Genomic DNA, 288,177 nt, shown 5'->3' with positions numbered 1-288,177 from the left:
GAGGGGGTGCAGGGAGTGAAACTGCCTTTGCTTTAGGTGGCAATAACATTTTCAACACCTCAGGATCCCTGAATTGCTTTTTTGTGATCTGTCTTAACCAATACCAAAAGCTGATATATATATATATATATATATATATATATATATATATATATATATATATATATATATATATATATATATATATATATATATATATATAAACTTTGATTTCTAAATTAATTTAGGAGGGTTTTTGGAAAATGTACACTTGATCTTTTACTGCAGAAGAATCAGCTATCTGGTTAAATCCTTCCAGAAGCTTAAGACTTGGTTTAACTTTAGTTCCAAGTGACTAATGACTCCTAGAAATACATAGGCACAAAAAGACAGATATCCACTTGGTTTAACTTTAGTTCCAAGTGACTAATGACTCCTAGAAATACATAGGCACAAAAAGACAGATATCCACAAAGCATATCTTTCTATGCTGGGCACCTCGGTGCATGTACTGACTCTGGAAGGTACTGTCAGTTACTGAGCTATCAGCTTGCCCACAGCAATGCACAGGGGTCCCTCCTGGAGGCAGCTATGTCCCCTCCCACATGTGGAATCTCTTTTACTTTTGAGACATTGCATGCTGTGGTCAAGGGCTGCCTCAACTGGACTGAGCTTTACTCCAGTTTGATAATCCAGGAACTGAATTGCTTACTAAGGCCCCCAACCACACACCATTGGGATACCATTCCTGCAGCTCCAGGGCTGCAGACACATGCTAACAGGTCACCATTCCTCCCCTCACCCCAGCATTAGGGGAAACTTTGCTTCATAGAATCATTTGACTGGAAGGGACCTTGAGGGATGATCAAGACCTGGTTCCTGCACTCATGGCAAGACCAAGCACCATCTAGACCAGGGCTACTAAACTTTGGAAGCCCCGGGGGCCACAATGATACTCACAGCACATGCGGAGGGCCACAACTTAAGTGTGGTTGCATATACGTGCAAAATATATATGAAAATACATACAAATAGCTTCTTTCACACTGATGGGCATGAATACAAAGTACTTCCCACAATGCTCTGGCACTGTTGGCATCTCCTCCCTGGGAGCTAGAAATGCCAATGTCTGTTCCAGCCAGCCCATCTGCTTGCTTCTTTCACTTCATTGTGGAGGCTGTGTTCAGAGGATCCCACCTGCAGGCCACGTTGAACCCTGTGTAAACCCAAACCACGCCGCAGGCCGCAAACAAATGGGCTGTGGGCTAAATAGCCCTGATCTAGACCATCCCTGACAAGTTTTTGTCTAACCTGCTCTTAAACATTGCTAATGATGGAGATTCCAGTCTCCATAGGAAATGGAGGAAGTTTTTTCCTAATGTCCAACCTAAACCTCCCTTACTGCAATTTAAGCCCATTACTTCTTGTCCTATCCTCAGTGGTTAAGGAGAATATTTTTTTCTTCCTCCTTGTAACACCCTTGTACATACTTGAAAGCTGTTACCACACCCCTTCTCGATCTTCTTTTTTCCAAACTAACCAAACCCAGTTCTTTCTTCCCTCATAGCTCATGTTTTCTAGGCCTTTAAGCATTTTTGTTGCTCTTCTCTGGACCCTCTCCAATTTCTCCACATCTTTCTCGAAATGTGGTGCCCCAAACTGAACACTATACTCCAGTTAAGGCTTAATCAGAACAGTGTAGAGCAGAAGAATGACTTCTTGTGTCTTGTTTATAGCACTCCTATTAATATACCTCTGAATGGTGTTTTCCTTTTTAGTAAAACTATCACACATCTTACCTAAGACATTACTTAAATAGACATTATACTTGCAAGAGAAAAGTTGCCTCCATTTTAATTCAGAAAGAAACATTTCAGACCCCGCTCTTACCATTTTATTCTATCAGCATTTTGTTGTCAATAAAGGTTTAGTATAGAATTTCAGACACTGGCTGATGTACCATTGGGACTCAAAGACACTGGCTACGTCTACATTGGCCCCTTTTCCGGAAGGGGCATGGTAATTTTTGAAATCGCAATAGGGAAATGCGCGGGGGATTTAAATATCCCCCGCGGCATTTAAATAAAAATGTCCGCCGCTTTTTTCCGGCTTTTAGAAAAGCCGGAAAAGAGCGTCTACACTGGCCCCGATCCTCCGGAAAAAAAGCCCTTTTCCGGAAGATCTTATTCCTACTTCAAAGTAGGAATAAGATCCTCCGGAAAAGGGCTTTTTTTCCGGAGGATCGGGGCCAGTGTAGACGCTCTTTTCCGGCTTTTCTAAAAGCCGGAAAAAAGCGGCGGACATTTTTATTTAAATGCCGCGGGGGATATTTAAATCCCCCGCGCATTTCCCTATTGCGATTTCAAAAATTACCATGCCCCTTCCGGAAAAGGGGCCAATGTAGACGAGCCCACTGAGTTTTAAGCAATGGTACACTACACTGGTGCAGACCTTATAATCCAGTAGTCACTGGTCTCTTTCTGCGGGCCTTGCATAACCAGTGGGAGAGGTATGGTGGTTAGGGTTGCCAGATGGTTTAACGAAAAATACCAACACCCCCCCCCCCCGCAAAAAAAAATACCGGGGAAAAAATTCTGTTGAGGAAAAAAAGGGGAGACCAAAGTTGTAGAGCAAAAGATAAAAAAGGGACTCCCAAGAGTTATTAAGCATAAATAAATAAATAAATAAATAAATAAATAAAATAAATAAAACAAAACAGCATTAAAACAACATGCCCCCTTTAAGTGCATGCAGAGTCAGAATAGGTTTAGGAAGAAGTTGAGCAGTAAGACCCAGGGAAGGCATTGCTTCCCCTTGCTCAGGTCTTTAGGCTTTTTGCCAGTATCCATCTTGTTTTCTTAGTCGAGCCAGAAAGCAGCTTCCCTGTAGATCCACGTAAGCAGGGGATCGGGGGATGGGCCCGGTTGCTAAGTGTGTCGTAGGGTTGCCAGGTGTCCAGTATTTTCACCTCCTGCAGGGAACACCCCCCCACACAAAATACCGGACATTTTAGGTGTCCAGTATTTTCTGATTTTTTTACTGGACAGAAGGCAAAAATACCGGACTGTTCAGGTCAATACTGGACACCTGGCAACCTTAGTGGTGGTTTGGATTCACTGGGCCTGGCCCATCTTGACAAACTGGTCATAGAATGGAATAGCAGAAGATTAATTAGTGGGGTTTTGTTGTAAAACAAAGTTTAAGAAATCTTTGCTAGATGGTCACCTTTTTTACAAAGTACCCCTTTCCCCCGCCCCCCAAAAAATTGTAAGTACTCCCAGTACCTACAGTTTTCAGACACACACAAAAAGTTTCTACCATTGCAACGCATTTGTTTAAACAACTTAATCGTAGCTGGGAAGACAATGAAATTTTTGGGTGTAAAAAGTACAAAAATAATAAAACACTGTAAAACTTAAAACAAAAATTCAGATATCTCCAAATTTCTGTTGTGTTGACTTAGCCCCCCCAGACTTCTCTCAAGTATCCCTAAGGGTACTCGTACCACTGGTTGAGAACTACTGGCCCAAACCATTCCTCATCTATACAAAATGTTCTTCAGTTAAATAATCCTGCTTAGAAAAGTGAAAGCTGTGATTTAAAAAAATCATATGGGAAATGAAAAACAGGAGATGTTGACAGACTATAACTGAGCAGTTATGAAATGCACACAAATGATAACGAAAGCTAAAGGGAAGCTATTGGTGAAAAAAAAGTATGATCAGGAGACAATGAGGAATTTATATATATCTATATCAGGAATAAAAGATATTCACATTCAGAGTTAGCAAGGAAGTGTCGATCCATTAATATATAGGTATGTTAAAACTGCCAAAAATGATGCAAATAAGACTGAAGTGTTCACTACAGTTTTCTGTTTTTATTTGGAAGGAAGCTGGATGTCATTCAGTTTACAATGATGTAGTAGGTCAGGACAATGATGTAGTATATTCAAGATTTACTGATGCAGCGTCCTGGCAGGTCTCTTGCTCTTGATAAACATTTGGCTGCATGCATTTTAATGTGCTCCCTCAGTATATTATGCCAACTCTGCAAGGATAGCATAATAGACTTCAAGAGAGCCTCCAAAAACCACAGATTCAGATAAGATACGAAGGCACCTGAGTACATCAGTAGTCTTTGGTAGCCAGACAGTTTGGTAGATAGAGACTATATATGTAATGGACTTAGGACCCCTCACCTGCACTCCAATAAGTCTACTTTGTTGGTGGAAAAAACAAAAGAGGAAAAACTGGGTTTTGGCAGCTTTTGTTTTTCTAATGAAAAAAATCACAAATTTCTAAGATAGACATGGATTGGTTTGTTTCTTTCTTCAAAACTTCAGTTTTCTGTCTAAAAAAAGTTTTAATAGAAATTTTTCCACTAGCCCTAAAATGCATCTGAAACAAAAACTGTAGGTCACACTTAAACAATGGAGGTGATATCCTGAATAGCAGTGACTTTGCAAAGGTCTTAAGGAATAAGCAACTGTACATGTGCTTTTCATGCAACACTGTAGCTGAAAGGGTTATACCTGATCCTTAGGGCTACGTCTAGATTGCATCCCTTTATTGCAATTGCTAATGAAGTGGGGATTTAAATCTCCCCCGCTTCATTAGCATAAAAATGGCTGCCGCTTTTTTTCGGCACGGAGCTTTGCCGGAAAAAAGCGCCAGTCTAAATGCAGATCTTTTGGAAAATAAAGCCTTTTCCGAAAGATCCCTTATCCCTCTTAAAATAAGGGATAAGAGATCTTTCGGAAAAGACTTTATTTTCCGAAAGATCCGCATCTAGACTGGCGCTTTCTTCCAGCAAACTCCGTGCCGAAAAAAAGCGGCAGCCATTTTTATGCTAATGAAGTGGGGGAGATTTAAATCCCTGCTTCACTAGCAATTGCGATATGTCTAATTTGCATCCCTTTTACGAAAAACGGATGCAATCTAGACGTAGCCTAGGTGAATAAACAGTGATGATCAGGTAGGAGCAGGAGGCTCTCTATACAGCTTTAGTGAAGCCAGGACTGGCTACTGTGTCCAATTCTGGCGCCCACACTTTAAAATGCAATTTTGAAAAATTGGAAAGGCTTCAGAAAACAGGAGGATTATTTGAGTCTGGAAAATCTGGTTTATAGTTAAAGACTAAAGAAACTCTACATATTTACCTTATCAAAGAGAAGGAGGCATAAGGATCTTGTGCAAAAAGGAGTTTTTGTGCAAAAAGAAAATGTTCACGCTGCTTGTTTTTGTACAAAACCCTCTTGCGCAAAAACAGCTCGGAATAGATTATGTAAATGAAGCATGACAAAATGCTAATCAGTGCTTCATTTGCATTGCCTCTTCCAGCAAAAGTCTTAGTGTAGACAAAGCCTAAGTGTGAATGGAGAGAAGCTGAAACTAAAATAATTCAGACAAGAAATCAGGTATAATTTTTTACCAGTGACTGTAATTACCCATTGAACATAGGGATGTGGCAGATTTACATAGGGGTGTGGTAGATTCTCTGTCATACGGAATCTCTAAATCAAGACTAATGAATATTAGAATATTCTGTAACCAAAATGGAAATGATGGGCTTGATGCAGAAATTACAAAATGAATTCCTGTTGTCATAGTGGCCTCTTTTGGCCCACAAATCTAAGCATTTCTATAATGGCAATGGCCATTGGTCAGTGTATGCATGTGTGCAGTTTTTCCTTCATTTCTCAGCTCATGGAGCTCCCAGTTGGCCATTGTGCTTGCCAGATGGGTCTTCCACAACTCAGCCCTCCAGCTGAGTCACACAGGCCTGGTCTACGCTAGGACTTTACATTGAGTTTAGCCACATATAGGTGATTTTCTAAATGATGTATCCACACTACCAACCCTGTCGCGTTGACTTTAAGGGCCGCTGAAGTCGATTTCAATAGTCCTGCTTTTCACAAGGAGTAAAGTTATTTCCAATCTTGCTACTGGCCTCTGCATTTGCCCACTCTGACCATTCTGGCCAGAACTTGCGCCTCTGTTGTTCTCCAGATGAGCAGAAAAAGCCCTGGGAAAATTTGAATTTCCCCATATGGCTGGCGTTGGAAGCGCATTCAGAGCAAGCAGCATACAGCACCACACGTGAACATGACTTTGACCGATTCTGGCAACACTGCAATGAGTTTGAGTACTTCTGCTCCCATGGGCTCCATTTCCCATTGGCTCAGAAAAGTGCTAGTGTGGAGCATCTAGGAGACCTTGACCGTCATTGAAGTGTGGGGAGGTGAAACTGTCACTACTATAAGGAGCTGGAGCTGATTTTGGGGGAAGGGGACAGCCATCTTCCCCAGCCTGAAAGTCAAGCCTGGCCAAGACACATCATAGTCTCCACCCCCTGGAGTTCCAGGACATGGGGAAAGGAGGGAAACTCAAGGGCAGCCTCACACTCAACCTCTAGGGCCTCAAGTGGCAAAAGGCTGTCCTCACATTTCTGAGACATACAGACTCAGAAGTGTAGGACTAGAAATTACCTTGATAGGTTATCTAAATCAGTGTTTCTTAACCAATGGTATGAGTACCCTCAGGAGTACTCGAGAGAAGTCTGGGGGGTACGTCAACACAACTGAACTTTGGAGAAAACTGAATTTTTGTTTTAAGTTTTACAGCACTTTATTATTTTTGTACTTTTTACACCCCAAAATTTCATTGCCTGCCCAGCTACAATTAAGTTTTTTAAACAAACATGTTGCAATGGTAGAACAAAATGTTGTGTGTCTGAAAACTGTAGATACTGGGGGTACTTTTTTTTTTTTTTTTGAGAAAGGGGTACTTTATTAAAAAAAAAAGGTTGAGAAACACTGATCTAAATCCAGTCACTTTCACTGGTGCACAATTAAATATTGCCTAGATCATCTCTGATAGGTGTTTATGATAGAGATTCTATAACTTTCCTAGGTAATTTGTTCTAGTGCTTAAGTACCATGCCAGTTCAGAAGTTTTTCCTAACATTTTACCTAAATACCCTTTAGTTCAATTTAAGCACATCATATCTTATCCTGTCCTCAGTGCTTAAGGAGACTAGTTTATCACCTGCTTCTTTATAAAGTTTTTATATTCTTGACCACTGTTATCGTGTTTCCCCTCTGTCTTCTCTTCTACAGATTAAACAAGCCCATTTTTAAAAATCTTCCTGGCTCATGATTTCTAGATTTTTAATCTCGTTTGTTCTTATTCCCTATATTTTCTCTAGTTTGTCCACACTTTCCTGAGGTTTGCTGCCCAGAATTGGACAGAGTACTCCAGTTATGGCCTTGTAAGTATTGAACAGAATGGAAAAAATACTTCTCATGTCCTAATTACAACAATCCCACTAATACAGGGGTGTGCAATAATTTTTGAAGGGGGGGCCACTTCACAAATTTCAGAAGTGATAGCAGACTGTCCTGGAAGGGCGGGGCCTCAAGTAGAAGAGGCGGGGCCAGGAGACTTCACTTCTTCCCCCGCCTGCAGACCCTGATTGGCTTGGGGCTGGGAGCATGTGTTAAGTCTCCCCACCCTCATATACTGCCCGGGGTGCACGGTGCCTAGAGAGAACCACCAGCTGTTTCGAAGTTCTTTGTGGTGCTGTGTGCCCCAGGTTGGGGGAGGGGACTTTGCATGCTCCTCCAGCCCCAGGTCTTGATTGGCATGGGGGAGGGGGAGTGGCAGAGCAGCTGAGGGCTAGATCAAAGGGTGGGCTGGATCCAGTCTACAGAGACTGTCTTGCCCACCCTTGGAGGACAGGATCTGGGAGGGGGTCATAACCTGGGGCAGGAGAACAGGAGGGGGACACAGGGCATATTAACAGGAGCATTGTAAGTAAGAGACAAGAAGTCATTCTTCCTCTCTACTCTGCGCTAAATTAGTTCTTCAGTTCTGGGCACCATATTTCAAGAAAGATGTGGAGAAACTGGAGACGGCCTGAGGAAAAGCAACAAGAATGATGAAATGTCTAGAAAACATGAGCTATGAGGCAAGGCTGAAGGAACTGGGCTTGTTTAGTTTTGGAAAAGAGAAGACTGAGAGGGGACATGATAGCAGTTTTCAGGTATTGAAAAGGGTGTCACAGGGGGGTTCTCCTTGGTCTCTGATGATGGGACAAGAAGCAATGGGCTTAAACTGCAGAAAGGGAGGTTTAGGTTGGACATTAGGAAAAACTTCGTAACTGTCAGGGTGGTGAAACACTAGGGAGGTTCTGGAATCTCCGTCACTGGAGATATTTAAGAGCAGGTTAGACAGACATTTATCGGAGATGTAGACTGTCCTTAGTTCTGCCATGAGGGCAGGGGACTGGACTTGATGATCTCTCGAGGTCCCTTCTAGTTCCTATATTCTATGATCTGGAAGGGGGTTGTAACCTGGGGCAAGAGTGCAGGAGGAGATGCAGGGATTTGGGCGGTGACTAGGGATAGCAGATTGGGGTGCAAGGTCTGGCAGGGGGTTGCAACCTGGGGTAGGAGTGCAGGAGGGGATGCAGGATCTGGAAGGGGGTTTTAATCTGGGATAGGAATGCAGGAAGGGATGCAGGACCTGGAAGGGGGTTGTAACCGGGGGCAGGAGTACGGGGGGGGGTGAGGGTCTGGGAGGGGGTACAGGGATTTAGGTTGTGATCAGGGATAACGTATTGGGGTACAAGGTCTGGGAGGGGGTTGTAACCTGAGGAGGGGCATAGGAGGGGATACAATGTCTGGGAAGGTGTATGGGGGCTGGAGCAGGGGTGCAGAAGGTTTGGGTTACATGAGATAGGAGAGACGAGGGTTGGGAGAAGGGGTGCCAGAGGCAGGCTCCGGCTGGGAGACCTTACCTGGGCAGCTCCCAGCCTGCAGTTTCCTTAATCAGGGTCCCTGCCTTCCACACCCCAGTACTGCTCACTGCAGCTACAGGGGCCATGGCTACTCCTACACTGTGAGCCTGGGGGATGACAGGAGGGGGGTACTTCACATACTGCCTGTCCTGCAACAGGCAACTGCTATTGGCTGGAAACCAGCCAATCCGAGCTACTGAGGGTGGGAAGCAGTGTGAGAAGCCTCTGTCCCCTTCCTGGAGTTCTCAGCATGCAGAGAAGCCCATGGCCCTGCAGCAGCTGTCTTTGCTGAATGCCAAGCGGGGTGAGACAGGCAAGGAGCCAGCTGAGGCTCTTGCAGGCTGGATCTGGCGACTATGTGAGCAAAATCCAGCATGCAGATCCTATTTGCCCAGCCCTGTGCTAATACATCCCAAATCACTCTTTCAGCTTGACTGTGAACCATTGATAGCCATTCTCTTGGTACATTTTCCAACCTGCTGTGCACCCACTTTAGGATAGGTTCACCTTACTTTGTATTTCAGAAATGTGCATCTTTCTGTCTGAATCGATTTGTTCAAGAACTCCTAAACGGTAAAAGCTAGGATCAACAAATTTGTTATGTAGCTTGCTCTTATAACATAAAGCAAAGTCAGGGTTTGGTTGTGACAGGACAATGGGATATGCCTGGAATTTGATTTTTTTTCTCATGTAATATAACAGTGGTTCTGTGGGCACCACTGAGAAGATCAAACGAGGGTGAATTGCTTAGAATCAGAGCTACTTACAGCCCAAGGCTAGGAGTCCTCCTCTATAGGACACCAAGCCAGTCACAAAGAACACTTCAGCTGCCACTCTGGCCAGCAAGAAGTCACACAAGCAATCCCCTTAGGCCCCACAGCTTTACCTGTGACGCAACCATCATCACACCTTACACAGATAAAAGCTTATGAAAACACACAATAGTGGGTGCAATAATGATCTGCATGTTCATATTAAAAATCCAGTATCCTATCTCATAAAATGGAAAGGAAGGTATCTGGCAGGAGGAACAGTTATACTGCAAAATGACCACAGAGGAACAGCAAGGGACCAGAGATGAAAGGGGAAGCGGGAGGGAAGAGAACCCATGGGTTAGGCTTTTTGGCCACCTCAGGCTCCCGCTGTCCAACACCATCTTGCTGCGACAGACGGCTTCCCTGCACCTGCTGAGCACAGAGAGCCAGGGCCCATTTGTAGGGGTGCGGGAGAGACTTCGTGAGCTGCACTTTCAGGGGTGAAGAGTCACATGTGGCTCATGAGATGCAGGTTGTCCACCCTGACCTACTAGTTTAAAGGTCCCTATAGGAGGCTATAGAGGAATGTCCATGGGTGCAGCAATGCCTGAGCCAGTCCCCACAGGGAGCAGAGAGAGAGTACTACCTGCTCTGCTGCACTCCCAACTCTACTCTGCCCCTGTCCCAGCCAAGGCTCCAGTTCCTGGTCCCCAACTCAGATAGCCTCAGGCACCAGCCACACAAAGTAACTCCTGACCTGATGCCCTGCCAGACCTGATTCTGGCCAGCCTTAAATGAGATTCAGTGTCCACTCAGTGTGGACTATTTTGAAATAGCAAAATGCTATTTCGAAATGCATTTTGTGTTTAGACGCGTTATTTTGAAATAATGCTGTAGTGTAGACATACCCTGACTGAATTGACTTCGTTATCACTGGCCTTTCTCTTGATTGGTACCCCTTTCTTTTCATGTGTCTGTTTATTTATACCTGCCTCTGGAATTTCCACTACATGCATCTGATGAAGTGAGTCTTTGCCCACGAAAGCTTATGCTTCAATAAATCTATTAGTCTATTAGGTGCCACAGGACTTCTTGTTGTTTAGGGTACTCATGAATTTGGTAGAGCACAGCACATACTTTCCAGGGCCAGAGACATAGGCAGCACCTGTCACTGAACCAAAAAGCCATGGCTTTGGCTGAGAATCTCATCATGACCACTGAGGCATCAGGAATGAAAACTGTTGCTAGGGTCTTTTTCTTTAAATATAGAACCAAAGTCAGAGTTAGCTCAATCTCTACCCTTCATGAAACAAGTAGTTGGTAGGGAGATAAGGAGGTCTCAAAATCTTTTTTATTAAATAGCTGTGATGAATGGGAGGAGAACCGCCTATAAAGGATTAAACTCAGAGAATCATAGAACCTGTGACATTGGGGAGTTTTAAAAACAGAAGCCTCTAGAGGCAGGGTATTTTTAAGGTATCTTACGGGCCAGCACCTTCTGCACTTGAAGTGCCAGAGTGGGCAACAGACTTGACAATGGCTTTCATTTTTTTGTCTTTCTGAGAACTCCTTAGGCTACAATTTCCTGGATTCTATAGAACCTAAGATGCTTGCCCTTGTCTGGCCTCTCCCATTAATCTCTGATTACTACCGCTAAGGATGAGGGTAGGGGAACTGTGGCTTTAGGGGAGTATTCTGAGGAGAATAATTTGCTCAGGTACCCTGTTACACCAGCAGAGAGGCACTACAGATGAAGGTCTGGAACACATGGTTTAAAAAGCCCTTACTGTTCCCCCCAATTTTGAACAAAAAGTCCCCCCTCAGGTAGATATGAAGACATGAGCTGTAAAATCTGCCAGCCACGTGATGACAAAGAGACAGAGAAAGTAGGAGCTGAGTGGGTATGGCCAGACCATGCAGCTCCTTAGTGACTTGCAGAGAAAGAGCAGCGGAGACATCAAGAATGGTGGGAGATGCTGGGATGCAGAAACAGCAACATGGGTAAACAGGTGATTTAAAATACAGTTTCTTACTACAGATTTTAATCAATTTCCTGTGGCTTCAGCATCTGGAGATCAACATGTGGAATCCTTCTTATATATTAAAGAGGTCAAAAAACAAGGTGTCTTCAAAGATCTCAATTTTAACTCATACATACATGTTCCTTTGATGTAATATAAACAGACCGCATAGACAAAAATGATTTTTAAATGTCAGTTAATATTTATTAGATATACAAATCTGAAACCATTCTTACAATTACAGGGAAAAAACTTCATTTGGCGACACATAATTTTATCAAAAAGTTATATAGCTTATTTAAAAATAACATTATTTTCTGAAAAATTATAGCGAAATATCATTCGTAGGCACAATTATCAGGCATAAATGATATAATCAGATCTCCCCACAGTACTAAACAAGACAAACACAATCATTCTGTACCAATAGTGAAGTGTCAACCCAATACAGGAACCAAATTCACTAGGACAATGGAACATGAGCTCCCAATATGATGCGGTAACTAAGTGGGTTAAGATATACCCTTGATGTATAAAGAGGGAAATACTGAATATGAAAAGGAGATGGCTTCTTCAGGACAGTGGTTGGAAACTGTGCAGTTGTGGTGTCCACACTTTCAAAATGATGATAAATTTGGGAGAGCTGAGAAAAGAGCTGCAAGAATGAGCTGAGATTTAGAAAACCTGCTTTATAGAAAGGGATAAAGAAGCTCAAACTATTCAGTTTATTAAAGGAAAGGCTGAGAGGTGACGATCACAGTCTATGAGTACCTACAAAGGAACAAGATTTCTGGTATCAGAGATGTTTAAAGTCTGAAAAAAAGGAAGAATGAGATCCAAAGACTGAGATCTGAAGCTGGATAAATATAGACTGGAAATAATCCTACTTACCTAGGTGTTTATATGTCTTTCTCTGACAGTGTCTGAGCACCTCAGACTCATTAATGAAAAAAACTTAAAAAACTACCACGTTCCAGTTGCACCGTAGAGACTAACAAAATATATAAACAATGAGCTTTCGTGGGCACAACCCACTTCTTCAGATGACAAATAAGGAACAAGGAACATGGAGTTTTCTGCTTTATATTTAAAATTCTGGGCCGCTTTATTCCATATTTGTCATCTGAAGAAGTGGGTTGTACCTACAAAAGCTCATGATACTATTTATACATTTGTGTTAGTTTCTAAGGTGCTACAGGACCATTATTGTTTTTTAAGTTTTTTTAGTTGCAGACTAACACATCTAATCCTCTGCAACTCATTAATGCAGTTAATCTTCATAAGCCACTGCCCTCTTAGGAGGGTGTTATCCTTTTTCACAGATGGGGAACTGAGGCACAGCACAGGATAAGGACTGATTTACATAGGAAATTTACACTTGATTGTAGTCTCAGATGGGTAGACCTGTTAGTAGTCTGTAACTATAAAAGCAACAAGTACTCCTGTGGCACCTAGAGACTAACGAATATATATACTATTGTGAGCTTTTGAGGGTAAAACCCACTTCATCAGATGAGCTCATCTGATGAAACTAATGTTACCCACACAAATTCATGATACTACATATTTTTGTTAGTCTCTAAGGGAGCGTCTACAAAATAAGCTATGCAAATTGCATAGCTTATTTTGAGTTAATTTCGAAATAGCTTATTTTGCAATTAAATTTCAAAATAAGCCACTATTTCAAAACATCCCTTAATCCCCACAGAACAAGGTTTACATGCTCATTGGAATAGCAAGCCTGTTATATTTCAAAATAACAGACTTGTTTCAAAGACGTGGAATAGCTATTTCGGAAGTATCGCCGAAATAGCGCTGCAGTACAGATGTATCTCAAGGTGCCACAGGACTACTAGTTATTTTCTTGCTTATCAGGAGGAGTTTAAACAAGTTTAGCTAATATTATGGCCGAGGCTATGCAGACGGTTAGACTAGATTATCACAGTGGTTCTTACTGGCTTTACAATCTATTAAAAAAGTAGTTGACTGAGTCTGATTCTACCTTAATCAGGGGAGGGATAGCTCAGTGGTTTGAGCATTGGCCTGCTAAACCCAGGTTGTGAGTTCAATCCTCAAAGGGGCCATTTAGGGATCTGGGGCAAGTCTATTGAGGACAGTACTTGGCCCTGCTGTGAGGGCAGGGGACTAGACTTGATGACCTCTCAAGGTCCCTTCCAGTTCTATAAGAGAGGTATATCACCATACATTTTACTTAATCATGGCGTCAGCATAGATTAATGGAATCTTCAGGTAACCCTAGTCTATGGCAGCTGGTTATGGTCCCAAGCCATAGACTTGAGGGAAGGTGTAGCTAGACAGAGTATTCCAGTCAGGCCCGCTCCCTGCCCTGACAAAAGCACTGTACAGAAGGTTGAAGGAGAAAGGTAGTGTAAGGAACTGGTTATGCTGGCTCTGCAAGCATTGGAGATTGTCCTACATTAGGAGAACACTGCTGTGAGATCCAGTACCAGGTCAAAGCAACAAATCTAGTGCACTTAATATAAAGCTACAGCAAGGAGACACTTTTAACAATTACATCAATGAGTGAATGGCAAATGTTTCCACAACAGACACCTGTAGCACTGCTGCTGAAAATCCTCATATCAAGGTTTGAAGATGGCTCACTGATAACAAGAGTTTTCCACACTGCAGGGCCCAAGATAAAGAGTGCATCTACACAGCCCACAGAAGAGAAACTCCCAGTTTGGGCAGACAAATTTGGGTTTGCAGGGCTGAAGGGACAGCACTTTGACAGTGCAGCTCAGGGTGCTGAAGCCTTGTGAGACAAGTGAGCATCGAGGCCTGAGCTCTTGCTCAACCTGCAATCTCAAAGTGTTGTCTACACACCTATTTTTAGCATAAACCCCACAAACCCAAATCTGCTTTCCCAGGCTGGGAGATGCTTCTGCAGTCTGGGTAGGCATATCCAAAGCGACCTTGAGGAGGTTCCTTTTAGGCCAACGGATTCTATGAATCACGCTTCATGTTGAATCAAGATTGGATCTCAGTCTTTGATTTTTTTTTATTATATGCAAGGTTGCATTTCTATCATGTCTGATCTGAAGATTTGGGAAAAGCATTTTCACTGCATCGCACAGGTCTGCAAAATCTTTGTTCACAGGGATCTCCTAGAGGGAGAAATCATCACAGATCAGTGTACAGTAGGATATATCTTATCTCAGAAGGTATGTATCACAACACATTCTTGCTCTCGGGCATCCATATAAACTAATGCAAACTCTGACAAATCTCCTACAGTTCAATGCCCTGAGCCATTGACCAGTTCAGCAAGTGACAGTACTACAGGACCACTGGTGGGGATAAAATAAAACATGAAACAAACTAGCTCCAACTATTAGAGAAAGAATGAAAAACAAACAAACAAGAAGATGAAGAAAGAATGTCAAAAAGCAGCTGACAGATCAAGAAAGGACACCATGAGACTCTAAGCAAGCAACTCACAACTTTCTGTTGAGGGCTGTCTCTCTAGAATGATCAGAGCACAAAATGTCTAGAATGGATAAAGCACATAGTAAGAGCAAGGTAGAAAATTCAATAGGCAATCTGAGTTTTGTGACTGCCTAAGCGTTTACAAAAAGGCTGAGGAGGAAGGCAGGAAAGTGCTGGAACAGAGAGCAGGATCAGGAGAAGGGTTTGTAAGAGGAATACAGGGAATAACAATTGAAAGGGGATACTGGGAGAGGCAGACAGACATGGGTTTGTAAGTGCAGGCAGATCTTTCATGGATAGTCATAGATCTCTCTGGCTGAAGAACATGATTAGTCTGGTCTCAGCCAGTCAGAATGCAACTGTTGCTCTATTATTAATGATCAAGTTTTACAATAATAGCATCATTTAGTAGGTGAAGAGGGCTATCCGTTTCTGGCAAACGGACATTAAATAGAAGGAGACCCTCTGTTAAAGCCAGTTGGAAGTTTATCATGTAACTATTATAAGCTTAGGGGAGGAAGGATACCTCAGTGGTTTGAGCATTGGCCTGCTAAACCCAGGGTTGTGAATTCAGCTCTTGGAGGAGGAGGGACATTTAGGGATCTGAGGAAAAAATCTGTCAGGCATGGTACTCAGTCCTGCTGTGAGGGCAGGGGACTGGACTCAATGACCTCTCAAGGTCCCTTCCAGCTCTATGAGATAGGTATATCTCCATATATTTAAATCAGTTAGCTTATATATGGCTGCAACAGAATCTGCAGCACAGTCACAATAGGTCTGACTACAAATATTTGGTCTTTGTTCAACGTGCTATTATGCCATAGAACTATGTTTTTGTTTTTTGGGTTTTTTTTGGTGGACACCATTAATCTGAATGTTCTGATTTGGGGCCTTTATAAGCCACCCTCTCTCTTCAGTAACACATACCTTTGGGGTTTCATTTGCCTGTACTTTGAATGGGGAAAATTAGAAAAAAAGAGAAAGGTGCCACAGCGTCTGTTTCCAATCTATGTCTGTTTGATTTGATAATAAATTATGGACTTATGGATTTTTGTATGGTAAAGTACTGTAATTATTGTATATGCTAACAAAGTCTTTATTTTGTGTTCACACAGACACACACTTCTTTGTCCTTCAATTGAACCTAATGGGTAAAGGGAAAACTGATTCAATAATGGAATGAGTGTAAGCTTTGAACTCTACTTTTCATCCTGACTTTACTAATATAGATCAGGTATCTAGGAAAGAGACCTCTCAATCTAATGAACAAATAAAAGTGTGTTATAAAAAAAATTTGGTGAGTTTTAAAACAGACAATATGATGACACAGTGAAGGATATTCTTAACTCATTAAGAACTGTCGGTGCCATAGCTGCTAGTAATAATGACTGAATAAGAAACTCTTTTTTACTCATCAATCAGATACACTGAGGATCATTAAAGAAATTCCATCAATAATTGGGAAAACAGAAGAGATAGCAAAATTAATTGTGGCAAAATACTTTTCTCTCCAAAGAGTTTCATCTCACACCCGAAAAAAGGAAAGATGGTTGGAAAGTCAGTTTGGGAAGAAACAGTTAGCATTCCCCCAGGTACAAAGGGACCAAATTACCATTCCCTGTAGGAAGTGATGAGAAAGTAAAGTATGTCTTCTTTCTGTATAGGGCTGCATTTATTTTTAATTAATGATGTTTGATTAAATAACTCCATCTGACAATATCAAATCGTTGTTAAATTCACATATTCAACAGACTGTACACACGTCCCATCTAGAAAGCACATACAAATCAACACCATGCTTTGCAAATAGTCTTCGAAGGCACCCTGTGAATCTGGCAGCTCATAGTACCAGTGGACTCTTTTAGCCTTAGGTCAGAGTATAATGCTGCCCTCGTCACTTGTGCCTGGAAGTTGTTACTGAGTGGTCACAACTGGCATGGACTGGGTGCCAAAACTTAGGAGAGAAGCTTTGCATGGAATGGATGATCTCACCTAGCTGCAGGGGTGAGGCACATAGACAGGGTATTGTGTGGAAGCTTGCACCTGCACTGCCCATGCCATACTTGTGGGCAAAAGCCTGCCTTCCTCAGAGCTGTCAGTTTGGCACCTTTCACCAGTGGGAAAATGTATTTTCAGGAAGAGTTGTATTCCATCTAATGAAGAGAGGGAAGACATGTTCACATGCAGGCTTGCTAACCTAGTGAGAAGAGCTTTAAACTAGGTTCTCCGAGGGATGATGACCTAAGCCCCGCTGTAAGTGGGGAAGTGGAATACCGGCAGAAATACAAAGAGGAGGGTGCACTAGGAGAAGCCCTCTGGATTCATACAGTGAGAGTAGGGCAATTGGTTGGTTATCTTAAGTGCCTATATGCAAACACAAGAAGTAGGGTTGCCAGATGGTTTCAACAAAAATACCGATCACACTCCCCCCAAAAAAACACCACCGGAGGAGACCAAAGTTGTTGAGCAAAAGAAAAAAAAAAGACCCCAAGAGTTATTAAGCTAAAATAAATAAATAAATAAATACAATAAAACACATTAAAACAACATGGCCCCTTTAGCTGAGTGCAGAGTCAGAATAGGGATAGGAAGAGGAGAGGTTGAGCACTAAGATCCAGGGAAGGCATTGATTCCCCTTGCTCAGGTCTTTAGGCTTTTTGCTGGTGGCCATCTTGTTTTCTTGGTCGAGCCAGAAGGGAGCTTCTCTGTGGAACCAGGTAAGCAGGGGATCCAGGGGGTCACAATTGCTGAGTATATTGTAGGGTTGCTAGGTGTCCGGTACTTTCATCTCCTGGCAGGGAAAAAAAACAGAAAATACTGGACATTTTAGGTGTCCGGTATTTTCTGAATTTTACCACCGGACAGGAGGCGAAAATACCGGACTGTCCAGGTCAATACCAGACACCTGGCAAACCTAACAAGAAGCCTGGGAAACAAACAGGAAGAATTGGAAATCGTGGCACAGTGATGGAACTCTAATGTAGCTGGAATAATAGAGACTTGGTGAGGTAACTCACAAGATTGAAGCAGTATCATGGAAGGGTATAAACTGTTTAGGGAGGACAGGCAGTGGAGAAAAGGTATAAGAGTTGCACACAGTCGTAGAAACTAGAGAAAGGTAGTTGAGAGTCTCTGAGTTAAGATTAGAAGCGAGAGCAACAAGCTGATGTTGTGATGGGCATCTGCCATAGAACACCAGACCAGGAAGATGAGATAGTCAAGGCATTCTTTGGACAACTAACAGAAGCTTCTAGATCACAGGCCCTGAGACCAGTGTTCTCTCTAAGCCAGTGTTTCCTGATTTTATTTGGCCACAGAACCCTTTTCTGCTTAAAGTAATTTCAAGGAACCCCTAGGGTTCCCAGAGTAAAATTTGGCAAGCAAAAAAAAAAAAAAAGAAGTCCTGCCAGAATTGGTTGAGCAAAAAAAAAAAAAAAAGTGCAAAATACCCTGTCTCTTTAAGAGGGGGCGGGGCAATGCCATGTTCTTGCGGAACCCTTATTTTCGCTTTGCAGAACCCTGGGGTTCCACGGAGCACCAATTGGGAAACACTGCTCTAAGCTGCAGGGCAGCACAGCTTCAGGGGTGATTAATCAGCCCCACCCAGTCAGAGGCTCAGGGCTCTATGCATGGAGCTGACTGACGGTGGCAGGGCTGATTAATCACCTGTGAAGCGCTGCAGCTGAGCAGCTTAGAGATAACACTGCCTAGGACTTCATCACTCTGAAATCTGCCAGGAGAGCAATATAGCAATGCACAGACAATCCAGAAAGTTTTTTGAGAGTGTTGAGACACCTTCCTGGAGCCAGTGCCATGGGAACCAACAAAAGGCCATCCTCCTCTTGACCTGCTGCTCACAAACAGGCAAAAATTGAATGGGGAAATAGGGATGTTAGATAGTGTGCAACTAAAGTGTTGTATAACCTCATCAAATTTTACAGGTTACACAACTATTCAATAGTTCCCAGGGGCGGGGCCAGCAACCAGTGCGCTCCCGGCCCCATTCCCAGGGAGCCCCCTGCCACCCTATGCTGCTACCTTTGTATCAGAGGAAGCGGTGCAGGGTGATAGGCGGGTGCTGGTCCGCAAGATGAGCTGATTTAAAAAGTGAGTAAAGACTCCTGCTTTTCAGCAGCCTTCCCTGCCCCCCTCCCCGCCCCAGGCGGGGGGGGGGGAGCTGGTACTTGAGGGGAGGCAGCAAGGGCAGTGACAGGTGGCTCCACAGAGCCAGCAGGTGCAGAGAGCCTGCTTAAAAGCCAATTCCCCATGCATATCAGTTCCTGCCTGGTCTCCCTCTGATAGAGACAGAACCACAGGGGGGAGGGGAGGAGGCAGCTTCATGAGAACCCACGCGCACACATGGACAGCTGGCTTGAAAGCTGGCTGCTCACTAGCACCTTCCTCCTATCCCCCCCCTCCCCCCCGGCTGCCTTTCATACAGAGGCAGCAAAGGGGGAGACTATGTGTAGTCAACAAGATTACCAAATAAGCCCAGGCTTATCAGTCAATCATGTAATTTCTATGCATTGACATCCCTATGGTGAAGCAGAAGTAGGCGGCAACCTGGTCAGGAGTGACCATGAGATAGTTGAGTTCAGTAACTTGACAAAAGAATGAAAGGAGGGAAGCAAAATACAGACCTTGGACTTCAGGAAAGAAGACTTGTGACTCCCTCAGAGAACTGATGGGCAGGATTCCTTGGGAGGCAAATATGAGGGGTAAAGGAGTCCAAGCGAGCTGGTTATATTTTAAAGAAGCTTAATTGAAATAAACCATCGTAATGTGCAGAAGGAATAGCAAATATGGCAGGCAGAATGCTTGGCTTAAACAAAGAAATCTTTGCTGAACTTAAACATAAATGCTGCGTCTAGATTGGCATGATTTTCCAGAAATGTTTTTAACAGAAAAGTTTTCCGTTAAAAGCATTTTCGGAACAGAGCGTCTAGATTGGCACGGACGCTTTTCCGCAAAGGCACTTTTTGCGGAAAAGCGTCCGTGCCAATCTAGATGCGTTTTTGCGGGAAACAAATCTGAGCTGTCTACACTGGCCCTTTTGCTCAAAAGCTTTGCACAAAAGGGACTTTTGCCTGAACGGGAGCAGCATAGTATTTCCGCAAAAAGCACTGATTTCTTACAGTAGGAAGTCAGTGCTTTTGCGGAAATTCAAGCGGCCAGTGTAGGCAGCTGGCAAGTTTTTCCGGAAAAGCGGCTGATTTTCCAGAAAAACTGGCCAGTCTAGACACAGCCAAAGAGAAAAGATACAAAAAGTGGAGAGTTGGACAGATGACTAGGGAGGAATATAAAAATATTGCTTGAGCATCCAGGAGTGTAAATATGACGGTCTAAGCACAACTGGAGTTGCAGCTAGCAAGGGAAGTGAAGGAGTAGAAACCCTTCTTGTCCAGGTATGTTAGCAACAAGGAAGCACAGAAAAGTGTGCAATGCCTACTGAATGGGGAAGGCAGCCAAGTGACAGATGATGTGGGAAAAGCTGAAGTATTCCATTTTTATTTATTTATTTTTGACTTGGTCTTCACAGACAAGATCAGCTCCCAGACTGCTATACTGAATGGGCAGCCCAGTATGGGAAGAAGGGGAGCAGACCTCAAAAGTGAAAGAACAGGGTAAGAACTACTTATAAAATCTGAACAGGTGAAGGTCCACAAGGCTGCATCTAAAGCATCTGGGACTCAAAGAGAGCTGGCTGATGTGATTGCAGAGTTATTGGCCATTATTCTTTGAAAACTTGTGATCAGGGGAGGTCTAAGATGATTGGGAAAAAGGCAAATGCAATGCCCATCTTTTAAAAAGGGAAGGAGGAAGATCTGGGGAAATACAGACAAAGCCAGTCTCATCGCAGTCCCTAGAAAAATCATGGAATAGAGGTCCTCAGGGAATTCATTCTGAAACACTTGTAGGAGAGGAAGGTAACCAGGAACAGTCGACATATATCCACCAAGGGTGAGTTATGTCTGATCAACCCGGTTGCCTTCTATGAGGAGACAAATGGCTCTGTGGACATATGGAAAGTGGTGAATGTGAGATACCTTGTCTTTAGCAAAGCTTTTCATGCCATCTCCCACACTATTCTTGCCAGCAAGTTAGAGAAGTATGGCTTGGATAAATGGTCTATAAAGTGGATAGGAAGCTGGATAGATAATCGGGCTCAACAATAGCTCGATATCTAGTTGGCATCAAGTGAAGTGCCCAAGTGTCAGTTCTAGAGCTAGTTTTATTCAATATTTTCATTAATGAGCTGGATGATAGAATGAATTGCATCTTCAGCAAGTTTGTGGGATGACACTAAGCTGGGGGGAGATATAGATATGCAGAAGTGTAAGGATACAGTCCAGAGTGGCCCACACAAATTGGAGGATTAGGCCAAAAGAAATTTGATGAGATACAACAAAAACGAATGCAGAGGCCTACACTTAGGACAGAAGATCCCAAGGACTGTTACAGGCTGGGGATTGACTGGCTAATTAGCAGTTCTGAAGAAAAGGACCTGGGGATTGGAGTAGACAAGAAGCTGGATAGGAGTCAACTGTGTGCCCTTGTTTCCAGGAAGGGTAACGGCATATTGGGCTGCATTAGTATTAGCACTGCTGACAGACCAAGAGAAGTGATTATTTTCTTCTATTCAGCCCTGGTGATGCCTCATCTAGAGATCTGAGGCACATGACTTATGAGAAGAGGCTAAGAGAACTGGGTTTATTTAGTCTGCAGAAGAGAAGAATAAAGGGAGAATTTGATAGCAGCTTTGATTATCTACCTAAAGAAGGGTTCCAAACAGGATGGAGCTAGGCCATTCTCAGTGGTGGCAGATAACATAACAAGAAGTAATGATCTCAAGCTGCAGTAGGGGAGGTCTAGGTTGGATATTAGAAAAAACTACTTTATTAGGAGGGTGGTGAAGCACTGAAATGGGTTGCCTGGAGAGTTGGTGAAATCTCCATATTAGAGGTTTTTAAGGCAAGCTAGATAAAGCCCTGGATGGAATTATTTAGTTGGGGTTAGTCCTGCTTTGAGCAGAGGGTTGGACTAGCTGACCTCATGAGGTCTCTTCCAACTATAATCATTTATGATTCTAAAAAAATTATCTGAGTCTCAATGTCCTCTAGGTTTTTGCACTGAGGGTAACTTAGTTTTAATTGAAATGGAACACAAATCTTTATAAAACGACTGGGTTCTTCCCAGCCGAGATGGGACAGATTTTTTCATAAGTTTCAGGATGTGCAATAGCTCAAATTCCTTCTAGGTTCTGCTGTTTTAGTAGAACAGTGAGACGGGGAATGCCTTATGCACCGTAACTAGACACCCATATCCTAGAGTGGAACACTCAAAATCAGCACAGAAATACATGAACAGGTATTTATGCACCTTCACGTCAATGTGAACATCCAAGAGCGATGTTTGCACATGTTTGTAGGTACCCATTGTATTACGGTGAAGGCATAGCTAACAGTGGCCTGTCATGACACTGTTTTTATAATTCATGTTAATAGGATTATACTATTGACATTTCATACCAGTTTCCTTTGGAAGTATCAAACTTGTCTCAGTCCCCCAACTGTTTAACACTTACTGAGAAGTCCAGGATTTCTATCACAGCACTGGAATTTGCTTGTATGGATTTGACAACTCCCAAGCAGCCTTCATTCTGCATGGGATTCCTGGCCATCTAAAAGCAGACACAGGAAACAAAGACAGGAAAAATCCAGATCACATGTTCTTTCCACTAATATGCTTCTCTTTGATAACTGGAAGTCACACCTCAAACTGAAGCTCTGTCTTACAGAGGAAGATCATCCATCTCAAGTGACTTTAGGCACATGCCATGGGAATGGGACAAAAGCAAGAACTCACAGTAACAAGAATGGATGGTGAAGAGTATTTGAAAATCTCACATAGGCAAATTTATTATAAAATAATCTTTTGAGAGATGATAAAGATGTGTCCAGGACTTACTAAAGCCACCACATGACCTTATTATGGTTTTCTTGTCCTCCCCCAGCATCCAGAACTCCACTTTTTCCTGGTGCTCCACCTCCTTACCCCGTCTTTCAATAGGGATTCCCACAAGGCTTAATCTTTGCCTTTCTTTCTTTTCTGGCTGAATTTACCTATGTGGATCTTGGTTACACATCCTTGATCCTGACCTCAACAGCATATTTTATACCAGTAAAAGATTATTTGCTGGATCCAGCTTCTGCTGGGCAATGCAGAAAAGAGGTAAGCTGTCAGGGAGCTAGTTGTGGGTTCATAATTGTCTGCTTCGCCCTGGCCCCTGGAGGCCACTATCATATTCTAGCTACCAATGGTCCTCAAAGGAGAACACACCTGCTGGGAATATCTAAAATGCAATACACCCTGTCATAACCACTCTCCACCACTCCATGACCTTTTATATAAGATATGTGCAGCAAATGAGGCTGACATGTAAAGTGGTGACATCAGAGGTAAGGAAGATCATCTTCCACATTGGCAGGCAAGATGCCAGACTGCAGGGCAGAGCAGAGAGCAACAGGTTGCAGGCTCTGGTTCACATAGTGGGAGCGATACAAAATGTTCCAATTTAAAAGATTAACAATTGACACATTCCGTGTCTACATGAGAGCATCTACACACTGCATTTCACAGGAGTGGCCAGAGACTGATGCCGAAGACACTCCTGCTGTGGCTGCAGAATGGCTCTGATTCAGAGAGCTCTCATGGCAGTGACATTTTCAATATATACTTTATTGTGTGTTCCAATACCTGCTTAGAAAAGCATTACTCACATTAAGGCTCTTCAGGGTTTGGTTTTCTTTCAGGCCTACTGCAAAGCGTAGTGCTCCTTCCAGTGAAATGCGATTATTGCTTATGACAACAGAGAAGAGGTAGATTTTCTTACATTTCTCATTCCATTTCCTCTACCCACCCAGGGACATACTGACAAGGAGACATTCAGTATAAATGGCATTCAGGAGGACGTCAATGTGTTTTACAAAGTCATGCAAAGTTACAGGGAACCACTTCATCCATAACTAACACGCAGACACATCAGGAAGGACATTAATAGTAGCAGGTTAGCAGCTCTCACATAGAACAATTAAAAGGAGAGGGAATGAAAGAATCCCATCTCCAATTGAAGCTGCAGGAAGTATACATACTTGTCTGGGACACCTTTATTAATGTTCCTACTCTCACAGAAATCACTGTGAGATCTTTAGTGACCCTGAATAAATATGTCGTTGATTTTCAATTTCATCCGAAGAACAAGCTCCAGCAACATACCATTCAGTAGCTACACCACTTCCTGAAGTGCACACGTTTTCCCTGAAGGTCTCCCATCCAAATACAGACTCTGACTGGTCCTGCTTAGCTTATGTCTATTTCTGAGCATTTGTTTCTATTGTTTGTGTAACAATTAAAACCTCCATCTCTGTTCCTTGAAATCATAGTTTTGTATGTATATCCAGCTAGCCCACAGCAGCCACTGCCTTCTGTTTTAGAGTGTAGTTCCCTCTGGCACCTCACTTACTGGGAGGAAGATTCACTGGCAGCTTGCCGGTGGGATAAAACATTGTGGGGAGTACTAGGCCATTACCCCCTTGTTCATGGCCCCTCTCATGATAATTTAGGATTATGTTTATGGTATCCATAACTAGCATCTCTCTGAAAATTACTCAGTCTTATGGCTCACCCTTACCTTCTTCAGTGTTTATTATTTTCTTGACTCTCCCTTTGCTGAACTAATCAGCCTCCTCTTTAAATCAACTCTCTTCATAACATTATGTCCATGTTCTATTATAAGCCCTATCAAATCAACAGTACTTATCACACTATCTTTTGTACACAGGCCTATGCCACACCTCAAAGTATACAGGCCTCTGCTTTCAGGAAAAAGGAATTTGTCCAGCTCTCATTGTGAGCACAAACAAGAGTTCTCTCTTATGCTTCACAAGATTCCCTCTAAACTCCAAAGACCCATTTCACTTTTCTTCTCATTTCTAGAGGTGTTACAGGTGAGCCAGCACCCATGAGACCTGACTGGTCACTGATAAGGGATTTTTCCAGACCAGGGGAGGCCATTTCTGGCCCCCCTAGTGTCAGTTCCTCCCACCGGGCTTCCTGGCTCCCACTGCAACCCAGCTGAGCCATGCAGTGGCTCCCATTCCCCCACCCCATAGCCCAGCTGAGCTGCATGCCTGCTCCCAGCCTCCTCACCCCCGCAGTCCAGCTGAGCCATGTGCTGGCTCCTGCCCCACCCTGCAGCCTAGCTGAATTGCATGTCAACTTTTGATCCCCTCCCCGCAGCCCAGCTGAGCCACATGCAGGGCTTCACAGCACTCCCTCCACTGCCCACACATTGCCCCCTCCCAAAAAGTGCTGGGCTCCAGGGCCCCTACATACCTGCAACTTGCTGGAACTCTCTGATCCTGGAATATCCCTGGTCATTCCAGACTACAGATGTTGCCGGACCAGAATGTTCCGATTAATAGAAGTGCAACCTTTAGTAACTCTAGATTCTTATAATTAAATCTCTTTCCATCCATGCTCCCCAGCCAGCTGGAATCCATGTATTTCCTTCCAAATTTATGCTTGCAATGATATTACCTTAATTCCAGTAACTCTCCTCTTTCTTTTGCAACATCTCTTTCTTTGGGGCCACTATGACAACTACAGAGTGAGGGACATAGCAGCCATGACTGAGGGTAGGGCAGAAAATAACAGCTGCAAAATAATCTTACACAGTTAGAAGATTAAGAAAAGGATTGGGGGATTCCTATGTTTTTACTGCCAAACTCCCATTACATGATATTTTCTTTTTCATCTTAATGCCAGCAAATCTATCTCTCTTTACACATAAAAAAGAAACCAATGGCTGCTTAGGATTTCTGAGTGGAGCATATTGTATTACGACCTGAGCCTAACTTACCTAACGTTGAGTTCCTCTAGCACATTGTTGACTTTAAGGGCCTCCCCTAGGGCAGCTGCACCGTTGTTGCCAAAGCCATTGTACGAAATATCCAGAACTCTGAGGAATATGTTTGCCTATGGAACAGGACAGAATTAGTGTTAAAAAATCTCATGTAGCTTGAGAATCTGTGTCTCCCTTGCAAAATAACCTTTCATTGGTCACACTTCTAAAATACAATTAAACATAAATGCAGAGGGAAAGTGAGTGAGAGGAGAGAATGAACAAAAGACGTTTCATAAAAACAACTGTAACTTGTGGTGTGCAATCATCAGAAAAATTCCTTCTCCCTAACATGACCCTCCTAAAAATGTCAGGCGTCCTTCTTCCTTGAAATCTTTTTCTCTGCCTTGCAAGATCCCCTGTTGCTCACAGGTCTAGCAGCTTTTTTACTTGACCCCAGTTCCCATTGGATCCGAATATCACCGACAAGAAGGTTGTGAGTCTTACAGAGTACAGCACAAATGATCAGCTGCTAGAGTCCAGGAGGTGGACCTCAAGAAACAATCTAAAAAAGTGGAGGAGATGTGCAGCTGGGTATTAGGTAACGGATAGCTAGTAGATAACCTGGGATCCACACTGTTGGCTTCATGCTCAATGCAAACCTCAGCACGTGTTAAAACTCCTTGTATAAGGGGCAGGGTGACAGGTAAGGAAGGAACAGTAAAGAGAGAGAAGATGCTGACTGAACAGTCTGGAATAGAATAGCCTCAGTGAGCTCAATTTGGATGCCTCCAGGATTGCTAACTCGTAACAGTTCAAGTCATAAGAAAAACACCAAAATTTCATGCAATCATCCCCCAAAATCACCAAGTCATGAAGGATTTTTAAGGTGCTTTTCTGGTGGCATGGGCCAGTTCCTTCAAGAATATCAAACCTGTTCTTTGTTGTGCAAGACAGGTGTTTCCTGAACTAGATAATGGCAGCAATGAGTTTTCTCAGCCCTCACCTGAAAGGGGTGTTGATGATGAGTTAGCAGCTTTAGTTAAATAGGTATTAACAAAAAAAAAAAACCCGAAAATCCCACACATTTTAAACAATCTGACTAGAAATCTCTTCCTCATTCAACTGTTTAGATCTCAGTCTCTTAAATCTTTCACCTTTTACTTTTTCACTCCACCTCAGATTCTTCCAGCAAAACAAGAAAACAAAAATTGGAGATTTCTTTAATGTAAATATCTACCTATATTAACAATAACAAAGGGTATGGCTAGACTGCAGAGGGGTAGGCGGAGGAGTTGGGATGTGTCCAGGGATGCGTTTGCTCTTCTGCTTTTTTTTTTTTGTGGAAGAGCAAACACACTCTTTCAGAAGCCCCTGTATTCCTTGTTCCTCAGTCTAGAAGGGCCAAATGTCGGAAAAGCCTCTTCTAACAAAAGAATCAGAAAAAGGTATACAAAATGCAGAGCGCATTTTGCACATCTTTTTCTGACAAAAACTTGTAGTCTAGCTGTACCCGTTCACACACAAAAGTCAGGCAGAGTATCTTTATCAGAATGAACCAAAAAACAAAACAAAGAGAATAATTGTGTTTCCTCTGCAGCTAATTTTTTTTTCTTTTTGGCCCTCCTTCATCAAGGGAATTATCTTGTAGGATGACTAATAATATTAAAAAAAACCTGCAGTATAACGTACCACATTAGAAAAATAACCTCATTGTTAAAAAAGCACACTCACAACTGAATAGAAGTAAAGTTGCACACACAGTCTCAACTTTGCATTTTCTGGCAGAGAGATTATTCATGTCATTTTGAACTCACCAGTTTTATGAATGGAATTTTCTAAAATGGATTTTATTTATTTTAAGAAATATCCTGATCTGGAATTTATTCTTAGAACTATTAATTTAATCTGGTACTGATTGTAATCACTTGATTTAAATAAATCATTAAATCAGGTTGAGGCTTTATGACATCAGCTTGAAAATTTATGCTATTTTAACATTTTAAATTAATTAAATTATGATTTTTTTTAAAAACAATGCAATTATTGGTAAGAGATTTTACTTGAATTTTTTAAAACACTATAGACAAAAATCAAAATATTGAAATTAAGTTCCTAATCTTGAAAACCAAGCCAGAATATAACTTTATCAACATGAACAGTCCTAGGCATTCACTGAGGCGACTTGTAGACTTAAAGTTAAGCATATTTGTAAGTGTAAAAGCGGTTAAAATTATGTCTGTATTTTTTTAAAAGTAGTATCTCACTTCAAAACAAAGTGATTCCATGTTAACAATGCAAAGTTATTTATACTTATCCAACACATTAATAAGTATTCTAACTTATGAATACATGCATCCCTGCATTTTCAAAACAAAGTGCTTAAAGTTAAGTTAAATTCAAAATTTACGTTCCTACGAGTGGGATTTTCAAAAGCACCTACATTATTTAGGAGCACAAGTCCTATCAATTTCAAACTGCAAGTCTTGAGGAGCTTTGAATTGTTTTTGCTTTAATGGCTTGTGGAAGTGCAGTGAGATGTTGGCGGGGAGGCAAGTTGTGAATATAGCTCAGGCTGTTTGCTTATCTACCTCTGTGTGAATTCGTGCTAGTCTCACAGTAAAGATGTTAACAAGGCCCTGGATTAATATTTTTCAGCAGCAATAAGAATTTACAGTGTGAAATCTCATAAGGGTCAGGGGATGGGGGCTACACACCAGTTAGAAATTATGTAAAATGGGATGAAAGAAATGAACTTCAAACCACAAATGGAAATTTTAAAAAATCAAGATTGATTTTTAACTTTTTAAAATCATGATTTTTATCTCTCCGAGTTCAAGGACTATACACTTCCAGATTTCTCAATGGTTTATGGTCAGGCAATCACATAAGAGAGACAGACAGTAAGTTATGATGGCAGTGTCTGTCCAAACAGGTGAAGCTTAAAATGAGTATTACAGGGTGCAAAGACAGCAGACAAAACAAACGTCCTACCCCAAAGCCTTTGGCTAAGGCCGCTGCTCCTTGGCTACGGAAGTAGTTCCAGCTGATATTAAGCTCCTTTAGTCCAGTATTTTCTGCTACTGCCATACCAAGAACCTCACCTTATGAAACAGATTAAGAAAAAATGTGTAAAGGCCCAACAAAAAAGAATCAGGCAGTTAAGCAGGGCTGGAAGCTCAGATTAGAATAGGTGACAAATTAAAACAGAAGATTTTTCTTTTATTCATCTTGTGGCTCAAGCACAGTAGCGAGGCTATGGGAAGAGCCAGAAAACAAGACCCATGTGGTCAGAGACCACTGAGTGCACATGACCCCATATGGCAAAACAGAGCCCAAAAGTGCTGCAACCAGAATGGGGCAATTCTTGTGAGCAGGTGAAGTCCAGACTAGTGCCTACATCACACAAAGAGATCTACTTTATAACTCAACCTTGTGCTCCCTAGTGTCACCCTTGAGTGAGATGACAGTCCTTGAGAAGTGTTCTCTCTATTGAAGGCTCAGTGGGCTTGAAAAAGACATGGAGGGAACATCAGGATTAACTGGAGGATAAAGCAACAGACCAGGACAGAAGAAGGGAAAGAGAGTACCGAATGGAAGTCAGAAAAGATGGGAGAGAGATACAGCATCAGCCTGCAGGAAAACCAAAAGAGAAGTAGAGTTCATCACTGAGAATCAGCAGAGATAGAGCCAGTAACTAATGGGTGACCCTGAAAGGAAGGAAGGAGACAGATAGGATTAGAAGGAAGGACCAAGTAAGAAGGGAAAAAAAATCCCAAACCATCCCCATTCCCAGGAAGACTCTCCCTCAGGGCTCTAGGTGAGGGGAGGAGATTCCCACAGATTTCAGTAGGAGACAAAGGATTTGAAAGTCAATGGATATTCTTCCCTTGCCCATTAGATTCTGTTCAGACTTCTTGCCCTGAATCTCAAGCCCTACAACTCACTGCTCAGTCTACATCCCAGTCCTGGACTCCATTTGTATTCCTTATGCACTCTCTCCACAAGTACCACCAGCTTTAATACCCCCCACTTTCCTTCCCCAGCTTCTCCTTGCTTTCTGCCATACTGCGCTTATGTCTGAATATCCTTCCAAAGCAGAGTCTCCAAGCCCTCCTCGCCCTGCAGTCAAATCCCATCTAACATCCACATCTGCACCACCCCCCACAAAAAAAAAACACACTGGAAAAAACAGCCATTGCACGTGGTAAGTAATGTTTTCTTCTTTGAATAGCATCCCTATAGATCAGAGGTGGGAATCTTTTTTGAGTTTAGGGCTGCTGACCCACAAAAAAATCAGTCAGGGGCTGCATGCAAGTGAGAAGTAAACAAAAAACAAACCCTCACTGATGTGGCCCCTGACTGAGAAGGAGAAAGATACTCCTGGTATTCCCCTTGCACACCAGAGCCTAGGGGGGCCCAGGCTAGTAGATTTGTGTGCTCCAATCCCAGAGGGGCAGTGGGGGCTGGCGTGCCAGCATGGGCTCCCCAACGCTGGGGGGGAGCCCTGAGCCTTGGAGGCTGGATCCAGGCAAGATGGAGGCTGCATCCGGCCCCTAGATCTTAAGTTCTGCCTCTCCCACCCCCCGGCTGTAGGTGCGCTACTCGAGATGATTATTTAGCATTACCCTCTGTGGAAGCAGGGGGATTCAGAGTCAACTCTAAAATTGAAGACAGAACACTGGAGCCAACTATGCCATTAGAAGCTGAGGCATGAGTGACTACATAGTGCTCAGCAAATGTATAAATGGACGTCCAAGTCCCAGCTCTACATATTTCTGCCATGGGAATGCTCTTATGAAAGGCTATCGAGGTAGAGAGGAATCTCATGAGCTAGTACTCTGGGACGCTGAAGATCTCAAGATTGATAACAATAGGTAATGCAGCCACATATTCATGCTTAAGATGGCATCATGCTTCATCGCTCCTTCCTGCTTTGCCAAGACTTTTCCCCTCTCAGAAATGAACTCTTTCTAGTTTTCCCTTCCTCTACCACTCTCACTAATGTCTTCTATTCTCCTTGTCTTGATCTATTGCTGCTTTCATTCTGCTTCTCTCTTCAGCTCAACCCTCTTTTTTATAGCCTTCCTCTTGCCTCCCACAACCCAAGTGATCTATGGGGGAGGGATCTGGTAAGAGAGTCAAGCTGGACAATTTTGACTGCCATAAAAAACAACAAATAGTCTGGTAGCACTTTAAAGACTAACAAAATATACAGATGATATCATAAGCTTTCGTGGGTACAGCCCACTTCTTCAGATGGCCGGAGTGTTGGATGTCCAGAACCAAAATAAATGAGGGAAGAAGTAGGGGGAGGGAAAGAAGGGAAAAAAATGGGAGGAGTGGGGGACAGACAGAAGCAGAGGGTAGATAAGTATCAAAGGGTATGTCTACACAGCAAAGTTATTTCGAAATAACAGCTGTTATTTTGAAATAATTTTACTAGCGTCTACACAACCAAACCGCTATTACGAATTAATTTCAAAATAGCGGCACGCTTATTTCGAATTTGGTAAACCTCATTCCACAAGGAATAATGCCAAATTCGAAATAGCTATTTTGAAATAAGTGTTGTGTAAATTTTTTTTTATAGAGAGAGATATTATAACTGTCTCAGAGGCCAGCTGTCAGCACCACTTGGTGGCCAAAGAATGATGCAAGTGAGCCCAGCTAAAGAGCTCACCCCAGAGAGAGACAAAATCCCCATCAAGAAAAGATGAAAGTCGCTCCTGCCATTAACTGATGACTCATGGTTATACAGCACCCTGGGGCAGTAGGATAGAACAGGATCCAGAACATCTGTCCAGCAGACTAGCATGAGCAACTTAGGATGGTAATTATATCCCATCTGTAGAACTGTGTGTATGAATGCATGTGGTAGATAATTTTAGTAACTAGGGGCAGTAAATTAATTCTGCATTCACAATAAATAAACACAGCATATTGCCTTATCTCCCAAATAAGATTCTACTAGTTCCATTTAAGTGTATTAGTTGGAGTGTGTGAAGAAGGTGCTAAACCCCTGCTGAAAGGGACTGCTGTGGAACCTACAAGTTTGGGGAATGAACAGGCTGCATATCATTTCCCCCCCCCCCCCCCCCCCCAGTTTAGAGCCACAAGGCCAACAGTGTGTGCTGCTTTGGCACATGCTGGTCAGGGCCCCAGGCCAGAAGGTCTTGGGCTTTTCTGGGGCTCTGGCCCAGAGGGCAGTGGGAGAAGGAAGGAGCCTGCCTGCTATTCTGTTGGTGAGGGAGCACTCCTACCAGAGTTTATTCTCCCCAGATTGCTACAAGTGGGATGTAGTCAACAGAAGGGGATATGGAGGAGAAGCCGGACTGGCGGAGGCAAGACCGGGCACAGCAAGGAGAGGTCAGCAGAGATGACCCGTTACCAGCCACTGCCCTGTATCTGTCTGCACACACCAGATTCCATAGCCCATAGCAGTCAGCCAGTGCCAGCCAGATATGGGACAGGGGAAAGGGCCCTTTTGACCAGGAGCTGGCACATAGTTAGAGCTGTGCTGATGGTCAAATGGGAGGAGCAGCATGCCTGACATATTGCACCTTCACCTCTCCATCAGCCTTGCATATCCACCTCCCTCGTTAGCCACTGGACACCATGACTGCTCACCACCAATGAGCAGGGAGCTGGTGATCAGGAATCTGACTAGCAGCAGCACCACCTGCTGATGGAGAGGGAGGAATGGAAACAGAAAATATGGGATAATTTCCCATTTTTTAAGGAAAAACACACAGGAGGACTTAAATATGGGTCTGTCCTTTTAAAACAGGACATCTGGTCACTCTATGCATGAATCATTCCTGTATTTAAAGTTAGAAATATAAACTACTAGCAGGTGATGCCCATCGTAGGCCGGGCAAAGTAATTTTGCATGGAAATATATAGGAAAGTTCAAGAAATTAAATATACGTAATAGATTTTTTTATAAACGTGCTTGCAAATGGGAAGTAAAAATGACCATTTTAAATTTGTAGAATTTCATCTTCAAACATTATTCATTTTATTGAATAAATTACAATACGTGGTACATTTGAACCAAAACTTGTAACGCTTCTATTACTCTTTCCATAACTAATTGAATCATTTTATTATTTGTAACAGTAAAAATGTCCTTTGCAGTGAACAGGTGACTCAATTTTAAATTTGTTAGCAAACAGCAAACTGCAGCCAATGCGAGCCTGGAGGCTTCGTGGCTGCAGAGCCAGTAAGTAAACAAACTGGAGCGGCCTAGTAGCAGCTCTCTCAGAGTGGGTCTGCAGACCACTTTGAGAAACACTGATTTAAACCTTTCACCCAACATAATCTGGTATAAAAAAGTAGTGCATTCAACTAATTTAAGTGGCAGGATTGTTTATGAAAAAATTGGTATTTTTAGGTAATAACTTTATTTTGCACAAACAAATCCACAAACAAATTCTTCAAAATATATAGTAGAGAAACCTGTCTCTCAAGAAGTCATGCTAAATGAGGATCATTAGTAATACTGAGTAGGAACTTTTTGCCCAATACTCAGGACAATGATCTATGTACAGACTTGTTTTTCCTGTAAGCCTGTCTGGCTCAACAAGACAGGGTTATAGGATTTTCAGAGAAAACAGATTCAGTGGTGTCTCAGCACATCAACAATGTTCCCTCTACATTTTTCCATCCACGTGCGGGCAGAATAAATATTGTTATATACAGTGAGACGTGCAGATGTGCACCACCAGTAGAAACATGCTGGTAGCTGTGGATGCTGTGGACACTGATAATCACCTAGGAGGCATTTGAATCTCTCCTAAGTGGCCACCCAACCGCTCAGTTTACAGTGAACACTGCAGACCCAAGGCAATTGTGACCCATCACATGTATCACCTCATTTCATTCCCCACGTCATCAAAACCAATGGCATTTTTACTCTATTTGCTTTCTATTTCTTCTGTCTCTAGACATTCTGTCCTCTTCCTCCTCCTTATGGTTTTCTTGTCTTAAAGAGGGATTTAAATAATGTGAGGGATGCCATTCAGCACATGAGAGAGAGTGAATGCCAGCAGGAATAGAAAGTTTAAGAGATGGATAGAGAAAAGATGGTTAGACCTGAAGACGCAGCAGGTCAGGAGACAGGACACAAGGACAGCAGAGATGGAGGCAGGTGGAACTTTCCAGGCCTCTGAAGATGAATAATGAGAAACATGAACTTAATGCAGAAACTGAGATGATGCCAACTGAAGGAAATAAAAGAAAAGAATGAAATGATCTGACTGGAAGGAGATGATTTGTAAACGATCCATTTTCTGTTGATTACAGAAGGACAGAGTGAAACACAAAGTATCTGAAAAGGTGGCAGACAAGAGATGACCAGGGTGTAGAAAGACAGGATGAATTGAGGAGAGAAAGAAAAGGATGTCTTTTTAGAGAAAGATGTGACAATGAGTGAGGATCTTAACATAACATTCAAGTTATAAGCCTGAGTGGTGAAGAAGATGTTGCTTACAGATGTGGGAGGAAGCAATGGCAGAAGAGAGAAGTTCAATTTTCACCACTTTGAATGTGAATTTGTAAAAAGATACAGCTAGACAATCAGAGGTTCTACAAAGACACTGCTTTACCTGATGTGTCACCAAGCATGTTATGAGACAGATCCAGAAATTCCATTTTTTTGTTAGCCAGGATGGCATTTGCTAGATACTTAGCAGCATGGTCATTAAATTCATTTCCTGAAAGCTTAAAACTAACAACTGTAGTATTCTCTAGAAGCATAGCAGAAAGGACTTCAGCTCCTACAACTCCGAGTCTGTTGTCAGATAAGTCAATATCTGAGAAGGGAAAAAAAAACACACAACAAAAATTACCATATGGCTTGTGATGGATGAGAGGAGTGCTGTCCTTTTCTAAAATATCCCAGCATTCGCTAAGTTTTTTGTATAGTTCCTGGTAATTTTGTACACTACCATCCTTCAAATAATTTTCTGATAACATTTTGATTTCCTTCGTGTTGTCACATAATTGAACTGAAAGATAAATGGAAACAGTCTCAGGAATTGATTTTTTTAAACGTGTTTCAACAATTGTAAAGGTTTCAGCTGCACTACATTTAGAGACAGTGAAGTATCTTTCTGCACAGATGTCTTCAGAGGGATCCATTCCCTTAAAGGCCACTTCTGAAGCTGTCCTACAAGATCAGCAGAGTTTGGAACCAAATACTCTGTCTGCAGTGATGCAACTGTAACTAAAGCTGAATGCCAGGAAAGCAGTTCTCTGTGCTTTAATCTGTTTTTCCTCAGTTGCCATATAGCACCTAGCAATCAAGAATGCTTTACTGAGTATATCTTTTTGTTTTGTTAATAAAATCTTCTTTAAGGTTATGATTCTTATGTCCTGAAAGATAATAGGAGGTCTCTGAATGCATGACTAAGACTGAGAGGTCAGCTATCAGAGATTACAGTTTGTTTTCTATTCTTTCCCTATTCCTTCCCCGCGCCCCCAGCTTGCTGGTGGTAAGACAGCTCAAGGTACCTCTCTGGAAGAAGTTCCCAAGTGACTTCTTTCTGGGTTCAAGAAGAAAGTGTTTTTTCACCCCCACTTGGATGGTTGCAGCATACCTCCCAAAGTCAGGGAATCTGTGACCTTGGGGAGTTTTTAAACAGAAACCTATAAAGCCAAGGTATTTTGAAGGTCTCTTGCGGGTCTGCACTTTCTGCATTTGAAGTGCCAGAGTGGGGAACAGCCTTGACATGGTGGCTATGCAGGTGGAATCATTTTAAACCAGGACCACAGACCTCATGATTTTAAAAGGACACAATTTTCCCTGCTTTCTGTTGCTGCCAGAGAGAGAAAAGGCACACAAAGTTGAATCTGCAATGCCAGAGTCAAAGCCAGTTATTTCATTTTTTCCCTAGCTTTTGGGGCAACTGGATAGCTAGGTTAGAGTAGAGTAGGAAAGCAGCTCAATGAATGCATTTGCAATTGGCTAGAGAAGTCCTGGAGCTACCAACCTTTCCTAAGTAACACACCGAGGTGAAAACTGCCCTAGATCAGGGCCAGACATCCACCTCCATGGAAGACCTGTACAACGGGGAGGAGGAACAAGAGAATGCCCTCTGAGGGCAGGAGGGAATAACCTGGTAGGGTCAAAAACAGACGGTAGTGGTCATGCCCCTCCCATACCACAGGCACCAATGCGGGAAAATGTCTCTAAAAGAGGCTGGCCTCTAACTAAAGAGGAGGTGGAATTCTTCTTGAAGATGAAGTGCTTGGAAGCGGATGAGAAGGAAGAGCAAAGGTGCTCTGAGGCAGAGCAGAAGGAAGAGCAGAGGTGATTTAAACTGAAGAAAGCTGAAAAACTGGGTCCTCCAGCCATACCGACTAACCACCTTCCTCCAACTAAAGCTTCCCAACTCAGTAAGTTCTGAGTATGCAAGGTAGGAGATGATGCAGAGATCTTCTTAGTGAATTTCTAAAGGTTATTCAAGGTTTCTTACAGGCCTACACATTCTGCATTCAAAGTGCCGGAGTGGGGAATAGCCAAGAGGAGATGTAAGAAAGACTTCCCTCTCCCTATGGCAATACTGCTGTAAGAGTTTTCCATTGCATATCGCTACAGTTCAAAAAATGAGTTTACCTCCCCAAAAGCTGAGACTAGCTGAAATAGTGGCTTTGCTCTTTTTAACTTCCTGTCCACTTTAAGGCATGTGTGATAATTAACCTGCTACCAACTCTCTCAGATATCTAGTGTATAAAGGTGACTTTGAGCTGGATCTCTAGCTATACCCAATGGAAATCGGCACTCAATTGTGCCTGGTGCACCACAGACACTTAGGGAAAGGCAGCCCCTTCCCCAAGGAACTTGTCTAGTGCAAAGCTCATTGGTGATTTTGTGCTATAGCAAAGATCTGACCATTTTGCAGCTCTCCTTCTCTTTGCACACAGATACAAAGTCTCCCACATAGGCATGGTCCCAGTGTGCCACAGCCTGCACATTAAAAAGCCAGCTCTCATTAACTAAAAGCAAACACTAAAAATGCATCAGTAAAATAAATATTAATGCAACATCTGCATTCACTTCATTGGATAATTTCCATTAAAAAAATATCAAGAGAATTGTCCAACGAGCTCTCTGAATCATAAATGTTCATTTTTAACAAAGCCTGGCATCAGGGATTAATATTCTCAGAAAATATTTCTTGGGGCCCCTCATGCACCCCACTTTCAGAACTCCACGCTTGAGCAGTAGGACAGTAGATTTTGTGGGGAATTGTGGTGCCAAGGCTCTTGTGAGTTTGAAAATATTTAAAGAATATTTGAGCTCACTTGCCACATTGGGGGAAGTTCCAAAAGACTAAAAAGAAGTCTGATGCTTAAAACAAAACCGAACAGGAGGATCTGGTTAGTTACAGGCTGCTTGAAATTTAAAGAATGATGGGGAGAAATCTGTTTTACAGAATGATCTGGATTGTTCACTAAGCAGTCTCATTTGAATGATATCCATGAAGACAGCCAAATGCAAAGCCATACATCTAAGAACAAAAGAGCACAGATTATGCTAACAAGATTGGGGATTGTAGCTGTGAAAGCAGGAACACTGGAAAGGACTGAGATCATGGTCCCTCTGGCCAAGGAAGTACACAACCCTATCCCCCCCCCACACTTCTCTTAAGCTCCTGCCCCTTCCCCCGCCCCTGCTCTGACTTTGTCCCATCCACATTGCACTCCTTCCTCCAAACCCCCAGCCTGCCTCTTCCCCTTCCTCCTGGAGCCTGGGCTCATCTGTTAGTCTTCAGTGTTACATGCTGCTCCCACCCCTCTCCTCTCTCTGTGCTGCTGCCACCTCTGTATTAAAGGTAACAGCGTGGGGAGGGAGGAAAGAAGCAGGAGCCAGTGCATGAAGGGAGTCAGCTCCCTGTGCATATCTTCCCCCCAGTATTGCTGCCTCTGAGGCAGCAGCGCAGAGAGCGGGAGAGGGATGGGGAGTCAGGCGGCTCCGACAAGAGCCAGTGCTCATGAGGAGCCAGCTGTGCACCATTTCCCTGGGAGCTGCCCCTGCATGTAAACATGTAACCACTGAATTTTTCAGTGGTTCCACGATTACATAAATACATGTGTTTTAGCTTCCCCAACAGGAAGAGATTTTAAAAGCCTCAATCTATTTAGCTTATGCAAAATAAGATTAAGAAGTGATTTGATCATGGTATAGAAATACCGACACAGAAAAGAAATTTCTGAGAGCAGATGGTCTTTAATCTAGCAGAAAAAAGTGGAACAAGATCCAATAGCTGGAAAAAGAAGCTAGACACACCAAGGACGAGATCTAAAGATGCAAGTAGTTAGAAGTGAGTGTAATTTATCCGTAGAACAATTTACTAAGGATTCAATTCCATTAGCTGAATTCTTTAAATCAAGGCTAGATAACTAAATGATGCTAGAACTGGAACAGAAGTTACGGGCTTGCTGCAGAAGTTACTGGATGAGTTTCTGAGGCCACTTTCAGTGTGCAAGGTGAGACCAGATGATCATAAGTTGTTCCTTATGCCCTTCGGATCTAAACATCTCCCATTTAAAATGTTAGATTTTAGGAAACACTATTATTATACCACAAGAAGAGCTCTGTGTAAGCATGTCCCTCTCATCAACAGAAATTGGTTCAATAAAATATATTACCTCCCCACTAGGGATGTAAAAAAGTAGTCGACTATTCAACAAGCATTTGCTGATTGGATAATCTTTTGACTAGTTGATATCCCGCACTCCCACCCCTTTGAGACAGAGGCAGCAAGGGGGAGAGGGAAGAGTACTTCAAAGTGGCATTTCAAAGGCACAGCCACTGCACAGCTGATCCACAGATCAGCTGTGCAGCGGCTGCCCCTTTAAAACGCCACTTCCATGCCTTTCAAAAGTGTAGCCATGGATCCCGGGAATCAGCTGATCCTGGGCTCCGTGCAGCACTTCCCCAGAACCCGGGATCTGCTGGGGAGTCCCCAGCTGACCCTGGGCTCCCTTCCCCTTTGAAACTACTACCTCCGTGTCTTTCAAAGGGGCAGCCATGAAGCCATGGGGACTACCCAGCTGAACCTAGGCTCCATGCAGCATTTCCCTGGAACCTGGCTGATCTTTCGAGATTAATATTAATCAAGGGTGTAAGCTCTTAAGTCAATACATTTTGATGTATGTTTCAAAAGGTATCAATATTTATTGAAATGCAGTTCTGAAAAGCAACTGTAAAAAGGGCACGGAGAATTCTATGTTTGTGCATCTAATAGTTCTAAGAGCAAATTTACATAATTTATAAGTAAAACTACCACAGCTAGTGCACAAAATAAGCTACCAACACCAGCTCAACATCCCACAATTCCTCCCTGATTGCTACTTTGATAATCTTGTAATTGAGAGGATAGTAGGCAAACTGGGGATGGTGGTAAGTGGAATGGGAATTGGATGGGAAGAAAAGGGGAGATACTCTTCCCTCACATGCTTTGCCTTCATACCTTAATATCCACCTGTTGGAGCCTAGAGCTACTCCAGCTTCACTAAACCCCATCCACCAGATAACTATGATAAGAGATATGGGTTCAAGTCTCTGCTCCAGAACAGGGATTTGAATTAAGGTCTTCCACATCCCAGGTGAGTGTTCAAATTACTGGGTTTATAGTGAACACTACCACCACCCTTTTCTTTGTTTCTTTTCACAATAAAGAACGGATACAACTTGGGACTAGCTGCAGGAGTGGGTTCATGGCTGAGACTTGCAAGCAGAGACAGGCTCCTCCCTATGGACAGAATTAGGGACATACTTTCTTTTAAGGAATGGGGCCTGACCACTTTCTACTGGCCAGTTTAAGTGGCTACTTGCTCAATTTGCTAGCTGCTATGGATTCCTTTTTTAAACACCCAACTCTCCCCATGCTTTGTCGGGAGATATTGGGCATCTCACTCAGAAATATATATCCCAATGGATCGCAGGACACTTAAAATTAGGTGTTACAAAACTGAGCAAAATCTACTTTGCCACTCTTGCCCAGTCCCTATAGTACAGATATTAGCTGGACCATCATGGATGGGGCTTAGCTCCACTTGCCTGTATTTAGAGGGGGAGGGATAGCTCAGTGGTTTGAGCATTGGCCTGCTAAACCCAGGCTTGTGAGTTCAATCCTTGTGGAGGCCATTTGGAGCAAAAATGTGTTGGGGATGGTACTTGGTCCTGCTGTGAAGACAGGGGACTGGACTCGATGACCTTTCAAGGTCCCTTCCAGTTCTAGGAGATAGGCAATCGCCATTATAGAAGACAGTTTTCCTAACTGCTGGTCTGCTGCTCATGAAAACTCAACCAGGAATCTAAACAAGTTAAGTTTTTTTCTGCCTTGTGCATCATCAACAATATCCTGCAACTATTTTCCTAAATTCCAGTTCTGTTACTGAGTCATGAGCCGGAGCAGAATCCAGCTCCCTCTCTCAGAATGCTTTGCAGCAATAACAGGAGTAAAAATATATTTTAGTCAATAAAGACACAAATTCACAAAAGTAAAGACTATGAATACTCACAGAAGAACTGAATAAAAAGTCACTGTTTTAAACAATCACTTTTCAAAGTAGGGCTCAATTCTGTAGCCCTCTTTCATGTGAGTATTGCTAGTTGAGTCAACAAGATCGGCCACATATGCAAACAAGAACTTTCTCCTCTCTCATAAAACCTTATTGCCACACATGCTTCACAACAGAATTACTTTTTAATTAAGACACAAACCTGAAATGTAACAATTTTCTTTTAACATCTCTGCAACTGCAGCTGCCCCTTCTCCATTCAGCCAATTATCACTCAGGTTTAACTTTACAATGGAGGTGTTGGTCATCAAGGAAAGTGCTAAAGCTTTGGTGCCCTAGAACAAACAACAACAAAATGGGTCACTCACAGGTTAATTTGGTACAATGAACATAGTTAGTAGTTTGTCTATTTCAGCTCGTCTTAACTTTGCAAGAACAAAAGCTTCCAGTGCTCTCTGTGCATTTCTGAAGAACAACTGAAAAAGAAGAACCTCTTAATGTAGTAGAGGGCATCAGCTATATTCAATAAAGCACCCAACAATAGGTCCTTTCCTGTTGACTGGAAAAATCAATGGCAACATTTTCAACAACTTCAGTGGGTGCATAATCTAACTTAAGGAAAGTAGTGGAAACCTTCTTGTGTGAGTAAACATGAAGGCTGTGTCTACACTGGCATGAATTTCCGGAAATGCTTAAAACGGAACAGTTTTCCGTTATAAGTATTTCCGGAAAAAGAGCGTCTACACTGGCAGGCTGCTTTTCCAGAAAAGCCCTTTTTCTGGAAAAGCATCTGTGGCCAATGTAGACGTGCTGTTCCGGAAAAAAGCCCCGATCGTCATTTTCGCGATGGGGGCTTTTTTCCGAAAAAGACTACTGTGCTGTCTACACTGGCCCTTTTCCGGAACAGTTTTCCGGAAAAAGGACTTTTGCCCGAGCGGGAGCAGCATAGTTTTTCCGGAAAAGCAGCTGATTTCTTACAGTAAATCATCACTTCTTTTCCGGAAATTCAAGGGGCCAGTGTAGACAGCTCACAGCTTATTCCGGAAAAGCGGCTGCTTTTCCAGAATAAGTGGCCCAGTGTAGACACAGCTGAAGAGAAGGAAAATTACAAATGTTAGATTTCTTGAACTCAAGGACACGCGGTGCTTTCACTCATCAGTATTCTTAATCAATAACTAGTAATACTAGGATAAGTGCCATTTATGATTTTATTTGTTATTACTCTTAGCATCTGGAGACACTTTTGGAATTAATGACTTAATTTGATAAAAATATTTTAAAAATTTGGAAGTGGACATTGACATTATCCATCAAAAACTTTAAAAAAAAATCTCTATACTTTCCAATCCTAACCACAGTATAAGTAACAAGAAGATGGTTTATATCAGTTCTAATTTCCCTAATTCTGCCGTGTTTATTACCATCATAGGTGAGTACTAAGGCTTACAGCATTTTATGGCATGAATCATGCAGGAGAGTCAAGTGTTCCTGAAAAGGAATTTGAGTAGAACAAGAAGTAATTATGAACATATTGTGGATGAGACTGTTTGACACTAACCTCCACAGAGAATTTCTTTAAAGAGTTTTGGAAAGTTGTTTGAACATATGAATTTTAATCATATAACATATGACACACACACACAAACTGTTTACACCCGAGGATGATAATAATCTCATCACACAGTTCTGGGCATTTCTGTAGGTGAGATGGAGAGAAATCTAATCCAGAATCCCTCAGAAAGAATGGCCGGGTCTCGTAATGATAAGACTAACAAATTGCCCTTGAATGTGCTAGATTTCATGCGGTATCTCATTTAGCTTAAAATATTTATATTGTTTGAATGGACTCCTTTGTCCTTCTTAGATGAAAGACCACTGTCCCTAATCGCCCTTGCTTTATAAGGCGTAACTTCTGAAATTCTTAAAATGTGTTATTTTTTCTTGCTCTGGGTTTAAATTAAGCCCCCTTGTTCTGGCCTGCCGACAACTTCCAATAGATCATTTCATTTTATTTTGTTCATGCCCAAATGTGTTATATGTAATGCTGGTCTATACACAATGTTGACCACAAAACCAAGAAAATGAAAAACTAATATTAGTTTGTTTGGTAAGTATCCTTCATTCCCCATCAAGAGACTGGCATAGCCACCACACATTGCAGTACACACATGAGTAAGACGCACACATGCGTCTTAGCCATGCCTAAGGGAAAAGTGATTTATTCTGTGTTCTGTCACTTACCTGTGGGCCAAGTCCATGGTGCTTCATAATTAGTTCAGAGTCCTTCATGTGATGCAGGAAATAAGATATGGGTACCACACCATATCGTTGGCAAGCTGCTATGTAACTGGTCTTTCCTGTTGGGTCAAAAGGTTCCTTAGTTTCTACATTAGAAAAGAGACAAAGGACAGAGGAAAACAAGCTGTACAGAAAAAAAGACAACACTTCTAAATTAATAATTTTACAAAAAAAATTACCACAAAAACAAAAAGGAATATTTAGAACACGTGACACTTCTTTATAGCACCTTCTCCAGAGCCTCCATGCACTCAAATGTTACAAAAGTGAGGTAAAACTCAGAAAAGCAGAAGCTGTCCTCGCATATTTAATCTTACACGTATTTGTTCTGTAGGCATCCTAATACAGTTTTTTAAGTTATGTGATCCAAAGCTGACAGAAGTCAATGGGAGTCTTGCCATTGATTTCAAACCAGTTTTCGATCAAGGCTTTAGTCCACAAGTTACATATATACTTGAACATAAGTCCATAAGCCGTCCCACCCAAACTTACAGAAAAAAAAATGTTAAAAGTCAATGACCCATTTACAAGTCGACCCTAGTGTACAGACTTCCAGTCCCAACGTGGGCTGAGGGATAAGCTGGCTGCAGGCACGGAGCCTTTCAGCTCCTATTGGCTGCTGTTTCCAACCAATGTGAGCTGAGAGGCTCTGTGCCTGCAGACAGCATGTCCTCTCAGACTCTGCAAGCAAACAAATCTTCCAGAGTGTCAGTTACTCCCAGAGTAACAGGATGGGAGCCAAAATTTGCAGACAGAGTTCAGGACTCGTTTCTTAAAAACAAATGTGCTAAGATTTTATTTTTATTTAAATTATATCCACATGAAATTTGACCCTTCCATTTCACAAAGTGCTAGATCTTACAAGACAGTCAAAAATACAATGAATGACAGCACTATTGAACTGAGTGTTTTTGTTTTGCTTATGTTTGTAAAGAGAAAGAAAAATAAATTAAGCATACATGCACTCTTCACCTAGAGAAGATCAGGGAAAATTGTACATTCACTTCCAGTTCTGATAGTGTTCTAAAGATACAAGAAAAATTGTGCCAAATCCAAGCTATGTGATGCTGGAAGAGATTCCTAACATTATACACATTAGAGCAGTTGACATGTTTTGTACCTTCTATTTCAAGGTCAGTATCCCACTCTTCCTCCCTCTTGCTATCCTCATCAGACTTCTCATTGTTCTCATTCCCCTCCGAATCACTCAAGTGTGTTTGTTCTGTTAGTAACATCGCTTTCCTGGGGCAGAGAGTGCTCACAAGTAGACCTGGGACCAGTCTTAAAATACATGAGAAAGTTACATACAAATTCTTCTTTTCAATAAACAAAGATAATACTCTTGGTAAGTAATGCAAATGAGGGAGAAACACAGCTGCTCTGTAACCGCTATTATTATTGAGCCAGCACATATTAACATTACAGTAAGAAATCCAATGAGTGATTCACAACCACCAATCTCATAAATTATTTCTGTACTAATGGAAGCAATTGGATTATTAGTTTAAAACTAAGAAACAGCCTTGACCTGCAAGGCCCATTTCTAGTGGTGAGGGATAGAAGCATGTTCATTCAGAGCTTACACTTTCAGCTGAAACTGCTAAAGAGTATAATAGTAACAGACCTCTAAAACTGGACTTACCATCTTTACCACACAATACATGTCAGACACCTCCAGTGACTTTTGGACATCTCATCTGGTACAACATTTCAACTGAATTACTTGGACGGGAAAGACAACTAAAGCAACATCTGAACATAAATCTGATGCACTTGCAGCATCTTTAACCCAATGTCCTCAAAGCGCTTTTGAAACATTAGTCTGGCTAATCTCTCACTCTTGGAAGATTAAATCCTAGTCTTCATCAATTTCACTACCACCTCTCAGAAAATCAGATTAACTATGTCAACATAAAAATCCTTTCCAGCAATATAGCATACATCAATGCCGGGGATGGGCAAGATGCAGCCAATGGGCTGCATTGGCCTGGCCAGGCACTGAGTCAAGCTTGCAGCTGCCTTGCTACAATCCTTACCACAGGGCAGCTCAATCTGCTTTAAACTGTGGGGGAGGGGAGGAGGGCTTCATGGATTGTTCTGGCCAATAGAAGCTGAGAAATTTTGCTGGCATCAGGGACAGCATGCAAAGCCTCCTCTTTCACTCCTGCCAGTGCAGAGCCGCATGGAGCAGCCTGGGACTGTAGCAGACAGCCAAGGAGCTTGCCCCAGATTCCTGCAGGGCTGCTGGCCAGGAGCCACCTTGGTTAGTGCCTCCCAGCAAGAGCCTGCATCTGGTGCCCCACCTACCCATTCTACCCTTCACTCCCCCCCCCCTCCGCCAACTACTGCCCAAAGCCACCACCCAAACCTCCCTTCTCTCCAGATCACTCTTTCAATAGAAAAGTGGGGAAGGGCCACACACCAAAATCTCAGAGTGCCCCCCCCCCCCACAGACATTGCAAATGATTGCCCAAGAGAAGTGGGACCAATATCCACAGACATCCACCGTGTCTAATACCTAGGGATCAGCCTATTGAAAATGATTGCCCACCCCTGAGCTAGAGGCTACTTTGAAAAAAAAAATACAGCTCAGATCTTGGAGACGGGCTGAGATCTTCCCAGCAGGTGTGCGCCCTGCCCGCTGCCCTTTGGGTTCCCCCACACGCTGGGAACTTTGCCCTGGGAAATTCTCCCAGGAAAACACCAGCACGGCAGCGGCGGGCTCCTAGCACCTGCAGCCAGGTCGCAGCCGGGCAACCCCGCAGCCGCGTCTCAGGCTCAGCTGGGAAACAGCCCCGGGCGCGGGCTGCCTGCAGCCTCCCTCGCGGCGCAAGGTCCCCGGGCTCACCTCGCCGCAGGGGCGCGCGCCGCGGCCACTGGGCGGCTGGGCCGGCGCGCGCTGCAGCATCGGGCCCCTCGGAGCGCTCGCAGGGAACCACTTAGCGCCTCGGGGATCGCCTGCCCTGAGGGAGGGGGGGCGGCTGCTCCCGGCTTGTTGTGCCGCTGCCATGGCAACCCCGGGAATCGCGCGCGCACGTGCGCCCGCGCCCGGCTGCCGCGTAGCAATGGGCTCTTGTGGTAGCGCGGTCCCGGGAGGAAAGCCCCACGTGGCGCCTGGAGGGGAGGGCTCCTCCCGCCCCCCCCTCTCCCCGCAACTCACCTGGCCTTGTGGGGGGCAAGGGGTCAGAGTGGGGGGAGGGACGCTCAGTGCTGGGGCAGAGGGTTGGGGTGCAGGCGTGTGAGAGCTGATTCGGGGTGTGGGCTCTAGGGTGCGGCTGGAATTGGGAGTGAGTCCTGCACTCAAGACGAATCCGAAGCATTGCTACAGGCTGGAGACCCACTGGCTAAGCAGCAGTTCTGCAGAAAAGGACCTGGGGCTACAATGGGTGAGAAACGGGATATGAGTCAACAGTGCGCCCTTGTAGCGGAGAAGGCGAATGGCATATTAGGGTGCATTAGGAGGAGCATTGACAGCAGATCTAGAGAAGTGATTATTCCCCTTTATTTGGCTCTGGTGAGTGTTGTGTCCAGTTCTGGGCCCCCACTATAGAAAGGATGTGGACGCATTGGAGAAGGTCCAGCAGAGAGCTACCAAAATGATGAGGATGCTAGAGCACATGACCTACAAGTAGAGTCTGAGGGTTTTCAGGCTTATTTAGTCTGAAGAGAAGAGTGAGGGGGGGATTTGATAGCAGCCTTTTGAACTTCTTGAAGGGAGAGTCCAAAGAGGATGGTGAGAGGCTGTTCTCAGTAGTGACAGATGGCAGAACAAGGAGCAATAGTCTCAATGGCTACGTCTACACTGGCCCCTTTTCCGGAAGGGGCATGTAAATTTCACCAGTCGTCGTAGGGAAATCCGCGGGGGATTTAAATATCCCCCGCGGCATTTAAATAAAAATTCCTACTTTGAAGTAGGAATAAGAGCCTCCGGAAAAGGGCGCTTTTTCCGGAGGATCGGGGCCAGTCTAGACGCTGTTTTCCGGCTTTTTTAAAAGCCGGAAAAAAGCGGCGGACATTTTTATTTAAATGCCGCGGGGGATATTTAAATCCCCCGCGGATTTCCCTACGACGACTGGTGAAATTTACATGCCCCTTCCGGGCCAGTGTAGACGTAGCCAATAGGTCTAGGTTGGATATTAAGAAAAACTATTTCATTAGAAGAGTGGTGAAGCGCTGGAATGGGTTACCTAGGGAGGTTTTGGAATCTCCCTAGAGGTTTTTAAATCCCAGTTTGACAAAGCGCTGGCTGGGATGATTTAGTTGGGGTTGGTCCTACTTTGGGTAGGGGGCTGGTCTCAATAACCCACTGAGGTATTTTCCAGTTCTAAGATTCTAGAGGGTTGGACTACAGTTGCCATTGGGTAGATTTGAACCTGGGATCTCTGGAGCCCCTAGAAGTTGAGCTATAAAGCCAGCTGGCTCTCAGCTTAGGCTGCAGAGCTCTCTCACTTTAAATGGTCAAAGTGCCACTACTGGTTATGCAGGCTCTGAGGTGGGGCTAGCAATGATGTTCTTGGGGTGCAGGATGGTGCTCAGGGTGGGGGGATACTCAAAGTAGGATAGAAGGTTGGGGTTTGGGTTTACCTGGCCAGCTCCATGCAAAGGATGGCAAGTAAGTACCCCTTTCTTCTGTCCCCATCAGCTGCATGCTGGGGCTGCTTCTCTTCCCACTGCAGCTCATAGCCCCTGTGTGGAGTTTAATAGGAAGCTATGCAGCTTAGGGGGAACTTATGCTTCTCCACTTCACATAGCCATTGCCCCTTGGGGAGATGGATTAACTACATAGAGAGCATCCTTTTTCAATCATTTTTATTTTCCATTTGTTCTGATACTAATTGGGAGCTGCTAGGTTTTAGAGGAAATAAATGTAGTCATGATTGGCCAATGGATATTTTCCCGGCTGGATTGGGTTGCTGCAGTACAGTTGCACAGGAAGGCCCTAAGCGTGATTTAGTGACTGTAAAAAGTAACAGTAGTAGGCACTTAATTTTATAATATCCAGACAGCCTTCTTATGCTGTCATTATTCTCATTGCTAGAAGGTGGCATGTCACAAATGATCTTCAGAGAGGCAATGAGAACTGTGTGTTTGTCTCTTTGTTTAAGAACTCCTCTTAAAAGGTAAAAGCTACAACCACTAAATTTGGTATACAGCTTCCTCTTATCATAACTTAAAGCAAGGTCAGTGTTTGATGGTTCTGAGAAAATGGGATGTTCCAGGAATGTGATTGCTTCTCATAAAACCACACAGGTGCAGATGAACCTGGACCTGCTGCAGCTGGGAGACATACATCCCTTCCATGGCTGTGCCCACTGGAACTCCAGTGGTCAAGCTGCAACGAGAGAGGGATGAGGCTGTCCTCTATCCCTAGGGCAGCCTGTCTATTGAACCCCTCAATCCCATCACCACCCCAGAGCAATGATTTATATGAAGCATGCGTATTTTAATTTTGTTTTCCAAAAAACAAAAATGGAGTTAAGGACCCATGAATGCTGGGTAAGTCTTCAACTACGTTATACAGGTATAAAGTACCTTTATAGTGGTATAATCACAGCCACACTTTAACTTTACCAGCATAGCTGTGTCACTAAAAAACTCACATCCCGAACCAATGGATCCATGCTGGAAAAACATTTAAAGGCCTTAATCACAATCTTAATTTTGCCTACAGCTGGAGCAAGTGAGATGTGTAGATAGTACTGAACTTTGCATTACACTGATTTAAACGTCCTGCCACCCCATTGATATTGTAGCACAATTGGGTTGAAGTTTGAGGGCCAGGTCCTCAACTGGGATGAGTCAATGCACTCCAATGAATTCAATACAGCAGCTGAGTGTAGATCTAGCCCTGAGATTTTAGACTGGCCAAGGCATTTCCAACTGTCGTGTCCACATGTGGTATGTCCCAGCCTGCTCTGATTTGCCAATGTGATTTTTGCATTCACTTCTCTATGAAGAGGACAGTTTTGTCTTTCTTTCACAAGCAACTGCAGATGCTGCTCTTAGTTCTAAGACACCCACATAATAAAACATACCTGTATAACTAGACCATCTGTAAGGGTCTGATTCCCCCAGTCCTCACATAAAGCTACAACTGACCAGTTCACTTGCTTAAGCTCAAGTGTAAATGCACCTACTAGCTGTCTAATGTTAAGGGCGCTTGTGAGCCACTATATGACTGAAGGATGGAATGTGAACTGGTGTTTTAGAGATACCCACCACTGTAAACCATTGCTATTGCCTTCCTCCAGGTACTGCATTCAGGTAGGATGCTTTGTTGTGTTTTAGATAAATTTCAAATCATTTGGCATGAATTTATTTCCCAGTACTCTTTTAAATGTTTTTAACTCCTTTCATGCAAAGCGGCACATGCCTCACAAAAAACCTTCCTCCTAGGTGAAGGGGGAAGTTCAGCTCCCTATGCTCCAAGCCTAAGTAATTGGGCTTATTTAGGTGACTGGGGTGTTTTGCACCCTCTATGGCAGGGGTGGGCAATAATGTTTCGCTGGGGGCCACTTCAAAAAATTTTGAAGGCCCCAGGCTGCACCTGAAGGGACCTCAAATGGAAGAAGCAGAGCCGCTGTGGTTCCGGGCTTCCCCACCCCTGCTCTATGGCATGATGGAGAGTTTCTTTCCAGGGCAGCCAGAAGGTGCAAATACCCCATGTGGGAGCTCTGCCCTACAGTCTATCATGCAAACTGATTACAATATATGAGGGCTGGCATTTTCCATATTGCATACCCAGAATAAGGTATCTAAGGTCAAGTCTACACTAGGAAATTATTTCAAAATAGCTAAATTTGAAATAACTCCCAAAATAACAAAATTGAAATAGCGTGTCCTCACTATGAGGACCCTCAAAATTAGTCCGAGGCAGACTCCCTTAATGTGGACATGCTACCTCGACTTAGAGCCCAGGTAGCACTGGGGAGTAATTACTTTGAATTACTCTGGAGAGTCGTTATTTTGAAATAACTATTTCAAAATAAGCATTATTCCCCAAGGAAAGCAGGAGTACAGATTTCAAAATCACCTGCCCGTTATTTTGAAATAACGGGCTTGGTAGTGTGGACACTCCGCTTTTTATTTCAAAATGACCAGGGCTAAATGACACTGGCTGCCTTTCAATGGTACTGAGCCTCCAGCATCTACCACTGGAGTTGGGGGTGGGGTGTGAAGCCCTTCTGTCAAATCCAATTTATTCTAGGTGCCCAACTTCATCACCAACATTCTCCAACTTTGACTCAGCTACCTCAGAGGCCCTTAAATTAACCCTCATAGCCCTAGAGCACCCACAAATGAAAATATGTCCATATAGACCAGCTGTATCTCTGAGACATTTATTGTAAAACATTCTCAGAAAAAAATATTTCCAGTCAGTGAGCACTTAGTGCAGGAGGAAGTTCTGGCATTGTGGCTTCCTGCATAAGGACCATATTCACATACCATCATCAGTTCCCTTCTCTCTCCTGTCAGCCAGCTGGCCTCTTCTGCCTTTATGGGCTGCCCCTGCTCACGCTATGCCCTGATTGCCATGGTCTGCCTGTGTCCTCAAACTGTTTCAGGTAGAACTGTGTAGCAAGCTGCTTTGTCATCACTTTAAGGGCAAAGAAGGCAGCTGTGATCTCAGAGGCAAGAAACACCAAGTAAATTATATGCACAGCTATCTCCAGAGGCAGCCGAATGATGTGCTCATCCGTGAGGAGGAAAAGCAGAAGGGGAAGCTGTATCAGGAAAGACAGAAGCAGGAATCCAGCGAGTTCAGGAACCTGCAGAACCAAAGGAAGCCAAGATTGAAAACACTCCAGCAAGCACTACCAAGAAAAACATTCAGCCAAGGCTTTGAGACTGACATAAAGAAAATGGGTGGCAAAGTGTAAATTTGACTCTTACCAAAGTGTAAATTTGTCTCTTACTAAGTATCAGGGCTTGCCAAGTGGTGGTGAGCCCTGCTTGCCGGAAGCACACGCTGCGCATGCACTGACGGCGCTGCGCAGCTATACCGGGCTAAAATCTACTCGCCACGGGCGAGTAGATTGCCTGATTTGTCGAGCCCTGCTAAGGATCCATGAGGATCGTGCTGCAGTGCACTTAATGCTTTGAAACACAGTAGATCAAAGATCGCTTGGAACTGCTAATGCACAGCAGCAGGGTCTACACAGAAATGTAACGCTCAGCAGGCTAATGTAAGATCGGTAAGTTACACCACCCAGCTTGCCATCTGCTGTCCATACAAACCATCTGTCTCAGGTCCCTATCTACAGTGAAGATAATAGTGCTTCCCTGTACACAGGCAGTTGTGTAGATGAATACATTCAAGCATGAGAGGAGCTCGTGGCATACCAGGGCACAATCTAAACTAATAAGAAGCTGCATCATCTCTACTCTATAACCCAGGATGCTCTTTACAATGCTTGGCTACATGTCCTGGCCCATGGTAAATTTCTCTTCCATAAGTATATTAATTTGTTACTATTCCATCTAGTCGTTATGCTTGCAACAGGAATACTGTGGTGATAATAAAAGTTCTTTCTCTTTTCTTTTATTAATCTGGTATTGGTTAATTTTTGTGTCCTGGTTTGTACTTTAGGGGTGAGATTTCCCAAATAGTCTCTCCCTGGTTGCTTTATTAATATTTGGGTGGTGGCAGCAGCGTTTTATTCCCAAAATCTAGGTTGCTAAGATTTTGGGAGGAAGTTTTATACCAAAGCCTGGTAGATAAGGTTTTGGGGTACTTTTGCTGGCCCCACTTCTGCATTTATTGTGCCAGAGTGGGGAAGGAGCCATAACAGGTGACCAGATAGCAAGTATGAAAAATTGGGACAGGCTGGGGATGGGTGTGTGTGTCATTGCACTTATTATATGAAAATGTTCTGGATGTTGGGATTATTCCTATAAAATCAGGACATCTGGTCATCCTAGTCAGGACCCCTTCTCTGGGCATTCAATGAATGCTTCCTTTGTCAATTCAGGTGCTATTTGTGGGTGGGTATTTGTCTCTCCTTTTAATAGTTTCAGTCCCCATGAGATTCATGTGGAAGGAAACCCTACTCTTTTTTCTGCACCTGATTGAACTTGCTTTGTCTGCCCTGCTTGACCACTCTGTGTTCTGCTTAAAGGCAAAGTAAGCAGAGCCCATATTCATTACGTAGTTGCGCTGCGTGAGCGCATCTACCAGCTAGGCAGCATGCAGCTACGCAGTAGAGAGTGTGGCGGGGGGGGGGGAGGATGGAATCCCCAGGACCAGACTTGCCCATGTGCCCCGCCAGGACTGTGCGTGGGACGGGCTGCATCCCAGGATCTGCGTGCACCCAGGCCAGCCCCGCTCCCCGCTGGCCGGTTCTCCCCTCTCCTGTTCCCCCCTCCCCTCCCGGCCAGCCCTGCTTCCCAGCAGCCGGTTCCCCCCCAGCCAGCCCTGCTTCTCCCTACCCCCTCCTAGCCAGCCCTGCTTCCCGCTGGCCAGTTTCCCCCCGGCGAGTTCCACTCCTTCCAATCCCCTCTCAGCCAGCCCTGCTTCCCACCGGCCAGTTCCCTCCACCTTCCCCCTCCCCCCCGATCTCCTCCAGCCAGCCCCACTCCCTCCAGGCCAGCCCTGCTTGCTGCCGGCCGGTTCTCCCCTCTCCCCCCCGATCTCCCCTGGGCAGCCCTGCTCCCCTCCCAGCCAAACCTCCCGTCCCCCCTAGTATGAAATCTAGTATGTCCAGTATTTTTTAAAAACCATCTGGTAACCCTAACCATGTTATTGCCCACCCTCTGTTCTGGAATGATATTAGCCTTTTTAGCAACTGCATCACATTGATGCATATTCAGTTTGTGATCCACTGTGACCTACGGATCCTTTTCAGCAGTGCTGCACCCAGCCACTTATTCCCCATTTTGTAGATATACATTTAATTTTTTCTTCGTAAGGGTAATATTTTGCCCTATTTTTAATGTCATCTTTATATTTCAGACCAATTCTGCAATTTGACAAGGTTGTTTCAAATTCAAATCTGGTCCCCTAAGTGTGGGCAACTTAGCTTTCATCCACAGATTGTATAAGCATATCCTCCACTCCATTATCTAAGTCATTAATGAAAATATTTGACCTTTCCTCCTGCAAGGAATCTGTGACCAAGAGCACCCTTTCCAAAGATGAAATGATGAAGAAGAGATTGTCAGGGAGCTATAGCTGCTGTGTTCTGGCCTCTAGCCAGTTCATACCCTAAGTCAGCCTCTGGCACAAAATACCCCTCTTATGCATTTAGGCCTGCTGGATTAACTGGTGCTGTGCTAGGTGCTTTCTTTACTGCTGGAAGAATTCTACACCAAATACAAAATAAAAAAAAAGAATTAAGTCTTCAAAGAACGTTTTAAAATTCTGCAAAATTCTGCATATTTCATTTATGAAAATCACAATATAATCTCGCCATTTTCAGTTACTTTGGTAATTTATTTCAGAATACCAGTCAGCAAATGTCTAACGGATACAGACAAGGCAAAAGATTCAGGAAATGTCTGACAACTAGCTTTCTTACTAGGCATATTAGCAGACCTGTATGACTCCACAGAGTGGATGGCAATACTGATATTTCCATGTATGTCAAACACAGAGGATTTTAAGGTTATGACTACACCACAGTGAAAAAACTGCAACCAGCCTCTGTCAGCTGATATGGGATCTCAGGACTCAGGCTGCAGGGCTGTTTGCTGTGCATAAGGGGGTATTTTGTCCCAGAGGCTGACTTAGGACCTAGGCAGGCTAGTGGCCAGAATATGTCACCTATAACTCCCTATCAAGTTCTGCTCCATCCCTTCAGCTCTGGAAACCGTGTTGCTGGCCACAGTTCCCTTGCTGGGTGGGGCAGTATTAAATATTTTAATTAATGATTCGGATAACGGAGTGGAGCAGCTCAGACTAGAGCAGAGCTAAGGGACTTTCCCCTTTCACAGGATCCTGGAAGCTGGGCTCCAGGCCCAGGTGGGTATCAGAGCAGCAAAGGAAGTAACATTTCAAAAATATAAAAAAATACGGTGAAATAGTTTCCATTTGGTCACTTCCTGAGATAGAAAGGTCACATTTTATTTCCACAAAAAAATGATTTTGAAGAAAGGCAATTTTCTGATGAAAATGTTTTTTGCTCAGCCAGCCACGCACTATATTATAATAGTGTAATTACCACAGGTTAATATAAAAGTTCAAACTTTATAGCAGTATTCTCCAGCTAGACAATTAAATATCATCAGCTCTATCAATGTGCTTTTCATCTTTATTGCTATGTATTACGATAGCACCTCGGTGCCTCAACCATTGTTTAGAAACACAAAGTAAGAAACAATCCCTTTTCCAAAAAAGGTTCAGTCTCAACAGACAAATAAAATAACGGGAGGGTGGCGGGAAAAAAGTCACAGAAAAGGAAAGCACTTGTCCTAGGTCACCCAGCAGATTACAGGGAAAGCTAGGAAGAATACCTAAGACTCCCACTTCCCAATCTGGTGCTCACATCACCTCACAATTAAATTTAAATTAATCTGAGAGCAAGGTTCCCTATAAACTGTGCTGCAGAGCTGCCAAACAGCCGGATAATGATCCCTGCTCAGGGGCTTAAGACTGCAGTGCAGAAGCTTCCTGGCTGGGGAGGGGCATTTCCTCAGCAGCTGAAGCTCTGCTGCAAACAAAGAGCATGCTAGTAGTGAAGGGGGGAGGGAGTATGTACAGGCTGGGGATGAGATCAGAGAGAAGGGGAACGTGGGGCTGCAGTCTCCTAGCTGGGTGTTTTGGAGAGGAGAAGTTTGATTACAGAGGTCTGATTATAGCAGCTGGGCTTGTCTGCAGCTTCCTTTGAGGAAACCCAGCATGCTCCTCTAGCTTCCTGGGCTGAGTGGGATGCAGTGGGGAGGGGAGGGGGGGGGGAGGGTAGCAGACTGCATAAAGTAGGTGGGGGAAATAAGGAGGGGAGTGAGTGTGTGGTGTTTTCTTTTGTCCTGATTCCCAGCTGGGCTGCAGCTGCCAATGCCTACAGCTCTCCTAAGCAAGATTCTACCCAAGCTGGGCTGGAAGGAGCAGATTGCATGGAGCTGGGTGGGGGGAAAAAGGAGAGGGGGATGCTGGCATCTGTGCAGTGTGGTGGGGGCGGAGAGGAGTTTAGGGTATCCTAACTTGCTCCCATCTAGATTGCATCACATCTCAGCACAGTAGTTCTAGCTGGGATGCAGACCTATCTGTTCTCGGATATGGGGTGGTGCCAAAATTTCAGGTGGATTTAAAAGCTTTTAGGCTGCTTTTGAAAACTGGAGCAAAAGGCCTACCTCCTGACATTTGCATGATTACAAAATATACATAGGTGTTAGTACCTTAAGGTACGAAAGAAAAAGATTCTTTTAACATGTTTTTGAGTGTTGTTGATTTTCAGCAAATTCTGATCTTAATGATTTTTTTTTAAATCCTGTGTTACTAGTTAATACATGGTAAATTGTTAAAACTGAAAGAACTTTACCATTGATCTTGATTAATCTGTTTGGCCTTTCAATTGGAGTTGGATTCCAGACAATTGCTCTGGGTCTTCTGGTCTTGAGTTAGTGGCACACACAAGGTGAAAGTTTCAAACCAGAACTTTTATCTGTTTTTACAGGTCTCGGTTTCATTTACATAGCATGGACACTAACACTGCCCAGGGAAAGTATTTAAGCCTGAGTGAATGCCTTTTACTTTACTTTCCAGTATCAATAAACATTGTTTTAATATTTTCAAGGAAAGCATGATTATTTCTAGTTGACTCAGATTTGTTTAACATCTTAAAGTTATGCATATTTTTTATGCTTTTAACTTGACTTGGATTTATTTACTTAGCTATTTTCAGTATGTCCCATTTTGGCATGTTTACTAGCTTGAGTTGTTAGGGTGTAATACATGTACTCCAAGAGTAGTATTAATTTTCTTTTTATTTGATTTCATATTCAATAAACATCTTAAGCATTGATCCTTGTTAATTATTCCTTGTTTTAATATTTTGTCCTACGTATGGACTGGTTAAAATATATATACCTACATTTTTTTTTTTGTACTGGGACACACATCACGGCCACATACAACTTCAATATTGGTGGTGCAAATAAGAAAATTCAACATACCCAAAAGAAAATTCAACCTGCCCAAGAATGGAAAATATTGAAGGAAACATTGTCTGAGGGCAAAGTTAACATGCTTCAGGGGGTAGCTGAGTTAGTCTGTACAGGACAAACTTAAAAAGCAAAAAACTGGTCTGGTGGCACTTTATAGACTAACAAAACATGTAGATGGTATCATGAGCTTTTGTGGGCACAGCCCATTTCTCCAGTCATCTGAAGAAGTGGTCTGTGCCTATGAAAGCTCACGATACCATCTATATAGGCTACGTCTACACTGGCTTGATTTTGCACAAGAACTCTTTTGCGGAAGAGTTCTTGTGTAAAAACTCTTCCAGAAGAGAGCGTCTGCACTGGCATGTGCATTTGCTCAAGAGATGTGCTTTTGCACAAGAGCATCCTTGCCAGTGTAGATGCTCTCTTGTGCAAGAAAGCTCTGATGGCCATTGTAGCCATCGGGCTTTCTTGCGCAAGAAATTCATGTTGCCTGTCTACACTGGCCTCTTGTGCAAGAACAATTGCGCAAGAGGGCTTATTCCTGAGAGGGAGCATCATAGTTCTTGCGCAAGAAGCTGTGATTTCATACATTAGAATGTCAGTGTTCTTGCGCAAGAACTCGTCGCCAGTGTAGACAGGCAGCAAGTTTTGGCGTAAAAATGGCTGCTTTTGCACAAGATCGCGCCAGTGTAGATACAGCCACATATGTTTTGTTAGTCTATAAAGTGCTAGCAAAGTTAACATGATAACTGTAAAACCACTGTATATTCTTTAGATCCCCATGAGACACCCAGATCATGCTAAGGCACAGGGTTATTCTTATTTAACTTTCTAGTCACTGTGTAAGCAACTCCAGATTGTGATTCAACTTAAATGTATACCATAATATTTAAGTTGAGCTATTCGTGGCTCAACTTAAATATATATCTCAAATTTAAAAAAAACACACCATGTCTTAACAAACAAGTAAAAAGCAGTGTGAGATAAAAAGGCCTTGTTTAAAAGTGGAAGTTAAATCCTAGAGTAGGGATGTAATGGTGTAGCTGGATTGACTGATAAGCAAAAGCTTATCGGTTAATGCTATAGATTACACACATTTTCCACACACACACCTGCCACTAAATATTTTAGCAGGCTGGCCAGCAGCTCAGCTCAGTCTTGGCTTGTGCCGAGTCCGGGATCTACCCCCGGTGTGGCTTGTCATTTAAAGTGTATTAGGACCCAGGTGGGTAGGCTGCCCAGTTCAGTTCTGGCTTGGTCCGGGAGCTCAGCCCCTCCTCTGGACAGGGGTTGCTGCTACTCTGTATTGCTGCAGTGCAGGGCGACAGGCAGCTGGTCCATGAGAGGAGCTGGTTTTTAACTTAGCTCCCCTTGCGGTCCAGCTCCCACCTAGCACCCCATACTGCTGCCTCTGATACAGAAGCAGCAACACGAAGTGACAGGGGGCTCCACGGGAGTGGGGCCAGAGCATACTGGCTTCCAATCCCACCCATGGGGACTATAGAGTAGTTGACTAACAAGTAAGAATTCATGAGGTTAATTGACTGCTCAATTAACCGATATTTAGCATCCCTATCCTACAGAGGAGAATAGAAAGGAGCATAAACTCTGTCAAATGAAGTGCAAAAATATGATTAGGCAAGCTAATTAGGAATTTGTAGAACAGCTACCCCAAAATTTTTAGAAATAGCAATTTTTAAAGAACATCAGAAACAGGAAGTCTGCTAAATAACCAGTGGGGCCACTGGACAACCAAGATGCTTAAGGACAAGTACTCAAGGATGATAAGGTTATTTTGGAGAAACTAAAAGAATTTTTGCATTGGTCTTCATGACTGAAGATGTTAGGGAGATTCCCAAACCTGAGCCATTCTTGATGGGGACTCAATTAGCTATTACCTCTCAAAAGAGAGATCTTAGAGTCATCGTAGGTAGTTCTCTGAACACATCCACTCAATATGCAGCGGAAGTAAAAAAAGCAAACAATGTTAAGAATAATTTAAATAGGTGTAGAAAAATAAGATTGTGGATGGTGCCCAGAATGAGTCCAGGCAGAGCCCCCCCTGTCCATAAGAGGGACTGGGGATTTGGGGAGTTAGTGGACAGTCTGGTGCCAGCAGTACATACCACCCTGTCCCCATTCCACACCTTCCCCCAAGCCCCTGCCCTGCCTCTTCCTGCCCCTGCTCCATCCTTGCCCCCATTCCACCTCTTCCCACAAATCCCCTTCACCACCCTACTTCCTTCTGGCTTCTACCCCCTCTCCCCAAATGATTCTAGGAGCAGACGGGGTGGAACATGTTGGGTTTATGTCATTTGCTGCTGCCGGTGCCTGCCCCTCCCCCCAAATCTGCATTCTCCTCAAGTATTTGGCCTCCCCAAAGTGCAGGGACCTAGACCCTGGTCTAGCCTATGGATGGGAGCAGGGGCGGATATAGGGCAGGGCGAAGGGGGCGGACGCCCCGGGCCCCGCGCTTAAAAAAGCCCCGCGCATGCGCCATGGCGCCACCGCACATATGCATGGCGTCATGGCGCATGCGCCGTGGCAAAGGGGGGGCCCCGTGGTGTTACGCTGCCCGGGGCCCCGCAAAACAGTCATCTGCCCCTGAATGGGGGAGTTCTGAAAATATAATCTCAAACATTGATGGAGCTGGGCCCACATTCCTGAGTTTTGGTGGAGCACAAGCACCCTTGGTCCATATAACTTATTGTCTATGATTGTGGAAGGTAGCTGGTGGAAGGCTCCTGGAAGGTGTGTGGGTATTATGCTATTTGCATTGCATTGAATGAGCCAAATAGATCTACATTCACTAGTCTAGTATCCCTGACTTGTGTCAGGGGAAGTAAAGCACCAGGGTGTCTTCGCTCTTCAGTGCTTATCAGAGCTCTTTCCCTCCTTGGATTTCAAGGCTTGAATGAAGGGTGCATAGAATACTAGAACTGGAAGGGACCTCAAGAGGTATCAAGTCCAGTCCCTTTCCTGCATAGCAGAACCAAGCACCATCTCTAGACCATCCCTAGCAGATGTTTGTCTAATCTGCTCTTAATTATCTCCAATGGTGAAGATTCCACAACTTCCCTAGGCAATTTATTCTAAAGCTTAATCACCGTGATAGGAAGTTTTTCCTAATGTTCAATCTAAACCTCCCTTACTGCAGTTTAAGCCCATTCCTTCTTGTCCTATCCTTGGAGGCCAAGGAGGACAATTTTTCTCCCTCTTCCTTGTAACACCCTTTTAGATACGTGAAAACTGCTATCATGTTCTCAGTCTTCTCTTTTCTATACTAAACAAGCCCAGTTCTTTCAATCTTCCCTCATAGCTAATGTTCTTTAGGCCTTTAATCATTCTTGTTGCTCTTCTCTGGACCTTCTCCAATTTGTCCACATCTTTCCTGAAATGTGGTGCCCAGAACTGGACAGAATACTTCAACTGAGATCTAATCAGCACAGAATAGAGCAGAAGAATGACTTCCCCTGACTTGCTCACAACACTCCTGTTAATGCATCCCAGAATCAAGTTTGCATTTTTCACAAGTGTCACACTGTTGACTCATATTTAGCTTGCGATCCACTCTGACCCCTAAATGGATTTCTGCAGTACTCTTTCTTAGACAGTTATTTCCCATTCTGTATATACGAAATTGATTGTTCCTTCCTAAGTGGAGCACTTTGCATTTGTCTTTATTAAACTTCATCCTATTTACCTCAGATCATTTCTCCAGATCATTTTGAATTATGATCTTATCCTCCAAAATACATGCAACCCCTCCCAGCGTGGTATTGTACCATCTGCAAGCTTTATAAGCGTACTCTCTATGCCAGTGGTCCCCAACCTTTTGGGGCTGCTGGGCGACCGAGGGCGGGGCCACTCATACGCCACACTCCCAAGGCTGGTGTTGGCGCCAGCGCCGCTCCTGTGCCGCACTCCCAGGGGTGGGGCTGCCCATAAACCACGCGCCCGGGGCCAGAACAGCCCATGCGCTGCACGCCCGGTCCCGGCGCCACTCCTGTGCCACGTGCCCAGAGGTGGGGACACCCATACACCACGCGCTCAGGGCCGGCACAGCCCATGCTCCGCGCACCTGGGGGCGGGTCCGCCCATGTGCCGCGCGCCCGGTGCCGGCCCCGCTCACTCCGCGGGCGCACAGAAATGGCCCGGCGGGCACCTCATTGGGAACCACTGCTCTATACCATTATTGAAATAGTTGATAAAGACATTGAACAGAACTGGTCCCAAAACTGACTCCTGCAGAACCCCACTTGTTACGCCCTTCCAGCATGACTGTGAACCATTAAAAACTACTCTCTGAGAAAGGTGCATAACTGGCTGGATAACCAACCTCATAAAACCCCCATCTAGGTTGTATTTCCTTAGTTTATTGATAAGAAGGTCATGCAAGACCACATCAAGTACTTTTCTACCACTTCCCCCTTCTCCCCAAAATTTGTTATGCTATCAGACAAAGAACAATGGAGACCCCAGTTCTTACTTTTTCTTGTAGATTCCCAATGTATCCAAGATACAAGCGTAACCCTTCAGCTGATGTGATAATAAAGAAGGTGGCAGCAAGAAGGAACTGATAGTAGCAAGGCAGCAGGCCATACTGTAACAGAAAGGTATTTCTGACAGATTATTTCCATTTCATCATACCATATAAGCCCATTATAAATCCCTCCCACTCCACTGCTCCATCTATTCACACTCTAACCACTTCACATGTCTCCTTATTGCTACCACATCACAGTCCCTATCCTGGTCAGTGCCTGGGACATGGGCAGTTTTGACAAGAGGTTAGATCCAGAGTCAGGCCAGATGCCAGAGCCCAGGGTCAAAGCCAAAATCAGAAATTGGAGCTGAGACTTCAAAGTGAGTTAACTGGGGTGAAGTAAGGCAGGACAGATGCAGTCATGGCCGTGGGCAAATGCTTCAAGCAGCAAATGACCAATGATAACAACAAATGCTGCTGCTGTGTGTAAAAGCAGATCTGCTGACTTTTTCCAGCCAATCAGACAGCATAGGTAGGCAAGCTGCTGGGCTGGTTAGGTTGCCCAGAACCTGGCTCTGTTGCAAGCCCAGATTCATGTGTCCGAGGCCACAGGGGACATTTGTGATCGCCTTTCTCACCTTCAAAAATAATTCCTAGAACAGATCATTTAGAAAAAGAACCAGTCTTTGTTTAAAGATTGTCAGTGATGGAGAACCCAATATACACATTGGTGAATTCTTCTAATGGCTAATAATTTGCATCTTATTTCCAGTCTAAACTTATTTAGCTTCATCTTCCAGCTATTGGATCAAGTAATATTTGTTCTGCTAGTTCAAAGAGCCCATTGTTAGACACGTGTTCCCCAGGTAGGTACTTGTAGACTGTGATTAAGTCACCCATTCACCTTCTCATTCTTAAGTTAAGAAGATTGAGCTCTTTGTGTGTGACAATGCTGGGAGCTAGAAACTCTTCAGTTCCCTGTGTGGATTGGCACAATCCTGCCCAAATCTCAAGGCTTCTCCCCTAACCTAAGGGGAGAAAGCTAATGATCACAGGAGACAACAGATGAAAAACAGGATCATAGGTAGGGTTGTCAGATGTCTTGTTTTCAATGAGAATGATGGCTGAAAACAGACCCTGCTGCTCTGATCGGCCCAGAGTCTCTTTAAAAATTAGTGAAGTGGCTCCCCCATCTAAAATTATTGCCCTCTCCTGCCATAGCCCCTGCTCTGCTCACTCATGCCCATTCACCATCTGCTCTCCCTATCCCCACCTCACCCCAGCCTGTGTCTGCCCAGTATAACTCCAGCCCCATGAACATGCACAATGCCAGCCTGGCCTTACCTGCATGCTCCAGCATATGTTAAGTCTCACTAAACTAAACATTCAATATTATCTCAACCACCCAGTTTCCAATATCCTGGGACCAATCTGGCTACAGCCCTGCAAACAAAATCGGTATCCTTTGCATACATCACCCCATTAAGTGCCTATACACCAAGGCTGTGTCTAGACTGGCCAGTTTTTCCGGAAAATCAGCTGCTTTTCCGGAAAAACTTGCCAGCTGTCTACATTGGCCGCTTGAATTTCCGCAAAAGCACTGACTTCCTACTGTAAGAAATCAGTGCTTTTTGCGGAAATACTATGCTGCTCCCATTCGGGCAAAAGTCCCTTTTGCGCAAAAGGGCCAGTGTAGACAGCTCAGATTTGTTTTGTGCAAAAAAGCCCTGATCGTGAAAATGGCAATTGGGGCTTTTTTGCGGAAAAGCACGTCTAGATTGGCCATGGACGGTTTTCCGCAAGAAGTGCTTTTGCGGAAAAGCGTCCGTGCCAATCTAGACGCTCTGTTCCGAAAATGCTTTTAACGGAAAACTTTTCAGTTAAAAGCATTTCCGGAAAATCATGCCAGTCTAGACGTAACCCAACTCTCACCCTCAAGCTGTTTTTCTACCAACGCCTGGCGCACGGTGTGCACTCAACATTCCCCTCAAAACATACAAGCACCCACTTATGTGCAACTCTAGGAAACACTCCTGCACAGCTGCACCACACCCAACTTTGTCCCCCTTCTCTCCTGCCTCATGCATCTACTCCTCTCAGCACAAGCAAAGGAGCCTGCCTGTGCTGATTCCCAGCCTGTTGGCCAGTCCCTGGAAGCAGCAGGTTGACCAGTTTGCTAGGACAAATATTCCTGTGGTGCAGGTGAAATAATTGTCTTTGTTTAAGCTCTGTGAGAGGCCCCTGTGCTTAGGTGGGCTCTTTCCCCGGCTTCACTGTCTCCCTGGGGTTGGGATTCACGGCTCCATTACGCACTGGCCAGCTGTGCTGGACACAGGCGTGTCTGGAAGGAAAGGGCAATGATGCAGTGATTTGAATGCACTGAAGGAATGCATTAGATGTGACTTCATTCATCTTCCCGGCTCTAACACCCCTGGTTATATGGTACCTTTAATGCCAGCATTATCCCCTCGGACAGGCACCAGAATGGGAAGTAGAAGACATTGAAGCATATCATCATCTGAAGGGGCAGGCTGGACAGCACCTCGTGCCCTATGCAGGAATAAAAGGCACAAGATAAGCAGTTCTCTCCCATTGCCACACTGCAAAGCCCTGTCTCACCGGGAACCTACTAAGGATGTAAAAGACTAGTTGACTGGTCGATTATCCAATAAGCATTTGCTTATCAGATAGTATTTTGACTAGTCGTCTAGTAGATATCCCCCTCCACCCCCACCTCGCTTTGCTGCCTCTATAAAATAGAGGCAGCCAAGAGTGGGGGAGAGGTACTTCAAAAGTACTTTCACAGATCAGTTGTGTGGTGGCTGCCCCTTTAAAATACCACCTGTGCGCCTTTCAGAGGAGCAGCGGTGGAGCCCAAGATCAGCTGGGGAGTCCCAGCTGATCCTAGGCTCCATGGCTGCCCCTTTAAATCAGGCGGAGGCGACAGTTTCAAAGGAGAAGCCGCCACATCGCTGATCAGCTGTGCAGAGGCTTCCCCTTTGAAACTGCCACCTCTGCCCATTTTAAAGGGGCAGTGGAGCCTGGGGTCAGCTGGAGACTTCCTGGGTTTTGGAGAAATGCCGCAGGGAGCCTGGAATCAGCTGAGGAGTCCCCAGCTGACCCCGGGCTCCTGGGCTGCCCCTTTAAAATGCCTCTGTAGTGGCCCCTAGCCCCTGGCAGTAGGCGGAGTTCTGCATTCCTTCTTTGAAACGTACAAGAGCCCCAGTAGCGGCTCTTGTGCATTTCAAAGGAGGAACGCAGAAGTGCCTATTGACTAGTCAATGGAAATTCCATCGACCAGTCGACTAGTCAATTAACCACATTTTAACATCCTTAGAGCCTACCCCACAAAACAGACAGTTTACTGAAGGGTAAACTTGAAAATGTATTCTGCTCTGCACAGCTCATGGAACACAGGAGCATGGTCCTCTCCAGGGTTGAAGCATGGCCAGGCCTATGCAGCCCAGTCTCTTGTTCCTGCAGTCACTAGCACCAGCCAAGGAAAGTGCAGGAACACCTCTGTGAATGGTCCTGAGGGGTTTTATCGTGATCCCTTTCAAGTTTGGCTTGCGGGTTTAGATCCTTTCCAATTTTTTTAATCCTCTCTAATGTAAATGTGGGTTTTAACATTATCCACATACATGGCTGATGCTTTTATGAGTCTCACCGAAATATTGGCATCAGCAATGTCTAATGGCAGGGGATTCTGCAGGTTAATTATATGATGGCAGTTTTATGCATACTGCCTCTGTTTCACTGAATGTCCCTTGTTCTTCTATTAGGAGCAAGGTCAGTATGGTTAAGAAGGGACCACTGTGATCTGTCTTGTATAATTAGGCAAAGAGCTTACCCCAAAATAAATTCCTGACCAGCTTGTCCACCTCTGTCCTTATTCATGGCTTCTTGATCCTAAACAATTCCTGCTTTTGCAATCTCTCCGTCATATCCCTAGCAGCACAGGGATAATATAAAGAGATTCCTTGGCTGTACACCCATCTGTCCTCTCTTGGAGCAGGTCTCCTTCATAGTGCATCTTATTATATAAGGCCCCTTCTAGTCAGTACACAACACGTGTGGCAGACCAGAATGGCTAGTACTGATGCAGCTCTGCCTCTCTCCATACACATTATAGGAGACAAAAGCATCTCTTCCATAGCCTAAAGCAAAGTACATGTTGACTGTGCAGCAGTAAAAGCAACAGCAAACACCCAAGCACATTCCTGACGCAGAGCCCTGTAATCTGCTCTAATCCACACTAGATCTGGAACAGGCAAAGCAGACATCAGGCAGCCCCTGACCTGGGCCCGAGGAGTATTGTGCTACTCAGTATTGTACCTGGATGGTAGATCTGGGCAGCCACACAGTCCCTTGTTTTATTGTTGATAAAAAGCGATCCACTGAAGGTTGTCAAGCCCCTTCGGATGTTGTGTGGCAGAGCCATTGGCACCAGCTGAGGCGGTCTTCCTCCTGACCTGGATAAAATGGTATTAAAGAGAAGGTCTTTAGCTTTAATTAAATTATAGGGCTGGCCTTCCACGCTGCCACATGGCCACTGGCTGAGGATAAAGCTACTGTGCTGTGGTGGGGGATAGCACAGAAAGCAAAAGATAATTCTGGGCAGGCATTGTCTGAGCTACCAGTTTCATAATGATGATATTATTGATTAGTTTCTCCAGTTAGCACTTTGACATTTGGTAGGTTCTTGAAGTTCGAGCCCCATATTATGAGAATTTCTGCCCTATGGAAGCTCCAATGTGCATGCTTTGGAAATCACACTCTATTTATAAATGTTCTAGATTTACTGGACATTGCTCGGGTCCTTAGCTCAATTAATTGTTGCTCTACTTCATTTAAATCATTGCTCTGGGGTGGGGCAGGCTGCCTTGGGGAGAGAGAACCACAGCCGCTATAGGCCAGGTAAGAAGCGCCTCTCAATGGCTGCTCCAGCTCCAGCTGGCACAGATGGCAGAGGTGTGCTTGCCCATAGCTGGGGCAAGTCCAAGTTCATATGCCCCCTGCACTCCCCAGCCAGAATGAGGAATGCAGAAAATTGTGCACTTTCCCCTTGCTCTCTGAGAAGGGGGAACAGCCCTTTGTTCTTGTACTAATCTGAGGTGGGGAAGCTTCAGTCCCCCTCTCCCACCTGCCTTCCCTAAAGGGTGCCGGGAGGTTAGGAGGCTCAGGACTGGGGCAGTCCTGGATGAGGGAGGAGCTCCCTAAACCAGCCCCTTTCGTCTGCCTAGTCACTCTCTTTTCTCTATTGCTGTGTCTAGACTGGCAAGTTTTTCTGCAAAATCATCTGCTTTTGCGGAAAAACTTGCCAGCTGTCTACACTGGCCGCTTGAATTTCCGCAAAAGCACTGATAATCTCATGTAAGATTGTCACTGCTTTTCCGTAAATACTGTGCTACTCCCGTTTGGGCAAAAGTCTTTTTCCGAAAAACTTTTGCGCAAAAGGGCCAGTGTAGACAGCAGAGATTTGTTTTCCGCAAAAAAGCCCTGATCACGAAAATGGCGATTGGGGCTTTTTTGCGGAAAAGTGCATCTAGATTGGCCACGGATGCTTTTCCGCAAAAAGTCCTGCCAATCTAGACGCGCTTTTCCGAAAATGCTTTTAATGGAAAACTTTTCCGTTAAAAGCATTTCCAGAAAATCATGCCAGTGTAGATGTAGCATATAGTTTTATGAGGAGCAATCCCATTTTCCCGTCACAACCAATATCTTATCTTGCTTTAAGTTAGGCTAAGAGGATGCTGTTTACCAATTTGATGGTCCTAGCTCTCACCAGTTAGGAGGAGTTATTGAACAAACAGACAGACTTGCAGACTCTCATGTATATAGTAGATTCATACAGTTCACAAAGTCACAAATACTCTAACCCAGGAAGGCAGTTAGAGATAATACAGAATGAGCTAAATATCTATCTATAGATCTACAACTGCTCTTGCAAAACAACCTAATTTGTTATCCACTGATGATATTTAACTTCCCCTTCACAATCTCCTAAGCATCTCTCCAAGCAGGCAGGTCAAGATAAAGTTATTATAATGTTAAAACATCAAATGTATACCACAAAGAGAAACAGCAGAGCTGCAGTTTCAGTCTTTAAGGTGCCACAGGGCTCCTGCTGTAATAATATGTTACACTGACATCACTATCCTTCATTCATATTCAGGAGGGTTTTAAGCCCCTTTTCCTCATTGGTAGTTCCTCATGTTACTTCTGTTTTGGATGCCCTTCTCCCTGAGGTTATTAATCCTTTTACCTCAGGTTTATTAGCATATATATAAATTAATTGCCATGGTATTCTCGTGGTCAGACATCTGCTGATGTTCCTACCTCTGAAATATTCCAAGCTGGTAGAAAGTAGAATCTTGAATTTACCTGTCAGCAGTTCAGTCCCTACAGCTTTCCACCTTGTGCTTTCTTATGGTCTAGGGCAGTGTTTCACAGATGGTGTTCCATAGAACCTCAGGGTTCCGCAAAGTGAAAATAGGGGTTCCGTGAGAAAATTCCATTACAACCTGAATTATAGTAATGGAATGGAATCTTCATTCATTTAAGAATTTTATTGAAAACTATTTTAAATTTGTGTTTGCCATGATAAGTGTCCCTGTGTAATGCCAGTTTAGCCAGAGCGTGGGGACGATGATGTCACTATTCAGCGCTGTGCGCAGTCAATCAGGGAATCCACACAGTCAGTTCAGGGGTTCCGCAAAATTCTTTCCAGTTCAAAAGGGTTCCATGGCCAAATAAAATTGGGAAATATTGACCTAGGGTTACTCCTGGTTGCCTTTGACCCTGCTCCTCCTGGAAGCATGGAGCTGCCCTTCCCCCACCAACACACACGCCTTGTCCAGGGGCTCATGGATGCTGTCGGCTCCACTGCCTCAGAATAGTTGTAAATAAACAGCAGCATTTTATACATCTCTGTATGCGCCTATAGTTAGCACTGTATGTATAAAAGAGTGCCATCTTCTGGCACAAACAAAAAGTCTATAGTATCTAATCTAAAATAATAACAATAAGATTCCAGGATTGTCACTCTGAAGCCTAAAATGTCTGTAGAGTCAGTCTGAAGTGATGGAAACAGTTACAAGCATGGATGAGAGTTCTTCTTCTATATACTGTTGCTGAGTGGCTAGTCAAATTTTGGGGCCTGAGGGACATTCCAACTAGAAGCAGAAATTAATGGAGTTGGGCAGTCTCTTCAATGCAGTCTTGTTTTACTTACAAAGAATGTACAAAGTCCTTCTCCAAGCACAGGACAAAAGGATAGGTTCCTTACAGTTTCAAGTATCCTTAGCCATAAAGCTCTCTTTAACTTTTACTCAGTCACACAATTCTCCAACACAACCCACATACCACACAATAGCCTGCATAACAACGAGAGCTCTCAACTACACACACAATAACCCCAAATATCACTCTGAAATCTAGAGTGTCTGTAGAGTCAGTCTGAAGTGATGGAAACAACTACAAGTATAGTTCAGAGTTCTTTTTGATCGGACTATTACCAGAGTGCCTACCTGCTTCCTCCCTCACCCCCATCCCACACACACTATATACATCCTCCTTCTCTCTATAAGACTTCATATACAACGGAATAGCTTCAAAAGGAGATATAAAGAGCCCCTGACTCCAGAATTGCCAATTGTCTGTCTCGTGGTTATGGGGAGATGTGGGAAAGATGGGCTTAAAGCCATGCTCCAAAGCTAATAGAGCGGATTCAAAGCTGTGTCTTCCGAAAGCGCTTTAACCCATTAAACTGTTCATATTGGGTGGGGTTGTATTTAAGTAAGGGCTGATATGGCTTAGCCATTGCATGACAGGAGAGGCCTCAGAGTTCAGAGTGGAGCCTTTGTACCTCTTCTCAGGACTCTTTACCAGGGGCGCCATTTCAAATTCTGGTAGGAGGCACAACCTATGCCCATCGTGATGGGGAGTCAGACCGAAGACAGCAGATTCAGCAGTGTTACTGAGTGCGGTCAGTACAAGCCAAGCAGCAAATGTGGGGGACCAAGCTGACCAAGAAGAAATAAAGAGTTTTGTTTGTTTTAAATCTGCTGCCTGTACCTTTCTTTGGGTGAGCTTCTTGTGCTATGTTAGTGAAGGAATAAATATTTCCTTATTCTATTTTCCCACACCATTCATGATTTTCTAGACCTCTAACATATCCCCTACCCTTTGATCATTTCTCTTCCAAGCTGAAAAGATCCAGTCTTGTTAATTTCTCCTCATATGGAAGCTGTTTCTTACTCCTAATAATTTCTGTTGCCCTTTCTGTACCTTTTCCAAATCCAACATATCTTTTTCAGATGGGCTTACCAGATCTGTATGCAGTATTCAGGATGTGGACATGCCATGACTTTTTATAGAGGCAATATGATATTTTCTGCTTTATTATCTATTGTTTGCCTAATGATCCCTAATATTTTGTAGTTTTTTAGATTGTCACTGTACATTGAGCAGAAGTTTTCAGAGAACTATCCACAGTGGTTCCAATATCTCTTTTTAGAGTGCTAACAGATATTTTAGACCCCATCATTCTTGAATGTATACTTGAGATTATATTGTTCCATGTGCATTACTTTGCATTTATCAATATTGAATTCCATCTGCCCTTGTGTTGCCCAGTCACCCAGATTTGTGAGAGCCCTTTGTAACATTTTGCAGTCAGCTTTGGACTTAACTATTTTCGGTAATTTTGTGTCATCTGCAAATTTTGCCACCTCACAGTTTACCCGTTTTTCAAGAACATTTATGAGACGTTTAAAAGCAGTGGTCCAAATGCACATCTTTTCCCCCTACCTTTTAAGTGGAATATGTGGCACTGTTTTCATGATGCTCTAACGATCCTTCAATTCCTTGGATAACAAAATAAAGGACTATGCAGCATTTAAAGACTAACAAGATGGTTTATTAGATGATGAGCTTTCGTGGGCCAGACCCACTTCCTCAGATCAAATTTTGGAAGAGAATTGGCATGACCGTATATACCATATATTCCATATCTCTTCCAGAATTTGATCTGAGGAAGTGAGTCTGGCCCACGAAAGCTCATCACCTAATAAACCACCTTGTTAGTCTTTAAAGTGCTACATAGTCCTTTCTTTTGTTTCAGCAAGATCAGACTAACACGGCTACATCTCTATTACTATTGGATAACAAAGGATATGTCTACACTACCACCCTAGTTCGAACTAGGGTGGTTAATGTAGGCAACCGAAGTTGCAAATGAAGCCCGGGATTTGAATTTCCCGGGCTTCATTTGCATCTTGCCGGGCGTCACCATTTTTTAAGCCCCACTAGTTCGAACTCCGTGCCTGCGGCTACACGTGGCACGTCCTAGGTAGTTTCACGAGGAATACTGATAGTTCGGAATAGGAAGCCTAATCCGAACTACCTAGTCCGTGCCGCGTGTAGCCGTGGGCACGGAGTTCGAACTAGCGGGGCTTTAAAAATGGTGGTGCCCGGCAAGATGCAAATGAAGCCCGGGAAATTCAAATCCCGGGCTTCATTTGCAACTTCAGTTGCCTACATTAACCACCCTAGTTCGAACTAGGGTGGTAGTGTAGACATACCCAAAGGCTTTTGTTATCTTAATCACCCTGCCACCTCCAAAGGCAAAGCTGGGAGTAGCACAAACTCCTTTGCAGTTAAGAAGTGCCTCTGGAGCATGCACTTTAAGCAGACCTCAAATATGAAATCCAGGGGCTAGACCCCTCTAGCCTTCCCATAAATGGCTTCCTTGCTCTTTATTGACTTCTGTGGTATGTCTACACTGGAGATGGAAAGTGTAACTTCTAGCATCACTGGAATCCCTGTGCTAGCACTGAGTGTGCTGGCATACTAAAAACAAGTGGTGGTGGGAGCAGCAGAGTATTATCTCATCCGAGACCCTCGGTACGTATTCAGTACAGCTAGCCACTCTCAATGCCACAGTCACCCTGCTGTGTTTAGTATACTAGCTCCCTCAGAGCTAATGTGGGTAGGTCTCTTGAGCTGGGAATTACAGTTCCAGTGCCAGGGATTAAGCTGCCTAGGGGACCTTTTTGAAAGAAAAAAAAAGCCTGTCTTCATTTAAAGATTCTGGGGAGAATCCCCCATGTATGAGAACTCCTGCTGGTGATCTGTTCCAGCAGTTAATTGCATTCTGTACAGAAATGTCAATTTCCTGCAATATCCTTTTTTAAAAAAAGGATTGAATTGGTGTCAGTTTGTACTAGGTATTATTGTGGGCTGGGACTGCATGTAACCTTTCCAGGAGGGAGATGGGATCAAAGGCCTATATAGAAAATATGAATGAACTTTTGGGGGAAAGAGTGTCACATGGTTTGCTTTGGGAAATTTCCATGGGGAGGTGAACAGCAATCACCCCTCCCTCAGCAATGCTAAACCCAAGTCTTCTGAAGCTACATCCTGAGGAATAGCTGTTGTTAGTTCATCACCTGTTACATGAAGCCAAAAATCAGAGTCCCAAGCTGCATACAGGAAAAAGTGGTGTATGTATGATGGTTCTGGTTCAGAGTCTGTGATAGTTATGAACTTGTAGCCATGGGCAAAACGCTCTTGTGGGTTTTGAAGGACTGAGCCCAAGACTGGAGTGGTGGGGGTATATCATGGGGCAGATACACACCATACACCACCTCTGAGCCACAACAGCAGAGGTGAAAGTAACTTAAATTTATTACAGTTACTGTCGTATTGCATACAAACGAGTTAGGGGCAGGCAGTTGGGAGGGTTGTGATATGACAGTAAGACATTTAAGTGTATTGTGGAGTGGTGTTGGAGGGGGGGCCTCAGGACAGGAGTTTGTGATGGTTGAGGGTGGCTCATGGCAGGAATGGATATCTGCGGAGTAGGAGTCAGGACAGGGGTTTGGGATGTGATGGCTTAGGGGAAGGGGCTGGGTATGGGGAGGACACAGAAATCGGGTTGGGATGTGTGATGAGGGGATCAGAACAGACGGTTGGTGTATGGGGGTGCAGGAGTCAGGGTTGTGGGTGTAGGTAGGAGCTCATGGCAGAGGGTTGGGGTATGGGTGGATAAGAGGGAGTACAGATGGGCAAGGATGCCATTTAAGGATGGACGTGGGGAGCTGAAGCCCCCACCCCACAGAGATTCCGACTTAGATGTTGCTGCTTTTTCCCTTTATCACTGCCAGTGAACAGGAGGGAAGTGCCCAGGGGGGGTCACTCACTCCTCTGACCCTCCCCCTCAGCCATAAGGGAGAGGAGTACATGCACACACGGCGAGCTTTCCTCTTACTCCCTGATAGGAAGAGGAACAACAAACAGCATCCCCATGCAAATTTCAGGGGGGCTCCGCTCCACCTGCGCTCTCTCAGTGGTGCTCTTGGGTGGTTCGGGGCTGAAGCAGTCCTGCGCGATGGGGGAGAGTGTGCCTCCAGCCAGCTCTTTAACCTGCCTGCAGGAAGCCCCAGGAACCCTGCTAGGAGTGGGTCATGCCTCTGGCTACAGCCAAGTTCCCCAGCCAGCCGGCTCCTCGCTGGAGCAGTGCACAGGCGTACTTCACCTCTGGAGTACAGTCGCCCTTTGGTGCAGGGTGGCCTGGCCCCCTTGGTAAGCTCAGTAGAGAAGTCCTCCCTCTGGTTGTCAACTGCCCAAGGCAGGGGGACCCAGGCCCACTCTACTTTACCCGGCCCAACCCAAAGCCCTCGGGTACTAGTGCTTCCACAGTCAGTCTTGGTCACTTGGTACCTCAGTCCCAAGCCTTGAGTCACACACTTCCAAGGCTGGTAGTCACATGACTTCCATTGACAGTGGCAGTGCTCTTAACCTGGCTGGCTTCTGGATCCCAGATATGCAGCAGTCTCCCTTGCAGGAGCTTTGCATCACACATCTACACTCAGCCATGGCTGGCCCCAAATGAGCTCAATTACTCACTTTGGGTATGTCTACACTACAGCACTAATTTGAACTAACTTAATTCGAATTAGTTAATTCGAACTAAGCTAATTCGAACTAGTGCATCTAGACCTAAAAACTAGTTCGAATTAGCATTTTACTAATTCAAACTAGCATGTCCACATTGAGTGGACCCTGAACCGAGGTTAAGGATGGCCGGAAGCAGTGCCGGCAGGGCATCAGATTAGTACTTAGAGCGTGGAGCTGCTGTCTCAGGCTAGCCAAGGGCTGTACTTAAAGGGACCCGACCCCCACCCCAGATGGACAGTTCTCAGGGGTTCCCCGCTTGCAAAGCAGTCCTGGCTTGGAGTGCCCTGAGTGCCCACACTTGGCACATCACAGCACTCGGCCATCAGCCCGGCTGCACTTGCCGCAGGCTGCCATCTGGGGGGGGTGTGTCAATCGGGGGGCTGCAGGAGAGCTTCCACCCCGAGGAGCCCACAGAGCCACCCCAGTCCTCCCCATTGGGGGCTCGTACCCCATTCCTCCCTCATCTACTTCCACTTACCCCCCAACCCCCCCTTCCTGATGTACAAAATAAAGGACACGTGTTCAAAAATAGAAACTCTCTTTATTGAACAAAACTCGGGGAGACTGGGAAAAGGAGGTGGGAGAGGGGAAGAGAGAGGGTGGGAGAGGGGAAGGCAACTAAAATGATCAGGGGTTTGGAACAAGTCCCATATGAAGAGAGGCTACAGAGACTGGGACTTTTCAGCGTAGAAAAGAGGAGACTGAGGGAGGATATGATAGAGGTCTATAAAAGTATGAGTGGTGTGGAGAGGGTTCATAAAGAAAAGTTCTTCATTAGTTCCCATAATAGAAGGACTAGAGGACACCAAATGAAATGAATGGGTAGCAGGCTTCAAACTAATAACAGAAAGTTCTTCTTCACAAAGCAAATAGTCAACCTGTGGAACTCCTTGCTGCAGGAGGCTGTGAAGGCTAGAACTAGAACAGAGTTTAAAGAGAAGTTAGATAAATTCATGGAGGTTGGGTCCATGGAGTGCTATTAGCCAGGGGGTAGAAATGGTATCCCTGGCCTCTGTTTGTGGATGGATGGCACGAGACAAATGGCTTGGTCATTGTCTTCGATCCATCCCCTTCAGGGTCCCTAGTGTTGGCTGCTGTCGGCAGACAGGCTACTGGGCTAGATGGACCTTTGGTCTGACCCAGTACGGCCATTCTAAGCTCAGAGCTCAGGGTTGGGGGTCTCAATGGACCACCCTGATTTTCATGCAAACCTGCTCCTGGGTGGCCAGGCTGGCAGCTCTCTTGCCCTAGACGGCCACTTTCCTGTGCCTAGTGCAGGGGTCGTGGATGAGGTCCACGATCTTCGCACTAGACTAGGTGGGCGCCCGCCTCTTGTGGACCTGGGCAGGCTCCCGGGAGCCACCAGCCTGGTCCTGGGAAGAGGCAGAGGGCTGGGTGGCAGCGGGTGGCTGACTCGTGCCGTGCCAAGTGCAGGGTCTGCTGGCTGGGTGCTGGCAGGCTTGCACCTGGCACGGGCACCGTAGCCAGACCGTGCCCCTTTAAGGGCTCCAGGGCAGAGAGTGGGGCAGATGAATTTCCCTGGTGGTGCCCAGAGTGGCCACCAGGGCAAGCTGGGGAGGGCTAGCCTCCCACTAGTTCGAATTAAGTGGCTACACAGCTACTTAATTCGAACTAGGCGTTAGTCCTCGTAGAATGAGGTTTACCTAGTTCGAATTAAGCGCTCCGCTAGTTCGAATTAAGTTCCAACTAGCGGTTTGCCTGTGTAGCACCTATCAAAGTTAATTTGACCTAACGTCTGTTAGTTCGAATTAACTTTGTAGTGTAGACATACCCTTTTATGCTCTGGCTCCAGCTCGAGCATGCCCAGCAAGTGTAAGGGGACATGGCTTCTTCTGCTCACAGAGCATGGTTCGTGCCTTCTGAACTAGCGAGGGTAAGTTCATGTCTCTCTCTCTGTATATATATATATATAATTTTTTTCCTGCAGGATGAAGGAGTGATGTAATCACATCAGCATCAACAGGTCGGGGCAGGGATAGGCGGAATCGGAGCGTAAGAAGCCCAAGGGGCAGCATGATCCACAGCAGCAGGATATGGCAAGTTCCTTGCTTGCCCTACTGGTGGCTTCCTCACTCCTGCCCCAGGGCCCCTGCTGTGCTCCCCCAGCAGCAGGGAACCCACAACTTCCCACAAGTTCCTGCAGGAGGCAGGACAGAGAGCACTGAGGGTCCACTCCAGATCTGGCTTGCGGGGAAGTGCACGCACTGCTGCTTCCCTTCCACCTCCCCCGGCTGGGGGAACAGCAGTGTGTGGATGCGCTTCCTGGAGGCTTTCCCTTCTGATCCCATTGGAGCAGCGAGGAAAGCCTCCGGTTTCTGGGAGAAGCGTGAAGTGTAAAAACAAGTAAGTGCCCCCTACCCTTCATACCCAAACCCTGCACCCCCAGTGTCTCATGCACCCTCTCCCATGCCAAGACCCTGTATCCCCAGCCTGCTCCTCCCCCCTCCCTTTGGGCAGTCACCCTGCCCCCAGCCTCCTCCTGCCCCATCCTCTGCTCCTTCCCCCTCTCCCCTGGACAGACACCCTGCCCCTGCACCATCCCCTGCTACTGCCCTCTTCCCCCTGATCAGATACCTACCCCCAGCCTACTTCTGTCCCCTCTCCCCAGCCAGACACCTACGTGTACCCTGCTCTTGCACTCTTCCCCCTGGTCAGACACTTACCTCCAGCCTGTTCCTGTGCCCTCCCCCCTGACCATGCATCTTCCCCCAGTCTGCTCCTGCACTCTCCCTCACTTCTGTCCCCTCGTCCTGCCCAGACACGCTGCTTCTGATCCCTCCCCCCAGCCAGACACCCTGCTCAATCAGGGCCCAGCCCCCACCTGGCCACAGCATCCCGTTCCTGGCCCTGATCCTGTGGCAGGCCCCATGGTCCAGCCTCCATCTGGCCACAGGAAGGGCTGGTGATGGCCCTGACTCCTGCTGCAGCACGAATAGGAGGGGAGGCCACGGTCCAGCTGTGATGGACAGAGAAGGGTTGGTGAGCTTAGTGAGCAAGGGGTGTAATTATTGTTTTAATATTTTCTCTGGCATTTTACCTTAATAATTGTGCTCGCTTAGAAAGAGCTGTGTGGTAACTTGTAACTGGTGGCAATTACACTATTTCTAGCCATCTAAGAGCAAGCAGAGCATAGACACAGGTCTGTCCAGTCAGTCTGGTTTGCTGGAAATATCATGGTACAGGAAGGTATCCATGCAGCCTAGGAAAAACCCAAATTAAGGGGCAGAGAGATGTCGGTGTCTAGTCAAGAGAAGCGATTACTGAGGAGCTGGGAGCCTAGAGTGGGTGCCTATCCTTGAGGAACCAGACAGGTGCAAGTGACCTGACCTGTGACAAATTCATTATTAAAAGTTTGGCATTTTATTTCCAAACTAGCCGATTTACCTGGCATTGCCTGGGTCCTACAGGGCAGGGGCTGGTGGTGTCTGGGGTGCAGGAATCAGGGCAGGCCAAGGGGATGTGGAGGGAGTGCAGGAGGCTGGAGGTATGGGAGTGAGGGTTGGAGAGTAAGGAGGGACTTGGGGCAGGAGGCCCCATCTGGAATGGGCCTTTTCTCTACCCCCCAACCCTCTGGCTACCTGAGGCCTTTTTTCTCCATCCCCCTCCCCCTGAAGTGTTGGCAGGCAAGATGGCAGAGTCCCAAGCCTACTGGCCACTCCCTTCATGATACAGCTATCCCCAGTGGACATTGAAGGATAGCTCTTCCCGGTAGGCTCGCTTTCCCCTGTGGCCACTGTCATATCGCATCCCTCTGAACAGCAGGGTCTCCCTTTGCATGTTATGAAAAACGTTCCTTTCCCCAGGGCATCCAGTAGGTCTGGCACAACCAAATCCTGACTTTGCTTTAAGTTCAGGTGAGAGGAAGCTGCATAGCAAATTTGATGGCACTAGCTCTTACTGTTTAAGAGGAGTTCTTGAACAAAATAGACTCACAGACAGACACACAGACAGACAAATGCACTCTAAAATTAATATATATATATATATATACACACACACACATACATAGATAATTTTTTTTACTTCAACTTCTAGCAATTTAGGAATTTATTACTGGACTAAATCAGTATTGTTCTTTTTGTGCAGGTAATTACAGTGATCAAGTCACTTTTCAGGCTTCTTTTTAATACACTGTTAGAGAACCAGAAGTTAGGTAGTCTTGCCTAGTGGCAGACAAAGTGTCAGCAGTGGCAGAGTCAACTTCCAATTACCAGAGCCAGAGGTGAGATAAAGCCAAAGCTGAGGTCTGGAGCTGAGGTCAGATACCAAATACAGGCCACCAGAGTTGGAATTAGAGGTCAGTGCCAGGACTGGTCAGCAGCGAGCCATAAGGCCAGTAATTGGAGGAGAAGCAAGGAACTCCTCAACAGGAAAATGGAAGGCTAGAAGAGCTGGAGGCAGCTTCGTGGTAGGCAAATAAATTACAATAATAGTCAGTTGGAAGTTCAGACTTTATTGTTCAGGTTCTATATTACATTCCTCCATGCAGAGCACTAGCTGAATATGCAGATTTTCCCTAAGAGTATCCACAGTGAGGAAAAGAAGATTAGATAACTACAGTCAGTATATTTGTCAGTAAAGATGATATGACAGTAGATAAAACATCTCCTTGTCTCCTCGCTCACTCTCTGGCCTCTTTTTGCCTCACATTCTTCCTATCATTCACACTCACCCATTGCCCTTTCAGGAGGAGCTTCGTTGCAATCATTTTAATTATTGCTAATTTAAAAATTCTGAAAGTAATAAAAGGCAAAAAAGAAAAACAGGCATCTGGGGAGTGAGTGCCCCATTTGAATGCATCCTAGACCTGATTCAATTCAGGAGGGACATAACGTAGACCTGGGCTTGATTCTCTCACATTGATTTGCACGGAGTTCCTGTTAAAGCCAATGGTGGTTGTATGTATGTAACTTCAGGAGAATCAGCTCAGATTTATTCAGTATGCATTGCAAATTGCTGAGGGCATCACAATAAATAAAAGAGTCCATGCCTATTATTGCATATTAAGCTTAGACTCTCTTTGCATGCCATATAAAATTGGTTCTTCTTCATTATAGTTTTTGGTGGCTCTGTTTTGCATAATGATGATGATGCTATATTATATACGCTAGAAACACACAATGCTTTAAAACAGCAAATGGATCTGGTCAGAAAAAGAAAAACACAATTTCACAGTACATTGTACTTGGTTTGAAATGAAACCTTTTTTGTTTTTCATGATTTCCCCCCTCATTTCAAATCAAAGTTTAAGCTCATTTTTTAAAATCAGAATAATTATATTTCTACCAAAACCTGACCTTCTGGTAAACAACAATCTTTGATTAAAAATGTCAATTTAAAATTCCTCCCAAAATTCCAGAGAAAATGGTCAATTTCAATAAGCACATTTTTATGACATTTCACCTGGGAAAAAGGCTAATTTTTCAAGGGGAAAAATCTTACATTTGAAAACTGTTGACCATCTTTAATAGCAAGTAAATATAAATGGCAGCATTTTCTAATGTGGATACCTAATGTATGGCACCTAGATGAGATTTTTTTTCAAAGGCACAGATGGGACTGCACTTGTAAATGGGAATGTCAAGGATTTCTTGTGGAAAGTCTCTGCCTTCAGAGGCCTAATGCTGGCCTCAGGTCCTGCCCCAAAGAGTTTATCCTCCATTCACACTTCATATGGACTGGGACACAGGTTGTGTGAGAAGTGAGTCTCTATGTCAGGGGTCTCCAACCTTTTTAACCACAGGATCTGTTTTTCAATTTAAGGGCAATGTAAGAGCTACCTCAAATCCAAATACCCTTGTGCCACTTCCTTCCTGCTCCTTCTTGGAAGCCCTGCCTCTGATGCACACTTTCTCCAAGGCCTCCCACTGCTCACTCCATCCCCCTTCCTCCCTCAATTTCACTCACTTTCACCAGGCTGGAGTAGGGGGTTGGCACGAAGGCTCTGGTCTTGGAGTGTGGGAGGGGCTCCAAGCTTAGCCCAGAGTAGGGGATTGGGGGTCCAGGAGGGGTTTCAGGGTTCAAGCTCTGGGAAGGAGTTTGGGTCCAGGGGGACTCATATCTGGGGCAGGGGGTTGGGAGTAGTAGGAGGTTCAGGGCTAGGAGAGGGGTTCAGGTTTCAGGCTCTGGCTGGGCACCTTTTAACTGAGATGGCTTCCAGGTGGTGGAGCAGTGGGGTTAAGTCAGGCTCACTCCTGCCCTGGCCCTGCACCACACCTGAAAGCAGCTGATATGTACAGCAATGGCTCCACGGCTCCATGTGCTGCCTCTCATCTATAGGGACTGAGCCCACAGCTTCTACTGGATGATTCCCTGTTACTACTCAATGGGAGCTGCAGGAGTGGAGTCTCATGCAAGAACAGCATGTGAAGCCCCACTGCTCTGCCTCTCTCGGGGGCTGCAGGGACATGCCAGCCACTTCCAGGAGCAGCAGTTACCACGGGGATAATTACTCCAGCCATGACAGGTTCGGCATTTTAGAACTCATTGCTCAAAGAATTACATTTAAGCGTAAGAGAGAAATGAAAATTATGAAATGCACAGTCAAAAACTAGGGATGTTAACTAACGATTAATTTACTAGTAGAGTAGTCAGTGGAATTTCCATCTGCTACTGATTAGTTGACAGGCACTTCGGCTTTCCCCCTTTGAAATGTACAAGATCCCCCACTGAGACTCTTGTACTTTTCAAAGGAGTAATGTGGAACTTCACTTGCAGCCTGGGCCAGTGGAAAGGCCCGCTGACTCCGGGCTGCACGTGGTATGGCAGCTTTGAAATGTCCCCCCACTGGGGACTTTTGTGCATTTTTAAAGTGGAAGTGCCCTCATAGAACCTGGGCTGAGCGGGGTACTCGGAGTCCCCTGCTAATCCCAGGCTCCATGCTGCACTGCCACTTTGAAATGCCACATGGAGCCTGGGTCAGCTGGGGTCTCCCCAGCTGATCCCCGGTTCCATGGAAATGCCACACAGAGCCCAGCTGACTCAGGGCTCCACACAACGCTGCCGCTTTGAAATGCCATGGTGGCATTTCAAAGGGGCAGTGCCACATAGAACCCGAGCTCAGCTGTGTGGCACTGCCCCTTTGAAATGCCCCCTCATTATTTCAAAGTGGCAGCACCACACAAAACTGACTCCAGGCTCAGTGCGGCACTGCTGCTTTGAAGTACCCCTTCCTCCCTCTATTTGTTGCCTCTATCTGATAGAGGCAGCAAGTGGGGGGGAATCAACGAGTCGACTCAGCTATCCGATAAGCATTTCCTTATGGGATAGTCAACTAGTTCTTAACATCTTTATGAAAATCCCAAATTAACACACTTTACAATCAGTAAAAGAAGTAACAACAACCCACATATGTGTTGGGTCAGGAGATGAGAGTGGGGGATAGTGTGTGTGTGTGTGAGAATGACAGAGCCACACTCAGTGTGTGAGAGTGACAGAGATTTGCACTGCCAAGCTCCTTCCATCCCTTTCTCTCTGTGTGGAGATGGGGTATAAGTGTGGGGGGTGGAGAGACACCCTGACATCAGCACCCCCCATCCTCTCCCTCCCACATCCTGCACAGCAAGCAGGAGGCTCCCAGGAGGCAGCTTCAATGCAGAGGGCAGGAGCAGCATGACAATCGGGGGCGGGGGTAACTAAAGTGCCAGTGCTTGATACCTTCCCAGCCAAATCAGTCAGGATCATCTGTCAGAGGCTCCAAGATCTACTAGTAGACCCCAGACTACTGGTTGGTGACCACTGCTCTATGTGAAGGGCAAATGTGGAGAGGGGTTTGCAAATACAGTTTATGGGAATAGGGTAAGGGCTGCTTTGCTTGTTTTCTTTGAGCTGAGAAAACCAGAAAAGACATGAAAGAGGCAGACAGAGCTGGATGTGCTGTGGGAAGTCAAAGACCTTAAGTGGGATAAATGATTAGTTAATGACAAGCTGAGATAGGTAATTTGTGGGTATCACAGTGTAATACAAAGTAGATGTAGAAATCGGGAGGACAAGGCAGTAAATTGAAAGAGGAAGTGGCCGGATTCTCCAGGCAGACAGGCAGAAGATGGCAAAATAGTCAGGGACACATGAAAATAACCTGACAATCAGACTGCAAAGAAAAAGGAGCGGTGCTGACTCCTACCTCCAGCCTGCAGAGGAACAGTCTTGAGTGACCTTGAGGGGGAGAGAGAGAAAGAATTCAAGAGGGAGCCAGCGAACGTCTGCCTCTGAAAGCTTAAATGAGTCCATGGAGCTGCACAGAGCTTTTGAAAGGCTGCAGCCCTGATCTACTGAACTCTAAGGGTATGTCTACACTACCCCGCTAGTTCGAACTAGCGGGGGTAATGTAGTCATCCACAGTTGCAAATGAAGCCCGGGATTTGAATTTCCCGGGCTTCATTTGCATAAAGCCGGCCGGCGCCATTTTTAAATGCCGGCTAGTTCGGACCCCGTGCCGCGCGGCTACACACGGCATGGACTAGCTAGTTCGGGTTAGGCTTCTAATACGAACTAGCTGTACACCTCATTCCACTAGCTAGCCCATGCCGCGTGTAGCCGCGCGGCACGGGGTTCGAACTAGCTGGCATTTAAAAATGGCGCCGGCCGGCTTCATGCAAATGAAGCCCAGGAAATTCAAATCCCGGGCTTCATTTGCAACTGCGGATGACTACATTGCCCCCGCTAGTTCAAACTAGCGGGGTAGTGTAGACATACCCTAATGGGATGGAACTTAAATAAGGCGAGAACAAATGGCTGCCTGCAGATCCTGCAGTTGGTTGTGACCTGCACTTAGTGAGACCAGCACAGATAGCTGAAGGAAGGTTTTCTGAACTGCCCGTAGGGCCTCCAGGCATCCCCATTGTGGCCTCTGAACCCTCCATGTTCCCTACAGTTTTTTGCTGACCCCACTCCTCCAACTAAGTAAGTTCTTGCTGGCAGGGATCAGCCATTGTTGCTTCTTCTGCTATTGCGTCTCTTGGAGGAGAGGCCTTCCTATGCCTCCTGCAGATGGCTGGTTCCTCTCCTCTTCGCCCTGCCCCTTCCCACTTATAAGGCTATGTCTACACAACAGCATTATTCCGAAATAACATAATGCGCATCTACACAGCAAGTCATTGTTTCAAAATAATGTCAAGCTGGAGGCTTCTTACTCCCTCCCACTCCTGTAGCTCTCATTTCATGAGGAGTAGAGGAAGTCAAAGGAAGAGTGTTCGATTTTTCCCTGCTGTGTAGATGTGCCATTCAAGATCAGTGCTCCTCTAACTGCTTCTCTCTGACTGGGGTTTGCCCTTCCCTCCATGCCCCCTTCTACGAAAGCATAGCTTCTCTGCTCCATCCCTCCTCTTAAAAAAACTCTACTGGCTCCTATGCTTCTTGCCCAACTTTCCCACTTCTGCCAAAGAGGCAGGAGGGCCTGGGCTTCTTAGCTTCCAGCTGTCCCCTATGCTCACACATTCAATCCTAGACTCACCACTACCTTGCCTTACCCAACATTGGTGGGGATTTTCCTAGCCCCAGGTCTTGACTGCATAGAGAAAGAGGTGCAAGTGGCATTTTACTACATGAGGTGGTTGAAGCAAACTTTGGGAGCAGGCTAGGCTTGACCACAATCAGTTCACACACTTTAAAGGAGTTAAAACCTATTTACATTAGTGACTAATGAATTTCAAAATGGCACTTAATTAAGATGTTTTAAGGAACAGGGTTTTTTTTTTAAACACCTTTGTCATAGTCTGGATAAGGCCTCAATGAGGAGGCTGTGAAAGTCCAGAATGGCTGCACTTGGGTCTTAGAAAACTTTTTAAAAGTTCTTAAAACAAAAGGAAATTTAAAAAAAGGAAAGGATCCATTCCGGTGGACAAGTAAAGAGGGTGTGAGAAAAGGTGACAGCAACAATGTGTAAGATCAAGGCAGACACAGAGTATTACCAAAGCATGTCAATGGAGCAGCAAAGGGCATGCACCCTCCTAACCAGAAACAGAAGAGTCTGGTTAAATGTTCAAGTTCAGGAGCCTGTGGAGCAAACAGTATGGAAAGTAACATGTAATATTGGAAAATAGGCCAAAATCAGAATCTGAACAGCAAATAGACAAAGACTTTAAAAACAAACCAGAAGAATTCTCAGTAACCGTCTCAGAACCAGGAAGCCTTTGAGAGGGATTTGATCTGCTGGGCACCAGCAGATAAAGGCAAAAGCAATTAAGAAATATAAGACATTTCTTAGCATCAGGGTCCATCACAGAGGAGACTGGGGTGGTACCTGTTTGTCTCAGGTTATGAGCAGGTGGCAGAGTCAAAGAGCAGCTTCTGCAAGGAAATGTTCAGTAAAATTCTGACTCTGCATATTGGTAAATGTTCACAAAAGGAACCATCAAGGGGCATCAAGGCCTTGGCTCATCTGGTACATCCAACAAGTGGCTAAGACAAACTCCTCCACCAAAGGGCTTAGATGTCTAATTGCCCCTTTCAGGAGGGTGCTATAAGCTAGTGTCGTGGGACTCCCTCAGTCTCTCCTGCAGAAGCTATTCCATTGTGTAAAAATATTGAGCTATGCATTGGGTCGGAAAAAGAGTGCGTGGGCACCTAACTCCACTAAGGGATTTACAGCTGTGAAGGCTGAGTAGCAAGAGGCCCCTACTGCTAGCCCAGATTTAGGCACCTAATTCCATGGAAGGGCCTGTTAGTACATATCCTTCTCTTCAGTATCTACTATTGGTTGTTCTAGGCAGCTCCCCTCTTAGGGTGCTGTCTTCTGTGGATCCCATTCTTAAGTGCCCTGCACTATACAGGGAGCCTGGGCAGATAACACAAGGTTTGCTGGGTGCCTAGAGTGAGGTGCTGCAATACCCAGTGATACAACGTCTAAGTTCCTTTGTGGAGCTAGGTTAATGTGAGGTAATCTCTCATTAAAATGGCCACTAGACTGCAGGGAAACCAAGGTGTGTACACTTTTGACAACCTGAGAAGTGATTCTGAGAATTACAAACTAGTCAGCTTCCCTTCAGTAGCAGGAAAATTGGTGGAGGCAACAATTAAAAGGAGAATTACAAATTCCAGAACAAACATTTACATTATGTCAACACTCTGGCATTTAGTTTGATTGTCTGAAGGCCTAATACAAACTGTTGGGTAAAAACATTTTAGTACATATAATGTAACTGGCATTCAAAAAACCTTTGACGAAACCCCAAGAAGGGCCTATTAGAGACGCTAAACTGCCATGGAGTGAGATAAAATGCTGACAGAGTATGCTGGTTCAGAGAAAATAAAGGGTGGGAAGGGAACAATCATTTTTCACCATCATGAAGGTGAAATGTAGGGTGTCATCTTCTGTACAGGAACCAGTGTTTAATATATGTATTAATGGTTTGGAAAAGCAGAGGTGGGAGATTCTGTCAATGACATGATTATCACTGGAGAAGTGGCATGGTCAGAGCAGTAAGGGGAAGGAAGATTGGAGGAATTTTGAAACTCACCCCTCTCCTGGCAGGGGGAACCATGACAGTGCCCAAAGTCCCAAAGAGGACATTGTTGGTACATCTATACTGCAACGCTATTTTGAGATACTGGAGTGTCCTGAAACAGCTATCCTGCGTCTTCACAGCAAGCCCATTATTTCAGGCTCGCTATTCTGACGTCCCTGTAAACCTCATTCAGTGGTTTCAGAATAGCACTTTATTTCGAAACTTGGCACTATGCAGACAGCGCCAAATGACGAAATAAGCTATTTCGAAATATCATCAAAATAAGATACACAATTTGCGTAGCTCTAATTGCATATCTTACTTGGAATTACGATGATGTGTAGGGACACCCTGTGGGTCCTGAAGCATAAGGGGGCTGCTGAGTGAGAAGACGGCAGGAGGGACACCACCAGAGGGGGTGCTACTAGCAGTGAATGCCCTCTATGACACCACCACAATGCTAACTATAGTTCTCTCTGCCACAAAAATATTCTTGAGTCTAAGAATTTATCAGGATTCCAGAATGGATTTGACACTTCTAAGATAATAAGAGCAACACTAGTTACATCAAACAGGATAGATAATATTACGGTATAAACTCTCCTGCTTCAGGGCATAAAATGTGACAGAGTGAAGGATTAGGAAGAAACTTTCTTCTCAGGAGCATGTTATTTCAAAACTGTCCATTCGAGGGGTTTCAGCTACTTTCTTTCAAGTCCCTGGACAGTGTCTGAGACAGAATGCACAAGAACATGGGCCCTGATCTGAAATGGTAAGGCAATGCCTTTCTTTCTAAAACCGGACAGAACAGGGAAATGATAAAGCACTCAGGAAGTGAGAAGGTAAGTTTAAAGTGCTGCCACTGAATGTCAAGCAGGATTAATAATAAATGACAAGACAGTCAGAAATCGAACTTAAAAGCTGCTTTGTGCCACTTTCCATGGGAGGCAGGATTAAAGCAGCAAGATGATTTATGCAACACAATTAAAAAAGGGAATGTCTATGAGGCTGGATCTGGCAGAAGCAAATAAAACAGACCAGGATGATCAGATCGTATTCAAAACAAGAGGGTCTGATAGCTTATTCCTTTACCATCTCAGAATAAATGCTGAAATGGTACCAGAACCATTGGCAATTACAACGGAGACCTTATTGAGTTGACAGGATTATTGTGGTCTCTCTTACCCTGATGTAAATCAAGAGTAATTCCATGGCAAAAAAAAGTTTTGCATTAGTATAATGCCAATGTAAGTAAGGTCAAAACTGGCTCCTGGGAAATAGGAAAGAATGAAAATAGCCAATGTGTATAAGAACTAAAAAGGGAGAGCCAGGGATTTACAAAGCCGGGAGTTTAAACTTCATTACCTGGCAACTGAGAGCAATTAACATAGGAGTAAGGGTATCCATTCCAAGGATATGCCCAGCAACAGACTCAGGCTTGTGGGAGTAGTGCTCTAAGACTAATTCAAGTCTGAGCTGCAGTGTTGAAGTGCTATCAATACTGCTGTATAGCCCCACAGGCCATAGTCTATTAACCTTGCTCCTGTGAGCCTCTGGAACTCAATGCTTATGGCTGTAGTGGGGGATAAAAGTGAAGCAGTATGGCACAGGCTGCAGGTAAGGATCTGAAGGGGACCATCTGGATGTGGCTGAAGCTGTGCAGGTGAGGCTGATGCTCTGGATAGCAAGTGAGCCTGGCTGCAGGTGCCTGGATACAAGTGGGCAAGCAGTTGTGTGAAGGTGATAATGTAGGGCACTTGGGAGAGTGAGATGGTGCCGGTGAAGGTATGCTTGGACTTCAATGGAATATGGGAGAGGAGTAGGCTAGCTGGGTGCATATTATGGGTGAAGTCAAGGGATGGAGTGAAAGGCTGTGGCGTTGTTTGCACGGAGATCAGATGTGTCCCAACGTGGGTGACTTTAACATGGTGCTTGCCAGGATGACATGTTTGCCTTGTTTTTGCAGGTAGTCCTTCCCTACCGGAAGAAACTGCAGGTAAATTCTATTCAGCTCTCCCCAATCCCCGGCAGCCAGAGGAAGATGCAGCTGTCAGTGCTAGAGCACATGGTTGCTTCAGATGCTGAGGGACAATGCAAGTCAATGCTTTCTCAGGGACCCTGCATGCTTCTTGTGTTTCCATAGGATTTTTAAACTCTGCAGAGCCCAAGCACACAGGCTGCTATAGGGGCTTCAGAACCACCAGCTGTGTGAACAGAGGGCATTGTTGGGAAGATGACTGCTCAGTGAAAGATGCTGGATTCTTCAAGGATTGAATGAGTCAATGGCTCAGCTGACTAGATTTGCATTTAGCAGTGGATCCTCCTGATCATCCAGGTCTCCTCTCTAGCAAGTGCAGCCTCGGCAGGAATCAATTCCTTCCCATGTTAAGAGCCCTTTCCAGTTAACCAAGACATGTCTCCTGTTCTAAGGCAAAGACAAAAGCATAATGACAGGATTAACCAAATCTGCTCACCTGGTGTTTCTGAGTTTGCTTTCTGCATGGGCTAGTAATTGCTAGCTATCAAGCTGCTTCAATTTCTCTTGAGGGAACAACCTGTGTTCTTGGATTTGCCTGCAGTCCTTGTGAGGAACTAGGACAGATTATTGACTTGATAAAGCCAAGTGCAGAGAGGAAAGCATGTCCAGGATTTGTGTCATTAAAGTCTTGTCAATACCCCAAGTTGCATTGGTTTAACTGTGTGATTTTTTTTTAAAAAAGTGGTTTAGCCTTGTGTAGACACTCTTAATTCAATTTAAACTTGGTTTATGTTGTTTTAGGTGAAATTGGTTGATTGCTTTTTCAATTAAATTAAATTCATTAAAAACAGTTTTAAACTAAAGTCAGAATGGCTTACACAGGGTTTTCCCACTGCTTTAATAGAATTAGTTGTTGAACCAAATTAGAAGCAAACCCATGTAATGATAAATATGCCCATAGTACTAGCCGTGGTCTAGATGCATGCACATGTACAGGTTTAGGAATGAGTGCTACTTGTGGGTACATTAGCAAATCTGGCTACATATGTCCAAACTCCCTTTCCAGAGAAGCAACAGATTTATCAACTGCTCTATGCAGAGGAAACAAACCATAGTGAAACCACTTAATTCCAAGCAAGGGAGTCTTTTCATGTGACTGGCTGCTATACTTGAGCAAATAAATAAGCAGAGTATATGACCCTTCTGCAGGAATTGGGAACATTTCCCAAACCAGGGCCTTCAGTTGTTGACATTAACTTAAAATCTGTCACTTTAACCCTTCATTGATAACATGTGGCAGATTCATGATACAAAAGGAAACATACTTGCCATGATGAATGAACAGCCTTAAATATGTGAATGCAGCAAGAAAACAAAGAGAAAATGTTCGGTTAATATTCAGGGTCCTCTACCCCAAACTCCAGGAGAGGCAGAGATCTTGATGGGTTCTGACAGGCCAAACAAAAAGCAGCTGTGGCTGCTTTCTATGATCTGCAAGCAATGAGGGTATAATGCTCAACTCCCCACTATGGGAAGAGGCCCTTCTGACCAAGATGCGGCACACTGCAGGCCTTAGAATTTCACTCACTCCTGAAATAGAACCTTCAGTAACTCAGCCAGATGTTAAATCTTCAAACCATGGTTTAAAGACTTCACATTACAAAAAATTCACCAATTACAGTAGCTTAAAGCTGCAAGTAACATTTCCCTTTCAACATGATATTTTTCACATCTGGTGCTGAATAAATGTAAAGGTTAAAAAAGTTTCATTAAGAATAAATTGGGTGCTTCTGAAAACAAAGCGGGGGTGAATACATTAGGGCCATTGTAAAAATGCATTTTATTGTTAAAGCCGTAACTCTTTAATGATTTGAGCCAGAAACTGAAATTTGTCCTTGGGACAATCTGAAGTGATCTGGTGCATATCCATTTCAACTTGCCTGAGTGAAAGGGTTTATCTTTGCTGTGGGATTGATTTCTGCTTAAAGAAAATCTCCAAGTATTTTCTTGGCATCACCTGTATAAGTTGTGTGGCACTTACGTCTACCTTTAGAATGCTTCCCCTTCCATTGTGGGTATATACCATGCCACGTTCTATTAGATACAGGTTTTCTTCTCGGTCATTGTGGCTTGGTCAGTACACAGGCAGGGATCCTGCAGAACTGTTCTTTGTTTGGCTGGCATGGCTAGTTCCCTCTTGAGGCTATCAATGGGCAAATGTGATTGAGGATGAACAGTGAATGAGGCAGGAGTGTGGTGAGGCAAGGAATAGTGCATGGGAAAGGGTTAATGAGTTTAGAGGACCTAGAGATGAGTGAGTGTATTCAGTAAGAACAGTCTGCACTAACAAACAACAGATGGATATGGATACTAAAATGGTATGAACCATTGCTTCTGGTCTCCGTGGTGTTTCTGCTCTGGCACCTGCTGGCTGAGGATCACTCACTCATTTGGTTTTGATTCTACTTGGCCCAATTTATGTCACAATAGTTGTATGTTCAGTTGTCTTTAGCAGCTTCTACTTACTCCACATCTCGCTTTCTGATCACTCTCCCAGAGGCCATGACCTCAGCGACTTTGGACACAATCGGGTCATAGTTCATACTAGCCACAGCAATCACCTCCTCGTTCCTACAACAGAGATGAGAGGTGGGAAGGAGACACTGGGGATGATGCCGAGACTGGCTGCAGACAGACATTTTTTTTATTCCTTCACAAATGGCAAAACTCCTTGATGGAACCACCAGTGATTATGAACCTACAATCACTTCCAAGCTCCAGCCCTTGTACCCCCAATGTTTGTTACATCCAGTGGCAGCACCTGGTGAGAGGGAGAAGTCGGTGAGCAGCACGTGAACAGATGGTGGGTGGGGAGTGGCTTCATGCCTGGTCCCAGCTTTGCTTGTGGGACAACAGAGCTGAGCACATTGCCCCTAGTCAAAATGGGGCAGTGTGCCCCGTGGAACTCTGAATATTAATGTACTAAAACACCCTAATACACTTTTTTGAGATGGGAAATAACGTCCAGCTGCCTCTAGTGGAGAAGGTCAGAGCTTAGACAACATGCTAGATGCAATTCTTTCTAATGTGCATAGAATCCACAGTGTTGTAGATTGTGGGGAAAATAGGTGGAGGTGAAATGTTTTAATAATTTCATCATGTAAACTACATCGTCTCCCACATGTCTTCCTTTTCTGACCCGTAACTATACATCTTTCCCTACAAGAAGGTCTTTGAACCCTAACTGGTGTCACAGGTGGCAATGCTAAAAACTACCCCTGGCTAATACTTCACTGTCATTCATCTTATTCCTGTTCAGAACCCTCCTTCCAATAGAGTAAATAGAAGTGGATAAAGAAAACTTGGGGGGAAAAGATTATAAGGAGAAGGACAACATTGAGATAGTAGCTACCTGTCGACTTCATTTCTGTAGGCTGACAATAGAAAGCACCAGCGCTATGTCTACACTGGCAGCTCAAAAACTTGCCTGCTGTCTACACTGCACAAGTGTTCTTGCACAAGTAAATTTACAGTATAGCGTTGTAAAACAGGGCTTCTTCTGGAAGTGTTATTCCTCTGCCCATGAGGAATAAGCCCTCTTGCACCAGAGCTCTTACACAATAGGGCAGTGTAGACAGGCAACATGAATTTCTTGTGCAAGAAGCCCCTATGGTTAAAATGGCCATCAGAGCTTTCGTGCACAAGAGAGTGTCCACACTGCCATGGATGCTCGTGTGCAAAAGCACATGGCAGTGTGGATGCACTCTTGTGGAATATTTTTTGCACAAGAACTCTTCCGCAAAAGAGTTCTTGCGCAAGAAGCCGCCAGTGTAGACGTAGCCCAGGTGTTAGCCTTCTCTCAAAGATGTGCTGGAATGCAATACTTGGATCCAGGCATGGTTAAGCTTCATTGGCCTAATTCTGCTCTCATCCAGTGCAAACTGGGAGCAATTCATCTGATGGCCATGCAGCTCCATCCCATAAATGCTGAATGGTTACTTGAACCTCATGCTCCTTTTCCTGCTTCTTATGTTTTATACTGTGGTTATTTATGCAGCAATATCCACTCACTCTATGCAGGATCCAGCCCTTTGAGAGCGTGTTTAAATAAAAACCGCAGTTTAAGCTTCCTGCCTGCTCATTTACTTTACTTAAGCTAGTCAAAAACCTCTGCTGACCAGGTTGATCTCAGCCTTTGGCCATTCCAATTTGGTCTCTTTCTTTCACTATCAACACTATCAATGCTTACTTTTCTGCAGAACAAAAGAAAGCTCTTCTGCTATATTATCTGGGTCTCTAAGCACAGCTTACAATTTTCATGCCATTTGCGATTCTGCATTTGAATCTTCAAACAACAGTTGCATAAAATAAGTACCTTGAACTGTTGATAATGTTTCAGCCAAATGCTTTGTTTACAGTAAAGAGCACCAAACCCCTAGAGAACTGATGGGTGGAAAGAGAGACAGAGGCATGATATAAACCAGTCTCTCCATTCAGTTTTGGTGTCGGGATCATGAAATGACTCAAAACCAAATAATTGCAAAGACAAATCACTCTAAGACAGGAGATTGCTAAAGGAGGAGGGAATTTAAATATTGATGATACAATTTGATTGATTTTCCAATGAGTATTAGTGGCAATGAAGTAAATGTCCATACTAAGAAACAAAGTATCTCTTTTACAAATGGATGAAAATAGAAGCCACACTGCAAGTAAACCATGCCTTCAAAGTAGTGATGTCAGTTGTGTAGCTAACTCCAACCAAGAGTCCTGGAAAAAATGCTGTCTGCTAGTAATATCACAAAAATGATATTTTAAAGCCCATATTTTTTGTATAAATTCAGTAAGAATAGTCCCCATGTGAACTGAAAATAGAATGTGAAGTGGTTTGTGCATTGTCTGTGGGATCCAGAAATGAATAAGGTCCTATGTTCTCGTTACAGGTTTCCCAGACACTCCTGAATATCTGCATTCAGTTTCAAGTGTGCAATTAATGTTGCACTCAACTGACACAAGCTCAGGTAGTTATGAGGACAAGAGTTCGGAAAAATGTTTTTGATAAATTTTATTCACTTAAAAATGTAGTTTGGGGTGATTCAAAACTCATTAATTTACAAATAATGTTAGCCAACTTTTTATTTTGTATTTTAGCCAAAAATCACAGGCTAGTCAGAAGAGGGCTATGTCCTTTAGGTCACTTGCTAGGGGACTCACTTCAGATGTGGGAAACCCATATTCAGTTCAATATGGGCTTGTATATTTCATGTTACTGGGCCAGGAGATAACATGCTGTTCCACTGTGTATAAGTCACTAAAAAGCCACTGCCCAAGTGACATGAACCTGGGTCTACCACCATCCATGTGAGTGCTGAACCATCAGATGCTACAATCAGACTTATTCCTTCTTTGGAAGACAGTCAAGTTTACACATGGTAGAACAGCTTCAAGAGGAGAGCGGGAGAAAGAGGCACTGTGGCCTTGCCTATAGTTCGGTGGTTTGGACACTTAACTCTCATGTGGTTAGAAGCATGTTCCCATCCCTTCAGCACACAGAATGGAGGGAGGAAATGAACCTGAATGTCCCACATCTAAGGTGAGTGTCCCAACTCCTTGACTAAAAATTATAAAGGACAGACCATGCACCTCCTCCAGCTATTTTGTCATTCTAGCCCTTCATTTCCTTTGCCCATATGTTAAAAAGCACCTGGAAGCAAAGTGAAATAGTTCATTTTCAGACTGAACAAAACGTTTGTCAATGTTTATTTTTTTCCAGAGCTTTTGGATTAGGTCTGGGTTTAGCTGAAATTTTATAAAATATTTTTTGGAAATGACAGCAAACTGAGAAGTCACTAATTCTACCGGCTCTAATAAGGACCAGGTCTAATAACAGACAATAGTTTTCATTGCTAAAGGGAGTTGGAAATGTTATATAGATAAGAGGCACGTAGTACAGAAATCAAATCAAAATGAACCTGTAGGCATTCAAGTGACTATGAGGCTTCTGACAATAATACAAAGTGTTGACAATTTCAATGGGACCTGCAAAGAGATTAATGTATAGAACATCATGAAAAGCAATGCAATCCCTCATCAGAGTAAAATAAGAAATATTCCACTAAGAGGGTCCTTATGTATCCAAGTGCAGGAACAGAGTGATGATAAAGTACAATACTTGAACTCATTGATTCATCAGAATAGTAGCTCCAATAAGGATAGAAGAAAGATCAATTGGATTAATACATTGCAGCCTGAAAAAATAAGATACTTTTTGAAAATCTCCATCAATCTCTTTGCTCACTGAAGAGAAGCATAAGAGGTGACAAGTACCTAGATGAAGGATTCTGACAGCAGACAGCTCTTTAATCTAGCAAAGTCAGAACAAAGGTCCAATGGCTGGAAACTGAAGATTGACGAATGTATATGGCACACATTTTTAGCAGTGAGGATAATTGACCTTTGGAAGAATTTACCAAGGGATCTGGTTAATTCTCTAGTTCTTAGCACTAGTCCCACAGGAAACCAAATATTGAATGGCTGATGGATAAGCCTGAGGAAGTGGTTGTTGGAGCTGAACAACATTTTGCTTTGAGATCCCGAATAAACCAATGGCCTTGTCTTGGTTCAGCTAGGAAAATTGTTGCAGCCAGGCAAGAAGTAGCACAGGGGTGGGCAAGATGTGGCCAGCAGGCCAGATACGGCCCGCCATGCCACTGGATCGGGCCTGTGGATGCCTCACTGGAATTCTTATCACAGAACAGCTCACTCCGCTTTGAACTACAGGCTGTTCTCTGCTTTGGATGCTCTGGAGAAAGGGGAAAGTTTGGTGTGCTGCTCCTGCCTCCAGCAAAATCTCTCAACTCCCATTGGCCAGTGTCTGGCCAATAGGAGCTGAGAAATTTTGCTATGGTCAATATGTAAAGCCTCCTTTCTTCCCCCCACCCTGCCAGAGCAGAGCCATATGGAGCAGCCTTGGACTGTAGCAGACAGGCAGGCAACCTGCCTCAGTTCCTGCAGGGCTGCTGCCTGGGAGCCATCTAGGTGAGCATCTCCCTGCCAGAACCTGCCTCTGGCACCTCACCCCCTCTACCCACACAACTACCTGGATAAGGCCGTCACCTCCTCGTTCCCAAGGTCAACACCCAAACCCTCTGCACCCCATACTCCCCTTCTCCCAGGTCACAATTCCCTCCCGGACCCTGTACCCTCTCCTACAATCCTTGACCAAGCCAGAATCCTCTCCTGAACCATACCCCCATCCTGGACCCTGCCACTCCAAGCCTCTGCTCCAGATCACAACCTCCTCCTTCATCCAAACTCTCTCAGACCCCACACCTTCTCCAGTCCCCTGTCCCAAGCTCCTCTTTGCACCTAACCTCCATCCCAGGCCCCAGGTCCCTTTTCATAGAAGTGCAGCACTTGACCACTTACCAAAATATTGGAGTGGTCCCCCAGTAAAAATTATGGCCCACACCTGACATAACATGTATTCATGTGGTTATTAATCTGGGTAAAAATCACTTCCGGACACTGCTATCAAGCATTCTCCAACTTCACATTTCAATCCGCTTAGCATTAACCTGTCCAGACTGGACATCAAGCAGAAAGCAACCGGCAAATACTTGAAATGTCAGTGCTGGAGGTTGCTCAGAAGAGGTAGGCAGCTGCTGCCATGTGCCAGGTCCTTCAGCAGATTCTGTTGCTGTGCCATGAAATCAAGCCTACTACAAAGTTGTGGATTTATAGAGTGGCAATTTTACCAGTTCTGCTGAATGCCAGTGAAATTTGTTGTTGAAAAAGGCTGACAAGCATTTGACTGATGTTTTCAGTTCTTATTGTTTTCATTAGCCACTCCTTATTAAGGGGAGGACATGGTCACAAATGAGGGTATTTAAAGCTGAACCCAGCAATGGCCTTCATGAGCAACGGTTTGGGTTTGGTGGTTCTCTTGGCAAAGATATACTATTAGGCTAGAAGACCAATGAATTACAGTGTGTGTTTATCAAAGAATGCTGCTACACAACCAGGGTGTGTCTAGACAACATGCCTCCGTCGACGGAGGCATGTAGATTAGCCAGATTGGCAGAGGGAAATGAAGCCGCGATTAAAATAATCGTGGCTTCATTTAAATTTAAATGGCTGCCCCGCTCTGCCGAGGCATACCTGTGCCGATCAAGAAAGGCTTCTTTGTCAACGCGGCGCGTCCAGACTGCCCCGATCTGCCGACAAACAGCTGATCGGCAGAGTGGGGCAGCCATTTAAATTGAAATGAAGCCGCGATTATTTTAATCGCGGCTTCATTTCCCTCTGCCGATCTGGCTAATCTACATGCCTCCGTCGACGGAGGCATGTAGTTTAGACGTACCCCTAGTGCTCATGTTGTCACCCGAGGTTTTAGCAGTGCAATAAGATTGCCAATGATGGAGATGACCTGTACATCCAGCCAGCCAGACTGCAAGATGTAGTGGGAGATCAATCCAAGTGGTGCTTATTCTGCAAGGAGACCATGTCCCTTTGGGATTTGCCATGATGATGGTTATGATGAGAGGAAATGGGGGTGGGGCTTCAGAAAGCCAGTCATGTGTACTAGAGTCTCAAGGTGCATCTGCATTGGCCCTGTCACAACAAAGTAAAGTTTCAGGGCTGCTGTAACATTCATTAAGTGGCTAAAATACTTATGGGACCTTATACCTGTTATGAACTGGCCTGTTGAAGGAATCTCCATCCATGCCCCTCCCATGCTGAACAGTGAAATAGAAATGGTCATTTTTCTCTCTCACCTTTAGCTTTACACTTCTCAGGGTCTACTTCTAGTTCTGCACATTAGTTCGATATTTAGATAACAAACTGCATTTCTTTTGTACTGAGAGAGTTTCCCAGAATTAATTTTGAGGCCCCCATCAGTACAACAAATGTGAAGAGCAAGGAGGGGGAGTGCTTATTGTGGATGATAGATGAGGGAGCAGGAGGAGATGTGGGATGATGTATCAGGACTTTTCCATTGCTAATTTGTAATGTGGTAATTTTCCATTGCTAATTTGTAATTTGATTCTGTGGTATGTGAGGCAACATTCTACCTTCCCATCAATACCACCTGCCCTTCATGTATTTTTCACAACCAGAGCAAAACCTTCCCAAGCCCTCTTTGCTGAGCTGCTGGAAGTGGAGTCCATTTTGTCTTCATAGTGATGTCAGGAAAATCACAGGGGCTATGCATGCCCCTGGCACTGACTCAGGCTGGGGGGAGCACTAATTGGGTGACTATAATGGTTCCAGAGCTTGTGGCCTCCCAGGAAACAAAAGATGCAAACAAAACATCTTGGTTTACATTCTTCCTAACATGCTTCCTTGCAATGGACCTTGTAAACAAAACTGTCTGAGGTACAGATAGCAGCTGAGAAGTGACTTTGTGAGTGCCAATGGTATCCAAAGGTTGGACTGAGGTGCCAAAAGCGAGTTACGCACTTAAGTCACTCTTAAGAATTCACTGTTCCTTCTCTACCCTCACACTCTGACATCCAGGTTGTACTGGGCATGCCTAGACTTCCCAACAGCAGGCTCCATTCATCACACTGAGCAAACCAAACCTAGTGCATTCATGCAGCAGTAAACGCAAAACTTCTCTGATTTCAAATGAGTCTATTTTTTTAAATGCACAACCTGAATTCTTGGACAGGAAAAACCTGATGTCTAGTAAAAATTGCAGAAATCCGGAAATATTTGATTCTACTCTAACTGAGCAGACAGATTAATATCCATGATGGGATCTCTCAAAGGAAAGAGAAACACTTACTTGGTATAAAATGCCACAAACTTCAGTTCATCTAAATCACCTTGAAAGATGACATCATCAAATCCTTCCCCATGGCCTGAAAAACAGAGGAAGCATCAAAACAGTGCAGGAGACAGGATTCTGTTCCATCTGCCCTCACTCTTCATTATGCAGTCTTATACACATAGGCAAACACCTGCATACAAAGACACTCAAGCACCCTTTTGTTTGTCACTGTTCTAGTTTATAGCACGTCACATGGCATTTTTCAGTCCTACAGACACAACCTATTTTTGTACAATCGCATTCTATGACACGTACACACCCAGTGCTAAGGTTGGTGTGACAATTGCAACGACCCAGCATTCTTTGCTAAGGCGTCTCCCAAATGTTTCAATCATAGTCTCAATCCTAAGGGAAGCCACACTCTGCCCTCTAGGGGCTAAAGTCTCTAAAGCAGTGGTTCCCAATTGCTAGTCCTTGGACTAGTGCTCAGCCAGGAACCACTGGCTGTTGGGCTGTGGCACGTTGCCAGGCCATGCCCCTTGTCTTGATGATTGATGGGGTTCCCTGTAAGTTGTGTGCAGCAGCATAGCTGTGCAGATGCTAATTGAGCCCTGCTCACATAGAGCTTCCTGTCTGGGGAGCATAGTTCCCTGTAAGAAGGTGCACACCGGCGTAGCTCCACACAAAAAAATTCTCCACCCACTCACTCACTTCCTGCTGGAAGGTGAGTAACACGACGGATAGCTGCCCCAGTGTGCTGCAGCCAGAACTGGGGCCACAGTGAGGCTGTTCCTACTGAGGAAACCTCACTGTAGCCCTGGTTCCTGCTCCAGCAACTGCTGTGTGGCCTGGCTGGTGGGGCTGCATGGAGGGCAGCTGCTCTGACAGCCAGGACTGGGACTAAGTAGAGGGTGGCTGAGCTAGCGGAGAAGCTCCTGGGCACCTCCAAGCTAGACTCCCACCCTGCTTCTGTTGCAGGAAGAGAGACTGAAGAATAAGCTGGCCCATGAGCCGCTCTACTCCCGCCTGCACTAGCACTGCTGGGCGGCTCCCTCCACAATCACTGTTCAGTAGGAGCCTCCCCCCTGCCTCTAACTGCTCCCAGCCTGTCCAGCGCGCACACATAGAGACTTGCTGCTGCCTGGCCGCACTGAGCCCTGGGAGCTAGCTTGGGGCCCCCCTGGCAGGGCAGCTGGGCCTGAGCAGGTGCCGCTGCTACCCAAGCGGCTGGGTTGAGGTGAGGGGACAAGGTGAGAAAAGCCCTCTGAGCCGAAGTCAGCCCCTGCTGCTTTCAGCCCAGCCTCTCCCCAGCTTGGTCCCCTGTCCCACTCATGCCCCTTCTTCCCTTTCCCTTCCCTTCTTCTCCATCTATTCCCAGTTCCCTTTAGCCCATCGATATCCCTCTGCTCTGCCTGTAGGCTGGCTTCTCACCACGCCCCTTCCCCTTCCTGCAGCCAAAGAGCCTTAGCTGGAGGCTTCCACTTTTCTTTCCCTTCCTTCTTTCTGTTGTCACAGCCCCCTTTCTCCTGCCCTGACTGCTCTACCCCCTTTGCCTCTCTCCTCCGCAGCAGGCTCCTTCCAGGCTCCAGCTGCATTGCCAAAAAAATAAAATAAAATAAAGAAGAAAGCCAGGGCCTGAAACTGGACTAACTCTCCCCCAATAGGCCCCAGCTTGTTGGTGCACTTCTCAGGCATCCCCGGTGCCAAAGCTCAGGCAGCACATTCCTGGCAGTCACCTCAGCAAGACATGATTTGTTTTAAAGTTTTTCTTTCCTTTTAAAAATCAATAATGAGGGAGGGAGGGAGGAAGTACATGGCTGGGATGGGAGGGGATCAGAGCAGGCCCATATGTGGGTGGGTGTGCAAAGGGTGCACATGCACCCCCCCTCCCCATAGTTTCCAATGCATCTCTCCACCATCAGCAGCTGGGCTGCAATTTGTCCCCCACCCCCCCCCCCAACCTGACTGCCTCCTCCTGCAGGCTTGACTTGCTATTGCCAGGCTTTCCAGACTGGGGATCGGAGGGGGGGGGGGGGGGGACTCTAAAAAAGGATCAATCAATGCACAAAGGGAGCCAGCCCAAAGCTGGGCAAGAGCAGCAGCCTCAGCATCCGAGAGTAGAGGCTTGCACAAAACCATATAAATCTCTCAAGCCTGTGACATGCATCTTCCTTCCCTGGGCAAGTCAGGAGGGTGCAGAGATTCTGCCTCTGCCTTGCTCCTACTGTCCCACTACAGCACTCTGTCTCCGGCAGCAGCAAAGGGCAAACCTCCACCCAACCTCCATGGCTGCCAGAGCAGCTGTTCAGGATGCCCCAGGTTCTCAAGATGTGGAATACTAACTCATGCATTGCCTGTGTTGCATAGGGGCTGCATTCTGGCAACTGCTTCGGATCAGGTTCTCCTAGAGGGAGTCCACGCCAGTGCCTTGTGGAGGGAACTCGTTGGTGCCCAGCCTGTGGTCCAGGCTCCATGGGAGGCAGGAGCTCTGGCTGGGGGAAGTTTACCTTCCCTCCCTACTTGTTTTATTGATATAGCTATTTGAAGTATTCCCTATTTTGGTGTATTTACTAGCTTGAGTTGTTAGAAAGGATGATAACACATGTACTCCATTTAAATTGGACAGCGGGAACTGTGTCTAATCACTTCCATCAAATACAGCGGCAAGATGATCAAGCAAACTTCCATGGATTTCTTTTTTGGAAAGAGTTAATGATGAGAAAAGAGAATGATGTTCGAAGGATAAAGAGGAAGACATTGTAGACTGGGTGGCCAACTCATTACATGAAGACAGCCAAAACAGCAACGGAAAAAATGCAAAGAGCTGCACCAGAAATTTTTTTCAGCAATTTTTGCTGAGGAAAAAAAAAAAGGATGCTGCCCCTTTAAAAGACAAGGCTTTTTGGCCACATCAAGCTCCCGTCGGCCGCCGCCATCCTGGCAACACCATCATTTTGGATCATCGCACCAGACAGCTACCCTACCCCAGTAAGCACAGGGAGCCTGGGGCCGGGGACCATTTCTAGGTGTGCAGGGGAGGCTTCATGAGCCGCACTTCAAGGGTTTGTGAGCATGTGGCTCACGTGCTGCTGGTTGGCCATCCCTGTTGTAGACTCTTTGCACAATGAGGATAACCAACGCCAAGAAAATGCAGAAAAACAAAAGACAGCAATGTTCAATTGCAAGGATGACTCCTTGTATTTAAAGTATGCTTTTATTGCATGTGGTGATTCACAGGCTCCAAAAGCACTGTGTGTTATATGTTCCGAAACAATGTCCAATGAAGCAATTAAATCTTCAAAGCCAATTCGGAACTTAGAGTCTAAGTATCCTGCTCTCAAAGGACAAAAACAATTATTTTGCATTGCCACATGCGCACCCTCAAACATGGCTGCTTTGAAGGCAACGTTTCTCATAGCTCACCGAATTGGCAACGCTAAAAACCTTTTTACAACTGGTGAAGAACTGATTCTTCCTTCTGCAAAAGATGTCTGTCCTGAGCTGTGTGGGGAAACAGCAGCTTGTAAGGTAGAACAAGCTCCTCTTTCTGCCAACACCATTGCCAGGAGGATCGACGAAATAGCTGAGGACATCAAGAAGCAGTTGCCATGGTTTTTGATTCAGGTGGATGAATCAATCAATATTGAAAACAAGGCAATGCTGTTAGTGTATGTGCATTATATTTTTGAGGATGACATGCATGAAGATTTACAGTGTGCACCTCCCCTACCTAACACAAGAACAGGGGCAGAAATCTTCAGAGTTTTGGATGGTTATGTTGCAGGTAGGCTCAACTGGACTTATTGTGTTGGAGTTTGTACTAATGGCATTGCTGCAATGACTGGAAGGCTTTCCAGTTTCACGACCAAGGTAAAAGAAGTGGTGCCTGAATGTGAGTCTACCCATTGTGTTATTCATCACGAAACCGAAAACTTTGTCCTGAACTTCTCAATGTTTTGCATAAAGTGAGCCGTTTTGTTAATTATATCAAAACACATCCACTAAATTCATGTTTATTTGAACCACTGTGTGAGGATATGGATGCTGAACACAAATAGCTTCTGCTGCATACAGAAGTTCATTGGCTATTGAGAGGGAAAACCTGACCAGAGTCTTAAGTTAAGAGAACAGCTGCAGAGATTTCTCACAGATAAAAAGTCACCATTAGCTGCACATTTTAATGATAAGATCTGGCTTGCTAAACTTCCACTGACTGAACTCAATCTGTTGGTGCAAAGGAGAAGGGCATCCGTTTAAAATGGTGGATAAAATCACAGCCTGGGGGGAAACATGTGAGTAGAATTTTTTACGTTTCATATTTTTATGGATTTTTCAGAAGAAGCTGTTGGATTTTCTTAGTTAATAAGTGAATACCTCAAGTCACTCTCAGAGGCATCAGAGCAAAATTTCCCAAATTCAAAAGATCCGAGAGTCGGGAAAGAAAGCCACTACTGCAAGAGGATCCATTGATTGAACTGCCATGTTACAGAGGACTTAAAACTTTGTTTAATGTATCCTCATCTCTGTCGTCCTTCTGGGTTAAAATAAAGGGTGAATATCCAGAACTCAGCTAGTTCTGAAGACTTTGCTGCCATTTCCATCTACATACCTTTGTGAAATGGGTTTCTCTGCAATGACTGCTACCAAGACATGACATTGGGATAGACTTGACATGAGAAACACACTGCAAGTCTCACTGTCAAGCATAATATTTTGATATAACTTGCTCATGTCGAGAGAACAGCCTAACAATCCAACTGATGTGATCTCATCAGTAAGTCATTTATTTTCATGTTATTTAGCAGCTAGACTAACTAGTGATAATTTATGTATGATTTTAAAAACTGGTGGAAGTAAAATACTTTGAGAAGTGATGTCTTATGTTTGATTTTTAACAGTGGTGGAAACATAATACTTTGGGTAGCTAGCAATGTAGTGTGTATGTTTTTCAAGGTGGAAAGTGAATACTTTGGGAGGGGAATAATAAAAAAAATCTGTCAAAATGACATGCACTGTGTGTGTACAGATGCAATGTAAAACAACATGTTACCGTTTAAAGTTAATTACCATAATGAATATGCAAATGTTTCTATACTGGTCCTCCAAAAGTTTTTGAATGCATTTGCCGGTCCGTGGTGTAAAAAAGGTTGGGAACCACTGCTCTAGAGGACGTAAGAGCATACATGTCACTTTAGATGCCTAAATCCCAGAATTTGGCACCACTGGGATTCATGAAACCACTGTTCAGCTGCCACCAAAGTCTGTGGGCTTCTAAAATTGCTCATTACTTAACATGCATCTGATGAAGTGGGTCTTTGCCCATGAAAGCTTATGCTCCAATATATCTGTTAGTCTATAAGGTGCCACAGGACTTCTTGTCGCTTTTGCAGATGCAGGCTAACACGGCTACCCCTCTGATACTCAGTACTTATGTTTCTCCCTCTGTGCATTCACCCTGCAGTGCCATGCCAGGTATCCAGGAAACAGGAAAAAATCCCAGATACTCTTTAGCTCAGTGATGAGGATACTCAGCTTGGATAAAGGAGACTCCCATGTTCAGCTCATCCCCTTTGCTGGGGATGGGATAGAATGGAGAGAAGTATTTGTACAGAGATCTACACCTCTGAGGTGAGCTCCCTAAAATGAGATATTCAGATGTGGGGACTTTCTCAGTTACCTGGGCAAGGGAGCGAGGGACTGGCTCTATGATTCCACAAAGGGTGTGCTTTGGGCAGAAGGTTCAGTGCCTGGGGGCAGCCAGACCCTTAGCATCACCCAGAGCAGGCCATACCAAGTCTCCTCTCCCCATGTGCACATTTGGGCTCAGGCTCCAACCCTGGAGACCCATCTTCCTCCAACCCCAGGCTTCCAAGCCCAAATGTCCACATGGCTATTTTCAGTCCCACAGCATGAGACCCAAATGTCCACAATCTGTCACTGCAACAGAGAAGGGCATCCGTTTTTAAAATGAGTTGGTTGACTGGTGCTCTGACACTCACTGCCGCTTTTTTGTGCATAGCTGTGCCTTTAGCCATATGTTTTCCTTACTCTCCCCGAGCAACTGAGAGCTCTCAATCTTTGGATTTTATTTTACTGCTTTGGAGCTTACATGGTAAATTCTCTCTTGTGGGGCTGCAAATCTCAGTCCCTGAACTGAACTGAGCATGCAAGGGAAAGGCCGTCATGCTGATGCAGTGGCCCTACTGATCAGCTTTCAGTGGTGGACAGGAGGTGCTTGGGAGAGGGGGTGCAGCAGGGGCAGGAAGACTAGGAATGAGGACAATGCTTCAGGGAAAGGGGTGAAGCAAAGGTCGGACCTTAGAATGGATCAGGGGTGGAGTACACACGGAAAAACAAAAGTCAGTGCCTGTAATACCAACTACCACAATCCTCAACTTGGTCACCCTTGCAGAAGTCGGTGCCTCAGTGAGTCCAGGTGCCATGTCCAGTGTAGGCAGTGCCCCACCCCCCCATCAGATTCAGCTGCCACCCATCAGCCCAGTCTGATTAAGTATTACTCCCAGGAACAGGCATCTCCTTCCACTGAAGGTCAGGTCCCAACCCAGCCCAGGCAGGTTCAGCACTGCACCCTCACAGCCACTTCCTGTTTGTGAAGCTTGAGTTGCTGGAGGCTCCCTCCAGTCACACAATAGCATATGTGGCAAATGTCGGTCACTAGTGAGGCCCATTCCAGGTTGCCATCGGAGTGGGATGTTATTCCCTCCCATTTCTCCCCCTCCCCCCCAGCTTCTATAAGGCTCCCATGCAGTTCAAGGGGCTGACTTGCTCTTCAGGCTTGCATTAGTGTTTCTTACCTGCGTATCGTATGCTCTTCCCAAACACAGCTGTCCACAGGTAAGGAACTGTACTGATTTCCATGCCATGGGCTAGCATATTCAGAGCTGCTATACGGCCTGGAAAACCAAGGAAACAAAATGCAAGAAAGGAAACAATAGAAGTCTTGCCACATGCAGGCCCAGACTACGTGGAGTGCATCAGGCCAGACCTGCCATAAAGGAGGGGGAGCAAAGAGGGCAGCTAACATGGGCCCCATAATTCAAAAGGGTCCAGGGCTCCTAGCCATTGCTGCTACTGTGTGGTCACAGCCAGAGTAATGTGCAGCACCAAAGGACTGGCAAGAGAGGCTAGCCCCAACCCCCTCCTTTCAGCATGGACCCTCTCCCCCACATGCAAACCAGTTCCAGGAGTGTGGCAAATCTGTCAGCCTCCCTGGATTGTGCCCAGCTCTTTAAGATGATTTAGAGCCTTTTGCTATGAATTCCTTTAATCGCACTTTAAGTAGAGCCCAAGACTTAGACTAGTCCCCACCCCCACCAGCAGAACAAGAGCAGGAGTTTCATGAGCCACAGTGCAAGCAAGGTTGTGGTGAAGCACCTTGATCATCTGCCTCTGAAGGAAAGTTATATGGTTCTTGTTCACCTGTAGGCCCTTAGTTTGCACATTTAGATGGTGCCCTCCCATCCCCAAGCAGACTGTCTATTAATACAGATGTCACAGAAGCTTTCAGAGACCACCCTGACATTTTCTGCTGCAGCTCCAGGTTGGTGGGGCCAGAGCTCTTCACTGCCTCAGGGGACATGAAGCTCTAAGCCACTGAGAATGCTGGAGACCCTAGAGCTCTGAGCTACTGGGGCAGAGGGAGCTGTCCACAGTCGTTGGTGCTGGATTTCTCTCTCCCTCCAGTAGCAGGCCTCGGGCTCTCCCCCCTTCCCTGGGGTATTGATCAGTCCCTCCCCCTCTCCCATCACCCTCCCCCAGTTTTTAATAAAAGTAACAGACAGTTCACAAGCATCCATGAATTTTTGTTTATTGCTTGCAGCCAGTTCTTAACTTTTACTAAAAATAACCACAACAAAATATTAACCCTAGCTAGCAATCTTCCCACCTCCCCACCTTCAGGGCTCTTTCACAATGGCAGGACTGAATGCCAACTAGCATCTTTTGCAGATATCGAGAAATGAACAAGGAGAGATGGGAGGAGGAGAAGGGATGATGGAGAAAACACATCTCAAGAGTGGAGACTTTTGCCCCATCAAGTATAACTGCCCCCCCAGATCTGTACTGATACCAAGCTGATTCAGAGCTCCATAGACTGAGAATGACATTGCTGTGGGCAAAAGGGCAGCATATTTTCAGTGCGGACGCTTGTTTATGTCGTGTCATGATATTCAAACTTCAAAGCACGTTGAGAGCAATGCTTACAGAGCATTATGTTCCAAAAGAAGGACAGTCTGGGAGATAACACACCAAAACCTGACCACTTAGGTGTAGAGAATCAACAAGTATAGTGCATTGGCCGCGTGACAGGGCATCCAAGGACAAAACCAAGAAAAGCTGCAGACCTTGGAGGATGATCCAGGAGTCAGCGGGGACGCGCGTGATCAAGAGTCCTGAGCCAACAATAACAACATCTGCCAGAGTCAACGACCTTCGAGAATGCTGTGTTGGGACTGTGAGAGAGCACAGTTTGTGAAAAGCAGGATGTGGACTTTTGGGAAGTTGAGAGGGAATAAAGATAGTTGTAATCTTGCAATAAAACGATTTTGTGCTTGCAACGGCCGGAGTCCGTGCCTTCATACACCACACTTGGGCACCTGCCTGGTGGAGCCATGGTGGAAAGCATGAAAATGGGGAAAGGCTCGTGCAAAAGAGGAGAAAGGGGCTAGTATGCAAGTGGGGAAATGATAAGTCCTTCAATTTGCCAGGGAGATTTTCCTCTTTTTCTATGTAAACTGTTGGGCATTCAGAGAAGCAAATATCTATGGCCAATAGGTTAAGGACAATAAAGGGATTTTAAAATATACAGGGAAGGAATTCTAGCAATGATCTAGGCCACATTGGATTATGTTCAATATGAGCACAGAGAAGATAGTTTGAGCCAGAAATATGTAGACTTGGCATTTGAAAAATCACTCATTTCCCAAAGTTAAAAGCCATTATGAGCAAAATTAAGTAAGAAGAATAAATGAGATAGAAAAATGTGAATGAAAAATAGGAGTTCTTATGATCAGAGGACCAAAAAGCCATGATTCCTCACTGAAGAAAGGGAACAAATTAGGCTACAAACCCATCCTGGTTTAATGGCAAAGTGAAGGCAGCAATTAGAATGAAAAAAGAAACATAACAAATGGAAGGATAGGGAAATACGAGGACGTCAATGTCAGTTATGAGGCTGTGAAGTACAGAAAATTGGTAAGAGATCACAGGGTGGCTGACCCATTTAACTGAAGCAGGGCCTGTTCCCCTGTGCCAGTGTGGCCATTAAGAGGGTGAGGGCTATAAAGAAGCAGGGCAGCAGTGCCCTAAGAAGATGGATCTGATGAGTTGGCATTTCCAGTCTCATTCAGGAAGAAGGCAGGTGAGAGCTCCTATAGCCAGGAGCCCACAGGAGGTCCTTGAAGGAAGCAGAAGATATCTCCTCAGAGGAGGGTGAAGGCCAGAGTGATGCTTTTGTTAGCTGATTTCCCTGAACCAGTGCTGGAGAGGGCAGATGACAGAAAGGAGGAGATGTGCCTGCTAGCTCTAACCAGAAAGCTGAAGGTGGAAGAGGGCAGGAGGCATGAGAGCGGTTTGCAGCTGATGTGCTGGAGAATGGACCCAGGGAGCAGTGAGAGGTTCCCGCTGGGAAGAGTGGAGTTGCACTCCATCTGGAAGGTCTTGGGTGACTGTCCTGGTGGAGTGTTGATACAGTAGGAAACATTACATCTTGAGTATGCAGTCCCAGCAGAGAGGCGTGGTGGGGAGGGGTGAGGTTCCTGTTGGAAAGACCAGGGGTGTAAGGCCTATACTCCAATGATGGACTTTTGACTACTGATTGATTTTCACTGTGCTCTGATAATAAACTGGCTCCAAGGAGCAGAATTATTGAAGCAAGAAAGCCAATATAAAGTTACTAGGGACTCTGCAGGAAGGAAACTGAGGCAGATGTGCCACTCTCCATGCTGAAGAGAACATATGTCATAGGGTGACGGCCTCTTTCAGTGTAGTAGGCCCAGCTCCCCTGTGTTTGTTGAGGTGCTCCTAACTCTGACCAGCTGAAGGTGGGCAGCACCTGGAGCTATAAAGGATCAGGGGGAGAGAGATCTGGCTGAATCAAAGCTGCCAGACTTTGTCAGTAAAAAACAGTAGTTGATGTTGGAAATCAGGCTTTTTCTGTCCATGGCCTTCGCGTATAGCCCATCCTGCCTCACAAGGCCCCTCACAGAAAACCCAGACTGTGAGATACTCAGAGAAGCATGGGACGCACAATGCAGTTTTCTGTAAAATGGGATTTGGCCTTGTAGGCATCATAGAACAGGGAGGTGAGCATGAAAAAATAGAACACAAGCTGCAAGAGATAAATAAGACTCTCTTGACCAGTCCTTGAAGGCAGGGAGGTAGGCATAGGGAGATAAGACGCAGCTGCCATGCACACTGACCATGTCCACACCCAGCACTGTCCACGGGGCCATCAGGTGGGCATCATGAAAAATCCTATAGGGCAGTATTTCACGTTACCTCATTACCAGCCTATCAAGCCCAGCCAAGGAACTAAACCTAATAAGGTACCGGATATCAGGTTATGTTATAAAAGACCCTCAACCCCGTTGTTCGACGGAGGTTCTGTGTATTGAGGGCACATATCTTTTTTTGCCCGGCTAAAGGACTGATCACCCTAAAGCTGCCTTCCCACCCTTCGAGTCAAGTATAGGGGTGCATGAGTCCTGAGCATGCTCCGAGTTCTAGTGTGTTTTTGTGTTGCTATCGTTGCAGGATTTGTAAGTATTGCTTAAATTTATTAATTAGTAGTTTAGTTAATAGTTAAGCTGTATTAATTATATCCTATAATCCTGTGAAGTATAAGTAAGTCATATTAATTGTATTGTATAGATAGTGTGATTTTGTGTTATGTGAAAAGGTTAAGTTTTAGCCCAGGTATAAGTGTTAGAAGAAAAACCCAGGAGTTGTCAACTTGTAACAGTAAAAATTCCATGACTAACTCCACAAGCTGTCCTAAAGTAACATTGGAGGGATTGGCTGTGGGTGGTTCTTTTATTATTATTATTTTAGCTTTGTTTTTGTATTTTTCATTTGTATGCTGCGTTGTCTTAGGCGAATTAGAGATAGTGATTTAATATAAGTAAATTGTAATCTAGGAATTGTAATCAGTTAGGTATAGTTGTGTTCAAGTTTTCTACCCTGTAAAAGTATTAGGCAATTGTTAGTTAAAAAGACCATTTTCTAATTGTTGGTTTTGATAAAAGAATCATTCCACTTAATAAAGATCATTTGTTTTACACATCATCCAGTAGTTTTCACTGGGTAATCGGCTTTAACCCTTAAGGCTTGCACCACATCACCGAACCAAGGTGTAACATGGCGTCACGAACAGGATGTGGTGAATGCCCCTGGGCAAGCAGACCCCCAAGTGAAATTCAGGAAGATGTATTCAGTCACTTAACGTATCGCAAATTGGGAGATAATGAGAGTAATAACCCCTCAATGATTTTTAATATAAAAGTAAGGAACTAGGCAAGCCTTAAAAACATGGGCAGGCCTCCTAACAATGTCTTCTCTGAGGTGTTTGTTAAAGACACACCTCTCTGTCATGTTTTATCTGGAAGAGGAGACAAAAGGCCCCACCTGTGTAACAACAGGGTTAAAAGGGAACGAAACAGACCTGGCAAAATTTTGACCGTGGCAGAAAATTTTTTAAAGAAATCTGATAGCCATGTGTCAGCCATCCTTCCAGCTACCCCTGTTATCCACGGTAGTCCAAGGCACACTCTCTTAATAGAGTTAGTTCAAAAGTTAGAAGAATCCCGAGAGCAAAAGAAATTAAAGCCTGATAAATTTAAACTCGAGAAAGTAGCAGAGGTTTTGTGGGTCATGTTTAAAACGACCCTCTGAAAATTAGACTCAAGCCACGCAGCACTAAGTTTTGCTGCGTGTGAGGCTCAGCAAAAAATTGAAGCTAACAATCCCAACCAAGATATAGATGTGCCTCCGGAGAAAAGACCTAGTCCAACTGTTGAGATCTCCCAGGGACCAGAGAACTGGAGGAAGCAGAAGGTGGCTCTTGGGTGAAGGCTGAAGGCGGAAGAGCCGCAAGAGGGGTTTGCAGTCTGGCTTCCCAGAGCCAGGGCTGGTGGAAGGAAGGAAAGTAGCAAAGGGCCTGTCCTGTCAACACACTGAAGGGCTAGACACTGGGGAACAGGGCAGTGAGGGATGCTGACTGATTTGCACTTTGTTTTTACAACAAACTGGACCCAAGAAGGGGTATTAATGAGGCAAGGAAACTCGTGGGTCATTACTGGACAGGCATGCATGTCATGCCCCAGCCTGCTGCCGGAAGGTAGCACTGGAGCTAAAGGCACGAGGGAAAACCCTGGCATTGCAGAGCGAAGTACTAGAACTCTCCAAATAAATTGCTTCTGGTTGACTTTGGTGAAATGAAAACCACTGATGGTTTTATACGTGATTCTGCTATCAGTACAGCCCAGTGGAGTTGGGTACTCGTACTGCCTTGCTCCTGGGATTTTACAACTTGATCAGTGGGCAGACTTGTGTTTCTGCAAAATGGTTTATTTGTAGCCCAGTGGTAACCACAATGCACTAGGTACTGTCTAGAAATGTACATTAAGGCACAGGACCAGAGTGAAAAGGTATTTAAGTGCCTAAAGGCGAAGGTTTTGCATGTACCTGCATAATTAAATGCTGAAATCTCTTTAAATCTGAAAAAAAAACATTGCGTCAGGACTATATTGGCCAATCTAAGATAAACAAGCTATAAAGGAATAATGAGGATAATATCATTAATAATAAATCCCCATTCCCCCTCTGCCTAAGCCCAACTGCCTTTAACAAGGCAGAACTGATTGGCTAACTTCCTGTGCATCTTCATGACGGGCTTATCACTGAGTAGTTCAGGAGCCCTAACAGGAAGGGACTGAAATATACCCACCATGCATATGTGCCATCTGCCAGTGAGGGATGTTCACCTTCTTGTTGTTACGCAAGGCCAGTGGGAACGTGACAGCATCACCAGCTGCAAAAACTCCTGGGATGTTGGTCTGCATCATCTGAAAGGAAGCAAAGGGCTCTGGGTATTATGCCACAACAGGCCTTACAAGTGCAAGGTCAGAAGCATCACTGCTTCATGCTGCTGACTCAGGCTCAGCAACAAAGAAATGTCCCCCCTCCCTCCCCGCCCCCAGAATGAACATGCACATCTGTATACTGCAGCTACCACAGGGGAGCTAGCCAATCGAATCAATTGCCTTGGGAGGTTGTGGAATCTTCATCATTGGAGATATTTAAGAGCAAGCTAGACAAACACCGAGTCTGAGTGGTCTAGATCGGAGTGGGGAAAATATGGCTTGTGGGCCAAATCTGGCTCACCAAACTGCTGGATCCAACCCGCCACCCTCCTTGGCCTGGTGGAAGCTTTGGACAGGCTCCCTGCCTTCTGCACCCTGGTGGCGCTCAAACCACCAGCTGTGGGGGCCATGTGTGTTTCTGCGCACTATGAAACCCAGGAGGGTGAGGGGAAGGCTTCACATGTTGCCCCTGCCCTCAGCACAATTTTGGAGTTCCTATTGTCCATAAACCGGCCAATGGGCACTGCCTGGGCCATGCCTGTGGTGCAACCAGCGCATACAGAGCTCCTCCCCCTGGGGCACCTGCACACAGAGACCACATGGCCCCCGGAGCAAGCCTCTTTGAGCAGCATGCGGGGGTGCAGAAGGCAGGGTGCCTGCTAGGCTGCTGCTGGCCAGGAGTAGTCTAGGTAAGCAACTCCTGGTCAGAGTCTGCACCTGGCATCCCAACCCCTCTCTCCCCTAATTGTCTGCTCCTCCTTCTGCACCCCTACCCCAGGTCACAGTCCTTAACCCGCTGCACCTACACTCATACCCCCTCCCAAACTCTGCACCTCAATCCCCTGCCCCAGGTCACTACCCAAACCCCGGCACCTGCACATCTCCTCCTGGTCAGAATCCTCTTCTACACCCATAGCCATACCCCATCCCAGACCCTGCACCCCATTCTGCACTTCAATACCTTCCCCCATATCGCAAGCCACTCCACTCAAACTCCCTCCCAGACTCCACACCCTATTCTGCACCCCAATCACCTACCCTGAGCTCCTTCTGCACCCAACCCTATCCTAGATCCTGCACCACCCTCAATTAATATCATGGAAGAGTGTGGCCCTTGACCACATACCAAGTTCTTACCTCCACTCCTACAACATTTATTGACCACTCTGATGTAGATGGTGCTTGGTCCTGTCATGAGTGCAGGGGATTGGACTAGATGACCTCTAAAGGTCCTTCCAGTCCTATGATTCTATGATCATGTTACACACAATGAGTAGTTGTCATAAATCTTGATATGCGGTATAGCTTTTTAGAGGATGACCACTGCAGTTATACTGTTAGGCTGTTTCTAGACTGGCAAGTTTTTCTGCAAAAGTAGCTGCAGAAAAGTTTAACGGAAAAGTTTTCCGTTAAAAGCATTTTCGGAAAAGCGCGTCTAGATTGACAGGATGCTTTTCCGCAAAAGCACTTTTTGCGGAAAAGTGTCTGTGACCAATCTAGACGCGCTTTTCCGCAAAAAAGCCCCGATCGCCATTTTCGTGATCGGGGCTTTTTTGTGGAAAACAGTATTGTGCCGTCTTCACTGGCCCTTTTGCGCAAAAGTCTTTCAGAAAAAGACTTTTGCCCGAACGGGAGCAGCATAGTATTTCTGGAAAAGCACTGACGATCTTACATGAGATTGTCAGTGCTTTGCAGGAAATTCAAGTGGCCAGTGTAGACAGCTGGCAAATTTTTCTGGAAAAGCGGCTGATTTTCCGGAAAAACTTGCCAGTCTAGACACAGCCCACTGTGTCTAGCCAGGCCCTTAGTTAGACACAGAAAATTTGAAGATAATCTGCCTATGCCTGTCCGTTTTAGAGTACTTTGAAAATTTAGCTCTAAACAGCAAGTGCACTACAAACTCTGGATTTGCTCCCACTTTTCTGCTACATGGCCGCCTCCACACCTACTATGAGACCCCACGTAGGGCCTTGCACCTTTCTGGGCTTTGACACTGTTTACCTTGTTGACAACAATGAAGCCTTTGGAATCAATGTTAATGCCGCTTTGCTTCAGAAATCCTGTTGCTGGACTTGCACCTGCCAGAAAGGCAAAGGACATTGTGCAAATGAGTCTAAATCCCAAACACTGTTGTGCTCACAAAAATGGATGTCTGAGCGCGTAAGGACCTGCTAACTCCAGCAGTCACTTTCCTGCCAATGTCAGTTCAGTTCCATGATAACTGTGTGCTCCTCAATTAATAGCTGCTATTGGGTCTCAGGAATTGTGCTGGGTGTGTGGGCAGCAAAGGAATGACGGGCAGGGGGCTTGAGAGCCTTCTTGGCAGAATTCAATGGATGGGGAGGATTTGGCAGCAGCTAAGGCAACAGTGGAAATGCACAGGCCCAGGGATAAACTCATTTAAATATGGACCACATGTGCAGCTGCATTTGGAAACTAGGTAACTGTTTACATCAGATGGCATACCTTCTCTCCCTCCTTTACCTTCCCCTGCAATACAGGCAGTCCCCGGGTTACATACAAGATAGGGACTATAGGTTTGTTCTTAAGTTGAATTTGTATGTAAGTCGGAACTGGTACATATTGTAGGGGAAACTCTAGCCAAACATTTCTCCAGAGCTCAGTTTTATTCTCCCACATCTCACTTCCCTCAGTCCTTTATTCTCAAGCTGAGGTGTCTGCTGAGAAAAGCCGCTCCGCGTCTCCCTGGTCTGCTGGGGGGGGGGGGGCGCTAGCTTCGCGTCTCCTTGGTCTGCTGGGGGGAAGCAGCTAGTGCGGGGTTGCCTCACCCCATTTGTAAGTAGGGATCCGATGTAAGTCGGATCCATGTAACCCGGGGACTGCCTGTACTTCCTTTCCTTTACAGACTCCTGTGCACCAATTAACTCGCCCCATTCCTACTCTATATACACATTTTTAAAAATAGCAGAACAATCTCCTTTGAAGTGTGGAGCTAACACACTAATTCAGGGGTGGGCAATAATTTTTGGTGAGAGGAGGGGCACTCCAAGATTTTGGAAAGTGGTCAAGGGCCTCACTTTTCTGTGGAGGAGGTGCGGGTAGGGTTGCCAGGTAGACCCCGCAAAAAAAAACGGACACACTTGATCATGGGCGGGAGGAGGGAGGAGGGAAACTGGCCAAAAGGGGGGTGAGGCTGGCCGGGAGGTGGGCAGGGCGGGAAGCAGAGCTGGAGGGGGGCGGGTACGGGAGCCACGGGACTAGATGGGAGGAGGGGGGCGGGAAGCAGAGCTGGCGGGGGGGGGGGATCTCTGAGGGCCGCGGGGCTAGCTGGGAGGAAGCAGGGGGGCCGGGAAGCAGAGCTGGGAAGGTCGTGGGCTGTGAGGCTGGACGGGAGGAGAGGGGGGGAAGGAGAGAGGGGGCGGGAGCAGACCTGGCGGGGGGTGTGTGTGTGCAGCTGGAGTCCTTTGGGCCGTGCCCCCTGCAGGCACTCCCTTTAGTTATGAACAGAAGCCGGGCGGGGGAAGGGCTTGGAGCTACTCCCCCCGCCCGCCTTCTGCTCGCAACCAGAGGCTCCCAGCTGGGAGGCGGGGCCGCGATTGGCGCTGGGAGCCTCTGGTCATGTGCAAAATCTGGGTGGAGGGAGTGGCTGGGAGTCCCGACCCCCGCTCCGCCCCGCCTAGCTTTTTGCACGGGACCACAAGGCTCCCAGCAACAATTGCAGCCCTGCCTCCCAGTCGCTCCCCTGCCCCCGCCAGGCTTCTGTCTGGCGCCTAGACGGAAATTCAGAAAATACCGGACACTGCACATGTCCGGTATTTTCTGAATTTTTCTACCAGACAGAGGGTGCAAATTCCAAACTGTCCAGTAGAAAACAGGACACCTGGCAATCCTAGGTGCGGGGTGTAGGCAGGCTGGGCTCTCTGCCTGCTGCAGCTCCAGAGCATTGAAAATGCAGCCTGCTCCCTCCACGAGGCTCTCAACTCTGGGAAGGGGGAGAGGCTTGTGCTGCCCCCATCCCCCAGGCCAGTCTCTCAGCTCTCATTGGCTGGCTGTTTCTGGCTAAGAGGAGCTGAGGATTGTGCTGGAAGAGGAGAGATCACCTGATGCCTCCCCCTCCTTCTGGAATATAGAGTCACACAGAGCAACCCTGCATTTAAAACAGTGGCTGAAGTGTGCCTGAGGTTCCTGGATGGAGCATGTGTGGGCTGGATCTGGCGGTTTGGAGGGATGAATCCGGCCTGTGAGAGGTATCTTGCCCACCCCTGCACTAATGCTACCTGACACAATGATCATTGCCCTTGTAGAGTGTATACCTGCTCCTCTAACCTCTGCCTGACTCAGACATGCCCCCAACTTGCAGTGAGCTGCATGTGGGCAGAGAAGTCACCTACATGCAGCATGCTGCAGGACTCAGGCTTTCTCAAAGAGAAGAGCACAAGGACTCTGAACCTGCTCTCCCCTTGACCTGCGAAAGCAGAAGTCAACCCTGTTTGGCAACAATGAGAAGCTTTTCAAGTCTTGGTTCATTTACCTATGCCGATGACACAGACATCTGCGCGGAGGACTTTCCCACTTTTCAGGACAACTTCCTTAAGCTTCAGGAAATACAGATGAAACACTTGATTACTTTAAAGGAAAAAAAAAAAGAACTAGCAATACCCAGAAGAGCTGGAATCTCTCTGCAGCACAGGAAGTAAGGGACAATCACTCCATTGTAATTCTCCTTCAACAAAGAGATTATCCTGCTGGAGTCTCACTTGTGGGTCTTGCCTCCCTAATGTAAATGCTGTTGCTGTGCAGCTTTTCTGAGCCCTAATGACAGTGGTAATGCATGCTATAGATTGTACCAGCCTCCCCTTTGGCTGGCGCTCACCAACCATCCTAGATTCTAATTGCTGTCCAGATCCCCAGGGTTGAAATCTCTCCACAATAATAAATTCAGGTTGAGAAGTCTATGGGGGCCCTCAGAAAGGTGCTGATGGGTGTGGGGCCAGAATGTGAATTAAATAGAGCAGCATCAAGAAGAAACAATAAGCCAGCAATACAAGTCAACCTCACCTCTGACAGCAAGCCCTCTGGGCTGCTCTGGGAATGTAAACAGGGGAGGGGGCAAATTAGGACTGGCATTACTATTTTCTCTGTGCTTGGGTTTTCTCCTGCAGTATTTAATTAATGGGTGGGCCAGGCACATTGGTTTCACGCAGAATATTTGGGTCTTTGTAGTGATGTCACAGGATAAGGCCTCCCCAGCTCTTTCCACAGGAGTCATAGGTGCCCCTAGGGGTGCAGGTTAGGTACAGTGCCTGCACCATCACCCCCTTTGAGCTCCTCACACTATCCCTGCCCTTCCAGACACTTGTGCACAGGTCAGGCATAGTCGAGCCCATAGTCCTTTTCTCTTAGCCCCACAGTACTTGACTCCTGTGGAGCACCAGCCACTGTACCTTGCCCTCCTGTTCCCGCAGCTCAGACACTTCAGTCTGCATGTAGAACTTCACCCGGTTGTTCTCAAACATCTGTGCAATGAGAAAGACAAGCTCTTAGCTCTTAGCTCAGCCTCTGAGTAAGGCCTCTTAGCTCAGCTTGAGTATGCACTGGACATGGGCTCTGAGCTTCTCTGCATCTTGCTTGCTCAGGGGCATGCCATAATTTTGCAGTGTATGAACACAAAATACTGGAGCTCACTGCAATTCAGACAATAAGGGGAGGACATGGCAAATGTTTTCTTTTAGGTGTCAACCACTGCACAGACATTATAGCTCCAAAACCCCACACATATTTAATACGCCAAATAAACCAAACACAATGATACCATTAACTGGTAGTGCCAGCAAGGACGCAAGGCATACACAGCTGTCCTCTGCACAGCAGAAACCAAAGTCACTGTCTCCCTCGTTTGATCCAAAATAATCCTCTAAAAGACTGGCAGGTCATAATCACCTTCATGAGAGCTTGGCCAACCTTCTCCCCAAAGAACTTCTTGAAGGGCACTTCTTCCAGCTCAACCACAGACACGGAATGGGCTTTTTCTGTGAGGTAGGCTGCCACCTCCATCCCTGGGGAACAGAAGCATGTTAGAAACAGTATCCCATTCCTCCTCACCTCCCTCCTCCCTGCACTTCAGTGAGGTCTCTGGAACTGGATTCAAGAGCGGGCAGGTGGTGATGTAAGAACTTTCAGTTTTCCCTTTTGTGACTGGGAACTGCTGCTAATGGCATGTGCATCTGCCTTTGGATTCAATGGGTATGTCTACACTGCATGGCTATTCGGCATACCTCTGATACCCGGAAATAGCTAACCCACCTCTTCACAAGCTGCCCGTTATCTTGAAAAATATTTTGAAATAACAGGCACACTATTTTGGCATCCCTGTAACCTTTGTTCCATGAGGGTTAAGGGATGTCTTGAAATAGTGCGTTATTTTGAAATTTGGCACTGTGTAGACATGCCAAATTTCAAAATAAGCTATTCTGAAACAGAATCAAAATAAGATACACAATTTGCATAGCAAGGATGCTATGCATTGCAGATGGCATGAAGAACGTTTTCCTAGCAAGTCACTCTCACAGTCTACTGTAAGTGCTAGGAGACCATCTTTTTATTATACAGTAACCGCACCTCTTCCCCTTTTAACACCTCTTCCCCTTTTAACAGAATCTGATCCTTATTGGGTTCTTTGGTATGACTGCAATATGAGGACTGCTGCTGGTATTCATAATGATAGTCAAGGCTCAGCATGACATGAGTCACCTTAAGCAGACTGATTCCACTTCAGGATGTTAAGAGTATTCAAAGGGTGGGAAGAAACAAAATCATTTGATCTCCAAAGGGCTTCATAGTGATGGTCCAAAAACAATGACCAGTATAGTTTCTGACTAGGAAGAAACTATAACAAGGCTTTGAAGACTGACATAAGGGATATATTGTAAGGGTATGTCTACACTACCACCCTAGTTCGAACTAGGGTGGTTAATGTAGGCAACCGGAGTTGCAAATGAAGCCCGGGATTTGAATTTCCTGGGCTTCATTTGCATGTTGCCGGGCGCCGCCATTTTTAAATGCCAGCTAGTTCGGACTCCGTGCCCGCGGCTACACGCGGCACGGACTAGGTAGTTTGGGATTAGGCTTCCTATTCCAAACTACCATTACTCCTCGTGGTGTCCGAACTAGCGGACATTTAAAAATGGTGGCGCCCGGCAACATGCAAATGAAGCCCGGGAAATTCAAATCCTGGGCTTCATTTGCAACTCCGGTTGCCTACATTAACCACAAGAGTTCGAACTAGGGTGGTAGTGTAGACATACCCTCATATACTTAATAACCATTTTTATTTGCAGTGGAGTTGTAGCTGTGTTGGTCCCAGTATATTAGATATAAGTGGTGGGAGATATAACATCTTTTATTGGATCAACTACTGTGGCTGAAACAGACAAGCTTTTGAGAACCACACACCTGAAGAAGACCTCTCTAAAGCTCAAAAGTTTGTCTCGCTCACCTACAGAAGTTGGTGAAATAAAAACATTACCAAACCTATCTTCTCTTGCTCATTTAAAACCTTAGCATTATGCATTGAAGAACTAGGAGTACTACTACTTTGCCGCTGGTATCATAGTCAAGCTAATCTACTATACATTTTTGAGGTTTGTCTGTCTGTTTGTCTGTGAATTTCTCATAAATGGTAAGAGATAGGACTGTCAAATTTGGTATGCAGCTTCCTCCTTAAAGAAACCAAAGGTTCGGTTGTGCCAGGAAAAGGGGATGTGCTTGGAATGGGATTGCTTCTCATAAAACCAAACCGAAAAGAGACCGAACCAGTAAAGCAAGTACAGTCCTCAAAAATGACAGAACTGAATGAATGGGATTCTTGAGATGATCTGCCCAAGACCAAAACTCACCAAGGAAAGAAGCTCCCACTATAACTGCATTCTTGCTGCTGGCCAGTTTCACTACCCGGTTGGCATCTTCAGGGGTTCGGATGTTGAAAACATTCTCAACTTCTTTGCCTTTACAGCTAAGGGCTTTGGGCCTGAAAAACACATATTTATGTTAGGTTTCAATTGTGGCTTTGTTATCTGTATTTTTTCTATTACTAAGTATGTCTCTGTAGGCGCTGCATGGAGCTATTCAAAGAGCCAATACACCTTCTAATATAACTACAAGTGATCTTTCAGCCTGCTGCTCCAATAGTTGCAGAAGTAGGTATAAAACTATCATAAGAGAAGTTTTCTGATCCCCAGCAGTTACTGATTGGCTGGATATCTCGGGTTCCTTCTTTCACAAGTGTATGTCCTGTTTAATGTAAAATATAATGTAATGTAAAATATTATTATTATCATCATTATCATTATTACTATTTAATGTAAAATATTCTGTGTGAAGAAATATTGCCAACACATCATTGAATGTCACACTGACCCTCAGGATCCCCCCCTACCAATGTCACAAGAGGAAAACCTCTATGTGGACCCTCCCAACAGTGTGGACTTCTACGTTGACTGCTTCCGCAAATGTGCACAGAGGCTGACATTGTGAACAAACAACATCATGTGACATCATCTCAGCCAGGCAGAATGCAACGCTATCCACAGCCTCAAAAACAACTCTAACATTAAAATCAAAGAGGCTGACAAAGGGGGCACTGTAGTCATCATGAACAGGACAGATTACAAACAAGAGGCTGCCAGACAACTCACCAACACCACATTCTACAGGCCTCTTTCCTCTTATCCCACTGAGGAATGCCAAAAGAAACTGCACCATCTGCTCATGAAACTCCCTGCTACAAGTCAGGATCAAATCTATACGAATACCCACCTTCTCAGATCCCTGACCAGGAGTATTTTATCTGCTACCCAAGATCCATAAACCTGGAAATCCTGGACATCCCATCATCTTGGGCATTGGCACACTTACAGCAGGATTATGTTGACTTTCCTCTTAGACCCCACGTTGCCAGCATTCCTAGCTACCTTTGAGATACCACTGATTCCCTGAGGAAACTATAGAACATCTCTTTTCCTGTTTTTTTTCCGTGAGAAAGGCCTATTCTTTGTCAGGCACTTCACAGTAAGAGAAGGGTCAGAGATGTGAGTCCCCAGTGGAGAGAGAGCCTTTCCTCCAATCCAAAGTTAGGTGAGAACATGAGTTTAGGCTCCACCTCTCTCCTTTGCATTTCTAATTGGCTAGCTCAGGACTCAGGAGGCTCTTCATTGTGTTTGCTGTGTTCTGCAAATCCCTCTCTTAGGCACCTAACTCTCACTCCTGCATTGTGTAGGGAGCCTGGGCACCAAACTCAGGCCTGAGAAGTCCGCTGGGTGGCAGACAATTAAAAATTAGGCATTGCAAGTGCTTTGCAACATCTCAATCTCTAGTGGATCCAGCCCTAAGGGATCTTAGGGATCACCTCTGAAAATGAGATTTAGGCTCTTTTGTAACTTCAGTGCTTTTGAAAATTTTACCCAGGAGTTTGGATTTTTAAAATAATTTAAGATAATATCATAACATATAAACCTTTAGGACTGGATTCCCAAACAAACTCAAGCATGACAGTGCAGGCTTACTGGAGAGCCGGAATACATTTTATGTGCACTGAGGCATGTGTGAATGAGTACCACCAGTAGAAAAAAACTCTAGCGGTGGGCACTCTGCAGGTACATCAACACAGTAGTGCATACGTCAAAATAAGCTATGCAATTTGAGCTATGCAAACTGCGTAGCTTATTTCAAAATAGCTTACTTTGAAATTTGGCGCTGTCCACACAGCACTAATTTAAAAATCAATCACTGTTCCAGCATCTTCTTTAATCCTCATGCAACAAGATTTACAGGAAGCCGGAATAAAAAGCCCGTTATTTGAAATGTCTTTTGAAATAACAGGTGTGTTCTTAAGACACATAGAACACTATTTCGGGTTAATGGCCATTACCCTGAAATAGCACCGCTGTGTAGACATACCCTGCTAATCAGGCAGGCAGCATTTAAATCTTTCTTGAGAAGCTGCACAAGGGCACAGTTTCCCGGGAACAAGACTAATTTGATTATGACTAAACATCACTTGAACTTCTGCGGTGGTGTTCCTTCAAAACCTCATACATTAAATAAAAATATAGTCCATGAAAACTGCAACTCCATTTGTTCATTAACAGTTCTGCTATGTGTCTTTGGCAAATTTCATTGGTAATCCCAAAAGCAAAATTGAGAGCAACATCTCCTAAAGGGCGTGATAAATGGAGTCAATTTTAGAACTCTCTTTGGCTAAAGGAAGTTTGTCAGAATGTGATTGAGACATCCAACTTGGAGAAGACTAGCTCCTTTTGCTTTAGGGAGGAAGTCATCCAGGGTACAGCAATACTGGGGTGGGGGGAGGTTCGAAGAAGGTATGCAAATTGAGGTCGCATTGGCATATCTTCTTCCAATTTTTTTTCCAGAAGAGGATTTTCCGATATTTGGCCCATGTCCAAATGTCGGAAAAAACCCTCTTTCAAAAGTCCCCTGAATACCTCATTTTACGAGGAATGAGGGGGCTTCCAAAAGAGTTTTTTTTCCTGACATTTGGCTCTGTGTAGACAGGCCAAATATCAGAAAATCCTCTTCCGGAAAAAAAATCGGAAGATGATAAGCAAATGCAAGCGCAATTTGCATACCTTCTTTGAAACCCTCCCTCCCCCCAGTGTAGCTCTACCCCCAGTGCTGGGAGGATATATTTTTTCTTTTACAACTCTATCATTAAGTCATTAAAAAGCCACACAGGCTCATATTTTCCCATTAATCTTTGGCTGTTGACTGAGATTTTCTTGATAGTGCCAATCTGTTCCAGGCTCTTTAATTCATTTCCCCCCTTTAAGAAGCAATGGGATAGGTAGGAATCTTGCAAGCTGACTGTCTATAATATGAGTCAACAACCTGAGTGCTCTGGTATGGCAAACAGGTGCAAAATATCCACATACCTGATGGTAGTCTTTGGGGCTCAAAGCATCCTGGGGTATTACATGGGGGGCGTGGTGCAGGATGGCCGCAGGGATCAGGCCGCCCACACTCACTGCAGCAGCAGGAGCCATGAAAAACAGAATGATACATCAGCCTGTTCCACTCTGCCATCTCTCAGCTGAGTCACTCTACTTCACCATGGCGGCGGTGAGTGCAGGAGGCCAAACCCCTGCTGCAATCCAGTAATTCCTGGATACATTTTCTCTGTAGAAGGGGTTTTGAGGAAGGGGTGCAATGGGGTGGGAAATGGTGGAGCAGGGGTTGGAAGAAGTGGGGTTCGGGTGGAGAAGGGGTGGGCTTAGGAGAAGGGATGGTGTGGGGACAGAGTAGGGGCAGAGCAGGGAGGGATGACGCAGAGTGGGAGTGTGGCCTGGGGCACAGTGGGGTTGCCCTGAGCCCCACACCTTTCTAGGGATGGTCTTGACAACATGACTGAGGCTATGTCTAGACTGCAAGCCTCTTTCGAAAGAGAGCGTCTAGACTGCACGGAGAAATTTCGAAAAAGCGGCTTGCTTTTTCGAAAGAAAGCATCCAGTGAGTCTGGATGCTCTCTTTCGAAGAAGCCCTATTTACACTGAAGAACGCCTTCTTTCAAAAGAGGAACTTTCGAAAGAAGGCGTTCTTCCTCATAAATTGAGGTTTACCGCCATCGAAAGAAAAGCCGCGTTCTTTCGAATTAATTTCGAAAGAACGCGGCTTGAGTCTGGACGCAGGGGAAGTATTTTCGAAAAAAGGCTACTTTTTTCGAAAAAACCCCTGAGTCTGGACACAGCCTGAGTGAGAACAGGTTGCATTTTGTTCTCGTGCATTCACTAACCTGGCAAAGACAGACAGTTGGCTACTGGAGTTTTATAAAGAACCTGATCTGGTAGGTGGTTGGGGCAAAACTGACAGAGGGAGGAGAAGAGGGAGAACTTCTCTCAACTTTTAGCCCCGTGGTTAGGGCACTTTGAGCAGGCAGCTATATAAGCTAACTAATGGGAGATGCCAACCAGAAGTGTATTGTAAGCCTTGCCCCCATGTTCACGATTTACCCATTGATACTTCTGTTTACACAGCTATTTATTATAAATAGTGTCTGAACAATATTTTACCTGGAGTATTGGTTATCAGTTTGTGCTTCAATAGTCACTATCCACCAGACTCCTGATGCCTAATTGATAACATGGTGTTGGTTTTGCTTCCTAGTTGGATTTCTCTAAAACACAATTTTCAGTTTTGTCTGCACAAACCTTTCCAGCATGAATGGATAGTCATGTGAACATATATTCAGACTAGGCTTCATATAGCCATATAATCACACTTTCCTTTTCTCCAAATTTTCATGCAAACAAATTCACCTGGCCAATGATTAATTCAGTTCCAGTGTTAGGTTGCTGGCCTAGATTTACAAAGGTATTTAGGTACACCTCACTTTCACGCATCTAGAGAATGAAAGCCTGAGTTAGGTTCCCATGCTGTTTTTCCAATGAATTGGGAGAGACAGGTGCCTTAGACTGCAGTTCTCAAAAGCCAACAGGCTTGGAAAGGACTGTATATGAGATACCATTAGGGTGTCCAAAGTCCAACCCTTCTCCTGGAAAAAGGTGCCTTGAACCTGGGCTGCTGAGGGAGACCTAGCTCTGCTAGGGTACGTCTACACAGCAACATTGTTTCAAAATAACTAGCGCTATTTCAAAATAACTTAGTCCGTGTCTACACAGCTGGCAGTTATTTCAAAACAGTGTCAAAATACTGTCAAGCTGGAGGACTTCTTAATCCAACTCCTGTAACCCTCATTGCATGAGGAGTTAGGGAAGTCAGAGGACGAGTGCTCTATTTCCAAATAAGTGCTGTGTAGAATAGATGCTCCCAATTTCTAAATAAGCTATTTTGAAATAAGCTATTCAATTGACGTAGCTCAATTCTTGTAGCTTATTAAGAGTTAAGACCTGCAGTATAGACACACCCCTGGTGATTCTCAGCTGCAAGTCCTCTTTGATGTCAGGTACCTAAAGGAGTGTTTTACAAAGAGGCAGACGATTCCTCATTGGGCCAGAGAGAGAGTGCATGACTCTCCTGGTGGCTAGTGCATCACCTGGGATCCAGTCTTGCTGCTCCAGTGTTTCTTTAATGGTTTATCCATAGTGGCATAGCTTCAGCAGGAGAATGTTAAGCAGCCCCACGAGAGAATAGCCCATAGTTCAGTGGTTGGAGCACAAACCAGAGAGGCAACAGATCCCTGTTCAAATTCCTTCTGGTCAGGCTGGGAGGGACATGAGCCAGGAATCTGATGTCCCAGGTGAATGGTCTAATCACTGGGCTAAGAGTTGAGGAACCCTTGAGGTGAATTGTGCCAACTCACCTGAGAAGCACAGTTGAGGAAGCATGCTCTGAGGACACCTATCTGACTGGGCCTCATCCACAAATGAGGTGCCCAAATGTTTATCTGCCTCCAGTTCACAAATTGCTGTGGGGCTCTGGTGGGAGATAGGCCTTCAGACACCTGAAGGTAGGTAGCATAGGCATGCCCAGAGGCAGAAACATGTGCATCAAGGTCTTTTTTTAAATAGAAAAAAGTAGGTGCCAAGTGAGCTGAGGCACCTGTCGGGTTCAGTGGCAATTTTGAGAGTCACAATGGAGCCTAAAGTGGGATTTAGGCCCTAAATTTGGAGGTTAATTATCTAAGTACCTTTTGAATTTAGACCTTTACAACTACCCACAACTACCACGTCTAGACTGGCATGATTTTCCGCAAATGCTTTTAATGGAAAAGCATAGATAAGAGTAGAAATACAGATAGATAAGAGTAGAAATTGTCTTGGTGTGGATTACGTATGTATGTAGCTTACATGCTTCCAGTTGCTATCAGCAGTTTGTTATACTCCATTTTAAATCCATCCTTGAACACAGCTATCTTGTTCTTGACATCCACAGCTGCAACCTGCAATCATTTCTAATTAACATTAAAGGATAAAATCTGAGATGCTTATTGAGATACCTGTTACAGCTCTCCCCCTACCCCCATGTTCTATGAAGATTGTTTTTTGGATAGAAATGTGCATAATTCAAAGATGCTTCATGCAAAACAGATCACGTAACATATCAATTTTACAGTCACAGTTTGCTGAATCTGTATATCCTATTTTTGTTGATGTGTCGTTCTTGTATGTGAAGTTATAAATATGAAGTGTGAATCTGTTTATAATTTTAAATGTGCCAGTGAGGACCATTATTGATGCTCTATAAACATAATGACTCAGTACTCATATCAATGACCTGAGAATACTGTAATTATGTTTGTCCGGTAAACCCATATTGTGGTTGGTCCTAGAATGAGATGACCTGCCACCTACTACTGGAATCCATCTTGACCCAGGTATTTTTCCATGGGGATGGGGAGCTGTGAACAATGGGTTCTCGGCCTTGGGGAAAGTCTCTTTAAGCAATGGGAAGCCATCAGTCCTTTGTCTTCATCTGGCCTTTGAAACTGCCTGGCCCACTCTAAGAGGATACAAAGAACTTTGAAGAAACAGTAGACCTGGACCAGAATAAAGATCAACTCTGTCTCAAAGCTTTTTACTTGATATAATAACAGCTGTTTAGGGTAAGAATTTGCATGTAACAAGTTTCTTAGTGGATTAAAACTAGTGGGGTTTTTTTGTTCATTTTAATTTAGTAACTTACTTTAATCTCTTTTGACCACTTAAACCTTACCTTTTATACTTACTAAAAACACTTTTGTTTATTATAAAGCCCAGTGTAAATAATTACTGGGGAAGCGACCACTGTACATATATCTCTTTCATTGAAAAAGGAGACGGACACCTTATGAGTTTTCTCTGTCTAAAACTTTTACCCAGAGTAAGATGGATTTATTTGGGGTTTTGATCCCTTCACCAGCTCCCTGGGAACTGACCACAGAGATGCTGCTGCACCATTCTGTACACTGTTGGCACTGGCATTGGCATCCCTAGAGACAGTCAGGCTGGAGCAGAGCTTGTCTGTCATGGAGGAAAATCTCTGCTGCAGATCAAGTCATAAAGACAGAAATGAAAACAAAGGACTATGAAACATGGCTCCAAAAGAAGATTCAATTAGCCATTGAGGGACCTAACTGCCATGATTCTTTCTAGCTCTTTTCTGAACCCTTTAAAAGTCCTAGCCTTCACCATATCCTCTGGCAAGAAGTACCACAGGCTGACTGTGCAGTGAGTGAAGAAAAACTTCCTTTTGTTTGTTTTAAATCTACTGCCTATTAATTTCATTTGGTGACCTCTAGTTCTTGTATTGTGGGAATAAGTAAATAACTTTTCCTTATTCACTTTTTCCACTCCAGTCATAATTTTATAGACGTCTATCATATCCCCCCCTAGTTTCTTCTTTTCTAAACTGAAAAGTCCCAGTCTTTTTAATCTCTCTTTATATGGGACCTGTTCCAAACTCCTAATCATTTTCATTGGCCTTTTCTGAATCTTTTCCAATGGTACTTGGTGTTTCAAGTTTCACTTTTGGTTGTTTTAAATTTCTCTCCATCAACGCGAGGTCTACCAATTTTAGGGTTGACCTCCTTAAATCCTCAAAGGTCATTTCATATAGTGTTCCTTGTGCTGTCAGGAGACAGATACTGTTCAATAATCACTGCTAAATTAAAACAAACTATGCCAGTTGTCAGTGTCTATATGTTTCCATGCTAATCAAGAGACACCTGGGGCACGATCCACATGGGGCAGCTGCATTACAGTGCCTAACATTTTGGCACCCTGTGCCATAGTGGAATTTACAATGAGATATTCATAGTCACTACACAATGCAAAGGGAAAGTTTGGTGCTAAGAATGGGATTTATAAAAGCCAACATGCTGAGTGGGCAACCACATAAACCAGCCAATAGAAAATGCCACGAGAAGGAATGGGGCCGAAGCCCCTCCTCTCAACAGGAGTTAGGTGCCTTCATGCAGGCGAGACATTCTGGGGTTCCACTGAATGTGTTCAGTGTGAGAACAGACACAATGAGCATCCATCCTGCAGCTATTTGCTAGCTAAGCAAACAGCAACTTTGAATAGCAACATCCAGATGGGATCTTGCTGTGAAGCAAGGGCTCCAATGCAGCTTTTGGCAACATTCTCTATAGGTAATTTGACAGTGCCAGCTAGCAAAGTTAGCGTGTGCTTTTTCCAGCTACATACAGTCCCTGTGTTCTAGACAGAGTCTCCAAGATGCATACTGTATGCTACCTTGTGTAAGGATAGCATGCAAATGTTGTTCTTCTTACCTGAGTTTCTGTCAGGACCTCAATGTCATTTGTACGGAAGAATTCCTTCGGGCGCAAGATGATCTGATCTGAGTGGGAATCCATTGACTGCAACAAAGAAGCCATTTCTCTGTCAATTAAACAGTTGCAAATTCTCATTACATTACATCCCTCTTAATCTGAATGACATTGCTTTTCACTGATAGTCTGAAATTTAAAAATGGCGGCGCCCGGCAACATGCAAAGGAAGCCCGGGAAATTCAAATCCCAGGCTTCATTTGCAAGTTCGTATGACTACATTAACCACCCTAGTTCGAACTTGGGTGGTAGTGTAGACATACCCTGTGAGAATGATCAAGGATTTAAAAAGCCTGCCTTATGTAGTGATAGGCTCCAGTCTGCTCAGTCTGTTTTGGACTCAGCCTACAGCAGCACAACACTATGGCTTTGGTGGGCTGATGTCGGCAGAGTGCACACACATATGCACACTCTGCAGTGTTCACTGATTGGATGTGTGGCAGGTTTTTAGGGATGGGTCAAGTTTTGTCCAGTGCTTAACTCTGGCTGTCTACGCTACAATGATCTATCAGAAAAACGTACACAAATTGCGCTCTGCAATTTTCATATCTTTTTTCCGATAGGTTTTTTTTAATAGGCTTTTCTGAAATTTGGCCCATCTACACTGGGCCAAATTTTGGAAAAGCCTCATCTTTTGGAAGAGCCCTTCTTCCTCATGGGAGGAGAAAGACATGGCTTCCAAAAGAGAACATCTGCTCTTCCGCAAAAAAAAGCGGAAGAGCGGACGCGTTCCCTGGATGTGGGAGTTTTTCTGGGATACCTCCAGTATTCCAGAAAAACTCCATAGTGTAGACATAGCCTCTGTCCCTTTGAGCTGGGATGGAGGTTCTTTTGGGATGGGAGACATTATCTTAACTCTATGTTCCAGAAGGTTAAATTTTGTCTTAGCTTAACTTTTTTTTCTGCTTTCCCATATTCCATTTTCTCTCAGCCCTTGTATTTTGTTCACACCATGAATATCATTCCTTTTTAAATATATTTATATTTACAGTCTTCATTTTATCATTGTAAGTATTTCTGCCTAAGAAGATATTAAAGAATTCAAGGTATAAACATTAATTAAACCCAGTTCTTCCACTATTTGATCTGAGGTTTGTTAAAATAGGTTCTTTACCTAGAGACCTTGATAACCTGACTGTGCAAAGTACTGAATAGTGAGTAGGGCTCTCTGATTTTAACTTATGAACACGAGGCCACTTATTCAACCCTCCATCTATGAAATGTGTCATTAAGCACATGCATTGGAAAATCGAGGCCCCAGCTTTTATCGAGTTCCTTCTGTTATTGGTCTTAGATGATGATGTTAGAATGAGGGAAGAGAAGGATTCATGGGGTTTGCCTCTGAAAACACACACTAAAAGGGTGACAAACTCCAAAACTCCCTGGCATTTAATTTTATCAACAATGCCTCAATTCAATAAAAGGACAAACCAGTCACATTTGTAGTGGCTGGAACACCCACTGTCCAGTGAAAAAAATACTCTCTGAGGTGGGAGCCCAATGGCTGCTGGGTAAGAATATGAAACATTCTGGATGATACAAACCTTACTTAGCTTGGGGCGGTCATAAGGTAAGTGTCTGTCCATTGTGCACATTACAATCCTGTCGGAGAAACCTTCCTGTCTTAACGTCTCTGCACAAACCAATCCAGCAGCACCTGAGACAGATAAGGCCAAAGATTGCTACATATATATTTTATTTAACAAGTGAAGAGTTTAGCATCCATCCAGTAAAGGGCTCCATAATTTATTTTTTTTACTTTACCCTTTTATTTCTTCTGCTTAGATAACTAAACAAAGAAAAAAAATGCCTAGTGCTATTGCAGTAACTTAGAACTTGGCACAGTGTGTGGGCTCCACTGGAAGTAAGGCTAGTCTGTCCATAGAACTTTTTCCTCACTTGTGAAGGTTTGAACCCCTTTCCCATCCTGCTCACCAGAGTTGGAACTGGAGTATTAAGAGAACTGTAAAATGAAGGGGCTGAAGCCTGGAAAAGCCAATAATCAAATGCATTCTTTATGTAAATTATCATTATCTGACGAGTCATTTGGGTCCAGTTGGTGTCCGTTTCCAGGAACAGTCCCCTTGAAACCAATGGAGGGTGACCGAATCTGGGTTTTATCGAGCAAAGCACACTGGCACATAGGAAATGCAACTGAAGAAAAGCAGGCAAAGTTGGCTTCTATACATCTCTTCCTACCGCCCCCCAGAGCAGGGAGCTGCTCTACTCCTTGTCCTCTAGCATGATGTGCTTTGGCTTTCCTCCATTACATATGGCATCTTGAAGACCACAGGCATCTGGCATACACAAACACAGCCACAAGCTGTAACCTATGAAGAGGCCAGCAGCCTAGCAAAGAATAGCCCTGACAGCCCTGCTCTACTCTACTAAGCAAAATTGGAGTAAACAGTGGAATGTGGCCTGGGATTTGATTAGTTCCAGAGATAATCAAATACTGCAAAATGTATTTGTTCCATTACATAGTCATGCCATGGCAACGTATGCTGAACAATGTCTTTGCCAAATAGTATTGAACCAGATCTAATTGCATATTTGCAACTTTGCAAAATAAGTAGAAAATTTTCAACCTCAGGTCTCTCCTGTGACTGAGCCTGAAATAATGGGGCATGTCTAGACTACAGGTTTTTTTTGAAACAAGTGGCCTTTTTTCGAAAAAACTTCCCCTGAGTCTAGACTGCTGCTGTGTTCTTTCAAAAGTAAATCGAAAGAACATGGCAGTTTTTTCAACAGTGGAAAACCTCATTTTATGAGGAATAACACCTTTTTTTGAAAGTGCTCTTTCAAAAAAAGGCGCTATGTAATGCAAACTGTGCTTTTTCAAAAGAGACAGCCTGGGTGCTCTCTTTTGAAAAAGTGGCTTGCTTTTTCAAATGTACTGGTTGTAGTCTAGATGCTCTTTTTCGAAAGAAGATTGCAGTCTAGATGTAGCCATGGTGTCTTTGCAAACATAATCAATATCCCCATCATTGGAAAGGGAGCACACACCATGACTCTCATGACTCTGTAGAAAGGCAACAGCAATGAAGTTTGTTGCTACTTAACAGCCCAGAAGGTTCTTTTATTAGCAAAAGTTTGTTGCATTCACAAAAAGCATTTGAAGAAAACTACAAAGTACCAATGCAAACACAACTACCCCTTCCTTCAATTTGTTCTACTAAATTTGGAACTAAAGCCTTGTCCATACTAGGAAAATTCTGTAAAATGACCTCACTGTTGCCATCATTTCGGCATGGCAGGTGTTAATTACATTGGGGGCAATGGGGTGTTTAAAGCATGGTTGATTAAACATACTTAGAGCTAGGTAGGAGATACTGGCTGCAGTACTTATTCTAAGCATTGTATGTCAGCTACGCTGGAGGTATAGCACTGTGATCACCTGGTCTGACCTCCTCATAACAAAGGCCATAAGTCTTCCAAAAGATCTGCTCTCGTTCAAATATCAATTAGTTCAGGAGAAAACTTGGTTGTGAAAATCAAAGCCGTTGAACTGGAGTGAGCAATGGTGCAGGAATTTTGCAACATTTTCTCACTGTAGACAAAGCTTTAATTTAAAATTAATGCCCACCTGTTGGAAGAGAGGACAAACTAGCAATGCCAGAAGCTTTGCTATTATATACCTGCTGTCATATAATTGGATTTTGATTGAAAAATGCAGATCTATGTTGCTCCCACTGTTGTGTGTTTGCCCCAAATTCTGTGCAAAGTAGGCCATGTGAGGTGTCTAAGGAAAGCTCATTCTTTGCTGATTCTTTTTCTGCTGCCCATATACATTTATGCTTTTTATACGTAAAGTTCTGTGTTTGGGCTCTTTACTTGCATTTAAAATGTTTTCTCTCTGGGATACTGCAGCAGGCATCGACAACCTATTGTGAGGGGTGGTTACGCAATGAATTGCTATGCTGCATGGACAATGGCTCTTGGGGTGGCCAATAAACACCTGAGAAATTCTTTTGGGAACCTGCAGACCCACAGGCACCATATCGCTGTTTGCATTAAAAGGACACGGGCAGGTGAGTTGATCATCTGATCATCTCCATTTTGGGAGGTACTATCACTTAGGAGAACAATAGATTTCCCTCCTCATGGGCAAGATTATAAAAGGATCCTGGGGTATGTCTACACTACCCCGCTAGATCGAACTAGTGGGGGTAATGTAGTCATCCGCAGTTGCAAATGAAGCCCGGGATTTGAATTTCCCGGGCTTCATTTGCATGAAGCCGGCCGGCGCCATTTTTAAATGCCGGCTAGTTCGAACCCCATGCCGCGCGGCTACACGCGGCACGGAGTAGCTAGTTCGGATTAGGTTTCTAATCCGAACTAGCTACTCCGTGCCGCGTGTAGCCGCGTGGCACGGGGTTCGAACTAGCCGGCATTTTAAAATGGCGCCGGCCGGCTTCATGCAAATGAAGCCCGGGAAATTCAAATCCCGGGCTTCATTTGCAACTGCGGATGACTACATTACCCCTGCTAGTTCGAACTAGCGGGGTAGTGTAGACATACCCCTAGAGAGTCCTCCATCTTTGTGTTCAGTCCTCCCCTTCACTTCAGAAGCATCTTTGCTATGGATAAAGAGTCTGGAAGGGTCTGTTGATGAGCCATCCTAAGATAGGATGCATTCCAGAGACTTTTAAGCTGGCAGTTTGTTACATCTCTGCTAAGAGCCTGCACCAGGAACATGGAGATTGATGTATGTAATGTGCTTTCTTTAGCAATTCTATTCTCAACCTTTTCCTTCTTTTTAGTAACAAATCTTCAGATTTTAGCTGCTAGAGGATTGGCCCCGGGTGCTCTTGTGGGTAAAATCTGAGGTGTAAACTTACCTGGCACTGTGGCTGGTCCTTTGCATGGGTGTCTAGTATGCTAGACCGGGAAAGGCCTCTTCAACCACCAGCCTGGCCCCGCCCACACTCCACCCTCAGAATGCCTATTATAGGTATTCTGGGGGTGGAGGGTTGCTACCCTCAGCATTCACTCCCCGCCGCCCACACACACACTGGAGGCCAGGGAGGCTAGAGCGTGCTGCCTGCTCTCCTCATATTCTGGGGCTGGAGAGACTGGAGTCGAGTGCTGCACATGCCCCAGGCCAGAGAGGCTCAGGCTGCATGCCCTCTATCCTCCCCATAGTTATGGCTGAGGAGGCTTGGGTCGTGCACTGCCCACCCTCCCCATGCTCCAGGACTGGAGAGTGGCATGCGTGTACCTGTCCTCTTTCACTCACCATGGGAGGGGGCCCTCAGCTGAAGGGGCTGGGGACTTGCCTCCCCAGCTTTAACTTCACCAACAGCCCAGTGTCTTTTGGGAACCTTTTTGTGGTTGGTGATACTGTTTTTCATAACCTCCCACCTGTGTAAGGTATGACACTGCTTGCGGTCCAGGTAACGCTGGAATGTCTAAGGGGATTGCTTGTGAGACTTCTTGCTGGCTAGATGGGCAGCTGGTGTGCTCTGTGTGACTGGTTTGCTACTTTATAGAGGAGGGCCCTAGTCTTGGGCTATAAGTAGCCTTGGTGCTAAGCGATTTGCCCTGATTTGACCCTCGCAGTGTTGCACCCAGACCACCTGTTATATTGCATCTGCATTTATAAAACCTGGGAGAGTGGAGGTTAGTAGCAGTTCAGGAGCATGGGTGTGGAAGTAGCTAAGGAACTAGTAGCTGGGGTGGCGATTAGACAGAAAGGTGCCTCTGAAGTCTGGTGGCAGTTTAGGAGGAAATCGCTGTTTTTACGGAGAGGGAGAATTAAAACATACCAGGTACAGGAATTAGGGGTTACTTATACATAGAGGCTACGTCTACATTGGCCCCCTATTACGGAATAGGGATGCAAATGTAGCACTTGGGAAGAGGCAAATGCGGGGGGATTTAAATATCCCCCGCGGCATTTGCATTTTCATGGCCGCCGCTTTTTTCCGGCTTGGAGATAAGCCGAAGAAAAGTGTCCAGACTGGCGCAAGTAGGAATAAGAGATCCTCCGGAATAGGGCTTTATTCCGGAGGATCGCGCCAGTCTGGACGCTTTTCTCCGGCTTATCTCCAAGCCGGAAAAAAGCGGCAGCCATGAAAATGAAAATGCCGCGGGGGATATTTAAATCCCCCGCGCATTTGCCTCTTCCAAAGTTCTACATTAACATGCCTATTTCGTAATAGGCGGCCAATGTAGACGTAGCCAGAATGTATCCATTGCTCTGGTGAGTTGGTGTGTGTGAGCTCAATACAGACCAGGAACATGAATCACTGGGCTAACTCTGTGGTGAAGAGATATGCTGAGAAACTTGCAATGGGAGAGGTAATTATTTACCCAGGGTGGGAGGTTGGGGATAGATTTCCTCAAAGTTCAGGAACAAATGTCTATAAATTAGGAGCATGTGAGTGTTGCACATGGAGTCAGGCTGACTTATTGCTTAGCCCAGGCTAATAGTTAGTGTAATGGCTTAGTTTATAGTTCTAGGTAGGTGGATTTTGAATGTGGTCTATCCACATTAGGAGAATGGATAGTTCTGTATCCAGACTGGCAGTGGGATGGGTGTATCCACACAATACCAGAAAGATGACAAGTGTACATCAGTTAACATACATACTATTAATTGTTCTCTTTATATCTGCCATGTAATGACAGACCTGCTGCTGACAGTGGGCACATCTCAATACCTGCTCCGATGATCAGCACATTGGTGCTACTGATACTGTAGTTGCTGATGGAGATACATTTTGCCATAACCTTTGTCCTTCTTTGTGTCAGAAGAGCCTGCATAACAATTAAGGAGATGACTGTCATTAATAGGTCAAGGTTTTAACTTTGCCAGGTACAAAAGCAAAGAGCCAAGAGTTGTTCTGTAAAGCAGCTTAGATGAAAGCTTTCCTCATACTGGCTAAAGAGGATTCCAAACTCACATCCAACAAAAGCATTATAAGACTATAAAATCTTTCCTCCAGGCATGTCACTAAGCCACTCCCAGAAGGCAGGTGAAAAATAAATCCATCACCAGCCACAAATTCATCCAGGGCAGAAAGTTTGAGTATCAAACAAAGCTGCAGCTGTGCTAGCTCAATGGCTTTACAATTATTCACCAGCAAGTTCTAGCAAAGTTAACTTCTGCCACCCTACATCCCCTACTTTGCCGATTTAAGAGCTCAGCACAGAATGGTTGGGTGAAACACCTATTCTGAGATAGGAAGGTGTCAAATCCCAACATTCACATGTGTAACCTGGATAGATGGAACAAGGCATCACAAATCGTCTGTCCACGTGCTGGCAGCTACAACTGTAAGTTTGGGCCAAATCTTGGAGTCACTGGAGCTCCTTAGATGTACATGGGTAGATATCAGAACATGGCTCCTAATAGGTAAAATGTCCATAGAATAGTAAGAGTGGAAGGAACCACAAGAGTCTTCTAGTCCAGTCCCCTGCACTCAAGGCAGGACTAAATATTGTCTAGACCACCCCGACAGGTGTTTGTCTAATCTGCTCTTAAAAATCTCCAATAACAGAGATTCTACAACATTCATAAGCAATTTATTCAAGCACTCAACCACCCTGACAGGATTTTTTTCCCTAATGTCCCAACTAAACTATCCTTGCTGTAATTGGAACCCATTGCTTCTTGTCCTATCCCCATAAAGATAACATTTCTTCTTCTTCACAGCTTTTTGTGTACTTAAAAACTGTTATGTCCCCCCCTCAATCTTCTCTTCCCCAGGCTTAACAAAAACTTTTTTTTGCAAATCTCCCCTCATAGATTATATTTTCTAGAGTTCTATGTTGGTGGGCCTTATGTGTGGTCTGTACACATTCTTCATTTATGTTGCAAATCTGAGCATTCTCTAAATGCAATGCTACAGCAGTCCTTGTGGAACTCACTAGAAGACAGGAGATAACCTCAGTAAGTTGAATCCCATCGTAGCAGTAAGGATGCAGGGTGGAAGTGTGGATGATCTATTTATTTCCTGTTTGGACATTTGTTTACCTAACCAGTGGGCCAAAGGATCAAATCTCCTTTGCTTCTTGGCATGTTGTAGTCCCCCGCCCCTCTATTTGGATACCAATGGAATCTCTTGCCCTCACCTGTTTGCTCGCTCGGATGTACACCTTCTCCTTCTCAATTTTCACCTGAGGCGAGAAGACATATTTAGAATATTTAGAACATATTTGTCGCATATTTAGAATCTCTAGGTTTAAAATGCATGTTTATCTTTTCTGTGCTAGCCAATGTTGAATTGCATATAAGTCAGTGCAAAACAGGTTCTGTCCATTCAGACACATTGCACCATTTGCTGTATTTCTCAGCACCACCATATTCGGGGGGGCACCTAGACACCCTTCCTCCCCACTTCTCTCCCCACCCCACTGGTTTTCACCAGCAGCAGCCTTTATGTCAGGAGTGGCCAATTCGCGGCTCTCCAAAGAAAAAATTGCAGCTCCTGCACCTGCACTCACGGCTCTGAAAGGGGCAGCGTGTTTTGCTCTGAAAGAGACAGAGATGGAGTTGCAGTGTCCCATGCAGGCTTCAAAATGGCCGCCTTTAAAATGGTTGCCATAAAATGACAATGCCGCTCTACTCGTGGCTTTTTGGTTTTGTGGGGTTTTTTTCTTTTTACTCGACTGAACATGGTGGCCTCAACAACTTTTTCCCCCTTGGCTCTTCGTGGTGTATCTAGCACTATGTTGACTCTTCGTCTGTAACTGGTTGGCCACCCCTGCTTTATGTAACAAGCTCTTCTCTCCCTCTCTCCTTCCTCCTTAACCTGGAGGCATGGGCAGCAGGCAAGGGGAGGCATGCCTTCCCTGGGTCTTAGTGCACAACCTCTCCCTTCTTACTATCCCTATTCTGACCATTCCTGAAGGCTCCCACAACAGACTGCTGCTGCTTGCACATCCTTAGTGGATCTTTTAACTTAGAAGTGAAAAGCCTTGCAGCTTGCCAGACCTATTAGCATAACACTGGACCTGTGAAAGAGCCATTAAGTGATAATGAAACCATTTAACAGGCTTGTGCCAACCATGAATTTATGGACAGAATCAGTTATGCATTACTATGTCTAGAGGACCTTTGTTTAAAATTTGCTTTAAATATTTCATTAGTTTGTTGCTGAACATTATGAAAATTACATCTCTAAAAAAATCCTTCCATAGATATTTAGATGCATAATCTTCAATATTCAGTTTTAGCCTCAAATCCTTGGAACTTCAGACATATATTTTTAAATAATTTTTTCAATAGACCACCCTCATCTAATATATGCATTTTAATTACTATAGCACAAAACCTGCTTCCAAAGTCTTTCTGTCCTTACTATTCATCCCTTCAGTCTTTTCACCCTCTTCTCCCATGCTGAAGAGAGTCCTTACAGGGAAAACATTCCTTTTCTTGCAGATAGTTGGACAAATGAGTTTCCCTTTTACTTCTGACTATTTAAGAGAACCCTCTACCAAGAACAGTACCTTACTAAGGGAAGGTGCTGTTATGCCTAAAATCTTTGGAAGCATATTTTAACAATCATATAGTGAAATTTCATAAACATGTCTATTATTATGAAAAGCACACAAAATAAATTAGTATTCCTTTTTCCTAAAAGCAGTGAACTTTGCTATGAACACACTAAACCTTTTTGACTTATTAATTTACAATAATGTCTTTGTTTGAGTGAGTTTAAATATGTAGTAATCTGGAATGATTGCTTTATATTTTAAATGTACTCTTAAGTCTTCATAAAATCAGCTTAGAAATTCCAATGAAGAAAATGTAAAACAGAGAAGGACTGCACCTTGTATGCCTCAATATTTACTGTTGTTTTCAGTAGAACAACTGACTTGCCCTTTCTACAAAGTTTTTGAAAATAAATCTCTAGCAAATCTCAAGGTGTGTGTATAGATATAGATTAAAAAAAATCTGTGAGTGACTTTTTTATTCCCTAATTTAGCACTTTTAATTAGGTACCTTCTTCAAGTCCAGTCTCCACAATCTGGCATGCAGTGGAAAACATGTTTCATTTTCTTTTGAAATGAGTCCCCCGTTCCCCCCATGTCATTTGCTCCATTTAGTTCAGGGATTTGGCTAGAACTGGTGGGCAAACAGAAGAAGAAAACAGTGGGGAGGATGCATGCCCTGGATGAGCAGGGGTAGAGCATGGGGGAGGCCACAGGCTGGGCAGCTTGCCTGCCCAAATAGCAGCTTCACTGACTGGCCGTGTCAGGAGCTGGCAGGTACTTGCAGAGGGGTGCAAGGAAAATGGGGCAGTCGCAATCATGAGGGTCAAGTAGAGGAGGGAGCAATGAGTGGGATCAATTGGGACACTCCAGCTCTGCACTTGGAAAGGAAAACACTTTCCCCACCCCCATATGAGTCATTTATTTCTCCGTAGATTGGAAGATCTTACCTGGAATTTGGGCAAGCTGTCCAATCCAGGAAAGTCCTCAATATCACCAGTGCCAATGCTGAAACAAGCACCATGCCAGGGACAACGTACTCTTCCTTTGGATAAAACTCCTGTAAAAGGCATGGCAGGAGTGAGTCATACTTCTCCATAGTTTCCTCCCGCCCGTTTCCTAGCAATCCTGGTGAGCTCTTAGTTCAGCAACACCCAGACAAAGTTACTGATGGCCAGAGATCAGGGATGGCCCCATTTGTGCTGGACCAGTAACAGTGCAGTGCAAAAGCATTTCAACATATAGTCAGTGAGCTGGAGGCCAGAAGTGACCACTATGATTGTCTAGTCTGATCTTCTGCATTGCACAAGGCCCAGAAACTTTAACCAATGCTTTCTGCAGTGAAAGGAACCTATTCTCTAGGACAGATCATTTAGAAATTCCAAGCTCTGTGTGTGGCTCTGCTGTAGTTCTGCTTTTCCCCTGGAAGACAGAGCTCTTTCCCCAGCTCACGCTCACTGTCTTTCCACACCTAACCAGCCATGGTCTCCCACAGTATTCTTGCCAGCAAATTAGAGAAGTATGGATTGGATAAATGGATAAAGTGGGTAGAAAGCTAGCTAGATTGTTGGGACCAACGGATAATGATCAATGGCTCCCTGTCTGGCTGATGGTAAGTTTCAAGCAGAGTGCCCTAATGGTCAGTTCTGGGGCCAGTTTTGTTCAATATCTTTATTAATGACCTGGATGAGGGGATGGGTTGCACCCTCAGCACGTTTGCAGACGACACTAAGTTTTTGGGGACAGGTAGATACATTGGAGGGCAGAAATAGGATCCAGAATTACCTAGACAAATTGGAGGATTGGGTCAAAAGAAATCTGATGAGGTTCAACAAGGACAAGTGCAGAGTCTTGGGAAGAATGCCAAGCACTTCTACATGCTGGGGATAGAGTGGCTAAGTAGCAGTTTGGCAGAAAAGGACCCGGAGATTACAGTGGATGGGAAGCTGGATGTGAGTCAGCAGTGTGCTCTTATAACCAAGGAGGCTAATGGTATATTAGGGTGCATTAGGCGGAGCATTGCCAGCAAATCTAGGGAAGTGATTATTCCCCTTTATTCGGCACTGGGGAGGTCACATCTGGAATATTGGGTCCAAATCTGGGGCCCCCATTACAGAAAGGATGTGGACACTTTGGAGAAAGTCCAGCAGAGGGCAACCAAAATGATTAGGTGGCTGGAACACTTGACTTATGAGGAGAGACTGAGGGTGTCATAACCATGAGGGTTGGCCAGCAGCCTGGGGACTAAGGAGTTAACTATGTCCCTGTACCTAGCCAGGTAGCAGTCAGCCAATAGAAATGCAGGTAGGGATTTCAAACTGACAAAGGAATTTTTGGGTTTCCCTCCTTTGTCTCTGAGCCACTTTGCTCTCTAGATACCTTTAGAGACAGAAGACATGTCTCTCTCCAAGAAAAAGACTCTTCATGATGTGTAAGTAGGGTAAAGTCTAGATAAATCTGTCAGGTTTTATTGTTTTCTGGTTTGGGAATTTGGATCTGATATCTCTGCTGTTAGAAATGGGTTTTCCTCTCTTTTGCAACTAAGTTTTGACCATGGCGGAATCCTCCATGAGTATGTTAATTGGTGACTGTTATCATCTAGCCATTCTAACTACGCTTGTAACTGGGGTATTTTTTTGATAATAAGAGTTCTTTCTTTTTTATTTAACCTGGTATTGGTTAATTTTTGTGTCCTGGTTTTACTTTAGGGCTGAGATTTCCCAAGTGATCTCTTTCTTGGTTTTTCTTGTAATACTTGGGTGGTGGCAGTGGTTTTTTTATGATTTTTATTTCCCAAAGTCCGGGTGTTAAGATTTTCGGGGAAGTTTTTGTACCAAAGCCTATAGAGGTGAGGTTTGGAGGTTGCTTTTGCAGGCTCCCACTTCTGCATTCATTGTGCCAGAGTGGGGAACAGCTTTAGTCTGCAGAAGGAAGAGTGAGGGGGGATTTGATAGCAGCCTTTAACTACGTGAAGAAGGTTCCAAAGAGGATGGAGAGAGGCTCTTTTCAGTGGTGACATTTGACGAAAGGAGGAGAAATGGTCTCAAGTTGCAGTGGGGGAGGTCTAGGTTGGATATTAGGAAAAACTATTTAACTAAGAGAGTGGTGATGCACTGGAACGGGTTACGTAGGGAGGGGAATGAATCTCTGTTCCTAGGGGCTGTAAGCCCCAGATTGACAAAGCCCTGGCTGGGATGATTTAGTTGGGGTTGGTCCTGCTTTGGGCAGGGGGCTGGACTCGATAACCTCCTGAGGTCTCTTCCAGCCCTAGGATTCTATTATTCCATTTAGAACCAAAGCATTTAAGAGAATACGATCTTAGGAAGAATAATTTACATGCCTGCCTAATTTTTCTAAGCCTTACCATTCTCTGGAATTCACAAAACACCCAGCTCCTTTAGATTACTCCACCAAGCATCTCTGTGGCCTCTGTGCCCCTGGTAGCCCTGACATTTGATGCCCCAACCACTGTCTCCTGGAGCCAAGGTATAGTCAGGCCTGCCAATGCCAGGGGGACACGGGTTCCAACAGCAGTGGCACCCTGAGGCCTTTAAATGCTAACAGAGTGCCACATAGCATGCTCCAAGCAATGCTGGGGTGGGAGGGGGGAAATGCTGTGGTTGGGCTGGCACTGCCCTTTCTGCATGAAACTCTACCCTTTTTAGGAGTGCAGAGATGGCCCACCCACCTTGTCAAAGGGCCTGTCAGGTCATAGAATCATAGAATAACCTTAAATGACTGCTTCTTGAAGCAGCTGGTCCTGAAACCCACAAGAGGGGAGGCAATTCTTGATTTAGTCCTAAGTGGAGGACAGGATCTGGTCCAAGAGGCGAATATAGCTGGACTGCTTGGAAATAGTGATCATAATATAATAAAATATAACATTCCTGTGGTGGAAAAAACACCACAACGGCCCAAGATTGTGGCATTTGATTTCAGGAAGGGAAACTACACAAAAATGAGGAGGTTAGTTAAACAGAAATTAAAAGGTACAGTGCCAAAAGTAAAATCCCTGAAAGCTGCATGGAAACTTTTCAAAGACACCTTAATAGTTGCCCAACTTAAATGTATACCCCAAATTAAAAAAACACAGTAAGAAAACCCAAAAAGGCTGCCATGGCTTAACAACCAAGAAAAAAAAGCAGTGAGACACAAAAAGGCATCATTTGAAAAGTGGACATTAAATCTTAGTGAGGAGAATAGAAAGGAACATGAAACTCTGGGAATGTAAAAATATAATAAGAAAAGCCAAAAAGAAGTTTGAAGAACAGCTAGCCAAAAACTCTTCTTAGAGTGACAAATCTAAGGAATTGTCCCAGATAGAGATATCTATAGAGGAGGTTTGGGAACAAATTGATAAACTTAACAGTAATAAGTCACTGGTGCCAAATGGCATTCACCCAAGAGTTCTGAAAGAACTCAAATGTGAAATTGCAGAACTATTAACTATGGTTTGTAACCTATCCTTTAAATCAGCTTCTGTACCTAATAACTTGATGATAGCTAATGTGACGCCAATATTTAACAACTAGCCAATTAGCCTGTCATAAGACAGGATTTTCAGATCTCTCCTCCACGTCGGTCTTCTCTCTTGAGCCTCCAGTCTCTCACTCCATCTCTCTCTCTCCTCCTCCTACTGCCTCCTCTCCCCCGCCTCAGCTCTCCTCCACCTTCACCTCCTGCCTCTCTCTGTCTCTCTTTCTCTTCTCCTCCCCCTCCTGCCTCTCACTCGGGGGACCACGGAGCCCAAACAGCCGAGCGGCGCAGAAGTCAGCCGAGCGCCATGGTGGGAGGCGAAGGACGTGACTCAGGCAACAGCGCTGCCCAGAGGGAACAGCCAGCATTGCAGCATTACAGAGTCACTGACATTGGGCTACTATATATATGATGGTTGTAGAGGTGGTCCAGGTAATTACAGACCAATACGTCTAATATCAGTAGTAGGGAAATTAGTTGGAATTATAGTAAAGAATGAAATTGTCAGATACATAGATGAACATAATTTGTTGGGGGAAAAGTCAACTGTGTTAATTCCCCTGGTTTTTAAGATTAAGAGGGAAACTTTAGCAGGGAAGTGGCTCCTTTCATGAAGTCCAGGGTCCATTTATAAACTGGCTAGACACTTTCCTCAAGGCCCTGGTCTTTGTTAAAGCGACCTGTGTTGCAAATTCTGCTCCTTGGAAAGGACTCTTCTGCTTGGGAGCACTGGTTAGACCTGGCCACACAGCACTACAAAGAACAGAATTGTCAACAGTTGCAGCTTGTGCTTCATGAGATTAGCAGCTCTTGGAGCTATCTGAATGGCTTCACAGAGAACAGGATCTTCAGCACAGCAACCTGCAAATACTCAGCCAGCTGAAGCACTTCATATCTGAACTGCATTAACAGCTTCACAGAAATCCTGGTCTTTGGCAGAGCACCCACTGCTTTGTTGAAGATCTGATGCCACCCCGTTGCCCCTTGGCTAACCAACTTGCACTTATCAGTTATATCAAACAGCAGGTTTATACCACTTCCTAAACCATTTAAAAGGCTCCCACATACTGCGTATCTGGAAAGAGACATCGTCAAGTGGAAAACTCTTCATGGGCCAACAGTCATCCCCAAAATTCAGTTATCACAAAACATTAACAACATTTACTTTTTGTTAATTAAAACAATGGCATGCATCCAGAGAGCCCAGCATGTATAGACTTTTAACTGATTACAGTTTGTGGCTTTTAAAAGTCAAGAGACTCAGAATATAAAATTATTTTAGGACAATTTTTAACAGATTAAGATCTGGAAACAGAAACACATGAAAATCCAGACAAAATTCAAACTTTACAGCACATCACACATGAGCACTAGTACTTTTAATGCAATAAGAAGGAGGTGCAACTCCTGCTTTAAGTATAAACTAAAACTGAGTCTTAACTATGGGGGTCACAGTGTCTCCATCATAATTTTTTTTCTGTTCTTCAAACATTATTTCAGGAGACTTCAATCAGAGATGTACTGCATAGGCTAGCATGTGATCTGGTAGCAGACCAAATCGGGGCAGAATGCTGAAGATTTTGATCCTTGTATTTGATTATACATGCATGTGTACTTCAAAGGCAGGATGTCTCTACAGAACTAAAAATTCTGCAATGTAGTGAAAGATACCAAATCGCTGTGTTGTCTGCCTGTAGGCCCATCATCTGTTATGAATATGCCTGATTCATACTCTTACACCCAGAGAGAGCAGACTAACCTTTCACCAGTGGGGCTCCATAGTGAGGGCATTTGTGTCCCATTGCATAGTATTCTCCATTTTCCCTGATCAGCAGAGCCTTCCCACAACCCAGGTCCACTTCTCGCATCCTGAAGGCAAAAAACATGAGAAGCATAATACATATCACAAATATTTATTATTACTATTATTTATCATCACTATTTCCCATTTAATCTTATAAATACAAGTGATCAGTTTCATTATGGTCTATTGGATTCTCCAGTTCACTTTCTTTAAAAAAGAGTCACTGATGCTTAAAAAAGGTGCTACGGAAGTACAAATGGGTATGAAAAATTGTTTGAAAAGTTTACTGGTGTTTTGCTAATGCCCATTCATAGAATCATAGAATCATAGAATCATAGAATAATAGGACTGGAAGGGACCTCAAGAGGTCATCGAGTCCACCCCCCCGCCCTCAAGGCAGGACCAAGCTCCGTCTACACCATCCCTGACAGATGTCTATCTAACCTGTTCTTAAATATCTCCAGAGAGGGAGATTCCACCACCTCCCTTGGCAATTTATTCCAATATTTGACCACCCTGACAGTTAGGAATTTTTTCCTAATGTCCAATCTAAACCTCCCCTGCTGCACTTTAAGCCTATTACTCCTTGTCCTGTCCTCAGAAACCATGAGGAACAAATTTTCTCCTTCCTCCTTGTGACACCCTTTTAGATATTTGAAAACCGCTATCATGTCCCCCCCATTGTTTAGAGACGGTGATTTCCATATTCAGTGGCACTTGTGTCCCCAGAGGAAATCATTCTGGACTGCTTCCTCAGGCTATGTCTACACTGCAAACCACAATTTGTATACCTTTTTCCTCTTGTGTTTTTGAAAAAGCCTTTTCCGACATTTGGCCCATCTACATGGGGCCAAATGTTGGAAAAACCTCCACTTTCAGAACATCCCTTATTCCTCATAAAATGAGGAATACAGGGATGCCAAAAGAATGTGCCCGCTTTTTCGGAAACTGTTCCGAAAAAGCAGACGTGTTCCCTGGATGAGGCAGAGTTTTTCCAGGATACCAGAGAACACTCTGCAGTCTAGATATAGCCTCAATATAGACACAACCCAAAGCCCACTGACATCAGGGGGAGTCTCTCCCATTTTCTATGGATCTGCCCGTAGGGAACTGACGCAACAGTAAGAACTCTACTTGATACTATTTCCATTTAATCTGGGAATGCTCTTGCAGAGTGTGCAGGCCTTGTTCTGGCCAGCCACTTTAATCAGCGTGAGGCTAGGGTCCTGCAACATGCAACTGATCAGACTGTCTTTGAGGTCACTTCAAAAGCTACCAAAGTCCCAGACCTAGCTTGTCCCTTTCTCCTTTAGGCTAGAGTTTATTACAACTGTACATTCTGATCCACTCTGGCTGTCACGTGCTAGAAAGTCAGCCTCAAGCTTTTGCATTAGCTAATGATTTGTGTTTAGCTTTAAGTAGAGGCTACTTACTGCAACTGAAGGGTTTTCAAGATGTGTGGTCTCTAACTGTACTCCATCCATAGTATGCATGTGCACCATCTGCCTGAGTGTTGCAATTTTGAAAAATAAGTATGTTGGTGTGCACATGCCTCATAGCTCTCCTCATGCTCTTGAGTGAGGGTATAATAAGCAGCTCAGGATGATGTCTACTTAGTCCTCGCTTCACTATGAATCTCATCAGATTTGCAGCAGAGTGGAAGGAAGGTGAGAAGTGAAATGCAGATAGGGCCCACACAGCTCAAGGAGTCTCCTGTTACAGTAAGTAATGGCCTCTTCTTTGAGTGCCAGGTCCACACAGGAGATTGACAAGTGTTATTCAGATTGGAGGTGGGTGCCAGGAAGCTGGCAATCAAGATGTGTGTAGTATTGCAGATCCCACTGCTGCATTCAAAGCAGCAACTTAGGCTGATGCATGATGTCTAGGTAACATGTATATGGAGTAAGTGTCTGCTCTCCATGGGTATGTCTACACAGCAACATTATTTCAAACTTAGTCTGCGTCTACACTACACAGCAACATTATTTCAAACTTAGTCTGCGTCTACACCGCAGGCAGTTATTTTGAAATACTGTCAAGCTGGAGGACTTCTTGCTCCGACTCCTGTGACCCGCATTGCATGAGGAGTAAGGGAAGTCAGAGGAAGGGTGCTCTGTTTCAAAATAAGTGCTGTGTAGATGCTCCTTATTTTGAAATAAGATATGCAATTGACGTAGCTCCATTTGCGTAGCTTATTTCGAGTTATGCCCTGCAGTGTAGATACATCCCATGTGTCCTGCAATGAAACCACTTCCTGGAACACCACTCTAGTGACTCGCATGCTTGTGAAGTGGACTATTATGTGGCTGGGATGTGGGAGGTGAGCTAGTCTGCAGCATTTGGTGATGCAGCCAGAAACCCACTTAGAAATTCTCTGAGGGCACGTCTACACTGCGGCACTATTTCGGGATACTTCCGGTATCCCAAAATAGCTAGTCTGTGTCTTTGAAACAAGCCTGTTATTTCAAAACCTCGTTCCATAAGTATTAAGAGACATTTTGGAATAGCGGTTTATTTCAAAATTTGGCGCTGTGTAGACAGAGCCAAATTATGAAATAAGCTGTTTTGAAATTAACTCGAAATAAGCTATGTCATTTGCATAGCTCAAATTGTGTAGCTTTTTTCAAGCTAAGGATGCAGTGCAGACACACCCTGAGTGGATACAGCCTGACCACAGGATCTCTCTGCTATCATAACAAAGAGTCTTGAGAGACTTTGATGGACTTGGTTCTTTGCAGGTAAAAGCCAGTGAAGGAAACATCAAGGAAATGAAGTCTCTTCAGGTGAAGCATGGGGTTTCATAAAAACTGAATACTCTGGGTAAGGTGGAGTTAGGATCTTGGGTAGAAATTTAGGCTGAAGAGGAAGTAATGCTTTGTTCTTGTGAAATACTATAAAGCGGGCCTGACATACCAGAGTATAATCCAAACTAAGGATGTTAAAATGCAGTTAATTGATTAGTCAATGGAATTTCCATCAACTAGTTGATGGGCCCTTTCACATTCCTCCTTTGAAACGTACAAGGGCACTCGCTGGGGCCCTTGTATGTTTCAGAGAAGGAATGTGAAACACCTCATACAGCCCAGGGACAGTGGGAAGTCCTGATGACTCCAAGCTTCACGTGGGTGCCTGCTTTGAAATGCACAAGAGTCCCCAGCAGAGGCTCTTGTGCATTTCAAAGCCATGGAGCCCGGAGTCAGATGGGGGACTCACAGTCTCCTGCTGACCCTGAGCTCCATGCTAGCTGCATGCTGCTGGAGCTGGGGACTCCCCAGCTGACCTCGGGTTCCCCGCAACACTTTCCTGAACCCAAGATCAGCTGGGGAGTCCCAGCTAACCCCAGGTTTCAAGGAAGCATCACACGGAGATTCCCCCATGTTGTCCTTTCTTATGCAGTAAATCCTGGCTCTCCTTGCTGGCCTATTTTTGAAAGTTAGGCACCTGAATACCTTCATGAATCCAACCTCTCCTGTGCTCCTAGCTAGAATGCAGCTGTTCCCAAAGTGCAACAAAATGGAGCACCTGTTGGATTCTGCACCTGCCTGCCTTTACACAAGAATTGTCCCACTAGAAGAGTCCTTTTGGCACATGTTTAGATATCTTAGTGAGAGGGCCCTAAGCAGAAGTATGGGCTATTGCTAAATACATACTGCAGACTGCTTCAAGGACTCTGCTCCCTCTCCATGACATGTTTGGACCTTGCAGTAACCATGATATAAATGGAATAAAGAGATCAATGAACTTTCATGTTTCACCACATGCAAAAGGAACGAAGTCTTGCTGCATTCTTCAGCTGGATTTTATTTCAGACCAAGCCCACAGCTCTTGTTAAATAACAGCTCCAAAGATATGAAAAGATAAGAGAAATGGTTTACAGCCCCCCTAAAGAACCATTTGACCCGAGAGAGATAATCATCAGCATCTGATGGCTTGAAGCAAATACAGAAACTTGGTGCAAGGCCCACCTTCTACACTGGATTCCAGTCCAGAGACTCTATAACAAGCAACCAGAGTCCCTGTGCAGTCCAAAACCTTTTACTGTTTCTCTGTGCTTCTTCCTACACATAAGGCTTCCCCCTTTCTGGTTTTGCCAGTCTCCAACTCCCACTACTTGGTGACTGCAGCCTACTTCCCCAAGTACCTAGCTTTATACAGGCCCTGCCTGTTCCTGTACAGGTGAGACTCTCCTTAATTAGCTGCCTCCAAGAAGGATAGATTGAGCTAAATAGAAGTGGATAGTGCTTTGTGTCAAATCTGCGATTACCTGTTTTACAGTAATTGGCTCACAAGTGCCAGTTCTGCAAAGCCTTTGGATCAATGTTCTAACTGAGAAAGTACACGATGGAATATTGATAGGTTGAATATTGATATGCCAAATCAGATAAGAGAACAGGATGCTTCTTAAACATCTATTTATCATGTGTAGAAAGAAAAATTGTGTTTTCATGGGGGATTTCAATGGGGAGACATATGATAGAGGGCTTGGGATTGGACTAATGTCCTTGTAATTTCAAAAAATATATAGATCATTTTTTAAAAAACCCACAACTGATAATGAAATCAACACGGTTACTTCTCTTTGAATTTCATTCTGACACTAAAGGATGAAATTATTATTGAACTAGAAGCTAGCCATTGCTTAAAGGTAAGTGTGTACATTCATTATGTGGAAATAGAATACAGTCCAGACCAGTGGCATGTTCATACTTACTGCTTTAAAATGGCCAATTTCCCAAAGCTGAAGTAAATATGAACAAAACTGTTAGAGGAAAAAATGCAAAGCGCCGAGTAAGCAGGGCCAAGAGAAGTGAGACAAATAAAAGATATCGCCTCATCCACCTTGTCTCTCTAATATCTAGGGACACAACTACAACTATGCTTCTTGTAACAGAATCAGACTACTCTCAGATATGGCTCCAAAACCCCACTAAAATTAAAGGCTTTCTCAACCTATGATATCCATATGCAACTGAAAGCAATGGTGGAATCTGTCAGCGTATCAGTCAGTGGCACATGTTGATGAAAACACATTCATGGCAAAATAAAAACCCCCCAATTGATTATCTATTATTGGGGAAGATTTTTTTTCCATTATGAAAATTGTTATATTAAAAATCAGGGCTGTAAAACTGCACATAAGGTGGTATTTTCATTAGCACAAATAAGTCAGAAAATTCCATTCTTTGTGAGAGAATAAATGGACAAGGAACTAGATGAACTAGAAAAACAAGACATGATAGAAGTGGTATGTGGGCCTACTGCATGAATGCCATACATACTTGTTTTACTCAAACTAGTTTGCTAAAAGGATAAATTGAGAACTTCGCAAATAAAGAAACTTACAAATAATTAAAGAAACAACTGAAGGAGACTAGACAAGGTCTACTGGAAATAAGTATCGGATCTCCATAACTGGAATTCCACAGCCGATTGCACAGAACATGAAAGAATTTCATGTATCCAAAACCATTAAAGATGAGTAGTGTCTTATTAAAACTGAAGGAAGATAACAATACCCTTATTAAAAAGATAAACTGCACTGGCTGCAGATCATCAGATTATCTTGGATTTGTCAAAGGGAAAGAGCTAATGAGAAAAAAGGGACAGTTTAAAAAAAATAGATAAGGACACAGGTCCTGATGCAGCAAAGCAGTAACATACATGCTTTGCTATAAGCATATGCTTAAATGCCATGCTGATTGGAAACCAATTTAAGCACAAGGTTGCAATTAAGCATATGTGCAATTGTTGAGCTCATAACGTGCCACATTTCATAGACTCACTTTGCTGTTTAGCTCTGGCAACATTTCAATTACAGTAGAGTAAATGGTGTAGCATGTATAAAGCCCTCTGGGATCATTCAGGCTAAGTGTAAAAATGTTAAACACTTACTGTCCATTCTCAAGGTCCTTCACATGGCACACTGAGGCTTCAACTACGTCTTTCAGGTTCTGGTAGGGGTTGAGAGTGATGGGATGTTCATCAAGGTGGTAATGCCGGGCAGTTCCATTGACTTTGTAAACAAGTGGACTGGCTTTCCCATTGGGGGACATCTCTTCCTTGGCCCTCTCTTTCTCTGGTAGCACAACTTCAATTTTCACTTCAACTGTAGGAGCAAACAGGAATCTGCATTAAAACTAAGCAGCAGCTTTTTAAGTCCATCTGAATAAATTCCTCAGAAATCTACAGAGAATGCTATTATGACCTTGAGACATTACCTCCAGCTCTCATAGCATCACTGGCTTTCAGGAAATTCTAGGGGACCCGATACATGACACTCAAAATTGTAATCTTTGCTGCCTTGGCTGGGAAGATGGCAAATTTAATCTCAGTTTAATTTAGTCTTGACTTAATTTTAGTATTCATTACCCCATTATTCCTTTTTAAACCATCCACCACTGGCTTTCCTTTCCAACCAAGTATTTTTGTGAAACCCCATTTAATCCATGTTAGTCTTGTTCCCTGTTAATGAAATACAGATGCTAGCAATGGGATGTAATTTCTGCTTTGACTTGGAGGGCTCCATTTCTACTGGTAGACAAGCCCTCTCTTCTCTGAAAACAGATAAAAAACTCTCCCCGTCATTAATAGCCAATATTAAATGAGAGGTAATGCTAAAACAATGCCATTTAGCATATTAAGCCTGTACACAGCTGAGCAGGCTTTTGCTACCCTTTTAGAGGACAATTAATAAGAAACTGATTATTAATTTCAACATAGAGTTCCAACTCTTATGAATCCTGAGCATTAAATAGAGAAGGTGCACAAATTTGACAACAGAAGATGAAAAATATCCTGGAGATGAACAGCACAATTAGAACTGGGTGAGATGTTCCTAGAAAACATTTTCAAGCAGTGTTGGCTGCTTTTCAAATTCTAAGTTTTGACAAAGCTTCTGGAGAAGGAAAAACCTTCCTAGAAACCATGTAGCTCCAAGATCGGCACCTAACACAATGCCTACGTTGCATGTGAGTTCTAGTCTCAGCTGTACGGTCAATTGGCCTTTGTACTTATGAATGTAAATGATATTGCAACTGCATGCAATATCTTTGGGGATGATATTGTATTAAAAGTGTCAATGGGTCTTTTTTTTTATGGGCCAGGGACTGTTGCAACTTCAAGGGGAACCTTACCATGGGAGCTAAATGCAATGGGGGGGGGGGGGGGGGGGTGATTAGGGAAAGTCATTGAAACTGTCAGCATGTCCAAAGTGGTACTGTCTGCTGGAGAGGTTTGCGTATGTTAGTCCAAACATAGTTTTTTGAGACAAACAGATGAAAAAAGGACTTTTTAATGTAAAAAACTGCAAATAAATTGCCACAAGGGCTTCTTTCAGATCCAACCAGACAGGATCTTCTCTTCAAGGGGTATCCCCCAACCCTTGCAGAAGCATTAAGGTCTTCGGCTTATTAGGTCCCATTGTACCTATGAGGGTGGCCTCATCTGAACTCTTAGCATTGTGGCAAGGTCCTTGCCTAGACCCCTTGCCTTGGGACCCCTTCTTCGGTCACAAATCAACAGGAGACCCTAACTTGTGCAATCACCCATGCCTTTTATTGTCAGTGCCAATTTTGCACCACCTTCTATTTACAGAGCTTTTGTTCACAGCAGACTCAGCCAGCCTCTCCTTCTGGATGGGGTGCACACCCTGGCTCCTTGTTCCTCTTTCACGTCCCCTCTGGCTGCCTTATATAGCCCTCTGGCTAATGAGGCTCACAGCTGCTTCCATTAGGCCCGTGGTCACCAACAAGTAGATCGGGATCGACTGGTAGATCTTGGAGCTTCTGACAGGGGATCCTGACTGGTTTGGCTGGGAAGCTTTCAAGCGCTGGCACTTCAGTTGCCCCTCCACCCACTGTTGTGCTGCTCCTGCCCTCTGCCTTGCAGCTGCCTCCCTGGGAGCCTCCTGCTTGCTGTGCAAGGTATGGGAGGGAGAAGAGGGGGTGCTGATGTTAGGGTGCCCGTCTTTCCCCTACTTCTATACTCATTCTCTACACAGAGAGAAGGGGCTGGAGGGAGCTTGGCAGTGCAACTCTGTGACTTTCACACACTAAGCGTCTCTGTCATTCTCACAAACACGCACTGTCCAGTCCTTCACTCATCTCCTGACCCAACACATATGTGGGGGGGGGGTTGTTGTTACTTCTCTTACTGCTTGCAAAGTTTGTGGTTTTTGTTTTTTGACTGTCCCTGCCCTGAACCTCCTCCTACATACAACCTCCTACACCTATGTGAGTCCCCCTGCACCCAAACTCCTTCCCAGAGCTTGCACCCTGAAACCGCTCCTGGACTCCCAATCCCCCACCCTGGGCTAAGCCCGGAGCCCATCCCACACTCCAAAGCCTTGGCCCAAGACCAGAGCCTGCTACACCCCTACCCCTTACTCCAGCCTGGTGAAAATGAGTGAGGATGGGAGAGGAAGGGAGATGGAGTGAGCAGGGTGAGGCTTCGGAGAAGGGGTGGAGCAGAGTCACGGTTCAAAGAAGGGGCAGGAGGGAAGCGGGGCAAGGGTATTTGGGTTTGAGGTAGATCTTATATTGCACTTAAATTCAAAAAGTGATCCTGTGTTTAAAAAGGTTGGAGACCCCTGCATTAGGCCTTCAGCCCAGGGCTTACTCAGCTGGCATCCATTTGGCCTTTTCAACCTGGCTATAGTGACAGAGACTACTGGCTAAGTGAGAGGTGTCACAGCCTGTGTGTATCAACTTACTGCTTTTCTGTTTTTACCTTGAGAATAAAGATGCTTCCTTCAAAAGAGCCATGCAGTAACTTGTAACCTCTGGCAATATACCGGCTATGTCTACACAGCCCCCTCTTGTGCAAAAAAATATGCAAATGAGGCGAAGCAGGGAATATCACCGTGCCTCATTTGCATAATTAATGAGGCTCCATTTTTGGCAAGAGGCTTTTATGCAAAAACCCCCTCTTGTGCAAGAGCCATTCTTCCTGAAAAAAATACAGAAGAACGGCTCTTGCACAAGAGAGGATTTTTGTGCAAAAAGGAGCTGTACAGACAGCTCCTTTTTGCGCAAAAGCCTCTGGCACAAAAATGGAGCCTCATTAATTATTCAAATGAGGCATGGTGAGATTCCATGGTTTTCCTCATTTGCATATTTCTTGTGCCGAATGGGCGCAGTCTAGACATAGCCTGTGTGTGGCTCTCAGAGGGAAAGCAAGGCACCGAGACTGGGCATATCCCTATGTAAGGCAGGGAACTTTGCAGCCTTAAAACCCACTGTCAGAAGGGAGTGGGACAATGCTCCCTGCCCACAGACTGGTGCCCCCTGGAGACCTGATTGGGCACTCCTGGAATGGGCCATGGAGGGGGAACTACAGGGTCAGTTATCCTCACACTGAAAGCAAATATTATCTGCATATGTTTCATAACATAAGGAAATAGTAATTATTTGCATTAGTAGCTGGGAAATGGGGCAAGTGAGATTCCTGTCACTTGCAGAGAAATTCTCATAATGCAAGGTTTTGTATGAGGTTCCTCACCCGTGAGGTTCGTGTGTGGCCTTTTCTGGCTAGTCAGGAATGTCACATGGAGCTGCACAAACTCCCCTTCCCACAACAGTTGCTTGTGGCTAGATTCACAGAGGAACTTAGGTGCAGTGATGTGCCCACACCTAGAAAATCTCTGGGAGTCACAACACCCAAGTTCGGTGCCTAGGCTCCCTCAGAATGGAATCCACAAAAGCCAGCATGGGATATGGCTCCCCACCTCAGCTATTCAATGGGCAGTGCCAAAGTGAGGGCTCCATCATCTCTAGGAGTGGACCACTTCTCTCTTGTTGGCAAAATCTTTATTTAGCATTAAGCATCTGTGGCAGGGCGGGGGAGGAGCTGGAGTTCTTCCCCATCCCAGGAGAGTACCCTCCCGATTTGTCTAAGAGCTACGAGGGCTGTCCTGCTCAAACATTTTGCAAATTCACCTATGGAGAGTCAGCTCTGGGAGGTGAGCTCTAAGCACACCAGATGGCAGGCAAGTACTTTTTTCCCCCAGTTTGTGTTTCGCTCTGGGGCAGATATCTGGACACAGGGAGGGAAGCAGCTGCGTGCATACTCGCAGACAGAAAAATACTCACCAAGCAAACATTTATTGCAAACCTGTAGGTGCCACATGCGTTTATGCACCGACAGGGTTTGGTGGCAACGGATAAAGGCTTGATGACTCCCAGTGGGCCTGATTCTGGGATGTAGGCACCTAATGTGGCAGTTAGGCTTGTAAGTCCTTTTATTAATCCAGTCTTTAGTGCCATTCAGAGTTACTCAAACTGCCCCAGGTCAGTGGCTCTACTGTGGAGGAAGAAGCCCTCAGCCAAGACCCCATGACACAGAGAAGCAGCAGCAGCAGCCAGGGATGAGGGAAAGGTGGGGAAGAACAGAATTGCAGGCAGAGGGGTAGGAGAGGGAGATGCTGCAGGAGGCTAAGGGGTGGGATAGCTCAGTGTCAATGGCCTTTAGTTATGAGATAGGCAGTGAAGAGTCACAGCAGCTGGGAGAGTTGGGAAGGAGGAAGGGGGAGAGGGTCAGGTTTTACTGCACAGTGCATCATAAGGCAGATGTGCTGGCATAATGAGGGGGGCAAAAGCAATGCTTTGTCTTCTCTATTCCCCTACAGCTCTGGGCCTGATCTCTGCCCTAAGATTGTTCCTGAAGACTGGCCAGGTGCTAAGCAGGGATGAGGCCTGACACCTCCTCATTCCCTCCAGAACATCTGGGCAAGTTCATAAAAAGGAATATGAAAATGACTATACTTGGGACACAGAATTAGCAGGTACAAGAGAACCTGTGAAGATGACTGTGGCTGGGAAAACAGTAACAGAAAGAGAGTTTGGTTTTACTAGGAGTTGTTACAGGTATTTAAGGTAGTATTATTATCCTGCTGAAGATTAATATACAGTCTAGCGATGGGGAGGCCATTCAAGAAACACATGCAGGCAGGTTACCTAAACAGCAGCTAGTACATAGGTACATGGGAGATCAGAGATCATTGTTGGTACCAGCTTAATTTACCATCTTTACTAGTGATCTAGACACAAGGAGCAAATATTAAGTTAATTAAACTTGTCAGAGTACTTCAGAGTAAGGCCGTGTCCAGACTCAGGGGTTTTTTCGGGAAAAGTAGCCTTTTCCCGAAAAAACTTTCCCTGCATCCAGACTCAAGCCGCGTTCTTTCGAAATTATTTCGAAAGAACGCGGCTTTTCTTTCGATGGCGGTAAACCTCGTTTCACGAGGAAGAACGCCTTCCTTCGAAAGTTCCTCTTTCGAAGGAAGGCGTTCTTCAATGTAAAGAGGCCATCTTCGAAAGAGAGCATCCAGACTCGCTGGGTGCTCTCTTTCGAAAAAGCGGATTTCTCTTTCGAAAGATCCGCCTGCAGTCTAGACGCGATCTTTTGAAAGAGGCTCTTTCGAAAGATGCTTTCGAAAGAGCCTCTTTCGAAAGAAGCCTGCAGTCTAGACATAGCCTAAGTGACACACTGGAAAGTGTGAAAGGAGAGAAGGGTGAAAGCAGACAGTAAACTAGGGAGTAGAAATGTCCAGTACAATAAGGCAGTAAAACAAGGCAAAGGCCAGATATTGAAAGTGGTGCCCAAACTTTCATGTCACATTTCCTCCTCTGTCTCCCCCCCAATAAATGGAATCTGTACATAAAGCTTCCTCCATTATTTCACGTGTGGCTCAACACTGGGGCTCTTTCCATTTCTTTCTATGTCCCCTTTTTCTTTTGCTGTGACACGGAGAGATCAGATACTCCCAACATGCATTCTTTTGGCCAGCCATGAATGATCTCCAAGAATTAAGGAACTGGCAGATGCAACTGCCAGCCCAGGAGCAAAGATTTTAATGCATTTGTAAACTCAGGCAGGCCCAGGGTCCATTGATTTCAAAGGATCTGGGATTCCTGGCCACTGCTGCCACTACAAAGCTATGGCAGTGGCCAGAGGCTGGTGTGACATGCACTAGGGCAGTGCCAACGGGCTGGCTGGCAGAGGCTCGTCTCTAGCTGTGCTCCTTCCTGTTAAAACCCCACTCCTTTTGGGCTCCAGAACCCGTCTTGGTATTTAAACTAACTACCAGTGTGGACACAAGAAAAAATGGATATAAACTGTCAATTGTCAAATTTAGACTTGAAATTAGATGGAGTGAAATTAGAACTCTCAGAGGAGTGAAATACTGGAACAGCTTCCAAGAGGTGTCATAGCTGCAAAATACCAAGCTGGCTTTTAGACAGAGCTTGGTGAGTTTATAGAGGGGATGGCATGGTGAAACTGAGCCACTATCTTCCATAACTAGTGATGAGACATAGCTGGGGAGGGCTCTGATTTGCTACAGGGAATTATTTCCCAGGTGTCTGGTTGGTGAGTCTCCTTAAAATGCTCAGGGTTGAACGGATTTCTATGTTTGGAGTCAGAGAGGAATTTCCCTCAAAGTCAGATTGTTGGAGATACTGGGGGGAGGAAGGTTGCCTTCCTTTGCAGCATGGGTCAATTGTTGGTTTGAGTTAGAATAAATGGTGGCTTCTCTGGAATTTGAAGTCTTTGCACTGTGATTTGAGGACATCAGTAACTCAGGCAGAGGTTGGGGTCTGGTACAAGAGTGAGTGGGTGAGGTTCTGTGGCCTGCAGTATGTAGGAGGTCAGACTAGACGATCATGATGGTCTGCTCTGGCCTGAAAGTCTGAGTCTATTATTTTATAGACATTGTATAAACTCTTATTTGTCTCCTCTCTAAGGATACATCTACACTGCATGGCTGTTTGGAAATAAGCTATTCCGGAATAGGTATTCTAAAATAGCTTATTTTGAAATAGCACGTCCACACTGAAGAGAAGCCTCAAAATTAGTCCAAGGTGGGCTTCTCTAATGTAAATATGCTATGTTGATTTAGAGCCACAGGAGGCACTGGGGAGGAATAACTTAGAATGGCCCTGGTGAGGGGCTATTTTGAAATAGCAGCAGTGGAGTGTCTACACATGCCTTATTTCGAAATAACTCTTTCGGAATGTGCATTATTCCTTGTAGAATGAGGTTTACAGAATTTGGAATAAGTCATCTGTTATTTCAAAATTATTTTGAAAAAATGGAATGACTGTGTAGACATCTCAAAATAACAGTGCAGTGTAGACACACCCCAAGGTAACAATCCCAGACTTGTCATTCTCTCTTCATAAGACAGCTTTTCCAGGCCACTGATCATATTCATTGCGCCTCTAATTCGGCAGTATATTGGGTGAGATCGGATGACCAGTCCTACCCCTAGTTTGCAGACAAGGTTCCTCCATTAATTTGCATAAAGGCGTGACATATTTTCTGTATTATTCACCAACCTATTCCTTACGCATCTGCTGGCCAGTTCTCTTCCCTGTGAAGCAGAAGACACGGGTTCATAGACAGAGCTGAAGACCTCTGTTGTTTGTTTGCTTCTGTAGTGAGCGATTAGCCCAGCAAAACGGGGCACAGCATAGCATAGGGTTAAATGTAAGTGCACAATCTCATTCAGGTGCTGGTCTTAAATACATTGTTACCAAGTTACTCATTATCTATTGTATAAACACTTTTCTGCCTAACAGGAAGATCAGTTTGCTAACTCATTTGTTTGCCTGGTTGAATTGCTGACCCAGGTGTTCACCTGATCAAGATGCTGGCTCAGCTCTTCACCTGGCTGTTCCCCCTCCCTGCCACACTAGCAGGCACCTTTTCACATGTCCCAGCACCTAATATATGCATTCTGCAGTCACATCTCTTACAGCAGGGCTGGGCAGGTTGCAGCCCGGGAGGCGGGTGCTTTGATCCAGCCCACGAACTGCATCTGGCTGCTTTCTTTTTATATTCAAGTGGTGGCTCAGGCAGCAGGATCCTATTTAAATGGCTCACCACTTAGTTGCAGCACTACACTGTCAGTGGCCGGAGTCTGAGAGCCTTTTTAAACATTTGCAGCAACCCCAGGTGGCTCCAGGCAACACAGTAGCAGTGGAGCCAGGAGCTGTGCGCCCTTTGCTGTGTTTTTAATTCAAAGCATCTGTCACCACACAGCTCCTGGGGAAGGCTAGTTCCCAGCTCCACTCCTTCTGACTAGGTCCCCCGCCCCTTCTAGGGGTGGAGCTGGCCCGTGACCATGTACCACAATTCATTAAGTGGCCCCCCTGCAAAAATTATTGCCCACCCCATCTTATAGCATTCCAAAATCTGTGGCGGGAGGAAGGGTTTGTTCTAGGCGCCATACTCCCCTCCAGAGAGCCCTGTACACCTGGTGTCTAGTGTATGATGAGCCCTTTTCAAACACTCAGGAAGTGCTGTCTGTCCTCTGAGAATCTCACAATATAAGTAGATTGTAGGTGGGGAAGGAGAAGAACATTATGACAAGGTGCATATAAGACACCTCAATTTGCAGTAGTGGGGGCATGGCAGAGGGTTTAAATATAGGCAGGGTCAGGGCCTTGCAGATGAGCTCAGTGCGGTCCTATTCAATGTTTCCTCTAATTTTTTCCATCCACATGCAGAATAAATTTTGGCATGTGCACCGAGGCATGTGCAGATGTGCACCACCAATAGAAACATATGCTATGGGCAGCTGCAGGCACTCCCCTGTCTGCTGGGTTGCACCTGAATCTCTCTTGGTCAGCAGCCCAAGTGCTTAGTTTACAACACTGATCCTATTATGAAGTCACAGAGAGGACTGGGTAGGAATGGAATCAGACAAATGGAGTGCCAATGCTGGGAGCACTGGCAGAGAGGGAGGAATCTGAGATGAGGCAAAACTTGGCAAGACAATATAAGCAAGGAAGGCTTGAGTTCTGTCAAGTTTCATAAGGTACTTGCTGAATTAGCCTAGAGATAAAGGGGAGGAAAAAGATGGATCAGTCACTAAAAAGGCATCAGGGATCCAAGACTATTCTGAAAGGAGGAGAGACTGAAACACATTTCTATTTTGAGGGCCCAGGACACAGAACAATGAGATATTGATAAGGCAAGGAAAGGGGGGAGCAGGGAGAAAATGGAGCTAAGGAAGTGGTAGGATCCCTGGGATATGGGGACAGATTAGAAGTAGAAGACCTTCAAGTCAGATGTGGGGGGGAAAGGGTATTTGAGGGGTAGAGCTCAGCAGATTTTGTTAATTTTCTCTTTGCACAAATTGGCAAGATCCTGTGTAGAGACAGAGGATGGAATTGAGCCAAAGACTGCAGAAAAGTGACTGGACTGTGAGCATGGGATGCAGGGAGGAGCTGAAGTATTGGTTTTGGACAGGGAGGGGCCTGGGCTGATGCAGGAGAGAAAACACCTATTGTGGAAGAGGTCTGTGAGGTCATGAGACTCCCACCAATGGTGTTCAGGAGCACAGTCAGGGAAGTGGGTGCATGTGACATGGGTAAGGAATGGGGTCCCTAGCCTCTGTTTGTCAGAGGGTGGAGATGGATGGCAGGGGAGAAATCACTTAATCACTTAATCATTACCAGTTCGGTTCACTCCCTCTGGGGCACCTGGCATTGGCCACTGTCAGCAGACAGGACACTGGGTTGAATGGATCTTTGGTCTGACCCAGTATGGCCGTTCTTATGTAAACCAAGGACAGATGTGAACACAGCGAAAACAACACTCAGCTGTGGACTGAGTGAGCTGAAGGCAGCTGGGAAGTCAAGGGCATCAATAGACTGTGGGTTCCAGAAGACTCAGGTGGGCATGTCAACACAGACCAGTGAGAGGTTGTATCACTGCCTGTCCTGTAACCCTGAGTGCCTTAAAAAGCTCTGCTGCTGTAGCTATCTGTCTGGAAGCACCTAATCAGCAGAAAAGAATGGTTCGAGAGAAGCACCCCACTATTAACAGTTTAGGAGGAAATCAGGCTGAGACCTGCCATCAGACCCCAGAGCATAAAGAACCACTTCTCTCTCCTACTGGGAACCACAGAGCCCCTTGGAATGGAAGAAGAGCCCTCTGCCTTTGCTGAGGGTGCTCGAGGCGTGGGTTATAAACCCTGATTCTGGTGCACTCTCACTCCTCCCCTTCCATAAAAGCTTTCTGAAGCTCCTCCAGGATCAGCAGTTTATCTGGGCATTTGGGGGCTATAGTTTTGGGGTTTCATCAGTCAGGCTTGGGGGAGGTGGGTTTGAAGCCCCTATGCCAGGGCAATTAAAGACTATGTACTTCTGAGTTTTTGAACATGAAGGGTAAGTTTCCTCTGCAAGAAAATTTGCCTTTCCACCCACCCGCCTCCCTACATTAAACCAAAGGCAGCTATTTCTTTTGATCAAGCTGCGAGTTTCTATCTTTTGCATTTTTCCATACAAGGAACAAAGGGTCACTCAGGGACTTAACAGCAGCCAACAAAACAGCAAGAAATAAAGGACATTCTTCATTACACAGTATGGTGTCCAGCTGTGGAATTCACGGCCACACAAAGTCCTCCTCCCTGATTTGAAAACAGGGCTGTGTAATTCTGAGCAAAAATGGCGGTAGTCATGCATGATTAAATGGGTTTAATCCACCTCCTGCTTTAGGTCATGGAATTGATCATGCAGAGTCCAGGAAGAGAACTTTTCCCCATCCCCGCCCTGCATCTCCAGCATGGCAGATACATGAAAGAGAGGTTCACCTTCTGCTGAAGAATTAAGACAAACATTCAGCAGTGGAAGGACACCCATGCCAGACTTGATGGTCTGACCCAGTATAGCTGTTTCCATGGCTTCAATGCTCAATAGGAGTGAGGTACCTGAGTTCCTATTCTGGCACCACTTCAGTGCACAACCTACCCCACCCCTGCTGCCAGAGCCTGTAGGTTTGCTGTCAGCATTCCCTGGGCATCTCTGGCATATACCCTACTGCCTTTCCGTGGGTATCCAGGTACCTTTCTCCAAATTAAGCCCTAGAATGATTCAAAAAATGAGCAGGACAGAGGCTCAGCTGACCAAGTCAGGTGTGGGCACTGATTTGGTAGGCATGTTCAGAGGCTTCTTATTGTAATCAGGCCCCTCAGGTGAGTTCACACAAAATGGTAGAGCAGGAGGAGTTTTAGCCCCATTGGGATGTGGGAGATCCTTGGTTCAATTCCCTTCTCTGCCTGAGGGGGAGAAAGGATTGGAAAAGAGATCTGTCACTTTTCAGCTGAGTCCCTTAATCACTGAAATATGTGGGTTGTGAAATGGAGAATTGCTTGGCCTCTTCTGTTGAAGCTGTTCCAGTATGGATAGATAATTAAAAAGAATGACTGAAACAGGAGTGCATGTCCTGGATCGCCCACAGCCTCAGTGAGGCTATGTCTACACTGCCGGCTTTTTGCACAAGAACAGCTGTTCTTGCACAAAAACTTGCCGGGTGTCTACACTTCACGGGTGTTCTTGCTCAAGTAAATTTACAGTACAGCGTCAGAAAACAGGGCTTCTTCCAGAAGAGTTATTCCTCTCCCCACGAGGAATAAGCCCTGTTGCGCAAGAGCTCTTCCACAAGAAGGCAGTGTAGACAGGCAACATAATTTTCTTGCGCGAGAAACCCCTATGGCTAAAATAGCATCAGAGCTTTCTTGCGCAAGAGAGCGTCCACACTGCCATGGACGCTCTTGTGCAAAAGCACATCTCTCGCACAAAAACACATGGCAGTGTAGACGCGCTCTTGTGGAAGACCTTTTGCACAAGAACTCTTGCGCAAAACAGTTCTTGCGCAAGAAGCCTGCAGTTTAGACATAGCCTGAGTGTACTAACAACTGGTTTATAGTTAGGCCTGCTGACACGGTGGGAGGGAGACAAAGGGGGCAACTCCCCAGGGACCAGTGATTCAAAGGGGCCCAGGACTCTGGCTACTGCTGTCATAGCCAGGGGCAGATGAGGATATTGCGGGGCCCAGGGCAGCACAATTTTGCGGGGCCCCCCCTTTGACACTGCACATGCGCGGTGGCACCACACACATGTGTGGGGCTTCTTGAAGTGCGGGGCCCGAGGCGGCCACCCCACTCACCCTGCCCTATATCCGCCCCGGTCATAGCCACCGCATCACCCGGAGCCCTGAGCAACTTGAGCCCTTTAAATTGCCACGGGAGCAGCATGCTTTGGGTGGCTTGGAGAAGCAGGGGGTTCTGTGCGGTATGCTCCAGGCAGCACTGGCGGGAGGCGGGACACAGTCCTGGTGGCACTGAAGACTGGCTGCCCTTGGCCTTGTCTCTTCCTCCTGTGGCGTCATCCCTTCCAGAGTATGGAACTGCCACCCCACCTTACCCACAGCTTAGCAAGGCTGCCAGCTCCCCCATTTATAGCATCATTCTTTTGCTTGTTCTTTCTCTCTCTCAGGATGCTGTTTCCATGTTGACTCACTGGAAGAGATGGATGGTGAACTTCTTTCATGTGACTGTAACTGGCAGCTTCAGTAACTGTTAGTTATAATGTCTATCAAACGTGCCAGACTTCACCAATTTAAAAGTCTCTGACTGTGAGCAAATTTCTTTGCAGAATTCTGAGTGAACTTCACTGACTCATTCAGTTCACGTCAATTCACAGTGAAGGGAGGGGGTGGGGAGAGGATTGTGAAGGGCAAACAGGGATTTTCATATTTACACAAATGAAATATAATTATTGGCAATCAATGTGGTTTCGTGGGAAAATAGTTCTTGTGACATAAGTTTGAAAATTGTCCTTTAGAAAGAGTATCGCTTAACTGATAAAGGAAACAGGCTTGATGTAATTAATACTGCATTCGGCATTTCATTGTAAAACTATCAAAAGCACATATAAAAATGTTCTGAAAACAGGCTAAATGAGGGATGTCATAGGCCAAACATAAGCAAGACATAGCCTTAGAATGTGTGACAACAAAGTGCCCCTGCCTAGTGCTTTTATTTATTTTCCACTTTTGGAAAGCTGTGAAACATGAACCTTCCCTCCCCCCATCAGCTGTGCAGCTTAGTGGTCAGGCAGGGGACAACTAGACATCCACCTTTCTTCTATAGCGCCATCCTGCTGGCCTGGGCCCTTCTTTTGCAGCTCAGCCCTCCAGCTGGGCCACATAGTCTAGCCCCTGCTCCCCCTCCCCCCGCTTTTGAAAAGAACTCTACTAACAAAGATGTTTTTGTGCCCATATGGGCTTCAGGACTTTTGCCTTAGCTCTGGCAGGAGGGCCTTTTCCAGCTGCCTTTCCCACCAATGGGTAAACAACTACTGTTATCCCTCTGTTAGGGATTGGTAGGGAAGCCCAGGCCCATACCCTCCACCAGACTCCAGTACAGGGCCCCAGGGGGGGCAGCTCAGTTATGACTTTGGAGGGCTCAGTAGCTGCCTCCCTAGATCACTTGTTACCTGAAACAAAAGACAGGACTATGTAGCACTTTAAAGACTAACAAGATGGTTTATTAGGTGAGGAGCTGTCCTGGGCCAGACCCACTTCCTCAGATCAAATAGTGGAAGAAAATTGGCACAACCATATACAGGCAGTCCCCGGGTTACGTACAAGATAGGGACTGTAGGTTTGTTCTTAAGTTGAATCTGTATGTAAGTCGGAACTGGCGTCCAGATTCAGCCGCTGCTGAAACTGATCAGTTTCAACAGTGGCTGAATCTGGACGCCAGTTCTGACTTACATACAGATTCAACTTAAGAACCCCAGGCGTCCCCAAGTCAGCTGCTGCTGAAACTAATCAGCGGCTGATTCCAGGAAGCCCGGGGCAGGGGCTTCCTGTAGTCAGCCACTGGTCAGCAGAGCAGCTGGGGTGCTGCTGGATTGGCCCAGTGGCACCCAGAGCGGTGCTATGGGACCAACCGGCAGCACCCCAGCTGCTGTACCACAGGCGTCCGGAGCAAAGCCGCGGAGCACAGGGGCAGCGGGACAGCCCATACGCGCTGTGGCTGTCCTGCTGCCCTCGGGCTCTGTGGCTTTGCTCTGATTTGCTCCCCGTCCCCCTGGTCTGCAGACCAGGGGGATGGGGAGCAAAGCGGCGGAACATGCGGGCAGTGGACAGCCCAGATGCGTCTGGGCTGTCCGCTGGCCGCGTGCTCCGCCGCTTTGCTCTGCTCTGCTCTGCTCCCCGTCCCCCTGGTCTGGAGACCAGGGGGTCGGGGAGCAGAGCAGAGCAAAGCCACAGAGCACGCAGCCAGCGGACAGCCCAGACGCATCTGGGCTGTCCATTGCCTGCATGTTCCGCCGCTTTGCTCCCCATCCCCCTGGTCTGCAGATGTGGCAGGGGGAAAATGTCCCTGCCAGCCTTCTGTCCAAGAAAAACAGAAAATACCAGACATTTTACATGTCAGATATTTTCTGTTTTTTTTTTAACCGGACAGAAGACGCAATTACTGGACTCTCTGGGTGAAAACCGGCCACCCTAGTCACAGATGCTCTTCAGAGTATTTCCACATAAACCATTATGACAGAAAAGATTTCAGAATGAAAGATAAAAGCCTGAGTATCTGTTTTTTTAAGGCCATACTACAAAGTAGCCTTCACGATGGCCAGTGAGTTCCCTGTAGAGGAGGCCTCTGCACTGTTGGGGATCGGGCAAGGGCAGCTCTGAGGCCTTCCATGATAGTTATACACTTATCCCAGGGTAACAAGGAGAGGGCTGTGTGGTTTTGGGGGTGCAGCAGGGGCAGAGAGGAAGGAAATGGTGGAGTGGAACTGCCCTTGATGTCGGGCTAGTTATTAGTGTATTGTTGCTATATTATTCTCTACTGTTTCATATTTTTCCCTAACACCATGTTGAACAAGTTGCAGAGTAGAATAGGTTCCTTTGAGACTCTGGAGCTGGAGGAGCTTGTAACCATGATAACAGTGCTGGACAGCATGATAACAGTGCATACTCACCCACCCCCTGCTGCGTCACCCGAGCTGCATCAGGGCTGACATGTCAACTGATTTGGAGAGATACAGCCATTCCTAGCCCTTGCCACTGACTCAGAGCATCGCTCACTGCTTTTGCACCACAGGCTGCTCTGAGGCAGAGGGGTAAATGCAGAAATTGGTGGATGTTGAGGTGACATGCATCTATTCAGAAGTGAATAGGCAGGAGGTGTTCTACGATGGAGTGTTTTGATTTCTAGATTTCCAGCACAAGGTATTATTTCACACATTAACTCTAATATGAAATAGACTTGACATGACTTTGGAACATGTCTGCCTGGCGGAGCTCTTAGCAACAAGGCTGTGTTGACATTACCTTGTGACTAAGAGTCAGCGTGTGTGAACACTGTAATACTTCCACCTCTTATGGGGGAATCACTTTGTCGGCAGGAGAGCGCTTCTGCCAACAAAGCAGCGTTAACACTTTCACTTGCCACAGCAAAACTTTGTCATTTCTGGGGGAGGAGGGTGCATTAAGCACCTGTGAAGAACAAAAGTTTTGTTGATCAAGGGCAAGCATAGACATACCATTTTAGACCTGGATTCTCATTCTCCTAAGAGATGTAAATTTTTTATTTTCTTTTGTTGTAAAAGGAATTGGATGTTGCCATGGTTACAGAGCTAGCTGCAGCTTTGCCCCCTTTCTGGTCTCTCTGAGCACATCTCCCTCAAGTACTAGGCTCTGGGGAATCTCAGAATTCTCCCACTTAAGCCAGGTGTGGGTATACTACTCCATCACCAACCACTTATGTGCCCTACAAGCTCATGTAGAGACTATCCAGTTAAGTTACAAGAACAGAATTGGCCCAGCTAACAAACCCTCAAAAGCCTAAGTCAAGTGTTGTCTGATTCCTCTTCAAAGAGCCTGTCCTTATTTAAGTCACACAACCTTCCTTTCTCCCACTGGATTCTGTATCAGGTGGGTGCAGTAATGCCTTGCCTCACCCTCTTCAAACCAACGTAGGGGCTTCCTAGGAGGTCAGACTGGAACCATTAAGGCTAGTGGGCTTGACCCTGTCTCTTAACAGCCCATAAGTGGAAGCTGTTGGGCGACTATTAGACAGAGCCATCTCCTTCTCCCATCCCTGCCCTGTGGCTATGCCTTAACTGCAAAGGCCTGTTCTGGTATTGAGAAGGTAACTCCAGTGGAGATGAGATGCAGCTGTTTTTATCTTGATAGAGTTAGCCAAGATCCATTTGGAGTACAGCCTGACCAACTACCTGGAGTTAAGTACTACTGTGTCTTGTCTCCATGCTGACCTTACAACAAGATGGCTGTCTTGAGCTAGCTATTTGATGTAAAAACACACTTTTTGTAATAAAAGCATTGCCTAGATGCGTAGGCTCTGCTAGCCAGATGGACCTCCCAGAGGAAATATACAACCCTATCTCTGGTACAGAAACAGCATGCAAGCATTGGATCCAGATACAGTGTTGTTACTGCTTTTGACCCAAGTGGTTAGCCAATAATTAGGGTCTAGCGGATTATTTTCCTGAGCATATGCAATTGATGCAGTCAGGTATTTCTTGGATGCAATCCTGTTTATATACAAAGAATGCACACAGTCCTGTTTCCCAGAACACAGTAGGAATCAAACAGATGAAGACAGATTCTCTGCTCATGGTGCCAAGCCTTTTTACAGCTAGCTCTTTAATCTTTTCTGAGGGTCAGGATAAAAGTCCTTCTCTGGCTGTGGCTAGGGCAATTTGAGACCACTGCAACTGGAAACCATTGCTCCTGATTCTTGCACCATTGAGAACAGCCTCTCTCGATCTTCTTTGGAACCCCTGTTCAGGTAGTTGAAGGCTGCGAGCAAATTTTTCCTCACTCTTCTCTTCTGAGGTCTAAATAAGCCAAAATCCCTCAGCCTCTCCTCATAAGTCATGTGCTCCAGCCCCCGAATCATGAATGTTGCCCTCCTCTGGACAATCTCCAGTGTATCCACATCTTTCTGCAAACTTTCTGAGGGTGCAATCCATCCCCTCATCCAGGTCATAAATAAAGATGTTCAAGAAAACCAGACCAGAACTGACTCTGGGAGCACTCCGTTTGATCCCGACTGCCAACCAGACATAAAGCCATTGATCACTACCCATTGAGCCTAGTAATCTAGCCAGTTTTCTAGCCACCTTACAGTCCATTTACCCATCCAGACTTCTTTAATTTGCTGGCAAGAATACTGTGGGAGACTGAATAAGAAGTTTTGCTAAAGTCAAGGTATATCACATCCATCAACTTCCCCATGCCCACAGAGCCTCATCATAGAAGGCAATCAGGTTGATCAGGCATGACTTGCCCTTAGTGAATCCATGTTGATCGTTCCTGACCTCTTTCCTCTCTTCCACGTGCTTCAAACCCCAATTCACCAGAAAGCTTATGCCCTAATAAATCTGTTAGTCTCCAATGTGCCACAAGACTCCTCAAAGTTTGCAGATTCAGAATAACATGGTTACTACCCCTGAGATGCACCATTGAATAACTCATCTCTACCTTTTTAATAATCCTTTCAGCCTCAGTTTTTAGGGTCAGCCACCCTGAAAACCTTGTTCCACGAGGCGTACAGCTAGTTCGGATTAGGAAGCCTAATCCGAACTAGCTAGTCCGTGCCGCGTGTAGCTGTGCGGCACGGAGTCTGAACTAGCCGGCATTTAAAAATGGCGCCGGCCAGCTTCATGCAAATGAAGCCCGGGAAATTCAAATCCCGGGCTTCATTTGCAACTCCGTATGACTACATTACCCCCCCTAGTTCGAACTAGGGGGGTAATGTAGACATACCCTCACAGTGTACAGGTGAAGCTGATATAGTTAAGATAATGTAAGCAATGCACTGTCGCCTTAACTGTTATTGGCCTTCAGGATCCATCCCACAGTGCAGTAAAATCGATATAAGTGATCCTGGTGAGAATTTTCACCGATGACACAAGGAGCAAAGTGTAGACATGCACAAATGACATAACTTTGGCAATCATATGCCAATGGCAGTTAGGTTGGCTTAATTTTGTAGTATAGATGGCTTAAGATATGCAACTATGTGTCTCTGTGGACAAAGAAGGGGCCTTGTGAGCAAATGTGTGGGAATATGTACTTCCCTATCAGCTGAATTAACCAGCACAGCAACAAATTTATGCCACTATTCAATACTACACTACAATGGTTCTTAAGGTGGCCCTCAAAACATTTCAAGCAGAGGTGTGAGCCCTTTTGGAAATCTATTGTCTGTATATACAGTAGAATTCTGTTCCTTGAGTTTTCAGTGTAAGTCTTTCTAGACCCATTGCACATAGTCAGGGATCTGTGGACCATAGGTTGAGAACCACTGCTATACAAGACTAGAGGGCCTATATGGCACTAGCAAGGGAGTCAGCTGCCTTTACAGGCCCCTGGTGGAGGCACCTGGCTCTTTGTTCCCAACTCAGCCCCTGACAATGTGGCTCACCTCCCTCTCCCCCCACAGTCTTCTGGCTTCATCCCACCCCCTCCTCTCTATTGCATCCTGGGTCCACTTCATGCCTTCCCCATCCTGGAAACTCACTGCTTCACCCTACCCTGCACCACACTGGGTGCTTCTAGGACAGCCACTTAGGCAGGGAGCAGTATTCCCTCTTGCTGAGCCCTTCTGGAGTCTGGGGATCCATGGTGACTGTGTCCAGAATGGAAACAGCTCTATTCTGATGAAGGAAAATTAAATTTCAAAGAAATAAGAGGTTTATAAACACCACATTTCTTAACATTTTAAATCCCTTTGGCTTGGTGTAGATGTACTTGGATTGCATTCCAGCATATTTTAAGCTCTTCTTAAACTTACTATAAAGAGGTTCTTAAGCTTAATGTGATTGCGATCTAACGTCTTGGAATTTTTTAAGCAGTCACATATGACTGTACTTCTGTTTACTCCGTAGCAATGAGGGCTAACTTCTGTTGGGCCAACAAAGGTGGAACTTTTGTGCTGAAGACCAGGACTCTTGTCATGTAAGACCCAACATTGTTGGGAAGTAGAAATCCATTCTCTCTCATGGCAAAGCAACTGCCTTGGACAAATGAGCTAACCTGACAATTGGAGAAGTTTTTAAAGATACTAAAAAAAGTAGCTTAAGCAATTTCTTTATATTATTTGCAAATGTCAGTATTGTGCCATTCTCAGAATACCACCTACAAGCATTCAAAAATCATGAATCAGATCCCCCAGATGATGAGGTCTGATAAAAATTATTAATATTTAAAAATGGAGAGACTAAACAACTAAAGACTATGTGCTAACTATGTGTGTAACATTACCCATTTGATCTTGTAATTAGCTGTGACACTGTCAATTCTGTTCCCATACCTGAAGAAGAGCTCTGTGTGGCTCAAAACTTATCTCTCTCACCAAGTGAGATGCTGGGCCAATAAATGTTATCACCTCATGCAGCCTGTGTCTCTAATGAGCTCATAAAATGAGGGTTACAGGAGTCAGAGTAGGAAGTCCTCCAGCTGGATATTATTTTGACATTATGCTGAAATAACTGCCTGTAGTGCAGATGCATACGGTGTTATTTCAGAATAACATCAGTTATTCCAAAATAATGCTGCTGTGTAGACATAGCCTCAATGGGCAGTTCATGTATGAGGGTAAATCAAATGGCAAATTTACTTAGATTTTGAATTTCTGTCTTTCAAATCAAGGCTGGATTCTTATCTTTGGCCCAAGCTGCAACTGATGCCCTGGTGAGTTTTTCTATCTCTAATTTACTGAGATTTGAGTTTTTCACTGCACTCTAAACCCTCCCTCTCTGCACTTTGAAAGGTTTTATACAATTCATTGCATGGGAGTGGAAATGAAATGGAATGTTCTGCGGCTTAACTGCCCTGTAATCCTCTGTGTAGGAGCAGAGAATTAAAATTCTCTGAAACAGCCTCCCTATGGAGTACCTCGGCATGCCTGACCTAGATTCATATGCAGCTATTCTGACAAACATTGACGACTAGATGAACAATGAACAGCAGTCACCTGGCTTTGGTTTGGAGAAGCATCCTCCCATGGTGCACCAAGCAGGGGGAGAGAATCACAGCAGGAATAGAAAGGAAGCCAACTAGTAGATGCTGCAGCCCAGTCTTCAGGTGGGACAGACCATTACGGCTTAAAATGAGCAATCGGCTCACCAGGATGTCTGGTATAACCTTTCATGGTACACTGGCTGATCATGCCAGCAGGGGTGCTAGGTTGCCTTCATAACCTATGTTAAATGGAAAAAACTCAATTAAAAAGTAATACAAGCAATACATTCACATACATACTTTATTTTTAAGTCACCCTTTTCCTTCACACAACCACACAACCACGGGCTAGGCTACACAAATTCACAAGTTAAAGGTACTTCCCTTACATGAAATAATGGCTCACAAGTCATGTTCGATTATGCACCATGAGTCTTTTTGTAAACTGATGAACATATTGGGGAATGGAGCCTCCACATGAGATTTATTTCCAGCTGTCAACAGTTAAATTCACATGGGGAATTTCAGTCACCCAGAGAATCCCTGGGATTCACAAAGTCAGAGTAAGGCACCCAAGGCTTGCTCTTCAGTCAAGGAAGGAACAGAGAAGCAGGCATTTGCACCAATCCCAAAATGTATTGATAGCCTGAGGTTGGACTACACAGGATTACAGCCACGGCCCACCAAAGACTCTGTGTGGTATTTAAGAGCCTATTTCCTACTGATTTTGTTGAAAATCCTGCTATCAGTGGAGACTTCAGTGGAGAGTGGCTTAGATCCCTCTGAAGTGTGGGGCAGTACCTTTTCAGTAACAACAATGCACGCAAACTGAGTTTAATTTCCAAAATATTTGTTTTGCTTCAGTGTTTCTATAACAAATTCCCAGAGTAACCCTGTTATCTATCATTATGTATTACAGCAGATGCCCCACTGGGCTAAGCACTGTACAAACATCTATCACAGCGAGTCTCTGCCCAAAGAAATACAAATCAGAGACAACAATCTAAACCAAGGGTGGTGAACTTCCAGCCTGCAAGCCAGATCTATCCACCTGTTTAATTTGATCTGGCCCATGGCAAGTCTCTGCACCGTGGGTGGGAAGGCCTAAGCCTTGGAGTTGGAACCGTGAGCTCTTCCATTGCAAAGGGAAGGTTGGATGCCAGGCTGCTCGGCTGTCCACGAGGACCTTGGGCATAGGGAAGGATGGTCAGGGAAGCTCTGAGGCTGTGTGCCTGTCCCTGCAGCTCCCATTGGCTGGGAACCAGCATCCCTCTAATTTTTTCCATCCCTGAGCAGAATTAATTTTCTTATATGCATCAACATGGAGGTACGTGTGACACATCGCCTTCTGATGGTGCACTCAACAAAAATTCACGCAGTGGGAGTGGGACCAAGGGGCTTTGACTGTGGGAGAGGGCTGAGGCTTAGGGCACAGGGTTGGAATGCAGGAGTATGAGGGTCCTGGCTAGGGGTGTAGGCTCTGGGGCAGAGCTGGGGATGAGAGTTTGTGCTGCATGAGGGTGCTCAGGGCTGGGGTTGACTCAAGGCAAAGCAGTGGTGTGGTGCTCAGGCTTACTTGGGCAGCTCCATGCTGGGGCTGGCAGGGATGGGCTCTTCCCTGCTGGCCCTGGCATCTTTAGGGCTTGGAGAGAGATCCCTCCTTGCTGCACTCTGAGTCTCTGCACGGGGCTTCATGAGAAGCTGCACAAGCTATGCAGCTGACAGTGAATTATGCAGGGAAGCACAGGAGCTGAGGGGACTGTGCAGTGCTGACCTGGGATGTATCACACAGAAAAGGACCTGGGGATTACAGTGGATGAGAAGCTGGATATGAGTCAGCAATGTGCCCTGATAGCCAAGAAGGCTAATGGCATATCAGGGTGCATTAGGAGGAGCATTGCCAGCAGATTTTGGGAAGTGATTATTCCCCTTTACTCAGCACTGGTGAGGTCACATCTGGAGTACTGTGTCCAATTCTGGCCCCCTCTCGCCCATTACAGAAAGGATGTGTTTGCACTGGAGAAAGTCCAGCGCAGGGTGACCAAAATGCTTAGGGGGCTAGAGCACACAACCTACGAGGACAGACTATGGGATTTGGGCTTATTTAATCTATAGAAGAGAAGAGTGAGGGGGGATTTGAGAGCAGCCTTCAACTATCTGAAGGGAGGTTCCAAAGACTATGGGAGAGGCTGTTCTCACTAATGACAGATGGCAGAACAAGGAACAATGGTCTCAAGTTGTGGGGGGAGAGGTCCAGGTTGGATATTAGGAAAAACTATTTCCCTAGGAGGGTGGTGAAGCACTGGGATGGGTTCCCTAAGGAGTTGGTGAAATCTCCATCCCTAAATGTTTCTAAGTCCCGGCTTGACAAAGCCCTGGCTGGGATGATTTAACTGGGGTTGGTCTTACTTTGGGCAAGGGGCTGGCCTCAATGATCTCCTGAGGTCTCTTCCTCCCCTATGATTCTATGACCATGGGATGCTGTTCCAAGCACAAGGATTGCTAGGAAGAGATGGGATCCACCTAGTGAAGAGAGGAAAAAGCATCTTCACAGGCAGACGTGCAAACCTAGTGAGGATGGCTTTAAATTATGTTCATCGGGGAACTGTGACCTAAGCCCTGAGGTAAGTGAGGAAGTGGGTTCCTGGGAAGAAACACAAGGAAGAAGGTGCAACAGAGGAAGACCCCTGATTTGTACTGAGACAGTAAGGCAATCACCTAATTAAGTGAGGTGTCTGTACATGAATGCAAGAAGCCTGGGAAACAAGCACAACAAATAGGAAATCTTGGCACAATCAAAGAACTATGATGTGATTGAAATAATGGATATTTGGTGGGATGACTCACGTGATTGGAGCACTGTAAGGGAAGGATATAAACTGTTCAGGAAGGACAGGTGGGAGGGAAAAGATGGAGGAGTTGCACTGTATGTACGGCTACGTCTACACTGAACAGTTATTTGGAATAAGCTATTCCTGAACAGTTCTTCCGAATAGCTTATTTTGAAATAGCACGTCTACACAGCAGGGAAGCCCCAAAATTAGCGTGAGGTATTGGCCATTGTCAGAAGACAGAATATTGGCTAAATGGATCTTTGTTCTGACCCAGTATGGCTGTTTTTACATTCTTATGCTGTATCCGTGCACATGTGAAATACAGGCTGCATAGGGCACCCAAAAATTTGCCAACATTTTCAGGTGCCCCATGGAGCTGTTTGTGCTTCTGCCTACCCTCTTCTCCCCCCTCCCTCATGTGCTCCTTTTGGCCAGCAGTCAGCCACTAACTGAGGGCTCTGTCCTGACAGACTGGGAGTGGAGAGGAGCCCTCAGCCTCTGCAGATCTGTGGGCCTGAAGGATCTGATCTGAGGAAGTGGGTCTGGCCCACGAAAGCTCATCATCTAATAAACCATCTTGTTAGTCTTTAAAGTGCTACATAGTCCTGTATTTTGCTTCCGCTACACCAGACTAATACGGCTACATTTCTATCACTATTCATATGTAGCTGACCTTTGAATGAGTAAAGTGGGTCTTTTGGACACAGTTGCCCTTTGTTATCACAAAACAAAGTGCTCAGTATATTGCTATCTCTAGCAGATGGGTGAGGCGATAAAAAAGCTATCTAGTCTGTGGAGTGAGGAGTTACACTGCCATGCAGTTCAGCAAACCACGGTTACTCATAAACAAAGCCAGGATGATCACCCAGCCTGACACATCACCAGGGGCAGAAAGCAAAGAGCATGTGCAAAGAAACGGTGGCTCTCCTGGAGGCCAAGGCACAGTGTGATGTAGGGCTATGTCAGGTTCAGTAACATGACAGAGCCAGAGCCCCAATCTCCAGAGAGCAAACAGCCTTGCTATCTCCAGATATAACTTCAGTTAACAAGTTGTAGAATCCCACCCTATAGCTATGTTGACCATACGTCCCGATTTTTCCGGGACTATCCCAAATTTAAATACTCTGGGCCAATGCCCCATCAAGTAGTGAAATGTCCCAGAAAGCCTTGCTGGGGCTTCCCGTATGGGAAGAAGCAAGAAATGGTACGGTGCCACTGCTCCTCACATAGTTCAGCAGCCTCCTCCCTCTCCTCCCCGGCAGGGCAAGTAAGGTAGCCGGGCTGGCTTCTGGTGGCATGCAGCCCCTCCCTTCCTCCTTCCCACAGGACCACCTCTGCCACATGGGGTCCTGCTCTGGCGACACTGCCTCCTCCTCCGGGACACCTTGGAGCCCCAGCAGGAGCCATGCAGTGTCCGGCCAGGGTGCTGCAGGATGGGGCATGTTCGAGCTTGGCAGGTGCTGGGATGGCAGCAGAGGCTGCCTGCAATGCTGTTTTTAGTACCGCAGCCCAGGAGTCAAGCGGCAGCCACACAAGGTGCGTTCCAGCCGGGGCAGCCTCACTGCCACAGGCCTCATGTGGCTGCCGCTTGACTCCAGCTGGAGCCGGGCAACCCACAGGAACTGGGACTGCAGTCCTAAAAACAGCACTTTGGGCGACCTCTGCTGCAGTCTTGGCATGCGGTCCTGCCCTGGGAGCAGCTGGGGTTGGGACCACAGTAATAAAAATAACATTGCAGCCCGGTTGCAGCAAACTTCTTTCCACATGAAAGGCAGAAGGTGAGGGAAGGGCAGGGGGAGAACTAAGGCGAAGGTGGGTGAGGAGAGGAAGGGGCTTGTGCTGAGGGGAGGGGGACAGGGCAAGAGAAGAAAAGGGCAAGCACAAAGGGGCAGGGTGGAGGAGAGATAAATGCCAGGGAGCCCAGAAGAGACAATTAGGAAAAGGGCAGGAAGGGATAGGGGAGGGAAGGTGTCAATCAGGATGTGAGAAGGAAGGGGACAGGGTGATGCTGGAAGAGAGGAGGGACAGTGAGGGCAAGAGAGAGGGAGAGGAGAGGAAAGGAGGGGGTGCTCAGCTACACACCATACTCAAATACCAAAAAACACACACACACTGCCCCCTCTGCTTAACTCCACACCAACTCTATGCCACTTCACCCTCAAACAAACCCAACAATTCTTCCATACTATACGCTGTCCCCAAACTCACATGGATCCCTCTCCCCCTTCAGGTATAAATCACTCCCTACAATACACATAAGCATACAACTTCCCCTCTCACCTATACACCCAAAACCACATGTACAACTCTCCTCCCTCAGCTACACACAATCCTCCAGAACACACATAGATACCTCCCCTGAAGGCTAACTACCCCAAAAAACACAAGCAACCCTCCTACCTCATATACACCTCCAAGAGCAAACATAAACCTATTCCTGGAGCTATAAACAATCCACCAGAACCACATGCAAAACAACCCTCTGCTGAGCACCCTGGACAGACCCTGGACTTCAGGAAAACAGACTTTGACTCCCTCAGGGAACTGAAGGGCAGGATCCTTTGGGTTGCTAACATGAAGGAATCCAGGAGAGTTGGCTGTACTTTAAAGCAGCCTTATTGAAATCGTAGGAACAAACCAACCGAATGCGCAGTAAGGAAAGCAAATATGGTAGGTGACCCAACCAGCTTGGTTTAATGGTGAAATCACTGGTGAGTTTAAATACAAAAAGGACGCTTTCATAAAGTGGAAAATTGGACAGATGACTAGGGAGGAGTATAAATATATTGCTCAAAAATGCAGGGGAGTTATCAGGAAGGCCAACGCACAATTGGAAATGCAGCTAGCAAGGCATGTGAAGGGTAACAAGAAAGGTTTCTACAGACATGTTAGCAATAGGTCTGAGAAGGTGTGAGACCCTCAGTGGATGAGGGAGGTAATGGAGGCTGTGTCTAGACTGTAGGGTTTTTTCAAAAAAAGTAGCCTTTTCAAAAAAACTTCACCTGCGTCTAGACTACAGTCGCGTTCTTTCGAAATTATATCGAAAGAACGCAGCTTTTCTTTCGATGGCGGTAATCCTCATTTCATGAGGAATAACGCCTTTTTTCGAAAGTGTTCTCTCAAAAAAAGGTGTTCTTGAATGGCTTTTTCGAAACAGAGCATCCAGACTGCCTGGATGCTCTCTTTCGAAAAAGTGGCTCACTTTTTCGAAAGAAGAGGTTGTAGTCTAGACGCTTTCTTTCAAAAGAGGCTTTTTTGAAAGATTCTTTCAAAAAAGCCTCTTTCGAAAGAGGCTTGCAGTCTAGACGTAGCCCTAGTGATAGATGATGTGGAAAAAGCTGAAATACTCAGTGCTTTTTTCTCTCTCTCTCTTTTTGCCTCTGTCATCACAGACAAGGTCAACTCCCAGACTACTGCACTAGGCAACGCAGTATGAGAAGGAGGTTGGCTGCCCATGGTGGAGAAGGAACAGGTTAAGAACTGTTTAGAAAAGTTGGACATACACCCATGGGGTTGGTCTAATGCACCTGAGGGTGCTGAGGGAGATGGCTGACATTGCAGAGCCATTGGCCAATATCTTTGAAAACTTGTGGCGATGGGGGCAGGCCCCAGACAATTGGAAAAAAGAAAATGTAGTGCCCATCTTTAAAAGGGGAAGAAGGACAATCCAGGTAACTACAGACCGGTCAGCCTGACCTCAGTCCCTGAAAAAATCATGAAGGGGATTCTCAAGGAATCAATTCTGAAGAACTTGGAAGAGAGGAAAGTGATCAGGAACATTCAACATGGATTCACCAGGGGCAAGTCATGCCTGACCAACCTGATTGCCTTCTCTGACAAGGTAACTGGCCCTGTGGACATGGGGAAGATGGTGGATGCGATGTACCTTGACTTTAGCAAAGCTTTTGATATGGTCTCCCAAAGTATTCTTGCCAGTAAGTTAAGGAAATATAGATAGGATAAATGGACTGTAAGGTGGCTAGAAAACTGGCTAGATAGTCAAGTTCAACAGTAATGATCAATGGCTTGATATCTGGTTGGTGGTTGGTATCAAGTGGAGTGTCACAAGGGTCGGGGTCTAGGGCTAGTTTTGTTCAACATTTTCATTAATGACCTGCATAAGGGGATAGATGCATCCTCAGCAAGTTCACAGATGATACTAAGCTAGGGGGAGAGGTAGATACACTTGAGGATAGGAAGACGGTCCAGAGTGACCTAGACAAATTGGAAGACTGGGCCAAAAGAAATCTGATGAGGTTCAACAAAGAAAAGTGCAGGGTTCTGCATCTGGGACAGAAGAATCCCAAACACTGTTACAGGCTGGGGACTGACTAGATAAACAGCAGTTGGTGAAGTACTGGGATGGGTTACCTAAGGAGGCGGTAGAATCTCTATCTCCAGAGGTTTTTACATCCCATATTGGCAAGGCCCTGGCTGGAATGCTTGAGTTGGGATTGGTCCTGCTTTGGGTAGGGGTTGGACTCAATGACCTCCTGAGGTGTCTTCCGACCCTAGGATTCTATAATTAACATAATCCAATGGATGGAAGATGAAACTAGACAAATTCATAGTAGAAATAAAGTGCAAAATTTTAAGGAAGGTAATTATAGGAACAAAAGGGAGTTACTCACCTCGTGCAGTAACGAGTGTTCTTCGAGATGTGTGTCCCTGTGGGTGCTCCACTGTAGGGTGAAGGGTCGCCCTGAGCCTCAGATCGGAGCTTTGTATAGCAGTTTCCCCTGTTGAGCCACGCATGCCCAGGAGGCGTCTCAAGCCCTTCCCGCCTCCTGAGGAGCGCGGCTCAACCCCCTCCCTTTCAGTTCCTCGTCTCCGCCCGAGTAATTTTGACTCCGAGCAGAGGGGAGGCAAGGAGGGTCATGGAGCACCCACGGGGACACACATCTCAAAGAACACTCGATACTGCACGAGGTGAGTAACTCCCTTTTCTTCTTCGAGTAGTGTCCCCTTGGGTGCTCCACTGTAGGTGACTACAAAGCAGTATCCAGTATATGGCTGGAGGGAGCTAGAGTCAATGTTTGGCAGTGGTGGAGAGCACTGCCGTGGCAACTGCTGAGTCACTCTTAAGTTGTGGAAGAATAGCGTAATGTTTAGCAAAAGTATGGTCTGAAGACCATGTTGCTGCCCGGTAAATGTCTCTTAAGGGGACATTGCCCAGAAAGGCTGTAGAAGCAGCCGTGGCTCGAGTAGAATGCGCTCATGGTGGGCGTAGCAGCGGTCTATTGCCCAGAGAGTGGCACTTAATTATGCATGTCGATATCCACTTTGAGATTCGTTGAGATGATATTGGTGTCCCTTTGGATCATTCAGCAATGGAGATAAAAAGTCTTTCAGATTTACGAAATGGTTTTGTTCTTTCTAGGAAGAAGGCCAGAGCCCTCCGGATGTCCAGAGTGTGCAGGCTGGCATCTGTCTGCGAAGAAAGTGGTTTTGGGAAAAAGGTAGGTAACACGATTGGTTCGTTGAGATGGAATTCTGTACAGACCTTTGGCAAAAACGTGGGGTGGGGTCTAAGTATGACCTTATCCTTTGTGAAAACTGTGTAAGGAGGCTCTGACATTAATGCTCCGAGTTCGCTCACCCTCCTGACGGAGGTGATGGTTAAGAGGAAACAGACCTTCATAAAAAGGAAAGGAAGTGGTACTGTTGCGGGAGGTCTGGTGAGGCAGTTCAAAACAAGATTTAGGTCCCACAAAGGGGGTGGGGCCCTATGTGGTGGGTACACATTCTGGAGTCCCTTGAGGAATCTTTTTGTAATAGGATGGTTAAAAATGGAGAAGCCATCTACTGACGTATGAAATGCTGCTATTGCAGAGAGGTGTACTCTTAGGGAGGAGATTGACAGTCCTGATGCTTTAAGGTCCAGAATGTAGTCGAGGATGGCATCTAGTGGTGAGGCACGGGGCTCCACTTTGGCTCGGTGACACCAGTAACAGAAACGTGTCCATTTCTGTTGGTAAGTTTTCTGAGTAGACTGTCTCCTGCTGTGGAGGAGGACGTCTTTTACTCGCTGGGAGTAGCGATCTTCTACCTCTGAGAACCAGAGAGAAGCCATGCCTGAAGATGCAGGGTATTGAGTTGTGGATGCAATATCCTGCCGTCATCCTGAGATAGTAGGTCTATCCGGTACGGTAGTGGGTAGGGAGGCTGGACCGCTAGCCTGTGAAGGTATGGGTACCAGGTTTGGCGAGACCATGATAGCGCAATCAGGATGACTAGGGCTTTGTCTCTCAGGATCTTGCGCAGGACTCTTGGGATGAGCGGCATGGGAGGAAAGGCATAGTATAGGGGGGCTGTCCATTTGATTAGGAAGGCATCAGAGAGTGTTTGTCAAGTCCCACACGTGAGCAGAATTGGGGACATTTGGTGTTCTGGGTAGAAGCAAAGAGGTCTATCAATGGCCATCCCCACTGGTGGAAAATTTGAGTTCGTCACCTCCGTATGTAACTCCCATTCGTGGTCCGAGGTGAAGTTTCGGCTGAGGGAGTCCGCTTTGATATTGTTCACTCCGGGCAAGTAGGATGCTATAAGGGTGACTTGGTTGCGGATGCACGAGTTCCACAGGCGAATAGCCTCCGCGCATAAGGAGCAGGAGCAGGCTCCATCCTGTCTGTTTATGTAGAACATCGTGCAGATGTTGTCCGTTAGGATGCGGACTGTGTGATTGGCGATGTCGGAGGCAAAGTGTGCACAGGCATTCCTTACTGCCCTCAGTTCGAGGAGATTGATATGTAAGAGTGTCTCGTTTGGGGACCACCTGCCTTGAACTTCGTGACCATCCATATGTGCCCCCCAGCCGAGAAGGGAAGCATCTGTGGTGATTTGGATAGTGGGTTTGGTTTGTTGGAATGGAACCCCCGTCAGAAGATTGTTTGGCACTGTCCACCATCGTAAGGATGCCAGCACGTCTGGTGGGATAGTAACTGTTTTGTTTCAAGGATGTCGTGATGGGATATAAACGGTTGCAATCCAGAGCTGAAAACATCGAAAGTGCAGACGAGCATGGTGGACTACGTAGGTGGTGGAAGCCATGTGCCCCATTAGTCGGAGGCATGTAAGTACCGTGGTGGTAGGAACTGTAAGCATCCCGTTTATAATTTCTTGCATAGTTGCAAAACGTTGCTGAGGTAGGTATGCCCAGGCTGTAACTGAGTCCAGGCGTGCGCCAATGAACTCTATGTCTTGAACCGGGTGCAGAGTTGACTTGTCTTGGTTGATTAGAAGGCCTAGACGACTAAGGAGGGTCGTGATCGTATGTATCATAGAGGCCGTTTCGGCGTACGAGGATCCCTTTAGAAGGCAGTCGTCTAGATAGGGAAATATGATGACGTTTTGTCATCTGAGATACGCCGTTACAACCGCCAGTACCTTCGAAAATACCCTCGGAGCTGATGAGAGACCGAAGGGAAGAACCTTGTACTGGAAGTGGTCTGGTCCCAATGTGAAGCGTAGGAAGTGACTGTGGGGGGGGAGGTGGATGGTTACATGGAAATAGGCATCTTGGAGGTCGAGGGCTGCAAACCAGTCCCCTTGATCTAGCGCAGGAATGATTGTAGAGAGTGTGACCATCTTGAAATGCTGTTTCTTGAGAAACTTGTTCAGTTTGCGGAGGTCCAATATAGGTCTCCAACCCCCTGTTCATTTTTCGGTTAGGAAATAGTTCGAGTAAAACCCTCTCCAATGGAACTCTCGGTGTACCCTTTCTATAGCTCCGATGAGGAGGAGTCGATCGATTTCTTGTTTTAAAAGGGTTTCGTGAGAGTGGTCCCTGAAGAGGGATGGGATAGTGGGAAGGGTAGGGGGAACAGAGGTAAATGGAATGGTGTAGCCTACTCGAATTATCTCTAAAACCCAGCGGTCCGATGTTATGGATTCCCATTGAGGAAGGAATGGCCGCAAACGGTGGGTGAATAGATGGCCATGTTGAACTCGTGGTAGATCGTAAGAGAGGTGCTGCAGGTCCTCGACCAAATCTTCAAATTTGTTGTTTAGATGGTTGGGTAGTTGGTGGGCGGGCCTGGTTTGGGTGCCTTCTGGGACCTCGTTGCCTCGTTGGGTTAGTGTCTTCATAGGGGACACTACTCGAACTACACGGGGACACTACACGGGGACACTACTCGAAGAAAAACTTAGTGGTTATGGTGGATTCTTCAGTACTAGACATTTTTATATCAAGTTTGGATGTTTTTCAAAAACATAGGCTCTAGTTCCAGCAAAACTGTTGGATTTAAAGTTGAAATGAACACAGCCAAGTTCCCTGGGACTATTGTGATAGTCTTGTCCGATTTCTTGCATAACACAGGCCAGAGAGCTTTCCAAAACAATTCCTAGAGCAGAGTTTTTAGAAAAACATCCAATCTTGATTTTAAAAAAATCCAGTGTAGAACCTTAGTAAATCATTCTAATAGTTCATTATTCTCACCTTATTTCCAGTCTGAATTTGTCTAGCTTTATCCTCTTCCCCTTCAGCAGGCTAGATAAACCTAAAGAGCTCAATCTATCAATAAAGGTAGGTTTTCTAATTTTTTGATCATTCTCATCACTCTTTTTTGAACTATCTCCAATTTATCAACATCCTTTTGAATTGTACCAGCACTGAACAGGGTCCTACAGTGTTCACTCCAAAGCCAAATAGAGAAGTAAAATAAAAAAAAACCTCTCTGCTCCTACTGGAGATACATCCATCTATCCAGGATTGCTTTAGTTGCTTAAATGTAAGAACATAAGAATGGTCATACTGGGTCAGACCAAAGGTCCATCTAGCCCAGGATCCTGTCTGCTGACAGTGGTCAATGCCAGATGCTCCAGTGGGAGAGATCACAACACGTAATCTTCATGTGATCCCTCCCCTGTCACCCACCTCTAGAGAAACAGAGGCTTGGGACACCATTCCTACCCATCCTGGTTAATAGCCATCGATAGACCTAACTTCCATTAATCTATCTAAAACTTTTTTTAACCCTGTTAAAGTTCTAGCCTTCACCGCATCCTCTGGCAAAAAGTTCCACAGGTTGACTGTCCGCTGAGTGAAGAAAATCTTTATTTTGTTTGTTTTAAACCTGCTGCCTATTAATTTCTTTTGGTGACCCCTAGTTTTTATATTGTGAGAACAAGTAAATAACTTTCCTTATTCACTTTTTCCATACCAGTCATGATTTTATAGAACTCTATCGTATCCCCCCTTTGTCTCCTCTTTTCTAAGCTGAAAAGTCCAAGTCTTTTTAATCTCTCTTCATATGGGACTCACTCCAAACCCCTAATCATTTTTGTTGCCCTTTTCTGAACTTTTTCCAATGCCAATAGTGTATATCTTTTCTCAAATTAGGTGACCACATCTGAATGCAGTATTCAAGATGTAGGTGTACCATGGTTTTATATAGAGGCAATAAATATTTTCTGTCTTATTCTCTATCCCTTTTTTAATGACTCCTAACATTATATTTGCTTTTTTGACTGCCACTGCACACTGAGTGGATGTTTGCAGAGAACTATTCACAATGATTCCAGGACCTCTCTGTTGAGTAGCTGTAGCCAAATTAGTCCCCATTGTATTGTATATATAGTTGGGATTATTTTTTTCCAATGTGCATTACTTTACATTTATCAACTTTAAATTTCATTTGCCATTTTGTTACCCAATCACTTAGTTTGATGAAATCTTTTTAAAGCTCTTCATAGTCTGCTTTGTTCTTAACTATCTTGAGCAATTTGGTATTATCTGCAGACTTTGCCACCTCACTCTTTACCCCTTTCTCTAGATCATTTATAAATAAGTTTAATAGGACGGGTCCCAGGAGAGATCCTTGGGCCATAGCTTCACATTGGGAGCTTAAATTCATCTGATTATCCACCATGACTCCCAAATCAGGTTTCCTAGGATAGAGTCCTCAACCTGTATGCCCTACTTTCTTTGTTCCTAGCTATATACATTTATATTTAGCCATATTAAAATGGGCATTGTTTGCCTGCACCCAGTTTACCAAGCAATCCAGATGCAGAAGAAAGGCTGAATCTGAGATGTTGTGTAGGGAGAACCAGTAAGATCTAGAGCAGGGGTTTTCAAAGTTGGGTTGTGGGCCTGCTTTATTTATCTACGTGTCCATAAGCACAAAGCCCTTGCCACTTCCAGCTAAGGTGAGCTGTGAACTCCAGCCAATGGGAGCTACTAGCGCTGTACCTACAGACACTTAGATAAGCAAAGCTTCTTATGGCCCACCAGCGGCTTACACGGCTGGGACTGCTACCCAATTCTGAAAACCCCTTATGTAGACATAGCCTGCATGAAAGGATGTAGAGAGGCCTGAGATGAAGAGGACACCCAAGTGAGGGGCCTGATTGACAGAGAAGTTAGTTTTGGTGGTGTACATTGTGATTAAAGCAGAAAGGAGGGGATGGAAGAAAAGACAAAAATCTCTGTTTCGGCCACATTGAGCTTAAATTGAAACATGGATGTCCTTAAGGAGATGTCAGAGAGACAGGGCAAGATTTTAGTTGTAGAGAAGGCGACAAGTCCAGCATATAGAAAGGTAAATCTATGAATCAACACAGAGGTAGTAATTGGATTTTTGTTTGGAGGTGAAAGATTGCTTTTGGTGTTCATTGACGATGGAATTGGAAGTGGAATTGGAAGATGAAATTTGAATCAAAAGGAATTATAGTTCCCAGAATTGCAGAGTGATAGTGTGTGTTTTTCACCCTACTGTATTGTAGGTGATGTTCTGTGACTTCTCCCTTATCTTCTGCTGTTGAAGTTTTCAGGGGTCGTGTCTTAAATGCAATCTTCACTGTCATTAAATGTTATCATGCTGCCATTTAATGTGTTCAATGATTTTCTGAGATGTATCCCATGAACATTGTTTAAAGCAACAACTAGTATTGTTTTACTCGCTGCTGATTCAGTCATTTATGTTATGATTAAAGGGTCATTTAACACGGCTTTCAGTGCTACAGCTTTAATATGTTCTTTACAAGATAGACAAGTAGTGTTCTGAAATTAATAATTAAACAAGAGATGCAATTAAGATCTCAAAGGTGCATCAATAAAAACAGAAACATTGAAAAGTTTCACAGTGTCAGATTGCCCTGTGTGGAACTGAAGGATTTCACAACACACAAAATGGTAAGAATGAAACTTTCATTTGGAAGCTGCATATTATTTTCAAATCTTTTTTGTGGTTTTTAAATTTAAACTTTTGCTTTTGCACACCAAAAGGATATTTCTGTGACAGTGTGTGCAAAAGAAATACAGACAGTTTACTATGGGATATCAAAAGATCTAGACTAAGCTGCAGCCACAACATTTGTGCATAAATTCATTACACCAACACATCTCACATTTACCTGTAGAAAACAGGAAATTGCATGTGTAACTGCTTAGTCACCTAAGCAAGTTCATATTTCTGCCTGCACATTCAGGGTTTAATAATGTGTCTCTTGCAGGTACAACATAGATGCTGGAACTAATAAGAGTGCTGGGGATGCTGTATCACCATCTGATTTGAAATGGCTCCCATTGCATATACAGGATTTACAGTTTGGTTCAGTGCTTCTCTGCACCCTCACTATACAGATTGTTCTGGCACCCTAATGCTGGCCAATGAAAATGTAACCCTGTTTGCTCCAAAGGGATTATAGTCCCCAGAATTGAGGAAAATGAATTTAGTGGACATTTGAAAACTTTGCCCCATGCAAATGGGGCTTCTGAAATAGCTTTTAAAAACAAATGTCTTCTTGAAACAATTTAGTTCCATTTGCTTGTTGCTTTGGTATTTCAAACAATAGTTGTATTTAAAATCAGGTAATAAAAGTAACAGTAATATTTCTTCATCTTCTGTAGCGTTCTCCAACTGATGCCATCAAAGGGCCAGATTCTTATCCCGTTCCAGAGACTGACAGTGGAGTCAGATGGACTGCTCCTGCAATGTTAGACTTTTTTCTCCCCATTCCTGCTGCTTCCAACTCCCCTGACCTCTTGCTTTCCACTCTGTCATCCTTTAAAAAATGCTGCATCTAAGGGTGTGTCTAGACTACAGGGTTTTGTCGACAAAAGTGGACTTTTGTCGACAAAACTATACCTGCGTCCACACTACCGCTGAGTTCTGTCGACATAACGTCGACAGAACTCAGCAGTTTTGTCGACGCTGGTAAACCTCATTTTACGAGGCATAACACCTTCTGTCGACAGAGTTTCTGTCGACAGAAGGTGTTATTGCATGTAAACTGTCCTTTGCGTCTACACTACCATGTCGACAAAGCAGCTTGCTTTGTTGACAGAACTAAATGTAGTCTAGACGCTCTTTGTCGACAGAAGTTTTGTCGACAGTATCTGTCGACAAAACTTCTGTCGACAAAAGCCTGTAGTCTAGACGTACCCTAACACTCCTCTTTCTGCTCCCTCCATGTTGCTCTCATCTACAGTCCATCCAACTCCTCCAGATCAACCTTCCTCAGTAGTCTCAGTTCCTGGCTCCCTCTACTCACAGTCTCCTCCATTCATCGTCTGTCTCTTCAGTATCTATGCGGATGACACATCTCACCTTTTCTCTTGACCTGGTCATACAGTTATCTGATCTTCAGCAGGCAATGTTCTCTCCCCGATTGTTCTGTTGCTAAGTTTCCTTTTTTCAACCACCAGCTGTGACATTCAGTATCACCCAGCAGCCTCATCCCCCATGCCCAATCTGAGACATTACCCACAGTACAAGCTAGACTGATGAACATCTGTCTCCCCTCACTCCTCCAAACTGGGGTGCTTTTTTATTGCTTTGCTATGTGAGCTACCACTCCTGGTCTGTTCTCACAGTCTGCAACATATAAATTATTCCAAGTTACAAGGCATGAATACTGGCTGATTGCTCATGAATTACACTGCAAAGCAACACCAACAAACTCTTCCACCTAGGCTTTCATCCAGAAATGGGTGTATTGTGCTACCCAGCCTTTTCCTGGACAAGATGAGCTCATATGGAGACCACCTTTTAGTAACAGAAAATGAGATGCACAAGCCTTTTTATCCCAAATGGAGTTTCCCAAACACTTCAATCCAAACACACTGGTTTAGAGAAAACAATAAAACAAATTTATTAACTAGAGAATGCCAGATTTTAAGTGATTACAAGTAATGAGACATAAATCAGAACTGGCAATCAAAAAATAAAATGTAAAATGCAATTTAATAGGCTACATGAATTCTACGTCTCTCTCATCTCAACAGTCTTACTGGCTAATCGCCTTTCAGATAGGATCTTTCCCTCAATCTAGTGCCACTTTCCTTGTTCTTCAGCTGTTCTTGAAGCCATGGGTAGAGACATGAGGGTCATTTGGGGACATGTGCCTTCTTTTCTCTTAGGCTCTGTACAGCACTGCTCACAGAGTGCTGCAAGGAAATCACAGTCGTATGTCCAGATTGTGCTCCTTATGATCATGGAGCATGTCCACATTAGCAGTTCTAATAATAGCAGAGAGAGCAGTGCATTGTGGTAGCTACCCCATTGTGCAACTGGCCACAAGGTGCTTTGGGAAGGATTTGCAAGGGCACATAGAGCAGTCAGCACCACATGATGTAGGTTTCCCAATCCTATTACTCCAAGGTCATCCTGCTACATTGACAGCTGCTTTTCAGTAGAACTCTAGGGAGCGTGTGTGTATGGGGGCGGAGGAGACAGCGTGTTTTGGGGGATCTCAGCACACACACACACACACACACACACACACACACACACACACATCCCCCCCTCTATCTGCATGGTTTGCTCTGTGTCCCAGAGCAAATCAGCACATCATGAGGGTGGTTCAGAACAGAAACCTGAAAGGGGATATGCACATGCCTGTGGGGCAGACATATGACTTCAAAACAAGGAGTTGAGGGGGCCTGAGAGATTATGGGCCACTTCCAAAGACCAGTCAGAAAGTAACAAACAATTTAAGTGTCCACACCAGTACCTCAGCGCTGTATCCAGAGCACAGCAAACTCTATGCGTCTCACTGAGGTGGTTTACTTAAATCACAGCAGAATTAGTGCACACTAAGTTCATTGCCAGTGTGGGCACCTTGGGACCTAAAGGCTGGGAGCTGATTTATTGTGCTGGCTCTTGCCAGTGTAGACTTGGCCATAGTCCTTTCTCTTCTGTGAGAATCATCTCTAGCTGAGATTCTGGAGATGGAAAATCTGTGTGGGAAGGAACCTGCAGCTGTTCTTTTGTTCAAGATATAGATTTTCTGCACACAGTCTTTTTCCTGCCCAAAAATGTCTACTTCACGAGATATTTGGCAATTGTGGTCTTGTAGACAGGTGGCTGAGGAGTTGGCTAGCTTCTGTGAAATTAGTTTGAGGCTGCGTCCCTGGGCTTTGAACATGTCTTGACACTGTACAGAGGAATCTTGTAACTGTTCATGCAATGTTGTTATCTATATTGCATGAGGATGATAATGGTTGGCAAATCAGGACATTTCAAATGATCTCTCACAAGGCATATTTCATACAACATTTATCATAACTGTATAAAAAGGAGTGCACATGGGGATATAGACGTAACTCTGTTTTTCTCTGTCTTCCAGTCCAGCAGTGTTAATGCCTTCAACTGCTCTTGGCCTTCTCCTCCCTTTCTTTGATTGCCATTGTTGTTAATTCTCTCCATGCTTCACTAACTTGCATGCTTAACTTTTTTTGACCCACTTACTGCCCACAATGTACATCTTGCCAACCCACAGCCCTGGCTCATTCCCTCCACTCCTGCTCTCCCATTACAAAGCATTGCTGGCAGAAATCCTATGACCTTCAGTTCTGCCATCTTCCTAGCTAAATAATTCTGTCAACTTAACTGAATCCTATTCCTGCCTTAATTTGACTTATGCCTCACCCTCTCCCATCCTTCTGCTCCAATTCTGTCTCTACGTAGACTCTCACCAATTTATTCTGACATAAAGTTGACAAAATATCATGTAACTTTACCTCTCCCCTCAGCTCAACTTCCTTTTTTCCCGTCACAGATACAGATGTTTCTGATCTGCTCTTCTCCTCCACTTTCCCCAGTGACCCCATCCCACCTCCTGATCTCCTGTGCTCCCTCTTCCAGCCTTGCACTTGTTCTTCTCCTTCTCACTCTCCTCCAGCTCCTTCCCTTCATTACACAAACTGTATACTTTCCCACCTCTCCATTTGCCTCTCCAACTACCAGTCCATCTGCCTTTTAGATGTAAACTTATTGAACATGCTGTCTACAATTGTCATCTGAGATTTCTTCCCATTCCAGCCTAGACTTTCTCCAATTCAGCTTCTTGCTCCTTGCTCTCCCCTGAATCCACTGCTACCGAAGCCTGCATAATCTTTTCCTGCTGACAGCTCAGAATCAGTACCCCATAGAATCATAGAACTGGAAAGGAACCTTGAAAAGTCATTAAGTCCAATCCCCTTCACTCATGAAAGGACCACACTCCAGTTGAAGCTCATCCCAGTCTAACCTGCTCTTAAAAATCTCCAGTGATGGAAATTCCACGATCTCCCTAGGCAATTTATTCCAGTGCTTAAACTCTGAGGGTTAGGAAATTTCTTGTAATGTCCAACCTAAACACCTCTTGCTGCAATTTAAGCCCATTGCTTTTTGTCTTACCCTTAGAGGTTAAGGAGAATATTTTTCTCCCTCTTCCTTGAAACAACCTTTTAGGTACTAAAATCTCTTTCTTCTCTTCTCAAGCCTAAATAAATTAATTCTTTTAATCCTCCCTCACAGATCATTTTTTCTAAACTTTTAATCATTTTTGTCGCTTTTCTCTGGACCTTCTTCAATATGTCCACATCTTTCCTGAAATGTAGCGCCCAGAACTGGACACGGTACTTCAGTTGAGGCCTAATCAGCAAAGACTAGAGTGGAAGAATGACTTCTTCTGTCTTGCTTACAACACTCCTGTTAATACATCCCAGAACGATGTTTGCTTTTTTTGCAACAATGTCACACTACTGACTCATATTTAGCTTGTAGTCCACAATGACCCGTGGATTCCTTTTTCTGCAGTACTCCTTCCTAGACAGGCAGTTTCCATTTTGTATGTGTGCAATGGATAGTTCCTTCCTAAGTTTCACCATCTTAGACTTGTCAGCCACCAACAAGGCCATCAACCATTATAGCCCAGAAAATCTAGAGATATCTGCAGCTCTGTTTTAAGCCAATTTATGGAAATCAGGGTCATTATTTTCACACTTGACAGTTTATCATTGGGCTCCTGAAGCTGTGATTGTCAAGGAGGTCAAATGGCATTATGTGTCCAACTCTCACAATCAATGGGAGCTGGGTATCCATCTCTACTAGGCACCTTTTAAAATTCTAGTCTAAGATCATTGACCATTTCTAACCAACTGGTTAACTAATCTGATTTTCATTGGTTTCAGTCAGTGAAAATACCACCCTTAAATAAAGGGCTTGGTTTTTAAACGGAACCTAAGAGAATTATGTGCCCACAAATCTCAATTTAGATGCCTAAATATGGGTTTAGAAACCTTATTTTAGGCAGCCAAGTTTGAAAATCTTAATCCAGCTGTTCCAATTCACTGTCCTGTGCTTTAACTACTAGCCTATGTTATCTTGTGCTTAGCAATTTAAACTTACACTGCAGGGTATCAGGAATAGTTAATAAATATGATTGCTATTTATACTAGAAGACCTGATTCAGCATTTATCATTAACGAAGCTTCGGACTAGCCCACACTGAATGTGACACAGCAAACCTAAACAAAACATTGCATGATGTGCTGCTAATACAAATCAACTGAATTCTATGTAGGTAGTAATAACACACATTGCAGCATATAGGAGCTGCATCCGATCAATGTTAAATTAGAAGGAACACAAAGGAGGCAGCTTGTATTCTTTTCTTAGGTTTTAATTTTCAGTTAGAGCAATACTACATAGGATGATATAATCAATCTATTCAGAAAGCCACAATTATACTATTTTAGCAATGTCAACAGAATAGATATGTAAACATGAACTTGATCATTATTTGAGAGAAACAGCTTCTTTACACTTCAGTTTTCAACCAGACAAATATCTATCCATTTGCTGCTCATAAAGCAAAATAATGCACAATCTAAAATAGCTGCTTACCTGAGCGGAAAGACTGAAGCCTCAAGCCACAATGAAATTAAACCATAGAGTTACAAGAGAGCTTCTTAGAGTCCCTTCAGGCAGCAGAAAGCTACACTGGAAATCCTTTGCTTTGTATTCCAATTTAGAAGAGGCTTGAGGCAAGTCACAGTGTGTGTAGTAATGCAGCTTGTCCTAGGCTTGCAGCAGGGAGTACAGCCAGTTCTCTTGGGCTGCATGCAGTCTTGATATAGTAGCTCAGAACACCAGGGAAGCAGGAATTCTCCTGCATCCCAGCCCCTTTCAGTTAGCAGCTGCTATGGCAGCTTGTACCTTTTTAGTCACTATTGATTGCTTAAGAACTTCATGCACCTTTCAAAGGACTTCACTGCATAAACGCTCTGGGGGCTGACAGGAGGCCTTTGACTGTGATGTCAGAGGAAGAAGGCCAGTGAACTTCTCTTGCTTAACCTCTTCACTGCTGTAGGATAAATGTATCTTCCCCTGCTGCGAGAATTGTATGCTATTGATGTGTGGCCCAATGCTGGGGGTTAGGGGGCAAACATAGGGTTAACATAGAGGTGTCCTGGATGTGGCATACTGTTCATGTGGGCTGCAGGAACTTTGAGTGGATAAGGTAGTAGGCAGGGGCACACCTGAAGGTGAACTGCCGGGTACCGCGTGTGTACTCCATCCTTCCCTCCCTCCAGAAATAGGGTCTCATATCCCTCTCTTTTTTTATCTGCTCCCTCCAGATATTGCATTTTTTATCCCTCCTCACATATCTACCAGTTGTTTTTAATGCCTCAAATGTGTGTGTTTTCCCCCTACAGCCACTTCAGATACAGTATTCTGTTACTTTCTCTGATTTATGGTGTTTTTCAGTTGTGTTTAATTTATGGGATTATTTTAATCTTATATCACATGGAAAGTTTTGGGGTTTTTTGGAGTAAGGGCAATAGTAATATTTCCTACCATACAGAGTTTTTATATCCCCTGATTTTTTTTTAAATTCCTCTTGGTATATGGACCGATTTTACTCCTTCTGGTTATGGGATTTTTTCATTCCAGCTTGATACATGTCTTTTATTACTTCTCAGTGATATATATAGATGTATTCCCCTTTCATAAAGGGATTTGTTGTATTCCTGATGGGATATTTTACTGAGAAGCTAAAATATCGTTTTTACCACATATGCAAGAAGTTAGTGCAGGGATGAGCAAACATTTTGGCCTGAAGGACACATCTCAGCATGGAAATTGTATGGCAAGCCATGAATGCTCATGAAATTGTGTGCAAGGGGCAAGGGAGGAGGTGAGGGCTCTGGCTGGGAGAGCAAGATTTAGGGTTGAGCCAAGGATAACAGGTTTGGGATGGAGGAGGGTTCACCAGGCTGGTACCAAGGTGTTCAGAGGGTAGAAGGGGGATCAGGGCTGGGACAAGGAATTGGGGTATGGGAAGAACACCCCTGTGAAAGGAGAAACCCGGAGAAGCAAGCACTTCAGCTCAGCCCATTAAGAGCTAAAACCTGCACAAAAATAACAGGGAAACATACAGAGAAGACCCTAAAAACAGAAGCCCCAAAGAGAACACATTAAGGGGTGTCCAGGCTGCAACAGGATGTCAGGGTAGGAAAGTAAGGGACACTGAAGCTAGGAGAGGGTCACACCAACTTGCAGCACACAAAAAGATGGGGGTAGGAATCTGTTGTCTGGTAAAACAGCAGACATGGTTACAACTTCCCTTTTCCTGGATGGGAAAACTAAATACATCATGGAGATAGATATGAGCTTACTGAATGTGTTTGTAAAAGCTTAGCTAGGTAGGAATCTGGGACCACTTCAAAACAAAGCAGAAAGCTTTGCTACTTGACCAACCCACTATGCACAAAAGTTACCCTGAGGCTGGATAAAATGTGAAAGGGTATGTCTACACAGCAAAGTTATCTTGAAACAACAGCCGTTATTTCGAAATAACTTTACCAGCGTCTACACAGCCAAACCGCTATTTCAAAATTAAATCAAAATAGCGGAGGGCTTATTTTGAAATTGGTAAACCTCATTCCAAGAGGAATAGCACCAATTTCGAAATTGCTATTTCAAAATAAGCGCTATGTAGGTGTTTATTTCAAAATAGGGGGCCTCCAGCCTTCCCAGGGTGCCCTGGTGGCCACTCTGGGCACAACCGAGAAAACTCCTCTCCCTCCCCTCTTCCCCCTCAGCGGAGCCCTTAAAGGGGTAGATTCTGGCCACAGTGCCTGTGCCAGCTCCAAGCCTGCCATCCCAGAGCCAGCAGTCGCTGTACCAGACCCAGTGGCCCCAGCATGAGCCAGGCAGCCAGTGCCAGCCAGCCCTCCACCGCTCCCCAGGACCAGTCTGCCAGCTCCCAGGAGCCTGCCAGGGGCCAGAAAAGGTGGGTGCCTGCCTGGTCCAGAGTGGAGATTAGGGACCTAATTCAGGTTTGGGGGGATGCCTCCAACATCCACGATCTCCTCACTAAATGGAGGAATGCAACCATCTACAGGCGGATGGCTGCCAGCCTGGCCACCAAAGGCCGCATGCGAATCCAGGAGGAGGTTCACATGAAAATAAAAGAGCTGCCGCAGGCGTATGCCAGGGCCACAGGGGACAGCTCCCAACCAGGGGCAGACCCAGGCCCCTGCCCCTATTTTGATGCTGTGGAACACATCCTGGGGGGCAGGATGGTCTGTGCCCCCCAGGTAGTCATTGACCCTGGGGTAGAGCTTCCTGTCTCTGCTGCTCCAGCCCCTGCTGCCTCCCCAGCTACCACTCCTCCTCCCACTCCTTCTCCCCCTCCCGCTTCTTCCTCCCAATCCTTGCCAAGCCCCCAGGGATGCTGAGGCCTCCACACCCGTGGTTTTGGGAGACAGTTGGCCTGGTGAGACCCCCCCAACCCTGAGCCCTGAGCTTCTCCTCCTCCTTCCTCCCCTTACCACCCCCTGCCAGCTCCCTCCTCCCAGTTTTCCCCCTCCACTCTCTCTCCTTCCCTCTCTCACCTTCTTTTTCCAGTCTCACCTCAGTTTCATTCTCCCCCTCACTTCAGTTTTGTTCACTAAAGAAGCTTTGTTGTAATGAACATGTGTCTTTTATTGTACAGGAGGGAGGGAGGTTAGGGATGGGTAAGTGGAAGGATGTGAGGGAGGAATGAGGCACAAGCCCCCAGTGGGGCACATCAGAGAGACTGTTACTGCCTGCAGAACGTGCTGCCAGGCTCACAGCAACACATCCAGGAGAAGCACCAGAGTGCCCAGAGGCAGCTCCGGCTCCATGCTGCAGAGTGGTGTGGTGTCCTGAGTGAGGGCAACCAGAACATACAGAGAAAAAAATGCTTTGCTGTCCCTTAGTGAGGTAGGCAGGCAAGCAGGGAAACCTTAGAACCGGCTGTCCAGGGGGATCCCTTTAAGCACAGGTCTCAGCTAGCCTCAGGCAGCAGCCACACAAGGTAACTCCTGACCTGATGCCCTGCCAGGACAGGTTCTGGCCGGCCTTAAATGTGATGCAGCATCCAATCAGTGTGAACGCGCTATTTCAAAATAGCAAAACGCTATTTTGAAATGCATTTTGTGTCTAGATGTGTTATTTCAAAATAAGCTATTTCGAAATAGATATTTCAAAATAACACTGTAGTGTAGACACACCCAAAGGCTGTGTCCAGACTTGCCAGTTTTTCCGCAAAAGCAACTGCTTTTGCAGAAAAACTTGATAGCTGTCTACACTGGCCACTTGAATTTCCGCAAGAACACTGACTTCTTACTGTCTGAAATCAGTGCTTCTTGCAGAAATACTATGCTGCTCCCATTCGGGCAAAAGTCCTTTTGCGCAAAGCTTTTGCGCAAAAGGGCCGTGTAGACAGCTCAGATTTGTTTTGCGCAAAAAAAAGCCCTGATGGCGAAAATGGCGATCGGGGCTTTTTTGCACAAAAGCGCCTCTAGATTGGCACGGACTCTTTTCACAAAAAGTGCTTTTGTGGAAAAGCGTCCGTGCCAATCTAGACGCTCTTTTCCGCAAATGCTTTTAACGGAAAACTTTTCCGTTAAAAGCATTTGCGGAAAATCATTCCAGTCTAGACGTAGCCAAAGGGAAAAAGCTAGGAAGAGGGTGTCAGTTTAACTTGCTTTAAAGTACTTCTGCAAAGATTGGATCTGAGACTGGTCCCTCACACATGAGTCAGTGGCTTTTCCAGGGGTCACAGAATCATAAAATACTAGAACCAAAAGGGACCTTAAGAAATCATTGAGTCCAGTCCCCTGTCCTCATGGCAGGATCAGGCACTGTCCAGATCATCCCTGATAGATGTCTATCCAAACTGCTCTTAAATATCTCCACTGTTGGAAATTCCACAATCTCCCTAGGAAATTTATTCCAGTGTTTCACCACCCTGACAGTTAGGAAATTTTTCCTAATGTCCAACCTAAATTGCCCTTGCTGCAATTTAAGCCCATTGCTTCTTGTCCTATCCTTAGAGGCCAAGCAGAATTTTTTCCCCCCCTCCTCCCTTTTAGATACTTGAAAACTGCGATAATTTTCCCTCTCAGTCTTCTCTTTTCTAAACTAAACAAACCCAGTTCTTTCAGTCTTCCCTCATAGGCGATGTTTTTTAGACCTTTAATCATTCTTGTTGCTCTTCTCTGGATTGTCTCCAGCTTCAGTTGAACTAGTTCAGCCATGCTCCAGGCATTCTTCCATAGAAAGAACTGTGCAGCACATGCACACACCAGGTGCCTTGGGACAAAACAAAACCCTACAGATACTGCAACTACCCTGTAGGATAGGGGTTAACCACATGCAGGAGATGCACCGACCCTGCCATCCTGTGGTGAGAGAGAGACATAATAGCCTGTCTGTGGGAGCAATGGTGCTGTGTGCTATCATTTTTTAAGGAGTAAAAGTTATTTCGAAGGAAGGGTTTCTTTTCAAAATAACCCCATTTTTTTCTCGAAATATGCTATTTTGGAAAAGCATCCAGCCACATTATGCAAATGAAGCAAAGGAAATTCAAATCCGTGCTTCATTTGCAATTTCATTTGCATTCTCTTGAAGAAGGAATGCAATGTAGACAAACTGGGAATAAGACTGTGTGGGGATCTTGGTTTTTCTATAGATTCATTGATTAAAAAGCCAGAAGTTCCCATTGATCACCTAGTCTGAACTTCTACAAAACACAGGCCACTGCCTTTCACAGTGCCAAAGTGCCCAATGTGGTGCATGTGATTTCCACTATACTGTTCTGTAGTAATTCCGTGAGTGTGTGCCTCAGTTTCCCTGGGCACTGCACTACTAGGGTTTAGTGCACTGATGTGAGACTCCCAGCATCTAGTTCCCCTGTTCAATGGACTTTTTAAAACTTTAGTTATTTTCATGTTCTGCGGTGTAATCCTGACAAGTGAGGAGTTATCACACCTGTCCTGTAAGAAATGCCTCAGAAGGCTAGGTTGCTGCAGCAGCCTTTGTCTGGATGCTCCCAAGCAGCACATAAGTCTGCACAAACTGTCTGTTTGTTAAGCAGCAATTCTCATTCCAGCACATACCTGCTTGCGACACCCTGGTTACATCTGGCAAGTTCATTACAACACACTTGGAGTCCCAAATTTCTCCCAAATCACATACTTTGTAGTGTCTAGCCCTCTCCTGGGCTAAAGAGAGAGAGAGATTGTGGTTGGTTTGTTGTTTAGAGACACAGTACCCAGCAGCTTGCCACATTAAGTGGAATGAACATTGCTTTATTTCAAACAGGTTCATCAACAAAAGCAGATGAGATTTTATAGAATAATAGAATCAGAGGGTTGAAAGAGACCTCAGGAGGTCATCGAGTTCAGCCTCCTGCCCAAAGAAGGACCAATCCCACCTAAGTCATCCCAGCCAGGGCTCTGTCAAGATGGGACTTTAAAACTTCTAGGGATGGAGATTCTACCAACTCTCTAAGTAACCCATCCCAGTGCTTCACCATCCTCCTAGGGAAAGAGATTTTCCTAATATCCAACCTAAACCTCCCCCACTGCAACTTGAGACCATTGCTCCTTGTTCTGTCATCTACCACCACTGCGAATAGCCTCTCTCCATTCTCTTTGAAACCCCCCTTCAGGTAGTTGAAGGCTGCTATCAAATCCCCCCTCACTCTTCTCTTCTGAAGACTAAATAAGCCCAAATCCCTCAGCCTCTCCTAGTAAATCATGTGCTCCTGCTCCCTAATCATTTTTGTTACCCTCCACTAGACCCTCTCCAGTGCATCCACATCCTTTCTGTAATGGGGGCCCCAGAATTGGATACAATACTCCAGATGTGACCTCACCAGTGCTGAATAAAGAGGAATAATCACTTTCCCAGCTCTGTTGGCAATGCTCCTCCTAATGCACCCTAATATGCCACTAGCCTTCTCAACTACAAAGGCACACTGTTGACTCGTGCCCAGCTTTTCATCCTCTGTAATCCCCAGGTCCTTTTTTGCTGAACTGCTACATAGCCAGTCAGTCCCCAGCCTGTAACAATGTTTGGGATTCTTCCATCCCAAGTGCAGGACTCCACACTTGTCTTTGTTGAACCTTATCAGATTTGCTAAAGCCAAGGTATATCATCTCTACCACCTTCCCATAGCCACAGAGCCAGTTACCTTGTCATAGAAGGCAATCAGGTTGCTCAGTATAACATGCCCTTGGTAAATCCATGTTGACTGTTTCTGATCACTTTCCTCTCTTCCAAGTGCTTTAAAATGGATTCCTTGAGGATCCCTTCCATGATTGTCCAGGGAACTCTGGTGAGACTAACCAGTCTGTAGTTCCATGGATTGTCCTTCTTTTCTTTTTTAAAATGGACACCACATTTGCCCTTTTTAATTGTCCAGGGCCTCCCCCTGATCACAGCGACTTTTCAAAGATAATGGTCAATGGCTCTGCAATCACATTAGCCAACTCCCTCAGCAACTTCAGATGCATTTGATCCAACACCATGGATTTGTGTATGTGAAACTTCTCTAAATAGTTCTTAACCTGTTCTTTCTACACCAACGTCTGCCCTCCTCCTTCCCATACTGTGTTGCCTAGCATACCAGTTTGAGAGTTGACCTTGTCTGTGATGACAAAGGCAAAAAAAGCATTGAGTACTTTAGCTTTTCCCACATCATCTCTTACTAGGTTACCTCCCTCATCCACTAAAGGTCCTGCACCTTCACTGACCACCCTCTTATTGCTAACATGCCTTGTAGAAACCTCTCTTGTTACTCTTCACACTCTTTGCTAGGTGCAATTCCAACTGTGCTTTGGCCTTTTTTATTACATCCCTACATTCTCGAGCAATATATTTATACTCCTCCCTTGTCATCTGCCCAAGATTTCACTTTTTGTAAGCTTTCTTTTTGTATTTAAGCTTGCCAAGGATTTCACTGCTAAGCCAAGCCAGTCACCTATGATAACTGGCTGATTGCCCTACTTTCTCAGTATAAATTAGGAGGCTTCCCCTCTTGCACCCTCCTCCTTGTATTTCCTTTCGGTATTCTGATTCTCTACTTACTGAAACACTTAGGTCACCATCCCCCAGAAAACCCCATTTAAAGCCCTCCTCTCTAGATTAGCACACCTGCCTATAAATACACTTTTTGCTCTTTGTTAGATGGATCCCATCTCTTCCTGGAACAACATCCCATGGTCCAAAGCCTTCCCTCTGACACAGCTGGCACAACTACGCATTTACCTCCACAATTTGATGATCCCTACCTGGGCCTTTTCCTTCTATGACATAATTTCCAATACAGCCATAATTTTAAATTTTTCCATTAGGGATATGAAAGCTTAACTGATTAACCACCTGAACAAGTTAACCACCTTAATAGGTGATGCTTACTGGTTCCAGTTAACCGGTGGGGGCTGGAACAGCTCCTTACCCACCTCAGGCAGGGGTCTACTCTAGCACTTGCAGGGTCCACCATGGATGGGGCTCTCTGTCCACAGTGGGCCCGGGAACCCCACAGATAGTGGCTGGTCTGGCTGGACTGAAGCAGCTTCTGTCTTCAGCAGGTAAGGGCAGCTCCAGCATCTGGAGCAACCTCTGTTCACGATGGGCCCGGGTACCTTGTAGATAGGAGCCACACCAACCACCTCCTCCTGTCCCCCCTTTAATTGGTTAACTGATTAAACTCAGTTTTACATCCCTATTGTTCATCATATGTGTGACGTAGTGGGGGTACTTGCTGGGATGTGGTGACCCCTGCTGTCTGGAGCAAGACCCAGCAGGGAAAGCCTCACTAGGCAGAGGTAAGGCCAAACTTGTTGAACCAGTGGCCAGACACCCCCCATGGAGAGGAACAAAGGAAGGTGGAATGCTGCCCTGGCTTGGGGGGCAGGGCTGGAAGAGGGGGAGTTAGTTCCTCGCTGGAAGGCAGGGTATAAGGAGCTGGGGAGGGGGCTGGGACTCCCCTATCTCAAGGGGGGGCACTGAGGCCTCTTAGCCCCAGTTCCTGTAACCAGATTACATCTGTGCTGCGCTGTGCTGGAGGAGCAATAAACCACCCTCAATTCCACTGGCTGGTGCAGTCTGTTTGTGCCATTTCGGGGTGCAGGAGACGGGGAACCCCCAACGCGCCGTCACAATATGTACACTATGAAATGATCAGTATAATACTGGCTTTCTATTGATATCTAATAGAAAAGAGCATCAACTGTGGCACGGCAAGGGAAGAAGTATAATTAGGCAGTTCAAAAAAAATTTGAAGAGCAGCTACGAAAAAATAAAAAACCCCAAAAAACCAAAACCAAACAAAACCCAAACAAATCCTCCCCCCCCCCCACACACAAAAGTTAAGTACATCAGAAGCAAGAAGTCTACCAAACATTAGAAGAGTCACTAGATCATTAAGGCACTGAAGCAGCACTGAAGGAAAATACAGCTGTGTTGTGAAGAAACTAGGTGATTTTTTTGCATTAGTCTTCACTGCAGACCCCGTTTCTGGTCATCAGAGGCACCAGACAAGGCAGTGTGCTGGCTTTCATGTTGTTTTCCATACTTTTTTCAGCTGTGCTTACAGATGCATTTCATGATATTGACGGGAGGATTTATCTAGTTCTGCATTGATAGGAATTTATTCAATCTGCAGTGCTTAGAAAGTGGCAACATGTACTTTGTAAGGAGATTTTATTTGGTGATAATTGTGAATGTTGCTCACACAACTGAGGACGTTCCATTTCTAGCTGATCATGTAGTCAATCATTTTTGGCTTCACAATCAGCCTAAGGAAAACTGATGTGCAGTGTCAACCTGTGTCATGGAATGCACCTTTACTCAAGCAGTAAGATCAACAATGCTCCTTTCAAGTTCAGAGAGAAGTTTTCCTATCTAGAAGATATGCTGTCACAGAAGGCCACAATCGATGATGAGGGAGCCCATCCTATAGCCAAGGTCAATTCTAAATTTGGAATGCAAGAGCACTATCTGTGGAATGATAAGGGCATCAAAAATAAACCCTAAATTAAATGTCTATGGAATACTAGAATGATTTATAGAAATCGTAGAACAATTTCTATGGAATGATAGAGGCATCAAAATAAGCCCTAAGCTAAATTTCCATTGAACATGAACACTTACAACATTTCTGTGTGGTTGTGGGACTTGGACAACATAGGAAACTAGATCAGTTCCATATGAGCTACCTATGATGTTTCCGGGGTCAAGGATGGAACAAGATTCAAAGTATCAAAATCCTGAATTATTGTCAAGTATCTGGATGACTTGAGGATACCCAAAGTCATATTTTATTGTGGACAGCAGTGTTCCCTATGCCACGTTAATTTTAATGAGATTTTAATGAGAACTGGCAGATCATTGATGCACCCACTGCTACATGTTAGCCCCAAATTCTGTGCAAATTGGGCCAAGTGAGGTATCTAATGAAAGCTTATTCTATGCTGAGTCTACTTATGCTGCTCATATATATGTGTGATTTTTTGTATGAGAAGTTATGAATATGGGCTCTGTACTTCTATTTTAAATGTTTTCTGTCTGGGAGATAGCAGGAGGCGTTGAACACCTACTGTGAGAGGCGTTACTCGATGCCACATGGACAATGGCTTTTAAGTGTTGCCAATAAACATCTGAGGAATTCTGCTGAGAACCTGCAGACAAGCAGATATACCATGGCTGCTTGCCTAAAGGACATGGGCAGGTTAGTTAACCATGTGATCAGCTCCATTTTGCAAGACACCCTCATCATTCAGGAGAAAAATGGATTTTCCTCCGTGTGGGCAAGATTATGAAAGGATCCTAGGGAGGCCTCCATCTTGGTCTTCACTCTTGCTCTCTGCTCCAGAAGAAACTGATCTAAAGAAGAGATCTGGGAAGGACCGTTGACCCATCCTAACAAAGGATGTCCTCCAGAGACTTTTAAGCTAGCAGTTTATTACATCTCTGCTAAAAACCTGCATCAAAAACTTGGTGATTGATGTATGTAATGTATTTTCTTTAACAATTGTACTCTCAACCTTTTCTTCCTTTTTATTAATAAACCTTTAGATTTTAGATAACAGATTGGCCCAACATGCTATTTAGGGTAAGATCTGAGGTATAAATTGACCTGGCACTGGGACTGGTCTGTTGGGACCAGGAAAACCTGTTCAGATTTGGTGAGATTGGTTTTTGTAACCTCTCATCTGTGTAAGATATGGTGCTGGTTGTGGCATAGATAAAGCTGAGGTGTCTTAGGGAATTGCTTATGAGACTTCTTGCTGGCCTGCTGGATTGCTGTGTGTGACTGGTTTGGTCCCTTTATAGAGGAGGACCCCAGTCTTGGGATGTAAATAGCCCCAGTTCTAAGTAATTCACCCTGATCTGATCCTCAGTGTGCCCCCAGGTTACCTGTCACATTACACCCTGGAAGCTGTGCCGTTGTGCATCCAGTCAGAAGAAATTCAAATGATGCCCAGCTGATTTGCAGACTGCCCACAGCTGGGTTTTGTGTTTCTATTGGCGGTGCATATTCACACGTCTCAGTGTTCATAAAAAGTATTCTGCACATGAATGGAAAAAATTAGAGGCAACATTGGTGGCCAGTCCATACAATGCAGACACATTGGAAACAAACTGGAAAGCATGTCAGATTGACCCAAGCACCCAGGAAACAACACAGCAAAGAAAGATTTGTCATGTCACTGTTAACTGTTTTGGAGCAAAGTTCAGTAACACTTTGGATATGTCTACACTACATGGCTCTGTCAACGGAGCCATCTAGATGAGCTTTGTAGACATAGAAAAATGAAATGGCGATTTAAACAATAGCTGCTTCATTTACATCAAAATGGCTGCCACGCTGTGCCAATCAGCTATTTGTCAGCTCAGCGAAGTAGTCTGGACAATCAGTGGTCGACATCAAAAGCCTTTGTCAATCGCCATTTTCGCGATCGGGGCTTTTTTGCGCAAAACAATACCGCGTTTTCTACACTGGCCCTCTTGCGCAAAAGCATTTGCGCAAGAGGGTTTTTGCCCGAACAGGAGCAGCATAGCATTTCCACAAGAACACTGACAATCTTACATGAGATCGTCAGTGTTCTTGCAGAAATTCAAGCGGCCAGTGTAGACAGCTGGCAAGTTTTGTGGAAAAACGTGCCAGTCTAGACTCAGCCATAGACTTTAAGCTCAGAAGAGACCTAGTTATTTAGAGTTCAGTGTGAATACTAGGGATATAAAATCCTGGTTAATTAGTTAACCAGGTAAATGTTAGGTTGACACTGTTTAACAGGTTAACTGACTAATCGAGATCTGGGCTGGGGACTGTTCCAGCCCAGCTGGAGCAGCCCCCAGCCCATGAGGTTTCCACCTCCAGTCCCACGGTAGGGCCGACTACTGGCTCCTACCTCTCAGCTCCTATGCTGGGGCTAAGGCTGGCTCTGCTTGTGGGCTGGGACTGCTGTCAGCTCCTGGCTCCCAGCCCCCACTGGACTAGCCCATGTCTGCAGCAGGCCTGAGCTCCCCGCAAACAGAGGCTGCTCCAGACACCGGACAAAATCAGCTCCTGTCTGTGTCAGGTTTCCTGTCAGGCTGGAGTAGGAGCTGTTCCAGTCCCCACTAGTTACCAGTTAACCAGAACTAGTAAGTATCCCCCCCATTTAAGGTGATGCTTACCAGTTAACCAGGCAAATGGTTAATCTTTCACATCCTTAGTGAATAGCCGAGGATTCTATTTAGTCTTAGAATTTAATAGCCTTTGATATCAGCAAAGACTCAGTGCTCATAGTCCATAAAATATTGACGATACTACCTATCCTCAATAGTGATAATATAGGTAATACTGTTGATCAGTGTAGTCCATTTCCTTGTATGTGCAGTAGGGCAGGACAGCAATGTAGTATATCAGGATTCAGTGATGTGGCGTCCCGGCAGGTTTGTCAAGGATGATAAATGTTCAGCGGCGTGTGTTTCTGTATGCTTCCTCTGTATATCTCATACTCTGCACAAACAGCTAGCATAATAGACTTCAAGAAAGCCCCCAAAGATCACAGACTCATAAAATATAAAGGCACCTGGGTCAGGTTTACTTCTGAACCAACTACAGTAATAGTTGTCAGTAGCCAGATAGTCACTGAGCTACTACATATATGTAGCTGTGACAGTGGACACAGCTCAATAGGGATTTCACTATTGCCTCCTAGTCTGGCCAAAGAGTTAAGTCAAGATATCCCAACATTTATAGACTGAGATAAACAATCTATCATACATATCTTATGTATTATCTTACATGTTAATGACATTTGGTATCTCCCCTTGTACTTTTCTCGGAAGCATTCCTATTCACCACTTGTTATGCTTTCACTCCTGCTGTTTCAGACAAAATATCACTTTGTCAGTCCAGGAGTGCAGGCAACAACAACAAAGCAGGGTAAAAGACACCCCACATTAGAGGGCAGAGGTAACACAGCACTCACTAGTCTAGACTATACCTTGGATAAGAAACACAGGTCTGTGGTAGGGGTCTGCTCTGGGACCAGGGTAAGTGGGAATTTTGCTACTGACCACAGCAGGGGCTGGAGTGGACCCTGAGTAATTTCTACTAGGTTTCGCAGTGTGTGAGTGGTAGAGTTGGGGATAAAGTCCAGGAGTCCCAATCCTCAATGTAGTGTCTTAACTACAAGATAATCCTTTTTCTCTTAAATTCAGACCAAAAGCAATTAAAATATCTGGAATTAATATACCTGGAAGTCTAATATGTTCGTTGATATTTATTTATAATAGAATCATTATTACATGCCAGATTTGTGTACATAAAAACCACAGTCTTAGAGAGGGTGTTTGTCTGGCTGAAGCGAAAACATTCTAGACAGATAAGGTCCAAGAGGAAATTCCTATAATTTTGCAAGAGAGGGAGGGAAAAAGGATGGAACTAATTTATTTTTTGCTCTTCTTGCCTTTTCCCTTCTTCTTTCTCTTTGACTTTAACAGTGACCTGACCAAGTAGCCCTTCCAGAAGGCCTGAATGTGAGTGGCAGCACGGACCATGATAGCTAGTTCCCTCTCAGCCCTTTCCTTCTTCTCTTGAGATAGCCTCCTCTCCTCCTTGATCTGGGAATATTCTTGTTCAAGCATAGCATACTTCTCCTTCAACTCAGCTAGCTGGGCCTTCTCTTCAGTATAGACAGCATCAACTTCCTCATACTCAGTCTGGTAGGGCAGCAAACAGAGTTATTCATGACATTCATAACATCACCCTATATTTCCCATTGGTAATGTCTTTCCCGGAGGATCCCAAAAAGCATTACAGACCCTCTGGCTATGTCTACACTGCAGGCTTCTTGTGCAAGAAATGTTTTGCGTAAGAATTCTTGTGCAAAAGGTCTTCCACAAGAGCGCGTCCACACTGCCATGTGCTTTTGCGCAAGAGCATCCATGGCAGTGTGGACGCTCTCTTGCGCAAGAAAGCTCTGATGGCCATTTTAGCCATACGGCTTTCTTGTGCAAGAAACCCATTGCCTGTCCACACTGCCTTCTTGCGTAAGAGGGCTTACTCCTTGTGGGGAGAGGAATAACTCTTGCAGAAGACGACCTGTTTTCTGACGCTGTACTGCATATTTACTTGTGCAAGAACACACGTGCAGTGTAGACACCTGGCAGGTTTTTGCGCAAGAACAACTGTTCTTGCTCAAAAAGCCTGCAGTGTAGACGCAGCCTCTATGTTTAGGGATCATTTCATCCATCACAAATGTGTGCAGAGCCACTTATAGCTCTTTAAAAGTTGCATCTCAGAAGATGAAATGAGTAAGATCTAAAAGGAGGTACCCAACTGGGAGTTGGGTGCCCAATCCCTTTAGGCATCTTTAAAAACTGTGTCCTGCAAGACCAGGCCACAACACTCAATTTCTTAAGCAACTTTTTCCCTGTGATATAAACACAATTAGATGGATGATTGTGGTTTATTGTCATTATAAACCATCTATAGGGATGAAAATAAGTATTATGGAGATAACATGCTCATAGGATAGAATAAGGGGAATCAGAAACATCTGTGTGTCAGCCCTACCAACCCGAGTTCATCAGTTTCTGTCACTATATTCATGATGATGGCTTCATGGGCAGCCAAGAACCAGCAGGTTTCTGCTTCCTACCATGTTATTACATGGGACCTACTATTAAGGCCCATTCTCAACAATTTTCCATGTCCCCCTCCTTAGTCCCTTACTTTGCTGTTAACCAAGCAGAGATCCACTAAGATGCTAGGAACATGTGAGGAATTAGTGGATTCTAGGAAGGGTTTGGTGGTTTGGACACGATTCTAAGACTATTAAGCTTAATGTGGAAGAGAGGCAATGATGCATTTGCTGTCACTCTCTATACTCTGAACTAGCTGTCTAACAAGTTAGTAGTGATGTGGAAAAAGCACTTGATTTGTATACTAGGTAGAGCCAGTAACTCTAAGGAATCAAGCATAACAATTCCATCTAACAAAGTGAGGAAATAATCATCTAATGCTAGAATAGGATAGATTTTGCAGATGATATGACTCTTCTCAACAATGCCTAGACAGTACAGAGCAGCTGAACACAAAAGCAGGGCAGAAAAATGGTTATTTGCCTCATAAGAATCATGGTTCTTCTTTTAGATGGCTTGTTTGGGTAGATCATACACATCCCTTGAGTGGGACCCACATGAACAAGCCCTCTCAAAGAAGAGCCAACTGTCTTGACCAGTGAGGGTACCTGTTTTTCTCCCATTTCAGCATCATATTTCTGGATCCAGTTCTCAATTTCCATCTCCACTTTGTATTTTTTCTAAAATAAATGACACAGGAAAAAAAAAACATTTACAGGCAGCTGAATATAGAAACATAACATCCACTATGCAGGGATGAAAGGAGCTGTATGTTTAAATCCCAGCATCTAGTATGCTTGAATGTGATGCCTGCGCCTTTTGGAAAGGTTCATTGGTCCAAGATGTCTTTATTATCCATCTCTGGGTCTCTTACGGAGAGCAGACATCATCCACCTAAGGAATATGGAGTTTACTTGGTTTACAGTAAGTGGATGGGTTTCAGTTGCAGCACAGCAACACTATCTGGATTATAATGATGGGTGCATTTAAAATAAAATCCAATTAAAATATTCGGTCTTTGGAGAATAAAGCATGTAGGATGGGAAAGGTTCCAGTAGTGAGGGCTTGTGTTTTCTTTCTCCCACTTGTCTCTCTGTCAGCATATATTGTGAGCTAACCAGCTTTTTACAAAAAAACAAAACAAAAAAACCCCAAACCAAAGTCACACAGAGAGAGAGAGGAATGACTGACAGCTTGAATTTGAGCTGAATGACAAAGCAGGCCTAAGAATGGATGGGGATACTTGGATTTCATACTGCTTTGTAATCTTTAATTCAACACTTTGGCAATGTCCCTACAGATAAAGCATTATTCTACCTTGGACTGTAAAATATCTGGAAAGAGCTACAACAGACATATAGCGTAAACATCTTTAAGTAGGTATGTTTTGCCTGTAAATTGATCTGACTATTGGACTGAGCACGGATTTTTAAAAAAAAGTTTTTTTAACACTATAGATTTTTGCTATACAATTCTTCCACTCTCCAGCAGGAACACTACCACCAATTGTAAAGCTTTGGAGATGCCAGTGATCAGGAGGATGAATCAGGATTGTTTGTTTGGATAGCACCTAGCTAAGTGGAAGGTGAGGATGTTGTCTGACTGACCGTTTCTTCTGATGGTTGCAATATAAATTTGCCTCCCTTGCACTTTGCAGTGCAATTTTTGTGCTATGAATTCTAATTGCTTCATTGACCTACTAGAGCACTGTGTAACCTGTGCTATGTATTGAATGTGTCTTCAGAGGCAGGCTGGCACCCATTATGTACATGTCTGGTGGGATTTATAGGTAACAACAAATTAGCTTCTTTGCTGATGGGTTGCTGTGAGGCTGCTTTTTTATCAATAGCATGTTAGATTACAGCTGTATGTTCAGCCGCACAGCAGGCATATTTTACCAGGAATGTCCAATAGCAGTTCAGTGGTAAAGCTTAGTAGGCAATATGAAAAACTCACAGCACACTAACAAGTCACCTTGCCTCTCTAGAACGCCCTTCCCTCCATACCTTTCTGAGAGCCAGTTCTGACTCTCGATTGTCTGTGATGAGAACATTGAGCTGTGCTCTTAGCTGATTTATATCTTGCTGTATCTTGGCACACTTTGCCTGGGAAGTTCGCAGCTCCCCTTTTTGGAGTTTCTCTGCTTCATGTTTGGTGCGTTGGATGTGGCTTTCAGAGAACTTCTCCAGATGGAGTAGATGGCTTTTGAGATCCCTGATTGCAGCATTCTTTTTCATAATCTAAACCCAGGGAAAAAAGGCATCGTAAGGATCAGTAGGTTTACAAGGGGTTTACAGATTGAAACTACAGGAGAATTAAGTTACAAAGACACCAGTGTCCTAAGATAAGGAACTACATTCCAATGACAGCAAGTACACTGTATTTACACAGAACTCTGAAATCATTATTGGTGCAACTCCTAGTGACTTCAAAGGGTACAGAGTTTGGCCAACACTGAAGCTTGATCTACACTAGATCTTACTATGGTATAAAACTTACATTGCTTAGGGGGTGTAAAATAGATCACACTCCTGAGAGATGTAAATTACAGTATTCTAAGCAGAGGGGTAGATAAACATAGTTACCATCTCTCATAGAGGTAGATTTATTATGCTGATGAAGCACTCTCTCCAGCTCACATACAGTGCCTTCACCAGATTCACTACTGTGTGCTTCTAGTGTAGACAAGCCTTAAGTGCTTTGAAAACCACACCCTCAAGGACTCTTTTGTTGATAGTTTGGCAGAAAGCCCAAGGAATGAATTGGCATCACCGATTAACACCAGCTGAGCAGCATAGGATAGTTGGCACAGCTGCTACCAATGCTGGACCTGATCCAAAGCTCACAGAAGTCAATGGAAAGACTATTGAATTCACTGAGCTTGGAATCAGGCTTACTGTGCCTGTCCTGTGGGCAGATGGGTCCAATCTGATTGCCTGTCTAGACAAACAGACAAAAACCACGTATTTCCTTGCTAGGTACTGAGCAAACTGCTAAACTGCACTAAATAATCATGAGTGCATTGAATTACCAGCATGCTTGACCTGAGCTTGGAAATTAGAACTCAGTTACCTCCCAAATGCAAAATGAGGATGATTATCTTGTCTGATCTACAGCCTTGCTAGGTGCACTTTGTCCCCAATCATTCAACTGGACCATTTCCACTGAACCATGAGGGTTGTACAAAGCCCAGTGAAGGTAACAGAGCTCTAAATGAACGCAGGCTCTTCCCACATGGATCAGATTGCAGGATTGTAGCCTTAAATTGTAAAAGCAAATAACTAGCTGCTACTGCTATACTGCTATGATCCCTATAAAATCTTCACAAAAATGTTCTAGTCCAAGCCCAAAAGCTATTCAGCCATTCTTCATTGCAATGATGGTGAAAAATCTGACTTTCACTTAACCCAAAGATATACTTTTCACTACAGATGAACAGATGGATCGACTTTTGCAAAGATATATTGACAGATTAAACTAGATGTCAGATCATTACACTAGATTAATAGATTATGCTGGACTGTAACTGTTATTAGTGATTTGGGTCTCATTAAAAACAACAACACAATTGCAATTTTTATTGTATTCTTAATTAATTTTAAAATAAAGAAATTAAGGGAACTTTTTGATAAATCCCCTCTCTGAACAGTGAGACTCTTGTATGCTGCATAATGAGCACCATCATGTCAAATCTCCTGGCTGCTTAATGTTCTTCCTTGGAGATGGCTTATTTACCCTATATTTTGAGTGTAAACCACAAAGAGAAGTGATATTGAGTGGCTATAGGGGAGCCTGGACTACCCTGCCTTGTGGTGATGTCTGCCTTGTTCACAGTGCAGATTTCTGGCCTGTCTCAAGTCTGGTGCGCCAAAGCATGCAGGCATGGTCAAGGGAAGCTGTGAGTCAGGAAATGTTTTGAATAACAATGCAGATTAAGCAGGGTACGCAAGACAACGTCAAGAACCCAGAACAAGCAAACTTGTACTGGTACTTCTGTTTCTAATAAGCAAAAAGTACACATGCAGCCATGAAACTGTCAACTACGCACATAGTTTAGGTAACATCCTGAGTAGCAGGATGTACCCCAAATAGAGGCATTGGGTATTTTACATATCCTACACAATATGTAATCAATTAGTAAATATTATTAGAACGACCAAGTCTCTCTTTGCTATAAAACTGGTCCTAGTAGGAACAATCGATGGGAGGAAATGGGCAGGCTTGACCCACAGGTCCTGCTCAATGTAACTAAATGTAAATAGGTCCTTCACACTGGCGACCCAGTGCAGGACATTCTAATACATGGGAAGAAAAGGAACCACGATCTCCTGGCTGGTACTGTAGGTAGCATAGGGGTGAAGTGTAAGTGAATTAGGCTTTATTATTGTATTAATTTCTTTAGAATCTATAGTATTCAAGGTTTAAATTGTATAGACATTGTTTTTAAGGCTTGTAAAACTTAAACAACTGTATTAACTGCTTAAAACTTGCAATAAGTAGGAAAGTGGTTAAATAGCCCTAGCATGTCCTGGTTTCCCTTGGATCTAAACTAAATCGAACCGCAGGACAATGGCATGTATGTGTATGAGAGTTGTCACCCACTGACTGGAAAGAAGTAAAGAACATTAGATTGTGGTTTTAAATACTCACTTTGGAGGTCTTTAGGATAGAAAGGAATGATTTGGAAACTGCTTCCAGCATTAAAACAAATCAACATGCATTTATATGCAAGAGGCATTGGAATTTTTCTCAGAGGCCTTTTCCACTCAATTTCCAAGAAATTAGCTAAAATCTAAACTCATCACTGAGTGCTTTTTTAGTGACACACAGAAATACTGTACAAGATTAAAATGATTAAGGTCAAGTACATTGGGGTGGATATTGGTGTTTTCCACAGCTCCAAAGCAGATTACATACATATTTCAAAACGAACGCAGGCATTTTACATTGCATCATGATTTATAATTGGTTTACAAATTTTTGTAGCCAGTCTATGTACAGATCCAGAACTGCTAGTAAGCAATAGGGATGTAAAATCCTGATTAATCACTTAACTGGCTAAACATTATATTTAACCAGTTAACTGCTTAAACGAAACCAGAAAGGGCCACTCCATCTGGGCTGGAGCCACCCCTCCACTCGCCAAGGTCCGGTTGGAACATCCTCACCCATGGCGTGCTGCTACAGCCAAGACAGGCCCACTGCTCTGGCCAGCATAGGCCTGCCATAGGCAGGGACTGCTTTGGCTGGGCTGATGCTTACCAGTTAATCAGGTATCCGATTAACCATTCACATCCCTAACAAGCAAAGCTGCAGCTGTAAACTTATCACACATCACTTTTCCGTTTCTTTATCTATTAACTTGATGTTGTTTACAAGCCCTCTTATGAACTTATACTTTGTTTCCTTATTTCTGTTTTCATTCACTGTGAATGCATGGCCTACTAGATAGACCAGAACTCTTATATAAAAACTGAAATGATTAAATAATTAGGGAGGAAGGAATAGTTTGTATATATAGCAATTGTGATACAAAGAAGGTGTGCTGGCAGGGCCAGAATGGAAGGGGTGGGCCAGGATAATTCCCTGCTTCCCCACCCACAGACCATAATTGGTTTGGTGGTGGTGGGGAAGTGCATGAAGTCTTTGACCCCACCAGAGGTTCCCCCTAAGTGCCTATCTCCCTGGTGATGGGAGGAGACTTCACACACTCTCCCTTCTGCCCCCAGGCCAATCTGCAAAGTCTCCTCCTGCCCTGCCAGGATTGTGTGGCGCTTCTAAGCGCTGCACACTCCTTGCATGGGAGGAGCAGGGAGGAGGAAACTTCATGTGCTGCCCCTCACCCATAAACCAATCAGGGCACGAGGATGGGAGACCGTGCAGTCTCCTCCTGTCCTGCCAGGAGCATGTGGTGCTTGTAAGCACCGCACACTCCTTGCAGTGTGGGGGCAGAGTGGAGGAAACTGTGTGCTTCCTCTCGCCCTCAGCCCCTGATTGGTTTGGGGGCAGCAGAGTGGCAGGGCCTCCACAGGCCAATTAACTCACTTGGCAAGCCGGATCTGACCCACACAGGCCTTTTTGCCCATCCCTGATTTAAACCCAGACAGGACTACCATGCTTCCAAGGAATTCGGGGCATAGAAGTGAACTGAACAAGGAAGGAATCAGGAGAAATCATTTGATGGTGGCAGCTACCCTGCAAAGTCAGTAAATCTGTGACTTTGGGGAGTTTTTATAAACAGAGGCTGTAGAGGCAAGGTATTTTTTTAAGGTCTCTTGTGGGCCCTCACCTTTTGCACTTGGGAGTGGCAGAGTGGGGATCAGCCATGACAGCAATGATGGACCGAGGCTATGTCAACACTACAAGATGAGGTCAAAACTATTATGGTCGATTTCTGATCACCTAATTTTGCAAAGTCAAATTTTGAGTCCTCACTGTGGGGAAGAATTCAATAAAGTCTGAATAGTGCATCCCAATTAGGAAGCCTATAGTGTACTCCAAAAGCAATACACTGTTGACAGTTTTGCATTCTGTGCTATGCTCCTGGTGCCTGCTGGGACCAAAACTCTGTAGCCAGTGGTTATGGGTTAACATTGTCAGCATCCTATAATGAACTCTAGTCTCTCCCTCCTTGCACGAAACCAATGAGAAACAGTCTGTTCACGCCTTTTTTTGTCCTGGTTTGCTGTGCAGACATCATAGCAGCACAAGCAAGGATCGTGGATCCAGGTTTGCAGCAAATCATTTTGATGATGATGAGTGCTGTGATGTGCCTAATGATGCAGTACTTTGTGAGTATATGCATGTCACTTTGCCAGGAAGAGGAGGAGGATGAATCTCAGCTTGGCATGGAGTTGCTCCTCATGCAAGTCCTGGTGCTGATGCAAGTACAGCTGCCAGTTAGTCCTGTGGACACAGTGGAACGCTGGTTCTGGGGCCACAAGACAAGCACAGACTGGTATGACCACACTGTGATGCAAAGATGGGATGCTCAACAGTGACTGCAAAACTTCTGAACGTGCAAGGTCACTTTTTTTGAACTTTGTGAATGGTTTTCCCCCACCCTGAGGCACTAGAGTATCCAAACGAGACTCGCTCTGACCCTGGAGAAGCATGTGGCAATAGCCCTCTGGAAGATTGCAAAGCCAGACAGCTATCATTCACCTGGGAATCAATTCAAAATGAGGAAATCTATAGTGGGGGCTGTTGTCATACCAGTAGCCAAAGTGATCAATACCTTTCTGTCTCAGAGGGTTGTGACTCTGGGAAACGCAGATACGATTGTGGACAGTTCTGCCGTAATAAGGTTCCCTAATCGCAGTGGACCAAAAGATGGAACATACATCCCTATCTTGGCCCCTGACCAACTTGCCGAAGAGTACATAAACCACAATGGATACTTCTCAATGGTGGTGGATCACAAGGACTTTTTCACTGACATCAATGTGGAATGGTCAGGAAAGGTGTATGAAGTGCACATCTTTAGGAATTCCTGCCTCTTCAGAAAGATGCATACTGCAACTTTTTTCCCAGACAACAAAATGAAAATTGGAGAGGAGGAAATACCTATTGTGATCCTTGGCCACCCAACCAACCCCTTGTTCCCATGGCTCATAAAGCCGTACATGGGCAGCCTGGCCCCCAACAAGGAGCAATTCAACTACAAGCCGAGCAAGTGTAGAATGGTGGTTGAATGTACTTTTGGACATTTAAAGGGTATGTTTAGGAGTCTCCTGACTTGGTTGAACCTCAATGAAGTCAACATTCCATTTGTGGTGTCAGCCTGTTGTGTGCTTCATAATCTTTGTGAGAGCAAAGGGGAAACTTATCTGGCAGGGTGGGGTGTTGAGGCAAGGCACACAGCCAGAGACTTTGAGCAGATGGACACCAAGGCAATAAGGAGAGCACAGTCTGGGGCAGTTCAAATCAGAGAGGCTCTGAAGGACAGTTTTATGAATGACCAGTTTTGAGACTCATATACATTACCCTCAACAAGCTGCCCCTGCATTCCCTATCTTTGCCTTTAATCCCACACCCCAATCTGTTATCCTATAGCGAAGGTCTCTGTAAAGACAATGGAAATGTGTTCTGTGCAAGGCCAAATTTTTGCTTTAAAGTGGCCACTTTACAGCAAGCACACAGAGTTCTAAGGGGAGCATCTGGACTCATGCAATTTGGAGGCAGGCAGGCATGGTAAAAGGCCAGCCAGGGCAGGATCCAGCACACACTAGATTTCTAGGACAGTGCTACTTTTCCAACCCACAGAAGTCTGAAGGCAGGGAGGGGTGACAGGGCTTCCCTCTATGTCCAGATCCAGCAGACACGGCCTCCCTCAGAGAGTGCAAATAGCTTCCCTTCTTTGGGAGCAGATGCTGACTAAATGTGGCCAGAAACCTAGACCTTATGCTGTAAGGCTTTATGGTTTAATGATGCCAGACTACTTACTGATATCTTGGTGAGGGAAGCTGTCCTACTATGGAGGACAGAATAAGAGTGGTTTCCACAAAAATCTTGTGAGACAGATCAAAGAATTCCTGTGTGAGAACTTCATGGATATATGCAGGGAAAATTCCTGCTTCATCTTCAGTCACATTAATAAGTGGTTCTGAGTTCCTCCCCTTCCCCCACCCCCAGTTATGTAGGCACAGAGTGCACTGTACTTCACACCCAATTGCCTTAACTTGCTTGAATTGTGAACTCACCAGAAGTGCTCTCCCCGGGGTCAGTGCTCAATTGAGAGACATCCTGGAAGGAGGGTACTGGTTCCAGCACGGTGAAAAGATCCTGGCTCTCATTGACTGCTGGCTGGAAAATACTCCTTCTCATCCCCCTCTTCTGCCACTATGCTGTCCTCCATGCTGACGCCAGGAATGTCTGGCCACTTGCTCATAGAAGAGGAATCTGTGCAGTTGTGCACCAGACTATCTGTTTGCCTCCTTTGCCTCATGACTACCTGAGCTCCTCAGTTTTTGATTCAGTGCTGCTAGACATCCCTGGAATATCCTTTAGCCATCAGGCAGCCTATGATCTTCACGTAAATGTCCATGCTACATTTGCTGGTTTGGAACTTGAAGAGAATGGATTCCTCTCCGCATGCCTCAATGAGGTCCAAGATCTCCCAGACAGGGGCAGCCCATGAGCCTAAGTGAGTTAGGCAGCTGCCTAGGGGCCTGCTGGCCCGGGCACCCTGTGATGACATTACGGACATTGACAGCCGTGCAGGCAGGGGCGCTGATTGCGCCACCCTGCCTAGGGTGCCAGCTGCTGCAGCCGGCCTCAGGCTGCTCCTGCTTCCAGACAATCCACACTGGCACTCTTCTGCATCCCAGGGAATTGTAGCCCATGGGAGTAGAAGTATTCACAATCATTGTAGTATTTGAATTGGCTGAAGTCATGGCCTCATGTACCATGGAGCGCTACTTGCTCTGAGATGTGCTTGCAAAACTGGCCACCCTGGAAATTAAATTAAAATTTTTCTGGGGATTTTCCTGTTCAACTAGAGACCAGTAAAGGCGCAAATTTTGGCCAGAACACGGCACTGTGAGATGCTTCCCAGAGGCCAAGAACCTTGAATTTCTCTATGCTGGGTCTACACGACTGTAACTTTGAATATACAAGATCAGGAATAGCATTATTCTTTATGAAATAACCAACAAACATTAACTTGAGCAGGCCTTAAAGTTGATGTGACATGCTTGGTAGTGCGGACGCATCATTTAGAAAATCAACCTTATGCAGCTAAATTCAATCTAAACTCCTAGTGTAGGCCAGGCCTTAGATTCAGGAGATCTGAGTCCTTGTCTTGGCTCCGCTCACCAACCTATATGTAATTTAAGCCTTGTTTTCCACAGCTGTAAAATGAAGAAACAATATTACCTCAGAAGAAGGTTATGAGCTATAGCCTTAAATCCCTGTAGGTATTTCGGGGAATGTCTTTGAGGATGTGGGCCTTAGTTCATTAATATTCATGAGGCAATGATGCACTATGATGAAGGCTATAGAAAATGCCTATAACAATATGTCAAACTAGAAGATTGACCTGGCATTGATCAGATCCTTAACTCAAATAAGTTTGGTTTTCTTTATTTCAATCATTGTTCTGGAGTGGGGCAAAGGCTGAAGGGTTCAGTATGGAGGCTGCTCCAGGGAGAAAGGATCACAGCAGCTTAGGGCCAGATGAGAAGCACCTGTCCATGGCTGCCGCAGTTACACTGGGCACAGCTAGGGCAAAGGTGCATGTACCCCTGGTAGGGGACAGGCAAACAGACAGACACACACAAACAGACACTATTTCTATCACTATCACAAACAGACAAACTCTCTGAAATTTATATTAAAACAAAAAAAGCAGTCTTGTAGCACTTTAAAGACTAACAAGATAGTTTATTAGGTGATGAGCTTTTTCATCACCTAATAAATCCTCTTGTAAGTCTTTAAAGTGCTACAACTGCTTTTTTAAATTTTACCAAGATCAGACTAACACAGCTACTTCTCTATTACTTGAAATATACAGTAGACAGCTGTCCCTTTCTCCACCCCTGCCCCCTGCTGGCCCAATGCGGTTATAGCTGTCCTGGTTCCTATCTCTGGCCCATTTGTGGGCTCCTTGTGGACTTTCTGCAGTATAACTGTGTCTTCTGCCAGAAACAATCAAATTACAGGTACATCCCATTGTCCTGGCACAACCAAACACATGCCTTGCTTTACATTATAAGAGGAAGCTGTACACCAAATTTGGTGGTTCTAGCTCTTACCATTTAGGAGAAGTTCTTGAACAAATGGACGGACAGACACACATTTCTAACATATATAGTAAAATAGTGAATATGGAGTCTGTATTAAAAATGGATTTTTAAAATAGAATTTTAGAATTGTTACTACTGTCTCTATTTCACTATCTGTTACAGGGAATGGTACTAGTACTTTACAGTGAAAGCTGACATTATGGCCCTGACTAGGAGAGGCTTTGTGACACCCTCTTTGCCATAGTGCCTGTGTCATATTTTTTAATACTTTTAAAACTTAGTAGTGGGTAAAACTGGGTTCCAATATGATTTGAGCTGGCCAATGAAGATGGAGAACTATGTTTGAGTGCCTGAATCTAAATATGCAGGGATTCATTTTAACTGTTTTTAGAATTAGATTTACCCAGTACTGTTTGGGCCCTTAACTTCATTATTTTTTGTTTTTGGAAAATAAAATGAAAATGCTTCATTTAAAGCATGCATTGGAGAGGGCATGAGGATGAGGGGTTCAGTATGCATCAGAGCAGCTTGGGGCCAGGTGAAAAGCACCTCCCCATAGCTGCTGCGGCTCCACCAGGTACAACCTGGGGAGGGGTACATGTTCCCAGGCTGAGACAGGTCCTGATTTGTGCCCCCTACAGTCCCCAGCCAGATTGAGGATTGCAGCAAACTGCACTTTCCCCTTGCTCCCTGACAAAGAAGAACAGTCAGCAATGTTCCCATATGAATTGGGGGAAGGAGGCACGACTTCAGCCCACTCTAAAGAGGGCCTGGAGGGGAAGGAAGAAAGTGGCTTGGCGCTGAGGAAGTCCCAGATGGGGGGCAAAGCCCCAGCTCACCCCTTTCACTTGCCTGGTAATTCTGTTTCTTTTCTATATGGTTTTATGAGAAGGCACATTCCATTTTCCTGGCACAATCAAACCCTTACCTTGCTTTTAGTCAGTAGTTCCCAATCTTTTTTATACTGTGGACCAGCAAACTCATTCACAAACTTAGGCAGACTGTTAACATTTTATTTGCTTCCTTCTGCCACCGTCTCAGCCCAGTGCCGCAGCCAGCAGCAAGATCGGCCACACAGGTGGTGAGGGGGAGGCCAAGCCACCAACTTATCTGGGTGGGAGCGGGAGGAAGGCTCCTGCTACCACTTCTGTCACAGTGCAAAAATCAGTCTCTATGGGTGCTGGAGATAGTTGAGCCTCTGCAAACAGCCAGCTTCAGCTCTGGCAGCTGCTGTAGCCCAGCAGCCAGCACCGTGGACTGGCTGTTGGGAACCGCTGCTTTACGTTATGATAAGAGAAGGCTGTACACTGTATTTGGTAGCCCTAACTCTGTTTTGGAAAAGTTCTTGAACAAAGAGACAGACATATTCTCTCAACTATATTGTAGATATAACTATTTCTAATTCAGAATGTGTATTAAGAAATATTTTAGTGACTTCCACTTTGAGAGGCAACAAACAGAATATAGTTTAGTTTACTGGCCTTTCCTACAATGACCTAGGTCTCTAGTTTGAAATGTTTAGTCTTACCACCACTGTACCTCATCATCTCGACTCTGGATTGCCATTGCAAGTTCTGCCTCTAATGCTGCAATAGTTTCACTGTTTTTCTTTTCCTGGAGGGAGATTTCTTCCATGAATTGAATCTTTTCTTGTTCTTCTAAGGGACTAGTCAGGAGTTTCTCAAATAAGAAACCCCGGAATTCTGACAACCTTTTGAGAAACATTTCAGATGATAAATCCCTAGCATAAGCCTCGTCTTTCACAGCTTGAGAAGCTATAGGGTCAGCCTGAAAGAGTCTCAGAATATTTCTTATAGAGCTTTTTACAGCTTGTTGATGCAATTGAAGATGCCGGTCAGTTCCTACAAGGTCCCCTCTTCCATCATCCTGCTTCAGGAAACCTTCTCTTTGAAGCTGGGTAAGTAAAGCTTCCATGTTGTTTGAAAGCCGCTCATGCTCCTTAAGGGTACCTATGAGCTCAGATCCCAGGATAGTGCTTAAATCACCCACACATTCAGTAATGTGAGAGATCAGACTGATCAGTTCTATCTTAAAGATGGTCTCATCCAAAACAGATATGATCCTCTTTGTCTCAACAGTGGTAAGTTTTGAACGAGCTGGATCCAAAAGCTTTAGTGGACTTGGTTTCATCACTGACTTTCTTGGAGTCTGACTGTATCCCATGGAGGGCCTGGTGGTTGATTCAGTTGCCTCATATGGCAACTGGAGCACGATAGCCACCTCTGTTGCCATATTCTCAGTCAAATATTTAAAAGTTCTAAGATGAAAGGGAGCAAAAATCTTCTATATGAATACAGTCACAGAGGACATCTTAATACACGTAGATTTAGATTCCCCTGCTGTTTTGCTGCATGCTCTTCTTTCACAACATTTACCTGAAAAAAAAAGTTTGATTTTAGCATTAGCATCATGATATACCTTGGCCAAAATTGAGAATGTAAAATTATATGGGGTCTGTCTCTAAGTTTAAAAGCACATTCAGCATATTGGGTCCTTATGCCTATGACAGCCCACCCTCCTGTGCTGGAGGTGAAACTAATTCTAGTGGTTAGCCTCCAGTGCCTGAGACAGCTAATGAGCTGTTTGTTTCCTATGCTGAAAAGTGGAAGGAAAACTCTCCAGTCCTTGTGAGACTAGACTGAGATGGGGCAGGGATGCCCTGCTTTGGGGGGGAAGAGGGCTGGTTGCTCAGTCCCGTTGGAGGCTCCTAGGTCTCTGTGGCGGTGGGTTGAACAGGGGCTGGTCTATCAGAGCAGGTGGCCAGGTTGGTAAGGATGGGGTGGGGGAGGTGGCCTGAGCGTGGGACTAGGGGAGCAAGCTCCCCGGTCTCCCTGGGTGGGCATGGGGGCAGGAGGCTGCCGGGGGCGCGCGTCTCGGGTGCGGGCGAGGTCCCCCAACTCTCTTCACTTGCTCACACCAACGCCGCCGCCTCCCTTCCGCTCCTCTTCCAGCGTGTCTCTGTTGCTAGGTTACCCCTCGCTCACCTTTAACCCCAAACAAAGGAGGCGGGGATAGGTCCTGACTGATTTGCCCCCTCCCTCCATAGCCAATCGCCGCCCTTGTTCGGTAAGTTTAGCCCAGCCCCTTCCTTCTCCGTTGGAGGGCGGAGTCTGGGCAGAGACTTCGAGCCTTCTGTCCAATCCGAAACGGAAACTTTAGCTCTTCCTTTGATGGGCAAGACCAGAGTCCAATGGAAGGACAGAATGAAAGACACCCGGATGCCCCCCTTCCATGAGCCGCTGTTGCTAAAGAACGGAAGTAGGGCCGATTGGTCGGTCTCAGGCATGGGGCGGAGTCCTGAGGGAGACGGCCAATAGGCGGGGTGTGGACAATCGACGGCTGACTGAGGCGAGTTGTTGCAGCGACGGCGGGTTCGGGTCTGCTGTTGGTGCGGCCGGCGGGGGTCGCGCGGGCGGAGTGGAGAGTCCACGCGCACAGTGTGCCGAGGGGCGGGGCCGCTGCACGAGGAGCAGCCGGGGCCGGTGCGTGTCCCTGCGACCCTCCTGGGCAGAGAGCGAAGCTGAACCCCCCGGTGCGAGCGGGTCCCGGGGCCTTGCCCTGGCCCGGCGGCTGTCTGGCCCCGCCTCCCTGGGACTTGCTCCGCCTTCCCCGCGCAGGGCGAGGGGCCTGACTGGCCCCCCCCCCTCGGTATCCGTAGGGCTCAGGAGTGCGGGTTTCGTGTGAGGCTCCTCCCCCCCCGCCCCCGCGCTCCGCCCCCCGGGCAGGCTCCTCCCCCCCGCGCTCCGCCCCCCGGGCAGGCTCCTTCCCCCCCCCCCGCGCTCCGCCCCCCGGGCAGGCTCCTTCCCCCCCCCCCCCGCGCTCGGCCCCCCGGGCAGGCTCCTTTCTCCCCCCCCCCCCGCGCTCGGCCCCCCGGGCAGGCTCCTTCCCCCCCCCCCCCGGGCAGGCTCCTTCCCCCCCTCCCCAGGGCAGGCACTTTGAAAGAGAAACCATAGTGCTGGGTTTGAGGCCATGTGAGCCAGTGGTGCTTCGCTTCTCGCCTTCAGGCTAAGATCAGCCAACTGTATGCTAGGGACCTGCGCCTGCCTCTCTGGGGGTACTCCAGCACCCCTCAGGCGGGGGGGAGGCGCGGCTGAGGGGTGGCGGGATGCAGAGTGATGTGGTGGTGTCACCTTGTTGTCCCTCAGGAAAAATATATGTGGAGAGAGATGCGGCTTCTGCCTATTCTTTATTAACAAACATTGAGAAATGTACCCAGGACTATTTCTGTCCTAAATTAAACCATGAGTGGTGTAGCTATTGTGGTTGAGGCTAAGTTGGATCAAGTTTATTTATTTTTTAAATGGTGAGGGGTTGGTTGTAAACTAATGTTACTAATGAATTTACTTCTCTGAACTATTCTTTGCAGACAACTTGGTAGATTCTTTTTTGTATTGAGACCCCTGGAGATGGGTATGTTTTTCTGCATATTACGTCTAGAAGATGCACCTGGTTGATGGAGAACTTTCTGAGGAATATTTTTGACCAAGTGTTCTTGAAAGGTGGACTTCAAAAGACATTATTTAAAATTCTTAGGAGAGAAACCTGAAAGGAAATACAATGGCTGTAAGCATGGATGATGATGTTCCCCTCATTCTCACTTTGGATGAAAGTGGAAGCAACACCTCAGCAGTCAATGAGCTGGATTCAGAGGACTTGCCTAATGAAAGTAAGACTACTTGATAGGTTTTTGGGGGGGGAAGCGGGGGGAGGGAAGCATAGTTTATTTTCAGTCACCTGCTGTAATTGTGGTTTCAGTTTTTCCCCCCAGCAGTTCCATTGTATTCTTCTTATGGAAATCTTACACAATAATTATTCACAGTCTTAGGAATAACCTCAAGTACCTATTTGGAAATTGTTTATTTGCTCAAAACTCTCATAACTCTAATGAATGTTTTGAGTAGTGAAGGAATAAATGACTTGATCCTTTATATGAGTCTGTGTCATGCAACCTTTGATACTCTCAGGTAATAAATTGAGGAGTTTTTGCCCCTAAGCTGAAGTTTCTCTTTTCCATATCTGTGCTCCGAGCTATGTGTGTTCTCATGTGATGCCATTGGACCAGGCTAACACACAGTATTTGCAGTCATGTCATCGGATGTTTCCCCTAGAACATAAACTTGTCTGTCTGTAGCTGCTGTATTTATTTTTTACTCTTTTGGTTCTAGTCAAGAAATTGATCCCTTATGTAATCTTGCTTTATTCCTGCTCTGCACAGTCTGTCAATCTTAAATTTACGTCCCTGATAATTGAGATTTTTTTTTTTATATGGGAAGAAGTGCTAGTATTTGTGGTGTGTATTTTTTAAATAGAAATGAGATAATGCTACCTCTGCCTATTTGCTTGGATCAAATAAACAGGACTTCTTAACATGCGGCCCGCGGTCCATTTGTTTGCGGCTTGTGGTGCAGTTTAGGTTTACATGGGGCTCAACACATGGCCCACAGATGGGATCCTTTGAACATGACCTTAACTGGGAATACACTCCACAACCACGAGGCATTTCCCAGGTGGGGTGAGCACTGAAAGTCATGAGCGGACAGGCTGGCTGGAACAGATGGGGGTACAGGGTGATGGCATTTCTACCTCTCCGGGAGGAGGTGCTGACAGCACTGGGACATTGTGGGAAATGCTGACTGCTTAGGTTTGTGGGCAGAGCCTGAGAAGTGCTGACTGGCTCACACTGGCCACATTTAGGTCCAGCACCCAGCTTAAGGTTTAATCTTTGTATTCATGACCGTCAGTGTGAAAGAAGCTATTGACATATACTTTCATATATATGCAACCCCACATAAGTTTCAGCCCTCCGCATGTGTTGTGAGCATCATTGTGGCCCCTTGGGCTTCCAAAGTTGAGTAGACCTGAATTAACTTACAATTTACTTTAAAAGTAACCATGCATGCTCCGTTCTTGCTATTGGTAGTATGTGCATGAGCTTCTGTATCTGTGCAGACACCGATGAAATCAGCTGGACTCTGCACAGCTTGATTGCTGAATCTGCACACTGTACAAGGATGGGCAAATACTGGCCCACAGGCTGGAAGATGGTTCCCCAGGGCAGGATCCTAGCAGGCCATCACTGCTACATTTAACTGTGCTTCCACAGGTATGGGTGATTGCAGCTTCCGTTGGCCATGGATCTCCATTCCCATGAAGCGGGAAGTGGCATGAGGCCGGAAGAGATCCTCCAAAAAAGCTTCTTCTGAAAGAGAGTGTCTACTCAGGAAAAGCACATTGCTTTTTTGAAAGATAGCATCCGCACTGAATGGATGCTCTCTTGCATTTAAGCTGTAATTACTATGGATGGAGTGGAGTGGCCACCAGGACACCTGTGATTTTTTTCCTCTTTCCTCTTCTTCCTACAAAAGGACTCCCTCTTCCCCATCCACACACGCTCTTTTCTGAAAGAGCTCTTTTGGAAAAAAGTTTCGTCCTTATAGAAAGAAGTTGACCAGTATCAGAAAAAACCCTCTATTCCAATTTTTTTTTTTTTTTTGAAAACACAATTGCAGTGTGGACTTAAGTAAAGTTTTTAATCTAAGATGTGGGAGTACCATGGATTAATATAGAGGCAATAAGATATTCATTGTCTTATTCACTCTGCCTTTTTAATGATTCCGAACATTCAGTTTGCTGTTTTGACTGCTGCTGCACGTGGCGTGGATGTCTTCCACAAATGATCCACAGTGACACCAAGATCTCTCTTGAGTGGTAACAGCTAAATTAATCCCCATTAGATTGTACATAGATGGGTTTATGTTTTCTAATATGCATTACTTTGCATTTATCAACATTAAATTTCATCTGTTGTTGTGTGAGATCCGTTGGAAGCTCTTCAGTCTCCTTTAGACTTAACTGTTTTGAGTTGTTTAGTATCGGCAAATCTTTTGCCACCTCAATGTGTATCCCCCTCTCAGATCATTTATGAATATATTGAATAGGATTTTTCCTAATATAAACTAGAGCTGTGGAAGGTTAACCATAACTGGTAAGCATTACCTGTTTAGGTAACTGGTAACCAGTGGGACCAGGAGCATCTTCCCATCTGCAGTGGGCAGTGAGCTGTGCCAGTTCCCAAGGGGGCCAACCACTGACAGGGGCTGCTTTCTTCCAGATCAGCCTCTCCCAGCAGGGAGCCTGACCCCACTGTGGGTGGGTGCTGCTCCAGTAGGTTGCTGGGAGCTCCCAGCAGCCCCGCTGGATTGATACCCCGCTTTAGTCAGTTAACCCGTTTAAATGATAACTGATTAACTGGGAGTTTACATCTCTAGTATGGACCTGTGGAGGAAATCACTAGTTACCTGTCGCCATTGTGAAAACTGACCATTTATTGCTATCTTTAGCTTCCTGTCCTAACCTGTTATCAGTCCTTGAGAGGGCCTTCCCTCTGAAGACGTTTGAGAGACTTTGTCAAAGACTTCTTGCAAATCTAAGTACACTATATCTACTGGATCCCCCTTGTCCACATGCTTGTTGACCTCAAAGAATTCTATTAGATTTAATGAGTCATGAAACCTTGTTACGCATGTTAACCTTTCCCCAACAAATTATGTTTATTTATTAGGGATGTAAGCAAATAGTTGAGTATTCGACTGCTCACATTTCTCCCTCCGCCCCTTGATGCTTCTGTATGAAGGGCAACAAGAGCAGAAAAGGGGGAGTGGGAGCTGACTTAAAGCCAGTCCCCTCTCCCCGCAGCACAGTCTTCATGGTACTGCTTGCTCCCTTCCCCCCATTCCCACACTTCTGCCTCACAGGGGATGCTGCTGCAAGCTACAACTTCCAGGATCACCTCTAGAAACTTTTTTTAAAAACTGGCGTCACATTAGTTATCCTCCAGTCACTTGATACAGAAGATTAAAGGGTCAGTTATAAGCCACCATTAGTAGTTTTGCAATTTTCACAGTTGAGTTCTTTCAAAACTCTTTGGTGAATACCATCTGTTCCTGATGACTTAATACTGTTTATCAGTTTGTTCCAAAATCTCCCCTCGTGATACCTCAATCTGGGACAGTTCCTCAGATTTGTCCCCTAAAAAAGTTTCAGGTTTGGGATTCTCCCTCACATCCTCAGCTGTGAAGATTTATTTTGTTGTCTGGATAGGATATCATCAAAGTTTAATCAATTTTCCCAAATCATGTTATAGTTCTGATCTGTCCTACAGTTGTATCATTATTTAAGTACAACACAGAACCATAGTTTCTCTTTTGGCCCCGGCTTAACTCTCTGACATGTTGGCAACTGGTCCCTCAGATTTGGGGGTGGAATGGGGGAGTTGGCAATAGTGCTAGTATGTAAAAACTAGGCTGCAATATTTGTAAATAGTTCTGTGCCAGTCTTCTCAGAACCATGATACCTCTGTATGTCAATTTTTACTTTGTATTGTGGAAGAAAACAAGCCTTCACTCTGCATTGTGTTTAAGCAACAAGTAGCCAGAGGCCGTTTTATTATGAGCTACAGCAAGGGAAAAACTGGTTCAGACAGGGGGGGGTGAGCCCCCCCAGGCAGATCTTCGAATACAAGCAATTATGAAGCAGTTTATATACTGTCTATTAGATATAATAACAATAACAATTAGTCTCCTTCCCATTACAAACACCAGTGGTTAACAGTTTAGTTCCACCCAGGCGCTCCTTATCTCAAGGTCCCTGCCAGAGCCAGCATTCTGTCCTTATCTCCCTATAGAGGCGAGAGATAAAGGCAGGTCTAATTACAGATCTGGCCTTGTCAGGCCACAGACTTAGCCTGACTCTTGCTCTCTTGTTAACAAGACCAAGATGGCTGCACACAAATTCCCTTCTTCCCTTTTCCTGCCTCCACAGTATGTTTCCTAAAATTGTAACAGGAGTGATGGGCAGATGGGACTTTCTTGCTTGCTGTTATGGACTTACAATTTTCTTTAAATTACATGAAAATGAGAAGATGGAAGCCAACTCTGTTTAAAATAAGAATTTAAAGACAACTTGTCCCCTGGTTTTATTTTTCAAAACACTGAATAGAGGAAAACACTTCAGTGAGGAGGAGTATATAACAGGCTTACAATGACTGAGATTAATGAAGGCTGGATTTTGTATTGTGCTGCAGTATCGTATCTTCCAGGGTGCGCACTCTTTTTGCAAAGCTGACTAGAATTTTGATGATAATGGAGGGAATAGTGTGGTTTTACCACAGGAGAGGCAGCTGTCTGAACAAAAAGAATTGAGGCTTGATAGAAGTTTTTCAAACTGCAGCAGTTGAAAGAGACAGAGAAAGGAAGAGCTGTCATCACTTGAGTCTGTTTCATAAAGAAATTGTTGCCCTTCTATTGTGCATCTTATTTGAGGATCTCAAAACCTTCATTAAGTTTCACAGCTTTCTCATGAGTTAAATGAGCATTACCATCTTTTTACTGATGGTGGTGGTGGGAGGGAATGAATTGAAGGAATTCGGTGACCTTACCTAAAGTCATATGGTGAATCTCACCAACAGTGGTGGAAAAAATAGACCAGAAGTTGGTCAAGCACCACACTTCTGTGGGCAGAAGGTGTAGGGGTCTGGGACAGCAGATGGGATGTAAGAGAGCTTGGGATAGAGGACTGGCATGCAGGAGGTGATGTCGGGTCTTGGAGGGAGTGTGTTATGATCTGGGGTAGAAGAATGGGGTGCAGAGTCTGGGAGGAGGTATGAATGTAGGAGTAGATTCTGACCTGGGGAGAAGTGTATAAGGAAGTACAAGATCTGGGAGGGAGTTGTGACCTAGAAGAGAGGGGATTCCAAGGCAGCAGCATGGGGGTGGGGGGGGTGTTGCAAGGAAGACTGCCATAAAGCAGCCTCTGTCTGTGGTGAGCTTGGGATTGTCATAGAGGCTGCTCTGCAGCAGCAGCTTCTGTCCTTGGTGGGGTGGAGGAGGTTCTGAGCTCCCTACAAACAGGCTGCTGCCACTCAGCGTTGTTGCCATTGTAGCAGAGGCAGCAGGCGGGAGCCAGTCTGTGCAGGGAGTTGGTTTTTAAACTGGCTCCTGCCTGCCACCCCACAGTGTGATGGAGGATCCTTAGGTGTGATGGAGGATCCTTAGGAGTGGGACTGGGAGCACAGTGGCTGCCAGCCCCACTGCCCAGGGCTATTGAATAGTCATGTAACTGCTAAAGTTACACGACTATTCAGTTACATGCTATTTATGACACTAAGCTCGGGGGAGAGGTAGATACGCTTGAGGGCAGAGATAGGGTCCTGAGTGACTTAGACAAATTGGAGGATTGGGCCACAAGAAATCTGATGAGGTTTAACAAGGATAAGTGCGGAGTCCTGCACTTGGGACGGAAGAATCCCGAGCATTATTACAGGCTGGGGACCAACCTGCAGAAAAGGACCTGGGGGTTACACTGGATGAGCAGCTGGAGATGAGTCAACAGTGTGCCCTTGTAGCCAAGAAGGCTAATGGCATATTAGGTTGCATTAAGAGGAGCATTGCCAGCAGATCCAGAGATGTCATTATTCCCCTTTATTTGGCCCTGGTGAGGCCACATCTGGAGTACTGTGTCCAGTTCTGGGCCCCACACTACAAAAAGGATGTGGACGCATTGGAGAGGGTCCAGCGGAGGGCAACAAAAATGATTAGGGGGATGGAGCATATGATCTATGAGGAGCAGCTGAGGGAGTTGGGTCTGTTTAGTCTGCAGAAGCGAAGAGTGAGGGGGGATTTGATAGTAGCCTTCAACTTCCTGAAGGGAGGTTCCAAAGAGGATGGAGAAAGGCTGTTCTCAGTGGTGACAGGTGGCAGAACAAGGAACAATGGTCTCAAGTTGCGGTGGGAGAGATCCAGGTTGGATATTAGGAAAAACTATTTCACTAGGAGAGTGGTGAAGCACTGGAATGTGTTACCTAGGGAAGTAGTGGAGTCTCCATCCCTAGAGGTGTTTAAGTCTCGGCTTGACAAAGCCCTGGCTGGGTTGATTTAGTTGGGATTGGTCCTGCCTAGAGCAGGGGGCTGGACTTGATGACCTTCTGAGGTCTTTTCCAGGTCTGTGATTCTATGATCTAACATTGCTAGCTCAAAGCATTGGGCTAGAATTTAGTCAAGGAATAGATAACCTTGTTTTGCTGAAATACACATTCAGTATATGAATATCCACTTGCTGTCTCCTATAATCAGGATAAAGCTCAAAGGAACCCAGATTTCTTTGTATAAATTCTGGTTCAAGAACATATTTGTATCAGCAGTGAAATAAACTTATCTGGACTCGATTTGAAAGTAATTCAATATTAAAAGTTGACTTTTTTCTTTTGTGAAAGATTTAGAGACTACTACAAAATAAAGGTACCAATCCTTTACATGGCAATGAGAGAATTAGAAGATGACATTGCATATTCAGACACAGATTATATGGGAAGTGATGACTGTGACTAAAGTAATGGAGGGGAGAAAGTGAGGGCAGAGGAGGAGCTTGCATTTGACCTTATAATTCGTGGAGTCTTTGACAGCAGAGCCTTAAAATCATCCTAGATTGTCTGGTCAATTTCCTACATACCATGTAGTATATCTTCTTACATCAGGCCTTCCTCCGTAACTGATCTCCTTTGTAAATAGTTCTAGTAGTAGTGCTACAGCTACTTCATTTGGAGATAACTCATGGTAAGAGGTCAAGACTGGGAGCCACAATTCAGGAGTGTCAACCTCAATTCTGTCAGAATTCTTTTTTTGGCCTAGATTAGGTCACTTAATCCTTCTGTGCTTCAGTTTATTATCTGTAAAATGTGTATTATACCTAACTCAGTGGGGCAGAGAAGTTAAATTAGTGTTTGGTGAAGGACTTCTATTTTGTAGTGATCTACTTGCATTTCTCTCCCCCCCCCCCCCCACTCCTAGGACGAGCCAGTTGCTCTGGGGGTGGCACAGCCACAGCTCCATTCTCTGCCCATCCCACGTGCCGGGCTCGCACTGCTTTCCCAGAAGCCTCACTTATGCATGGCAGGAGGAAGTGGCCAGGGCTGCCCAGTGCTGGACCAGGAGCAGAGGACTGAAGCCCAGGCAGGCAGAGTTCAGCAGCTAGGCAAACTTGGCCCTCCCAGGCTGGGCTTAGGGAGATGTAGGCTTGCTGCATTGCTTGAGTTGGCAGTACTCCAGGGGTGGATCTCCTCTGATGAGCTGGGCAGATATCACCATCGCTGTTTCTTAGAGTTCTGGGCCGGTGGCACTCAGGGCTCTGTATGGGTTGGACAGGTGGGGGTGGGGCAGAACCTTTAGCCAGGTGCTCGGAGAGCCTGGCTATGCCCTGCGGGCACCTGGGAAAAGGCTCCAACAGCTGAGCTAGTGTGGCTGGACTCATTGCGTGGCTGGAGCAAGCCCAGGCTAAGCACTGCACACCAGCAGCCCGCTGGGCTTGAGGGCAGGGATTGGAATTCACCCATTGCTGCGGCTTTGTCCAAGGAAAGTGCTGTGTGGCTCTGCCTGGATGCACTGTAACCCGAAGGGGCAGAACAGGGCGAGTGGCCGAGGGCTGAGCAAGGCTCACGCAGCCCAGCCTCCACTGTTGGCCTTCCCTGGCCCTGTGATTCCTGGTCGAGCTCTGCCTGTCTCCTATCTGGCCTAAGTGGTACCAGGTAACACACTCTGGTGCATCGGGCAGCTCTGTGGGGCTGGAGGCATGAATAGGCAGGTCAAGTGACCCTCTGCCAACCCAACACTGACTTCTCAGAGCCTGGCCAGCCTGCCTGGGGTTGCTTCGGCCCTTCAACTTCTCTCTCCAGAATGTGTGCAGCAGACAGGCACTTAGCTTGGGGGAACCTTGGCATCAGGGACCGGATGGGAAGGCAGGAGAGTGGTGGTTAAATGAGGTGTGCTAGGAAGCTTCATCCCAAATGAAAATGTGGGCTGCCTCTTGCCAGACTTGTCTAGTGCATTTTGCTGCTTTCAGGGCTGGATGTAGACAGGGGCTCCTGGACCTGGTGTGAGCTAGGACTGAGCAAGCCCAGCTTAGTGCCAGCTTGTGCTGGGTCCAGGAGCTACCCCTGCTGTGGCTCTGCAGTTTTTAAATGTAGTAAGAGAGGGACTGCCTGTGTGCCTGACTCACTACATTTAAACTGCAGAGCGGCAGCAGCTGCTGGAGGCTTCCAACCCTATTGACTACACAATTAGCTGGTTACTTGTTTCTTAACCTCCCTAGTGCTGCAGTATTTTTGTTCTGTTACCTTTGTTTAGGGATGGGATTTTTCAAAAGCACATAATGGCAGTTTGGTGCCTAATTTGCATTGACTTTCAATAGGTGGTACCAAGCTTGTGAACTCCTGGACTCACAACAATACAGTCTACAGAAACACAAACAGAAGATGTTTAATGTTTCTAACCCAGATAACTTATGGACACTTTTTAAGAAGAGCAAATTGCCTCTCTTAAACATGGACCTCTCTTGAATTTACTGTGGTGGTCACACTTTACAAAGGCATCTGTGGCAAAAGAATTTTAATGTATGAGCAGAGTGCATGGTACACAACAGAAGAGTATCTCTGAACTAAACCAAGTACTGTAGAGGTTTGTCTTGCAGTTAGCATGAACTCATTGTGCCTGCCTTGCTTTTTCAATTTGGCTGGAGGGGAGGGTGTTAATCTGCATTAATATATAGATTGTACCTTTCACAGTAGGGCTCTGTTGGGAGAGAACAGCTGCACTGTTGAATAGAATATATATTTTTTATGGTTAATCCCCCTCCCCCCCCCAAAAACACACAACAACCCAGTCCTACATGTGCATCCTACACTTGTGCAGAATAAGATCACTTAATTGTAGGTTATAAAGTGTTCATTATTCTAAAGTGAAAAGCCTCTTCACCACTCCACACCCCAAAACTATAAACACATCGAGTTTTATACACACAACAGATGATTAAAGTATGAGAAATGGGAGTTGCTTCCAGATTCTTCCATTCTGTCCTTTCATGTAGAAGTTGAAAATGACCTTGACGCTTTGAGATCATTTGCATGTTCCCTCAGCACATCTTCACACTGCATAGTAGAACAGAAAAACAGGGTATTTCCTTCCTAGGCTAATGGCTTATGTTGAGAGATGTGTAGAGTGATATTAGAGATTTCCAGTATTTGAGCAGGTGGTCCTAGAAATATAAAAGATTTTAAACAGCTAGAAAACATTCAATGTATGATTCTGAAATGACAACAGTAAACCCAACAACAGTTGGAAACAAATAGTTATTAGCTTTCATGTCTTCCCAGGGAAGACATCAGTTGGTTTTGTTTTTGTAATTTTTATGGTTCCTGTGGATTTTTAGGGCATTGCAGAAGCAGGATATTTGGTGTGGCCAAGTTTGCTTACTAGCAGATTAAAATGGACAAAAGCAGAGCATGGTGAGTTAACTCATCATAACCAATATGATAGTCCTCAGAACTTCCTTTGTCCTTGGTGTCTTCATCGAGGGATCCTGCCTGCTGCTGTCAGCCCCCCTGTGTTGAAATACCATTTTATCTTTCTGATTGCTTTAAGAAGCACAGTCTAAAATAAACAGCAGCATCTGTGCAGTGGTTAGAGTTGTTGTTGATTGCCATTTTCTTATTGCCTCGAGGGTTCTAAGCTCACATTCACCAGTAGAATTTATGAGCCAGAACACTACATTTCTGATCCTTTAAACTGGCAAGTGAAATGAGTTTGATGGTCTCTATTGCGTTCTGACAGGCTCTGGTTTTAGATTTGCATCTTCCAAGTGTTTTCATGTGTTTGTAGCATGATTGTGAACAATATGCTGTATTATTGGATGAACACTTCCCTTTTTTGTGTGGGTAGTTCTTTAGGTGCAACTTTGTTAACTGTGTAGTGACTCTGGAATTCTCTGTGCCCTACAGAGCATTTGAATCAAAAGCTCAGGCTACCATGAACTGTATAGGGCACTCTCACTTTGGGGGAAAAAATAAAATGCATCAAACCACCAAACCAAGTTGCTCTTCATTGATGGTAGAAGACTTTCATGGTGGTGTTCCAAACCCAAGATCAAATCAGAATTTTAAGTGACTTCTGTCAATATCAGTGGAGGCAAAAACCACTGCATACTATATGTGAGTTATGCTGAGCTGGTGAAATATTCATAACAGTGCTTTCATTCTTGCATTGATGGAAATAAATTATGTAACATTTCAGTACAAACAGAAATTAGGTACTCAGATGCCAAGATAGACACCTTAGACATATAAACAAAACTAGCCCCAGATGCATGGTGCTGCTGTTTTTTCTGTAAATCATAATCCTGTAATCTCGGGTATCCTCTGTGAATTTATATGAGAACAAAATACAGTTTGTGGAGCCAGCCACAGAACCTTTGAAAAAGCCACATATAGGAAGATAACCCATTAAATTCATTGCATGGAATACATACATCCTTCTGTGCATTGGGCTAAGTGAGGATGATGCCAATACAATTGGGGTGTGATCATACAATTCCATATGTAGGAGCAATGAAAAATCCCCATGCCCCAGGTATTTTAATGAGTTTGGCCTCATCAAATTTCTAAATGCAGATTATATTGCCATTTAATGATAACAGGACATGTAAGGAAGTAGAGAGAAGCATTATCTCCTCCAGAGCTAATCCTTTCCAATCCATCATATGCAGTCATTGTGCTCCCAAAGGCATAGGAGTATGTTAGAAATAGTATAACTGGAGTGAGGGGGATTCCTCAGCAGAAAAATAGTGCATCTGAGTAGAATGGCACTTCCTTCATTGACCTTGCAACCATGTTTGAGGGTATTAGTCTTTGGTACTTTCTTGAATAGTGACTGAATTACTGAGTCAGTCTAATCTTGCTTGCCTTATTTATCTAAGTGGTCCCATTGATGTCAGTGGGATACCTGCCTGGATGAAGTGAGCAGCATTTACCCCCCTCAAAATACATGTATCTTGAGGAAAGCCAATCAAGGCCCAAATACTATCCTGTTCAAGGTAAAATAGCTAAACCAGGTTGACTATTTTATTTGTCATCTGTAAGTCATTACTGAAACTTGAAAATACTCCTTTGTAGTGTAATGACACCCCTATTAATGCATGGGAGGGGCAGAGACTCCTAAGTGTGATGGCCATTCCAGAACAACTGGAAATGTGAGGATAATTACTGCAAACTTGCTGGATGTTACAGGCTACATTACGTTGTTCTTTAACTCTGCTTTGCAGTCTGCATTCTGCTTTTATTGAAGTCTGGCCATTCACGGAGAGTTGAGCAACTCAGTAGGTGGGTGTGCAATATACTGTGCTAAACACACACACAACTTGCTAAGCAGAGTGTCACTAACGAGGGAATGACTGACCAAGCAAAATACATTTTCTTAAACATGAGAGAGGTGTCAAGCCTTTTCTTTATCCCCAGGCTTTTCTTTATCCCCAGCAGTTACAATGGACCAGTTTCATTAAGCTGGATACAGTTATGAGCCAAATCAGTAAGGAGAGGGACATTAAACAAACTTGAATGATATTAGGAATTGTCTAAATACTTTTTACGAGATGCCCAAAAAGCTGCAATTGAGAGAGAAGGCAGGCTACCCAGGTTAAAAAAGACAAACAAACCTGTCTTTGGGGAAAATAAAACCAACAAAACAAATGGCGGGGAAAGGGAAAATTGGTAGCAATGAATGTAAACTAGGAAGTGGCAGAAGTGTTTAGTAAACATTTGAGCTAGATTTTTGGAAATTGAGTTAATGTATTCATTAGTTATGTTGATTTACTTTTCCATTCCAACAATAAACTAAGGAGGATGTTAAACAGAAGCTATTCAGACAGACATTTTTAAATAAGTAAGGTCAGGTAACTTGCATCAAAACATTTTTAAAAGAAGGGGTGAGATGCTGTCAGGAATGTTAATGCTGCTGTTTGGGATGGATGTTTTTCCCCCTCCACTTGCCCTTGGAGCACAGGTGAGAGCACAGAGAACTGGAACAAAGCTAATGCTGTGCACATATTTTAAGAGTAAATGGAGATGGCCTGGGTGGTGTGTGTGTGTGTGTGTGTGTGTTTGGGGGTTTTTTTGTTTGTTTTTTAAGGCCCATCAGCTTGTCTTTGATTGCAGGCAAAATAGTGGAATGGCTGATACAGGCTGACTTTATTAATGCCAGCCAATTTGGGCTTATGGAAAGGTCATACATGTAGAACAATGAATGTACTTACAGGATTGTGCACTCTGTCCTTGGAAGCAGTTATCCTAGAAAAATACAGAGGGGCTGTGTCTAGACTGGCAAGTTTTTCCGCAAAATCATCTGCTTTTGCGGAAAAACTTGCCAGCTGTCTACACTGGCCGCTTGAATTTCTGGAAAAGCACTGATGATCTCATGTAAAATCATCACTGCTTTTCCTGAAAAACTATGCTGCTCCCGTTTGGGCAAAAGTCTTTTTCCAAAAGACTTTTGCGCAAAAGGGCCATTGTAGACAGCATAGTACTGTTTTCCGCAAAAAAGCCCCGATCGCAAAAAAGGCAATCAGGGCTTTTTTTGCGGAAGACCGCGTCTAGATTGGCCACAGACGCTTTTCCGCAAAAAGTGCTTTTGTGGAAAAGCATCCTGCCAATCTAGACGTGCTTTTCCGAAAATGCTTTTAATGGAAAACTTTTCCGTTAAAAGCATTTTTGGAAATTCATGCCAGTGTAGACGTAGCCTGGATGTACATAGCAGATAATCAGGTGAATACAAACTCCAAAGTGTGGTGCTGTGGCCAAAGAGGTGAATGTGCTTCTCAGATGGTCAAACTCAGTGCTCACCTGTTCACGTTGCCTCTGTATTTGGCATTGGTGTGACTGCTGCTGGTATCTGTTGTCCAATTCTGTTAATGCTTCAAGGATGTTGAAACATTTAAGAAGGTTCAAAGAGCCATGATGACCTCTAAAGACTAGAAAACATGTCATAACAAAAGACTGAACTCCTGGATGGGTACTGTATGGGGTTATTAATGGTTAACTGGTTAACTGTGGCAGGGGGCTGTTCCAGTCCAGCTGCAGAAATCAGGGATGGGCCAGCTCCACTCCCTGTCCTCATGTTTAATCAGTTAGCTGTTTAAACTTCACATTTACTGGTTGACCAATTAAATGGGATTTAAAATCCCTACTATTGGATGACTTGGTCAGTCTGTAAGTATCTACTTTGGGGAAAAGAAATGTGGACAATTTATACTATTGACTTGTTATACTTTTGTAGAGGAAAAGCCCTCTATTACCAATTTTAGACTAGAAATACTGTGGAAAATTAACAATGAAGGCAAATAATCATTAGAATGACTGAAGAGTTGTGGCGGATTCTCCATCACTAGCAATTTTTACATCAATCTTGAACATTTAAATACATTTAGCAACCATAGATATAGTGCTTGAAGCAGAAATTCTGTGAAGTCCTATCTTCTGAGTCATGTAAGAGGTAAGATTTTTTTTTTATAAAAAAGATATCTTTAAAAAAATCATAGATCTGGCAATTGAGAGCATGCTTTTAGGGCTATGTCTAGACTACAGGGAACATTCAAAAGAGGATATGCAAATTCTGCAGAATTTTCAAAAGTGAAAATAGCCTAAATGCGTGGGTTTTTCGGCCTCCTCTCTCCCTTTTTTCAAAAAGCCCGGTAAACCTCATTTTTTGAATCTTCCCCGTAGTCTAGACGAGCCCTTAATTACAGTATCTTTACTCCCTATTAAATCTTATTGGAACTGCATAACAGTAGCTCCTTCTTATTTTCCTTGCTTAGCAGTTAAGTGAGCCCAGAAGTCAGGAATTCTCCATATTCCCTTGTATACAGTCTCTTGGGATATTAGCAATTTTTCTTGCACAGTTCAGCCAGAGCAAAGAAGGAAGAAGAGGTGATAATTGCAGAATTCCACAAATATTGGCATATTAGAACACATTTTTAATCATAATTAAGAGTATATAGTTCATAAACTTCAGTTTCGGTAGCAGAGAGATTTTAATCTAGTTCTGGTGAGTTGAGTTTTTACCGATTGATGCAGTTTTCCCCAATAAAGTTTCTAATTTCAGATTCTTTTCCGCTTTTTTTTTTTTCCATATGTCAGTATCACATTCCTCTTCTTAATTCTGGCTTGAGATGCTTGACTCTGATTTCATCTTAAGAAATAGTCAATGTTGGTATCTAGAAGCGTTACATTAGAAGTGGGCAACATGACTTGAGAGACTAACCTACTATGTTAAATACATTCAGTAGTTGCGGGATTTAAATATTGTCTTTCTGGATTTTTTTCAGTTACAGACTAGCATGGCTACCACTCTGAGAATTTCAAACAATGTTTACATAGGTGTTGATGGCTTAATATAAGAGAATCTTTAACAAGTTTTTTGGAGTGTTATCTAAAATGCTCATCTTAGGGTTGTTGGATTTTTTTTTTTAAATCCTGTGTTACTAATTAATACATGATCTATTGTATTGTAGTAAGGCCAGATCTTTGTTTTCTGAGTTCTGTCTCATGAGTAGTTAGGTGTGATTCTAGTTTTGTAGGATGAAACCGTATATGCATCCTCTTTTGAAATATGCATCTATCTACAAACCCTGAAGTCATGTGTTAATTTGTTCTGGGGCTTCTACTCTTTGAGTAGGTGACACACAAGGTGAAAATTTCAAAGCAGGAGAACTTTATCTGTTTTTACAGCGTGGATCCTAAACATTTCCCAGAGAAACTTTATAAGCCTTAGTAAATGCCTTTTACTCTCCTTTCAAGTGTCATTAAATATTATATTAATCATGCTCTTCTTGCAAATACTATTTCTAGTTGACTCATAGATTTGTTTAGCATCTTAAAGTTGAACTGTGTGTGGATAATATGCTTTTTGGTGTATTAGCTTGGGGTGTTGGAAAAGAAGAGGAGGAGGAAGATGATACATGTACTCCAAGGGTAGTGTTAATTTTCTTTTTTTAATTTCATATTAAATATTGTAAGCATTGCTTCTTGTTTACTATCCCTTGTTTTAATGCAGTGCTCACCAACCAGTAGATCAGGATCTACTGGAAAATCTTGGAGCCTCTGACAGGTGATCCTGACTAGTTCGTTTGGGAGGCTATCAAGTGCTGTCATGTCAGCTGTTCCTCTCCCCACTGCTCTGCTGCTCCTGCCCAGAGCCTCAGAGCTGCCTCTTAGGAGCCTCCTGCTTGTTGTGCAGGATAGGGGAGACAGAGGCAGGGGGCACATGTCACTCTGTCCCCCTCTCCTGTACCCCATCTCCACAGAGTAAAGAGGGTGTGGCCTCTGTGAAGGGGCAGGGCAGGGGTGTTTGGGTTTGAGAGGGATCCTGAACTGACTGAAATTCAAAAAGTGGTCTTGTGCTTAAAAACGTTGACTACTGTTTTAATAAATTTTCTTCCACACATGAACTGTTATATGCAGGGCTCGACAATCTATTGAATCTACTCGCCCGTGGCTAGTAGATATCAGCCCAGCGCCCCGTTTACCGGCATCGCATGCATGCGCAGTGCAGGGCTGGCAAGCGGCTTTCGCCGCGGTTCGTCAAGCCCTGGTTATATGTATGTATTTTGTTAGTGTATGGATGTGCACCACCAGTACAACCTCAATATTGGTGTTACACAATAAATTTCAACCTATGCAAAAGAAAATGCAACACCTCCACCCGCAGGATAGAAAATGTTAGAGGGAATGCTGGATCCAAGATAGAGAAGGATGTCTAAGTGTTTCGGAATTTTTTTTACCCTACATTCGTGTCTGTCACTGAATTCTGGGGCATGCTAGCCTTCCCTTGGTAAAGCACTCCTGACCTGTAAACAGTTGATTCAGAAAGTCAAAAGTTCCAACATGATGATGGAATGGTGGGCGAAAGTGATAACAGAACACTGGCAAATGGTAACAATGAAAACACTGAAAATTGAATTAATTTTGAAGTGGGCATTGGTATTGAAAAGCTCTGTTAAGGCACTCATTAATGAGTATCTCAAAGTTTCCATATTACAAGTCCATTTCAAAAACCAGCTTGAAAGGGAATCTGCAGAACTTAATTTCATTTACAAGTTTGATACCTACAATAGAGGTTTAAACAAAGGCCTTAACGGGATTACCTGCTACGTTCCACGTCCTAATGACAGAAAAAGCCAAACACCAAGTTCTTAGAGTGGGTTCTAAGAACCCACTTATCAGCTTCGTTTAGCATGGACCCTATTTTCCCATTTTTTTTCTCCTTTCCATTTCCTACCCATCCCTGCTCTTTATTTGCTATTTATTTGGAAACTGGACCCCTTAAACTCCATTTTTCTGAAGAAGTGGGTTGTGCCCATGAAAGCTCATGATGCCATCTCAAATTTTTGTTAATCCTGCAGCTCCTTAGAGACTATTAGTCTGTAATTGAAAAAACAACTAACAGCTATCGCTCTGAAACATCTGTTAGGACCATTTCAGTGGTGCCATCAGGACAGAGGTTGTGAAGCTACCGTCCATGGCTTTCCTGGCTCTGGCCAGTTAGACTCTGGGCTCAAGCTGGTACTGCAGCCCTGCCGCGAGGAGTTGGTTTTCCAGCCCTACACATGCGGCCCCCACCCCCATAGCTGAAGTACCAGCACTTGCTCCCTGCTGCAGCGGGGAGCCCTGAGCCTGGCAGGCTGGATTGGGGCAGACCAGGGCTAGATCCAGTCTGGGCTCTGGAGAAAATGGCAGCACCAGGAACCTCTTGCCTAGAAGCTTTTCTCCCCTGCTGCTCCCATTGCATGGAATCTTTGTCAGTGCTACCCCTATGGCTTCCAGAGGAGTACTACATCAGTTTATGGGGTTTTTTTTCTGGCATTTGTGAAAGACCTTGTCATAGTGGATTTCCCTCTATAAAAGCCCAGGTTCTATTGTTTCCATCTACTTAACATGCTAAGACCTAGCATAACTATTTTCATGTCTCCTGTACTCCTCCAGGAGTTGGCATTGGCAAGGGCTCCCTCAGATGCCCTCACTCAAGTGGACCCATTACCTACTATATGTCTTCCCTCCAATTCCCCTTCTCAACAGGGAAATTCTCAAAATAAGAAGAGACCAGGCAAGGATCATCTTCATAGCCCCTTGCTGGACACAGCAACCATGGTTCCCTTGCTTGCAATCCCAATCATGCAATCCAAAGATCCTTTTCCAACCAAAGTTTCACACCCACAGTTTCTAACACTGCACCTGAAAGTCTGGTACCTAGTTGGTTCTCAGAGCTACAGTGCTCCACCCAGGTACAAAAGGCACTTCTCCACATTCCCTTAACTCAAGACACATAGGGACAAATGGTCACGATTTGTCTGCTAGGCTACTTCTGCAACATAGGTCCAGAGACAGTCCCAATACCTGTGATACTTGACAACCTATTGCACCTTAAATTCCCATCTCTCCATCAGTTCAATTAAGGGACATTTGGCCACTATCGCAACATGATATATGAAGATTGATGACACCAGTCTTTGCACATCCCACGATGAAGTGATTCCTGAAAGGCCTCCAAATGTTATAACCATTCCACATACACCTCGGAACTTACATTTGGTGCTAAGCTCCCTCATACAACCCTCATTTGAACACATGGCTACATGCTCGCTTCTTCACCTATCCTTGGAAATGACATTCCTAGTGGCAATAACATCAGCCCATCAGGTGGGGGAAATGGCTGCCCTAATGCAAACTTTCCCCTCTCCCCCCAAAGATAAGGTGTCTCTGTTCACCCATCCCAAGGACCAATCATCTTTCCACATCAACCAGGCCATCCACTTACCTGTGGTCTTCCCCAAGCCTCATGCCAATGCTTTCGAAGCACAAATGCATACCCTTGATGTATGTAGAACCAGACTTTTCAGAGTGTCCTCTAAACTCTTCATTTTTATCATAGAATGCAACAAGGGACAGCAGATATCATCCCCAAAACTGTCACACTGGATCTCAGACCACATCAAAATGTTGCAACCAAAACCAATTGTCACCACCTACCTCAATTTGTGTGCACTTCCCCAGGGCAGAAGCCACATTGTAACCTGCTCTGCTCCATGGACCTCAGACCAAACCTTTGCCAGGCGCTGTGCACTTTCTTGGGGACCTTTCCTCCACCAGAGTGGCAAGGGTTGTCTTGTCAATGGCCTACTTGCCTGATCTGAAGTCCCTACTTCTATAGGATACCTTGCTTTCCGGTCACCTGCTGTGAAGCACCCACAGGAAAGTCTCTTCAAGAAAAGGAGGTTACTCCCCTTTAGCAGTAACTGATGTTCTTTGAGATGAGTGTCCCTGTGGGTGCGCCACCACCCTCCCTTCCTCTCCTCTACTTTGGACTCCTTTTTGTGGTCAGGTATCCAGGTGAAGAAGGAACTGATGGGAGAGTGGCCATGCATGTGTAGTAGTCCTGAGTAGAATCCATGTGCCTCCCTTGCTGCTCATGTATGGTTTCCTTCCCTCCCCTCATGCACTGTTGTGAAGAATCCAGTCTGTGGCACTGGGCACGCAGACATTTGCTTTGGCGCACCCACAGGGATTCTCATCTTGAATTCCAGTTACTGCTAAAAGTGAGTAACCTCCTCTTCCACCTCCCCATTCTCCTTCCTGCTCTGCAGCAGTGTGGAGGGTGAGAGGTGCAGGCAGGAACCGGTTCATGTGGGAAGCTGGCTTTCAAGCTGTCTCGTTACGTGTATTGGCTTTGGCAGAGCCATCTCCCCTTCTCCCTCCCCTCTCCCCCGCTGCACCCTCTCTATCAGCAGTATAGGAGGGAGGCATGTAGGATGCTCGTGTAGCCTCTGTTGGCAGGGAGCTTGGGCCACTCCCTCCTGCCTCTGTCTAATAGCTTACACATAGCCTTGCATTGGCATTGATCCATTTCCAACAGCAGCATACTTCTTGACCAAATCTCAGTGGCAGAAGTTGCTTACCCTCCTTTCCCTGTCAGAGGAGAAAGCAAAGTCTGTTGGTTAGCAGGGTACCTCATTTAATAAAGGGAAAAGGGAACTGTTCAGAGTGAGGAAAGTTTTGTTTTGTTTGTTTCTTCCCTTTTCTCCATATATAAAAAAATTGCGGGCATATGGAAACTATTTACACTGGAGCATGCTATGCTCTTATGAATGAAAATATTGGGAGTTCCTGCAGTTTCATTCTGGATCATTCTGGATGCCTTGTGTAAGCAGGCCAGCTGGCTTTTTTTTTTTAAGGAAATGTCTGTAAGTTACATCAGAGTAGGGAAAATATTACCATCTGTTCAGTTCAGCTGGAATATTTCTTCACATCCTTTGTACTATGAACTTCACAAAAAATGAAAATATTTTTGGTTGAGGGAGTGTGTTCTTTTACACTGAATGCTCAGCACTTTATTAAATCCTTTCCCATTAGCGGAACACTTGCAGAGTTAGCAGATTCTGTTGTGTTCCAGGAAAAAAGGGAAGTGCAAATGAATCCATTCTTGATAACTGGAATTAATTTTAGAAACTCTTCATACAGTGAATAAGCCTTCTGAAAAATCATGCATCCAGTTCATGGGGATGAACTTTTAACTGAAGCTTTGAGCCACTTTCCATACAAGAACAATTTATTTTATATGTGGGTTTTCTTTTTCAGAGAGTAAAAGGCAATCTAGTTTGTTTAGCTTTTCTTAAAATATTGTCATCTCTAAACTTAAAATATTGAGTCAGCTAAAACTTTCAGACAGAGAAGAAGAACTTAAACTGTTGTAATTCTTCTTCCGCTACCTACTTCCATCTTCAAATACATTGCATCTGCATGTTGAGGCGAAGACTGACATGCGGTGGTGGAAGCAGTCTGCCTTTCACTCAGAAGATTATGAGAATCCGGTGGAGAGATCTTCCTATCTGACTGACATGAATGGTAAATACAACTGGAGCTGGTCTACAGCATGATTTGAGTGGAGTGAAGGGTTACATTAGTCTATATCACTGTTATCAGGGGAGCAGTGAAGAAATTAGTTACCTGGATGGCTGCCAAACAAGAGTCAGTCTCATTTCATATTTATTATTATTTTAGCCAAATAATACTAGTTCCTTGGGATTTTAGATGAACTTTCTGGTACCCAGTGGGAATGAACAGACAGTGTAAATGGAGTTCCACAATAGGATACTTAATCAGTCTTCCATTCTGTGTGGGACTAGCACGGATATGTTTTGGGCAGAGAGAAAACAGCAGATTTCAAATATTGTTTCTGACTCTCAGGTCTGAGGAGTTGTATTTGCATTTGGGAACATCTCTTGTATTTCACCGGTTAGCAACGTGTGTATGAAATGTTGGAAAAGTTTTTGTTTAACCCAGCGCTGCTTTTTGCATCCTTGCAAAATGTTGATTTGATTCCAATCAAGGGGAGATCTCTGTTTGAAAAACATTTTAAAGATTAAAGGAAAAGTCTTGAATGCTACAAACCTATGGCTAGATTGGGCTGAACTTCGTTTTGGCATTCTTAAATTTTGTGAGGTGTTGTCAGATTTTTAATGTTGGTGGGATATTTTTAAAACAGAGAAATGAAATAAATAAATTCTGATATTTTGAAAGGTTCCAGTTGTTTCAATACTTACCTAGGCTTGTACAGTTTGAGGCAAGTGAACAAGAAAATTGGACAAAAGTCTGGCCTGTAAAGGAGCTGTAGTCTCTGAAGTAAATAAAGTGAAATTGTTTTCAAACTGCAGTTGGGCTACATGTGGCCTGTTTGACAATGCTGATAAATAACTGTGCAAATATATCTGTCTAAAAGTAGCCATGTGCCTCACCCAGTTGCTACCAGTAACTAAGAGGATTCCCTTCCCTCAATTCTGGGTCTACCTTGCCAGCTTTTAGAGATCCCTTTTTATCCCAAATACCCTGCCATAAATCAAATGGATCTTTATGGCTCATATGTTCAGAGTCCATTTTTTTTAGCTTTTGCTTTTGTTGATTTGTTTTCAGGATATATTTCAGAAATGTCATCCTCACAAGTATTAACCAAATTATAATTTTATTTAGCAAAGACATATTAATGCACTATTAGGATTATTAATTAAAACATTTAAGAAATGCAAAAATAGATGCTAGTTACAAAACACACTGTAGTGCAGGCAACAGACTAGGCTTCCATTATAATTCTGTTTCCTTGGCATGCTAGTAACTTTTTCTGAACATTTAACTATTCTGAATGTGAAATTTCCATTTTTAATTTCTGCTCCAAGGTAGGAGTCTCTGTCAATGTGATGACATCTGCTGAGAGGTTAGCAAATTCTGATGAAGCCATGGTCCCTCTAACTCCTCTACGCATTATGCCTGACCAGAATACTTGGATGCTTCTGCTGTCAAGCTGAAATTTACATAACAGTTTGTCTCCTGGGAATATATGCATATACACAATCTTTTAAAAAATAATTAAAAAAAGCAGTAGTTGAAGGTGTCTAAGAATTTTGCAGATTATAATCTTTCATTTGAGTGGTGGCAAGGGGAATTTCACAGTTACTCAAGTTAATACCCTTTTTATACATGGATTTTGTCCATAGAATCCTATGTAAATGATAGAGCACTCTTAGTTGGAAAGTTTTTTTTAAAGATTAAAAAGATACCATATTTCTTTTTAGCTGCAAGATGTAGATACTGATATTTTCTTGTTTTTGGAGGGTTGTGAAGATGAAATAATAATTATAAAGCACTCTGAAAATGTAAAGCTTTCTATAATAAGTATTGTGATTTTAGTTTCTGTTGCTTGCTCTAACCCATTCTTCCTTAGCATTCAGTCTAAAAAAAGTTCCAGAGTATTTTGACTTTGTTTTTCTTGTTTACATATACCCAAAATGGCTTTCTGAAGTTTGCTATCTCTTTCTAATTTGTTGCTTTTGACGAGAGGGATGAATCTGAAACAGATCATGAATCAAAAGACCTTGTTCTATTTTGATAGAATCCAATATGTCCTGTTATAAATTTCTCATGTTCAAGCATCCCAGAGTCCTTGAGTGCTGAATTTGTGAGCTGATCCTGGCTTTTGAAAAGCTGCTTCTTTTGAAGACTCCATTGGGCAGTGTCTGCATTGTCACTTTATGTTCAGGTGTCACTTGATGCTTGTAACTTTTCTTATTACTTGATACCTGGGTTGCTTATGTTCCAGACAAGATTGGTGCATTCTCGTTGATCAAAGTTGGGCTTCTTAATTGTACATCTCTCTCTTCTGTCTCTTGTGCCCTGTCCTATGGATGCAGATGGAGGCAGCTGTGATCTTGTTAATGATATGTCTAGCCCAGCAACAGGGGACTGCTATTCTCAGCAAAGATCTACCAGAGACAACTGGGAAATGAAGTACCAAGAGGCAGCAATCTACCTCCAGGTCAGTCTTTCTATTCAGTTTTGTGATCAAATAATCTACCCTGTATATGAAATTACTCATCAGGGACTTGAACAGAAAATAACCCTTTGAATAAATTGGGAGAGTGGACTTGTAAATCTTGATCATTATTAAATATAGAAAATATATTTGTGAAATTTCCTGATTACAACTAATTCTAAAGAGAGAGTGACTTTATAGTTAGAGGACGGATTGAGATTTATTCCTAATTCTGACACTCTGTGATCTTGACCAGTCAACCTTATTCAGGTCTGCCTAGGGATGCTGTAGAATCTCCATCACTGGAGATAATGTCTATCTAACCTGCTCTTAAATATATCAGGGATGATCTAGACCGAGGTGGGGAGCATTTTTTGGGTCTGGGGCCGCTGACCCACAGAAAAATCAGGGACCGCACACAAGTGAAAAGCAAACAAACAAAAAACCTTACTGACATGGACTCTGACTGAGAAGGAGCAAGACACTCTGTACATTACCCTCTCACACCAGAGGCTGGGGACCCAGGCTAGTAGATTTTGTGTGCTGTAGCCTGCAATGGGATGGCAAGGGGTCGCAAGCATCAGGACTGGCTCCCCAATGCTGGGTGGAGGTCTGAGCCTCAGGGTCTGGATCCAGGCAAGCTGGGGGCCTCATGTGTGACCCTTGAAACATTTTGGTGACTATTGCCCCAAAACGGAGTTGCCAGATTCTGCTGGTTCCACCTCCCCCTCCCCCGATCTAGACAGTACTGGGTCCTGCCATGAGGGCAGGGGACTGGACTTGATGATCTCTTGAGGTCCCTCCTGTTCTAGTATTCTATGATTCTGTGTTTTATGTGAGCACATGTTTATATTACAAGTTCTCTGTGAACATTCACTGAGTTAATGAAGGCTCTCATTTTGATGCATACAGTAACCTAAATTCTTCCAATCCAAAAAAACTATTCTTGTTGCTGTTTTGACCAGTTGCCATATTGATGTCCTTGAAATGAAGTAGACATAACTTACGTTGTATTCACATTGCTTATCTAAATTAGCACCTTTAAGTTGGAGTTTGCTATCTGGATAAGAAGACTTAGTTGCTCAATATTTTGAATTGGCTAGTTACCAAAGGATAGAATTTCAGTCTACAAACTTGTTTTGGGTGAAACATGGAAAAGAATGTCCTGTTGATTTATAGCTAGCTTTCTCTGATTAGAAGTTCATGTCAGGATCACTAACTAATAGTTGTAGTAGTGAAACAGAACACGATCTTTCACGTACTCTTGAGAATTGTCTCTTTCCCTGTGAGATGATTCCGAGGGATTAAGTTGTTAGCTCACATTTGCCGTGTGGATCACCTTTTAATGGAACAACTGTCTTATGGACCTGACCTCACCTCCAAACCATAATTGCTTAACATCCTTATTGTAATTGGTTTGCCTTCCCTAGAAATGTAATGTTCTGGAAGTATTTAGCTGTCTCAGTTGGAAACAACTAAGCAGCACGACATGACAACTTCAGACAACTGGTCCACAATGTGAGAACGTCTAGTTCAGTTGTTGGGAATCTGTGACCCATTGGGTTTCTGTGTGTGACCCTAGAAACATTTTGTTGACTATTGCCCCAAAACGGGGTTGCCAGATTCTGCTGGTTTCTGTCACACGCTCACACACACTCACACACACACACACACACACCTCCCCGCCATGTGAGGTGTGCGCTGATAGCGCACTGACTATAAGAGTCTCGTGTTCCCTTTGAATCCAAATCAGAGCACTGTTACAGCAGTTCAATGGGAATACCCTGCAAATTCTAGTTACACATGCACAATTAGCAAAACCACCATATCCTGGGAAACTCTCAGTTAGGACAGTCTTGCGGCACACTGACCTGAAGGGCCACTTGTGCAACCCACTAGGTTGCACCTTGCAGCTCTATCTTAAACAATAGAAATGGCTGCTTGATGGCCCAATATTGGGAGACTGATGAGAACTATTCAGTATAGATCCATTGGAAGCAGGGCAGTCTTTTATTACTTCTTTAACCTGTAAAAAAAAAAAAGCTACCGATGTAAATCAGTTGCAAGCAAACAGTTAGAGTACAGTAACTGGTTTCTTTTTGTGTTTTGTTTTGTTTTTTTTAATGTTAAGATCCTGGAGCAAGAGGACACGACGCTTCAGTGTATAGACATCTTTGTTTTTTTTGTCTCCAGCTTTCTATATTCCTTTCTGGAATATACTGGACAGTGTATTAATGCTTTTACAAAAGAATGCTCCCTTCAGTCATTTTGCAAAGTTAAGATAAGAAACCATGACTGTCAACCAGTTGGGCATGGGTTAGAGTTCTGTCCTTGATGTTCATCAGTTTGATGTGAAGTCACAAAGGTGGAAATAATTAAAAGTTAACAATGTCAGAGTTTATTAGTGGTGTTAGCTAAATGTCTTTAACTATCCTGTAAAATGATATGGACAATGTTAGCTTTTCCTAAGAAATGAATACTTAGAAAGCTGCCAGCTGTTAGTGTATTTTGTACTAGTAAAATATATGTACAGAAAAGGGGAGTATACCTTATGTATAATATATGCATTGTTACCAAATAGTTACAGCATGCCCTTGAGACCCAAAATTTCTGAGTTCTAGACCTATCTCTGCCCTTTAGAAAAGACACTTAATCACTCAATGAATTCTCTTAGCAGTCTGTAAAATAAGAATAACACTATTTCCTTCACAGGACAGTTGTTAAACTGATTTGATGTATGTAAAGTTGTTGTTCTTGAAGTGCAAAACATGACTAATGCTGCTGATGTTGTTTTCTGTAGGAAGGAGAAAACAATGATAAATTCTTCACCCACCCCAAGAATGCCAAATCGTTGGCTGCCTATCTCTTTGTACACAATCACCTTTTCTATCTAATGGAGCTGACGCCAGCACTGCTGCTCCTGCTGCTATCTCTCTGCGAGGCCCCCGCCGTCCCCATGTTTCGCCTTGGCATCTATGTATGTAGCTGACGTCACAAAATGACAATGAGTTTATGGGCACAGAGCAAGAAGGCAGGAACACTGTAAATATTTGGTTTGTGTTAATACCTGGGCAGAGCAGAAGCAATGTTTTTCATCAATATAGATATAGCAGAATTTATTTTCCATGAGATCAGGCTCACTCTGGTTAACAAGCAACACAGGACATATGTATGATGCTTTTAAAGGTTAACATCCCAGACCAGGAGTTAGCAATCTATGGCTTATGAGCCAAATATGGTTCACTTAGGGAACCAGATGTGGTTCTTGCAGAGATGCAGCTCCACTTCCTCACCCCCAGCTCTTCCCGCAGCTTGAAGCTCATGTTGGTGCTATAGCCTTATAGCTCCTTGCAAATTGGAATGCCAATGCCAGCTTCATGCAGGAGAGGGTGGGCAGAGAAAGCCTTGAGCCTCCCCGCTGGATCTGGTGTGCAGAAAACGTGCACAGCCAAAAATGGCTCCATGCACTACAGTGTCATCCTCCCTTCCTCCCCATCCTCCTATAGCTGAGGAAACAGTTTCTCAGGGACAAACTTCCTGGAGGTTTCCCCTTTGTATCCATTGGCCAGAATCCAGTGAATGGAAGCAGTGGGAGGCGGTGTTTCATGGTATACACCCCTTCATGTCCAGAACCTGAACCCCTTCCCCCTCACTCATTTCGCCCCTCTCCCTTGCTGAGAGTCCACACCCTCTGCCCTCTCCTGCTTCCTCCCCCCAGACACTTTGCCCCAGCCGACTCCTGCACCCTACCCTTCACCCACCCAGCCCTTACCACCTCACTCCATCCTACCTCCTTCCCCCTATCTTCTGCCCAGATCCTCCTTCCCCATCACTGTCCCACTCACTGGCAGCCCTGTCCTGCAAACTTAACCTCTCTTTTTTGGTGAGGGTTTTTTTCCTTCCTGTGCGACAGTGGCCACAAGACGATGTTGAAAACTTTTGTGCCAGACATAATATTTTACTTTATTTAAAAATGAAGCCTGGCCAACAAGCATGCAATTGGGGCCCAGCCCACATCTGGCCGCAGCATCATAACACTCCTTCATCTCCACACGCCAACTCTGAGTCATACTTCATACATCTGAACTCCCTGCCCTCAGCCCCTGATACTCCTACATCCCTAGTCCTCTGCCATAACACTTCTGCACCCCCACATATCCCAGCCCCCTGCTATAAAATTGACAGAAGACCGCCTGAATATGTGCATGAAGGTGGATTTGACCAGTTATGCAAACTTCAAAAAAAGCGTGAAAAGATGCAGCAGCAGACATCCCATTAAATAGTCTGAGTACAATGTTTCATGTATGCTATTAATCAGTAGTAATAAGTTGTATATTTTCAGTTATGCAAATGAGCATTCTTACAGGCTCTTTGTTGACCACTTGTTCTGAATTTTGATGTTGCTTATCTCTTTGGCTTGAAAAGGTTGCTGACCCCTGTCTCAGACAGTACTGCCCATGATGTATTCAAACAGAATCATTAGCAGCTCTTAGAATCAAAACATTTCAGATCTTTGTCCCTTGGTATGTTTGAAAATAGTGTTATGTTAGGTCTCACTCAGATTCCTCCTATAATGTGGATAAGTCACTTAATCTCCATGCCTCTGTTTACTCAGGCTTTTTTCCATGTTTGTGAGAATTCATTTTAAAGTGCTTTGACACTTTATAGCTAGATGTTTTTAAAGGCCAATTCTCACTTTCTGTGGGTGCAGAATGTCTACAAAAATGAATTGAGTGTAAGCCATAATTTGTGTGTGTAACTCCCTGTGAGTATAGTGCAAGCATTCAGATTTGTGAGTGCAGCTTGCACCTGCAAAAGGGAAGCTGGCCCTATAATTAAGTGCTAAGTGTTATCATGATGGCTATTCAGAGTAGTATTTCTAATCATCCATAATTTTTCATATATGCAAGCTCTTTTTTTATCCAACTCTTATTCCCATACCACATCACAGGGGTATATGCCAAGCTGGGACCTTTCAAAGAGCCATTTTTGAGGTGCAAAAAGAGCATGAGATAATTACTTGGAAATGAATATTTATCATACTCCTAAAAATGGCAAAATAGTTCTTATTGATGGTTTTATCACACATTATTTCTGGGATAGCACCAATAGAAAAAAATGCAAAGGGAACCTTTGTTAGAGAAAGTCTTTAGTGATGTAAGGCTGGATTTTTTCCAAAGTGCTCAGTAGCTGTTACCAATTTGTTGAACATGTTTGGGGGGAAAAGATCTAATTCTTAAAATATTAGTGCCAGGCTAACTAAGATTGTTTTAATGACAGAGGACTGTTTGTTCCGATTGTGCAAATGTTTTCAGTATTTATTCAGGTCTTCTCCTGCAGAGATAGAAGCCTGAATTTTTACAAACCAGAGGTTTGTTACAGAAGCCCCTAACTTCTTGAGAAGGGAGTGTCAGACTTTGGTTTCTGGAACCAGTGGAAATTGATAAGATAAATTTTATTGGTGGTCTGATTACAGATCCATGCAACCTTGGAACTCTTTGCATTAGTGGTTGTGGTGTTTGAACTTGCTATGAAGATGAGATGGATGGGCTTCTACACTTATCTCCGACACAAAAGAACCATGGTTAAGGTAAGCCTGCTCCACTCCTTGTCTGTCTTCAGTGTTTTTTCCTCCTTCATTGACTTCTGTCACCAAAGAACCAAAATAAATATTGGGCTATTGTATACAGGGCATTTGAGTTGTCTCCCAACTGCTATTATGTGAGCTATTGTCCATGTCTACATTTTGGAATTCTTTTTACCTTCTTAAAATATCTTTCTCCAGTTATGGTCTCAATGTTCTAGAACACAGGTGATATTCCTCTGTACCCTGCATGAACTTGCTGAAGTACATCTGCAGCGGTACTACTTTGTTTCCTCCCTTCTGTAAAGGCTGTTCCATTGCCTGGCTGTTGGGAAAGGAAAAGTAATGCAAGCTGTGCTTTCCTTATTTGTTCGTGAACACTACAACTTTGCTTTTCACTATGCCGGCTGTCAAATATACATTTTAGCTGACTTTAAGAAGATTTTTGTCTAATTCACTAATCTGGAAGTGGAAGAGAAGATGAAGTTAATTTAATGGTGATCGTTTCCCCTTTTTCTCCCCCTTGCAGACCTGTGTGCTGTTGGTGCAATTTGTAGAGGCAATAGTGGTGTTGGTGCGTCAGACCTCTCACTTCCGGATAACAAGAGCTTTGCGGTGTATCTTCTTGGTGGACTGTCGCTATTGTGGAGCTGTCAGAAGGTGACCGGCTATGTGGCCAACTGGCTGATCCTGTAGTTGTGACTGAGATCAAACTAAAGCTTTGTGGTTGTCAATGCAGCCAGTGGAAAAGTATTTCATAGACACTTCAGATTTACCTTAGAGTTTTGAAGAAAGCAGAAGTAGCAAGGCAGTCGTAAAAATGTTACATTGTGCCTTAGGACCAAAGCTTGGAGTGTTCTATTGGGAATCTGTCTTAATCCTGCAGAAGGAAATTGATATGGTGAAACTAGTAACATATGCATTACCTCAAGGTTGATTTCATAGAAACTAATTATGGCTTGGAAAATTACTTGATGTTCTGGGAACAATATAGCATTGTACTGCTGCATGGGAATGAGTTAAATTCTGATTTCTCAGAGATAAGCCAACTTGAATGTTATGATCTATGACTTTACTAATGGCTTATAAAACAGAAAAATATCATAATCCCACTGTATAAAGCCATGGCATACCCACACCTTGAATACTGAATGCTGTTCTGGTTCCTCCCACCACCTCCGCCACCAAAAATTAGAATTGGAAAAAGGATAGGACACCCAAAATGTTTAGGATATGAAACAGTCTCCATATAAGGAGACTGGGAGTGTTCAGTTTATAAAAGTAATAACTAAGGAGGTTCTGACACAGGTTTATTTAATCTTGAAGGGTGTGGAGAAAGTGAATAAGGAAGTGGTATTTACCCTGTTCACATAACACAAGAATCAGGGGTCACCCAATCAACTTAAGACAGCAGGTTTAAAAAAATGCAGAAACTGGGACTGGACAACACTGGGTATTGCACTGTTCAGTTCATTCCATCCAGAGCATATGGTACCGGCCATAGTTGGAACACACAATACTGGGTAGACGGATCGTTGATCTGGCCCAGTGCAACCAAATTATGTAGACAGGATGCACTTGGGCTTTAGGATCATACAGCTATATTGCAGTCCATCTTACTCAGTCGCCTACTGTAAGGCATGATGAAAGTGTATGTAGTAGATGGTGAAAAAAAGATGATGAAAAAGATGTAGGATGCCCTCCAGAAGGGGAGTGAAGGAGACCTTTTGCCAGAAGTGTGATGCATACACCTCTCCTGATAGGAACAGTGACAAGGACAATGTGCTAGAAATCTTGGGCATTCCATTCCCAGTCATTGAAGTGAGAGATGGAAAAACAACTGGATTTTCCCCTTTATCTGCTTGCCAAGGAAGAATTGATCCATCCTCACTTATTGATGCACATGCAGAGGTTTCCGTTTAAAATACAGACTAATTGTTTCCTTCTTTTCAGAAACCTGCGACAGATCTTCCAGTCTCTCCCTCCATTCATTGACATCCTCCTCCTCCTCCTTTTCTTCATGGTGATCTTTGCCATCCTAGGTAAGTTGCCTTGTGAAAAATTAAGCTGTCATCTTTCTTTATGGTACCTTGCAATAATTATTCTCCATGTACTACAAAATAACAAGGGTTAATGCAAAGCTGATTGTATATAAGATGTCTTGGCAGATGCTTCACTTCCTTTCTGTCTTACTCATTTCATAATAAGCTGGGAGGAGTGAGCAGGTGAAGAGTTGGAAAACCTGGAATCAGGGATTTTAGCCCCGTGAGCTAATATCACAAGTAACTAGGGATAGGGGTAACTTTTCCGAAAGGATCAGAGGGGTAGCCATATTGATCTGTAACTTTAAAAAAACAAGTAGTCCTGTAGCACCTTGGAAACTAACAAGTGTGTGTGTACACGTATATGCACATATAGGATCATGAGCTTTCATGAGTAAAACCCACTTCCTCAGATGAGCAGGATTTCTTATCTTTTTGTTAGTTTCTAAGATGCTACAAAACTACTTGTTTGCCAAAAGGAATTCTTGTATACTTTAAGTGCAATTTGCACGTTCTGCTAATCCACTCTTCAGCCTGCAAATTGAATTTAAACTTCTGAAAATGACTGTCTGTACTGTGCCGTGTACAATGCCATCCTCGGAATCTCCAAGAATTTGTTTTTCAAAAGTACCTTTCCAATGTATGTTAAGTACAAGGAGTCAATAGTATCGGACCAGGCACTGTGTGGCATATACAACACCTTTTCACTTTCTTAATATTGGAGTAATGCCAGTCCAGTGGAAAATGAAACCCTATAACTTCATCTTCTCAAAAGCATAATGTACATGCATTATACTACATGTAAATATTAAATAATGCTGCATGCAAATATTAAATAGCAAAGCATTCATTTAGCTGATCTGCAGCTTTATAGCCATGATTTGAGGTCAAGGGACTCTTTGTTGTGGTGTTTCTTGAAATGAGTCCCTTTTTTTTGTTTGTTTGTTTTTTCTTTCTCTTTCCTCTTTCCATTTCTCTAGGTTTTTATCTATTTTCCCCTAATCACTCGGATCCCGTAAGTAGACATGGATTCTTCAGACTTAGCTTTTTAAGACCCATTTAGTCCTCTAAAAAACCAAATTCAGATATTCTTTCTGTATATTTTAGAAATGTTTGTCTGTGCAAGAACTCCTCCTAAGCGGTAAAAGCTAGAACTACCAAATTTGTTATGCAAAGTGAGGGGGTTTTTTTGTGTCAGGACAATGGGGTTTATGTGGAATATGATGGGTTTGTATCAAATGGAAAGGGAGAGGTGTGATGGCAGAGGCAGTTATACTCACACTTGACCACAGGGGGCAGCAAGTACCCCAGTGAGCAGTTGTTGGTTGGCAGTGCAGTCCCTGGCCTGCCCTGGGGAGCAGCTGTGCACCCCCGCCTCCTCCTGCTCTTAGCCAGTCCCAGGCAGTGTTGGGTAAGTCTTCCAGTAGTCTATATATGTGCTACAGCTATAGGTTGGTTTGTTTGCTTGTTTATCCTCCTAGAGACAACTCATTGAGAAGGAAAGTTATTAATTGGAGTTAGGAAAAAAAAGGGCAGTACGCCAGGACTGACCTTTTTTTTAAAAAAAAAAATGATAGTTAACTGAGAATGAGACTCCCATGAGAAATAAAATGATACCTACTCAGTATCGGGAAACCCAAAAGGGATGATACGTTTGTCACTTCTCTCTTGTTTCTGCCTGAATCTAATCAGGACAAGCTATATCCCTCACTACCAGAACTGCGTGTCTAGTGCAGAGTGAGACACTTGTGGGCCTGTGTATAAGTTTCCTCAGTATATCTTGCTGCCCTGTGGTTAATCTTCTGTCCAGATAAGTAAATGAACATCCCCAATAAAGAGTTGTGATCCCAGGCCAGCTGCTGGCAACTTCTGATATTCATGTGCTACAACAAAACAGATGGAACTTCTTCATAGCATGATCACAGGTCTAAGGAAAATAGGACTTTCCCATCCCAAGTGGAAGATAGACCATTGGGTCTGCAGTGAAAGAGTGGTGTAAGACATTCCCATCCTTTAGTGCCTTTACTGATCAACAGCCACATGTTCCAGCTATCAAGTATGACTACAGGGTGATGAAAGTATTGGGAGTAATCCACAGGAATGTATAGACAAGCTTTAAAATTTAACTCTTCACTGCCATACTTGTAATGGCATGCCCCATCTATAAGCAAACACATGTAGTAAAGAGCTACTGAGAGAGGTTAGGAAATTAGTTAAGGAATTATAACCTTGACCATGTCACTGTGAGAATAGCTTGCATTTGTTTTTCTCTTTCAGTATTTCAATACCTTAGAGAACAGCCTGGTGAATCTCTTTGTTCTTCTGACCACTTCAAAGTAAGTCTCTGTTTTCTTTTAGTGGCGCTCCCACCACTGGAAAAAAGCCTCACAGCAAATCTTTCTGTATGAAACACTGGGTATGCAGATATAACTTCTTCATTGCATGAGAGCGATATTTCCCAGTGAGGAAACCTATACGTTAGTGCGCCCTAATGTGCAATATCTGACCCTGAAGGCACTGCTATAATTCACCTTATAAGCCAGTAAGGCACAAGTTATGACACAGGTCTAAGAATAAGGAGGTCAGAGTTAAACTCCTTTGTCTGCCACTAATGCAGACATGGGGAAGTCATTTCACCACTCCTCTGCTTGTTTTTTCCATCTTATAAAATGAGGATAACAATGTGTGTTGTCTAAGATGATTGTGAGGATTAATTAACTTTGAAATCCTTGGAATAAGATCTCTGTAAAATTGTAAAGTATTACTGTTGATTAAAACATACAAAATATCTATGGTTTATTTAAGTCCCTGTTCCTCATAAGACTTGCGATGTTTAGGAATGCATAATTTTCACTGCATTTAAAACTTTTGCAGCCAATGCATAGTCTGCATAAACATATGAAGATGTTGGTTTGTGTATGCATCTGTCCAGTTCCTATACATAGTATGATCATCTCCAGTCAGAGTGAAACACTGCATGAACGAGACTTCTGTGCTTATTAATGGCTTGTATATTTTGGGATGCAGTTTTCCTGATGTTATGATGCCATCTTACTCCCGGAACCCCTGGTCGTGTGTCTTCTTCATAGTGTATCTCTCCATTGAGCTCTACTTCATTATGAATTTGGTAAGTCTTACTACAGCTGGGACTTCCCTTCTCCTTTTAACGTTGCAGTAGCATTTGTTCCATGTCACAATGGGTTGGTAATAGAATGTCCATCTGTAATGACGCAGTAGGGGTTTCCCCGATCTTGCATCCCCATAGCAGCAAGAACAGATTCTTCCAGCAGTAGAATAGCGAGATTTTATTGCTCCTCCAGGATACGGCACAGCATAGACATAGTGTGTTTACAGGATTCGGGGCCAGGGTGTTTCAGCCCCTTGGGTTAGGGGTCCATCACTCCTAACCCTCAGCCCCAGCAACCTGAGTCTGTCTCCCTCATGGTTCCAGCCCCAGACTGCCCCTTCCCTCGAACACTCATCTGACCCTAGTTCCCTCGCTGCCCCAACTCATCTGACCGATTGGGTCTTTGTCTATGTGACTTAGGCAGCCCACCTCCTGGGCAGTGCTCACAGAGGCCAGTAGGGGTCATTCACAGCCCACAATCCAAGCACAGCAACCAGCAAGTTACTGACACTACATCACCACATGTGGGTGAGTTAGTGGGAATCACACCTCACAGCCGGGATATAGAGCAGGCAGCACCCCCACTACACCACACTGTCATTTTCTTGTGTGGTAATTTCTTAACTGGGTCTATCCAGTTAAAAACAATTATACCTTGTAACAAGAACAAAAAACAGGACTATGTAGCACTTTAAAGACTAACAAGGTGGTTTATTAGGTGATGAGCTTTCGTTGGCCAGACCCACTTCCTCAGATCAAAAATTTGATCTGAGGAAGTGGGTCTGGCCCACGAAAGCTCTAATAAACCATCTTGTTAGTCTTTAAAGTGCTACATAGTCCTGTTTTTTGTTTCAGCTACACCAGACTAACACGGCTACATCTCTATCACTTGTAACAAGGTTTCAGTGATGATGATCAGGCTTCTTTGTAATTGCTCATAACAACATTGATAACTTCTTTAGAGATTTTTTTAATCATTCAAAATCTCACAGGTGACAAGTGACATGTTCATAGTGACAAGGCCTCCTTTTGAAATCTCACAACAGGTGTATTAGGTAATAGCTAGGGATGTTAAATATCGTGTAGTTGAATAGTTGTGTAACCACATGAAATCTTAGTGGTTAGATGACACTTCAGTAGTCCCTGGGGATGGAATCCAGTGCACTCCCAGTGATCCTCTGCTACTCCACACTGCTGCCTCTGTATCAGCAGTAGCATCAGGTGGCAGCATCCTGTCTACGGTGGGCTCACAGTGGACAGAGGCTGCTCCATGGGATGCTGACATCGGTGGGATACCAGAGAAGCCTCTGTCCATGGTGAGCTCCAACCCTCCACTGACAGGGGCTGCTGCTGCAGACCAGCCTCTGTCCCTAGTGAGCTTGGGCCATCATGGACAGAGGCTGCTCACAGCAGGTTCCCTCCCTGAAGATGATGTTGATTGCTTTCCATTCCTTAAATAGAATTTTCCCAGGGCAGGAACCCTCTGTTTAACCTTCCCCATCCCCATGGAAAAAATACCAGATTCTAGAAGGATTCCAGCACCAGGTGGCATGGTCACATGTCTTTGTAGGACCAACCATAGGAGAAACAAAGCCATTCACAGATCATTGTTTTGAGTACTAGCCCATTAAACTCCTTAAGCACAACTGAGGGCTTTCATTAGAAGTTCTAGATTAAAAAGCAGGTTAACACTTCATATTTTTAACTTCACATACAAGAATAATACATTCGCAAAAATAGAACATACACGTTCAGGAGATTACAGGATCTTGAATGACAGATTACTTGACCTGTTTTGCATAAAGCATATTTGAGTTATGCATATTCATATTAAAAACATAATTCTATAAGAAATATGGTGGCATAGTGTTAGTTGGTGTATTGTCATACACCTGTTTGGTGTATTAAATAGGGAGCACTGTTATGGCTACTAACTCAGTCACAGCTAGAGTTTTTAAGCTGACTTTGGCTTGTCCAAACGAAACAAGACTCCAGAAATCTATCTAAGATAGTGGTGTACAGCTATCTGCTGGTGTAGAAGCTAGCTGGTTGAAAGTATACATGACAACTTCCTTTATAAGTATAAAGGCAGAAAGCAACGCTATTCCCCCCAATCTGGTGAGCTTCCTGCCCTGGTACAAACAAGCAAGCACTGCACTTGTTTATATGTGACTAGTTAATTCTGGTAGAAACTGTGATCCCCTTCAAAAATGGAACTGCATGTGTACTCGTGTTAATCCCTTATTGTTCAGATGGGTTAGATTCTTATTAACTCTTCTATACCTTACCTTAGCACAATATATAGTAAAATGCATATTGCTGGCATCTATTGTGCCTCTGTGTTGCTTATTCCTAAGTGGCCGTTTACTGTAGCAGTCAAAACCTGACTTGCTTTTTGTCTCATCTGTTTCTTTACAGCTTCTTGCTGTGGTTCTTGACACATTCAGTGATATTGAAAAGAGGAAGTTCAAGTCCCTACTGCTCCACAAGCGCACAGCCATTAAACACGCCTACTCACTTATTAGCGAGCAGGTAAGACAGGGATGGGGACCCTTTTTTGGATTGAGGGCCACTAACCCCAAAATCACTCAGGGCCGCACATGGATGAGAAACACAAAAAACCCCAACAATCCTACACTGTCATGGCCCCTCACTGAGAAGGAGAAAGACAGTCCCCACGTTTCCCTCATATGCTAGAGCTTAGGGGGGGCCTAGACTAGTAGATTTTATGTCCTCCAGCCCCACTGTGTGTGGAGGGGAGTAGTGGGGGGGGGGGGAAGAGAGACTGGAGTACCAGTGTAGGCTCCCCAATGCTGTGGGGAACCCTGAGGCTCAGGGGCCAGATCCAGCCAAAATCCACATCTGGTCCCTAGGACTTAAGTTCCCCACCCCTGAGGTAAGGGATACTTCATATGCATGAGAGTAACAGCCTGTGTCCTTAGAAATAAAGGGGGATGAGCTCCACCAATATTTCTTTAGAAGACACTTTTTTTTAAAGAGGTGATGTGCCGCCAGTGGTGATTGATGACAAAGTTCAGTACGATCAGAAACCTGAAGGATGAATAGATTCAGGGTTTTTTAGCCATGCTATAAGCAGTGTTAAGCCTATCCACACAAAGGGAGAAGAGGAATGATTTAGCATAGTGCATTTGAGTATAGTGAAGAGTAATGAGATGAAACTGAAAAGGGAAAATGTAGGCTAAGTATCAGTAAAAATATCCTGGCCCTGAACTGTGTTAGTAAGTCCACCTGAGAACAGTTATTTACATTTACTAACTTCAATGTACTAACTTCTGTTGGTCTATTGCTTAGGACTTAGACAAAACTTTAGTGGAAGAACAGAGAACAATCTTGTACTAGTCAAGAGACTTGGGCTATGTCTTCACTACAAAGAAAAGTCAGAAAAATATACACAAATTGCAAAACTTGCATATTTCTATCCGCTTTTCTCCCGAAAGAGGCTTTGCTGACATTTGGCCCGTCTACAAGGGGCCAAATGTGGCAGGAAGATTCTCTTTCAGAACATGCCTTCTTCCTCCGAGCAAGGTTTACAGGGATGCTGAAAACAAAATATCTATGGTTTATTTAAGTCCCTGTTCCTCATCAGACTTGGGATGCTTAGGAATGCATAATTTTTGGAAAAGCAAATGCAGACTTTTGGAAAAGCAAATTTTTGGAAAAGCAAATGCAGTCTTTGGATGTGGCAGAGCTTTTCCAGGATACCTTCAGTATCCCGGAAGAACTCTGCAGTGTAGACATAGCCTAAGTGGAGGAACTAATCACATGAGGCTTTTTCCTATTTAGGTTCTAGAGTAAGTGAGAGTATGCCTTTTAGAGGTAACATCATCTTATCCTAACATTTAAATATTGCTTAGCAGCCGCTCTAAGAGAAGTAATTGCACTGCCCTAGTGTTCCTATGCTTCCTCCTACAGCTTCACTTATGGCAGCCCCTTTCTGTGTTTCCAGAGGTCGTCTGGTATCTCCTTCAAACACTTTGAAGGGCTGATGCGATTTTATAAGCCTCGGATGCGCACCAGAGAGCATTATCTTACTTTCAAAGCACTGAATCAAAGCACTACACCTTTATTGAGGTAGGATGCTGCTTCTGCAGTCTAGAAAAGGGGCAGCATTTTACAGGGTTCTTGGCACTTTGGAACCATACCATATGTCAGAGGGAATGGTGTGGCTCATCAATGAAAATGAATCCAGAATGCAAGCTTTGACGCAGTTCAGGTTTGGGGAACATTTCTGAGATTTTGGTCTATTGGGAGTGAATTTCTTGGTCTATTGGGGGTGAATTTCTTGGTCTATTGGGGGTGAATTTAAGCTTCAAAAGAGTCAAGTGATTAATCCCCTCCTTTATGATCTAGCCAAGGGATGGCTTTTCCATCTGTCCTGTTGGAGAGAGAATACTGTGATGACAGCTATGAAGCAAAGGGAGTTGGGTAAAAGAGAAGCAGGAGAATTGAGAATCAGGAGAAACAGAGAACCCTATTTGGACATGTGACACCCAATGAAGGAAGAACTTCTGCACGTGCAATGCAACTTTAGCTTAACAAGTTCCCAGGTTATGTCCCCTGACATTTCACTAAGGCAGTGCTCTACTGGAGCTCTTAAAACAACTGCAGAATTTTGTATTAAGATTCAAAGTAATCACTGCTGAATCATGCAGTTGGGCATGTCCAGTTAACACTAGGGATGTGAAGGACTAGTTGACTATTGGATAGTAGACAGGCTAGTCGACTAGTCACTTTCTCCCCTTGCCACCTTTATTAGAGGCAGCAAGGAGGGGGAAGAGGAAGGGGTACTTCAAAGCGGAAGCACTGTGTGGAGCCTGGGGCCAGCCCTTGGGCTCCATGCAGCGCTGCTGCTTTGAAATGCCACATGCAGCCCCCGGCCAGCTGGGGTGTCCCCAGGCTGCATGCAGCATTTCAAAGCAGTAGTGCCACATGAAGCCCAAGTCAGCAGGGGAGTCCCCAGCTAACCGTGGGCTCCATGCAGCACTTTCACCTTTGAAGTGTAGCAACAGCCCTTCAGTTGCTACACTTCAAAGGGGGAGATGCCCTATCAACTAATTTAATAGTCCATGCAAAAATGCATTGACTATTCAATTAGTTAATTACTTGATATTTCATATCCTTAGTTAACACCCCCAATCTGGATATAAAGAGTCTTTGGAGAGAGAGATCTAGGGTGATAGGACAAGGAAACCCCAAGGGAAACACTGAGCATAGCTAATGTAGTGGTAGCAAATTGTTTTTATTTTGCAATAAAACAAAATCCCCAGGAAGAGGGTGAAATTGGATGTTAGTTCAGAATCTGTGTGTTTTGTTGTGGGTGGGATAGAAACCAAGAGAGTCCTTTTATTTTTTATGATTTTTAGATGCCTAAGGTGCAGCTATACACCTACTGAGATTTTTCAATTCTTTATCTTTAGGCTTCTAAACATCTTTAAAAATCTAGACCACACTTATTGTCATTATTTCATGTGCCTGCAGGATTCTTGTGTGTCTTTGCAATTGACCACTACAGCTATTAAACATTAATAGTGGTGTGAACCCTTGCCTTATTTATTTATATCCATGTAGTGTATGCAAGTAGACAAAATCAGTGCCCCTAAGAGTTTAAAGTGTGTGTGACATTCTCCTTCCATTAGAGTCCATGGTGCAACTCTTAGAGTTCATTAGAGCCAGGATTTCATCTTAAGCCTCTTTATTTATCAGGCCTTGCTACAGAAATCTGGTAGCATTAACTCTCTCATAAGGGCCACTTGCCTTTAGGAAAATCTGTCTCAAACAATAGCTGAACATTGACTTTCTGCTAGCTTGGTCAAGGAGCTAACTGGAGAAATTCTAGTAAACTTCTGAAAGAAAATTCTCCTACAAACAGGTGACCAAGTAGGCACTTGATACAATTAAATAGTGAAAGATTTAGTATCTGTGATGGTAAAATCAAGATCTCACAGAACTGTAATGTGATTCACCCTTTTCTTTCTCTTACAGTTTAAAGGATTTCTACAATTTCTATGAAGCTGTTAGCTTAAAATGGAAGGTAAGTGTTAATGGAGGCGAGTGAGAGAAGGGAATGAGGACTAAAGGGAAATCTACAAGGTAAAGGAGAAAATAAAGACTTTGTGGAACAAGACAGAAATGATGTGGGGAGAAGATGGAACTCTCCCTCCTGTCTTGCTCCATTCTCATTTGACTTAAATCCCTACTCATACTTCTGCTGATCAGGTCTGTTCCACTTCCAGGCAAAACCAAACCGCGAGCACTGGTTTGATGATCTTCCACGGACAGCATTTCTTATTTTTAAAGGTAAATTGCTCTGTGGATCACTTGATTACCCCATTCTGTTTGTTCCCTTTGAAACAGGTGACATTGGCCACTGTCTGAAGATAGGATATTGAACTGGATGCACCACTATGTATCCTAATGTTTACATAGTTTTTAAATAAAACAGATGAAGCAAATATCATCTGTTAAAAATCATCTCTTCTAAAAAAAGAGTCTTTCTGTACATTACCTCAACTTACAGATATAGTTTAAATGCTCCAGATAAATTGATGATGCACTCAAAACACTGCATTCTTGGCTTCCAGAGGAAGACATCTGTCATATAAATACACATTCTGCGCAATGATTCAGAAACTACCTTCATAAAGGACAGCTTCTTAACAAATATCTTGTAGTAGACCAAACACTGAGCTCGCCTATGAATGGATTCCTCTTCTGATAAGCATTCTTAGGAGTTTGATGCAGCACTCTAGTTTGCTCGTACTGGCTGAGTCCAGAAGATTCATTTCTCAGTATCTGAGGCTGCAGCTCTTCTCCAACAGCAATAGACTGTGGTGTAGATTTGTGGTCCCAGAGGTTGGCCTTCATAGACTTAGGTGGATGCATCATTTGCACAGGATACATGCAGCTGCTGTAAAGGAAATAGTAGAATTTATAATGTGGCCCAGTACAAGTAACCACTTCAGATAATGTCCTCTGAAAAAGTGGGTTTTGCCCATGAAAGCAGATGTCACAGGACTGTGTGTTTGGTTTTGGAAGTTACAGACTAACCCAACTACTGCTCCTAGACTTTGTAAGTTAGTGAGGAACAAATAGCCTGAATCAAGATTAGTGCAGGCAGTTGCTATACAAGATCATTATGCGGCTGTGCTAATGCAATTTAGCTCCAAGTTATAACTTCCACTTTACTAGAACTTGGCAATGACTGACATCTCAATTTGAACTGTGTATTAGTTTCACAACATGGGGATATTTGGAACTGCGATAGGGTGAGAACTGCCACACCTTTGTTGTTTGAGTTCTAGATCAGGGTTTAAACTCAGGACACAAGTGAAAGACAAATAAGTGCATTATTATTCACTGAGATATCTAGATCCTGTGCTAGGATGGATATTCAAAATTAGCTTAGCTAACCTTGGAGTGGGGGCATTGAATACAGGAAGAAGAGGGAGTGTTTTGTACATGTGATTATTTAAGTAGTTTTTTTGTTTAAAAAAAAAGATTTGCTTGTGACATTTCCTTTCTTAATACAGGTATTAACATTCTGGTGAAGTCCCAAAGATTCCAGTATTTAATGTGTAAGTGTGAAAAACAAAATCTCATGACTTTACCTGCTCAGCTCTTTGTTCTTTGAGGTAGGGATTCTCTCTTACGTGTTGGTATACTGCTTAGGGCAATGGAACCTGATCTCTGATTGGAATCCCAGTATACATCATAATTCCTGTGCTTGTTTGCTTTTAGGGAGGGAGTTTTTGGGTGTGCATGTGGGATTCTCCTAAGGGCTAGTTTATACATTACTTTGTAGTTTCTTTTGTGGGACTGGTTTCTTCTAACATCCTGTTGCATTTCAGATGGTGCATGATTATACTTCATATGCTTTCAGTTTTGACACTGCAGTTGAGGATGTTGATGCAAGGATTTGACACACAGTGCTTTACTCAACTTCAAAAAGTTCAATGAGCTTAATTCCAGGGATATTGCTTGGAATTTGTGTTAAACTTGACAGTGATTCTGCTGCTGTTTCTCTGTAGTGGAGAGCATGTATGACTCCTGGTCCAACTTGTTATGCTAATGTCTAATTCTTATAGTTTTTTTTATTCTGTAAGAAAACTGACTGTTTTGCTAATTCTGATGATAGAATGAAGGGAGGAAAAAGAAGAGTGAAGGGTAGAGTTCCTACAGCTGGCATCCTCGGTGTCCCAATGGCTTAATGGTGGGACCTAAAGAAGGCTTATAGGAGCCTTGTGATGGTGCTGTATCCTTCCCACATTGTAACTGACTTAGGAGCTTTATACAGTTCTGGAACAATTCTGGAGAGATTGAAATACAGAAATAATATCAGGTCAATGTAGAGAATAATTTACCAAGAAGAATAACTGCACGTCAGCAGTTTCAACAGCATACATTTTCTTCTGAGGATCTTAAAGCACTTTATAAGTGGTTAAATTATGTTCCATTTTATATCCTGTGAAACTGAGGCACAAAACTTATAAGGGTTTGCCAGTGAATTAAGTGTGTAAGATTGGGAAAGGTGGGAATAGAATTTGGATCTTCTGATGTTTAGGGCACAGGACTAGCCATTAGATATGACTGCCTTCCCAAAGAATTAGAAAATTAATGTCTGACTATTCAACAGCTTTTCATTGAAGCTGTGAATTTTATTTTCCAGATACTGTGGTGGCTGTGAATGGGATCTGGATTCTTATTGAAACCTTTATGCTGCCAGGTAGGAAATATGTGGTTTGTTTCTTGACTTGTCTGCTTCCATAAGTTTGATCAGCACTCTGAGAAGGTGCTGTTTCTGTGCCTTGCAGGTGGGAGCGTCTTCAGAAGAGATGTCTCTTGGAGTTACATCTTCTTTCTCCCAAGTAAGTTGCTTTGCCAGACCAGCATGGCCCTTTTCCATTACAGCTGGGGAATTCTCATTATTGGGGTTTCTCAACTGTGCACTTTAGTCACTAAAGGGATCAAAGCTTCCATTTCTTTGAAAGCCACCTTCCTAAGTAAAGATTTCATTGGACTTTGCCTTCTTGTTTAGGTGATGCTGGTGCTGTGAAGGAAAGCTTTTGCACCTCTGCTGTCTATTGAAGCAAGACCCTCTTTATTTCCTACTTTGCTAATTGTTTTGTGGAACTCTCCTCTTTCCTTAATTTATCCTAGAATCTCTTTCCATTTTCTTCCATTGTACTTCCTTTCCTAACTTTAACTCTGAGTAGTCTTCCATCCATTTTGGAGGTGGTGACTTCTTTGAGCCAGTCAACACCACTTAAAACAAATGGGATGTCTTGAAAAATCAAGTTCCTGCTCTCACACGGTACTGTATTTCTAGTTCTCCTGAATAGTCCAAGGCAATAGTGAGCCTGATCTTAATCTGCATGCCAGTGCGTTGCTCTGCCACGGGGCTTACTACAGGACCGAATTAGCTCATCCTCTCGTATAGGCAATGTTTATTTTTCGCTGCTGGGCAGTTTGATTGAATCAGACCTAACGCTGTTCATGTAAAGCTGACTATTGCAATAAAACACTTTTGATGAAATCCAAAACTGTTTGCTAACCTCCCACTAACTATATGAGGAGTCCTGTGGAGTAAGAAAAAAAAGTCTGTTTTCCTTTATTAGGATGCAGTTATTTTTCTTTCTTACTGGGGTTGTCCTAATCAGTGATATCACATAAAAACAGGCGCCTAAATACTGACACACTTTATGGTGTATTTGCTAATGCAAAAAGTATAAATGCTAATGCTTGAGTGGCTGGTATTAAATGAGGATATTGAGACAATAGGCATCACAGAAACGTGGTGGAACAATGATAATCAATGGGACACAGTAAGCTACAGCTACCAAATAGTGGAATGATAGAGCAGTTTATGCTGGGGTAACTGGCACTGAATGTGAAATAAACCAGTGTCAAATATAGGAAAAATCTGAAATAAATCAAACAGTATCATAGAATGTTTGTGGATAAAAATGTCTTGCTTCAGTAATAATGTAACTGTTGGAACAGATTATTGATCACTTGACCAGATAGTGTCTATGATTTGTGAAATATTCAGGGAGGTTAGAAGCTACAAAACCAGAAAATCCAATAATGGAATTTCAACTGTCCTCGTATTGACCGGATATACATCACCTCCGGGTGGGATGCAAAATAAAATCTCTAGACACAATTAATGACTGCTCCTGAACAAGTCCTGGAACTTCCAAAGGGCGAGGCAAATCTGAATTTAATGCTGTGAGATCACACAGTCCAAGAAGTGAATGACTCCATAATAGTCACCATAATGTAATTAAATGTAATTCTTGTAGGGAGGAAAATAAAAAAATAACACACCACAGTGTGTTTGTAATGTCTTTCACTTTGTCCTGAATTCAAATCCTGCAAGTTCTCGTCCTATTGCAGTTCAAAATTTACCCAAAATTTTCTTTGAGTGCTTGCTCTGTTCATTCAGTGTAGGTATGTGTGTGTGCCTACATGTATCCGTGTGGAAAGATTTTCCCTTAGCAGTATACATAGGGGAACTGGCTCAGGTGCCCCCTGGAGTGGTGCACCCATGTCTCACTATATAGGGTGCATCTGGTCCCCTCATCCCTCTGTTCCTTCTTGCCACTAATGATGGTGCTTGGAACCAGCTCTCCTCAGCGTTAGCCGTCACTCTTTTTTTCCATTTCTTTGGACTCTGTTTTCCCTGTAACAAGTTCTCATTGTTAGTTTATTGTTTCAAGTTAATGTAGATCCCATAGGAATTTAGCCTCTGGTCAGAGCACACTCTGATCCCCAGGCTTCAAATCATGGTACAGTTGCAGTGGGCCCATGCCATTTAGTGACCTCACTGTGGTGCTTAGATGCGCACAAATGATGCATTTGCAGATTGTTCAAGCCTCCTGCCAAAAAGGAGAGGGAATTCATTTCAAAGCTTTCTGAATGGAATTCACCTTAGTTGTTGTGCATGACCATTTGGTCTCTGTACCAAACACTAGTGCATCAGTGTGCAGTGCTCCAATGGTGCTGTCAGCCTCCTGGCACTGATCTCCAGCATCACAAAAGCCCAGGCAGAGCAGGGCAGATCTATGGGGCCTAAGAAAAATAAGCCCAAGATGCCAGCCACCGCTGACATTTCTGCTGCAGTCCAGCCAGACTAAGGCCCCTTTGGAGTGATGCTCTCCTGCTCCTTCCTTGCAAGCAGCTCAGGACATCATGTTGATGTAGGTGCCACCCCCACTTGTAATCACAGAACCATACAACCCCCACCTGTAATTGCAGAACCATGGCATAAGGGGAAACCTGCCATGGCACCACTCTGGCCTCCACAGAGTCCTTGCTTCCTCTTGGGAGGGACATCTTCTTCCTCATCTCCACGTGGCAAGATTTGCAATGTCCACAGCCTGATTTAGTCATCTGCAGGATCCTGTTCAGCAGAAGACTTGAGGTGAGGCTTTCTGGGACTTAGACACAGATCCCCAGAGGCATATGGACAGTTGGCTCAGGACCATTACTGTGGTCTGAATGTTGTTTGAGACACTGGTCACTGGCACCTATCACTGCTCTCCATCTTCCACTTGCATACAGTGTGTCTGAGAAGCTCAGGAATCAGCAATCCTGCTCTGTTTTGTGGTGCTTCTCTCAAATCCAGTACGAGTCAGCCAGCCATCGACACTTGCACTACAGGTCTCCCAGCAGTCATCCCCTGGGGAATGTCTGTTCATGCTGCTTCTCCCTATCCGCAGTATCTACTTCTTTAGCAGTGTATGGTACTGCACCAACATCAGTCCTCATTCCTCATCTTCATCAGCCTGGTTTTGAAGCCTCCAGCTCAGACATCTTGCCTGAGGCTGTTAGTACTGCAGACAGGTTCTCAGACTTCTTAGTGGCCACAAGCCTGGCCACCCCAAAGGTACCTGGGAACCTGTGGAAGTTCCTTGTGCCATTCCAGGCAACTGTCTGTAAAGTGGCTTTTTTGGTGACCACAGCCTGTTTTCCTACCGAAGGTGGTCTCAGCCTTCCACAGGGAACAAGACACTTTCCTCTTGATCTTCTCCCCAAAACCTCATGCAATCAACAAGGAAAGGTGACTGCATTCCCTGGACATCCACAGGACCCTGGCTGTTTACACTTATTAAAAAAGAGCCCTTCTGTAATTCGCCCCAGTTCTTTCTTGCATATGCGGAGTAAATGAATGAGCTTCTGATATTCACCCAGAGGATCTCCAGTTGGATAATCTCTTGCATTTGGAATTGCTACCAATTGGCAGGTGCACTGCTGCCCCTACACGTCGGGGACCCAATAAACCAGAATGCAGGCTTCTTTTACAGCCTTCCTTGCCAACATTGCTGTACAAGAGATTTGCCAGGCTGAGATGTGGTCTTCAGTGAATTTTCACTTATGTCCTGACACAACAAGCCTGAGAGGATGCTGCCTTCAGTAGAGCTGTCTGTAAACTCCCCCCACCAGCACCAGAGACACTGCTTGTTGCCACATACCATTGAATGGACATGAGCTAGCACTTGAAGAAAAGACCATTATCAGTTTCTGTAACTGGTGCTCTTGAAGATGTATTCATATCTATTCAACATCCCTTCCTCCTTCCCCATATCTGTACTTACTGCACTGGAGAGCTTCTGGCATTTGATTTAGCAGGCCTAATAAGGACCCACAAAATTGAATATTTAGCATATCATTTGTGAACACCAGTACCCCTTACTTTACCAGGAGTAAGAGTTGATGGTAATGTTTGCTCCCATCAGCCTTCTGCTGTGGAGATGGCACCAAGCTTGACTTAAGGTATGTTGACTCTGCTATGATTTTTAGATAGCTGGAGTTGCATACCTTAAGCTGACCTTCTGAGTGTAGTATAGATCTGGCCTGAGGGTGGAAGGAACTGTGATATGTGGGCGCCACTCCAAGGGATGCCTGAACCTTCCTGTTCCTTCTATGGATACGTCTAAGGGAAAATCTTCTAGCACTGGTTCAGGTGTCAGGCACATGTCTACATTGAATGGACATGAGCAGCACATCTCAAACCACTAGTTACGGAAACAAGTAACTTGGAAACTAGTGCATGGTAGCATTTAATTAGTTAACTATGCATACAAAATGAGGACATCTAAATTAGCTTTTACCACTCACAAAATATCTTAAGTCCTTGTGGGTAGTCCTCCTAAAATGCCTTCTCAATGTGCAGTACGAGTGAAAAAGCTAACAGGATGTTACAATCTTTAGGAAAGAGCTAGCCAGTGAGACAAAGTATCATAATTACAGTATATAAATCCATGCTATGCTTACACCTTCAGAACTGCATGCAGTATTTGTCACCCTACCTCAAAGATATATTGGAAAAGTACAGGGAATGGAAATAAAAATAATTAGGGTTACTGAACATTCTCCATGAACAGTGATTAAAAAATAAAAAGATGGAGTTAAGAAAAGACTTATAGAGAATGATAGAGAGAAGTCTACAAAATCATGAATGACATGGAGTGGAGTCAATAAGATTATAATATAATATGTGCATCTGGTTCACCCATGAAATTAATAGGCAGAGGGTTTTAAACAAATTTAAGGAAGTACTACTTCACACAGTGCACAGTCAACCTGTGAAACTTGTTGCCAGGGGATGTCATGAAATCCAAAAGTACAACTTGGTTCAAAGAAGAATTAGATGGATAAGTATCCTCCATGAACTCATCATTGCCTATTAGCTAAGATGACCAAGTACAACCCCTTGATCTGAGTGTCCTTAAACCTCGGACAGCCAGAAGCTAGGGTTGGATCACTGTTCATATCTTCTGAAGTATTCAGTCTGTCATTAAGACAGGGTATTGGGCTAAATGGACTGCTGGTCTGACCAAGTATGATTATATTTACGTTTTTATCCCCAGATGTATAGATAAACTTTGATCATTGAACTGTTGCCAGGTGGCATAATGTTCTGTTAATCCAAAAACTTGGCAAAGTGCTATTGTGGCAGTGTATGAAACAGTTTCTCTCCCTCTCCCCCTCTGTGCAAGAATACCTCCTATGGTCCCATGAGCTCATTCCTTAGAAGCTAAATTAGACAAGTGGGATTATGTGCCCTGAAGTTCCTCTGGATGACTGACTAGCCTTTTGGTCCAGAGGTCTAAATGTTTAGCACTGTAGCTAAATTGAGTTCCAGACTGCCATCTGAGTATATGGAGAAGTTAGTGATCTAGAAAGGAAGTGGGGCACACTTGGCATCCCTTTGAGGATAAATGTGGAGGGAGGGAATGGGAATTTATTAAATCTGTGTGCTCAAGTTGCAGACAAAGAATAGCAATGGTGTGGTTCATGTAAGGATTTGTATACTGTCTTGTTTTACAGTCTCTGGAGCAGAGGTGCTTCTGAAAATTATTGGCCTGGGACCTATTGAATATCTGTCCTCTGTATGGAATTGGTAAGTTTGCTTCTTATGTACAGTGAACGGGGGACTGGAGGTAGAGCACCCAAAGATTTTGTGCTGCCTTGTATGGCATCAGTATCACTTGAGCCACTTGTGAATTTGAATCAGCTGAATGCAGCTGGGGAGCTAATGATAGAGAACTCAGAACTGCAAAATATGAGGAGCCTAGTGGTGATTGTTGGGATGTAGTTGCCTTCTTTCAAAACAAGCCTTAAGCTGATAGGTTAGAATACTTCATTTCAGTAGGGGGTTCTTCAGGCAATTCCAGTATCCCCTCCAACCTTTCCCTTTTTCCATGAGCACTCTGCCCCTCTCCAAGCTAAACCATGCCCTTCTCTCTTGCTTTTCCAGCTTTGATTTTGCAGTCACTCTGTTTGCATTTCTGGGTCTCCTGGCAAGGGAGTTTAACATGTCATTTTACTTCATCGTTGTCCTGCGACTTCTTCAGCTGCTGAGGTGAGATGGAAAGAATATACAGGAAGTGGAAAACAGCAACAGAGATAGGGAGATATGTTTTCCTTCCAGTGCAATCAAGGGCTTGCTCATTGGCATGACCTAAATGGGACAGTTTCATAGAACTGTCAGCCTGTTTAGGGAATGAGATTATCTAGAGCCGTGCTCACCAACCTATCAACCGGGGGGGGGAAGGCGCTTGACCAGTTGATCGCAAAAAGTTTGGGAACCTCCCTATTTCCTCCAACCCCCAAAAAGAAGCCCCTGCTGATGCTACCTCCAATGACAATGGAGGTAGTACTGGCTTCTGGGGGAGGAGGGAGGTACCACACCCGCGCGCCACATCCAGTGTTCCAGAAAGCACATGAGCTGCTCCCTCTCTCTCTCCTCCTCCCCCCGCCCCTCCTAGCAGCTGGCACAGTTCCTGAAATGCCAGTTCCGTCATGTGCTGGGGATTTCCTTCCCCTACTGACTTCCTGTGTTGGGGAAGAATGAGTGTCTTTCTCACGCACACGCGTGTGTGACAGACCTGGTGTTTCAGGAAGTGTGCCAGCTTTTGGGAGGTCTAGCAGGGAGCAGCACACATGCTTCCTGAGACCCAGGCCTGGTGTGCAGCTTCAGGATCTCTAGATACTGGCCCAAGCTGTCTCCTCCCCGGCCTGCACCCACCAACACCCTGCCTCAGCACCATATTCCCTGACCCCACCAGCACTGTTGGGGACCACATTTAGTGAGGTTTGGGGGTTTTGGAGGGGTTGTTTTTTATCTCACTTGTGTGGCCCTGACTGACTTTTCTGTGGGTCAGAGACCCCTGTCTCAAAACAGGTTCCTTGTCCCCCTCATAAACAGACAATGCTGAAACCTTTTCTTTGACATATTTTATTTAAAAATGAAGCCTGTCCAACAAATCCCAGTTGGAGTCAAGCCCCCATCTGGCTGCAGCATCATAATATTCCTGTGCATGCACACGCGCACACATACATGCGCGTGTGCACACACCCCATCTCCAGGCTCAATTCTGAGTCTATCATACACTGGAACCCTGTGCCCTAGGCCTCTCACATCCCCAAACTCCTGCACCCCCTTATCCCCAGTCTTCTGCCACAACACTCCTGCACTATCTACACACTGCAAATTTGTGTCCTGAGCCCATCATACTCCCAGCCTCCTTTCCCTGATCCCCTCTCACACCCGAACACAAACTCCTGCACCCTCACATTCACAAGCCTGTTGCTTGCTCAGCATCCCCAGTCCCCACAAGACCCCCACACTCCCCAGCCTGGAACCCCCTCCCTGACCCAGCATCCCCTTCTCCACCTCTTCCTGCGTCCAGATTCCCTCCCAGAGCTTGCACATCTCACCCCTTCCCACACCCGATTCCCTCATTCTAGCCCCAAAGCCCACACATCCTGTCTCAACCCAGTGAGAATGAATAAGGTCTGGGAACAGCGAGTGATGGAGAGGAAGGGAACGGGGGGGGAGCGGGGGGCTCTTGGCTTGTCTTGACATTTAAAAAGTGATCTTGGGTGTAAAGGTTGAAGACCACTGGTCTAGAGTTATCAGAATTAATTGATGATGCTTTGAGGCTTAACCCAACCTCTTAGAATCTAGGCTGAGGTCAGATTCCCTTTCACCTTTCCCTGAAATACCTATTACTAGCCTGTCAGACAGGGTCCTCGGCTAGTCAGACTTGAGGTATGACCCAAATTGGCAGTTCCTATGTTCAGAATGTAGGAACATAGCTGTAGCTCCCAGAAATGCTTATCACTGAAGCAAACCGTGGCCACTGGTAAAACAGGTTGCATGAATTCTTTTCTCAGTTTTGATACTTGCAGTGACACCTTGAGCAATTATTTCATCTCTCTATACCTCAGTAAAGCAGGTATAATAATGTCTATCTCACAGGGTTGTTATATGGATGCATGCATCTTTGTAGAGATAATCAAATGCAAGTTTCATAGATGGACCAGCATTTGCTTTAAAGATAAATGATAACCTAATCCTTATATAGCACTTTTCATCAGTAAAAGGAGGTATAGCACTTTTCATCATTTACAAAGGAGGTCAGTATCATATCCATTTTACAGAAGGCAAATTTAGGCCAAAAGAGGCAATGTGACTTGCCCATGGTCAACTAGGAAGTCTCATGGCAGAGCTGGAAATGGACCCTGGTCTCCTGAGTCCTAGTCCAGTTCTCTGTCCCCTAGGTCAATTATCCAGGATCTCTGCTTGTTAAAGGAATACACATAAGGACTTACAAAATTAGGTTAATCACACTTATTCGCCTACCAAAGCTTGCACTCAAGTCTGTGATGGTGGTTGTGTAAGGAATGCAACTTTCTCCCATTGATTATTTCAGGAAAAAAACGAGATAGTTATGCCTGTATCTTGGCATGAGTTCAGCTTTAAAATGTGTTCTGTGAACATATGGCAGAACAAGGAGCAATGGTCTCAGGTTACAATGGTCTCAGGGAGGTCTGGGTTAGATATTAGGAAAAACTATTTCACTAGGAGGGTGGTGAAGCACTGGAATGGGTTACCTAGGGAAGTGGTGGAGTTTAAGTCTTGGCTTGATAAAGCCCTGGCTGGGATGATTTAATTGGGATTGGTCTTGCTTTGGGCAGGGAGCTGGACTCAGACTCCTGAGGTCTCTTCCAGCCCTAGAATTTTATGAATGACAAGTATATGCATGTTAATGATGGAGCTGCTTATCAAAAGTGTATTTATGCATGATTTTAAGTAAGATACTGTCCTTGTCCTGAAGCATCCTGCAAACCCCTTTTTATGCATATTGTTGATCCTCAAATGAAGCAGTGGGACTTACCCATGGAAACAAAGATTATATTTGATTGGGTAAAGATCTGGATGAGGTTCTGGGAAGCCTCACTTGTCCTCTTCTTTTTTTTTTAATGCATGTGAAGTATAAATATCCCAACCAATTGAAAGTGGGCAGTGTTACCTAGTGGATAGAGAGCTGGTACTTTGAAGACCTGGGTTCTGTGTCTGACTCTGCCACTGACTTGCTTTGTAACTTGGGCAAGGCATTTCCCTCATCTATAAAGCAGAGATAATGTTACAGCCCTCCTGTATGAAACTCTTTGAGATCTGCTGGTGAAAAGAGAGATGACATCCTATATCACTTGACCTCTGAGGCAAATATTGGTAAATAATGGAAGAGCAAAATAATTCAAAGGTTTCCAGGCTAGAAGGGACAGTTGTGATCATCTAGTCTGACCTCTTGTCTTGCACAAGCCACAGAACTTCCCCAAAATTATTCCCAGAGCAGAATTTTTAGGAAAACATCCTCTCGATTTAAAAATTGGCAGTGGTAGATATCTACCACAACCCTCTAACAGTTGTTCCAATGACAAATTTTTATCAGTGAGGGTAACTAATTATAGAACTGGAAGGAACCTCAAGAGGTCACTAGTCCAGTACCCTACACCAGGCACCATCTAGACCAGGTCTGGGCAAAATACAGTCTGCGGGCCAGATCCAGTCTGGCGAGCCACCGGATCTGGCACACAGATGCTGCAGGGATCCCCAGGCAGGCTTTCCGCTCAAAATGTGGTTGTGGGGTGGTTTTTCTTTAAAAACTATGAGTCAGGAGGGGAGAGGAGGAAAGCTTTAGGAGATGCTCTCACCCCAGCACAATCCCATTGGCTGGTTTTTGGCCAAAAACTGGCCAGTGAGAGCTGTGTGTTTCAATAACAGACAGCAATGAAGCACAAGGAGGGCTCCAGAGCACATGGTTGTAGCCATCTGTGCAGGAGTGGGGCAGACAGGGAGGCTGATTCAGTAACTACTGCTGGCTGGTAACTCTCCTGACAGAGCCTACCTCTGGTACCCTCCCTTCCCCCACTCCTGCTCCTTATTTCACATACTCAAATCCTGCCCCTCTCCTGCACCCATATTCCCTCCTAGATCTGGCATTCCAATCCTCTGCCACAGATCAGTTCCCCTTCTCCCTAGTTCACAACCAAATCCCAGCACCCCCTCCTGTACCCCATTTCCCTGCCCTATGTCACAATCAACCCCCTGCAGCCCAGTCAGTGCCCCAAATCACAAGTGCTTTCACCCAAGCTCCTTTCTGCACCCAACCTCCATCCTGCAACCCTGCACCTCTTCCATTAATAGCCTAGAAGAATGTGGCTCTTGAACACTTTCCAGATTCTTGGAGTGACTCCCCCCCCCCCCCAATCAAAAATGATTGCCCTCCCCTGATCTAGACCATCCCTGCATGGTGTTTGTCTAACCTGCTCTGAAATCTCCAATAATGGAGATTCCACAACCTCCATAAGTAATGTATTCCAGTGCTTAACAACCTGGACAGGAAGTTTTTCCTGATGGCCAACCTAAATCTCCCTTGCTGCAATTTAAGCCTGTTGCTGCTTGTCTTGTCAGAGGTTAAGGTGAGTAATTTCTCTCTCTCCCCCTCCCCCCTTACTATTCTACTTGAAAAGTAGTTATCATGTCTAGAGCCCTGTTTCCTCATGTGTGTCTGCAAAAATGACCAGCAGATATCTTAATTGACATCTGTAGATTTGGAGTGGATATCTGCAAATTTGCAGGGGTCTAGATAAGAAATTTGTATCTGCCTCTGTCTCTGCAAAAATGAGCTGTGGATATCAAATGAATATCCATGGATTTGCAGGGCTGTACTCATGTCCCCTATCTGAACAATCCTAATGCCATATTTCAGATCCACATTTGCTTAGCTTCAGCTTCCAGCCAGTGGATCATGTTATATCTTTTTCTGCTATCAGTATCTCCATGGCTAAATGCAGTTGCACAGTCCCCCTTTCATTTAGTAGCATCACATTGAGGAATGCCCAGTCTGATAGTGTTGTAATGCTCTTCTTTAGCGTAGCCTCTGGCTGCACCTGTAGTCAGGCTCCTCCCATGGCTTTCTGCTGCTATATGCTGCTTGTTTTTATGCAGATTAGTAACGAGGGTAATTCCTTCCTGAATTAACTGATGACTCTTCATCCCTTCTTCAGGATTTTTAAATTGAAGAAGCGCTACAGGAATGTCCTGGACACAATGTCTGAGTTGTTCCCGAGGATGGCCAGGTACTGTACAGCCCTCTTTGTAAGGGAAAAATAGGCAGCATGTCAAAGAAATACTAATGTGGTTCTGCCATTTCCAGGGTAACATTTAAGTGCTGATACTTTTTGTGCAAAGATATATACACACCCATGGTGATCTCATGTCCCTTAATACAATAGGGAACCAGACAGGTTAATTATTGCAGACTGATGTGTAATGAAATAAGCAGCTGTTGTCAGTATATGATATCACAATATCTTATTCCCCTGCTGCAGATCTGCTTGTGTCCATGACATATTAACTACCTTATTCTTGAAAATGTTCTGGCATTGCTGTTGATGACCAAGGAAACCGAGGATAGACCCATGTTAGTTTGCTTCATTAGAGAAATGGGTGTGAGGATCAATTATTTAGTGGCTTAATGGAAAGAATGTAAGTCTGTCAATATTCTCAGAGTTTATTTCTCACTAAGGGAGTGGTACAGACTTCCATGACTTGAGACTTTTAAAAATAGTCTAAACAAAACACTGCACAAAACATCATTGAAGGGAGATGGCCTAGATGCTTCATGGGGGATTATTGTATCTGGTAGGCAATTTTCCATCTCTCACAAACCACCACTTGCTTTTTCTCTGTCTTTGCACCCTGTGGAAAAACAGTCGTTTTGTTTTGTTTGTTGCTTTCTCTTCCAGCTTGGGTTTAACCCTGCTTATCTTCTACTACTCCTTTGCCATTGTCGGCATGGAAGTCTTCTCTGGGGTTGTCTACCCAAACTGCTGCAAGTGAGTACTCAGCAACCACCTTCCTCTGAAATGCCCATGTTAATAGCCTGGTTCAATGCCAAGCGATGAGCATTAGGGATCCTGTATGTATTTGTCTACCAGGAAAAATCCAATGGATGTGTTTAAAGTGAGAGGGGTAAAGCAGGGCTAAGTGGTAACATGCTGGTTGATGAAGCTGAGTATTTGAATCTGTGCCTGCTGCAGCTGGGGACTGAGATGTTTGTTCTATGATTATGCCACAGCAATATACCCATGTAATATGTATGGGTATGTCTACACTACAAAGTTAGTTCGAACTAACGGACGTTAGTTTGAACTAACTTTCATAGGCGCTACACTAGCGCTCCGCTAGTTCGAACTTAATTCGAACTAGCAGAGCGCTTAGTTCGAACTAGGTAATCCTCATTTTACGAGGATTAAGCCTAGTTCGAACTTACTAGTTCGAATTAAGGGGTGTGTAGCCCCTTAATTCGAACTAGTGGGAGGCTAGCCCTCCCCAGCTTTCCCTGGTGGCCACTCTGGCCAACACCAGGGAAACTCGTCTGCCCCCCTCCCGGCCCCGGACCCCTTAAAGGGGCATGGGCTGGCTACGGTGCCCGTGCCAGGTGCAAGCCTGTCAGCACCCATCCAGCAGACCCTGCACCTGGCACGGCTCGAGCCAGCCACCCGATGCCCCCCAGCCCTCCTCTCTTCCCGGGACTAGGCTGGCGGCTCCCGGGAGCTTGCCCAGGACTCCAAGAGGCGGGCACCAGCCTGGGCTAGTGCGGACATCGTGCATCGTGGACTTAGTCCACGATCTCCGCACTAGGCACAGGAAAGTGGCCGTCTAGGGCAGGAGAGCTGCCAGCCTGGCCACCCAGAAGCAGGTGTGCAAGAAAATCAAGGGGGTCCACTGAGACCCCCGACCCTGAGCCCTGAGCTTACAATGGCCATCCTGGGTCAGACCAAAGGTCCATCTAGCCCAGTAGCCTGTCTGCCGACAGCGGCCAACCCTAGGGACCTTGGAGGGGATGGACCGAAGACAGTGACCAAGCCATTTGTCTTGTGCCATCCCTCTCCAGCCTTCCACAAACCTTGGGCAGAGACACCACTCCTACCCCCTGGCTAATAGCACTCCATGGACCCAACCTCCATGACTTGATCTCACGTCCCTTTAAACTCTGTTCCAGTTCTAGCCTTCACAGCCTCCTGCAGCAAGGAGTTCCACAGGTTGACTCTTTGCTTTGTGAAGAACAACTTTCTGTTACTAGTTTTAAGCCTGTTACCCATTCCTTTCCTTTGGTGTCTTCTAGTCCTTCTTTATGGGAACTAATGAAGAATTTTTCTTGATGCACCCTCTCCACCCAACTCCTGCTTTTAGAGACCTCTATCCTGTCCCCCCTCCATCTCCTCTTTTCTAAGCTGAAAAGTCCCAGTCTCTTTAGCCTCTCTTCATATGGGACTTGTTCCCAACCCCTGATCATTGTAGTTGCCCTCCCCTCTCCCAGCCTCTCTCTTCCCCTCTCCCACCTCCTTTTCCCAGTCTCCCCCAGTTTTGTTCAATAAAGACAGATTCCATTTTTGACCACAATTGTCCTTTATTTTGTACATCAAGAAAAGGGGCTAGGGAAGGGTAAGTGGAAGGAGGTGAGGGAGGAATGGGGTACGAGCCCCCGATGGGGAGGACTGGGCTGGCTCTGCAGGCTTCTGGGGGTGGAAGCTCTCCTGCAGCCCCCCAATTGCCCCCTCTCCCCAGATGGCAGCCTGCGGCAAGTGCAGCCGGGCTGATGGCCGAGTGCTGTGATGTGCCCAGTGTGGGCACTCCGGGCACTCCAAGCCAGGACTGCTTTGCAAGTGGGGCACCCCTGAGAACTGTCTGTCCGGGGTGGGGGTCAGGTCCCTTTAAGCGCAGCCCTCGGCTAGCCTGAGACAGCATCTGCACGCTCTAAGTCCTCCTCTGATGCCCTGCCGGCACTGCTTCCGGCCATCCTTAAGCCCGGTTCAGGGTCCACTTAATGTGGACATGCTAGTTCGAATTAGCAAAACGCTAATTCGAACTAGTTTTTAGTTCTAGACGTGTTCGTTCGAATTAGCTTAGTTCGAATTAACTAATTCGAACTAAGTTAGTTCGAATTAGCGCTGTAGTGTAGACATACCCTCTGATGCTAAGGTGTCCCTGAGAGGTACCACTTTAGAGAATGGGCTTCAAAATGCAACAAGTGTTGGCAAGAAGGAAAAATAGCCTCCTTACACACAGCTTTTTAAGCATGTAAGTGTCTGTCAGCACATCTTTCCAGAGCTCTTCTCATTCTTGATTTGTCCTGGCTTCTCTGATCAGCATGAGCACAGTGGCAGATGCCTATCGCTGGGTGAATCACACAGTTGGCAACAAGACAGTTGTGGAAGAAGGTTATTACTATCTCAACAACTTTGACAACATTTTGAATAGCTTTGGTAAGAGGAATATTGGTTCTTATTGTTGATCAAAATTCTCATTTCTGTTGCTGATCAAATTCTCACATCTATTGTTACATAATGCAGCATGACCCCGTGTGAAGCTTGTGGAGGAATGAAGCTCTTAATAAATCTTGTAGGACACCTGCTGATGGTTCCTTCTTGCCCCCAATGCATGTCAGGCTCGTCCTATTCTAACTGCCCCCCCCCCAATACCCCACATGTGGCTCTGACCTGCAGTACCCCTGTTCTGGATCCCTAACAGAATTCTGCTTTTACTTCTCAAACCTGCAGTATTCTCTTCTTCCTATCCTGGGTTCTGCTGTTAGCTACTAAACCCAACGGTGTAGTGATTTACAAGGTAAATAAACATAACCTGGAGACCAGCCTGAGTGAAACTTGCAGGCTTGTTTTGACTTGTGATCTGAACCAGTTTTGAATTCATGCTTCCAGAAATGAATAGAAAGCATTACTTCACTCCCTTGCTGAGCTTCCAATACTGATTTTGTCACTCATGAAAAGAATTTTTCATGCTGATTTCCCCCCCCCCCCCCCACTCCCACTCCCTGATTTTTAAACATGAGTCAGGCCTGGAGAAGGAGGAGGATAAGTTTTAATTTCTTTGTGGATCTTTCCAAAGTCTTGTTTAGTGTGGACTTGCCTGGCAAACTCCTGGTTTTATTAAAGACATGCCAAACTGTGCTCTGGTGTTATAAAGGTCTAACCTAGAATCACTCCACTGTCCTCAGTGGGGGAGACTCCAGATTTACTGATGTAACAAAGCAGAATCCGTCTCCTGTCAACAGCACCCAAGTATTTTGGTCTCTGTTGACCACACTAAAATGAGGTATCTTCTGAAAAGGAGGGAAGCACATAATAGGGGTAACAGTCATTTGTAATGACTTTGAAACTGGTTAGGTTGGATAAAGCACTTCTTTGGTTATTTCTTTTCTGTTTCCATACAGTTACGCTGTTTGAGTTCACAGTAGTCAATGATTGGTACATCATCATGGTAAGTAGATCTTGGGGTACTTAGATTTTTTTCTCGTCAATTTACCATCACTCTTGCAGGGTAAGATTCTCTGTAGCATACCTCATTTTTGCATCTGAGGGAAGGCAGCCAGCTTTGGCTGAGGTGGATGGTACAAGCCAGTTGCACTACCTGCCAGGATCTGCCCTCCAGAGGAACATCACTCAGCTATCTTGACAAGCTGGTTGCCACTGGCTGATTCAGCGCTGTAGAGCTTGTGTTCTCTGAGCAGTTCTGAATGGTTTGGAGGAGAAGATGGCAGATTCTGAATGCTGCCCACTTACTTCCTGTATTTCTGAATAACGTTGTTCAGTCTTCTGAATGCTCCTCTCTCTTCTCTCCCCTACTAATTTATCTATTTGAATGTCTGCCATTCTCTGCAATGCCACACGAGAAATCTGCTTTGGGATAACCTCAAGATCGTTAATCTAAAGAATTCTAAATGTATCATGGCAGACCTTTTGTACCTTTTGGTGTAAAGGTGGTGGTGACCTCACTCTTCAAGCACCTCTTTACTGTAGCTTAGTGTCCTAGATGACACACTCTATATAACTAGCTAGATATGTAGACAGCTATTGCTACATTTTTCTGTTACACATGTAATAGTGATGGGTGCATTTACACACCTAAGTATTATATGGGAATCTGTGTTCAGCCCTTTAAAAGAAAGACCAGCCTCTAGCTGGTGTTATGAGTATTGCGGGTGCAGCCCTTGGGGTTAGATATGTGAGGTGCACTACTTGTCTCTCATTTCATGAGGTACAGAGTTATATTTGGGGTGCCTGCTGCTTTTTCTGCTCTCGGGATTAATAGCAACTTCTCTTGTCTTTTCATGCCACTGAACTGTCACTTGTTCCTAGGAAGGGGTGACCTCACAAACCTCTCACTGGAGCCGCCTCTACTTCATGATTGTCTACAGTGTGACAAAGGTAGGTCCTCAGACATTTTTGCCTTCTTTGGCATTTAATGCACTTCAGGCAGTCTTGCTCCACTCTAATGGAAGAATCCAAGGTCAGTTAGAGAAGTTCTCCTCTTTTTACAAAGAGTAGTTCAGATACTGTCCAAATCACTTTCACTAACTTTGGAGTGGCAATAACTACAGGTGTTGCCAGCGTTGACACATAATTTAGCTGGATAGGAGTGATAGTGGTATGCAGTGGTGCCTCATCTTATCACACTACCCATTCCCAGGTCACTGGCAAGCTGTTACACAGACACATCATGTAGACTCATGAATTAGAATTTGTACTCTCCCTCTGCTGAAAGAGGGGGTGGGTTGAGGGAATGCAGCCGAAGTTCAGATGGAAGTGTTTGGAAGGGTATCCCAGTTACAAACCTTGTGATGCTTTATTCGTTCTGATTCCCTTACCAGGTGGTGATGACAATCATTGTTGCCTTTATACTGGAGGCTTTTGTGTTCCGCATGAACTACACCAGAAAGAACCAAGACTCAGAAGGTTAGTGCAATGCATGGCCAACCTATTGGTTTGTACGTCTTTGCTCCCAAAGTTTGGCTTGTCAGTGTGAGCAATAATGGTTGAGTAGAGAAGCCCTGATTTTTATGACTCTTTGCATACACCCATAATTCTGTAGGTGCAAACAGCTTAATATTTAAACACAGCAATTATCTGATTTCCCCCAGCTCAGGTATCTGGAGGTCCAATGGCAGCAGTTGTAGCAGCAATTTTTTTTCATTGCCAGTTCATTGCACACAGAATAGACCATAATGTGTAGATCCTTTTTAAAATCAGACCTTTGGCTCCCCCAGGATCTTAAACTGAAAGAACCCTCTTGGTCCACTATACCTGCCAACTCTTAATGTTCTTTTCTAACGTGTTGGTGAGATGTGCCTCCTCTTGCCAATCCTAGTCTGAGGAGATGGTCCCTTTGGCTGGCCTCCTGCTTATTCTTGTACAGCCAGATATTTGGTATGATGCTTTAGAAGAATATGAAATTTAAAAAATCCATTAATAAGGAATAGGAAATGAGCCTTACTGTAATACTCAAGGAGTTGGATCAGTTTATTTCAACAAAGAGAAGACCAAGGGATGATTTGATTACTGTTTATAAATAAATAGTGGGCAACAACAATTGACAATGGGCTTTTAAGCCTAATAGACAAAAGTATAACTAGACATTGAGGGTACATCTAAACTACATGGCTCCTTTGGAGCCATGTAGATTTGTTTTTTTGGCAAAGGGAAATGAAGCCGTGATTTAAATAATCGCGGCTTCATTTAAATTTACATGGCTGCCGCGCTGAGCCGACAAACAGCTGATCAGCTGTTTGTCGGCTCAGCGCGCTAGTCTGGACGTTCCCCTGCCGACATGAAAGCCTTTTATCGACATCCCCTGTAAACCTCATCCTATGAGGCCTAAGGGGGATGTCGATAAAAGGCTTTCAGGTCGGCGCGGAGTGTCCAGACTAGCGCGCTGAGCAGACAAACAGCTGATCAGCTGTTTGTCGGCTCAGCACGGCAGCCCTATAAATGTAAATTAAGCCGCGATTATTTAAATCACGGCTTCATTTCCCTTTGCCTATCTGTCTAATCTACATGCCTCCATCAACAGAGGCATGTAGTCTAGACACATCCTGAGACTGGAAATGAGATATGAATTTTGAAGGGCAGGAGTCAGCAACCTTTACAAACCAAAGATCCAAACGACATCAAAATTGAGAACAAAGAGCTATATAAGAATGCAGGCGTCAAGGCAGGGATTGGAGGTGTGGGGGGGCTCAAGGCAGAAGGTGGTGGGTGCTGGAGTTGGGGGAGGAGGTGGTGGTCTCAGGGCAAGAGGCTGAATGTGTAGGCAGGCTCAGGGCAGAGGACGGAAGCTGCAGAGGTCAGGACAGGACTTGAGGGGGCTAGGACAGGGGATGGGAGTACAGGAGTCATGGCAGTGGCTAGGAGGGGCTCATGGCAGAGGGTGGGAATGCAGGAGTGAGAGCAGGAGGCTGAGGGCCGGAGATGGGGGTGCAGGGTACGGGGTTGGGATATGTGGTGGGACTTGGTGCACATGGAGTGTAAGAATCAGGGTGGGGGAGGAGGGTTAAGGGCAGGGGGTTCAAGGCAGGAGGCCTGAGGGGAGAGGGCTTACTAGAGCTACCCACGGTGGTGAAGATGGTGCTGCTCCAGAGTGTAGGGTGGTGGGCGCAGTTTCTGAACCTCCATAGCATCTCCTCCCAGGGAGGAGGTGGACAGTGGTTTCTACCCCACCCCTGAGTCTCCCCGAGTGTGTCTGGGGCTATGGAGATGTTGGGCTGTGGCTTCCAGTTAAGTCCTCCTCCCTCGTATCTCCTGGGATAGGAGGGGGCCACTATGCTGCCCCTGATGTCTTGGAGGTGGGGAGTTTATCCTGAGGTGTGTGAAGGGGCTGCCAGACTGCAATTTGTGGCCACCCAAGCATGTCATGGATGAATGGGGGCTGCTAGGCCAAGCTTTAAAGCCCTCTTGTCATTTCCTGGGGTCAGGGTTATATAGGGAGTGGGGAGAGCTGAAGCTAAGCCAGGGCTGCCTGATGGCTGCCCGGCTTCTCCTGGGCTGTGGCTGTAGACAGATGGCTGCCCTGTGTGCTGGGGCTGGAACCAGGGCCACAGTCTGCCTGCTCTTGGGGCTGCACTTACGGCCCTGGCCCTCGCCCTCGGAGTGCCACACCAAAGCCCAGATTCAGATCCAAAAACCATACAGCCCACCCTGGGCAGCCAGGCAGCCACCATGGGGCCCGGGCCCCCCATTCTCCAACCAAGCCCACCACCAGTAGCAGCTTACCTTCCAACTGCAAGGCAGGTGAGTGCTGCTGTATCAGAAAGCAGGCAGGATTACAATTCTTTGTGCACCCTAGAGGCAACTCCCAACAGCTGCCAAGAGAGCCATATGTGAGCCATAAGTTGCCAACCCCTGAGTTAGGGTAATTAAACTTTGGAACAATTTACTGCAGGTTGAGATGGATTCTCCATCAGTGGGAATTTTTAGATAGATTGGTTGCTTTTTCCAAAAGATCTGATCTTGTTCAAACAAAAACTAATCCAGGACAGTTTTCCGGCCTGTGCTATGCGGGAAGTCAGTCTGGATGATCAGTGGTGTTTTCTGGCCATATAACCTATAGAAACTCTTTAGAAGTATTACCTTTGCTGATTAAAACTGACTTCCCAATGTCATCTTCTCCTTTTCTTTCCCTCCCATTGAAGAAGAAAATGGCATTGTCCTGGAGAAGATCATCTCCAAGGAAGAAATGGAAGCAGTAATCAAGCGTTACAGACGGAATTGTCCTGCCTCTGAAATCTCTGAGTTGCAGAACGTTGCACAAATAGACAAAGACAGGGTAAGAAGAGAAACTGGGATTTGGGCCACAATCCTCAGCACTTCTGTGATACAACATCTAGGCTTACAACTGGAGTTTAAAGGAGTGCTTTTGCTGTACAGAGGAAACCTCTTTCCACATGTTCCTTTTTGTTCTTGTTAGTATCTGCTCTCTTGAAGGGACTCTGGGTCGGTGCCTGCAGATTAGCATAAGTAAAACTCTGGCCATGGGAAATACTTGGTGGTAGCAGCCTAAAACAACTCCTTTCTTGAATCCAGGAAGAAAGCACTTCTCAGAAGTGTAGCCCAAACACTTTTACCACAAGAGAGCTTGAAAAAAGAAAACAAACTAATCTCTGATAGCGGATTTCTCAGTCTTGGATATGCATACACATACCTCCTGGAAGGTAACAGACACAAGAATCAAATCATAGCCTTAAAAGGGTTATTTTATTAATGAAATAAGATATACTTGGTTGCTAGGTGTTGAAAGCAATTGAGAAAAGAATAAATTAAAACACCCCATGATTCATCTTAAAGTTAGTGTGGGGGGAGGAGCATATGGACTTAGTATAGAGAAGTTTAACTAAATAACAAAACAAAGAAAATAACCTGATCGTGTCTAAAGAGACATTCCCTACCTACTCTCACATCCATGCTTCAAGGTCCAGTCCATTTCTATGCTCAGTATTCTTTCTAAGCATGGCAGTCCTGCCTGCAAATACTTATCTTCTTTCCCCAGCTCCTGGCTTAAACTCACACAAAGAAAAAGAAGCAAGCATGATTCCTTTCAATTCAGAGCTCAAAATCTTCTCCCATTAGCTCACTTGCCTCCCTGCCAATACCTCCTAGCTACCTGAGTTTAATCCTTTAGACACAGAATGCTGCGATGCCAAGAAAAAGACAGCACTCCTCCTCTCCATCACAAATTGGAATTCCCTTTTCCACTGGTATCACAAAATGGATATTGTGAAGCCTTAAAATGATCTTAAACTGTCCCAGGCTACAGTTCTTCCCTTAGAGCTCTGTCTCTCATACTGGTGGGAAGATTTTAAATGGATTTTTTTTTGTAATAGCTGGAATTTGCCCCTTCTATTGCAATCCCAAACTGTCAACACCAGACTTGCTGTAGTAGTCTACAGCAGTGTTTCTCAAACCAGTGGTACGAGTACCCGTAGGGGTAGTTGAGAGAAGCCTGGGGGGTACGTCAACACAACTGAAATTTGGAGAACTGAATTTTTGTTTTAAGTTTTACAGGGTTTTATTATTTTTTACTTTTTACACCCAAAAATTTCATTGCACACCCAGCTACGATTAAGTTGCATAAACAAATGAGTTGCAATGGTAGAAAAAAGTGTTTGTATGTCTGAAAAATGTAGGTACTGGGGATATTTACTTTTTTTTTTAAAGGGGTATTTTATTAAAAAAAAAGATTGAGAAACACTGGTCTACAGCATGTTTGCATAAGTTGGCTTGGTTGGGTCTCTTATTGCCTGGGTGTTGAAATGTTAAGCAGGTGTGCACACAGATAAAATTCAGGACTGGAATTGTGAAGGTTATATCTGCCAGTGAAGAGGCAATTTTCAAAATGTTAAGCCTAAAAGTGGCTCTAACCTCAACCATGTCTATTTAAAGGAAAAGTTTAACATTTGAAATAAAGTTAAATCAGTAACTGTAGGAATATTTTTTATCAGTTAAAAATTCATCCAAAATGATCACACAGTAATTTAGACTGCTGATCTCTACTTGTGTGAGTTGAAACTGTCCCTTGAACAAGCTGGTAGGTATAGGTGAATGGGGAAAGCTTTGCTAGGCACAGTCTCCCTCAGAAAGCTTGGGTTCTCATGTCACCACTGACCTTGCTGTAAACTAGTGGGGCAGGAAGTTAGCAGAACTGGGTTCTTTCCCCCTATTTTATTAATATGTCTATTTTGTTTTCTCAGCAAATATCGATACTGTTTCAGGGACGGAGATCAAGGACCAAAAGTGACTTAAGTATGAAAATGTATGAAGAGGAGATACAGGTAGGAAACATCATGTCGCAAACATCCTCATATTCTGAGTAGTAGGACCAATTCCATTGGTTAGAATGTTTATTCATTCTTTATATTGGGAGTCTTTCTTTCAGAGGAACTAGACAGCAGGATGCTGTGTGACATTTGTATATGGCATATAAAAAGCATCTCACTATATTCATAACCTCTTAATTTTATATAGCCCCTTAAAAGTCAAAGTACTTCATAAACTGTGCGCATGCACTTGTGCATGCACCACTGAAGTGAAGTGCTCTCCAAGGTGAAATACAGCACATGTTTACTAGTCCCAGCACACAGCCTGGCAGTTCAGAGCAGGAGATGAAGAATAAGAATTAGAAAAACCTATAAACTATGTCTGCACTATGCAGTTTCCAGTGGTGCAGATGCTCATGCTGATGCTCTAGGCTAATGGGAGAGAGCTCTCCCATCACCTTAATTTTCCACTATGTAATTAACTACTGCCACTTATTTTAATTAAGCAGAGTTTCTCCTGCCAACATAGTACTCTAGGGTATGTCTACACTACAGCACTAATTCGAACTAACTTAATTCGAATTAGTTAATTCGAAATAAGCTAATTCGAATTAGTGCATCTAGACCTAAAAACTAATTCGAATTAGCGTTTTGCTAATTCGAAGTAGCATGTCCACATTGAGTGGACCCTGAACCGAAGTTAAGGCTGGCCGGAAGCAGTGCTGGCAGGGCATCAGGTTAGGACTTAAAGCGTGGAGCTGCTGTCTCAGGCTAGCTGAGGGCTGTGCTTAAAGGTACCCGACCCCCACCCAGGACAGACAGTTCTCAGGGTTCCCCGCTTGCTTGTCTAACTCGATGAGGGACAGCAAAGCAGTCCTGACTTGGAGTGCCCTGAGTGCCCACCTCGGGATACCACAGCACTCGGCCATCAGCCCGGCTGCACTTGCCTCAGGCTGCCATCTGGGGGGGTTAATCGGAGGGGCTGTCAGGAAGCAGGAAGCCCTGCAGGAAAGCTTCCACCCCAAGGAGCCCGCAGAGCCACCCGAGTCCTCCCCATCGGGGGCTCGTGCCCCATTCCTCCCTCACCTCCTTCCACTTACCCCTCCCTAGCCCCTCTCCTGATGTAAAAAATAAAGGACATGTGTGTTCAAAAATAGAAACTCTCTGTATTTAACAAAACTGCAGGGGGGATTAACCTCTGGGGAGACTGGGAAAAGGAGGTGGGAGAGGGGAGGGGGAAACCTGGGAGGAGGGAGCAGGAAGGGGAAGAAGGAGGAGGGGAAGTATCAAACTATGGTACGCCGTATCTTCAGTACTGTGTACAGATGTGGTCTCCTCACCTCAAAAAAGATATTTTGGCCTTGGAAAGGGTTCAGAAAAGGGCAACTAAAAATGATTAGGGGTTTGGAACAGGTCCCATATGAAGAGAGGCTAAAGAGAGCTTGGAAAAGAGGAGACTGAGGGGGGATATGATAGAAGTCTATAAAATCATGAGTGGTGTGGAGAGAGTGCATAAAGAAAAGTTCTTCATTAGTTCCCATAATAGAAGGACTAGAGGACACCAAATGAAATGAATGGGTAGCAGGCTTCAAACTAATATGCGAAAGTTCTTTTTCACAAAGCAAATGGTCAACCTGTGGAACTCCTTGCCACAGGAGGCTGTGTAGGCTAGGACTATAACAGAGTTTAAAGAGAAGTTAGATAAAGTCATGGAGGTTGGGTCCATAGAGTGCTATTAGCTAGGGTGTAAGGATGGTGTCCCTGGCTTCTGTTTGTGGAAGGCTGGAGATGGATGGCACAAGACAAATGGCTTGGTCATTGTCTTCGGTCCATCCCCTCTGGGGTACCTGGTGTTGACTGCTGTCGGCAGACGGGCTACTGGGCTAGATGGACCTTTGGTCTGACCCAGTACGGCCATTCTTACGTTCTTATGTTCTAAGCTCAGGGCTCAGGGTCGGGGGTCTCACTGGACCAACTTGATTTTCATGCAGACCTGCTCCTGGGTTTGCATGTGCCCTTTGGTGGCTAGGCTGGCAGCTATCCTGTGCCTAGTGTGGAGATTGTGAACGTTTGAGGCCTCCCCCCAAACCTCGATGAGGTCCACGATCTCCACACTAGACCAGGCGGGTACCTGCCTCTTGCAGCCCTGGGCAGGCTCCTGTGAGCTGCCAGCCTGGTCCTGGGAAGAGGCGGAGGGCTGAGTGGCAGCAGGTGGCTGGCTCATGCAGTGCCAGGTGCAGGGTCTGCTGGCTGGGTGCTGGCAGGCTTGCAACTGGCACAAGCACTGTAGCCAGACTGTGCCCCTTTAAGGGCTCCGGGGCCGGGAGGGGGGTGAAAGAGTTTCTGTGGTTTGGCCCAGAGTGGCCACCAGGGCAGGCTGGGAAGGACTAGCCTCCAACTCGTTCAAATTACGTGGCTGCACAGCCCTTAATTCAAATTAGTTAATTCGAACTAGGCCTTACTCCTCGTAGAATGAGGTTTACCTAGTTCGAATTAAGCACTCCTCTAGTTCGATTTAAATTCAAACTAGTGGTTTGTAGGTGTAGCAGTTATTAAAGTTAATTCGAACTAACGGCTGTTAGTTCAAATTAACTTTGTAGTGTAGACATACCCCTATATTGGTGCTTAAGTCAGTACAACTTGTGTCACATGGGTGTGGATTATTTTATACCAACATGCACTGCAGTGTAAACATGGCCCTAGATTAACTGATTAAGCAGTTTCTGCTAATATTCTTCAAACATAGGATGTCTCTGCTGCAAAGGACAGTTGTTTTAAAGCTTCCATCTTTCCCAGTTTATCTCATATCAGTAATTAGATGAATTTACCCTATTAAATACCACCACTGTGGTAAGGGCACCTTTGTCTCAGACGGAGAGATGTATGGTGTTAATGGTCTAGCACCTCTTAGCCCTGAGGTACTCCTACCAAGCTAATCCTGAGCGTGTTGGTGAAGAAACATCCACAATCAGTCTGAACTGTGAGTATAGACTAGAGCAGAGTTTCCCAAACTATGGGTCAGAACCCAAATATGGATCACCATTACATTTCAAAAGGGTTGCCAAGTGTCTCCTCAGGTGGCCTCTCCTCCCCCCGTTTTTTAATTGCCTGGGGTAACCAAGTCTTCCTGAATTGTCAAAATGGGTACCCATCGGGAAAAGGTTGGGAACCGCTGGTCTAGAGCAAGTCATGGGCAGCATAATCCTTTTTATTCCTGAGCCTTGCCCGCCTTTGCCCCATCAGGTCTGACTCGGTCAGGGAGGATACCAGTTAGCACTGCAAACTGTGTGTGTGCATGTTCCTCATTTCATTGCCTTGGAGGCTTAATGTGACGTCACCAGGATTGACTGGAAAACAAGCTGTCCCTTTAATGAAAAATTGAGGGTTTGACATGAGTAACGAGTGTTAAACTAAGCAAAGACTTTAAGAAATGAGATAGAGACTGACCAAGCCCTCCAAGCTAGCAATAGCCCAGCAATTAGGGCATCTCCGTGTTCAAGACCGTGATCGAGCAGGGACTTCAACCTGAATCTTGCACTGCACAGGTGAGTGCCCAAACAGCCAGGCAGGAACTTGGACACTCAAAGTTCCCCAATAAAAATTTGTTTGAATCAAAGTCTTTGACAAAAAGCTGCTGACTCACTCTAGACATCAGAGCCTTTTCAACACCAGTGACCTTGTTAATGCAGAGGCCAAAGGAACTGATTGGGTCCCTGGAACATCCCATGTTGTATATGGTGGAGTATGCACCAGAAAAAACCCTTTCTGAAGGGAAGGGGCCATTAAGCCCCAGGAAAATTTGTCATGACTAATTTAATGATGCAGAAATTGACTCCTCTGGTATTCATCTTTCTGGCGTCCCTTCTGTTACGAGCAGTAGGATGAGCTGTGAGAATAAGTCTGGTGCTTATCCTTAATTGTGGTCAGAAATTTGCTGCAACTGTTTTCGCTTATAGTGATTCAAATGACCAGTCAGCCCTTAGTAAATGAGTCTTAAATCCTGCACAGGAGGCATGTCAATGGAAGGTTAAATGCACTGGGAAATCCTTGCAAGGACATCCTGCTGTTGCCAGCAGTAGTGGTGAGGAGATGATGCTTTGAACCCCAGAGCTGAGAGTTTAGTGTTTCCAGTCTGCAAATGTTATAGCAATGCCCAAGTTAAGCCTTTCCTGTCAGCGGCAATAGCTGTATCCAAACTTCACAATGGAGGGAAAACACTCTGTCTAAGCCCTTGCTGTTTACTAGTGCTAAAGCATTTGAGAGGTATCACATGCCAGGTTCTCTTGTGTTTCACTTGGATGGGGAAGAGGGTGCTATTTAGGACAGTGACAGGGAGGTGGGGAGTTGAGTGTGTTATGAGTACTACTTATTGCATCTGATCTTTGTTCTGTTCAGGAGTGGTATGAAGAACATTCCAGAAAAGAAGAAAACCAGCAGCAAGACGTCTTCCCATCCAGAACCCCTCTGCCAGCTTCAGGCCTCAGGCAGCGTTCTCAGACAATTATCTAGGCCAAACTAGTGCAAGCCATTCGTCTATGCAATAACCTAATAGTATTATTTTAGTGTGTGTGCGTGTGTGTGTGTGGATCTCTTCAGTGTATATCAGTTAAGTTTTGGTTTTAAACATCTCTTCCCCTGGAAGACATCATGAGTGCTTTTCATAGTTTCAAAGCAAAACACCCAGAGGACTCAAAATAGGATTGTTGGAACAAAAAATATATAAAATCTTGAGCACAACCATATCTCTGTCACTGACTATTGAGCATCTACTACAGAATACTTTGTTGTCCTTCCAGTCCTAGACGTCACCAATATGGACCTATAAATTGTTTTACTAGTCAGAAACCACTGGTGGGGTATTTAATCCTTTGAAAGAAGGAAATAATGCTGACCTCACCTGCTAATACTCAAGTGCTTAAAATATATGTAACATTAATTCTTAAATAAAAGGATCAGGGAGCAAGTTTATTTCCCTTCCCATCTAGTACCCAGCAAGGGGGAAGGGTGAGACATTAACCGCTTTATTCTGAATCTGCCTCTTCCTATCTACCTGGCTTATTGACCATTCTAGAGATGCTACCAGTAGCAGTTTTATTCCTGCAGAGCCCATCCAACCGCTCTGATATATTCTTTGGAGGGTGGCTCTCTAGGACTGAGTTCCAGCAGTTCTTTGGATCCTTACAAAAAGTTGTAAGACATGGCAGAGTTCTGGAGCAGTGCCCTTGCTCAAGTTGTCGACCATCTCCCCAGTGTTCAGTACAAATGTCTGGGCTGTGCTAGTTCACATAACCATCAAACTCAGGCTGTCTTGGTTAGTGGGTGAGATACAGGGGGGTGATTGAGCCTTTGCCATTCCACCATCCAGTTTCTCAGCAGAAGAGCTGGGCCTGGTGTAAAAATGAGATAGGCTTCTGCAGCACCAGGTTAGTGACTTATCCTCGATCCAGTCCTACATGAAGCTATCTGGGGCAGAATGTGAACATGTGGGTGCCCAATGCCTCTGCAATCACCAGTAGGAGTAATGCCTCCTCTGATTCCCCAGGCAGATTGTGACCACATGGGAACCTTTTATCCTTCTTTGCCTTATCTCTTGTAAAAATGTTGCCTCCCCTGGGAACTATTAATTGATTAATTAGGGCCAGAGTACATACATAGAAGCAGCCTCTGTTCTCTGCTCTGCTACTGACTTACTCCATGACCCTGAGGAAGGCATGTAATTATGCTTCTGTTTCTGGACAATGGGAGTAATGAAAGCCACATATGTAAAGCAAACCACTATCTGTGGCTAGAGTGCGCTGTTACAAAAGCATCTAATCATGGCACATATGCAGTGGCAGACCAATGGAGAGGTTGCCATGGCGCATCATCTTCGAATTTTGGGTGAGCACCAATAAATTAAAGTGAAAGCTTTTGACAATCTGCCCCCTCCCCTCCCCTAAAAAAAAACCCTATTACATAGCAAGCTGCCTCCTTCCTCCAAAATCAGTATTAATCCAGAGGTGATATCCTCTTTTCCTTGGAGTTATAGACCCACTGCAAAGGACCATATCACACTATATTGGGCAGGAGGGGGAGAGTTTCCACAACTATGTGGAAAGTCCATTTAGGAGCTACTCTGTCATTCCCATTATGGCCTATGGTTAGATTTTTAAAAAATATCTACATGTCCTAAGAGCCCAGTTTCTGGTGAGTGATGCTCCTAAGTCTCATATGCTTTTGACAATCTCCCCTTCCATGGGTAGTGATTCAGTGTCCTTATTCAGTGGAGGTGATGGGCTGTGCTGGTGTTCACCATGCCTGCACCCACTGCATGCTGCTGGTCCTCACTGCTGCATTGTGGAATTCATCGGAGACTCAAATGAAACTCTTTGCTGCTTCTTTGTGTGAAAGGACATCTGAGCACTGCCGAGCTTCCCTGCGGAGAAATCATGGCCATTTTCCAAGTTGTATGTCATACCTCTAGGATGCTCACTGGTGAGCGGCCCTGAAAAGAGCACATGCTTGCTGCTGCGATACATGGATTCCTAGCTCTGGTGTTTTATCCTACACTAGTTTCTAAAGGCTGCAGTAGCACAATTTTTGCTGTTAGTTGCTTGTAGGAGGGAAAGCGCCAGGATTGTAAGGGTTAAAAGCCAATGCAGCTGCTAGGGAAGTAAAAAAGATATTTTTCAAAGCCATCATTCAGGCCTTTTTGCATTACTGGAGGGCAGAGGGACTAACAGAGGAGGCATGAACTGCAGAGCATGGAGTGGAGTTTTCAAGCAAGAACTCATGTAATATGAAGGGTGCACAGGATTGCTGAAAGACAAGTTCCAGCGTACACGTGACACTCTGCCTTCTGTGACTTTTATTGCTGAGATTTTCATTTGGCCTGAAATATGCACTGTATTTTTTTTTAAAACTGAAGAGGTTTGCAGAGGTTTTTTCCAAATGACTAACAGTCACAAGGGAAAAAAAAAGTTTTGTGTAGGGGGCATCCCCTTTTAATCATCCTCCCCATCCCCTTTCTTAGACACAGACTTACCATAACTACAAAGACAATCATTTTGTAGGGATAAGGGAGGAAGCACTGCAGGGTTTTGTATGTTGGCAATTTGTTTATATACAAAGTATATAGGACCTGTCTGTTCAACTATCTATTTTTTTTCCAGGCACATAATAAAAACATCCTCTGCTACACAGACAGCTGCCTCAGCTCCTCTTTCCTGTGTCAGTTTTGATAACCAGTTGGTTTGTGGTTGAGCTTTTGCCAAACTGAGAGGATCCCTGTCCACCTTCAGTTTTAGTCTCTAGGCACAGAAACCCTCCCTGTTGCTCCATTCTAAAAGCTGCTGTATACTTCTGCTGCGATACATTTAAAATACTAAGTAATCCTAGGAGTCTGTAAAATTGCTGCTCTTCTCCACGCCACCAGATTAGAGCCTTGTGATCTAGCATGAAATTTTCAAAAGTGCCTAGATCCCATTTTTATCCATGATGTAGGAGCCCAGGTCACCCTTTTGGTGAGGCCAAAGACTCTTAAAGGGCTCGTCACTTTTTAGATGGTTTTAAAATCTTGTGCAGATTAGGCACCTGAGAACAATCTTAAAAGTGTGCAGTTCATCTTTTGGGGAAGGTGAAGTTATCACAATGCCTAAGCAGGGTGCTTCCTATCAAAGTTCACCCCTATTTCCTTTCTTCCTAATTGCTATATCTGCTTTTTTGGCTGCCTATGTATTAATGGATGAATTACTTCAGCAGGCCTCTTGCCATCCCTGTTGCACAAGACCCAGTGACTAACTCTTGTGGTCACTCAGTCCAAGCACATTGCTGACAAAGGATTAAAGAAACCTTGACAATGCAATTTCCTAGTAAACCAGGACGACTGTTTTCTTCAATGGCAAACTATTCCACCTGTCAGGAGTCCTTTGCTGATGAAGGGAAACAATGGCTATCTTCCATCAGCAGTAGAGCAAGTTAAATATTTTCACAGTGCATAGCACAGCTCTCTGCCATGGCACTCTTGCATTTGCCCTCTGTCTCATTCCTGCTGTAGTGAGGTGTTTCCCCACTGCTTC

At 44.6% G+C, this 288,177-nt stretch overlaps 5 protein-coding genes and 1 long non-coding RNA gene across 14 annotated transcripts; 2 read left to right on the top strand and 4 right to left on the bottom strand.

The window, feature by feature from the left end:
• Positions 1–11,736: 11,736 nt before the first annotated feature.
• Positions 11,737–45,732, bottom strand: LRRC74B (leucine rich repeat containing 74B). 4 transcript variants are annotated; one of them, XM_089775242.1, is made up of 10 exons: positions 45,592–45,732; positions 43,864–44,024; positions 42,687–42,829; positions 40,648–40,780; positions 34,763–34,921; positions 28,905–29,014; positions 25,929–26,044; positions 23,788–23,866; positions 22,593–22,688; positions 11,737–14,685 (listed from the first exon to the last, which is right to left on the bottom strand). In XM_089775242.1, the coding sequence occupies exons 2-10, from the start codon at positions 43,976–43,978 to the stop codon at positions 14,539–14,541; spliced, it is 1,098 nt and encodes a 365-aa protein (XP_089631368.1). In that variant the 5' UTR covers positions 43,979–44,024; positions 45,592–45,732; the 3' UTR covers positions 11,737–14,538. The 4 variants fall into 4 exon arrangements, with proteins under 4 accessions (XP_089631368.1, XP_089631366.1, XP_089631367.1 ...); XM_089775240.1 differs by lacking the exon at positions 34,763–34,921 and adding an exon at positions 34,520–34,726; XM_089775241.1 differs by lacking the exon at positions 34,763–34,921 and adding an exon at positions 34,520–34,726 and having other exon boundaries at positions 42,687–42,802.
• A 4,420-nt stretch (positions 45,733–50,152) lies between these two features.
• On the bottom strand, positions 50,153–64,784 carry LOC142818385 (transmembrane protein 17B-like). The gene is made up of 4 exons (XM_075897756.2): positions 64,666–64,784; positions 62,777–62,880; positions 60,334–60,447; positions 50,153–50,512 (listed from the first exon to the last, which is right to left on the bottom strand). The coding sequence occupies exons 1-4, from the start codon at positions 64,769–64,771 to the stop codon at positions 50,240–50,242; spliced, it is 597 nt and encodes a 198-aa protein (XP_075753871.2). The 5' UTR covers positions 64,772–64,784; the 3' UTR covers positions 50,153–50,239.
• A 16,239-nt stretch (positions 64,785–81,023) lies between these two features.
• On the bottom strand, positions 81,024–186,800 carry AIFM3 (AIF family member 3). Its single transcript, XM_075898215.2, has 20 exons — positions 186,331–186,800; positions 166,393–166,618; positions 146,481–146,694; positions 140,544–140,653; positions 135,259–135,368; positions 132,947–132,991; positions 131,533–131,629; positions 126,412–126,524; positions 124,811–124,897; positions 122,388–122,479; positions 116,466–116,596; positions 114,511–114,626; positions 114,015–114,086; positions 113,102–113,165; positions 110,611–110,687; positions 108,474–108,591; positions 102,325–102,423; positions 95,525–95,600; positions 88,261–88,365; positions 81,024–86,181 (listed from the first exon to the last, which is right to left on the bottom strand). Exons 2-20 carry the CDS (start codon positions 166,421–166,423, stop codon positions 86,142–86,144), a joined length of 1,797 nt encoding a protein of 598 aa, XP_075754330.1. The 5' UTR covers positions 166,424–166,618; positions 186,331–186,800; the 3' UTR covers positions 81,024–86,141.
• LOC112545163 (uncharacterized) lies at positions 155,300–166,405 on the top strand. Its single transcript, XR_003088598.3, has 3 exons — positions 155,300–155,406; positions 166,068–166,109; positions 166,269–166,405. It is a non-coding gene; the product is annotated as an uncharacterized LOC112545163 (long non-coding RNA).
• A 12,708-nt stretch (positions 186,801–199,508) lies between the features above and the next one.
• DRC10 (dynein regulatory complex subunit 10) lies at positions 199,509–214,970 on the bottom strand. Of its 3 annotated transcripts, none has more exons than XM_075898213.2 (5): positions 214,637–214,970; positions 213,171–214,027; positions 202,893–203,126; positions 201,495–201,566; positions 199,509–199,962 (listed from the first exon to the last, which is right to left on the bottom strand). In XM_075898213.2, the coding sequence occupies exons 2-5, from the start codon at positions 213,882–213,884 to the stop codon at positions 199,690–199,692; spliced, it is 1,293 nt and encodes a 430-aa protein (XP_075754328.2). In that variant the 5' UTR covers positions 213,885–214,027; positions 214,637–214,970; the 3' UTR covers positions 199,509–199,689. The 3 variants fall into 3 exon arrangements, with proteins under 3 accessions (XP_075754328.2, XP_075754326.2, XP_075754327.2); XM_075898211.2 differs by lacking the exon at positions 214,637–214,970 and adding an exon at positions 214,568–214,635; XM_075898212.2 differs by lacking the exon at positions 214,637–214,970 and adding an exon at positions 214,560–214,602.
• On the top strand, positions 214,862–287,303 carry TPCN1 (two pore segment channel 1). Of its 4 annotated transcripts, none has more exons than XM_075898207.2 (28): positions 214,862–215,000; positions 216,019–216,318; positions 238,758–238,882; positions 241,680–241,856; positions 244,356–244,469; positions 244,993–245,123; positions 246,417–246,505; positions 247,486–247,520; positions 248,783–248,841; positions 249,533–249,632; positions 252,051–252,164; positions 253,600–253,724; positions 255,636–255,684; positions 255,887–255,950; positions 257,183–257,227; positions 258,319–258,375; positions 258,464–258,517; positions 263,985–264,057; positions 264,415–264,519; positions 269,517–269,588; positions 270,258–270,347; positions 272,665–272,780; positions 273,746–273,792; positions 274,671–274,739; positions 275,183–275,267; positions 278,000–278,133; positions 280,055–280,135; positions 284,516–287,303. In XM_075898207.2, exons 2-28 carry the CDS (start codon positions 216,210–216,212, stop codon positions 284,627–284,629), a joined length of 2,433 nt encoding a protein of 810 aa, XP_075754322.1. In that variant the 5' UTR covers positions 214,862–215,000; positions 216,019–216,209; the 3' UTR covers positions 284,630–287,303. The 4 variants fall into 4 exon arrangements, with proteins under 4 accessions (XP_075754322.1, XP_075754321.1, XP_075754323.1 ...); XM_075898206.2 differs by having other exon boundaries at positions 214,989–215,134; XM_075898208.2 differs by lacking the exon at positions 214,862–215,000 and adding an exon at positions 215,606–215,911.
• Positions 287,304–288,177: the final 874 nt, after the last annotated feature.

Source organism: Pelodiscus sinensis, chromosome Z, assembly GCF_052426305.1.
Source record: "Pelodiscus sinensis isolate ZL-2025 chromosome Z, ASM5242630v1, whole genome shotgun sequence".
Lineage (NCBI taxonomy): Eukaryota > Metazoa > Chordata > Testudines > Trionychidae > Pelodiscus > Pelodiscus sinensis.
The sequence above is the reverse complement of the archived record's forward strand: the minus strand, read 5'-3'. Positions and strand labels throughout refer to the sequence as shown.

What these genes read in the sequence shown, in the direction of transcription:
- LRRC74B (XM_089775240.1), bottom strand. Translation starts at nt 43,978, where the DNA reads ATGTTACTAACAGAACAAACACACTTGAGTGATTCGGAGGGGAATGAG. An exon ending in AGAAAATTGTTACATTTCAG is followed by an intron (nt 34,727 to 40,647) that starts GTTTGTGTCTTA and finishes TTCCCTTCTCAG; the next exon opens with ATATTGACTTATCTGACAAC. An exon ending in CTAGAGGAACTCAACGTTAG is followed by an intron (nt 23,867 to 25,928) that starts GTAAGTTAGGCT and finishes TGTTGTCATAAG; the next exon opens with CAATAATCGCATTTCACTGG.
- LOC142818385 (XM_075897756.2), bottom strand. Translation starts at nt 64,771, where the DNA reads ATGGCTCTGCCACACAACATCCGAAGGGGCTTGACAACCTTCAGTGGA. An exon ending in TGCCCAGATCTACCATCCAG is followed by an intron (nt 62,881 to 64,665) that starts GTACAATACTGA and finishes ATTCCTGCATAG; the next exon opens with GGCACGAGGTGCTGTCCAGC. An exon ending in TTGGGAATCTACAAGAAAAA is followed by an intron (nt 50,513 to 60,333) that starts GTAAGAACTGGG and finishes TTGGTTCTGCAG; the next exon opens with GTTCCTGAACTCGCTGGATT.
- AIFM3 (XM_075898215.2), bottom strand. Translation starts at nt 166,423, where the DNA reads ATGGGAGGATGCTTCTCCAAACCAAAGCCAG. An exon ending in ACAGCTTGCCCAAATTCCAG is followed by an intron (nt 132,992 to 135,258) that starts GTAAGATCTTCC and finishes TTCTCGCCTCAG; the next exon opens with GTGAAAATTGAGAAGGAGAA. An exon ending in GAAGAGCATACGATACGCAG is followed by an intron (nt 95,601 to 102,324) that starts GTAAGAAACACT and finishes TCTGTTTTTCAG; the next exon opens with GCCATGGGGAAGGATTTGAT.
- DRC10 (XM_075898213.2), bottom strand. Translation starts at nt 213,884, where the DNA reads ATGGCAACAGAGGTGGCTATCGTGCTCCAGTTGCCATATGAGGCAACT. An exon ending in CAGAACTGGCTCTCAGAAAG is followed by an intron (nt 201,567 to 202,892) that starts GTATGGAGGGAA and finishes CATTTATTTTAG; the next exon opens with AAAAAATACAAAGTGGAGAT. An exon ending in CTGAAATGGGAGAAAAACAG is followed by an intron (nt 199,963 to 201,494) that starts GTACCCTCACTG and finishes CTGCCCTACCAG; the next exon opens with ACTGAGTATGAGGAAGTTGA.
- TPCN1 (XM_075898207.2), top strand. Translation starts at nt 216,210, where the DNA reads ATGGCTGTAAGCATGGATGATGATGTTCCCCTCATTCTCACTTTGGAT. An exon ending in TGAAACCTTTATGCTGCCAG is followed by an intron (nt 258,376 to 258,463) that starts GTAGGAAATATG and finishes TGTGCCTTGCAG; the next exon opens with GTGGGAGCGTCTTCAGAAGA. An exon ending in CAACATTTTGAATAGCTTTG is followed by an intron (nt 272,781 to 273,745) that starts GTAAGAGGAATA and finishes GTTTCCATACAG; the next exon opens with TTACGCTGTTTGAGTTCACA.